At 48.0% G+C, this 207,627-nt stretch overlaps 1 protein-coding gene across 13 annotated transcripts; it reads right to left on the bottom strand.

Moving 5' to 3' along the window:
• Positions 1-23,625: 23,625 nt before the first annotated feature.
• Positions 23,626-202,550, bottom strand: EHMT1 (euchromatic histone lysine methyltransferase 1). Of its 13 annotated transcripts, XM_075905437.2 has the most exons (29): positions 202,460-202,550; positions 194,246-194,330; positions 140,296-140,445; positions 122,875-122,962; positions 98,972-99,528; positions 82,009-82,186; positions 80,956-81,092; positions 79,965-80,153; positions 79,184-79,264; positions 77,575-77,695; positions 74,933-75,064; positions 72,840-72,985; positions 68,059-68,202; positions 65,783-66,009; positions 64,716-64,880; positions 63,390-63,472; positions 61,700-61,806; positions 60,011-60,133; positions 56,835-56,936; positions 55,882-55,986; positions 53,673-53,827; positions 52,499-52,666; positions 51,995-52,139; positions 50,453-50,530; positions 49,303-49,418; positions 46,643-46,729; positions 41,877-41,955; positions 34,251-34,426; positions 23,626-25,407 (listed from the first exon to the last, which is right to left on the bottom strand). In XM_075905437.2, exons 4-29 carry the CDS (start codon positions 122,918-122,920, stop codon positions 25,224-25,226), a joined length of 3,831 nt encoding a protein of 1,276 aa, XP_075761552.2. In that variant the 5' UTR covers positions 122,921-122,962; positions 140,296-140,445; positions 194,246-194,330; positions 202,460-202,550; the 3' UTR covers positions 23,626-25,223. The 13 variants fall into 13 exon arrangements, with proteins under 13 accessions (XP_075761552.2, XP_089629019.1, XP_075761551.2 ...); XM_089772893.1 differs by lacking the exon at positions 122,875-122,962; XM_075905436.2 differs by lacking the exon at positions 140,296-140,445.
• Positions 202,551-207,627: the final 5,077 nt, after the last annotated feature.

The raw sequence follows: 207,627 nt of genomic DNA, 5'->3' as shown, positions 1-207,627 counted from the left end.
ACCGAAGCTATGTCATGTAACTTAAATGTAGGACAAGCCTAGGACTTGGGACACCTGGGTTCTGCCTTGCTCTGCCACTTCCTACATGACCCTGGCTGAGTCTCTTAACCTCTGCGAACCGCAGTGCTCCTTTAGTAAAATGGGCATAATAGCACAGGAGCTTTATGATGAGAAATGAATGTAACAGCTTAAGCATCTCGCAAATTAGGACCATATAACCACCATGAATAGTTTATCACTTATGCAGCTCAGATCATCATCTCTTCTCGGAGCCATGACATAACCCCCGCCCTTAGAGTACCGCATCCTAATCAAATGATGTTACTTCTCCAGCGCACTTTTGAGTGTGCCCTAAAACATTAGCACAGAACTCCTCAATGGCCCAGTGTACTTGTATTACATAGGTTGCTTAATTTGTTCTCCTTACAATAGAGATGAGATTCAGATCTTCCTGTTAGGTCCCCCAAAAATGGAACTTGTGCACATGGCCAGACCCAAACGTTTATCCCCCAGGGGAGTCAGATGTCTGAGGAGTTCATTTTTCCAAACCCAGCTGCTTACAGCTCAGTTTGTGATGGAGCTGGAGATGCTGACCCAGCTGTGAGTGATAATCTCTAGCAGTCAGCAGCAGGGACGCTGATGAATCGTGGCATGACACCAGCCGGACAATGCTGCCTGTGCGGGTCAACTTTGGGTGAGTAGTTGATGGATGAAAATGCAGCTGACAGCTCTGGGCTATGAGTCAGGAGATTCTAGCCTAGTCCATGAGCAGTGGCGAGGTCCCCTGGTGATAACAGGATGTTCAGGATCAGGAAGCCTGTATCTGCAGCTGAGCTTGGGGAGATAGGCTGGTAGGGAGAGCAAGGCTCTGGAATTTAAGATTCCTAGTTCAATCCCAGTTCCATCCCTAACTCATTGGGTGACTAAGCCAGGAACTTAGCTTCTCCAAAGCATAACCACCCTTACAATTCGGAAAAGCTTCCTACCGATAAGGATATTGAAGGTCTGAAATAGGCCTGCAAGGAATTCCTGACATTGGAGAGTTTCAAGAACAGGTTGGACAAACGCTGGTCAAGGTCAGTCTAGGTTTCCTGGGTCCTGCCTCAGGCTGGATTCAGTGACCTCCCGAGGTCTCTTCCTGTCCTCTTTCTGTGGAGTTTTTATCTCCCAGTTTAACCATCTGCAACCTCACGCGGGTGTTTGGCAAGATTGAACTGGCCTGATGCAGGAGTTGTTTGGCACTATGCCCCAAGACTGCGGCAGGATTGGTGGGTTCTCAACATCTCTGAGAATCAGACACAGGTTAAAACTTTTCAATAGCACCTAAGTCCCATTTTCAAAAGGTATTTAGCTACCGAGGCGGATTTGTCAATATAGCTAAGTGCATTAGGCCCCCACCTCCTATTGAAGTCAAAGGGGGTTACATGCCAAGTCACACTAGTCAACTGAAACCTCAGAAAAATCTGACCCTGATGAGATTAAGTCCCATTAAATATCAACAGGTCTTAGGCTTCTAAGGGTATATCTACTCTTGCCCCCTAGTTTGGACTAGGGAGGCAAATGAAGCATACTGAAGTTGCTAATGAAGCGCGGGATTTAACTAGCCCGCACTTGATTGGCATATTCGCAGCCGGCCACCATTTTAAAATGACAGTCACCCGATTTAACTTGCCACGTGTAGATGCAGTAGTCCGATTCAAAACTCTTCCCTCGAATTAACTGTTACTCCTCGTGCAATGAGGCCTAATACTGTTTAGTGGGAAAAAAAACCCTTGTGCCCTAGCATTCTTCGTTTGGTCTGGGCGAGTGACCCAGACCTGACAAAAAGAAAAGGAGGATGTGCTTTAAACCTTGTAGGGCGTGAACTAAGACTACCATGGTTTCCTGGGTGATATAGAGTTCAGGTTACCCCATCTGACAGGACTTGGGGTATTTAGGCCGGCCATGAATTCAGTAAAACTAGGTAACTCCAGGCCATCTCCTCTTCATTTCAAGAAAAAACAGAGCCATCCAATCCTGGTAGTCTGCCTTTGATACCCAGCCGTTTGATATTTTCTTTAACATCCAAGTGCCTATCTGATCATCAGATCAAACATTTCCTCTTGTCTGTTAAGTATTCTGGGACCTTTGGGCTAGAGAAAGCAGAAGCCAGTTATCTCTCCGGGTCCGTTTCATTCTATATGCACAGCCATTGGTCACTCTATTTTCCATCAACCATATGAAGAAACTCGCACAGATACAGACAGTATAATCTACGCTATCATGTGCCGAAAGTGTCCGTCTGCTATGTACATTGGACAAACATCTCAGACACTTCGCCAAAGGATTAATGCCCACAAAACAGATATTAGACAAGATCACAAAGAGAAAACAGTTTCTTGCCACTTTAACCAGAAAGGACACTCTCTAAATGACTTAGCCACCTGCATTCTGCTACAAAGACCTTTTACATCTGCACTTGAAAGGGAATCCTCTGAACTGTCATTCATGTTAAAATTCGACACTTACCAACAAGGACTTAACAAGTCTTTGAACTTTCTCACCCATTATCAAGACAGTTTCCCCAATTATCACCTGTAATACCATTAACTCACAAACATCCCACTCTCCCTACCTTTAATATCAGCAATTCACAGACACTTACCTTCCTTCCTCCCCCTTCCCACCCCCCCCGCATCCTCCTTCTGTTCTGCAATGTGATTTGTCCTTTTCATATTTGTTCATTTTTTTAAATTGTATCCTTTGGTATATATGGTTGTGACTACTTTCTTCCACTATTTGATCTGAGGAAGTGGGTCTGGCCCACGAAAGCTCATCATCTAATAAACCATCTTGTTAGTCTTTAAAGTGCTACATTGTCCTGCATTTTGCTTCAACTACCCCAGACTAACACGGCTACATTTCTATCACTATTTTCCCCCAAACATCTTCATGGTCTTGTCAAATTATGTGGCTCGCTATTCAAATTATTTACGGGGGGGGGGGGGGAGGAGAGAGAGAGAACATACAGCCAACTCTTTCAGCACCAAGATATTTGCAAGTTAAACATGGTAATTACTACTCACAAGCACTCTAGGGAAGTGTATATTACTTGGACAAGGCACAGGGCTTGAAGTATCGGCTTGACACTTTCTGGTGGAATGCTGAAATGCAAGTGAGCATCTCCTGGTGAAACCGAGCCGGAGTATTTCTGACAGCAAGCTGAACGAGCTGGATAACATCCAACGCTCCCTAGCGCCCTGCACCCAGCGAGTGATTAAATAGCAGATGGATCACCTTGTGCCATGAGCCTGTCCCCTTATGCCAGCTAGCCAGGCTCGGAAACCGGCCAATATTGGAGACTGTTAGTAATTCAGCGGACAGTGCTTTTTCCCTCTGAGTCAGTCTCCGTGCCCGAGCATTGCGTTGGGGAGCTAAAACCTGAGGGTTTGCTCACTTGTGCTTGCTCAAGGCACATTTCGTGAGACTGCTAGCCTGAACCCTAGCATCCTGTGGAAATCCTAACTCAGACAATTGCATTCTGTCCACAGTCCCTATAATCCCCCGTGAACTTTCCCTCATATGCAGGCGTCTCCATTCATGCTTACACGCTGTCGTGCAGTGGTGCGTTGCACTGAACACCAACAAGACCAAGACGAGTGCGATTCAGTGCTGGGTCATTCCACTTGTGCTTTGCATTTCAGTTTGTATTGGTGATGAATACTAGGCACTGCATAAATGCATGACTCCAAAGGGGTATTTACATTTTTAAACCCATCGTCTACTTCCAGTAGCACAACTGTGCCGATGAAGAAAGGCTTCTTTGTCGGCGCGTCGCGTCCAGACTCCCCCGATCTGCCGACAAACAGCTGATCGGCAGATCGGGGCAGCCATTTAAATTTAAATGAAGCCGCGATTATTTTAATCGCGGCTTCATTTCCCTCTTCCGATCTGGCTAATCTACATGCCTCCGTCGAAGGAGGCATGTAGTCTAGACACACCCCTAGAGAACAGTGAATTGGTTCCGGAAAGAATCCAAGTGAGAAGCTGTTTATTTTGGGAACTGAAAGCTTGCGGAAGGTTCTGAAACAGCTGGTCAATACTGCCCCCATTCACCCAGTTAGATCTGCAAACCTTTGCACTTTGAGCTGGGAGAGCCGGAAAGTGCCTCGGGAACATTTTACAAGAAGGAAGAGCGTCAGCTATTTCCACCAAACTTCCAGCTAGCCCTTGCCAACTGGCAGTTTCTTATCTGTTTCACAGGAGCAGTGGGTCTGGAGGAAGGAGCAGAGGGGTATGGAAGATGTTCTATGCATAAGCAGTGGAGCAGAAGAAGGTCTGAAAGTAACAAAGAGAGACTGGAAAGGTTCAGGCTGCTGAGCCAGGCTCAGGGGGCAGAATTAATGTTGGTCAGGTGTTGTAACCGTGCATGTCCATGCTTTCAAATATTTGAATTCTTCTGACTTTCCTAGGATTAGCTTTTGACATGTTCTCTCAGCCCTAAGTCTAGCTTTAAAATAATAAGGCTTAGATCTTCAACTAAGTGGGTGTGGAAATAAAACACTTGACTACAGTTTGTTTGTTAACCCTTGAGGGGAACTGTGTAAACTCTCAGTTCAAAACTAAACTAAACAATTGCTCATAGTATTTTAAATTTCTAGCTAGTGTTCATTTTTATACCTACCCAAGCATGATTGTCCTTAAAAAATAACCATACTAAAGATTCATATTTGGACACAAAAAACAGGACTGTGTAGCACTTAAAGACTAACAAGATGGTTTAATAGGTGATGAGCTTTTGTGGGCCAGACCCACTTCCTCAGATCATCTTGTTAGTCTTTAAAGTGCTACACAGGCCTGTTTTTTGTTTCAGCTGCACCAGACTAACACGGCTACATTTCTACCAATATTTGGACACAGATTGTCTTTTCAGGATAGAAGAATGAAGTTAAACAAGGCCAGCTTTTCAAACTACTTAAATTCAACAATTGTAACACCGAGCAATCTAATTACTATTTGGAATAGATAAACTGTGAACATGCCAAGTAACAATGTATTCAGTCCATTTCTGTTGTTATCTATCATACAGCTGTCTTATTTTACTCTGTGAAACTCCCTTGCATGCCTGCGTCTTTCACTTTAGATAATACAACTAGTAAATACAGAAGATTCAGGCTGTCGGGACGGATCCCCAGCGGGGTAAATCAGTGTTACCTCTGAGGACACCAATGCAGCCATATTGGGCTTACAGAGCCAAAGACTTTGGGATTGGTCAGGAAAGGTATTTAGGCAACTCACGCCCAGTGACGCCAATGAATGTTAGGAGCCTAACTAGTTTCCGGGATCCGGCCCTTTGCAGCTTTCCTCTAGGCAAGATGAGTTTGTTAAGAATGAGCGAGAAAGCTCTGGAACGGTTAGCCGCCGCTGGTTAGCCATCCTGTTTTGCACAGGCAAAGAAGTCGTAAAGTTTTTCTAGACTGAATTCCTTGAACTGAATTCAGTATCCATGCCAGATCTCCTAAAGCAAGACTTGTTCCAGATGAAGGTGACACTGCAAGTCTTGCTAGCCCCCTACTGCCAGCGAGGTTTATGGAAGGAATTTTCAATGATCCTATTTTACATTCCAGAGCACTTAAGCTGCTCGGATCTCACCCTACTGTTACACAAGCCAGGCACTGTTGACATGCATTTCTCTAGGCTAGATTCATGGTCCAGTAACAGACAATGAGATCATGCAGACAGCGACAGCTAGAAGCCACAGGGGGAAGGAGGCACGGTATAAAGGAACTTCCCTTGGGCGCCTAATCAATCTCAGCAGCTGTTTATTGCTTCGCATGCTATAAGGCCAGAGAAAACGGTGCTCAAACAAACCACAAGTCACTTGGCTGGCTTTCCTGTCTGCAGTTTCTGTACACTACGAATAAACTTCTTTGGGGGAGGGGGGAATCACACTCGCATGCATTTCCTAGTGGAGCTTTGTACAGCATCACTCGCCCATGCCTCCGATAGGCAGCCACTCCCGGTCAGAGAAGGAGGGTTTTTCATTTGGCCTTCCTGCCCCTACGTGAGATAAGTGAAAGTGAGCCCCAGCTCAGACACAAACTCTCTGGGATTCGGCGTCTGGCAGCTGCTTCCACAGGAAGTCGTGCTGTCCTGCATCCAGGAGCAGAAAAGGGTGAGTCCTGGTCCGTAGCCCACAGACAAGCAGGAATGCACAAAGCAGCTGGTTGGACACCTTCCCATCCCACCATCCTTCTGGTCCATGGTCTCCCAGCCCTTAGCTTTCTAATATCGCTCCTTGGACTTGGAAGAAGGTCGATTGTTATTTCTCCACCTTGCTTCTTACTCTCGGGCGCTTTCACATGGCGCGTTGCCTCTTCCAAGTGCTGCCTGGGCGTCTGCCAGGTTAGGCCTCACAACCGCCTCAAGTGAGGTGGCTTACTAAGCAATATCCTCATTTCCTATAGGAGGAGAGCTTAGAGAGATTCCCATGGGCCCCCAGCAAGGCGCTGGCAAGCATGTCAATAAAAGCAGGCTCACGCTATAGGCCCAGGCAGCGCCCCATTAACAGCAAGCGGCTGTCACTCTGGAAAGTCAGCGTTCAAGTCTGGAGAAAGCGTGAAGTGAATGTGATGGTCTCCATCTAATCCTCCGAGTACAGACGGCCAGCTCCTGCCAAACCACAATGTGTTGCAATTAGCGGGACAGACTCGGGACTTGAAACGCAGAAGAGGGGCCCAGCAGGCCAGGGGCCCAGAGCAGGACTAAGGTGGAGTAGGCAGGGGAGCCGGGAACTAGAAGCGATGCAGCCTGGACAGCCATCTGCCCACCTAGGCCTACAGCCCAGGGAGGAGGACGCGTCCTCCCTGACGATTTGCCGAACTCTTTCCCTCCAGAAGACACTGCAGGTCTCCCGCGTTCCTACATTGGCTCTCCATTGTGCTCATCCAGGCCCATTTGGGAGCTATCCCTGTGGAGCATTTTAAACCCGCACGAGAAAGGAAACAGCCCTAAAGTTCCACACGGCGGCTTCCCCCTCGTCCAGCGCGGAAGAGACGTCGTGTGGCCACGAGCAGCTGAGTGAGCGAGCTCCGGCCCCGCAGCGCCCCTTGATTGCGAGCCCCAGTCGATGGGAGCTGCCGGGACAGATGGGGGTGGTGCACAGACCCTTTGGCCAGCTCTGAACATGGGAGCTGACCCCTTCGCCACTTCCCTGGAGCTGCCTAAGGTAAGCGCTGCCCAGCCAGAGCTCACAGTCCCTCCCACACCCCAGAGCCCCCCCCACACCCAAACTCCCTCCCAGAGTGCGCTTGCACCCCACCCTCTGCCCTAGGCTCAGCCCAGGACCCTCCCCCCCTTTGAACCCCTCAGCTCCACCCCAAAGTCCGCACCCCTCCCACACCCCAACCCTCAGTCCCTTCCCCATGGAAGTGAGAGAGTGAGCAATGGAGGGGAGGGCAGAGGGAGTGGGGGAGGACCTTGGAGGAGGGGTGGGGCCTCGGGGCAGGGGCAGGGCATGGTGTTTGGGTCTGTGTGATTAGACTGTTGGCAGCCCTGAAGAGAATCCAGCCCCCTCGGAATTACATTTATTCCCACCCCTCCCAATGGGCCGGGCAGGTCTTCTCTCTGCTCAGACACAAACTACTTGAGCTACAAGCCCAGTCGGGCCAGATTCCCCAGAGATGAATTTTAGCTCCTCCCCCGTCATCCCAGAGCCGACCGACAGGACAAGGCCAGTCTGGTGTCGCCCCCTGCGATGATGCAGCGCCGGCTGCCCCCTGTTTTCACGGGTCTTCCAGGGCTGCATTTTAGAATCCTAGGGCTGGAAGAGACCTCAGGAGTCATCGACTCCAGCCCCCTGCCCAAAGCAGGACCAACCCAACTCAATCAACCCAGCCAGGGCCCTGTCAAGCCGGGACTTAAACACCTCTAGGAATGGAGATTCCACCCCTCCCTAGGGAACCCAGCCCAGCGCTTCCCCACCCTCCTAGGGAAATAGTTTTTCCTACTATCCAACCTAGACCTCCCCCACGGCAGCTTGAGCCCATTGCTCCTTGTTCTGCCATCTGCACCCCTGAGAACAGCCTCTCCCCATCCTCTTTGGAACCTCCCTTCAGGAAGTTGAAGGCTGCTATCAAATCCGCCCCCCTCACTCCTTTCTTCTGCAGACTAAATATAAACTTAAATCCCTCAGCCTCTCCTTGTAGGTCATGTGCTCCAGCCCCCTAATCATTTTGGTCGCCCTCCGCTGGACCCTCTCCAATGCGTCCACATCCTCTCTGTAGTGGGGCGCCCAGAACTGGACACAATACTCCAGATGTGGCCTCACTAAAGGGGAATAATAACTACTCTGGATCTGCTAGAAATGCTCTTTCTAGTGCACCCTAATGTGCCATTAGCCTTCTTGACTACCCGGGTGCACTGTTGACTCATATCCAGCTTCTCATCCAAAGGGCATCTTCATTCAAGGAGCCATGGTATTCATGCTGCAAACCAGACATTCCAGCTGTTGCATTTCATGGAGTGTTGAGGGCCGGAGCGTGGACACAGCAAACAAACTGGTTTCTTGGCCGGGCCACTCTGATTTGACTCACTCACAAATTCCTGGGCTGGGATTTGCAAAGTTGCCTAAAGAACTAGGAGAGCCGGTGCCCTTCAAAAGTCCACCCCACAGCTCCGCAGAGTCCCATTGGAGAGCTCGCTCACCCAATCAGCAGTGAGGTTTTGTTCAGCACAATGTGCGTTTGCCCTAGAGGGGAGGGTTCCATGCATAACAAATGGAGTGTCAGCAACAGCCCTCTGGGGTCACACGCCTCTTGCCAAGCATTCAATCAAGAATCGTCACCGTTCTGACAACAGTCCAAAGCACACAGCCAGCTGATCCATAACTGCCAAGGTCACCTGCCATGCAGGTTGGACCTCCCTGGGCGGGAACCCTGGAGACCTGATCAGTCCTGGTCTAGCAAGTTTGCCAGGCCAACAGGTTGGTGCGGAGGGTGGACACCTGTTTTCCAGCTGGGCTCCTCTCACCAGGCACCAGGCTCTGCTGCCCTCAGCCCTGAGGCTTCATGTCTCCATAGGCTATGATATGAGTCAACAGGGGGCCCTTGTAGCCAAGAAGGCTAATGGCATATTAGGTTGCATTAAGAGGAGCATTGCCAGCAGATCCAGAGATGTCATCATTCCCCTTTATTTGGCTCTGGTGAGGCCACATCTGGAGTATTGTGTCCAGTTCTGGGCCCCCTACTACAAAAAGGATGTGGATGCATTGGAGAGGGTCCAGCGGAGGGCAACCAAAATGATTAGGGGGCTGGAGCATATGACCTACGAGGAGAGGCTGAGGGACTTGGGTCTGTTTAGTCTGCAGAAGAGAAGAGTGAGGGGGGATTTGACAGCAGCCTTCAACTTTCTGAAGGGAGGTTCCAAAGAGGATGGAGAGAGGCTGTTCTCAGTAGTGACAGATGGCAGAACAAGGAGCAATGGGCTCAAGTTGCGGTGGGAGAGATCCAGGTTGGATATTAGGAAAAACTATTTCCCTAGGAGGGTGGTGAAGCACTGGAATGGGTTCCCTAGGGAAGTAGTGGAATCTCCATCCCTAGAGGTGTTTAAGTCTCGGCTTGACAAAGCCCTGGCCGGGTTGATTTAGTTGGGATTGGTCCTGCCTAGAGCAGGGGGCTGGACTTGATGACTCCTGAGGTCTCTTCCAGTTCTATGATTCTATGATTCTAGGCTCTGCCGGCCCATGGATTGTCCTGCCCTGAGGGCCCTGCTGCCCTGCCAGTTCCACCGGCCAGTTCCACTCCCAGCTGCTAGCAACCCAGTTTGCTTGGGCTCTCTGGTCCTATAATATCTGTGGTGCTACTGTAACCGCCACCAGGCAGATTCGGACCCGGGAGGTTATGGAATCCCCATCTCTGGAGCTTAGTGTAGGAGCCTCTACACTTAAGCTATCAAGCCAGCTGCTTCTCGGCTTAGGCCCTTGTTCTTCTCACTCACTGTAAATGGTCTAAGTGTAAATGGTACAGTGACCCTCACCAGGTGTGTGGAATAGCGATAGAAATGCAGCCGTGTTAGTCTGGTGTAGCTGAAACAAAAGACGGGACTATGTAGCATATTAAAGACGAACAAGATGGTTTATTAGGTGATGAGCTTTCGTGGGCCAGACCCACTTCCTCAGATCAAATAGGTGTGTGGGTTGCACTACCAGACCACAGATGTTGCTGGACCAGAGAATCCCAGATCATAGAGGTTCAACCTTGGATACAAAAAGAGGGGAAAGCTTCAGTCTTCTGAAAACCAGGGTTTCACGCATGGGGAATGTTTCAACCATTTTGCATTTAACGCAGAAATCCATTTATAGAGTTTATCTTTACAGCTTTGACAAATCAAGATCTGTGTTATAAGTCCCACTCCCACTAAGTAGACAAAGTTACGAACCATAATAGGAGAGCCCTCTGGATTGAAAGGTGTCACCATTAGGAAAGAAATGGGATCATAACAGGCTAATATCTTATATTATATATTTTTGAGATTTGTGCATCTGTGAGTCCGTCTCACTGTGTGTGTGTCTGAAAGTCGGTTTGTTCAAGAACTCCTCTTACACGGCAAGAGCTAGGTCCACCAAATTTGGGAGGCAGCTTCCTCTTCTCCTAACTCAAAGCAGGATCAAGGTTTGGTTGTTCCAGGAAAACAGGATGTGCCTGGAATTCAATTGTTTTCCATAACACGGAAAGGAAAGGGGCAGAGAGAAAGGAAGGGTGCAATACTCACCATCACCACTGGGGGCAGCAAGTGCAGGGGAGAGCTATCCTGCAGAGTAACCACTGGGGGGAGCACCACCAAGGGAGGGGTCTCTCCATTTTGCCTGCCACTGGCCCAGTTACTTGCCCCCTGGCTGCAAACACTTCTCCCCTGGCCCTAGCGCCAGACCAGGGAGAAGGAGGTGAAAGACCCTTTGGCCCCATCACTGTGGCTGGGTAGTGCAGCCCTGCTCCCCCTCCTCCCGACATGACCCACCAGTGGCCCTCCTGCCAGCATGGCCAGGCAACCCAGCATGGCCACGCCCAGCCAGTCTGTGTGGCTACCTCTTCCCCTTGGGCCAGGCCCAGGGAGTACCAAGGGGAGGCCCATGTGCCCCCTACACGCCCGTTCCCGGGTCAGACCCAGGCAACGCCAGGTAAGTCTTCTAATATACCCTATTAGTTATCACAAAGACAAGAATTCTTTAAGAAAACAATATCTCCCATTGAAATACATTGCATATTTTAGAGAGCACGGAGAAGTTTGAAGACAAGTGATCACTTCAAAAATAAACAGATCCAAGACTGAGGGAGGACATGATAGCTGTTTTCAGGTATCTAAAAGGGTGTCATAAGGAGGAGGGAGAAAACTTGTTCATCTTGGCCTCTGAGGATAGAACAAGAAGCAATGGGCTTAAACTGCAGCAAGGGAGGTTTAGGTTGGACATTAGGAAAAAGTTCCTAACTGTCAGGGTGGTCAAACACTGGAATAAATTGCCCAGGGAGGTTGTGGAATCCCCATCTCTGGAGATATTTAAGAGCAGGTTAGATAAATGTCTATCAGGGATGGTCTAGACAGTATTTGGTCCTGCTGTGAGGGCAGGTGACTGGACTCGATGACCTCTCGAGGTCCCTTCCAGTCCTAGTATTCTATGATTCACAATTGTCTTCCTTATGTAGATTAATAAGATTTGTCATGGCAACTTTGCACCTTTATAATTTGATGTAAAAGACAAAACAGTTCAGTATAGTCTCAGAACCAGGTTTTCAGAGGTATTTCAGCATTTAAAGATGCAGATAGGATTTTTTGATTCTACTAGTCACAACAGTTGGGCACTGGGCTCTTTGAAAAAAAAAAACCCCCAGCAGCCTAGAAGTAATACTGGTGTGGTTCTAATTCAAAGAAGGAACAAGAATCCACCGAGTTCCTAAATCATCAAGCTGTACCCCTTCCCTCAACGAACAGCCAAGTCTCCCATCTGGTTAGTAGCCAAACCTGAACCTGCTTAGCTAGAAAGAGCTGGCAGCATTATCACACAACATTCAGACAAGAGCCCTTCAGTTTGCTTTTAAAAAACCTGCCTGTGGTAAGACAATTCAGGCTGCAAAGAGGCTTTTGCAAAGCATGCCATAAGAGCCCTTTGGCTTCTCGTTTGCCCCAACACGAGTCCCTCTTTACGGGACAATTAATGGCATAAATGAGAATATTCTTCCCATCAGCTTTACTCATGTGTATAGCAGTGATTTTGCTAAAGCTGCAGGCTACATTTACTATTCACAAATTCCTAGGCAATTTATTCCAGCTATTTTCCTTTGACAGCTGCACAACTATAGAGAAACTCACTTCCCCACACAGCCAAAAGAGAAAAAATATTTGTATCATTAACTTGGGGAAAGGCTTATCAGCTTATTGGTTGTTCTGAATCATATTTACACAGAATGGGAGTGTTGCCAGGATAAAGTGAAGTAATTGCCACTGTTGAGGTGGAATTTTCCATACACCCATTGCAGGGACTGGATTTTTATACGTTATTTATAGGCTTGGCAGAATACACATTTTTAAATATAATTTCAATAGATAGCAATGTTTTATTTTTAAACATTGTTTTTTATTCTATTTAAATTTTCAATTGCACAAAATCATGGGTTTGAGGGTTTATTCAAAGTTTTATTGATTTAAATTTTCACATTTGTGAGAAAGTAAGTGGAAATTCAGACATGGGGGTCAGACAATTAATTAATGACAGTAGACAGATTCAAAATGACGACACTTTGGCCATTAAAGCCTCAGTTGCCAACATTACAGGTCACAATATACACAGTAAATATCCTTAATACAAACTCCCATAAATTTCTCAAAAAGCACTTTTCTTAGTTGGACTATCTATAAATTTGGAATATCCCTGATGGAAATTTTTTTCATGGGATTGTGTGTGTACAGGGAGATGGATGTTTATGAACATAGCGACACAAACTCAATTCTCCCAAGCCTATCAGTTTAGCATGAGAGATGTCAGTCAAGAGGTACACAGTGATAAATTACTTTCACAACCCCCATTACTTCGGCTGTGTCATGTTTTCTGAAGAAAGTCAACAATTCCCTTGTATGTTGTGTTCCTTTTTTAAAGCAAGTCTCATTACAGATGACCAACAAATATATTACCTTAAAATGTTTATGGCAGATTGAAATTTTCTGCAATATACTTGGAAGACCTCATTGTATTCTGTTTGGCTACATCTACACTGCAGGCTTCTTGAACAAGAACTGTTTTGGACAAGAACTCTTGTGCAAAAAGTCTTCCACAAGAGCACGTCCACACTGCCATGTGCTTTTGCGCAAGAGATGTGCTTTTGCGCAAAAGCATCCATGGCAGTGTGGATGTTCTCTTGAGCAAGAAAGCTTTGATAGCCATTTTAGCCATAGGAGTTTCTTGCGCAAGAAAATCATGTTGCCTGTCTACCGCGCCTTCTTGTGGAAGAGCTCTTGTGCAAGAGGGCTTATTCCTCGTGGGGAGAGGAATAACTCTTCCGGAAGAAGCCCTGTTTTCCGATGCTGTCCTGTAAATTTACTTGTGCAAGAACACGTGTGTAGTGTAGACACCTCGTTCCACGAGGCGTACAGCTAGTTCGGATTAGAAGCCTAATCCGAACTAGGTAGTCCGTGCCATGTGTAGCCGCACGGCACAGAGTCTGAACTAGCCGGCATTTAAAAATGGCGCCGGCCGGCTTCATGCAAATGAAGCCCGGGAAATTCAAATCCCGGGCTTCATTTGCAAGTGCGGATGACTACATTACCCCCGCTAGTTCGAACTAGCGGGGTAGTGTAGACATACCCTCTGTGCTGTGTAGATGCTCTCTATTTCAAAATAAGCTACACAATTGACATAGCTCAATTTGTGTAGTTTATTGCCAGTTAAGCCCTGCCATGTATCCTAATCTGCTGCGGCTCTGCTGAAATGAATGGGACTGTGTCGCTGTGACTGAGGGGCCGAACATCAGCAGGCAGCGAGTTATACCCCGAAAGAAGCCCCTTGATACCATCTGGTTAATGTGAACGCACATAAAAATACATCACTTACTGAGGTTCAGTGGCTTGTGAATTTCAGGCAGAACGGAACCGTAAGCAGGTTGCCTCGGGGAGGGGCAGCTCCCCCTCATGGTCAGCCCCTCCGACGCACTACGTTTCCGCTGTCAGTTGGGCATTAGCGGAGGCCGCGAGTCCGCGGGTAGGTCCTCCCACTGGGCAGGCAGCAACCCGGCATCTAGAGCCCGGCTGCAGTCTAGAGCGGACAACAAATAAGCAGTTCAAGCGCCCGGCCGCAGTTCGTGACGGGCAATACAATACACAGTTCAAGGGCCCGGCCTCTGTCCAGAGCGAGCCACCAGGAAGCAGTTCCCACCCAAGCCCTTGCTCAGGGCCTGGCAACAGTTAAAGACACAGCAGTTCAAACCCAGGCCCTTGCTCAGGGCGGGGAGCCAGTTAAACAAACAGCAAAGAGTTCGGAGTTCAAAGCCAGACCCTGGTTCAGAGCAAGGCAGCAGGCTCAAATGGCCGTTTAAAGCCAGGGCGTGGCAGCAGGCACACACACAGCAGCCTAAAGCCAGGCCCCTGTTCAGGGCGTGGCAGCAGTGGGTGTTGGCTGCAACTCAGGCACAGCCAAGGGGGAGTCGGCCACCCGAGCGTGGGCTGGCGGGAGGAGGGGGGAGGGGACACGGGCCCACCCACTCCACTGCGTCCCAGCCCACGTCGCAGCGGAGCAGTCTGCCGCTGGGTCAGCGGGGATCCGCCCCGCAACGCTGCCCGAGCTCTGTCACGGCCCGGGCCGCATTATGACTTTCGTGGGCCCCTTCCTCCATTAAAAAAAAATATTAAAAATTATTTTGGATAGAACTTTAAATACTTCAACATTTTATTTTTCTGTTTTAGGCAAAATTTAACAGATTTTCATGGGCCCTAAAAGTTTCATTTTTTTTCTGATGTGAGAAAAAAATTCAAACATTTTCCTCGACCCTAAAAGTTCATTTTTTTCTTCTGGTTTTTAAAAGAAATTAAAACATTTTCGTGGGCCCCTAAAAGCAGCGTGGGCCCTCGACACTCTGCCTACTGTGCCGAATGGATAAGCCGGCGCTGGTCACGGCGAACAACGAGTCAGCTTTCCCTGGGCTGTACCTGGGTTCCGGGCGGGTCCTCGGCAGCTCTGGCCAGGGGGAGAGTCCGTCTGGGAGCAGCGGGCCCGGCGGCCCAGCCCACTGCTCGGCCTCCGCGGTGTCTTGCTCCTCCGGCGAGGGCGGAGTGGAGGCTTCCGGCTCCTCCCGTCACCGGGCCTTTCTGGCCTCCTTGGAAGGCCTGTTTTCTCACTGGCCCCCTCTCATGATTGAGAGTCAGGTACTTCGTTAGGGCCAGCTGTTGCCCACCAAGGCTCGGGGGGGGGGGGAATGACCTTACTGGGTCAGATCAAAGGTCGATTGAACCCAGGGTCCTGTCGGCTCACAGTGCCCAGTGCCAGGTGCCCCAGAGTGAGACCAGAACAGGGAGTCATCAAATCATCCCTCCCCCGTTGTCCTTTCCCAACCCCTGACAAACAGAGGCCAGGGACACCGACCCTACCCACCCTGGCTAGTAGCCATTGATGGACCTGACCTCCAGCAACGTATCCAGTTCTTTATGTTGTAGATTGGGTTGTAGATATAGACAGGGGCGGATGAGAGTGCCGCGGGGCCCCGGGCAGCGAAATTTCGCGGGGCTCCCCCCTTTGACACGGCGCATGCGCAGGCCCAGGGCAGCGCAGGGCCCAGGGCAGCCGCCCCGCTCGCCCTGCCCTAAATCCGCCACTGGATATAGATCTTGTTGTTATAGTAACTGAGTAGGTCACTGGGATCAGCCCAGCTACTCTGGGCTTATTCTAGTTAGTTCTGTGCTATGCAATAAAATGGACACTTGCAACTACTCCGGCTCTCTGCCTTTCCTCTGATTTCTTCCTATGCTGTGAAACTCCCACGACATAACACTTTATCTAGTCAGATCAAACTTTTGTAACTTCCGGGACTTTTGGGTCCTCTCCTCGCTGGCAGAGTTCGCCTCAATGCCCCTCCCCCAACAATTTAATTTGTCAGGAAATTAAAAAGACAATCGCGAGTCTTTGTCAGCAGCCGGTGGACAGTGGTGCTGCACTATCAGGGTACGTCTACACTACGAGTTTTGCCGGAAGAAGCAATGCAAATGAAGCGGGGATTAGCATTTTCTCGCGCTTCCTTTGCATCATCTCTTCTGATCTGTTTCTGTGCCAACACAAGCAGTGCGGACATTTCCTTTTTGCGCAAGATCCTTATTCCTCACAAAGGAGTAAAGAGCGGGGTCAAAAATCAGGGCTCTCGATTGAAGAACTCGCACCCACGTGACGGTCACACCGCCATCTCTGCTCCTGAGAGTTTTCCAAGGCGCTGAGATAGCCACGGGGGTTTCAGTGCTGGTCTGGTTCATCAAGGGAGGATCCCGTTTTAAATGCTCGACCAGATCTCCGCTGCAGCAGAGGAGGCAGAACGCTCCCCCCCACCCACCCCGATACAAGTTAGCCTGGCTCCACTGTGGCCAACACTGACCCCCACCAGCGGAGCGGCTGGCCCCTTGCATTGTAAGAACTGATCGTTTTAAACAAAACATATTGATTTGCGCCAAAGGGCAGGGCTGGCCAGGAAGCCCGCTGTGGAGAAACGGAGGTTTTATAACGGGGCCAAACTGAGACTTGCAAAACTTTCCACCAACCATGAGACCATCGCCTGGTGCTGGGGGTGCTCTTCTATCACCGACTGAAGTCACTGCTTCAACCAGACAGAACAGCGCCTGGAACGTGGCTCTCCCCTGCCCAGGGCCTGTTGGCTAATTGCAGGGGGCGGGGGAAGTCTCTTTCGGAGCCTATAACACAATGCAACTCACCAGCACAGCGCCTCCTGCTGGTCCCTCTGGGAATTAGCTCTACTCAACTCAGGCCAGCTGCCCTCTGAAATGGCCCTGCAGCATTGGCAAGGGGGTGGACCTACTGCCTTCTGCTGCTCCCCTGATGCCCCAGCACCCTCAGGCCTTGAGAGCCCAAGCCTGGGAATTTGCCTGGCCAGAGTTCCCCAGCTCTGCCCTGTGTCAGGAAGCCTCCAGCTTCTCTGGCAGCCAGGCCCCTCCTGCTCCACAGCTGAAGCAAGCGTGTCCTTCTCCTCCCTTCCTGGAGCCCTTATTTATATCGCCCTCAGCTGGGCCCTAATTGCCCACAGCCTCCCCAGACTGGTTTTAACCCTTGTAGGGCCAGTGCAGGGCAAACGCCCCATCACAGAGCCGTTCCACTTCTATTAAACATACGCTGGGCCTGAGCGAGATACCGACACCATAGCCCAAAGGCTAGAGCGCCTGAGTAATCAGAGACCCATGTCTGAGCCCTTGCTGAAATCAGGCCCTCAAACCCGCTGGCGGTTCTGGTCTCTGTTCCTTGCTTGTTTTGACCGGATTTGAGAAACTCTTTTCTTGAAGCGGACACATTTGGAGCTGGCATTTTCTGGCCACAAATATTTGCTGAAGAATTCCTGACGCGCGCTAACAAGTGTTACGTCTCTGCGCTTAGCAAGCGGAGACCTCCAGTCGACAGCTCCTTGAAAACGGATGTTCTTCACAGGCAAAACAGCATAGAAAATCATAGATTCCTAGGGCTGGAAGAGACCTCAAAGGTCATCAAGTCCAGCCCCCTGCCCAAGGTAGGACCAATCCCAACTAAATCAACCCGGCCAGGGCTTTGTCAAGCCGAGACTAAAAAATCTCTAGGGATGGAAACTCCACTACTTCCCTAGTTAACCCTTCCAGTGCTTCACCACCCTCCTAGGGAAATAGTTTTTCCTAATATCCAACCTAGACCTCCCCCACTGCAACTTGAGCTCCTCGTTCTGCATCCGTCACTACTGTGAACAGCCTCTCTCCATCCTCTTTGGAACCTCCCTTCAGGAGGTACCTGCCTGGCCTCCCTCGATTCCAGGCACACGCCAGTGCTGTCCAGGCAGTCAAACACTGGCTGGAGCCAGAGCCAGATCCAACCCACAGGCTCTGCCTGATGGGGGAGGCAGTAGCTCCATGCGCTGCCGCTCCCCCTTCCCCTGGGCAGGCGTAGTCAAGTGCTGCCTGGAGACATTTCCCCCTCTACAAAATCTACTAACCCAGGCCCCCGAAGCTCTGGGGCGTGAGGGGAACGTGGGGGAATGTCTTTCTGCTTCTCAGCGGGGGCCACGTGAGTGAGGTGGTTTTTCAGTGGGTCAGTGGCCCCCATGAAAAAGGGTTCCCTGCCCTGTCCTATGTGGACAGGAAAAGCCCTCCCGTCGGCAGGGGAAGTGTCTACCCAGAAGTAGGGTCACCAGATGGTTTCAACAAACATACCGGGCACACTTGACATGACAATCGACGTTACAGCTGATTTAGAAAACACTGGACACGTCTATTGTCTCATTTCTATTGTCTCAATTTGTTTCCCAAACAGAAAGCTCAAATACTGGACTGTCCGGTTCAAAACGGGACACCCGGCCACCCTACCCAGAAGCGCTGCAGCTGTGCTACTCTGGGGGCTGTAAGCCTCGCCCAAGTGTCCAGCCCCTCTCCAGCATCAAAGCAAGTTGACCCTCCAGCCCAGACAAAACTACAACTAGGCGGATCCAGTTACAACCATCCCCCATCCCTCCTGCTCAGATCACACCGTATTCTACCTCGCGGAAAGAGACTTTCCTTGTAGGCCATAGGGACGTAAGCGAGTAGTCGATTACCTATAATCCTAAGCCTAGCGGGTAGTCGAGTTGACTACTCACATTCACCCCCCCTTCCCTCTGCTGCCTCTGTATCAGAGGCAGCAAGGGGGAGAGCAAGAGCCCCCCAGCACCATCTCCACGGTGCCCCCTCCCCCCCTGCACTGCTGCCTCTATCAGGGGGGCAGGGGAGACCTATTCACCAGGTCCAGGTTTATTACAGTAGCGCCTAAGGGCTGATGGCAAACGGGGCCTTATTGTGCCAGGCGTTGAACAAACCTGGAGCAGCAGAGTCCCTACCCAGAAGAGCTCACAAGCTGCATGGACAGACAGCTGGGGGGGGGAGGGCTAGGCTAGCGGCAGGGAGCACAATGCCATGGCTGTGTCCCTGGGTGGGGTGGGTTAGGATGGGATCTGTGAAATGAGGAGTGAAGGGGGGGGACGGAGCTGGGGGGCGGGGAGAAGAGGGTAAGAGGGGCAGGTGTGGAGTAAAGCAGAGGCCAGAGGATGTCTGTGAGTAAGGGAGGGAAGTGTTGATGGCAGCCAGTTACTCAGCCCGGGACAGAGAAAGTCCTTTCGGAAGGGTGGGGTGGATGCTAAGCACCCACTCCCTTCTCTGGCAGGGCCAGACCAGCAAACCCAGAGAGCAACCTGGGGGCTGCAGAGACACCTTTGGTAAGAGGATGGTCTCTATGCAGAGGGCAGAATGCACTTTATATGCAATCAGGGAAACAGCTTCTGCGGGTTGGGAAATGACTTCTCACCCTGTCGCAGGGCTCAAAACGAGCCGCTTTCCTGAAGCCCCTTTCCTGCACGCTGTCATTTCTGGCAACGGTTTCACAAATGGGGGAAGCGAGGCGCTGGGAACTCAAAGCTGAGCTTAGGGATCGCTAATTTTGTTTGTCCATCCAGAGACACCGATCCCTACTCCAGTGGAACCGCTCCAGTCTGCCTCTCTGGTCCGGCAACATCCATGGTCTGGCATGATTTTATTAGCTGGATAGCCACTTATCATGGGTGTGACCAAGTTTCCCACAGTCCCCAAAACTTTGTTATGGGACCGTGGGAGCCAGCTACCAGTCCCGGCTCTCAGGGTTCTGTGCTGTTATTTCGCTCTAATTCACCCCTCAACGTCTTCTAAAAGCCCAGCAAGCGGTGGACGCGTGGGTGATGCTGCTGGACAATACTGGCTTATTTCAACTTTCTTTTTAAAATCAGCTCGTTAACGGTTTCTCACAACGATCTGAAATAGCGTGTGGAGGGGGCTGTGTTTCTTGACTTTGTTGCCTGATTTTTCACTGGGGTAAACTCCACCCAAATCAATGGAGCTGCCACTCGGTGTGCGCGCAGGATCAGGATGGGGCCCTCGGTTTAGCACCTTAAGTCATTTCTTTCCCTTCATCTTTAAAGCACCAAGTGAAGCTGCGGTTCTGCTCTGTTTCCATATCCCCCCTTCTGCCTCCCCCGCCCTGTTCCCATTACTAGGAGCAGCCCCCAGCCCCGTTTGAGAAAGCTGAGTGTGTGTCATCCCGGCCTTGTCTGTAAGTGGAATTCACAGTGCCCCAAGCCCCGGTGAGGAGGGGATTAGAGGCATCCCGTTGCTTTGTGTCTAAGCACAACCAGTAGCTCGGCTGGAAACTTAATTACCAACCCACCTGCACAAGTAGAGTAACAAATCGCTCCAAGGCCAAGGAGCAGGGAGGTGGCCAAAGAGAATTCAAACAACAGAGCCACAATTCCCCGCCCCCCCATCTCCCTGCTGCGTTAATCAAACAAATGCCCCAAAATCAAGCTAGAGAGGGGAAACCCAAGGACTAAGGGGCCTGGATCCTGAACCGCACACACACCCCCTCGCTGACAAGGAAAACCAGAGCTTGACAGGGGACCGCGGACACAGGCTGTGCACAACAGAAACCAATTCGCTACCCCATGGGCAGCGCTTAGTGGGCCGGAGGCTGTTGGCCTCCCACTCTGTCTCCAGCAGCATCCCGAGGGAGGCAGAAACCAGCCGCTCTGCTTTTCCTGGGATGGGACAGTTCAGAGTGGACAGGGCAGCTTCCCAGGCATGGCAGTGGCACGTGCCTGTAGAAGGGGGAGGGAGACCATCCGCCCTGGGGCTCAAGCCCCAGTGGCCAGGTGAGCAGGGTGGTGTCTATGAGCATGTTTTTTCTTCAAAGACAGATTTATGGTTAGGGTTGCCAGATGGTTTAACCAAAAATACTGAACCGCCCCCCCCCCCCAAAAAAAAACACCGGGAAAAAAATTGCTGAGGAAAAAAAGGGAGAAAGTTGTTGAGCAAAAAACAAACAACAAAAAAATCAGCATGGCCCCTGTGTGTATTGTAGGGTATCACAGGGTTGCCAGGTGTCCAGTATTTTCGCCTTGTGGCAGGGAAAAAAAATCTGAATTTTTTTTTACCAGACAGGAGGCAAAAATACTGGACTGTCCGGGTCAATACCGGACACCTGGCAACCCTGTTATGGTGCAAGATCGCCAGGATCCTGCTGAGTCACTCTGCAGAGCCGGCGTGTTTCTTGACTTCACGCATCAGCAGAGTCAAAGCCTAGGTGATCCCGGCGAGGCCCCCAGCATGTGTCCCCTCCAGAGCCTCAGGAGAACTTCAGCAGCCTGAGGTCGGCCTGAGATTTGGAAGGAAAAACCCCATGGTCAGCAAGGTGCCATCCCTGAACCGCTCCTCCGTCGCCCCCACGCCGCAGCCTGCAGTGCACCCGCTAGGCCTGCAACAGGGCAAGCAGCCTCCAAACCATGCCTGGGGTTCGACGGTACCAGCTGCTGCTCCTCTCTTTGGCCCCGACTCAAAGCCTGTTGAAGTCACAAGACAAACGGGCAGATGCAAATAGGTTTTGGCCCAGGCACTGTCCTGGCCACCACGGGGGAGCTTCCAATGCCGTGGCTTCAAAGGCGCCTTTGAAAGGGACACTCATTTAGATTTGTGGCCAGGAAGGGTTCCCTCCGCCCCCGCTTTGATTTCCTGCATTAGAAACTCAGCCTTCTCCGGGAGGAGCAAGCCGGCTTCAGCAGGGAGACAAGCGGAACTGGGCTTGTGCCGGGGGGGGGGGGGGGGAATTACCCTTCAGACCGTTTTTAAAAAAAATCCTCATTTTTGTCAACACCAATTCAACTCAAGCCTGGGGGGGGCAAAGCTCCGGTGCCGAGGGCTACGCCACCCTGCCAAGCCCCTTCGTGCAGGAGTGACAACACGCCCGGCCCACGACTCTGAGTCCTCCAAGAAGGCCTCAAGCCAAACCAGGGAAGGTCAGAGATCACATTCCTGACCCTGATGGACCGAACTGACCCCCCGCCCCAAGCCCACACCTCTCTTGCCCCCTTACGAAGGTGGGGAGCGGAGGAAAGCCGGTCAGGCCTGCTTCCTGTATAAATAATCCCACACTGGCTGAAGTAGGGATGTTAACTTTAGATTAACTAATCGAATGGTCGATGAGATTTCCATCGACTAGTCGATTAGTTGAGAAGGACGCCTCCGCCTTTGAACTGTAGCCAGAGCTCTGCCAGGGTCTCGGTACAGTTCAAAAGTGGAAGCCCCACAAGGAGCAAGTAGCCAGTGGGGGACCCTGCTGGCCCCGCGCTCCCCACAGGCCTGAGCCTTTGGAATGTACCAAAGTCCCAGTGGGGCTCTTGAACATTTCAAAAGCAGAATCGCAGCCGAACCGGCATGAGCGGAGCCTGCTTCAGTCCCTGCGTGCGCCGTTTTCCACTGTGCCTCTACCTCCCCTGCCCCCGTGGAGACAGTGCTGGGGGAACCAACTTTTAAGCTGGCTCCCCCCAGCACCAGCTCCTGCTCCCCCCCACTTGCTGCCTCTCTCTGATAGAGGCAGCCGGGGGCGAGGGGGAAAGCGACTAGTCGTCTCACCAGTTGCGTACATCCCTAGGCAAAAGTCCATTTCTTATTTCCATCCGCCGCTGCCTTGTAACGGCACTGTAAGAAAAGTCCCTTAGGAACCCGGCCTCTCTAGATCCCTCAGCTCCTGCCAGCAGTGGAAACGCATTCAAGCAACCCTCTTCCCCTGCGTGAGCAATGCTCAGGGGCAGGAACGTGCTGAAGAGGGGGGAATTCCCACTGTCCTCTGGGCCTTTTTAGAGTTTTATGCCCAAACTATCCCACGTGGTTAATAACACAAGATTTACAATGCTACGGAGTTTGGGGGGGGGTTGTTTGCTTTTCAAGCTTTTCCAATACACGCTTCCCAGCTTTCTCTGCAATCACGAGGGCCAGAAATTGCCCCCCTCCCAAAAACAAAATTACAACCACCTCTTCACAACAGATTTTCATGTAATCACATGACTCCTGGGCTGTGTCTACACTGGCCACTTATTCCGGAAAATCAACCGCTTTTCCGGAATAACTTGCCAGCTGTCTACACTGGCCCCTTGAATTTCCGGAAAAGCAATGACGATCTACTGTAAAATCATCAGTGCCTTTCCAGAAAAACTGTGCTGCTCCCGTTTGGGCAAAAGTCCTTTTCCGGAAAACTGTTCCGGAAAAGGGCCAGTGTAGACAGCACAGATTTCTTTTCCGCAAAAAAGCCCCGATCGCGAAAATGGCAATCGGGGCTTTTTTGCGGAAAAGCACGTCTACATTGGCACGGACGCTTTTCCACAAAAAGTGCTTTTCCGGAAAAGCATCCTGCCAATGTAGACGCGCTTTTCCGGAAATACTTTTAACGGAAGAACTGTTCCGTTTTAAGCATTTCCGGAAAAGGGTGCCAGTGTAGACGTAGCCCTGAAGTTGGAGTTTAAATTACCCCCCACCCTCAAATCTCACAATACTTGGTCATGCAGTCGGGGAGATGGCAACTCTGCCAATGAATGAAAGGCCAAGTTCATTTTAAAGCACTTTTTTATTGATTTCATTGAAAACAGAACAAGAAAATGACCAGAGCCAAAAGAGTGCTCCTTTAAAATTGTCAAAAACATTAACAGAAAATAATAATAATAATAATAAACATGACGGCATTATGAATGTTTTAGAAGAGATGCACAAAAAAAAACCTGTTACTGCACTAATTACAGTATTTAAAGATATATGCAAAAAAAAAAATTAAGATAATGACCTGCCCAGCCACCACACAAAAGGTGATGGCAAATTTATTCACACTACGATACTAACAATTTAAAAAAGGTTTTGTGTTTTTTTTCCTGCATTTTATACTAAAATCACTTTGTTCTTTTTATACAATTGATAGTTTATATTCACGTGGTGAGTAAAAATCACACCAGAATCAGCACCGTTTTTGTTTTGTGGTTTCGTTTTGTTGCTGTTTGTTGTGAGGGGGGGTTTCTGTTGCTGTTGTTTTTAATGCTTTGTCCCCAAATGGTTTAATAATGGCAAAAATAAATCAGTTTGTTTAAACTTCATCGTGTGTGGTTTAAAATGAAATGAGAGGTGCCCAGAGCTGAGAAGTGAAGGGATGAGCTGGTGGCTACAGTAACTCCTCTTGCTGGGGGTATCCTGTCTGATGCTTGCCCAGCCGGAAGCATCCGCTCGAGAAATGCCAGGCAGAGGTTCTGGATCATAATCATATCACTTTATTTCATTTTTTTTAAAATTGATTCTTTCTGAAGTTAGTGTCGTGTACAATCCCCGTCAAGCGTCCCCCTCTAAGATTGCTAACACAGCAGGAGAGGCAAATCCTTCCACTGGTGAAGCCAACACTGAGACTGTAACATGCCCGAGGGGCAGAGGTGAGAGCTGGTTTTTAACGGAGAAATCTGGGTCGGGAGCAGAGGTGACGGGGAGAGAACCTCTGGCAGGCTGGGACCAGAGACAGGGATTGGGGGGACATGAAGGAAAAATGATTCTCTTCTATTTTCTTCAGAAAAAATAACAGATCGGCAGATTTGGTAACCGATGGGCGTCAGTTAGAAGCAACCATCTCCAGCTCTCAGTGAGGAGGCCGGGAAAGACCACGCTGCAATGTCCTGCAAGGTGAGTGAGAAATTCATGGTTTAAAAGACCGGCTCCCCAAAGCTGCGTCAAGTAAACCAAGGTCAGAATCCTTCGCCCCACCCCACCCCCCAAAATAGTAAGTTCCATCAAGTATTCAAAGTTCATTGCAAGCGATCTGGAGAGGACGTGGCAGGAAGGTTCCATCCCACGAAGAACGGCGCTCCGACGAGGGGGGATCTCTTCCCCTGGCTCTGACAAGAGAGGGATGCTAGGCCGTCTCGCATGGGAAACCGGCAGCAGCCATCCCTTTGCATTCACTGTAAAACCAGCAGCTTTCCATGGGGGGGAGGGGGAACTACAACACGGAGTCAGGGTTTGCTTTCACGTATTCCTCACGTAACAGTCGCTGGCACATCCCCAGATGTCACGAGCCCCTTCGCTTTCCTCCTACGTGGCTTCTTTCAGTGGACATTTCAAACAGTACGTGACCCTAGCGCGTGAAAGCAGTTCAGGCTCCCGCGAGTGCGTCCTCAAAAGGGGCCGGCTGCCACGGCCGAGCTGGTGTCGGGGAGTCCGTTCTCCTGGGCGCCCCGGGAGGAGGTGCTGGCCTGCCGCTGGGCCAGCGCTGCGCTCGAGTGTTTGCACTTGGGTGAGCCGCACTGGCAGCTGAAGTATTTGCCTTTGATGTCCCAGAATCGGTCTCCGTAGTCGAAGCTGGAAGAGAGAAGGGGGGGCATTTGGTCAGTGGAACCCAACGGGAGAGGGGCTGGGTGGGTGCAGACAAATATCTGGGGGGAGCAGAGAGAGGCAGGAAGAGCAAAACCCCACAGGGGTCAGGCACTTCATAGCTTGGACGGGCTGCATGCACCCCCACGGCTCCCCGATTCCTGCCATCCTGCTCTTACCAAACTCCCTGGGCATCGCCCTCCCCTCCTGTCTTCTGTGGGTCTCCTCCACACATGACCAAGACTCACTCCCACCAGGGGTCTGTGGGCCCTCCGTCCCCGCCCCCCCGGTGGGGGATCTGTGCACCTTCCGTCCCCTCCCCCATTCCCGCCAGGGGTCTGTGCGCCCTCCGTCCGTCCCCCCCCCCACTGGGGGGTCTGTGCACCTTCCGTCCCCTCCCCCACTCCCGCCGGGGGTCTGTGCCTCCTCCGTCCCCTCCCCCACTCCCGCCGGGGGGTCTGTGCGCCCTCCGTCCCCTCCCCCACTCCCACCAGGGGTCTGTGCCCCCTCCGTCCCCTCCCCCACTCCCGCCAGGGGTCTGTGCACTCTCCGTCCCCTCCCCCACTCCCGCCGGGGGTATGTGTCCCCTCCGTCCCCCCACTCCCGCCGGGGGTATGTGCCCCCTCCGTCCCCCCACTCCTGTACCAGGGTCTCCCATTCTGTCCCCCACACCAGCTCTGTGCACCCCAATCTCTCTTTCCCCAAGCCCTCCACGGAGGGGACTACACGGCAGTGGCTGTGTACCCCGTACCCACCTCAGGCCCCCCCATCTCCCCTGCTCCCACACGCCAGGGGCTCTGAGTGCCCCCATTCCCTTCCCCTCCGAGGAAGAGTCCCTCAATCTCCCTCCGCTAGGTTCTCCGCACCCCCTCCCCCAGCTCCATGGCGCGCCAAGGGGCCGATGGAACGGCCGTCCGGGGAGATCCCTTCTAGCTGCTTGGCGCTCGGAAGCAGAGGCCAAGGCGGCTCAGGCAGGCGAGCGCCGGGGCAGAGCCCCTCTGGAGCGGGGAAGGGTGCCCCCTAGAGGCTGAAGCCCTTTGTGACACCCCGGGAAAGGCACAGCTCAAGCAGCTGGTCGGGCACAATCCACACGTGGCAGAACCGCGCCTACGGATTCGGTCTCGGCTCCCAGTGCCAGTCCAGGAGCACCCAGCCCCTCTGCCGCCCCGGCTGGCGGGAGTTCTGCGCGCGGCCACGCCTGGCACCCACCAACGCTCCCCAGCCACAAACGCCACACGCCTGGGGAGAGCAGGCAGCCCGGGGGAATTCAACACTTGGGCTCCAGGCGGCCTGTGCCTGGGGGTGAGCTCAAGCTGTGATTCCCCTTCTCACCCCCTGGGCATAGAGACACCAGGACTAACAATATTTACAGCACAGCTATTAACTTCCTGGGGCCCCGGTATGTGGGAAACATCATGTCCCTCTCCCTCTGCAGCGTCCTCCCTCCTCTGGCCCAGCTGGGGCTCTCCTTGGACTAGCTCTTCCCACACCGCTGCCTGGAAGGACTTCTCGGCAGTCATTGAAATGCTACCCCAGAGCTGGGGGTCCCCTGGGGAAACCCATCTCTCTGCAGCTCTGCCTACCTCCTACCTCCTCCGTGGCTCTGCCTCCCTCCTCCCGGATCTACCTCCTACCTCCTCCGTGGCTCTGCCTCCCTCCTCCCGGATCTACCTCCTACCTCCTCCGCGGCTCTACCTCCCTCCTCCCGGATCTACCTCCTACCTCCTCCGCGGCTCTGCCTCCCTCCTCCCGGATCTACCTCCTACCTCCTCCGCGGCTCTGCCTCCCTCCTCCCGGATCTACCTCCCACCTCCTCCGTGGCTCTGCCTCCCTCCTCCCGGATCTACCTCCTACCTCCTCCGCGGCTCTACCTCCCTCCTCCCGGATCTACCTCCTACCTCCTCCGCGGCTCTGCCTCCCTCCTCCCGGATCTACCTCCTACCTCCTCCGCGGCTCTGCCTCCCTCCTCCCGGATCTACCTCCCACCTCCTCCGCGGCTCTACCTCCCTCCTCCCGGATCTACCTCCTACCTCCTCCGCGGCTCTGCCTCCCTCCTCCCGGATCTACCTCCTACCTCCTCCGTGGCTCTGCCTCCCTCCTCCCGGATCTACCGCCTACCTCCTCCGCGGCTCTGCCTCCCTCCTCCCGGATCTACCTCCTACCTCCTCCGCGGCTCTGCCTCCCTCCTCCCGGATCTACCTCCTACCTCCTCCGCGGCTCTGCCTCCCTCCTCCCGGATCTACCTCCTACCTCCTCCGCGGCTCTGCCTCCCTCCTCCCGGATCTACCTCCTACCTCCTCCGCGGCTCTGCCTCCCTCCTCCCGGATCTACCTCCTACCTCCTCCGCGGCTCTGCCTCCCTCCTCCCGGATCTACCGCCTACCTCCGCTGTGGCTCTGCCTCCCTCCTCCCGGATCTACCTCCTACCTCCTCTGCGGCTCTGCCTCCCTCCTCCCGGATCTACCTCCTACCTCCTCCGCGGCTCTGCCTCCCTCCTCCCGGATCTACCTCCTACCTCCTCCGCGGCTCTGCCTCCCTCCTCCCGGATCTACCTCCCACCTCCTCCGTGGCTCTGCCTCCCTCCTCCCGGATCTACCTCCTACCTCCTCCGCGGCTCTGCCTCCCTCCTCCCGGATCTACCTCCTACCTCCTCCACGGCTCTGCCTACTTCCTCCCGGATCTACCTCCTACCTCCTCCGCGGCTCTGCCTCCCTCCTCCCGGATCTACCTCCTACCTCCTCCACGGCTCTGCCTACTTCCTCCCGGATCTACCTCCCACCTCCTCCGCGGCTCTGCCTCCCTCCTCCCGGATCTACCTCCTACCTCCGCTGTGGCTCTGCCTCCCTCCTCCCGGATCTACCTCCTACCTCCTCCGCGGCTCTGCCTCCCTCCTCCCGGATCTACCTCCCACCTCCTCCGCGGCTCTGCCTCCCTCCTCCCGGATCTACCTCCTACCTCCGCTGTGGCTCTGCCTCCCTCCTCCCGGATCTACCTCCTACCTCCTCCGCGGCTCTGCCTCCCTCCTCCCGGATCTACCTCCCACCTCCTCCGCGGCTCTGCCTCCCTCCTCCCGGATCTACCTCCTACCTCCGCTGTGGCTCTGCCTCCCTCCTCCCGGATCTACCTCCCACCTCCTCCGCGGCTCTGCCTCCCTCCTCCCGGATCTACCTCCTACCTCCGCTGTGGCTCTGCCTCCCTCCTCCCGGATCTACCTCCTACCTCCTCCGCGGCTCTGCCTCCCTCCTCCCGGATCTACCTCCCACCTCCTCCGCGGCTCTGCCTCCCTCCTCCCGGATCTACCTCCTACCTCCGCTGTGGCTCTGCCTCCCTCCTCCCGGATCTACCTCCCACCTCCTCCGCGGCTCTGCCTCCCTCCTCCCGGATCTACCTCCCACCTCCTCCGCGGCTCTGCCTCCCTCCTCCCGGATCTACCTCCCACCTCCTCCACGGCTCTGCCTCCCTCCTCCCGGATCTACCTCCTACCTCCTCCGCGGCTCTGCCTCCCTCCTCCCGGATCTACCTCCCACCTCCTCCGCGGCTCTGCCTCCCTCCTCCCGGATCTACCTCCCACCTCCGCTGTGGTTCTGCCTATCTCCTACCAGATCTACCGCCTACCTCCTACTGGATCTACCTTCTACATCCTCTGTGGCTCTGCCTGCTCCTGCTAGGAGCCGGCACACAGAGGAACCAAAGCAGCAGGACAAGAATGTCAAGCAAGTTGCGATGAAGCGCTTGGGAGGTGGTTCCCTGAGGGCTAGCGGCCTGCAGGCCGACCAAGCAGGCGCAAGACAAGAATGGACTGAGCTGGGGGATGAACGGGACCCTTCTATCCGCAAGGCTCCCTACACGGTAACCGTAGCCCCGAGCCAGCCAGCTCCCGCGGGCAAAGAAGCGAAGGCGTCGTAAGGGACGGCTCCCCCCTTCCACAGAGGCAAGCGCCACAAGCGGCACGTCTGCAGGCTGACCTGTCCATCTGCGCAGCGAGAAAGCCTCAGACAGAGGCGGTCGTTTTCTGTTAACCGCAACCCCATTTGCCTGGCCACAGCTGAGAAACACCAGACCTCAGAGGCCTCAGCTCTCACAAAGCTTGTGGGAACAAAGCGTGGCTGTGATAGGCCCGGACGTGCTGCTGGAATCTGGCACGGGGCTGTGTGCTGCCCCAGCCCCTCAGGAATTCCCCTGCAGCCTCTTACGCCGCCGGAGAGCGGGAAGGGGGCCAGGAAGGGGCTGGAATTTGGCTCCTTCTCTTTAGGCACTTCCTCAGGGAAGCAGAGATCCCACTGCAAGGGGGAGCTGGGTTAGTCACTGCAGAAACGGGATGGGCAAGTCAGACACGACACCGGCGGGACGGATGATCAAGCCGAGTTTGCTAGTTCAAGCCCACTTCCCACCGAGGGAACCGGAGGGCTTCCTAAGCGGGCAACGTGCCCTTTGGGCCAGTGAGCTTCTGGGCCTGGCATCTACCGCAAGCGCGTCAGAAGTGGGGGAAAAACTGCTCGTCCCACTCTGGCCCCGCCCTGCCTCTTAGATGAGGGCGTGCGCCTCACCAGACGGGAAAGAGCCGGTCTTAGGGAAACCACTTGCATTTCCTTACCCTGCCGGTACAGACAAGAGGGCCAAGGCTGGCCTTAGCGGGAGCAGCTTCCCCGGACACTGTCAGGAGTGACACGCCAGCGCCAGGCACCGGTCAGAAGCCGCAGAGGCCTGGCATGTAATTGCGCCTGGCCCGGCTCTGCCATTCGCTGGGTGTGCCAACCGAGCGCAGCTTCCACGCTGACGGGACTGAGCGGGGGTGAAGCAAGAACAAGAAAGAGGAGGACACAAAAGAAAGCAGCCCCCTTCCCCTGCCTGCACAATTCCCGGCCCTTCTGGGGCCACGGCGCGAACAGGAGCAGCATCCACAAGGCCCCGTTCCAACGTGACTCCAGAGTATCACCAGCGTCGGTAACGCCACTGAGGTCGAAGGTGCCGCAGCGACAGGGAACCAGGCAGTGTGCAAAGCCAGGCCACTCACGTCTGCGCTGGCTATGCCAAGGGCTCAATCAGATCCCGGCAGAGTATCGAAGTGGTGGGAGTCACGCTGGTTTTCTTTTCAGTTACTTTGTGGGGCCCGTTTTCGGACCAAGTCATCCCGGACGCGCTGTGTACACGAGCATTTCCATCCCCTCCGAATTCAGCTCCTCCCTCGGTGCCGAGACAACGGCGCCACCCAGTGAGCCACAGGCCTGTGGGGACTATGCTGCACCCCATTCCTGCCCGTTTCCAAAGGGGATGGCCTCCGGTCAGCCGGCCGACATCAGAGCCTTGCCATGGCTAACCCACTGGGCTTATGTGTATTTGCTCCCAAGAACAGCCACTCTCTGCACTGGTAGCCGGCTGGAGGTCGGCATTACGCTGTGTCCTGTCCCCCTAGCTTACACAGCTCAATGAGAAGAGGCAGAAAAGGGAGACTCGACAGTGGGGTGTTACATTTTGTGACTAAATCATAAGGAACAAGAACGGAGCAGCTGTCGTTGGCCCTTCCGGTCCTCTCTGTGGGCCTGACTTGTCGCGAGCAATGAAACATGCAGGAGGCCTCGTTTCTTGGAAGACAGGACTGGGGAGGGAACGCACAGGCGGAGAGCAGAGTGTCTGAGTGAGACAAGTATGTGGTCGGTTAGCCAGCAGAAAAGCGGCCGAGTTAGCTGTGAGAAGAGGGAGAACATCCGGGACCCATTTACTAAGGATAAGAACGGACAAGAGAAGGCAGGAGCCTAAAGACGAGGTATGAAGTGAAGTCGCACAGAACAGAGCAAGCGGCAAAGGGACTGGATCCTGCCGTGTAGCCAATCCAATCCCAAGGTGTTCAATGCTGTGTATAGTAACAGCAGTGAACTGTGCACGTGTCTAGAAGGAAGAGGTCTGTTGTGTGGTACACCTTGGATACGCCCTCACCCTGGAGCCTGACTGAGGCTACGTCTACAATGCAGGCTTCTTGGGCAAGAGCACATTCACAGTTCAAAGCACATCGCAAAAGTGATGTGCTTTTGCACAAGCGAGCGCCCACACTGCATGAATGTTCTTGCGCAAGCGAGCTCTGATGAAGCACCGGTGCTTTTTCCTATAGTGTGGCTTGCACAAGAAACCCCTCTGGAGCAGCCACACTTGCCTTTTTGCACAATAGCTGTAGCGCAAAAGGGAGTTATGCCTCATAGAAGGAGGTTTACCTACACCAGCAAAAGCCCTCTGTTCTGCCGTTTTACTGCTGATTTACTCGCGTAAAAGCGCATTGGAGGCATGGACGCTTTGCAGGTTTTTGCGCAAAAATGGCTATTTTTGCACAAAAATCTTGCCGTGCAGATGTAGCCTGAGAGGGCATACCAATGAAGAAACCTCAGGGATGAGTCTGGCGTAGAGCGGAGCTCTTGGGAACCAGGCAATGAGGTCTCATGGGCTACCCCAGCAAATGCTAACACCCGACGCCACAGAGTAAGGCTACAGCAAAACACTGCGAATCTGAGTAGCCAGACTCTGTCAGTGGCTCACTGTGATGTGGTCAGGGTCATCTGAGGACAGGATTCGGCCTTGGCTCACACAGAATCATAGAACTGTAGTCCTGAAAGGAACCTTACAAGGCCGTGTAGTCCAGCTCCCTGTCCCGCTCCAGTATTATCTAACCCCGGTGCTTGTCAAACCTGACACCTGACAAGTGTTTGTCAAACCTGCTCCTAAAAATCTCCAACAAGATGGAGATAACACAACTTCCCTGGGCAATTCATCTCCATGCCTCACCTCCCTGACCGGTAGGAAGTTTTCCCTAATGTCCAACCGAAACTTCCTTTGCTGCAATGTCAGCTCACTGCTCCTTGTCCTTGCCTCAGCGGTTAAAGAGAACAATTTGCTTCCCTCCTCCATGTAAGTATCTTTCATGTAGTTGAAAACTGTTCTGTCCCTTCTGTCTTCTCTTCTCCAGACTAAGCACATCCAGTTCTTTCAGCCCTCCCTCACAGCTCATGTTCCCTGGACCTTTCATCCTCTCTGCTGCTCTTCCCTGGACTTGCTCAAATGTGTCCTCATTGTTCCTGAAACGTGGCTCCCAGAACTGGCTGCAATACTCCAGTTGGAGGCCTAATCAGTGCAGGGTAGAGCGGAAGAATGATTTCTTGGGTCTTGCTTTCAATGCTCCTGTTAATGCATCCCAGAATGAGGTTTGCTCCTTCCCCCTCTCTCTCTTTTTTTTTTTTTTGCAACAGGTAACTCCTGTTGGCTCCTATTCAGCTTGTTGTTCATTGTGGCCCCCAGACCCCATTCTGCAGTACTCCTGTGTAGGCAGATATTTCCCATGTTGTGTGCGCAACAGACTGTTCCTTCCTAAGTGGAGCACTTGGCATTTGACCCGACTGCATTTCATCCTGTTCTCCTCAGACCATTTCTCTCATTTGTCCAGCTCATATTGAATTCTAACCCTACCCTCCAGCGCGCTTGCAACCCCTCCCAGCTTGGTATTGTGTGCAAACTTCAGAAGCACCTGATGAAGATATTAAACAGAACTGGGTCCAGATCTGATCCTGCAGAACCCCATGCGTTATGCCCTTCCCGCTCGACTGTGAAACCCCCCTCTAGGGTCGGTTTTCCAGCCAGTTACGCACCCATTATATAGCAGCTCCATCTAGGCTGCCCTGCTCGCGTTTGTTTATGAGAGGGCCATGCGAGTCACTATCCAAACCAAGCGTGAGGCTCCGGGTTTCCGGTCTAGTGGAGTGGCACCCCCTCTCTGCACTCTACCAGGCAGCGGAAGCCCCCACACTCCTGCATTTCCATCTGCCCAGTGGTAAGTACAGACACTTCCTCACTTCAACAGGAGACAACATTTATTTACAAAGCGCTTTGAGATCCCTGGAAGGATTAAAGGAAAGACAAGCCCAGAAAGCACCTTTCCAACTCCTGCACGGATTCCTTTACCTGTAAGACACCAGGCTTACTTATCTTTGCCTGAGCATGCAACTGACTGGCAATAAGAAGGCAGTGCTCTCACGGCCTTCTGCACAGGAGATGAGCATCGTTTCTGTCCTATTTAACGATGGAGAATAGGTCACCCAGCAACTTGCCCAAGGTCACCCAGCAGGCCTCTGGCAGAACTAGGAAACAGGACCCAGGTCTCCCACATGCTAGACAACTGTGCTAACCAGTAGGCCACTCTCCCTTCCCCAGTCATGGAATTTCTTACTCTCTTAGGGTATGTCTACACTACAGTGTTATTTCGAAATATCTTATAAGATATTTCGAAATAACACGTCTACACACAAAATGCATTTCAAAATAGCTTTCTGCTATTTCGAAATAGCGCGTCCACACTGATTGGATGCTGAATCGCATTTAAGGCCAGCCAGAACTGGTTCCAGCAGGGCATCAGGTCAGACGTTACCTTGTGGCCAGGGTGGCCTGCAGGGCATCCTGGGAAGGGCTGGAGGCCCCCTATTTTGAAATAAGCATCTACATAGCACTTATTTTGAAACAGCAATTTCAAAACTGGCGCTATTCCTCGTGGAAAGCGCTTTACCAATTTCGAAATAAGCCCTCCGCTATTTCGAATTAATTTTGAAATCGCGGTTGGCTTGTGTAGATGCTAGGAAAGTTATTTCGCAATAACGTTGCTGTGTAGACAGACCTTTAGACCCAAGCAGCTCTCCAAGCATTAGTCTACACAGTGGCAGGGTGGGCAGCCGGGTTGTTCTGGAAAAGTCGTGTAGCCTAGCTCCTAGATTCAGAATGACCCAGAAACCCCATGGAATTTGCAATGTGCAGACAAGGCCAATTCCTCGGGGAAATGCAGACTCTGAGGGCAACACATACCCGATTTCTTCACCAGCTTCGATCTGCCTGGTGCTGAAGAAGGCAATCCTGGGAAAGCGCAGGTCCTGGTGCGACATGAATACTCGCACAGGGATGAGGTTTGGCTCACAGAGATGGTTGATGAAGCGGCTGATGTTGCCATAGAAACGAGCGTCTATGCAGTACACCTCTCCATCCTAGAGGGAGGAACAGGGAACGGTGCATTAGGTGGAGCTGTTTTAATATGAGCATCATTATTTAAAAGCAACTGAGATACAGGTCACTTCACAGTTAACACACAAGGGAATTTCGAGAGCTTTCAAAAGCTTAGAGCCTCCAACTTGAAGGCTTCACAGGCCAACCCATTATGCGGAGCATGACAAAATACACATCTCTTCCAACAGCGCTTGGCGTGCGTGCCCGGAGGCTGTTCCAAACACTCCTGACCTGAGGAGCGTTGTGCAGAGCTGAGCTAGCAGATCTGCTCTCCACAGACCTGCTGTGCTACAGCACCGACCTGCTCCCGTGGTACTTCTGTTCCATGCAAAACACACACCTGGTGGGTAAAAGGCCACTGGATTCAGGAACCAGAATCTCTCCTGTCCTGCTAATTGAACATGAGCGCTGAGAAGCACCAAGCCAGAGCTTACAGCCAACACGCTGCTTCCCTAGATGCCCGTGAAAGAGAGAACACCGACTGTCTCTCTTTCCAGAAGGCCCTCACCGTCACAATAGTAATATTTCGTTTTCCTCTGGGTTTTTTATTCCAATGGAGAATGACTGTGCAAGCTGCAGGCTTTAATTACAGACGCTAATTTCAGTCACGCGGAAGCCAAAAGCAAAAGGATCCATTAGTGGCGCTGACACTCCCTTCTGGGCAAGCACCTCACAATCTTTCATGGATCAGCTGGGCCAGAATTCTGGCAGCCAACCGATACAGCCACCCTAAGGCTGTGTCCAGACTCAGGGTTTTTTTCGAAAAAAGTAGCCTTTTTTTGAAAAAACCTCACCTGCGTCCAGACTCAAGCCGCGTTCTTTCGAAATTAAATCGAAAGAACGCGGCTTTTCTTTCGATGGCGGTAAACCTCATTTCACGAGGAAGAACGCCTTCTTTCGAAAGTTCCTCTTTCGAAAGAAGGCGTTCTTCAATGTAAATAGGGCTTCTTCGAAAGGGAGCATCAAGACTCACTGGATGCTTTCTTTCGAAAAAGCAAGCCGCTTTTTCGAAAGTTCAACGTGCAGTCTAGACGCTCTCTTTCGAAAGAGGCTTGCAGTCTAGACATAGCCTAAGAGAGGATCTGAAAAAGTTACACACTCGGTCTGTACTGAGCAGCCTGCTACAGTTTTTAAAAGGTAGCAGGCGTTGCAATTGTTACACTAACGGCCATACGAAAAAACCAGGCGTCTCCACTCGTGTTCTGTGAGTTGCCGTGAATCGCTCACTGACTGTACATTTGTCCCTCCTCGATCAACTTCTAAAAAATGGACCCGAAAGAGTTTTCCATAATGGGAATTTCGAAGGAGGGTAAACTCCGTGCGGCTGAGGTTCCCAGACTCTGACGTGGAGAATGAATGGTACTTCCAGGGCCAAGGACTGGAGGAGGAATGGGTGGGGGTGCTAAAAGCCCGGCCACAAGAGGACTCAGCTGGATGTGAAGGTTGCAGAGTATGTGAGGAACATATCGCTCATTCCACCGTGAGCCGCGTATTGGACCAGAGAAGGTGCCTGAGCTGTTTACAGCAGAGGGACGATAACACCCACCATGCTGGGATTTCAGAGGGGTTAACCCTGGCGGCCGGGCACTGGGGAGGAAAGGTTCAGCTTCTTCAGCTGTGATCAGCAGGAGCAAGGTATGCGCCTGGCGCGCCACAAGCGCATTGAGCCGGCCACCACCCTTGTGCGTTGTGCAAATGAGGTTCTGCTTACGGATTTGTGTCAGGAGCCGGGGGGACCAATGGCCGGGAGCTACAAGGGCCCTAATACTGAAACGGAAAATGTCACAGATGTCTCTGTAAGGCATGCAATCAACCACTTCTGTGACATAAATTTAGTCCTACTTATAATCACGGGGCCACCCCGTTTACCCGCTTTAAATACTGTCACAATATGAGCTTTCTTCCACTTGTCCCGACCTCCCCAGCACTCAAGACTTCCACAGACTCAAGACTAATAGTGCCAGTGAGCACCTCCTCCACATCTTTTACAACTCATGGGTGTGCATGTTCTGGACTGGCCGATATAAGTGTCTCACTTCAGGGGTTGCTGCTTAACATCCTCCTGAGATCCCAGTGGCGTGAAAAACGTGTTACCGTATCACAGCCTTTGGGTTTTCCTAGACTGCAAAACAGAGCTATGTACTGGGCTCTTCTGCCTTTCCTGCGTTATTGCTGTTAGTTCTACGATTTCCATCTAGTAATGGGCCAACACTTTGTCGGGATTCTTTTTGTTCCTAACATTATGAAAAACTCCTCCTTATTGGCCTTAATTTGCTAGTCACACATTTCCCCTTTTGCCCCTTGGCTTCCTTTACTGATTTTCTACAATTCCTACTTCTGATTTATATTCATCACTATCAACTTCCCTTTTCTTCCATTTGTTCTTTTTTTTTTATGGCTGCCTTCACTTTCCTTCAAAGCCTTTTCCTTAACCAATATAGCCGCCTTCCTCATTTGTGGCTTTTTGGACATACAGCGACGTCTTCTTAAGCAATTCCCAATGAGCATTCACATTTTGCTCATTAAATTCTTCCTCATAGCTCATCTGGCTGATACCCTGTTTTCAGTTTTGTGAAACTGCCCTTTTAAAGCACCCAAGTATAAATATATATTCCTGGCCTGGATTTTATTCTGTTTGCACATTAAAAATGTGATCAAGTCATGATCACTTGTATCTAAGCTACCATTAATTTTTAGTTCAGTGTTCAGTTCCTCTCCATCTGTCAAGACAAGGTCTAATATAGAATTCCCTTGCAGTGGTTTCAACAATTTCTTGAGTTAGGAAATTGTCACCTTCAATACTTAGAAATCCCAGGGCTGTTTTAGAACTGGCAGCATAGCCCCTCCAGCATCTGTCACTCAAACTGACGGTCCCTGTGGTCAAACAGCTCTTCTTTTGCTGCACCTTGGGGGCCGGTGCCCAAGAAGCCCATCGTGCTGTTCCCTAGTGTGATTTGGTCTCAGGCAGACACCAATAATACCCCTTTTGTGTTTGCTCTATTAGGACACTGATCCACAGGCCTTCCAGATCATTTTCTTCCATTTGGACATATTTTCCAATCACTCAGCAGCAATCTAGCAGGACCTGCCTTCTGTTTCCTGCCTTCACCTGATTGCTTCCCGCCCTCCTCAGTCTGGTTTGGCTGGCAGGTTTCTTTCTTTGATTGAGTGCTCCCATTTGGGGGGCTGTTTTTCCACAGACGATGAGGTGAAATCCCATACAGTTCCACTCCACAGACACTCCTGAAGAGACAGCTCCGCCCCGCTCCTCCCGGGAACTCAACACTCGCTTTCTCAAAACAGGACAGATTCTCACAATGGTTACCTAAACTGAGAGGCAGGATGGTCCGGTGGTTAGAGCTCTAGCCTACACATTGGTTTGGTTCAAATCCCAGAACTGTCACAGACTTCCTGAGTGACTTTGGGCACATCACCTGACCCCATTTTACAGCTGGGAAACTAAGGCATGGAGAGGAGAACAGCACTTCTCCACAGGTTGCTGTGAAGATAAAGATGTTAAAGACTACGAAGTACTGTGGGAATAAGAACCTGTCTGCATCTTTGATACTGCTGCAGCTGGTGAAGATACACAAGATGCATTGTTTCACTGCATATCCTGATGCCTCTTCATTGACCAAATCCCAGAAGCTAGGAGATGAAACACACCGACAGCACTAGGTTCTAATCTACTCTCTCCTGCCCCCTGCTTAAGACAGAAAATATCCCATAGGGATGAGTCCTGCACTTATACTGTCTCTGGTTTAGCAGCCTTTGATGGAATTGTCCTATAATTTATTCCACAAGCCCCTTTCCAACGTAACTTCTTTTAACGAATGTTCCCAACTCAACTCCGATCATTAGCGATTCCTTGATCTCCAGGAAGAGTTCCAGCCTGATAGGTAGAGGCATGTTCTCCCTCCACTTGAGGTGGGAGAGATTGAGGCTTGTTTTCAGAATGCCCAAACTGGCCTCTTGGATAAACATATTCCTTGCTCCATGAGATGTTTCAACGAGGGGAGGGATAACTCAGTGGTTTAAGCTTTGGCCTGCTGAACCCAGGGTTGTGCGCTCAATCCTTGAAGGATCCATTTAGGGATCGGGGGCAAATCTGTCAGGGATGGTACTTGGTCCTGCTGTGAGGGCAGGGAACTGGAGTTGGTGACCTTTCAAGGTCCCTTCCAGCTCTGTGAGATAGGGATCGCTCCATATTTTAAAAAAGAGAGAGAGTGTAGCAGATCTCTTACTCCATTAGGCCTGGTCTGCTTTACATGGGATGGCGGAAGTAAGACATGCAACTCCAGCTACGTAGATTACGACATAACTTACATCGTGTTTCTGTGCTGCCCATATGATGGGAGGCTGACAGAAGCACACGCTCCGGTTGGCTTTCCTTTATTCCTCATGAGGAGCAGGAGTAAAGGGGCCGGCGGGGCGCCCTTTGAGTTTGATCCTAGGGAGTTTATACTACACTCACTAAATCGAAACCCGGAAGATGGACTGCGGCAGCGTTGATCTTCTGTGTGGCGTCGACGTGCCCTTAGAGAGATGTTTCTGCAGCACTCCGAGTACTCTCAGTGGGGTCTGTCATGCTCTTGCACATAAACTCCCTTTGGTGCTCAGAGCTCCTGGCGATAAAACCGGAAATGACCATCCTGCTGCTATTCTGGCTTCACTTCTTCCAAGCATTTTCCCTCTGGATTCTCTCCAGTGGAGTGTGCTTTGCACAGCTGTCATCTTCACCAGGATCCTAGTGGTTATGATGACCCCATTATAATTTATTCGTCTAATGCTGATGATTTACAGAGGATCCGCTGTCTCGTATCTCTGCCCAGTGACTGTTCAGCTCCTCCAACGTAGCCAGAGCAAGGAGGAAATGCTGCTCCATGACCCAACAGGCCAGCTTGGCTTCTTTTCTCCAGCTGGACATTTCTTCTGATAGAATCCTGTTTTCCCTGGATCAGCACCGTACAACCAGGCAGCTTCTCCATGCCCTCGCAAGAAGCCTCTGACGGCCCTGGTGGTTAGCTGCATGGGGTGTTATGCAACCGCACAAGGGAGCTGAATCCACTCTTGCTCTCCAGCTGCAAGCAGGCCACATAGCTGTGCGGCCAGCACGCTGCATGTCTCCCAAGAGCACCAGATGTGAGCGCTGCACATGAGCTCTCACTCCAGGGGCTGGCAAAGGCAAGAATTCCTGCGAGGGAGCCCGCTTAGCCAGTCTCCAGTGCTACCGAGTGCCAGGCATTGCTCTACTAGCACGGCACCCCTCTGCACGACACAGGAGCAACTTGGAGGCATTCTACATGAACTCCTGAGCAGCTTTCCTCTGCCAAAGGCTGGTCCCTGGGAAGCAACCAGGGGGTGGCACAAGAAGCATCCCCTGCTGCAGGGATTCATACGCCCCCGTCTGAGGCAGAGCCAGGAATGCTCAGCAGCACTTTCACTCTCCCACATTGGCTGGTCAGCCCTAGGAAGCTGTGCCCAGGCAGGACAGGACATACCAGAGCCAGGTCCTCATGGGAAGGGAAAAACAGGCACAAGCTACATCACTGCGATCACTCTGGAACCTCCATCCCTGCAGGTGTTTAAGTCCCAGCTTGTCACAGCCCTGGCTGGGTTGATCGAGTTGGGGTTGGTCCTGCTTTGGGCAGGGGGCTGGACTCGATGCCTCCAGAGGTCTCTGCCTGCCCTGGGATTCTAGGATTCTATCAACCAAAATCTTCTGCTAGAAGCTGTTCCGTGGGCTTGGCAGGCTGGATGCAGTGGCCTTCTTCAGAGCTCTGCCAAGGCAAGTGTCTGGGATGCTCCCAAGGCCTTGTGTAGATGAGGGGATGAAATTGGGCAGCACTGGTGCACAGCTATGTCTGTGCAAGGAGGGCTGTGGCAGTACAGGGATAGCGGTATGCAATACCAGCAAAGTACAGCCCAGTTTATGGAGCTATACTGGCAACGCTGGGCTTTGTCCCACACCAAACAAGCTGTGCGGCAAGACAGTCCTGCCAGGATAACGACGTCTGCACCGTGGTCGGTCAGGACTCTCACGTCCTCACCCCCGGGCCTGGCACAGCTGTGGTGGCCGAAGCCTATAGCACAGACCCGGCGGACGTGCCAACGGCCCACACCAGCTATGCTGTGTCACACGCATCTCTGCACTGTGCTGTGTGGTTGCACTGGCCGCTGAGCACCCATCCTGCAGCGTTTCCAGCACAGCTTCCTGATGCAATGGCTTCTGGGAGATTCTGAAAGGCCAGGAGCCCAGGAGGACTATGGGAGAAGAGGCCAAACGCTCAGAATAGCGAGAGAAATTGGCGTCCTGGCCCCTTACGGAACTCCCGGCAATCCCCTGGTGCCAGCATCATTCTTATTTAGCCAGAAGGGAAGGCAGGAGGACCGAAGGGGGTTTCTGTGCTATTGCCTCCCAATCTGCCTGTTCCCTACAAGGTACTTTCAATCCTCGGCCCAGCCGGCCTCACTAACAGAGCCAGCTGACGAAACGCAGGACAGATGTGCGCTGGCAGCCACGCTGAAATGTCTCAATGCAGCTGCTCTCTATCGATGCGGAGATGAGGGCTTGGTTAGTCATCGATGCTGCCTGCTAGCCAGTCCATGGCTGAGCAGACTGAGCAGTTAGTGACATTTACAAGAGGCTGGTCCTTCTATTTTCTGACTCCTCACTGGATCCTTCCGTAGTGGCTGGGAAAGCCCCTCCCTTTCTTAAAGGCAACGCCTCTTTTTACATCTCTAATCACCAAACCCTATGTTTGCACCCCCACCCCAATTGTCCTGCAATCACCACGTACCTCTCTGCAGGTTTGCGCTTGCTGAGCACAGAGCCGCATTAGGCTTTCGCTCAGACTTTCTGGAGTGAGCATAAAGCCCTGAGAAAGGATTGAGCTCACAGCTCGAGGGACAGCCGTCCTTCTCCAGGCAGATTCAGCTGTCCCAGCAGCAGCATGAGCTCCCCCGCACTGCCCTGCCCGGGTACCGGAGGAACCATCCTTTGCCGGTGAGCTGGTATTTCAGTCTATCAGCTCACTAATCAGAGAGCTCTTCGTTTAGGCTGCCAACATGGGTGCTGGCTAGTGCCAGCGGGGTGGTGGGCTTTGCTACGGAGGCACGTGGCCATTAGAAACCAGACTGAGACAACTAATTTATTTCACACGGGCCAAACAGCCATCAGCGGGGGATAACGTGCTGTGACCATCGATCTGAGCTGCATTCAAACGCAGCCAGGTTTCGTACCCATTACCAATTCCCTACACCACGCAGTCCACGCTTTACTTAGCGGTGAATCAACTGCGGTGACCGGCAGGTGAGAAGTGCTTCTCAGCTCCTGCCCTGCCCATCCAGCTGGGAACAAATGTTCTTTTAGCTCTCCAGAGCAGCCAGAGCTGGCTTTTGTTTTGCCAGGGCGTCCCTTCAACACACTACCTTGTTGTCAAGGTCAAAGAGGTAGGAGTCTTCTTCACGTACATCTGCCTCTGAATCAGAAATCAGCTCTCCAACGTACCTGTCGGACGAATGGGAAATGCAGCAGTGAGCTTATGCAAATGCGCGCTTGGATTTTAATGTCTTGACTATTGTGTGCAAAGAACGAAAGTGACATAGTCAGTTAAAAGTCAGGGGCCAACTCCTCAGCAGGTGTAAACCAGCAGATGCTCATCAAAGCCCGCGGAGTGTTGCTGATTGACACTCACTGAGAATTGGGCCCCATGCATTTGAAATAAAATCAAAATTCCTTTACTCAGGCTACTGCTAATACTTTTGAACGTTCCAAGTCCATTTTAAAACGGGGGACACCTTTTCCCTCCAAGCAGTGTCCTTTTGCGGTTCTCCCGGCTGCCCAATAACGGCAGACAAGTTAGTTTGGCTTTTGGCTACTGTCTGCTGACTTTCTGGTTCTCACGGGCAATGTTGCAACACATGGGCAGCACGCGCTGGAGGAGGACAGTCACATACCAGCACAGAACTGTGTGCTCTGCAATGGGCAAACATGGAAATACTGTGACTGGTCATAGAAGCTACTCATTGGAAGCCTACGACCAGCCCCCCTTTCCGGGCCTCGCCCTCCCAAATACGGCTTGGAGGCTCTGTCGAGTGCAACACCTGGGTTCTTTGTTCTTTTGCAGGTTCCCCACCACCAGTGTCCAGCCAGATACCAACTTTACAGGGTTTTTCTCCACTCCCAGGTAGAGTCTGGCACCAGCTAGGATGCTTCCAACTCCCTCCCTCCCTGCCTTCTCCCGGCCTTCTGGCCCTTCCCAGCCGTTGTAGCCTCTCGCTGCCAGTCCGCAGGCCAGCATCAGCCTTTTCCACCAGTCCCAATCAGCTCCTCTTTATTGGAGCTGACGGGGCAGGAGCTAGTTAAGTGCTCTCCCACCAGCGCTCTGCCACACTGTGTCCCCCTCCCCCCGAAGGTCAGCGCTATGTTAACCGGACGGGACGGGGCTGCACTGGGGGAAAGGCCAATCTCAGCTGTGCACTTTGAAAAACGTTAGTAGTGTAACTCAAGCCAACGTAGCTTAGGTCTATTTACAGCTGGCTCCTCCCTGCGCGGGGTCGACGGGAGCACCTCTCCCATGGACTCCCTTACTCGTCTCGTTCCGGTGGCATGCTGGAGTCCGAGGGAGAGTGATCAGTGGTCGGTTTAGCGGGTCTTCGCTAGACCCACTGAATCGACCCCCCGTGGATCCATCAAAGGAACCTGAGCCTCCTACCACTTGCAAATCAGGAGTATGACTATCAGAGTCCATACGGTGACAATGGTGTCAAACCAGTGTTCCTGAAATCACCATTAGGCCCAGCAAGCCGAGAGGTTAGTCTTCTTCTCTCCATCTGAAATGGCTTCCTTTCAAGCAGAGAATTAAATATTTGTAGCTTCCTCCAGGCTTGTGGCATGGCCAGGCCAGCTACCACTATTATTCTTGTTTTTTTGTGTTGCCTTCTGCCGAGGAACCCCAGTCAGGAACCAGGAACTCACTCAGCTACTGTCTCACTTCCCTTCTGCTTCTCAGTCTCTTTTATATTTGGTTCGCGACAACTTTGGGGGTATGTCTAGACTGCATCTCTCTGTCGGCAGAGGGATGCAGATTAGGCAGGTCGACATTGCAAATGAGGCAGGGATTTAAATATCCCGTGCCTTATTTGCATAAATATGGCCGCTGCGTTTTGCCGATTCCGCACTTTGTCAGCAAAAAGTGGCAGGAGGCATAAGGGAGCTGTGGAAAAAGGCTTTCTTTCTTGACAGATCCCTCTCTAGACTGCCGCTTTTTGCTGACAAAGTGCTGAATTGGCAAAACGTGGCGGCCATTTTTATGCAAATTAGGCGTGGGATATTTAAATCCCTGCCTCATTTGCAATGTCGACCTGCCTAATCTACATCCCTCTGCCGACACAGGGATGCAGTCTAGACATACCCTGGAACAGGAGCTGTTCTGTGTGCACACAGTACCTCGCACGAGGGGTAGAACTCCTCGGTGCTATAGTAAAACAAATTGGTAAGCAGTGAAGGGTTAAAAATATGAGCAACTGTCCCTTGAAGAGCACACGGAGATTTCCACACTACAGTATTTGTTCCTTACCCTCTGAACAGCATTTTTTCCAGCTTCCAAGCACTTTCCCAACATTAACTGTGCGCATTTACCCTCGTGCTGCCAGCATTTGACCCTAGGGCTCTGGAGATGAAAGCCTGAAGCACTAACGCAGAGAACCACCATGCCTTCCGTAACAGAGGGGGAGTTCAGATGCAGTTCCTGACCTCGGGCAGCCCAGCACAAATCTGTGCTGCCAGACTAGGACACGAAGCAGCCTATCATTTTGCCTTCAGTGCATCTTGGTATTTATTAACCACTCCCGGAAGGCTGCAGCATTACGGGAAATCACAAAATCGTTAGTAACCCAGCGCAACAGGGGATTAGGATGGAGCAAAATTGCTTTAGTGTCGCACCGCAGCCAGCACTGACGGCGGTTAAAAAGCAGCTGAATAATGGCACAGGGAAAGTGTTCTATTTCAAGCCAATCCTTTTGATAAGCAATTGTGAGCCAAAAAAAAAAAAAAAAAGAGAGGAGTTAAAATGGATCTTGAGACGTAGCTCAGATGTTCCTTTACGGCCCAATTCTGCAACTCCTCTTCGCTTTCAGCAGGACTAACTCCGAGAGGCTGGAGTCACAGACCACCAGTGTGCACCCCAACCACGAACTGGGGACTCCGGCCAACGGCCATGTATGGCCTAGGACAGGCCACTCCAACCTCGGTGACTCTGGAAGGGGGTGCCTGGCCTTTGCAGGCAGGAAGCCTACATCTTACTTAACCTCTTTCAACTGGGAGCTTCCTTTTTTTCGCCCCGTTTCCAGGCAGGATTTGAGTTGATTTTTCCCTCCATTCGTGCTGGACCCAGTTGGTCTCTGGGCCTAGGGTTTGTTCTGAGGGATAGCTCAGTGGTTTGAGCATTAGCCTGCTAAACCCGGAGTTGTGAGTTCAATCCTTGCAGAGGCCATTTGGGGCAAAAATTTGCCAGGGATAGTACTTGGCCCTGCTGTGAAGGCAGGGGACTGGACTCGATGACCTTTCAAGTTCTAGGAGACAGGCAATCTCCATTCATTTATACATTTTTTAAATTTAATTTGAACTTTGAATGCTCCTTGTGAGCAGACAGCCCTGTTTGATGTCTACCACCATCGCTCTAGAGCCCAGCTGCAGTATGGATCACCGGGCAAGGCTTGGCTTTGGGCCCGAACCATGAAAACACCACCAAGGGGGTTATAGCTTCTAATGAGGTTTTGCAGGTGCAGGAAAACTTCTACCATGTTCTAGCTGAATGTATTTATTTAAATTCCTGCCACTGTTCAGAATTCGCGTCGGCTCAAGTGTCTCAAGAGGCGACGCCCTGAGAATTAATTTCCTGACCCAGTCCAAAATACTATGGGGCATCGGTGACATACTGCTAAGACACAGAGAGCCTGCTTTCATGGGCAGCACAAGAGCCTGGCCTCACTGAGAACATGGCTGAATGGGACATTTTCCAAAGATCATTATGAATTATCTGCATCACGCTGAAGCCTAAGGAACCGTGTTGAGGTTTAAACCCAGTTGCAAGTGAATTGCTGAGTCAGGGTCCAAACCAGTGCTTTGGTCCAGGACAGAACTCTGACTTGTCTCACACTGACCAGGAACCAGCCCAACCCAAAACGTAGGCTCCAGAGATACTCAGGCACCCCCAACACCTAGACTTTGGGATGTTCCAGATGCGATTTTTATAGTTTGAGCCCATCTCCAATAGAAAATGGATTATTTCTACCCCCGCCCTGCGTTTCCAGTATCTCTGCTCATTTCTGGAACACAATCAAAGCCTTCAGAGCATAAACCAATGCGTCTCTTAGGCATCTCTCTCAATACAGCAGTTGCTGCAGCAAAGTCATAAGCCTGGAGTCAGGAAAGCATTCCAATTCTGCACAGCACTTAAGCACATGTTTAAATCTCACGCGTGTCAAATGGATTTTAGCACATCCTTGTGTGCTTTGCTGAATGGGAATTTGTGTGACCACTCTTGTTCCAGGTGAGCTTATGAGATGATGGTAGACTCCAGCAGGACGGGGAAAACGTGAAGATATGCTCATACTACTTAGGAATGTTCACTGAGGGTATGTCTAGACTACATGCCTCTGCCGACAGAGGCATGTAAAATAAGGCTACCCGACGTAGTCAATGAAGTGAGGATTTAAATATCCCCGGCTTCATTAAAATGAAAATGGCCACCGCGCTGTGCCGACAATCAGCTGAGCCAGCACAGCGTGGTGGCCATTTTTATTTTAATGAAGCCGGAGAGATTTAAATCCCCGCTTCACTGACAATGTTGGGTAGCCTATTTTACATGCCTTTGTCGGCAGAGGCATATAGTCTAGACATACCCTCTGTGGATGGATCACTTCACAACTCCTTGGTCTGTTCATTCTCTCTGAAGCACCTGGCATGGGCCACGGTCAGCAGACAGGGTTCTGGGCTACACGGCTCTTTGGTCTGACCCACTGTGGCCGTTTTTATATACTTAATGTTCTATACAAAGCCATTTCTTTTTGCCCCCATCTCTCCCTTTAGGAAGGAGCACTCTAATTTTGGTGCACGACACCAACTGTCCAACACATCATCAGAGTCATGGGCTGATGCTTTCTTTCGAGCTACTCTAAGCCGATCAACTTACTCGCACACGAACGTCCCCAAGGGAATGTCCTGCATCGACCGCACGCCCCAGCCCATCTTCTGAGTCCGATAAAGCTGCAATCGAACCCTGAAAGACAAGAAAAGGGGTCCCATTAATGGCAGCAGAGGGCATCCGCTCTCGGAGGAGGGGAGGGCTACGCAGAAACCACAAATTGAATCAGAACACGTGAATTTCAAGAGACAGTTTCTCGCTTTGTTACAATGCGACCCCAGTTCCTTGCATTCCAGGAGCTGATCCCCCTGCTACTGCGAGTGGAAGGAAAACCAGGTGCAAACTGGCTGGCGGCCCAGCAAGATGGGGAAGCAACTACCCCCATCCTGCAGAACCTTCTTCACAACACTCCACGGGGACCGGGCTTAATGCTTGGGGAGGGGGAGGTCACTATGGGCCTGGGTGCTCTCCATGGTACCTCCCACCCCCTAAAACCACTGGGGATTTACACATGGAATTCAAATGTCAGCTACCAGCTTCTCTTCCCTTCCCATGGTCCCCATCCGCCCAATGGAAGGGGGAGAATTCAGCAGGACAGCATGGGTGTGAAGGGGGGGCAGGGAACCAGGGCATGGGATCGCTATACAGCTACGCTTTCCCTCTGCAGAGCGGTGGAAAGGTGGTGGGTCCCAACTGTTCCTAGCCAAGCCGCTAGCTGACAGGCCGGAAGGGAAGTCCGTAACTTGAAACATGCTGGGTTTCCTGGCCCCTTTATAGCACCCATAAAACCAGACCCCTGTGTGGTCAGCTAGTGCACTGCCTCAGCCACTGCTGGCGTATTCCACCTTGCAGTGGGCATGCCCCAGGAATGCTGATCTCCTGCAGCCCCACTGGTGCCTAATTCCACCAGCACAGACTCCACTATCAGAGGGGAAATCCTGCTGAGCCCTCTTTTTCCCTTTCTTTCATTTCACCCTGTTACGTCCTGCACAGTCAACCTGTGGAACTCCTTGCCTGAGGAGGCTGTGAAGGCTGGGACTATAACAGGGTTTAAAAAAAGAGCTAGATAAATTCATGGAGGTTGAATCCATAAATGGCTATTAGCCAGGATGGGTAGGAACGGTGTCCCTAGCCTCTGTTTGTCGGAGGGTGGAGATGGCTGGCAGGAGAGAGATCGCTTGATCGTTACCTGTTCGGTTCACTCCTTCTGGGAGAACTGGCATTGGCCACTGTGGTCATTCTTATGTCCTTGGCTATGTCCTTTATATTGCCTACATTAAATCAGGCCTCTCCTCCTGGGCACGTCACACCCTTGGCAGACGGTGCCAGAAGCATGGCCCGACGTTGATGCACTCTCCTTAGCGCTAACAGCTGCAGAAAAGGCGGCTGCCCTGCACTGGGGGCCGGAGGAAGCATGGGCCACCTCGCTTGCTTTTCCGACACCAGGTAGGCTTGGAAACGTGTCACTGATGAAGAACATTAATTGGGAGCCAATTTGAGAAGGGAAACATGGAGAATGAAGGGGGAGCACCCAGGCTTCACTACTGGGCAGCCACTTGGCAGATCAAGAGTTTTCCCTGATTCCTCAAAGGATGCTGCCCCCAGAGCTCTGGGAAATATCTGACCTCCCCGTGGGTGCCTCAGGGCCTCCCCACTCAACCCCAGCATCAAGGTTCAGAGCTGCTCTGCTTCCCTCAGCAAGACTTTAACAAATGGCACAACAGCGACAACCCTACGTGTGCAGTGCTCCACATGAACACACAGGCTGAACTGGCCGGTGGGGGTTTTAAAATACATTTCAAATATTCAAAGTTAAAAACCCCGCAATCAGCTCTTTACAAACCAAAACCAGCCCGAAGCACAGACATCGGTGTAACCGGGGTCAGTTCTCCACACCATCCTTCCCTCCGTTTTATAGGAGACAGACCATGTTTCCAAATGGAGTCCCTGAAGTTAAGGCCTTACATCCATTCTCAGGCAATACAGGGAGTCCCTGCTATACGTCACCCCGGTATACGCCGATTAACGTCGTTGGCGCTGGTGGGAACTGCTGCGTTATGAGTCTTCCCATTCCCTGCACTTGTGTCGCACAAAAAAAGAGCCAATTTGCACAAACGGAAGTCAGCTGAGGAGAAAAAATTCCCTGCTTTGCCTCGTTTCACTATACATCCATGTTCTTTTGGAACGTATCTTGGGCGTATAGTGGGGACGTGATTGATGGCACTGAAGTCAATGTGTGCTGAGCGTCTCTGGAAAAAAATCAACCAGACCTGTGACATAGGAACTTTAGGAACCCAGATCTGCAAGCTTTGGCCTCTGCTTCTGATTACGAACAGCTAGCCAATAATTCTGATCTAAATGGCTTTGCTGTTTACCGTATTATTAGTCTATTTTCCCGAAGACCATATCCTGAAAGTAACATCTAAACTGCCACTGAAGCAACTAATAAACTGTATGGTTAATCTCACTAAAGAACACAAGAGGGACCATGTGCCTAAGAGGAAGCCTAACCGATCCCACGGCCCTGCTCTGGATTGGTGCTTCCTGGCAGGATCCTGGGGCATGGCTCCGATTTACATCTTTCAATCACAATATAAGCATGCCCTCCTCTTTGGGAATCTTTGCCTTTAGGGACAAACGAGAGCAGATGAGCAGGGAACTTTATTCCTTTTTTTAAAATGACCCAAACCAGGAGCCTTCTCTCTCACCTGAGCCCATTCTGCACGACCCGATTCCGGCAGTTTCGCCAACAGGAGCAAGCGTGGTTACACTCGAAGATCAGCGGTGGCTCAGACATGTTGAATTCAGGCAGGAGTCGGCCATCCTGGAGACATGAGATCAGGACGGGATTAACTCTGTATTCCTACGTTTTTCAGGAACTGGAGTGAAAGCTAGAAAAGCTCCAATCCAGAGCTGAATTTGCCCAAAGTGTAAGTCAATCTAAAGCTGATAAGCCAATTCCCATCCCTCTTCTAGTGTTGACTCAGATGATAACATGGATCCAAACTCAAACTTCCCCACAGTTTGAGGAAGTTCTGCAGCATTAGCGGAAACAGGAGACAGGCAATACACAAAAGCAGGACCTTGCATGCATGCACTGCTATTCGCCTGCAGATCTCAAAGTGCTTTACAGCAGTGTGCCTGCATCTTTTGTCACAATTTGCAACTGGAGAAAGAGACACTCTGTGGTACAGCCTGGTGTAGAAACCAGGTCTCCAGATTCTGAACCCAGGGCTCATGCAGCTGAACCATACTGGTCAAATTATACAAGCAATGAAGTTACTTTAGATTGTGAAGCCTGTCAAAGGACAATTATAACAGATTCCTGGCAAAAGCCAAGAGATACCAAAATCGCCAAGGGAGAAGCCTGCAGGGGACGTGTGATCTTAGTGGAACCTATGTAAGAATTAACCTGAAATCTCCCTGGTGACTTAAGCATATACACACAAAACACTAGAGCCGCCACCTAGCAACCCTGTAATTAAAATGCACCCATTCAGCCTCCCCAGGAGGTAGATCACAGTAAATAAAGGAAAAATAAAATACCACTAGTCACGTCCCCTCTTTTATAAATTACACTTAATGACTAAACAACTCACCCTGCTCTTCAATGGAGCTTGCATGGATTGTTAAACCCTGCGTATCATGTGGGTATAATTAATGGCTCCGTTGGTACAGAAGTAACACTGGTTTTAGATTTATTGCGTCTCTTGCCACGTACACACGGAAGCCAAGGTTGTTTGAGACGCTGGACTTAAGAAAATCTTCAAGACATTTGTTAAAATTAACTGTTATAAATATTTTGCAGCACTCACGTGCTTATCAGCCCAACCCAACGTGAAGTTCAAAAGTTCTCACCTTGTCATACCAGCAGCGCATACTGAGTTGGCCACACATGCAGTTACTGGAGGAGCAGTCATCTATGCACACACAGTACTGGAAAGGAGAAACAAGCAGAGCCAGTTCTCACACAAGTGCAACACAAAGACCAACAGGAAACAGCTATCAACTTAGCTGCCTCATCCTCTCCCCAACACCAAGCCTATGGGAGTCTCCCAAGTATTTAACAACCAGGCATAATTCTCTCCCTCGCTCTCATCAGACAATTGCAGTTTCGCTGGTTTCACGGGGCTTTTTTGGGCGAGTGGCATCACCGAGGGCAAGCGAGGTCCCAGAACCGAAGTGTGCAGTTAGCTCTGACGGGGGTGGGGCCGTGTGCATTTTTCTCTCACGCAGGAGTGAATTCCAGCACAGCTCCTGCTCTTGTGAAAGTTCTCTCCTGCACTCAAGACCCAACCCACCGGTTGGCAGAGTCCCTGCTCCTGTGGAAAGCAGCTGTCCTGAGCTGCCGGGGCCACAGAAGGCGGGGTAACTTCTCAGATATGAAGGGCCAGTTGATCGGAGTGCTCCGAATATTAAGACACAAGCCTGGATGCTGAGTTCGGTGTAGGAGGGAAACACTGGAGTGACGTGTCCCTGGAGGCCTGTGTTGCTAAGTAGATGGGCTGCTGAATTCTGTACCAATTGATAGTATTTCAGGGCAGGTGGTTTCATCCCTAAATATGATGAGCTGTAAGTCAAGCCAGGGAACCCAGGAAGGCCTGATCGTGACTCTATGGGATTTATACAGGACTCATAAGAGCACACAGCCTCCATGCACACCACATAACAACACCATCAATAGCATGGGTTATTCCTACTGCCAAATATTCCTTTGCTCTTTCACAGATTCTGTCATCTGAGGATCTACACCCGTGGACTAGTTAAAGCCTCACTACCTCTGAACGGAGTGTAAGGGCTGCATCAGAAAAGCCACCAATCTCAAGGGTGGAACGGAACGTGCTGCTAGCAGCTGTTTAAGAGGAGAAGGGATGAAGAATCCCACATGAAAGAGAAAGAGCTGGGGAATTTAGGGAGGCAGAGTCCAAATGCCTAAGCTTGAATTTTGCCAGGACTAAAGGGTTAAACACCCCATCTCTGACTGGAAAAGGCCATGGGGTGTTCAATTCAGACACAATGGGAAGGATTGTGGGTCTTCTCTCATCTTAAAACTCGCCCTTCCGGCATCCCAGTGCCTCTGAGCCTTGACTTTCAAACTTCCACGCAACGAAACGTTTTCTCCGTTCCAAGGAGCAGGGGGAGGAATTTCCATTGCTCTGTTGCAAAAAGACCCACACCAACCAGGTGGAGGAGGCAAGCATGTAACTGGTCAACCCTGACTGCTCAAAGCACTGCATCTCCTGAGAGAGACAGACACCCCCCTCCTTCCCATGGGAACAAAGCTCTGCCCAGCACACGCCCGCTGACTCTGATCTGCACCCGGCGACATCTCTAACCACACTGCATGCCAAGATGGGAGAGAACAGCCAGCCACCCACGTGTGCGCCCGGCCCAACTAACCTGCAAATGAGTGATGTTTCTGTCGATGTTCATTGGGGAGGTCACGCAGTTCTGAGACACATATTTGTAGTTGCTGGGACAAGGCTCGCCATCCACGGCGTTGATACACGGAATGGGGATCCGCTCGTAGCCCCGGGCAATGTCTCTGTCACAGCAGGGGAAAAGGGAGGGGAGAGAATAATCCCTTTTGCAACCAAGATACAATCGTCTGGCGATTATGAAATCAACAAGCGCGGCTTGAGCGGCATCCCAAGTGCAGTTTGATCGCTCAATATTTAAGGGTGACCGGAACTCGGTTTCATTCGGAGTCCATTTTTCCAACTGGATTTATAAATGATTACTTTCTGTTGGATCGGTCAAGTCGTAAACGCAGCCCCGATTCAGCGCATGCTGCACTCATGCCAATTCAACAGGGCTTAAAAGACAATCGTGCCCTTCAGTGGCATCCCTCCGCTCAGAGAGCTCTCCCTTGGCATTCTCACAAGAAGCGAGCTAGACTCTCACCTGCTCACCGTCTTCTCTATCTGGGCAGGTTTGTCAGTAGAGGATTCCCGGAGCGTCTTGTTCATCTGCAGAGCCACCCAGACCTGAGAGTTGAGACTTGAGCACTGGAGGGGAGTCTCGCCTTCCTTGTTCTTCAAGCTGACATCCGAACCCCGGGAGAGAAAGAGGCTGCAAAACAGCAACCACAATAGATAACCCGCCCCGGAAGAACACCTCAGAGCAGGGAGAGTCAAATGGCATTCGGCAGCCGCTCCTGAGGGTCGCGCTAGCAGGGTCACTCAGAACGGGTTCCATCACTAGAGAAAGCAGCCATCTCCGTTCCCTTTTCAGGAAGCAAGTTCCCTGGCCAGCACCTTCTAAAGCTGGTGGTTATTTTGGAAGCCGGAGAGAGCGACAGATGGGCACATCAGCCTGTCAACTGTAGAAAGCTGGGTCCAAACCGCACCTGACACCAGGCGTGAAAGGGAGTTTGCTCATAACCAGCCTGGCTCCAAATGGACATGAAACTAAGCCGAGGCCCCAATGAAGTCCCACTGAACTTTCAAAAGGGGCATAGGCCCTGTGCTAGTTCTGTGCACGAGGGTGAATTTCACCCTCTAAACGGAGCTCTCGCTCAGCTAAGTGGGACCGCTGCGTGCCTTGTAAGACAGCAACCTCCACTCAACTGCTTTGCAAGGGGAGCGGCCCTGCACCCCACACCCCTAGGAAGCGGTTCTGCTGTTAGGCGCAGTCGCACGCTCCCCTGGCATGCTCACAACCACTCGGCCTGTTTCTGCACTGCCTTGTGCTTCGCCTAATCCTTCACAGCTGTGCATGTGCTCCTGGACCAGGCTGCGACGGCCTGGCTCTCACTTACTCCCAGGCCCCTTTTACACCACGCAGGCAGTGGAAAGCTGCCTTACAAAGGAGGCAATTTTAGCTGGCATCAATTGAAGGCCCCTTCCCCCTGCCAGAGGAGTGCAAAGGGGGTTGTGGTCTTAATGAGAATCAGCCCCATGTGTTTCACACCCTCTTTGCCTGGGTGCAAAGCAAGGTCCAATCAGGCTCTTCCTACTATTCTGTTTCTTGTTCCAAGGGAAAGGCATTTCCTAGCCCGTCCGTCACTTGCCAACCGGTGGCCCAACAAGTGAACAAAGTAACCAAGAAAAGCAGAGGTGGCAGGAGCCGTACTTACACAACACACTCATAGCGGTTCTCTCTGGCTGCGATGTGCAGTGGCGAGTCTCCATGAATATTTACTGCATGTAAATCGCACTTAGCAGCCAGCAATATCTCCGCTATGTCAACACAGCCAGAAAAAGCTGCCCAGTGCAAACAAATATTCTCCTCCTGGAGGGGAAAACACAGGAGAGGCTGTTTAGTGCACTAAGATCGCCGCACTTTGGGACCCCACCGTTAAACAGATGGCCGGCCTTCTCCTTCCATGTATTTCTCTTGCTCAGACAGCACAACCCTGCAACAGGCAGGCAGGGAGTTCTCAGCACAGCCGCCTCCGCGCTCCACAGAGGCTACACCGAGACTACAGCATTGCCTCTTTATCTGTACAGATGAGCCATTTCTCTCTAAGCTGCAAAAAACCGTGGGTCGATCCACAGGGAGACACGACTGACACAAACGAGCACCCGGGAAGAGCGTCGGAGCTGAACCAGCCAAAGCAGCCCGTCTCCGAACTCCACAGTATCAAAGAGGGAGAACCCGGGGGAGCAAGCAGAGGACAGGTTACAGTACAAAGGTCTGAGAAGCCAGATGCCAGATGCAGGGGAGCAACCTGATTTCAGGCCCCTCTTGAAAACTGTGTAGCCAGTCTCTCCCTGCACACTAATCTCGCTGATGGAGATGCTTTGAGTAATGATCCTATTTGGTTCTGTTACTGTGTAATTTGTAGTGCACCTTGGAGTCCTTCAGCATGACAGGCGCCAGAGAGGCTGACTGTGACACCCTAATGATGATGATTATTACAGGGGGTCCTTTCACAGCTGGCAAGAAAGCGTGTACTTAATTCTTTGCTACTTCATCTTGCCACAAAAGGGAAGACCTGAGTTACTAACAGATGCCTGGGAGCAGGGGGCACGTTTTCTACAGGGTGTCCACTCCCCAACAGGCCACCATCTAGAAATGGGCAGTCAATCCGAAATATAATTCTGACGATTAATTTAATCCAGCAAGGATACAGCTCCACAGCCGACCCATCGGGGACTGAGAGAACAGAGAGGCCCCTTTCCAGCTCCTGCCATGTTTATTCACACTTACTAAAATCAACGGGGTTGCCTGAGGAGTAAAGTACTACCCCATGTGAGTAACGATAGCAGGAGCTGGCTCTTTACGGCGTACAACGAGTAGCTGCTGGACGTCGGCCCTGCTTCTTGGGGAACTCAGACACCTGCAGAGAGACTGCTGGACGGGAGGGTTTGATTGTCACTGTGAGACTGAGGTGTGATCCAAGCGTCTGGGAGCTGGAGACTCGTACGATGGATCAGATAGGATCCATCTCATTCACTGTGCTCAGAAACAGTGTAACGGCTGTGAAGTCGATTGCTGCAATCTGGGAAGCCCCCTTCCACCTCTGATTCTTGCTCTTGTTCTTTGCCGGAGCTGGACCTGCCTGGAAAGTACTCGGCTGCCCAAGACACAGAGGCTCCTACAGAGGAGGGGCATTTAGGGGAGGAAAGGTGGCTACAAGTGAACAGTCTGGCGCACTCCGATTATGGTGAGACACATGTACCTCTATGTATCCCTGACAGCTTCTGGAAGGCAGGGAGAGGTAGTGGGGGAACCAGCTTCTTACATCCTCTGGACTCACAAGAGCTTCGCAGAGGTCGAATGGGAAAATGGGAAACACTCTGTAATCAATGGAACCGAGGCGGGCCTGGCCCATCTCCTCCTCTCCAATCATCTTCCCTCCTGATTCCTAATTTCTGCCCCATGTTTGATCTTTCCAATCAGAGAATGGCATTTCAGGTGACCAATCCTGGCCGGGGAGGCAGTCCCATCCGTAACTCCGCCCGCGAGGGCAGGTTTGCGGAATCAGGCTCCAAAGGCCTGACCTCAGAGGCGCTCAGCACCTGCAGCGCCCACGGACATCGTTCAGAGCGGGCAGGGCTTCTGCACGTCCAGTCCCCACGGCGCAAGCGGTCTGGGGCGCAGATGGTGGTGTGCTCTAGGTGGGCTCCACCCTGCAGGCACCATGGGGCACAGGCGTGACAGCTACGTGGAACGGGAGAGACGCTAGGGACGTGATTTTTAAATATGAGATCCTCCCACGCTGGGCTGGCTATCAAACCCACCGCTCCCCGCAATCCTTTCCGAGAGGGCTGTACCATCGGGGCTACTGGTGTGGGGAGCGTTTAAATAAAGCGTGTCATTCACTGCAGAAAGAGTCTTACGTTGTCTCGAATATTAATGTCCGACCCCTTGGACAGCAACAGCTTCACCAGCTCGACATGCTTGTATTCAGTGGCCCAGATCATCGGCGTCCAGCCTCCGTCGTCCTGGCCAGGGGAAAGGAGAGCATGACACACTCACAGCATGGACAAAGCAGCGCCTGCCTTGATTCCCCCTGGTCCCGCAGACTGCAGCCGTAACAGGCAGCACCTCACTACGCGCTCCGGGCCCCCTTTGCCTCACGCCGCCACGTGAGCTGCAACGGCCGTGGAGAAAGTCCAGCTGTCGTCCATGTGCCGTTCAATCCCATCCCCCCCGACGCCGGCATCCGGGTGCCGCACCACAGACTGCAAGGAGGGGGGTGGGGGAGAAAGGGCCTGTCTGTGCAGAGAAGATTGAAGCACTAGGGCTCAGACCTGTATGTGAATTGGGCTAAGTGTCAAAACAGCAAGACAGACACCGGGAGGGGGGAGGGGCCTGCCACACATGTATGTACGGCGGGCTGAAGGGCGGAGACAGACAGACAGACCCACCCCGCCCCTAAGGGCAGCTCATATAGGCCCCCACTCAGCTTCCTCTCTGGTCCCACAGCGGGAAGGTGGGGCTGAGAGACAGGCCTGCAGGGGCAGATTAAGGCTCTATTCACGGATCCTTGAGCCAAAGGCCCCAGGACCAGCGGAGGCCTGGAGGAAGCAGCAAGTGGCAGAGAGCACAGCGAGCTGGGCTGCCCCAGGCATGTGGAAGGGTCTCTCTATGGGTGCCCTGAAGGCTGGAAAGAGGATGGAGTTGTTGATGGATCACAACCCCATTAGCTCAGCACGTTTGCTTTTCCAAATCGGCCCAGCAGCGTCTGGGTACCCAGGCGGTGAGCTGCTGAGACGGCCGGGACAGACGAGAGCTCCGGAGCCAGGGAAAGCAGATTACCTTACGTGTGCGGCTCGCCGACGGGCCTTACCTGGCAGTTGACGTCCATCTGCCCGTTGGAGAGGAGGTACTGGACTACGTCGTAATGCCCTTTCTTGGCAGCCAAGTGCAGACACGTGGAGCCCTCGGCATCCTGAGGGGGCAAAAAAAAAAAAAAAAAAAATCACTCAAACTCCGGGAAAATCCTCTCCCACCCTTCCCGGCACCTGCCACACTTGGTGTGACCAGCGCGGTATTTGGGAATGCCGGGGAAAGGCAGGCTAGTGGTCAGAGCACTGGCCTGGGAGAGGCCTCTTGTTTTTGAGGGCCACCTGCTGTAGGTGTCAGGAGAGAGGAAGGGCAGCCACAGTCAGTGCCCACCGGAATGGCAACAGGTGCTAAGCGAAGCCCTGACAAGCCGCCACGAGGGAGCACAGCGGGGCTGGGAGGAAGTGAAGGGATCTGAATGAAAAGGCCCCCTCAGAAGCGACTGCAGAGCTGGCTGGTTGCTGCTCCCTCCATTGATGGTGGCTTTCTTCCCCTGTCCCCTCTCCCAGTGTCCCCTAGCGCTCCCCAGGAAGCCAGAGGGGCAGGAAGTGTTGGGGAGAATTCTCCCCTTCACCTCGGCAGAGCTTCAGCACAGGCTGCAACGGCCCCTCAGGCCCGAGCTCAGAGAGACAATCTCAACTAGAAACTTCAGGCGCTGGCTACACGTGGGGTTTTCTTAGCCCGACTTCACGTCTCACACCGGGGCAGGATGTCTACATGGGGGGCTGCCCTGGCACAGCCACGCTGGAACCCCACGGGGGCCCCACAGAGACAAGGCCTGAACGAGGGTCTGAAGATGCTGGGGAAAACTCAGAGTCAAGGGCTGAAAGCAAAACCCCTTTGGGGTCACTGTGTGCAGGGTCTTCCCCGGGACGGAGGCCTGAGGTGTGAACGATGGTGGAAGGGGCAAGACCCATGAGTAAAGTCAGAACGAGAGAGAACCCAAACTTTCACCTCACACGAACTTAACCCAGAGCAAGCCCCAAGGGGCTGAAATAAATGAAACCCCAAAAGCAGCCACCGCTGCCCGATTCGTACCACCTCATCCTTCCACGTGAAACCCACAAAAAGCAACACGTGTCAACACAGAAGCAACACGCGCCAGCACAGTCTGGACCACAACCCTGAGGACACCCTGCCCACAGAGAGCACAGGGGAGTGATTTCACTGCATGGGGGAGGGGAGGTTTTGGACAGGTTCCATCCTGACAGCTCCTCAGGGCAAAGAAGAGGTTTTTACTCTCTCTAAAGTGCCCGGCACACCCAGACACACGTGGTCGAGAGCGCAGCGCGTCGATAGTCCACGGGTGCGTCTGACTGCTGGCAGGCCACGCACACACAAAGAATGGGGGATGCACAAAGTTCCCGACAAGCTTGACACGAGTGAAAAGCATGCTGGGAATCCGGGTCATAGTTAGAATAAGTGCAAAAGCCTCATAGCTCTGCATGACCCTGGCTAACGGCAGCACCCTTCTGCTAAGACGAGCAAGAGCCAACCGTTAATGAAGCCTTGGCGCGTACCTCAGAGGCATAGTCCCCCAAACTCCCACTGATTTCAATGAGAGCAGGATTTCCCTCTGACGGGAACAGCAGCAGTTCCCGGGGGGCCAGGAGTCCCCTAGGTCATTACTTGCCCTTTCAGGCTCGACAATCCCCCTGTCAGCGAGGGGAGCAGAGGAGCTGCCATCTCCCTGCCAAGGAGCCCCAGCTGATGTTGCACTGCAAGGCTGCTCCTTTCAAACGTGACTAATATCATCCTGGAAACTAATTAGTGCAACAATTATTGAATTTCAGTAATGATCCCAGGGTTGTAGCAGTTCTAATTTGGTTTTTCTGGTTCGAATAAGGGTTTGGGGGGCTTTTTTTCTTTTACCTTTCTTTAAAAAAATCTTTTTGCCCTGGGCCACTATTAAATCAGATGCCAGGCCTTTGGAGAGGGCACGGGGATGCCCCTGGCATCAGCTGATTTGAACCCCACAGGCTAGAGAAGGACTCCCCAGGAACTGTCAGCAACTAGCGACAGGCTGCATGTGGCCTCTTGTAGCTGAAACAAGATAATCCCAGAGCCACCAGCCAGCTCCTTCAGGGGGCAAAGCATCAGCACGACCCTGCTACGTTCCGTAGCAATATCACAGGCAGGCAGCTGAAGTGAGCAGGCGGTAATTGTACAAAGTTTGTGGAGAGAAGGGGCTTCAGCCTTCTAAATGGCATCTGATTTATGACACTAATAATCCAGCCGTGTATTTTACAAGAGGGTCAAAGAAAGCAGAGCACGTTACGGGCAACTAGCCAGGCACGTTTTTATTGTATTTGTTTAATTTAAAGGGCTGTATTTCCAAGACAGCCGCTGAATTGGCCACTGCAGTTTTGTGCTTGCAAACAGCGACACAATCAAGTACTGGACAGTTACACCCTCTCTTTCACCTTCAGCTGATGTGCAGGCAACTAATTAGAGGCCGTTTTAAAAAACTGCCCCCCAAAGCCTACTGCTGAGTTAACAGAGCACAGCGCCAGAGACTAAAAGCTGGGACTCTCTTTGTGCCCACTGAATTCAGACCCCACTACGAGGGATGTTAAATTTCGATGAATCAGCGAATCGAGAAGTCGATGGAATTTCAAGAGGGCGCTCGCCTGCGGCTCTTGTACATTTCAAAGGGAGAGGAGCAGCAGTCGGGATGGTGCAAGCGGGGCTGTTTCAATCCCTGCTCATGCTGTTTCCCCTCTGCCCTTTGCCCCCTGCGGAGACGGTGCGAGGGGAGCCGGCTTTTAAGCCAGTTTCCCGCAGCACTGGCTCCTGTTCCTCCCCACCCTTGCTGCCTCTCTGTGACAGAGGCAGCAAAGGGTAGGGGAAGCGAGTGGTCGACTAGTCGCTCACATTCCTACCCGCTACTGTTACTGAATTATTTTCATTCCAGTAGCACCCAGAGGCCCCAAACCTGGAGCAAATCCCCATTGTACACTAATGTGGCACAAGACAGTCCTTGCCCCAAGGAGCTTGCAATCTTAGGTGTTAAATACATTTTGTAGAAGTATTACCACCAGCCAGCCCCCACCCAAATGCCAAAGGCTCCCTCCCCCTTCCTCTCCACCTGGGAACTTGCTTCCAGACTTACGCCCTCCAAGAATGGGAAGGCAAGCCTGACAGGCTGCTCAAGGAGAAAAACGAGGAATCAACAGTTACCTTGGGATCAACCAATGCGCCAGCCTTGATAAGGTACTTCACAGCATCTAAATGGTTATTCTCTGCGGCCTCCATCAGCGGGGTCCTCTGGTCCTCTGAGCAGGTGTCTATATTAGCACCAGCCTGTTCAATGGCCAAGGCAAATACAAGAGCCTTTATACTAGCTCCTATTTAACAAAGGAAGGGTGGGGGGATACAGATCTGCCAGCAGGTTGTCTATCGAGAACTATTCGCCCATAGAGAAAGGGGATGTGGGGGAGTCAAAACTGATCTTTCTCTGAGACTCACATTATCTGCTCTCTTCCATATCCAGTAACTGGGAACACAAAGGAACAGACGGCTGGTGTTAGAGGGTCGCCATTATTAACTCGCCCTGTAGAATTCACAGCTAGTCTCTGATCTTTACGATGCCTCAAAAATCTCTGTATCAGCTACACTCAAAGAGAAGTTCTCGGTTCCCAAGGGCCCATCAACTCCATGGGGACAAGGAAACAGTTTTCCCTCCCCATCATCCCAGGCTGTTCTGGATCGACCTCGTCACCAAGGCCAAGGATGGGGTTTTTCAAAGCACCCAGCCTGGGATGACAACTCCTGTTGAGGTCAACGGTAAAATTTCCATTGATTTCCATGTGAGCAGAGTTATGCCAGTGCGGAGTAGACTGGGAAAATCTTCCCTTTATTTGTTGTGGGAATGCAACTGTGCAAGGCATTTGGCCTGTTTATTCCTGGAGCTTTGCCCAATAACTCATAAGCTGCTTCTAAACGAAGGGAAAAAAAACCCCTCCAAAGCCCAGAGAGGCAGGAGCAACACATGGATTTTGCTGCTCCTGTTAAGGAAGGACTTTCTACAGCAGTAACCGGGTGATTAGATTTGCCTACACACATAAAGGTGGGTCCCCATTGCTCCCCGCAGCCCTTCAGTGGCCCCCTTTGTTTTTGTTGCTTTTAAAAAGTGAAAACACCCAACTCACACGGTGGAAGGTGTGTTCCAGATTAGGGGAGCTGGGGATGGTTACTGGCCCGTAGTGTGTTGCCCCAACAGCCTTGCTGTAGGAAACCCGGGAGTTGTTGCATTTGTCCCCACCCTCCCTGCTCCTGTCATGGCCACCTCTTAACAGAATTATTCTTCTACCAGGTGCTATTCCTGCGATTCATTTAAAACGGTCCCACAAGGCCTTAAGGATCCTGCAGGCCTCACTCACACAAGGAGTGCCACTGGCTTCAATCAGAACAACTCCCCGTATAAAAAGAACAGGATTAAGATCGAAGGTTCACATTTTGAAGTGTCTCAAATTGGGCACCCCAAATGACCAGCCACTTTCAAAACATGGGCCTATTCATTCTGCTTTACTGAAATACGCGTTTTAAAAGCCCCCTTTTTTAAAGCCATTCAATGAAAAGGGTTCCAATGCAAAGCAGTTCTTTGCACTCCAGTTCTTCGCGTTAATCAGGTGTCTCCCTTCCTACAAACTTACTGAAGTCCAAATCCCATCAACTCACACTCAACAGACCAGAAGAATGAGCTACAATGGCTTTTATTTGCAAGGGAAATCAAATCATTGAGCAGGGGGAATCGTGGAAAGGAAAGGTTGGCAGGTTAATTCCCGAATGTTTTGTGGCTGTGAAGGGATGGAGGACGTGGCAGGGAGAGAAGCCTGTTGACTTGTAAGACTATAAATGGAGACGAACCTGAATCAGCATGTGGCAGATGTCCACATGCCCAGACTCTGCAGCAGCATGGAGAGGGGTTCTCTTATTCTGGTGCTCCATTTTGAAGTTTGGGTCAATCCCATCCACTGAAAAACAAACAGACACGTCCAGCTGGGAGCCAGAGATCAACAGCGAACCCGCACCAAGGCAGCATCTGAGGGACACTGCTCACGGCTCCAGAATCTGAAGGTAATTTACCTCTATGCTGTTTCAAAAGTTTCACACTTGGGATCTTAACTGGTTGTTACATCCCTGCTATGGCCAAGTGCTAAAACAATGAAACCCAAGAGGGACTACTTCTGTAGTCTGAGAGATGGCATGAACTACCTTTTAACACAGACAGTCGCATGGATACCTCTCTTCCCATGTGCTACCCTGTACGCCACCTCCCCTTTCAGTCACAATTCTCAAACAGCCCTGCGGCTGCAAAAGCAACGGCTGACATGGAGAACTGACAGCAAAATGATTTAATCTGTAGCTTGTTTTATAATAAATAACAACAGCCACCACTGCCCCACTACTTAACCCTTACACGATGCTTTTCATCAGATCTCAAAATGCTGTGTGATCTCTAACATATCTATCTTCTGTGAGGCAGGGCAGTACAATTTTCCCTACATTATAGATGGGAAACTAAGGCACAAAGTGACCAAAAGCCTTGCCCAAGGTCACAAAGGAAGTCTGTGGCAGAGCAGAGAACTGAACCAGGGTTTCCCAGCTCCTAGGATAGTACTTTAACCACTTCAGACAGGGAGAAACCTACAGTATGTGACCCGCTTGGGCTCTCTGGACCACTAGCAAGTCCTTGATGGATCTCTAGGGCTCTCCTTCTGTCTCCATTAACACTGGGCTCCACTGAAGCTAACAAAGCTATTCCTGTTAACACGAGCTGACAATCTGGTCCAATATTCTCATAGCTGTGCAGAAACTGCCAGATGACGATGACGGCCGGACACAGATGACTGGCTGTGACAATACAGTACTTAGGGTGATGTTGTAATTAAACAAAACACCAGTGAACTGAATGTTATTGCTACCAGGGACTCAGACAATGCTGCTGATATTTGCCAAAAGGACAAAGGTGTCCGGTAAGAGAAAAGACTGAAAAAATCTGCAAAAATTCACTACTAACCACCACTGAGCAGCAAAACTGGTCAAGAGAAAAAAATTACTCATCTTTCGACAAAAAGAAAAACAAATACTCTCATGTGATCAGTGATAAAAGCAACCTCAGAATCTCAAAATTGTCCTCCAGATGCAGCTGATTAAAGACCCTAATAATAAAGCTCTGTGCACTGAACATCTTTCATTTTCTGCAAACTCACTGGGAATCCTAATTTTAAACACCCTCCATACAACATGTAAACACCCCCTAGCCCCCACGCAGCATGAGACCAGGCTACTTCTGCTCGTTTGGAAAATTACACAGACCATTTGAGGGTAGGTAAGGCCGGACACCTGTATAAAACTGTCCAGATTCACACACAGGTTGGCAGTGGGTCCACGCATGAGAGAGAGGAGAAACAATCGTCAATGACACGTCTTAGCTTCCAACGCCTGCCCGCGTGGGCCAACGGGGAATGCAAAGTTGGGAACGGGACTGTGGTAAGTGACTGGCAGGAGCTGGCATGCTGCCAAACAAGCAACCGTCTGGCAAAGTGCCACTTACCCAACATAAGCAGGACCTTCTGCAGTTCCCCTTGCCTGGCAGAGAAGTACAGCTGCTTCGGGTGGAACCGTAACTTCTTGGGTCTACAGCAGGGGAAACAGGCTTATTACTGACTCTTAAAGAAAAGTCCCCAGAGCCCAGCCCCCACCTCCCTGCCACTGGTTTCACAGGAACACCAGGAAACACCTGAAGGGCACCTTCCTCCCCCCCCCCGCTGCCACACCACACACACTGAGCCTTCGGGCTCACCCAGCGGCCCTGCCTCGCAGAGTGAACGAATGTGGCTACTGCAAGTGCTCGGCTTTTTCCCACCCCCGCACAAGTGCCACGCATCACATGGCTGCACACACAGAGCGAGGAGTCAGAGGAGGACGCTGCATTTTCTCTGCCAGCCAGCCGCGCACCGGGGCTCCCGACCCCGCCGGCCAGCCGCGCACCGGGGCTCCCGACCCCGCCGGCCAGCCGCGCACCGGGGCTCCCGACCCCGCCGGCCAGCCGCGCACCGGGGCTCCCGACCCCGCCGGCCAGCCGCGCACCGGGGCTCCCGACCCTGCCGGCCAGCCGCGCACCGGGGCTCCCGACCCCGCCGGCCAGCCGCGCACCGGGGCTCCCGACCCCGCCGGCCAGCCGCGCACCGGGGCTCCCGACCCCGCCGGCCAGCCGCGCACCGGGGCTCCCGACCCTGCCGGCCAGCCGCGCACCGGGGCTCCCGACCGCGCCGGCCAGCCGCGCACCGGGGCTCCCGACCCCGCCGGCCAGCCACGCACCGGGGCTCCCGACCCCGCCAGGCAGCCACATGGTGGGTCTCCCGGCTCCACTGGACAGCCCCCTGCCACGCTCTGGACAACTTTGCTGGCAGCTCGTTACAGGCAGCTCACTGCCCTGCTGTCCCTGTAGGACTCCCTGCTACTAGGCCTCCACCAGGACTCTCCGTTCCTACAACAACCCTGCCAGACCACAGATGCTGCCGGACCAGAGAGTCCCAGTTTAGAGAGTTCTAACCCGTAGTGTGTTTCTATTTAGGTAACTGTCCGAAGGGAGAAAGTTCAAAGGAGCCAGGCAGAGGGAGCTCCTGGCTTTGGGGTTCTCTCCTGCTGGTGTTCTAGGACTGTGCATGGGGACCCCTCGTAGGTAAGTACGGTCTGTGTGGAGGCTGACTAACCCGTCCATCGGCATGGTGGATGCAGCAGAAGATGGAGAACGGCCGAGCCGAATAGACACACGCTGTGTAGTACTGGGCCTCAAAGCCCAAATAGAGCAAACCCGACTTTGTTCCCGCCCAATGAACCTGTGGGGCATCTGAGAGACTTGGAGGCTGGTTCTTACTTTTCTGAGTCCAGGGCAATCAAAGCGCTTTCCAAGGTTTCTTTAACTGGTCCCTGAGGCAGGCCGGTGGCAGGCTTCACAAAAACAGAAGACCCGGCCAAATCAAACCCCTCGGTAGCCGAACTCTCTGGCTTGTCTTCCTCAGATAACTGTGTTCCAGTGCCACTGATGGGAGAGAGAGAGAGAGAGAGAGAGAGAGAGAGAGAACCAAACGTCACCACTCCGTCCAGACACACACACACCCTGATGCCAAAGGAGGAAACAAAACGAGTTTTAAATGCAAGCGGCTTAAGCGGTTTTGAAAAGGGAACAAACGCATTTCATGGCCACGTGGCCAGAATTCTCCCCGGACCCAAAGCAGCGTTACCCTCTCCTTAGCACAGCTGCGCTCTCAGTAACGTATTCGTGGGTGCAGCTACCACTGCGACATGGGGCAGAGAGTGGGGGCCAGCAGTCCTGGGAGCAAGTGACAAGAAAGCGGCGCCGTTCAGCTCCGCCTCAGGACTGAGGCTCTCTCTCAAGCGCTGCGCAGCGCTGAAGACTTGCGGAGCGGGTGACGATTTGCCTCTCGTGCTGTAGATGGTTGGACTGTCTCTCTGCCCACGTGCCGGTGGGTCGGAGCCCCTCCCCCCCATGCTATGGTCAGGCGCTATGCAAGCTTGTCCCGAGACTGCATCCGCCAGCCCTAATCCTGACCTGCAGACCCCACTGCTCTTCTAGTCCCAGGCCCCCAGGCAGCTCTGCTGTGCCTCTCTCCCTGCTCTTTCTGGGCCCTTCTCGAGCAGAATGGAAGATGTGCTGAGCCATTCAATGGCTCTGGGGGGGGGGGACAAATGTCTCTGGGGAATGGATGACAGTGCAGGCAGAGACTCATGTCATTTAACTTGTGATGTGGGAGGCCAGGTCTTCAGAGATGGAGAACTAGTGCAGCCTCCTGGTGCAGCCTTCAGCTTCCTGCTGCTGGAACTAGGAACCTGGGTGACCCATGGAGCAGTGACGGGGGAGAGGGCCAGACATAAATCAAGGCACGGAGGAGGGCCCGATGCTTCCACTGACTAGTGACTCACCCCCCCGTGGTGGTGTCTGCTCTTCCCTCCAGAGACACCGGCTTCTCCTGCTCGTAGGTCAGCAACACGGTGGAGGTCGTGTCTGCTTTCGCTATCGTCACCTCCTTCGCCTTTGAGGCCTCTTCCCCGCAGTGCGGGCAGTAGCTCATGTCGTTGACCTGGGAGGCACAGTCCTTGTGGAACCGGTGGGAAATGCTGCTTTCAGGCTGACACTCCATGAAAGTTCCCTGGAGGTAGAAGAAAATCGTGCAGAAGAAATCCACGTGCTCAGTCATAAGTTTCTCCAGTGTGCTTTGTCCCTGGAGGTCAGATCACCCCCACGCCCCTGTGCGATAGGCCAGTCTTATCACTCTGTACAGGGAAATACATCGGCAGCCAGGAGAAACAACGGTGATTACAAATCGAGCCACTAAGTGCCCTTGGCATAGAACCCCGGAGTCTTGGTTCCCCCCTTCTCTGCTCTAACATCTCCCTACAACAAAGCTCTTGCGTGTGTTTCTAGGCACACAACCTCTAATGGGTGTCATGCTGTAGTGGCTTATATGCTGGGGTAACACATCCCCATTCCCAGGGGTAACACATCCCCATTCCCAGGGGATCCTCTCTCGTAGGACAAGATACTTCCACAAGTGAAAGGGGCACAGAAAATCTGACAGCCGTCCTCTATGGCAGGCCTCCACTGACACGGAGTTCATGGCTGGCGTTGCACACTCCTAACCCCATGTAAGGGCCTCCACGTGTGGGGTTACACTGACGTCATGACTGCAGTTTCTAAGCCAGGGGTCTTAAAATCACAGCCCACGGGCCATCTATGGACCGGAGCACATCTGCAATCTGGACAGGGAGACCCAGCAGACCAGAGAGGGCATGACAGTCCCTGTCCCCCAAGTCCCACCCCTTCACACCAACCCCCCTCACATCCCATCCCCCAAGGGATGCGTCCTCGGGAATACCGGGGTGGGAGGGGCCCAGCCAAGTGCACTCTGCTTCCCCACAGCTCTCACCACCTCAGGGAGCACACGGAAAGGGGAGGCAAGAGGGGGCCTGCCGCCCCACACCAAGCCCCCCAGTAATCCCCAAGGCCAGGTCCCTCAGGATAGGGTGCAATGGGGGGAGAGGACGGGGATTGGGGGATAGGAGGAGACTGGCAGATGTGTACGCCTCCCCGTGGGCTGGACTGCGAATATGCTCCATCCCGCAGATGGCCCATGGGCCTTGAGTTTGAGACCCTCTGTTCTAAGCTAACTTAGTAAATCAGGGTGACTCTTGTGTTTACACAGAGCCCTAGAACCGTGTGCTGCAGAACCCCACTGCACTGGCTGTCAGGGTCGCGCCGCATGACATTCTCCTCTCTCCAAAACCCTCCAACACTTCCTGATTGATGGATTCTGGGACAGCATCAAGTACTCTGTGGCACCAGTGCTACTTGAAGCCCACCTAACAGTGATAGCAGAGACTGATGCATTCTGGGATAGCATTTATGAACCAAGACTGGCCAATCACAGATCAGAGGACAGGGTGAGCTGAATCGCTATGGGAATCAGTTAACCATTACCCCAAGTTTACAAATAGGCAAACTGAGGCACGGATGAATTAAGTGACTGGACCAAGGCAACACAGAGCTGGCTCGCTGGCAGAGCTGGGACTAGAACTCCTTGTCTTGCTCTAACTATCTAATCCATGGCAAAGCAGTGCACATGGGATACCCCGGATCTTGTGTGCACAGGGTAATTTACAGAGAACTAAGACCTACTTTTATTATGGAAGAAGAAATAAACCATTGGAACAATTTTCCAAGGGCTGTGCAGATTCCCCATCACTGGCCATCTTTAAATCCAGACGGGATGTTTTTCTGCTCTAGGAATTATTTTGGGGGTAGTTCTCTGGCCTGTGTTCTACAGAAGGTCCGACTGGATGGTCGCCAGGGTCCTTTCTACCTTTGGAATGTATGAAGGTAGAACTGGGAAAGGTCATTGCGGGAGAGATTAGTGGGGAGGAGGGAGGTGAAGACACCCAAGGCCTCCAACATGGTCTGGCTGTCAAAGAGGATCACTCAATAGTATTCTTTGAAGTATCTCTGGAGGCCAAAGGTAGTTCAAAGGCCCCAGCGCATGTTCCTTAGCTGCCACTAGACCATTCCCTAGCCCTGAAAGTTGCAGTGCCCAGCTGCGAGAGGGAGAAAAGATGCATGATCGCTGAAAGCCAGCGTGGCGGGCCTCTGTCGCTAGGCACCCGCAGCACATCTGCATGCCCCCGGGTTGTCACGAGCGACTTACTGCAGTGCAGAAGTAGCCACAGCCCGGGCAGCACTGGTGTTTCACCATCCTCCCTCTGTGGTCCTCGCACAGCACCAAGAGCTGGACTTTGTTCGAAGGGCGCATCAGCTCGTATTTCACCACGCTGTTTGTGCATCGGCCCAGCTGGAATGGGAACCAGGAAAGGAAATGCAGTTACTGGAGCCCAACACACAGACCAGCCTCTCTGCCTGAGCCGACTGCCTGACGAAACCTGGCCCTTCCACAGCCCCTCAGATGCGCGCCAGACAGCATTCACCCTCCTATCGAGAGCAGGGCAAAGCTGCTCTCCCAGGAAGAAATGCATCATTTACTAACTAACATGCATATGGACCAGAGTCATTCAATCCTCATAAGGAAACTCAGAACTGGAAATACACGAGAGCCAAGCAGCAGCAGCAGCAGAACGGGCAGTCCCATTTTGCCAGAAACGGAGGGTGTCATGGACAGAGGAAACAAGACCTAGTGAACACGGCTGAATGAGACAGAGGGAGAATCGCTGGACAATTCAATTATGGCTTGTGCTTGCTGAGGCCCCACACTGGAACTAGCCCATGTATGTGAGCACTGTGTGTATTTAAAAAATAAATCTGGCCTGCAAGGGATTGAGGTGCCATGAATGTCTGATTAGCTAGTTCGCCTATTTCCACTGTCGGACATGCCTGCTTTGTTGGATCAGAGATTAATGCTTCACTCTGCTTCATTCACACTTACGCCTCTCGTCAATTTCACTTCCAGAGCACCAAGCACTAGGCAGTGTGGGGTTATGTTTGAGTTTCCAAAACTATCACCAGCTCCTTAAATTTTACCTTTACCCTCCACCGCCACCTCCAAACCCCTCCTCTTCCCCCTCTTCAATAACACGAAAGCCTATTGTGAAAAACATCCCTACCAATCGAAACCACTGGGCCTAAACACCGATACTACAAGTCGAACCTCCTAAATCTGGGACTCTCTGGTCCCGCAACATCTGTCGTTAGGTAGGATCACGGATGTTCCTGGACCAGAGAGCCCTGGCGCCCAGGAGTGTGAGCCAGTCAGAAGTTCAGCAGCGAGGAGCCCCACTATTGGGTCTGGCGAGTCCTGTCCCGGGGAGCCCCAACTGGGCACGGCACAGCGGGGCAGCCACTGAGCCTTGACCTGGCGTGGCAGCAGCGGGGCAGCCACGGAGCCCTGACCTGGTGCGACAGCAGCGAGGCAGCCACGGAGCCCTGACCGGGCGTGGCAGCAGCGGGGCAGCCACGGAGCCCTGACCAGGCGTGGCAGCAACGGGGCAGCCTTGGAGCCCCATCTTCAGTAAGCCCTGGCCAGGTGCGGCAGCAGCGGGGCAGCCGCAGAGCCCCGATCCGGCGTAGCGGCAGCGGGGCAGAGCCAAGTCCAAGCCCAGGTAGCGGCAGGGCTGGAGCGGAGCCAGCCGGAAGGAGGGGTAGTGTCCTGGGAGGCTGATGGCAGGGGAAGTCCCCAAATCCGGAAAATTCCCTCAGTCGGGACGGGTCAGGTCCCTAGGGTTCCAGACCAGGGAGGCCCAACCTATACCGCCTGGGTCAGAAGAGCCACTAATAAAAATGGCCACCTCTCACTAGGTCTAAGTGGAAAATAGCAACCAAGTTCCCTTGTGCTACTTCTACACTGAGCAAATCTGATCAGAGGAAGGCAAGCCGGCCTGTCTGTATTCAGAGTCCCGATGTCATCCTGCTCCCACTTTCGGTGAAGGATCCACTTCCAGGCAGCATGTGAAGAGTTCAGAAACGATTCACGGCTCTTTTATCCAACGTTACAGAGGCCAGCGGGTGGCTTAGAACCTTCGATAACTCCTTCTGTGCTTACGTCCAAATACACGCTAGACACCTAACACGCTTAACACATTTAATAGCCATTTATTGACGGTTTTTAACGTGAAACCGTAATATAAACGTGGCCATCATTCCACCCCCAGGTCTGCGGGCGGGGGAGGGGGAAATACATAGAGAGCCATCTCCTCTTCCTTGCCTGGAGACCCCGGGGAGTGAGTCTCCCGGCTTCTCCCCACCAAGGCTCTAGGGGTGTTTCCCTTCAGTGACTAACTCGTTTCCCATTAGGGACACCTCTGCCACGTGGTCCATGTGCGTACGTGACTGAGACGCAGGCAACAGGCTGTGAATGATCCACTGCCTCCCGATTCTTTCCAGAGCCCAGAAAGGAATGAGACTAATTCTGACTCCCTCCCCATGCAAGCAACTCGGCAAGGGAAAGCGAGGCCTGCAGCCCGCCTGCCGGGAAGCACAGCCCACTAAAAGGGAAGCTCAACAATTTGGTTTTCTTGCCAGAAGTGGCACCTCCCAAGGCTCCAGAGAGAGTGAAGCAGGGACTGACTCCAGGGCCGCCGGCTGCCCAGCTGTGATTCACTGAAAGTCACAAGCACAGCGATTTTCAGGCAGCAGAACCTGAAGGCAGCCCGGGGCTTCGGGGACCTGGAAAGCCTTTAGCAGAAGAGCAGCGCAGGGGAGGGGAAGTTAGAGGGCAGGCAACCGCTCCAGCACCACGTTCCATGCACCGGGAAAGGTCTGTTCTGGCTCCGGGGTAATCAAGGGAAACTGGCTCCGGGGGCTTCTCTTGCTGACACATGCAAATGTATTTTATTGCCCTTGGCGTGGAGAGCCCAGCTGCACCGGCTGAAGCAAGCAGCACAGAACCCCCGGCTGCCCACGCGCCACTCGTGCTGGACTGAGGGGCGGCATGCCCTGGATTTCGGGGGTGGCTGATGTGCTGGGCAGGCTGGGACTGGGGTTCCCAGGCCAGTGACAGGGCAAGGGCTTTCTGGCCAGACACAGCAGTGGATCCTGCTCTCACCCTGCCACAGCCCTTCTGCACAGCCTGGAAGATGCCTCCTGCACTATACCCCATGCGGCTGCTGTGTCAACCTTTACCTTCCCTCTCCCACTGCCTCCTCCCTTTCGGCTCACTCCTCCCCATGCCCCTGTCACCAGAAATCCACACACCGCGGTGCGGCTGCTGCACATGCTCTTGCAGCTGAGCTACCTCCCTCGGGAGCCTAGTCACAGGGCAAGAGCCAGAGGGAAGGCGGGTGGCTTCCAAGCAGCTGGCAGCCACTTTACCTGCTATAGCACATGTCAGCAAGGAGCCAGGCCAAGAGATCTCTGTCCCAAACCTCCTCGGCGTGGACTCAGCTGGGAATCTGGGAAAGCAGTGGATGTGCTCTACCTCGACGTTAGCAAAGCTCTGGATACCATCTCCCACAGTGTTCTTGCCAGCACGCTAAGGAAGTATGGCTAGGGAGAATGGACTGTAAGGTGGCAGAAAGCTGGCTAGTGACGACAACTCAACGCCCGTTTGGCCTCTGGTATCACACGGAGTGTCCCAAGGGTCAGTTCTGGGGTTGGATTTGTTCAACATCTTTATGAATGACCTGGATGAGAGGATGGATTGCACCTTCAGCAAGTTCGTGGATGACACTCAGCTGGGGGGAGAGGTAGATACACTGGAGGGCAGGGACAAATTGGAGGATTGGGCCAAAAGAATTCGGATGAGATTCAACAAGGACAAGTACAGAGTCCGGCACCTGGGATGGAAGAATCCCATGGACTGCGACAGGCTGGGGACCAACTGGCTAAGCAGCAGTTCTACTGAAAAGCACCTGGGGATTACAGTAGATGTCATCCCGCTCCCACTTTCGGTGAAGGATCCACTTCCAAGCAGCTTGTGAAGAGTTCAGAAATGATTCACGGCTCTTTTATCCAATGTTACAGAGGCCAGCGGGTGGCTCAGAACCTTTGATAACCCCTTCTGACGCTGTGCTTACATCCAATCCACACTAGACACCTAACACATCTATTAGCCACGTTTTTTAATGTGGAACCATAATATAAACGTAGCCATCATTCCACCCCCAGGTCTGCAGGGGGATAGAGAGCCATCTCCTCTTCCTTGCCTAGTGACACCTGGGAGCCAGTCTCCCGGCTTTTCCACACCAAGGCTCTAGGGGTGTTTCCCTGGATATGAGTCAACAGTGGGCCCTTGTTGCCAAGAAGGCTGTTGGGCTGCATTAGGAGGAGCATTGCCAGCAGAGCAAGGGAAGTGATTATTCCCCTCTGTTGGAGAGTCCTGTGGAGGGCAATCAAAATTATTAGGGCGCTGGGGTACATGCTTTATGAGGAGAGGCTGACAGATTTGGGCTTATTTAGTCTGCAGAAGAGCGAGGGGGGATCTGATAGCAGCCTTCATCTACCTGAAGGGGGGGTTCCAAAGAGGATGGAGAGAGGCTGTTCTCTGTGGGGACAGTTGGCAGAACAAGGAGCAATGGTCTCAAGTTGCAGCGGGGGAGATCTGGGTTGGCTATTAGGAAAAACTATTTCCCTAGGAGGGTGGTGAAGCACTGGGATGGGTTCCCTAGGGAGGGGGTGAAATCTCCATCCCTAGAGGTTTTTAACAAAACCTTGACAAAGCCCTGGCCGGGATGATTTCATTAGGGTTGGTCCTGCTTTGAGCAAGGGGCTGGAGTAGATGACCTCCTAAGGTCTCTTCCAGCCCTGATCATCTATGGTTCTATGAGCATCACTAGTACGTAAACTGAGCACACGAATGTTCTCAACCCAGTCTTCAGACTCCCTTCATCAAAGTCAAGACCTTGGCTCCACTGCAAACCAGTTAGCACAGCCAAGAGCTCACCCAAACAAGAGCAGGCAGAACCCTCAGCACATGAAACAGAGGGGGCCAAACCATCCATGGGAGGAAGATCTGTGAGAAGCTAGAGGAGGGGCTCCTACCTCATTGTCCACGCTCTCCGTCGCCATGCACTGGTTGTTGGCTAGTGTGGTAATCTCTCGGCTCTTGGGGGTTTCCATTCGACAGCTACAGAGAGGAACTTCCTGAAGACCATCCACTTCCATTGCTTCAGGGCCATTAGAAAGACCTACAGTGTGAAAGTCAAGTCAATCAGTTCCATAATGGCCTCCTGAGAAGAGCCACACAGAAGAAAAGGACACAGTTTGTCGATGCTTTGCTCTTCTACAGCCCCTCCGAACAAGGTTCTCATAGCTCTGTGCAAGCATCAGGTAAAGCTCATAACATAGGTATGCACTTGGTCTTATCCCTATTCCACAGATGGGGAAAATCAAGGTACTTAATGTGGCGTTTTCAGAAGTGCCCAGTATTGTTCTAACTCCGCTCCCCGTGGGAATTTTACCACTGACTGCAAAGGAAGCAGACACTTGGGACAACTGAAAGCCCCACCCTGAAGGAGAGACCTCCCCACTGTCACACCGTGCACCTGTGGCAGGGAGCAGAGAACCCAGGAGTCCAGACCCTCAATATGTTATTGTAACACCAGATGGAATTGCAGTTGGCTCCCTGCAAGTTAAGTCTGAAGCTGTATTACAGCAGAATGTGAGAAAAGTTTTTCAGGACTGGTTTCTATTTGCAAAGGCTTATTACTTGCTTGAAAAAAAAATATCCCTTGGCATATTTGGTCTGAGCCAGAGAGCTGCACCGTGTTCCTCACGTGTTTGCGTTACAGAAACACCAACATTGTTTTTTAAAACTTCCAACACATTTACGCGTGGCTAATTCTAAACTGTCTTCCTCAAGCTTGGGAAGCTATTAGGTCTTCAAATGAAGTCAAAAAGCTCCAAAAGGGGAGTTGTTTCGGTCTGGGCGAAGGTTGAAACACCCATACTAATCTTAGGGTCGCAGCAGAGATTCCCCTCTGGTGTCATTGAGAAATCAACATTCCCCCCTCCGCCTCAACAGCATTCTCGGGGTGAGAAGTCGATCCGTTTTCATCTTGTAGGGAACGTCCCCAAGCAGGAAGTATTATGCTCCCAAGAACCAGTATGGCCCATAGACAAAGCCTGTCTCTACTGCAGCCATCTAGCTGTAGAAGCCTGCTAAGGAGGGGCTGTGACAGTGCAGTGCAAATCCCTGTAGATTTGCGTGTCAAGGCTATCTAGAGCCTTAAGGAAACAGAGTCTCTTCCAGGACCATAAGGCGGGGAGCAGTTTATTTCTCCTTCCAGCTGCTACTTCCACAGCCCTTCTGACATCCAGTGGATCTAGTCAAAACACTCAGGATCCAGCTCCTGAGGGCTTGGGGGAGGGAGAGAAATTGACTTTCCGTTCAGGATGGACACTCCCACCAGCTCTGTGAGATCCCCTGGTCGACAGAATAAGGCAGACTTCCAAAGGAAGCACAGCGTGGGGGAGAGTCAGTTTTGTGATGAAGCACTGGCCTCCCGACAAATTCAGCACTGGGAACAGCAGCCTTCTCGTTAGCAGAGGCCTCTCTGGAGCCAACAGGCCGACAACCCTGCACTTGGATGCCCAGGTACTGCCCCCCTGAGTAGGAGAAGCCGTCCATCCTCAGGGAGTTTACCTGCCCTCTCCAAAAGTAACTACGGTAACGCCCCAACGCACCACACTTTGCAGTGCTGGGGGTTATGCCAGTAGAATACGGCAGGGCTGTGGCATGGTGCTTTTTAGGTAAACAACAGTTATTTAAAGGGGGAGGAGGCTGCAAAACCAGGCCGACAAAAATCGAGGAAGAAGACGTCAGCCAAAAGGAGAAAGACTTGCCTGCTCCGTAAGAAACGTTTGCAATCTTAAAATTCACCCGCAAAACCTTGTAAGCTAATGTAAGGGGGGTTCCCTCCCTTGAACCCTATTCTGCACCAAACTGGGCCCAGACTGTAACGGTGCCACCTGTGCCCCTGGGCTCAGCGAGATGAGCCGCCTTTATAATGATGCATCTCTTCAAATTCTCCTAGCAGTAGCCACCAGGGGGCATCATCTCAATACAGAGGATGAGACCAAGGAAACAAAGAACCAAAATGGTACATGGCCATATTTAGAAAGCTGACACTCACCTTCCGATTGTGAAGACAGAATTCCCTTTACTCGGAGATCCAAAGACTCAAAAGACACTTCCATGTATTCCATACTATTCTCCTGCCCAGCACCCTCTCTGCCTCCCAAAGGTGGTTTATACGCTTCAGTACCTAAATTAAAATATACATATATTTATATAGAAAAAAAGAGAGTGCGGGTGTGTGTGTATAAAGGCCACATTCATCACAAAGCAAGCAGTATTCAGGCTACACGCCTAAGAGACTCTATAAATACAGATGCATACAGAAATAATGAAAATGTAACATCTGGCCACGAATGTTACAATTGCTCTCTTATCTCCTTTTCTGTAGGATCGGGTAGATTTTTCACTTCCACTTAGGTAACGATGAAAGAATAAAACGAGACAAACAAGTCCTGCCTTCCAAACACACATCTGTCTGCTGCCGTACTGCATCAGCAGCAGAAGCTTAAATGGCAAGAGAAAGAGATGGAAACCTAGCTCGCCCTGACTTACCCCACAATCTCTCTCTTCAACCTGCTGCAAAGGGGCCCTAGGCCACTGCCCCAGCAAGGCAGTGCAAACTCACCAAGAACGTACACATCACACATTAGAAGGGAATGGGATCGCTGTCATTCAGATTAATGGGAGGGGGAGTGTAAATTCCCAGTCCTACTGTTTAATAAGCAAGGTGGCTGCTCAATGGAGATTTTGAAAGAGGGGGGATATTTGTGAATCTTTTAATGAGTTCAAATTCTTTTGAGTCACCCATCTTCACACTCTGCTTCTTGCTAGCTCCCACCACTAAAAATGGGACCAACAGGCTTTTATTCCCCCAACTCACTGGGGGAATAGCTGGTTTTCACGCCAATACCTACACGTGCAGGTCAACAAAGAGAGCCAGGCCTGAATGTTAGTATTAGCTATTTGCTCAGAAGCAATCGCCACCCCCACTTCCTATTACAAAAGTTTCCATCAGCCAACCAGGAAAAAGCTACCAGGCATGACTGATGTGACTGCTTGCATGCTGTGCCCCGATCCCCGGGCTGAAACGTGTTCACTCAGCGACTTGCGACAGAAGTTGGTAAAAGTCAGTCTATGCAAGCAGAAACACCGGCTACCCCCGTTAGACAAGCCACCTGATGGTGACGGAGAATCGTGGACCTTTAATATTGGTGCTGACTAAAGCGACATAGCTGTGCTGCTGGGGACTATCAACCTCTGCCTACATGGCAGTTTCCCTGGGCCCCTTCTGAATAGATCTCCCTGGCATTAACCCCACAACTTGGTGAGGTTTTCTTGGGTCTTTATTCCTTCTCCAAGGGAGCCATCTGGTGTGTGCCTTTTCTTCTGCAGGCTCTCATCAAGGTGCTCTTCCTCCGGGTGGGTGAGGCAGGCAAGAGAACAACGCCATGAATAAGTGGAAAATGTTCACCTAGGGTACGTCTATATAGCAGGGCGAAAGTCGAATTAAGCTAGACAACCTGAGCTACAGCAACTGCGTAGCTAAAGTCAAAACAGCTTTATTCGGCTTTTGGCGCTGTCTACACAGCAAGAAGTCGAAGGAAGAACGCTCTTCCTTCGACGTCCCTTACTCCTTGTGAAATAAGGGTTACAGGAGTCAGAGTAAGACGTCCTCCAGCTGGATATTATTTTGAAATAACGGCTTGCTGCATACATACGCTCTTTGTTAGTTTGGAGTAATGTCAGTTATTCCAAAATAACACTGCTGTGCAGACATAGCCTTAAGGAGCAGCAGCCAACCTGTCCCACTGCCTTCTACCCAAACCCTTTCTACATGTTGGCTATTCTGTTTCTTGGAAGAAGAACAAAGGCCGACAGTTCCTGCCAAATCTGTCCTGTCACCAGCAAAACTTATTGACTGCTTTGCGAAGGGAGAAGTGCCTGTAAGTGCTGACATACAACCACTGGCCGCAGAGTGTTGGTGGTCTGAAACATTTGGGAAGTTCACGAGGACAAGTCATTTGTGCAGCACCTTACACACTGGGATCCTCGCCTGTGACTGGGGCTCTTAAGCCCTATGAAAATACAAAGAATACAAAATATTTTCTATCTGCAACAGCAGCTGTGTCGAGGACCCTAGCTACCCCATGGTTCTGCATTGCTCCAACCTGAACCCTTTCCAAATCTCAGACAGTTCAGGCTTTGTGGGTGTTCTGGGGGCAGAGCCAATGTCTGGCTGGCATTGTAAAACCAAACTGCACGGGAAAATGCATCAGGGACTTTTGGCACCTGCGTCCCCTCCCAGTGAATCTTCTTCAGAGAGATGCTCGGGGGAGTTCCTATGGCGAATCTCAGAGGGGTAGCATGTTAGTCTGGATCTGCAAAAGCGACAAGGAGTCCTGTGGCACCTTATAGACTAACAGATGTATTGGATGCATCTGACGAAGTGGGCCTTTGCTCACAAAAGCTTATGCTCCAATACATCTGTTAGTCTATAAGGTGCCACAGTCGCTATGGCAAATCTAGAACAGAAGCTACTTCTAACCCTGTAGTAATTTTCCCCTTGTGCCCTTCCCTCCTCCCACTTCATCTACAAAGATATGGCAGCAAGTCAGCTGGGAGCCGAGGGCATCATCCTTTTGTCTTCATGTAGAAGGCCCATTTCTATCCAGTTAGCAGACACATGCAAGCAATTACCTAACACGCTGGCTTGTTTCTTTTTATTCCTCCTTCTCCTCTTCCGGGCGGGTTTCAGCCAGGGACTGTCCGTCTTCCCTTTCCTCTTCAGCAGTTTCTTCTTCATGCTAGACTCGGAGCTCTGAAGAACCAGAAAGGCCATTTGCACTCACAGCATGCTTGTACCTGTGGCCCTGTACTCATTTCCACCCATTTTAAGGCCCACTTCCAGTCCCAGAACAAAGTACGGGGAGTTTGTGTAACTGAGAATCAGGTTTTGAAATTAACCCGGTTCTCAGAAGTCTCTAGAGCTTACCAGAGACACTTAGAAACACGGGGGCGGGTTTCCTTTCATGTAAGCAGTGCATGTTTCACTTTCAACATGCCTTTCTAGAGCAAGGTCCTGGCTGTGCACACCACCTCAACCACATTCACTACAGATAGTGAGCAGCAAGCACTCTGGAGGCCAGTGGTGTCTGCGAATCCAGGGTGCTTTACTGCTTGATGCATGTGATACATTTATACAACTTACTCCAGGCTGGGTGTTCAAAGAAGCCATTAAGAGTGGGAGTTGGGCATCCTTGAAAATTGCAGCCTCTAAGCCTTCAAACTCAACATCGACGGCCCATGAACAGCCCAATCCAACTCCCCACTCCAATCAATGAAGAAGTTCAAATCTACAATGGCTTCCTTCTCAAAATACTCTGTGTCCTGCCCTCGCACCAGAGCCCTTGAAATGAGGAGACACGTCAAGAAACTGCTTAGGGAAAGTTATTCTGGGGACCAGAAACAAACACATGAATCGAGGGCGCATTACTACGGACCTGCCCTTCCCTCCCCAATTGCACAGAAATGAGACTAGTTGCACTTTGTCCCAACTTCAACCGGCCGCTCAGCCAGATAAACTGACTATGCAAATAACTGCAAGAAATGACTGAGACAAACGACCTTCATGAATGACTAGGGATTCTGGGCACCTTGAAACGTGGCCTGACTTTCTGATGGGGTGAAAGGAGGTCAGGCCTGTGTGACCAGCCATGTTCCCACGAGACTTTTCACACTGGGCACCCAAAAAGCACAAGTCACTTGTGATAATCTCAATACTGTCAAATGGTGCAATTGTCTCCCCATTTTGCTTGAGGCAGGTGACACTGTATATTGTTTAGAAGCTTAAATCCCTTCCTCCTGAGGGGTTGTGTGGCCCGCAGGGCCCCGTGAGGGCTGGGGCCACAGATTAATGAATGAGTGCCTGTAAGTGCTGACATACAACCACTGGCCGCAGAGTTTTCAGGAAAGGAGGGTTCAATTTCAGCTCATAAAAAGAAGAGCTAGACACTCAGTACAACTGCCAGGTGTGTGTCTAAAGAAAAACTCATGAGGAATGTCAAGTATTGTAACAATAAACATCGAAGAAAGTAATCAGCACCTTGTTGAAAACGGCAAACAAACAAAAGTTCGTCAGTGAGCATCAGAAGGCAACTGGCCTCTGGGGGTGGTTCCGTTGGGTTTCAGACAGTGCTTTGGTCGCACTGGCAGGGAACTGGGGAGCTTCTCTCTTAGGCAGAGTGTAAAAAGGAAGGTGTTGGTACAGGGCAAAGGCTGAAAAGAAATCTCTCAAAGCCGGGCTCACCAAGTCGGACTCATCTCCATCCTCCTCCTCCTCTCCCGATTCTCCCGATTCTTGTTCCTCCTCAGATTCACCATCTTCCATCTGTCGTCAGCATCCCCCAAGAAGAGAAAGACGCGGCCACATCAGCTATTTCAAACTAAAGCACGTGCCTCACCATGCAACTACAGGGCTTCTGCCGCCACGCCCCATCCACGATGGAACCAGAATTTGAACGAACACAATTCACTTGCCAAAGCAAGAAACCCTTGTCTAGGAACTCACAGCTGTGGTGTATGTATTGGGGCAGGATCATAACCTTCGGGGCTCCCCAGAAGCGGGGCCAGCTTCATGTCTCTGCCATCTGTCTGGCTCCTATTACAGCCCAGGAGGGGTGACACAAACAGATATGGGAATGTTTGGTGCACCTGGTTTTTAAACCCTCATGCTTCAGGGTATAAAACAGCCTAAAAGTGAAGAGGATTTGGAAGAAACTTGCTCTTTGGTCAGATCATTTCAAAATTGTCCACTATGGGGTTTCTGCTTCTATCCCTTCAGATTCTGTTTACCTTCCTGAGACAGGCTATGAGACTTAGCAGACTTGCATGGCAATGCCCCAATTCCAAAACTCCCACGGCAGGCAAGGAGGAGACATAGCAGGTCACTGCAGGGGTCTTGCTCCCATTGCCACCTGGAATGCTAAGTCCTAGAAACATCTTCATGTCAGGCTGTGAACTTAGGCTCCTTCCAGTGCCCTGTTTCTGTGTCCAACAATCCCCCTTCCGCTCAAAAAGCATCCAGATACCTTTCTGGCATTATCAGCGTCCGAAGAGCCCTCCTTAGCGGTCCTGGTGTCCTCTGCAGGAAACCCAGCGGACTGTTCAGCTCCGTGTTCATCTTCCTCTTCCAGGTCGTCAGAGTCTTCCTCTTCCGAGTCCACCTCTATGCTTTCCCCATTCACGTGAGGGCTGATGCTCATTAGGTCCTTTTCACTCTGAAACACCCAGGTACATACGTCATGACGGCAGCCTCACCCCAACTACTGATCCACCGAGACCCACCGCAGCTTTACATCATCGTCTTTGTACCGGGGACAGTACACGGTGCTGTCAGCAGTGCTGGGGAGCGCGCCAGGGACACGTTTCCCCTCAGCACCCAGCAATGCTGCCAATGCATCTGGGCAGAGACTGTGCTGCCAGGGTCCTAGCCCCATCAGCGGGAGGAAGAGATGCCAACGGGAGTAATTCTGGGCTCTCCCACCCAGGCTGGGATTTTCGGCTCTCACTGAACGTAATGGTATCACTCTCATCGCATGACCTCGGATCACAGTTAGGCCAGCTCTGAATCCCAACCTACATTTTTTTAAATCGCCTGCCTTGGTCACTTTGCAGCCTTGAGCGCTAACACGAGGGAGGACTCTCTGGAGGCCACCAAGGCAGAAATGTTGGTGCCTTGAGAAGTCCCCAGTGCCAAGAACCCCACAGAGAAATGAGAAGCAGAAAAACCCAGAACGGGGCTGTTTTCATCTGCCTCTGCAAGGAGACACATGGTATCTGAGATGATCCCTGTAGCTGCCCAATTCCAGAACTTTCCCCACCACCAGCCTCAGAAGGGCAGGAAATTACTAGAGCGAGAACGCAGCTGGAGAGAATAAATTACAGATCTCCAAGGAGCCGCCATATTCACAAGCCTGCCCATGGAGTTGATCTGCTACTGCCAAATACACATGGATGAACGAATCAAGCACTTTCTTCCCCCAACAAGCACATAAGGAGCATGTCTGGCTCAGCCCTTACCTTGGCACCCACAGAGGAATGAGTTATGCTCTTAAACATCTCAATCATCGTTCTCTGTTTTAACACTTTGGTCTTTTTCTTGGGAACCAGGCTATACGTTCCCATTCTCCGCTTTTTCTTCCGAGAGACTGCAGCAGCTGGATGGGGAGAGAGGGAATAGAACACGCACAGATTCAGTGGGGGAAGGAGAAGGCATGGAATGCAGGAGAGATGCCATTCAAAAGTGCATTCAAAATGAAGTCACAGGCAGAAAATCAACACTGAGCACAAATATTTACATTTAGAAGCCATCCAAAAGAGCACGTGCACATGCACACACGTGCTTCCGCCCCACCGGCAAACAAACTACATTCTGAAATCCCACCCTGCATTCCTCCCCCTCAATTCATTCTGCTCCTTACATCACCACCAGCAATACCGTTTCTCCCTCTCGGAACTTAGCTGGCAGTTTTGCTGAGGATGCAGGAGGCAGAAGAGAACCCAGCTGACGCTCAGAGTCTACAAGAGCAACATCCTCTGTCTTAAACCGTAAAGTGATCAGGAATAACAGCACATGCAGGGAGCAGTGTTGCTGAATACAAAGATGGCTGTTCTTTAACTTCACTTTAAAACTGCACCAAAGTTTCAATTTTCTTTGTTACACCTTCCCTGCTCAACCGTTACCTTTGTTAACCTCCCTGCAGGCCCCTAGACAAATCTAAGATCACACCTCAGTGCTTCATGCTGTCTTTGGAAAATACATGTCAGAGGCATACTCGGTTCCAGCTTTTTGAAGAATAATGTAAACCCATGGAATGGCCATCTTGGGAGTCAACACTGTTGCTCTCTTGCTGTACCGTCTCAGTTCCCTTCGAACGTAAATCCTTGCATTGGATTTTACTTTAATATCCTTTAAATGAGAACCTTGAAGAGGCTTCTCTTTACAAGAGATGTGGCAATACATGTTATTATGAAGCTACCCCTTGTCACGAGCAGATTTCAATCGCAAACTACCATCAGAAGCCTGTGAAAATGCCTGTTCCCAGCAAGCGTGTCTGGCTCTGTCCTCGTTACCTGTCTGTGATTTTGTGGTGGCCACATAGCTCTGGTTCTGAGGTAGTGACTGATGAAGGCCTGGGAAAGGGGGCAAGGGCGGGGGCTTGCCAAACTCCAAGATGCTTTTGCTGCCTTCCTCCTTGGATTCTTTTTGATCTCGGGTGTCTCTCGCTTCTTTGGGGTCTTTACTTGCATGCTGGAAAAGAGAGACTGAAATGAGGCTCTGCCTCCGGGTCAAAGGCTTCTAGTAACCTTTCAAAGAGAAATGCCCGCATGCACACAACACGGACACATGCCCTCTCCTCCCACCCTCACCCTGCTGAAGGGGGAAGATCTGCATTCAAAGGCAAAGCTACAGACCCTCTCGTTTATCAGAGCGCTTCCCCCCTCCCCCATCTTTTCCATAAAATAATTCTTTGCCTAATCCCCGCAGCACTCTCGTGGCCCACTGGCCCTCCGCTGTTGGAGGCCGGCTCTGCTTTGAAGGAATCTAGCGAGAGAGACTGATCCAAAGCATCTGTGAATTAATGGAAAGCAGCCACGCTAGTTACACAGGCATTGGTCCAGGCAGAGGAGAGGAGGTAATGCTACAGCTCTGCCCGCCCTCTGACACACGTCTGTAATGAGGCCCGCATGCGAGAGGGTGGATGGGCAGAGGCAACACACACTTCCAGAGTAGCCTACTATGCTTTAAAACACTGGACTGTTCTTTCGTTTCACTGGGTTAGCACCAGGAGGTTTTAGTCCACAACCGGGGCCCCTCTGTGTTACTGCAATGGCGTTAAAACACAGCAACAATGCAGACGAGAGAGGGAAGGCGTTTCTCTGATCTGCGTCACACCGAGATGCAAAACAAAGGCTTGGACTGAGCTCATCTAGTGGCTGCAGTAGGGACTGAGGGGCAGGATTCCTAGGGTCCAATTCCTTGTTGCCCTGCTCCTCGGGTGCTCGTTGGCTGCAACGCAGAGGGTAGACAATGCCGCCGGTCGGAGGCGATGCCACTGCTAGTCCAGCTGTCAAGGGAGCCTGACGCGTAATTCACCTCAAGGGAGCAGGTTGTGAGGCTGTGAAGCGCAAGGTCTCTGGACGAAAGGTGCCGCAAAACCCTCCAGCGCCGTTAGGATCACAAGCTTTGGGATGGCGACATTGAGGAGAGGGGGGCACTTTTTACACAAGCTCTGGACTGAGACGTCAAGTGCCCCACCAGAAAAAGGAAGGCAGACAAGGCAGACTTTTCCAAGCCAGACCTATTCTCTGAGGCTGCTTTCAAGTAACCTGACTCTGAGAACAAAATGAGAAGTGACGGAAACACAGGCCTGCCAAGGGAGCGCTGCTGGCAGGGAGAGAGAGACTGGTCACAAGTTTCAAGGCCAGAAGGTGTCACAGTGAGCATCAAGTCTGACCTGCATGAAATTGGTCACAGAATTTCACCCCGATTGCTGAATCAAGCCCAGAGCTTCCGGATGAACTACAGCACATTTTCAAAAGCTAGCCAGTCGTGATTTCCAGACTCCAAATGCTGGAGAAGCCATCCCCTTCCTTATTAAGTTGTTCCAATGGTTCATGACCCATATCGTGGTGCCTTTCTCTGCTAGATCAAACCACCCTCCATCAACTGAAATTTTCTCCGTGTGTAGATATTTACTGAGCACAATCCAGACACCTCTTCATGTTCTCTGGGATAAATTAAATGGATAAAGTAAACTAAACTAAAGAAGCTCAAGTGCTCTAGACCTCAAATCATTCTTGTGGCCCTTTTCAAATTTTTCTACATCCCTTTTTAAATGTGAATACCAGAATACAAGAGAGTCTTCCGATATTCGTCTCAGCAACGCCATACACGTCTGCAGAGTGTTCCTGTTTAGACAGCCAACCATCATCTAAACCAGGGATGGGAAACTTCAGGCCCAGGGCCTAGATCCTGCCCCTGAGGCTCAGGGATCAATCCAGAATTGGGGAGCCCGTGCTGGCGCTCCAGCCCCTCCACCACCCTACTGCGGGGCTGAAGTGCACAAAATCTACTACCCTGGCCCCCCCAGACTCTAGTGTGCAAGGGGAATGCGAGGAGAGACTTTCTCCTTCTCAGACAGCGGCCACATCAATGAGGGGTTGTTAGTTTTTTGCTTCTCACTTGTGTGCAGCCCCTGACTGATTTTTCTGCAGGTCTTAGAATCTACAGACAACGAGCCAGAAAAAGATTCCCCACCCCCGACATAAACCCTATTAGCCACAACATTACACTGAAAGCTCGAATCAGAGGGTTATCTACCCTGGCTCCTAAATCCTTTGAAGAATCACTTTTTTCCAGAATACAGTACCCCATCTGGTAAATATACCCTATATTCGTTGTACCTAAACGTGTGACCTGCAGTCAGTTGCTTGTTCATCTGGATGGATGGACTGAAAAAACGGAGACCGCACAGCCAAATCATAGAAGAAGAGGGGCAAGAATTTGCCAGAACCAACACAAAAAATTAATTAAAAAGAAATATGCTGCCAGCTTGTTTTCCTGTCATTACAACAGAGAACTAAAGCAACTTGGATACTGTTGCGGGGTAGCTATTGGCAAATAGCAACTTTTAATGCCCACAGGATAATGTGCATGTTGAATTCAGTTTTGTAAGATCTGAATTACTGTAACTCCAGTGGGTAGGGAACTCCTTGAACCTACTGCTTGGAGACACATAAAGAACTAGGTAAAATAACTAGCTCAATCAAAAAAGAACTAGAGAAATTCAAGGAGGACGGGTCCATCCATGCTTCTTATCAGGGCTTGACGATTGCGGCGAAAACCACTCGCCAGCCCCGCACCGTGCATGCGCGAGACCCGCACTGCGCATGCGCAGACCGCCAGGGAACAGGGCAACCGGCTGAAATTTACTCGCCATGGGCGAGTAGATAAGCGTATTTGCTGAGCCCTGCTTATTAGGCAGGATGGGCAGGGATGGTGTCCCTAGCTTCTGTTTGTCAGAGGCTGGGAACGGGTGACAAGGGAGGGATCACTTGATGGTTCCCTGTTCTGTTCACTCCCTCTGGGGCACCTGGCCTTGGCCACTGTCGGCAGACAGAATACTGGGCGAGATGGACCTTTGGCCTGACCCAGTGTGCACGTTCTTAGACCACATCGCTAAACAGACAGAAAGCATTTAAATGGAGCGATGCTCCTTGGATAGGAGATTTTTGCAGCCTCCGTGAGGACAGACCTGTATATAAGCAGATTTAGGTTAACAAGGCGCAGCAAAGATCTGAAAGCGTGAGCAATTTTCTCTCCCTTCCCCAAACTCTGCCAGATGATGGAGAAAAGAGCAGAAGAAATGAGGCATTGCCCTTCCTTGTTCCCCTATGAAATTCAACTTAGCATTTCTATTTGCTATACATTCTGTTAGTTCCGCTGGTCTAATTCTTGGACACCAGTGCGGAGCTGTATCCTACAGCAGTTTATTGTGCTCTGTCTTGCCTTACTGTAAATGTTTCCAGAGGAGACTTTCGCAGCCCAGTTCATCTTGTCATGGAGTTTCTCCTGATAGTGTTATCTAGCAATCCCAGGACTGGCTCAAGCCAAACTTGGATGCCCTGCCAGTGATCTGGCACATAACTGCCACCACTCCACTCTGCACGTGACCTGAACTGCTCTGCCAAACCTAATGAGTTGCAAGTGTCTGCACTATTCAGAGCTCCTCTGCTGCCCAATGCTGATGAGACCAGCCCACATGCATCTCTCGGTTGGGAAGCTTGTGGGAGAAGGATTCTCCTGTTTCTTCTGGAACATGTTTGGCTTCTTCCTCATAAGCTTTGTGCTGCTGCAGCCGAACGGTGTCACGCACAATGCAGTGAACTGTATTGAACTGTAGAATTCACCAAAGCTTTGAGCCAGGTGAAGAGTTCCCTTCCTTGCTTTTTAATATAGAGAAACAGGTCCTACAGCTCAGAGCTATGGTGAGGAGAGGGACGTTGTTGGGGGAAAACCACACACACAGGTACGGCGGGGAGGGAGTAACAAGCTAACAGCACGGAAGGGTAGGGCTTTTATGACAGAACAGGCAGAGCTAGAACACAAAAAAAGGATACCACACTATCAGGAAAAGTGTACCTCACCCCTGTTCTGGAAGGACCTACCTCCTCTAACACCTCTCAGGGTAAGTCTACACTATAAACTTAAAACGATGTCGTAATTACGGCTGTTTTTCAAGTCCACACAGCCTTTCTACCTGTGGGGGCGCATCCTCAACATGAGTGCTTGCACCGACTGAGGAGTTGGGGGAGAGGGTTCCTACCCAGGTTCTCAGTTCAGCATGGAGCTCCCCACTGGGAGCCCACCTCCCACCAGGGCCCTCAGGCCCTGACAGGGAAGCTCCAGCCACCCCACCCATGCCGGGGTGACAGGCTGAGCTGCGAGCCTGGTGCAGGATTCACAGCACAAAGCCGAACGGCTTTTCTTGTCAATTTCACGGCTGCCTCAGGTGCAAAGCAGTAGGGGGGCCCATAGCAGAAGCTGTGAAATTGACAAGAAAGGCTGACAGGCTCCATGCTGTGAAACTGAACCTAGCACCCAGCTACCCTGACTGTTACCCTGGGGAGGAGGGAAGGGAGGCTCCAGCTGTGAGCTTCGTGGCCAGTCATGCTCCATTTCATAGCAGGGAGCCTACCAGCCTTTCTTGGCATTTCTTAGCCCCCTGCTGCAGAGCACAGCTATGAAACGGATAGAAATGTCAGCCAATGGGCTGTCAGGGACGCGGTGTCTACACAGATACTGCGTTGTCCTAAGTACACTGCCAAAAGCCCATACCCTCTCCTGGAGGTGGAGTTCTGATGCCGGTGTGGTAGGGCACTGCCATCAGCAGGAGCAAGGCCGTAGTGCAGACACTGAGATCATGAGTTTGACATAAAAGATTCCTTACATCCACCTACCTCTGCAGTGCAGACCAGGGCTCAGCCTCCACCCAGTCACTAGCTTCACGAAGACAAGAGTCCTAACTCCGATGTGTTCTGCCCTCCACCGGGAACAGCCCATTTTGCGGACGTCATCAAGCAACCATTGTTCTAGCTGGCACAGATTTCCTGCCTATCGCTGACCTGGGGCCGCATGCGGACTGGTGACTAGGAGGTGAAATGCTCTACTAGGGACGTAAGAGCCCGTTTAATTGACTAACTGGGTAAAAACATTGTTTAACCGGTTATCCCTACCTGCAGCGGGTCAGGACTGTCCGTGGTGTCCACCTGCCTCTAGTAAACCTTAGCTGGTTAAACCGTCACACCCCAAAGCGCTGCATTGGGACTGATAATGGGGCTGCCTCCCTTTTCTCACCGGCAGAGGACTTGTGAAGTTACACTCAGTTTGTTCAAAGCTGGATAAGTACCAAGAGGGATTCCCAGATACCGGTCGGGGAGCAAGGACCAAGGTGATGGGGAGTAATTTACCAGCCAATATCCCTTCAGTTTGCCATCGGCAAGTTCTAACATGGGCTTGCCTCATTTCCTGAAAGTCCAACGTCCTCCCGCACAGGAAGCACATGTATTGATGGGTAATAATGAACATTTCCCCTTTGAAATTCGGAGAGCCTGGGAGATGCAGGCCATGTCACTTTACTGGTATAAGGACCCCGGTACGCTACAGCACCAGAGCTGTGCTTTGTGCCGGCCTAGTGAAAATACACCTGAGAGAAACTAGCTACATAGAAAACTGCGATTTCCCTGTTATAGTGGCCGCTGGGCTACGCCAGCACAGCTCTGCTGGCCAAGGATCACACCTCTCCACTACCCTGACCAGCACAGCTATAGCTACAGCAGCCTGTAATGCAGACCTGGCCTGGGTGAGAGACTTTGACACTGATGTAAGGTCCGGGATAAACAAATCTGGAGACTGAGGTGCTAACGTGCCTTGATCTGCACCTTGAGTAGCCACTGCCGAAGAACTGAAGTGGGGATGCAACGTCCATGGCCCATGAGGAGAAAGCCAATAAGGGGACGGATGCTAACTATTTGTATCCAGACTCTTAGCCCTGGAATCTGGACTGAGATCATCTTGTTTCAATGAACCCCCATCACAAAGCAGAACAACATTCAGCTGACACCTACTGGGGTTGGATGTATATTGGCAACCTCGAGGTTAAAAGTTCGATCCCTCAATTCCAGTGCACTGATCCAGCCAGTCACCCAGTGTATCTGACACCTTGAACTCTGTCCCAACTACACCGACTAAGAGGACAAGTACACACGGAGCTGGAGTAGGTCAATAATGATGTAGGCTTGTTGAGTCCACAGCATTTTTATTTATTGTTCTCCTGGAAGAGTTTTGGCAGGATTGTATTTGTTTGATAGAGAAGTTAAAAAATCTGAGACGGGTTCTACTCTCATTTACATAGGAAAAAGAGAAAAGCGGTCAGGATATCCCCAGAGTATTCCATGTCTGGGTTGGATATTCAGTCTCTTGGGAACATTACAGTCGGGCGTAACTTAGGGGAGCCCCAAGGCCTTCCTAACACCAGATAAGGAGAAAGAGGTGTACCAAGATCCACTGGAGTCAACGTTACACCAGGGAGAGGGCAAAATCAAATGTGGAAGAACATGTTCTAAAATCAGAGTCTCAACCTTTCAAATGGAAGTGAGGACCCCTTAGGAGTTCCAGTGTCTGTAGAAACAGCTGAATTCTGCTTGGTCGTTTTCTGTCTTTCATAGACCCCTTAGACATAGTACATGGACCCAACCACTGTTCTAACTAAAGCATTTTCCCATAAAGCATCACTTACACTTCCCAGGAGAAGCTACAGATTTCTCCTCCCATGCAAGGCCTTGTGCAGGGCAGTCAGGGAGCCAGAGGCAGACAGACTGACGCCTGGCAAAGGTTTCTGAAGATGCCCAGACACAGAGGAGACCGGAATGAAAGAGATCTTTCCTCTGCACCTCAGGACAGCAGACAAGGAAGCTGCTGACATCAGAACAGGAGCACACTTAGGGCACTTGAGACGAACGATTCATTGCACAGCTGAATGCAAGCGGGCTCCGTGCTTTAATGGGATCGATTAGGTGTGTGTTATTGGCATGCAGCTCCCTTAGAACAGCTGGGGAAGCTATTAAAAATGGCAAAGACAGAGTACCCTGAATGCGTCCACAGGCAAACAACGTGATTAATGAAGCCGTGGTCGGACCGGCACACAGCTTTCTGCCCAGATCCAGACAATTAAGAGGCCCTGAATTACCAACCAAGTTACGAGCAACGAAAGAAAACAAGGCCAAAAACGTATCACTGCGTCAGCGACAGCACATGGATAAGTATCCTCCGGCACAAAGAACTGAACAAGAGGGCAGGTTCAGAGAGCCCGCCAGCACGACCTTGCCATTCATCCTCCACACCCAGCATGCCCATCTGCAGCTCACACACATAAGCTCTCTGTCAGGCTGGGCTGCATGTCACATTCCTCCATAAGGGCTTCCGGGACCTACAGCTCAAACACACTATTAGCCACAGGCTAGGGACCAGCTAGCCGGGGACTAACCCCGTTAGCCGGAGCAGCCAGGTCCAGAGGCAGCCCACAGTGAGAATTCCCTCCTTTCCTTCCCCAGGTGGTGGGATTTGGGAGAGTCACAAGATTTCAAGCAATCCGCTGCCCCCTGGACCTTGCAGACAAGGCATCATCTTGTAGAGCAACTTCTGATAACTGGTGCTACCAGATTCAAGCCCAGCTTATCAAGCCAGTAACATCTATCATGGACTCGACCAAAAGCTGCGTCACCAAAGCTGAAGGACTTTAATATTGAAGCTCCACATTTACATTCAGGTTGGCAGGAAATTACCTTCTTCTTGTTAGAAATTCAAACATACAGAAGAGGGTTCTGATGGTGGCACAGCTTGACAAAACCCTGGTTGGGTTGATTTAATTGGGATTGGTCCTGCCTTGGACAGGGGGCTGGACTTGATGGTCTTGTAAGGTCTCTTCCAGCTCTATGATTCTACAGCATACAAACGTCAACCCGAGACAGTTAGCATGAGGGCACTGCAATGCAAACTTGAGTCTCGATCCATAGCAGACAACATAAGAACATAAGAACGGCCGTACTGGGTCAGACCAAAGGTCCATCTAGCCCAATAGCCTGTCTGCCGACAGTGGCCAGCACCAGGTGCCCCAGAGAGGGTGGACCGAAGACAATGATCAAACGATTTGTCTCCTGCCATCCCTCTCCAGCCTCTGACAAACAGAGGCCAGGGACACCAATTCTATCCCCTGGCAAATAGCCTTTTATGGACCTAACCTCCATGAAATTATCTAGCTTCTCTTTAAACTCTGTTATAGTCCTAGCCTTCACAGCCTCCTCTGGCAAGGAGTTCCACAGGTTGACAACACGCTGTGTGAAGAAGAACTTTCTTTTATTAGTTTTAAACCTGCTACCCATTAATTTCATTTGGTGTCCTCTAGTTCTTCTATTATGGGAACTAATAAATAACTTTTCTTTATCCGCACTCTCCACACCACTCGTGATTTTATATACCTCTATTATATCCCCCCTCCATCTCCTCTTCTCTAAACTGAAAAGTCCCAGTCGCTTTAACCTCTCCTCATATGGGACCCGTTCCAAATCCCTAATCATTTTAGTTGCCTTTTTCTGAACCTTCTCCAAGGCCAAAATATCTTTTTTGAGGTGAGGAGACCACATCTGTACACAGTATTCAAGATGTGGGCGTACCATAGTTTTATACAGGGGCAGTAAGATATTCCGTCTCTTATTTTCTATCCTTTCTTAATTCCTAGCATCCTATTTGCCTTTTTGACCGCCACTGCACACTGTGTGGAAGTTTTCAGAGAACTATCCACGATAACTCCAAGCTCTCTTTCCTGATTTGTCATAGCCAGATTAGCCCCCATCATAATGTACGTATAGTTGGGGTTATTTTTCCTGATATGCATTACTTTACACTTATCCACATTTAATTTCATTTGCCATTTTGTTGCCCAATCACTCAGTTTGGTGAGATCTTTTTGGAGTCCCTCACAGTCTGCTTCTGTCTTGACTATCCTAAACAGTTTGGTATCATCTGCAAACTTTACCACCTCACTGCTTACCCCTTTCTCCAGATCATTTATGAATAAGCTGAAAAGGATTGGTCCCAGGACTGACCCTTGGGGGACACCACTAGTTACCCCTCTCCATTCATTTACCATTTATTCCTACCCTTTGTTTCCTGTCTTTTAACCAGTTCTCAATCCAAGAAAGGACCTTCCCTCTTATCCCATTGCCATGTAATTTACACAAGAGCCTTTGGTGAGGAATCTTGTCAAAGGCTTTCTGAAAATCTAAGTATACTATATCTACTGGATCCCCCCGTCTGCATGTTTGTTAACCCCTTCAAAGAACTCTAATAGATTAGTAAGACAGGATTTCCCTTTATAGAAACCATGTTGACTTTTGTCCAACAAATTATGTTCTTCTACATATCTCACAATTTTATTCTTTACTATTGTTTCAACTAAATTGCCTGGTACTGAAGTTAGACTTACCGGTATGTAATTGCCAGGATTGCCTCTAGAGCCCTTTTTAAATATTGGTGTCACGTTGGCTACCTTCCGGTCATTAGGTACAGAAGCCGATTTAAAGGATAGGTTACAAACCACAGATAATAGCTCAACAATTTCCCATTGAGTTCTTTTAGAACCCTTGGATGAATGCCATCCGGTCCCGGAGATTTCTTAATATTAAGTTTTTCTATTTGTTCCAAAACCTCCTCTAATGACCCTTCAATCCGGGACAGTTCCTCAGATTCATCACCCACAAAGGACAGTGCAGATTTGGGAATCTCCCTAACGTCCTCAGTCGTGAAGACTGAAGCAAACAAATCATTTAGTTTCTCCGCAATGGCTATATCGTCTCTTGCTATGTTTTTTAATTTGGCGTATACATTTAAGTTGGGCCTCTATTATGGTGTCTTTAAAAAGTTTCCATGCAGCTTGCAGGTATTTGGCTCTAGTCACTGTGCCTTTTAATTTCTGTTTAACTAATCTCTTCATTTTTGCATAATTCCCCTTTTTGAAATTAAATGCTAGAGTGCTGGACTGCTGAGGTGTTCTTCCCACCACAGGAATGTTGAATGTTATTATATTATGGTCACGATTCCCAAGCAGTCCTGCAACGGTTATCTCCTGGACCTGATCCTGAGCTCCACTCAGGACTAAATCGAGAATTGCCTCTCCCCTTGTGGGTTCCTGTACCAGCTGCTCCAAGAAGCAGTCATTTAAGCTATTAAGAAATTTTATCTCTGCTTCTCTTCCTGAGGTGACATGTATCCAGTCAATATGGGGATAATTAAAATCCCCCATTATTATAGAGTTCTTTATTTTGGTAGCCTCTCTAATCTCCCTCAGCATTTCAATGTCAGTATCGCTGTCCTGGTCAGGTGGTTGGTAATATATCCCTACTGCTAATTTCTTATTATTAGAGCATGGAATTACTATCCATAGCGATTCTATTGAACACGTTGATTTATTTAATATTTTTATTTCATTTGATTCTACATTATCTTTTGCATACAGTGCCACTCTGCCACCCAGCCGGCCTTCTCTATCCTTTCGATACATTTTATATGCCGGTATGATTGTGTCCGACAGATTTTCCTCATTCCACCAGGTTTCAGTGATGCCTATTATGTCAATCTCCTCCTTTAATACGAGGTACTCTAGTTCACCCATCTTATTAGTCAGACTCCTAGCATTTGTGTAGAAGCACTTTAGAAATTTGCCACTGCTTATTTGTCTGCCCTTCCCTGATGCATTGGATTCCTTTATATGTGGTTGTTTGTCTGGTCTGGCCCATGGTTTGTCCTCTCCCCTCCTCTCTTTCTGACTACAGCTTAGAGAATCTCTATCAATGCATTCTCCTCTAAGAGAAGTCTCCATCCAATTTACGTGCATCTTCGCACCAATCAGCTTTCCCCCATCTCTTAGTTAAAAACTGCTTTATGGCCTTTTTAATGTTTAGTGCCAGCAGTCTGGTTCCACCTTGGTTTAGGTGGAGCCCATCCTTCCTGTATAGGCTCCCCCTCTCCCAAAAGTGTCCCCAGTTCCTAATAAATCTAAACCCCTCTTCCCTACACCATCGTCTCATCCACGCATTGAGACTCTGAAGCTCTGCCTGCCTACCTGGCCCAGCGCGTGGAACTGGAAGCATTTCTGAGAATGCCACCATAGAGGTCCTGGATTTCAGTCTCTTTCCTAGCAACCTAAATTTGGCCTCCAGGACATCTCTCCTACCCTTCCCTACGTCATTGGTACCTACATGTACCACGACCACCGGCTCCTCCCCAGCACTACACATAGTCTGTCTAGATGCCTCGAGAGATCCGCAACCTTTGCACCAGGCAGGCAAGTGACCATACGGTTCTCCCGGTCATCACAAACCCAACTATCTATGTTTCTAACAATCGAATCAGCCACTACTAACACCTGCCTCTTCCTAACAACTGGAATTCCCTCCCCCTCAGGGGTATCCTCAGCGCGAGAGGATTCCGCAACATTCTCTGGAAGGAGGGTCCCAACTACGGGACGGTTTCCCTCTGTTCCCATTGAATGCTCTGTTCCCTTGAGACTTTCATCCTCTTTAAGAGCACTGGGGCTCTCAGACTGGAGGTGGGACAGTACTACAGTGTCCCGGAAAGTCTCATCAACATAGCTCTCTACCTTCCTTAGCTCCGCCAGTTTAGCCACCCTGGCCTCCAAAACCCGAACTCGATCTCTGAGGGCCAGCAGCTCCTTACAACGGGTGCACACATACGCCACCCGCCCACAGGGCAGGTAATCATACATGTTACACACGACGCAATAAACAGGATAGCCCCCATTCTGCTGCTGGGCTTCTGTTTCCATTTTTTTATGAATAAGTTTAAGTATAAACTGGGCTTATTAAATGTCTGGAATATAGATTATTATAAAAGTTAGGTTTAAAGAAGGTCAGGAGTCCTGGCACCCTCTAACCTCCCTCTCCAAACTCCCTGTTAGCTGCTCCTGTTCACAAGCTCCCTGGTCGCTGACTCACAGGCTTATCAAGCCCTGGTAGCCCCTCCCCCTGACTGAGGCTCAGCCAATTAACAGAGGCTTCTAGATTTCAAACTTTTTAGAAGCTCCTTCAAACAAACAAACCAAACAGACAAATACAAGCTCAGCACACAGCAAATAACCCCCCCCCCACACCCCCACACACTACAGACAGCCACTTACCACAAGGGTCCCGTATTTACTCCTCTTTTACCTGGAGAACTCCCTCTCCCAACTCCCTGTTAGCTGCTCCTGTTTGCAAGCTGTACAGTACTTAAGACTCCTACTGGCACTTTTAGAATGGGTCTACATACAAAGTTGCATTTACCAAGTCATGGCCTTGCCTACACTACTACTTATATCGACAAAACTTATAGCGCACAGGGACGCAAGAAAACACTTCCCTCGATGATGTAAGTTTCACCAACATAAGTGGTAGTGTGCACAGCAGTATGTTGGGAGGCAACACAGCTATTGCCGCTCATTGGTACCGCTGTAAGGTCTCTCATGTAGACGTAGCTAACAAATGTGATTTTAGACGGATTCTATTACAGTTGTATCAGTCTGTGTGGACACTCTTATATCAATTTAAACTTGGCTTCTACTAGTTTAGCTTGCCACATGAGTTAAAAGAGATTCAAGCCATGTTTAAACCAACATAAGAGTGTCCAAACACAATACTGCACCAGTTTCACTTCAGTTTAAAAAATTATTTAGGGCTTGTCTACACAGAGTAGTTAACTTCGGGTTGTCTACACTTGAAAGGAAATGGGAATTCACTTAGGCTACGTCTACACTGGCATGAATTTCCAAAAATGCTTTTAATGGAAAAGTTTTCCGTTAAAAGCATTTTCAGAAAAGCGCGTCTAGATTGGCAGGATGCTTTTCCGCAAAAGCACTTTTTGCGGAAAAGCGTCCATGGCCAATCTAGACGCGGTTTTCCTCAAAAAAGCCCCGATCGCCTTTTTCACGATCGGGGCTTTTTTGCGGAAAACAGTACTATGCTGTCTACACTGGCCCTTTTGCGCAAAAGTCTTTCGGAAAAAGACTTTTGCCCGAACGGGAGCAGCATAGTTTTTCCGGAAAAGCACTGATGATTTTACATGAGATTGTCAGTGCTTTTCCGGAAATTCAAGCGGCCAGTGTAGACAGCTGGCAAGTTTTTCCGGAAAAGCAGATGATTTTCCGGAAAAACTTGCCAGTCTAGCCACAGCCCAAGGGTGTGACAACAGCTATTCTGGAATAACTCCAAGTGCAGACTCTCTTGTTCTAGAATAAGAGTGCCGGGACATGGAGATATTTAAGAACAGCCACTGCACTTTAAATTCACACCCTCCCTTAATTCGTGTTAATTTTCAAGTGTAGACAAGCCTTTAAGTAAAGTTAAACTGGTGCCAGTCTGTGTTTCGACAAATCCTTAGGAGTGTTTATAATTAGATCTCAATCTTTTCTTCACAGCTGTCTGGATTAGCTCCATGTTTTGTTATGTACAGTTATGTTATGTACAATTCATTTTCCATCAGGAGAAAACTATCCTTTCTGCTCTCATGGAACGTTCCACTCGAAAGATAATCATTTCAATCAGGGTGTTTTGACAGTTCTAGTCTCTGCAAAGTAAGAGTGCTTAAGAAGGCAGATGCACCCTACATGCTCACTGGCTAGCTATTTGTAATTGTCTATTCTTAAGTCAAGTGCAAACTCCCTAAGATTCTCTGTACAGGTGGATTGCATAGGAGAGCATAGAAGGGGATTGGTACCAGGCTATAATCATATTATTTAACAAACACCATGGTGTAGTGACACAGCATCTTTAGTCTGTTTTATGGAAAGGGAAACTGAGACACAGGGAGGGAAAGAGATTTGCCTGAGGTCATGCATTAACTCTTTGATCAACCCAGCTCTGCCTTCACAGGGGGACCGGTTGGCTTCAGTACCTAACTCACAGGTGTGGATTTTTCCTACCCAAGTGATGTACTTGAGTCAACTTAATTTTTTAGTGTAGACCCAACCTCGATGTTAGGAACAAAACCTAGGTCTCTTAACTTTGTGCCCTGATCTAACTACCATGCAACACGCTTTTTGTATTTCAGTAGATAAAATATGAGGAGGGTTTCACGATCAAGGTTTCTAGGCATTTCGAGAGTTGTGAAAATGAAAGTAAGTTTGCTGAGGGGGTGACGTTTTCATGCCAGTGAGGCAGAGCATGGTGTTCTTTACCCAGAAAATATGCACTCAACAGAAAGACTCCACCAGCATTTGAGTCTAAAACATACAATCAGCTTCCTTTTGGCCCATTTCTTCCTCCCACAAAGCCTTTCAGGTGCCTGATGAAACCGCAGGTGAACTGAGCAGAGAAGAAAAAACTCTCACGTGGGGTAAAAGATACAAAGACATGGGCACAACACACTGGCTGGTCTGATGCTTTAAAATGTCAATATTTTAAAACCTCAGCACAGATTGGTAGCAATGAAAACTACAGCTACCTTTTGGTTCCTAGCTGCTTTTCTGGTTCTGACAGTGACTCCCAAGTAGAGTCCATCTCTACATATTTTTTTTCTATCAAATATCACCCAATTCACAGAGAAAAAGGCTGTCAAGTTTGCCTGAGAGGGACTCTATTGTTTGAGGTCTCAGGAATCCTCATTTTTGTCCTACCCTGGGCTCACGTAACACAAGGATCTGGCGGCAGGAATAAAACAATGCTCTAAACATGAAAATGTGGAAGCTGCAGTCTTCTACCCCCTCATCGGCAGCATGATCTCCAAAGGGTAAGGACTGTGCCACCTGCAACAAGTGGAAAGGGGAGGTCTGATATTTTAAAAGATGCTGAGATATGATGGTGATGAAGGTCATATAGACACACAGGGAGAGAACCAAGAAACAGAAAAACGGGAACTAGTCAGGACTTTAAGCTACTCAGAACTGTATGCAGCCAAAAACCATAGAGGGGTGGGGAAGTCAGTAACTATTGTGAAGGCTGAACTGAGCAGATGTTTCATTGTCTATATAGAAACTAGATCTGATACAAACTGAAAAGCCTGTGCTCAAACTCAGATGCAAAGGCTTGAGCATATACAGACAATTAACACCCACTGGCTTGGCAGGTGTGTTCCCTTAAATTTTTTCCATCCATGGGTAGAATAAATTTTGTTATATGCTCCGAAGCATGTGCGGATGTGCACCTCCAATAGAAACACATGCTGCTGGCTAGGGATGCTCTGCCAATCACCCGGGGGGCACCTGATTTTCTCCTGGGCAGCGGCCCAAGCACTCAGCTTAGAGGGAAACACTGCTTGGCAGCATTGAGTATTTTGCTTCTCTCTTGACCAAACCCAAATGGGGAGAGAGTTCTGGAGGTTGGGATTTTAAAATGCCTGTGTGCCCAACTGCACGCCTAATGTTTGTGCAGTTGCTGTGATTGCAAAAGGCCATAAATGGCCAAGTGCACAAGCAGTCACAGTAACAGTGCACGTAAATTAGTCATGCAATTGCTTGCGAGGGTTCAGCACACAGCTTTCCACAGCAAACCATCAGGCTTGCAGGTTCAGGGACAAATTATTCTGATTTACGGTAAAATTAGAAAAAAGTGAGGCAAGAGCAGTGAGACAAATCTCTCCTTCCCTGATATTTTACCTCTTACAGGAAAATTGCCTCTTCTGCCCCAAGGGATCGGCTCTCTCCATACAAGATTCCACAAGGGTCTGTATTGCTGACCTGCTTAGTCAACACGTAGGAGAGGCCACCCTGGGGGACTGCAGAGCGGTTGTGCTTTCCTTGGGCGAGACACAGGTCAGTGCTGTGCTTTCATCAGACCTGGACGTACAGCATCCGGGATTCCCCAGTCACAAACCAAAATGGCAAGAGGAACGAGTGAGCTCATTGAAGTGCAATCAAGAGGAGCCCAAAGGCCATTGGGGAGAGGTACAGCAGGGGCAGTTTCTGCTCGCCCAGTGAGGTTCAATGCAAAGGAAAGTCAAGTCATCTCAATGGGGACTAGAAGGGCTGCCTATCTAAAAGTCTGCCCTGAGCAGCTACCGTAATGGAGGGCAGCTGGGACGCTCTAGCTAAGAGATCCTAGACATGAAGTGTCAGAGAGCCGATGGCAGAGGGTTCTCAGTGGAAAGCCGTCAGCTCTGGCAACCGTCCCGCGCCAAGCTGGTCTGACAAGAGCCAGAGTTCGTTAATGTTTGGTGCACAAAGCAAGGCCTACCTCAAGCATCTGCTCACAGGGGAAAGAATGAGATTGTTCGGAAGTGGGAGCTCCCAGTGCCCCAAATCCATGGTGCCCCAGAGTAGCAGATCTGTGATTTTTATTAAGTGATGGACCTGCACCGAGTCACTCATTTTATGAATGAATAAGCTGAATTAACAAATAAGAAAAGTAACAGCAGATACTAAAACCAGAGAGGTTCTAGGATATTCAATGATTTGCGACTGACTAAAACCCAGACATTGACAGTGGGAAGTTCCCAGAGTTTCTCATCAGTGTGTGGCCACTGTCGGCAGACAGGCTACTGGGCTAGATGGACCTTTGGTCTGACCCAGTCTGGCCATTCTTAGGTTTTTATGTTTTCCATCCTAATGGGCATGATGTTCCGTTGGGTTGAACTTACAAGGAGTCTGTTTCTAAAGCAACCCTCTGGATTTAATACAAGGGCTGGAGATACAACGCAGCTGGGGTTGAAAAGCAATTACGCATCTCACATGAATACGTATGCTGGGGGGAGGCAACCAATCAGCTGCATGTTTAGAAACCCAAACTGGGAGTGTGAGGTCTGATGCTAATAGCAGCTGCAAGATACAAACCATATGATCCCCCCTGCCTCTTTGGAGGAGAAAGAGATCAACGACCTAGCGGGACATTTATGAATTACACCTGTTGGCTCAGATCAGGACCACACACCAAAAAGAAAATCCAAGACCAGTGAGCGGCAGAGCAGCTCACGACCGTGCAGATACGTTACCAGGCTAGGTGTAGATTTAGGCATTGTCTTCCGTGCTCTGTGGACCTTGACTTCAGCATTAGCGGTGTTGGCTTTTTTAGCATCCACGTCTTTGCTCCCCTCCCCGAGCTTGGCTGGCATGGTGGCTTGCATCTGAGAAAAGGTGCTCACAGTTCTCCCTTTGCTTGCTCCTCCTGGGAGGGTTTTCGCAGCATGGCCAGTGAGAGAAGCAAAGGTGCCTGTAGTCCTTAGGGGCTGCTCCTGCACCATCTGCTTAGTTAAAATAAATCCATTGCTCCCTGTTACAGCAGTCTGCGTGAAGTCATTGGCTTTCAGGTGGTTCTGCTTCCCAGTCTCGCTGTCTCTCTCCGAAATGCCATTCTCTGCTATCCTATTTAATTTAGTGCTGGAGTCCTGCTGGCTCGCTTTTGTATTGTCCTGAGTGTTTTTAGTTGGGCTTGGGTGGCTACCAGCTTCGTTGCGCTCACAGGAGCCATTGGTTTCACCATCTGCAGCCATTTTTGGTTCCCCTACTTGCTTTTCGGTAGCACTTTCATCTGCAGCCATGGCATTAAACCCTGGAGACAGAGGGCGAGAGAAAGACAGGGGTTACAGATCACGGAGCCTCCAAAGCAAGACAGGCTAACTGCCATAGGAAATACGTCACAGCAAATCTGTCTTCCATCAAAAAACTGGACACCTTTTTTACCCAGCCGGTTATTTTGGGCTAGCTTCTCAGCTAGTGCAAGTCCCCGTGTAGCTCTTCTAAACTCACTAGAGCCATGACTTAAATATCTGTGGAGATATTTAAGAGTAGGTTAGATAAATGTCTATCAGGGATAGTCTAGACCATGGGTTCCCAAACTGCAGGGCGTACCCCCCCCCCCCCGAGGGGTGTGAAGAAATTCCAGGGAGGGCGCGAGGCGACCCAGCCTCCCCCCATCAAGTTTTGATGCCCCACTCAGTTCTTTTTTTTTTCCCCCCTAACAAGTTTTGCTGCTATTTGGGGGGGAAGGGTTTTTCAAAAATCAAAAAGGGGGGCAGGATGCCGAAAAGTTTGGGAACCACTGGTCTAGACAGTACTGAGTCCTGCCATGAGGGCAGGGGATTGAACTCGATGACTCTCGAGGTCCCTTCCAGTTCTAGTGTTCTACGATTCTATGACCACGTATAGCGGCAGTGGATCTGGCCCCTCACATCTAACTATAGGTTTTCAAGCTACAAATAATCTTTAATGTTCCCAGTAACTAGATTTATTTGATTTATTTCATCAGCCTTCCAAACCTAGTATGTAAAAAAAAAAACCACCCCACTAGCCCAGTGTTTCTCAACCAGTGGTACAAGTCCCCTTAGGGATACTCGAGAGAAGTCTGGGGGGGTACGTCAACACAACTGAAATTTGGAGAAAACTGAATTTTTGTTTTAAGTTTTACAGCATTTTATTATTTTTGTACTTTTTACACCCAAAAATGTCATCGCCCACCTTGCTACGATTAAATTGTTTAAACAAATCAGTTGCAAAGGTAGAAAAAAAATGGCGTGTCTGAAAACTGTAGGTACTGGGGGAACTTATAATTTTTTTTTAAATGGGGTACTTTATAAAGAAAGGTTGAGAAACACTGCTCTAGCCAACCCAGCATGCCTAGCTCATGCAAAGCTCTCCTTACAAAGCCAGAACTGCACCAGCAAAGTTTTGCCACAATGGCTACGCCAGCACTCTCCCAGCTGATACTAGCAAACAAGTACTTTTGGTAGCGCTCATACTGGTTCAGTGAGTGAAATGAGCTACACGGGCAAAATCACTTTTTGGCTGGTACATGTATAACTGTGTCTGGTACAGAAGCATCCCTCTTGGACTCTGCTACACCAGCAAAAGTTTCTAGTGCTGACCCGCTCAAAGAGCATTTGCCTTGCCTAAACATACGATCAGGACACAGGGCTTCCTATCACAGGCACAATGCAGAGTAAAAACAGGGCCAAACTATTCTCTTAACTCAGTTCTAGGCTAACCATGTTCATTGAATTCACATTCCAGAGAGACCTGTGCTAAAAGACAGAAAGAAAAGCTCGCTCGGAGCCAGGATAGGAACAGGTGTGTTAAAATTATTTTCTCTCTTGCAAATGTGCACGCACATCAGAGATGCAGCCCCAAGTGAAAAGGATCCATATATGAATTACACGTAAAGCGGAAAAGTTGCCACCCAGGAAACATAGCACTCCCTGGGCAACCAGAAGTGATAACAATTTGCTGGCCTGTTCTGCAGTGTATCGACCGAATCATTCTATCAGGGATTCCTTGTGTTGTTTTCTTGCCCAAGGCCAGACACACTGAGCAGCAGAAGGATAAAAGACCAGCTGAAGCTTTGGGCTATCTGTCTAATGGGGCTGCCAGAACAGGTGGGACTAATTTACAACCTGTTTGATTCAAAGCTCATATTGGTAATTTCAGACTGGAATTTTTAGAAGGGCTCAGAACCCACTGCAGAAGCCACATTTTCAGAACAACTCAGCACACCGGCTACGGAGTGGCTTTGAAAATCGGGCCTTTAAATCCATCCCACCATTCTCTTAGGGAATCCCACCCCTCTCTTCCGTTTGGGGAAGCGGGGGTAGTTCTGTAGCATGGGTAGATGCTGGATGGCACAGGGGGCATTCACATTCCTGGAGCACTGGCTCTTGAGCTCAGCTCTACCGGGCTTTGCTGAGCCCCAGTGCAAAGACAGCACTGGTTGCAAGAACCAATGTACCTCTGAGACTGCAACAGGTGCTGGTGAGCAACCTCTACTGCAACAAGGATGGCAGCAATAAAATGCTTCCTCCTGGTACGGGACCCAGCATCTATGGGACTAGGAAGCTGACTTGCCCCTAAATTATGACATCTTAGGTTTTGATATTCAACTCATCATTAACACGCTGTCTACCAATGGGTTTAATCTGGAGAGGCAGAGTGGTCTCTGGCTGTTCCACTTGCACTCACCCCATCTCTGCTCTAGCACTTGAAACCCTCCTAGAATTTCCACTTTCTTTAGTCACCAGCTGCGATTTAAAATGTTTCCCCATGAGCCAGTTGTTATTAGCCCCCACGCTGGTTATAACTGCACCTTATCACCTTCACCTTCCTGAGCTCTCGCTCATTTCACTCTGAACTCAAAGGATGCCGGCACTGAATATCTTGTGGGAAAGTATCTTCATGCACATGGCTTTCCCATGGGATCCAGCTCTGAGGCTTCGGCCTGGCTAGGACCCTGCATTAGGAATGCCCCTTTTTCCACACAGAGAAGGTCAGGCACGTTCGAGCTCCCTGAGTGAAGACCACCAGTCTAGACTATGGACGGCTGGAGTAACTTTTAAAAACAGCTCCCTAGTATTCCCTAGAGAGACTATGCAGGAGAGAAGAGGCAAAATGTGCCTCAGCTCCATCGATGTCCAAGCAGGCTTCAAAGCCAGAGTCACACCAACTCTTGCCACTTGGGACAGCGTCAGTTGACAGCTTAAGACACAAGCAAGATGCGTAGGTGTGAGCTTTCGCCAGCAGAGATCTGAAAGGAGGAAAGGCGCAGAATGGATTTTTCTGTTACTGTTCAGAACCACAGAGGGAAACCATCAGTAAGTGAAAGACCAGAAGACATCCAGTCGCCCTGGATACGCCCCATATTTTGCATTTTTAAAGAGACCGTCGTGTAGCCATTTCAATCTTCATTTGAGCAACACTAGCAGTGGGAGAAACCCAGAATTAGGGGTCCGGATTTGCAAAGCCCTAGGATCGGAGGGTTCTCAGCATTGTGCAGGAGGCGCTCAGCACCTGGCGAGATCAGGCTCGAAGGGCAGGATGGATTTACTCTACTGAGCATTCCCATTAAAGCAATCAGACAGTTGCTGCAACTGGCAGTTGTTGCACACTCTGCTCATTCAATTTAGCCAACCATAAAAGTGACCAAATGGAGACGGATTAGAGCATTGCACTAGGGGAAAGGACAACTGCATTACTCCATAAAGGCCCCAGAGACTTCAAACTTCACTCAAGTGTCTTTTTTCATAAAAAGAAAAAAAACCTGCCGCTTTTCACTTGGACTTAAATGTTGAAACTCCAATCTGATGGGCTGCCCAAACACCACTGCTCTTTACAAAGAGACAAACATTTCCAACCTGTCATTACTGGAAAGTTTGCAAAAGGACAAAGGAAAAGAGTCTGTAGACGCACAGCGGGATGGAACGTTAGACTAGACAGTGCACCTCCGGGCCTCTCTTCCCACTGCTCTGCACCTGTTGCAATCATTTAGGGCAAGGCAAAGTGAACGTGGGTTTGGTTTCATCGATTTGAAGGTTAAAAGGGACCATTGTGATTATCTAGTCAGACTTCCTGCTTAACTCAGGCCACAGAACCCTTCCTCCAATTCATGCAGCCACTCCGCACTGCTGTAGGTGAACATACAAGGCAAAATCTGCCCCCTTGAGCTTCCATCTACAACCCACCTACGTGCTGCTCAGTGGAATGTGTTAGAGGGTCTGACAATCTAGTTTCCTCGGGACACGTGTCAGTAGAAAAAACTGGGATTGCAACCGTCATCCCTGGGCGCCCTGGCTAGCAATGCCTGGAGAAAGGCCAAGGAATGAATCCGAACAGAGATTCAATTTCCCTCTCCTCCCAACTCAAGTTTGAGGCACATTGCGAAGGAGGCTTGTCCTGTAGCTGCCCATGAGGTACCTGCACTGGGGGAAAAGACTCTCTAGAACTCGCAACCTGCTGGTTTTCACCAGCACCGAATCAAAGCGAAGAGGAATAAATTACTAGTTAAAAAAAAAAAACAAGCTGGCTGCTCCCTGCCAGCATGTTTCTGTGCTGCCCAAATCCCCTAGGAGAGCCCCTGCAACAATGCCGGATGCTCATTCAGGAGCTGCAAAGGGTTATCTCAGGTCCCTGCCCAAGCCTCTAATTAGAAAGACCCCCCACTAAGCCCCAGTTTGTGACAAGCTCTAAACTACTGAATAAGACATAGTAACAGAATTAAGTCTCTTTTCACATTAGGAACATCTTGAGCGGGTGACAAAACCATCGGAATTGTTACTCCAGCTCAGACCAGCTAAACCAGGCCCAGCTGCCTGCTTGCGGCCCCAATTCGGCAAGTCAGCCAGCGCAGCAAAACACAGGCTTACATCACAGGCAAGTCAGTAAGACTTAGCCACAAACGTAACGAAATTAGGCACCCACCGCTTTGCTGAACAGAGAGGACTTAAGCGCATTAAGTACCCCACAGAACTGGGGTCTCGGACTGTGGCCAGTGCCAGATGCTTCAGAGAAAGGTATAAGAAACCTCATTGTGGATAATCACTAAGTAGCCCACACCTAGCAGAAGATCCTCCCCAACCCCAAGTACTATCTAAAGGGCTTATGCCAGCGTTCCCAAGCTTTTTGAGACTTGCTGTTTCCTGTGACCGCAGGCAACAACAAGCAACAGAGCAACCAAGGAATCAAAGGAATTTACGAACATAAGAACAGCCAGTCTGGGTCAGGCCAAAGGTCCATCCAGCCCAGTGTCCTGTCTTCCGATAGTGGCTAATGCTAGGTACCCCCCAGAGGGAACGAACAGAACAGGGAATCATCAAGTGATCTCTCTTGTCACCCATTCCCAGCTTCTGACAAACAGAGGCTAGGGACACCATCCCTGCCCATCTTGGCTAATAGCCTTTGATAGACCTGTTCTCCATGAATTTATCCAGTTCTTTTTTGAGCCCTGCTAAAGTCCTGGCCTTCAAAACATCCTCTGGCAAGGAGTTCCACAGATTGACTTTGCACTGCGTGAAGAAAAACTTCCTTTAGTTTGTTTTAAACCAGCTACCTATTAAGTTCATTAGGTGAATTAATACACATTAAGTATGTCAATTAGTGCTCTCTAACTGACACATGGATTTGTGTGTAGCGACACAGCAGAAATTGAACATCTAATCTCCAATGTGACATCAACAGTAGATCCATACCGAGACTTGATGGACACAAGTGCATTCAATCCAGCTTCACACAAATATGTGCTGGCGACTGGCACCATCAGTTTTCAAGGTGTGCGTGGAGAACGCAGGGTATTCATTCTTGATGGTGAACCAGAACTCCTGGAGAGCAAGTTGGGTGTGGAACTGATCGCAGGAAATTTCAGCTAGATGTTGATTTCAGATGCTGGAGATTCCATGGCATTTTGGGCTTGCGTTGAATGGGGTTTCACACCCAATCACACTTTGTCATGTCCAAGTCAGGGGAAAAAGGATGCTGTCTGTTCCTCCATCTGCCTGAGATGCTCAGCCATCACCTATGTGGGTGGCTGAATAATCTCATTGTCAGCCAGCAACTTGCAAAATTGTGGGAAGCAGTCCAAGTTTGTCTTCAATAGATTATTCTTCCAGAAAACAAGTTTTTTCATGAATATTGTGATTGAATCACTCAGCTGAAGGATGTGGGTGTTCGTTCCTTGCAGACCTTTATTCATTTCATTCAGTTTTCCAGATATGTCTGGGACACAAATTCCCTCTTTTTGCAAACCATCGCACAGGCATGTGGCTCGTCTCTCATTTTAAAAAATTCATTCCCCACAAGAGCTAACGAGCATCAGTGTGGAACACGGCGACGCTGTGAACGGACCCCATGCCTGCACACAGTTTTGCAAACCCATGCACACAAAGAGACTAAGTCTTTATGTAGTTCGCAAGAGATAAGACTGGCTGCAAAACTTCACCCAGGTCTGGACTCAGGGCTATAGATGCCAGCTGTTCTCTAAATGATGAAAAAGTGAGTCTATACGGCAGACAGAGCAACTTTCTTCACCAAAGCACACAGACTTGCTTTGTAGCTTGCCACAGATGGAACTCCAACTACACAGAATCTCATCAGGGGATCACACAAGGTATTTTTGTCTTGCATGTAGCACATTGAACATTCTTTTGTGCTGTCTTGGGTCCAGGAAAATGGAGCAAGAACAGAATGCCTGCAACGCACCCTCCCAATTGTATTTCACAAAAGTCAAGAAATGTGCATTGCAACCTTCCGAGCTCACAAACACAAAGAGCAAAAGTATCCATGTTTTCCAGATGCTCCACAAGGGTGTTTTCGTGATCCGGTGCTAATACCTCGATCTTTTGCTTTACTGCGTGGTTAGAGAGTGACACGACTTTGAGTTTGTTTGCCTCAGTCTCCCTTCACTTTATCTTCACCTTATCGATCACAGCTGGCAAAATCAAAGTCTCTCCAGTTGTGTGAGGCTTTTTGGCCTGTGAGATGCAGTAACTCCCCTCAAACGATGCCTTTTGAGCCCACGGAGAGATGGCCCTGGCTTTCTTGAATGTGGCTGCTGAAGCAAGAATTGTTCTTTCGAGAGCTAGAAAAATGACTTAGTTTGCCTGGGTGTTCCTTCTAAAGGGTTACCAAATATTTAAGCAGGTTAGGCTTCATGCATTTGATAGACAACACCATGGCTATGTCTAGACTACAGTGGGTTTTTTTTAAAAAAAGTGGCCTTTTTTCTAAAAAAACTTCACCTGCATCTAGACTGCTGCCGCATTCTTTCGAAATTAAATCGAAAGAACACGGCTTTTTTTTGACAGTGGTAAACCTCATGTTACGAGGAAGAACGCCTTTTTTCGAAATAGTTCTTTCGCGTTCTTGAATGGAAACAGGGCTTTTTCCAAAGAGAGCATCCAGGTTGCTTTTTCGAAAAGAGATGAGGCGGTCTAGAGACGATCTCTTTCGAAAGAAGCTTTTTCAAAATCTTCTTTCGAAAGAAGTATGTAGTCTAGACATACTCCTAGGGTGTGTCTAGACTACATGCCTCCTTCGACGGAGGCATGTAGATTAGCCAGATCGGAAGAGGGAAATGAAGCCGCGATTAAAATAATCGCGGCTTCATTTAAATTTAAATGGCTGCCCCGATCTGCCGATCAGCTGTTTGTCGGCAGATCGGGGCAGTCTGGACGCGATGCCCCGACAAAGAAGCCTTTCTTCATCGACACAGGTAAGCCTCGTGAAACCAGGCTTACCTGTGTCGATGAAGAAAGGCTTCTTTGTCGGGGCATCGCGTCCAGACTGCCCCGATCTGCCGACAAACAGCTGATCGGCAGATCGGGGCAGCCATTTAAATTTAAATGAAGCCGCGATTATTTTAATCGCGGCTTCATTTCCCTCTTCCGATCTGGCTAATCTACATGCCTCCGTCGAAGGAGGCATGTAGTCTAGACACACCCCTAGTGACAAAACTGGCATTTTGGCCTTTCTTCTTTCTTGCCAAACTCACCGGGTAAGCCAAACTCAAAGAAAGCCTCATAGTATCTGCAAGCAAGTTTCTGGCACTCTCCTTTTTCACTCAAAACTGAATCACCAAACTCACTGGCAGAGGTGGCAGCAGGAACTCTGCATAAAAATGAGTCCGTTGCACCTCTTCTCACAAATCAGAAAGTAGAAGCTATTACTAGGCAAAGAGGCAGAACTTAGGATGGCCCCGTATGGTGAAATGAGAGAAACAGTGACTTACAATGATTCTTTATCAAGGGCCAGCAGGGTACTCGGGGTTCAATAAAAGAAGATACAGGCCCTGCTTTAAGGACTTACAAGCCACTGCAGATTCCTGTCTCAAAACAGGCTCCGAAGAGCTCAAGCAGAGAAGATGCTGTGTTGACATAGCTGCTACCCCATAGATAACGAACATCTGGATTCAAGACTCTCGGCTGGATGCTTGCAGTCGGATGGTACAAGTGGAAAAATGGCATCCACACAGCCAACATGTCCAGACCTCCTCCACAAATACCATGCCAGGAGGCCACCATTTCACAGAATCGTGGCTTCCACACAGTGTGACTTCTCACATGGTACATGCTGTGTGGAGGCTGCCAGTTTGTACATTAAACTATCAGCCTCCTGGCACAAAGTGTGTGGAGCAGACCCAGACACGTTAAGGGGCGAACGGCAGTCTCCTGGGCTAAAACTGTCTCATTGGATCCGTGACCTGACAGCCCCAAATGGGGATCTAACCCAAATTTTGAGAACTGTTGGCTTACGCCCTAAAGCTTTATAGTCTTTATACAATTTTCATCCTTTCTAATAATACTATGACTGTTCTCACTAGCCATGTATCAGAGGGGTAGCTGTGTTAGTCTGAATCTGCAAAAGCGGCGAGGAGTCCTGTGGCACCTTATAGACTAACTGAAGTGTCGGAGGCATGAGCTTTCGTGGGCAAAGACCCACTTTGTGGGTGCATTCATCTGACAAAGTGGGTCTTTGCCCACGAAAGCTTATGCTCCAACACTTCGGTTAGTCTATAAGGTGCCACAGGACTCCTTGCCGCTCACTAGCCATATAATTTGCCTCATCCTTTTCAGACTCTGCTTAAGATGCTGGTCTCACTGGTATCTTGTGGCAATGAGTTCCAGAGGTCATTTAAGCAGAGCATAAAGTATTTTCTTTTAAAAAGTGTTGCCTTTGCATTTCATTGAACTTCTCACATGTAATGAGACAGAGTGAACGTAAATGTCTGTGCTATCTGTATATTTTTGCCATGTTTTGTTCTATTAATCTTTTCTCTGAAAGTGTGCCTTTTCAATATTTCCTCACATGAAGTTGCTCCAAGCCTCCACTCATTTTCCTCACCCATCTCAGACCTCCTCCTGTTGTTGCTGCTTCTGTGTTGTTGTTTTTTTAAATATGGAAAACAGAACAAAGCACAGAATTTCAAGAGAGGGCATACACTCAATTTATACAGTGGCACTGTAACATTTCAGCATTATTTTCTATTCCTTCCTTTATGCATTTTGCGGGTTGGTTGTGTGCAGGGCTGGTCCTAACCAACTGGCGGCCCCAGGCAACCACCGGGCAAAATTTGTCAAGGAAAAATAAACCCTTAATTGCTGCGTGTCCCGAGAGCAGGCTTCCGTCAGCGGTCCCTTGAATATGGCGACCCTGGGCAACCACCAGGCTCACCCACTCTTAAGACTGGCTCTGATTGTGTGTGCATATGTGCACATGCATGTTGGTTTTTACCCCCACTCCACACTGAACAGAAGATTTCACTGAGCCGTCTGCGGTGGTGGCCAATCTGTTTCCTGAGTGGTTACTGTTAATTTCGAAACCAAAAACATGTCTGAGTGGATACATAGACCAACCAAGAATGCCATCTCGTTCAGCTTTGCCAGGACCCTCTGAAGTTCTTATCAACCTGCCATGCTGCAGCCAATCTAAGTTCATATAGCTCCCCGCCAGACACCACCCACTCGTGGCACCAGAATGAGAGGACACTGGCAATAGGGGTACATCTACACGGCAAGCAATGAAGCGACTGGTAGCACAGTTAAGAATACACATGCTAGCCCCAGGTAACAGCCGTCATGTAGACATGGCAGCAGAGGATTCAGCACAGCTAGCAACCAAAGGATAGACCCAGGGTTCCTGGCAGGTTTGAGATTGGCAGCACACGGGTATGCCTACCCACGCTGTCAATCATTCTTTCGTTGGGCAGGGCTGTGACTCTCCCCGCTACCCGCTTTCTTCCGACCCAAGTTTGCGTTGACATTTAAATGATCACCACGGGGACCCTGGGTCAGCACCGCAGAGACGAGTGGGGCAGTTTTCGTCTCTCCCATCTATCGCTCCTGCCTCTCTGCAGACATCTCCTCATTGCCCAGGTGCCGCACCGCTGACGTTTTTCTTTTCACACATAGCACCAAGGGGGAGGCTGGGGGGGGGGAAGGGGGAGGGCTGTTAAATGAAACCTCAGCTTCTGAACGAGACTCCTGAGACAGGAGCCAATATGCCACATCGCCTTGTATCCCAGCGCCGCCTGCCAGGGTCGGTGCGCGCCTTTCCACTGTGCGCGCCTTTCCATTGCTTGGGCTGGATTGCTGTCTTTCAGGATTCACACCTGGCGCTTGCGCTGCTCTAGAAACGGTTCGTTCTCCTGGCCTGTGTGACCAGGTCTGCTCAGTCCTGCCACTCGATGACTTCTCAAGGCCTCTTCCGGCATTACCTTTCGATGCACTACAGCTACAGCTCACACCATTGACTGCAGCCGGAGGGAACGGTATTGCCTCTGTAGTGACAGCGGAGGGTGGCTAGGTCGCCAGGACCTCCTCACGTTCAGTTCATTTGTGGCTTTCAGCTGGGCACCTGACTCCCTTAGGTCCCACTGAAAATCACAGACTTCTCTCCTCAATTGCACTAACTGGGAAAAACAACTAAGAGATATGAACCCTCGTGCTTCAGGGCATAAACCAATCACTATGACTGGGGGGAGGAAAAATCTTGCAAGTGAGCGCACAGTTGTCCATTATGGAGGTTTTGTACATTCCCCGAGCCATAAGGCACTGACTTCAGCTAAAGACAAATCACCCAGAAGCTGCTGTCCTGTCTCCCCAGCCCAGAAAGGGTTAACATCTCACCCAGCTCTTTCCAGACCTTGCTATAGAGCAGGGATGCGCAACCTTTTTCCCGGTGGGACCCCTGGGAAAATTTTGGTTGGAGAAAAAACAAAAAAAACACGCGGGCCCTTTAAATGCCGCTCCCCCCACCTGCCGCTCCCCCCACCTGCCACTCTCTCTGCCCCCACCGTGTATACGCCATGCCAGGAAAAAAAATGGCGGCCAGCCCAGTGCTGCTACTCCCCCCAGAAGACAGCCGCAACCCCCCTGGGGGTCGCAAGCCACGGGTTACGCACCGCTGCTGTAGAGCACAATTAATTCAAACGAGAGATGTACAACCCTGTGTAACCAGTTAACCGGTTGAATAGTATGTTTAACTAGTTAACTGATTAAATATTATGGTTAACTGGTTAACTACTTAAATGGGGTGGACGGGGTGCCGCTCCAGCCCAGCAAGGAATGGGCTCCTTGCCCATGGCACGGTAAACTGATGCAGGCAGGCCAGTCGGACCACAGGTCGGGGGACTGCTCCAGCTGGATCGGGCCCACCGCTCCACACCCAGGCTGCTGGTTAACTATAACCAGTAAGCATCAACCAGTAAGGGCAATGTTTACTGGTTAACCATTCATATCCCTAATTCAAACACAAAACCACACCACATAACACCAAAACCTAGCTATTTCCCTAACCTCAGCTGCCTTGGGGGCACACAGTTCTGCCCCCAGCTTCTCTCAGACCTGCTCCAAGGACAGCCATGGACACCTACCTCTCCACTGCATCTCTCACTGCTCTATATAGGCATCATGGGTCTGACAACTGAACAGGACTGGCTGGAAGCCAGCCTTCGTGTCCCATAAAGGGGAAGATCACCCAGTTACAACACCCAGCTGCTCGGTCCTTTCCTAGGTCAGTCTCAAGCAGTTGAGAAGGTGCAGCAGCCCTACTCTCTCGTCTGTACTGAGCCTATGGAAATCTTGTTAATAAAAGTGCATCCGTTTATTTAAACAATTATAACCAAAGCTTTGTAGCGCACCTGTATATTTAATCAAGATACAAGAGCCATTTCCTCACGATCAGATTGCCTTGCTGAATTCACTTTTAACAGGAGGTCGTTCAAAGGCTTGTGGGTCTTATGGTTTGTTGGTAAGGAAGAGAACCCTATCTTTCTCTCTCTCAGGAAAAGTAAAATTAAGAAAACAGTAAAGCCAAGAAAAGATGAAAGAAAAAGGAGCGTGAACGGGGCATGCTAGGTGAGTGAGCACTAGTTAGTATTCAACTGTAGATCAAGATTTTGTAACAGAATGTACGAGATGTCCACCCGTTTTGTTCAACACAGCAATAAGAAAGTTTTGACACCAAGGGTGATTCTTTTCTTCTTGGTGAAGCAGAACTGAAAACATCAGGCTCATATCCTCAGCGGGTACAAGCCATCGCAGCTCCCAGGCCTCCGTGGCGCAACACAACTTCCACCAGCTGAGAATCTGGCCCCTATATTTTCATAACACAACTAGCATCTCTCCTCTCTGCTTTGGGAGCCAGCACCAGTGTGAAGTGCGATGCTGCTGTGCTGCTTAGTGTGAAGTATCATGCCCAAGGCTGGCCTAACAGGAAAAAAGGCCTTTCATCTTGAATGTTTAAACGGTAGATGCCCGAGGAAAACTGGATTTGGCCTCTTGCCTCCAGGTTGCCAGCTGTAACTGTAGTAACTGAAAGTTAATCCCTGTTCAATGGCCTACTGTCTCAATCCATTTTCAAGGGAATGACAACCACCCTCAACTCCATTCATAAGGCCGCTGCCTTAACCACATGTAAGTGCCTCTTGAAGACCAGCTTCTGCTGTATTTCCTGCAGTGTGTGGAGCTGATTGGCACATAAATACATTGCCTGTTTTCCTTCCCTAACCTCTGCCTACTTGTCTGCCCGTCCTCACCTTGCGAGCTTCTCACAGCCAAGCCCTTTCTTCTTGACTGCCTGGAACGCACCTACATTATCACAGGTGCTATCATAAATACGTAACGACGTCTTGCCCTATCTGACCCCCTTCTTGGCAGTCCTCAGCATGGAACCCAAGTGCTGAATGAGCCATGGAAAGCAAACTGGCCTCCTAAGGCAGCCATGTCTAGAAGGGAACAGAGGCACAGTGAGTGATCACCCGAAGAACAGTTTTCTATGCTGTATCTGTTCTCAAGATAAGAGGCATCACTTTTCAGGGATGCCATTCTGGCACTTTTCGGCCAGCACAAATCTCATTTGTAAAAAAATTAACATTGGAATAAATGTTTCAATACATCAATATGCTTTTAAACATAGGACGGGGTCTTAGCTGAAAGCAAGCTGATGCACGACTGGCACCACAAAGGGTGTCGCAATCACAAGACGGCTGCCACCACAGACGTCACAGAAACAGCAGGTACACTTGAGATCTTTATGTCCATTAATTCCATTCCTCTGTTCATTGATTCTGCAACTGGCCTCTCACTGGAAGCTCTCCATCTCCTGGGCTGAGCAAAACAGGTGCAATCTGCTTTGAAAGACCAAGCAAAATGTAGCTGAGTGCCCTGCACTATCGGCACTAGCAGAAGAAACAAAATCATTCAAATGTAAGAGATGAATTATTCATTTGTTACATGCTGAGACAAACTAGATATGCCCTTTCCCCTCCCCCCCATAACACAAGATCAACTTTTTTTCCATTCACCCCTTTTCTACAAAAGTGAAGGTCTGGCTGAACTTCTACCCACAGAAAAACGCAACTGGACCCTTTCTTAATGTATGGTGGCATCTCAGTTCTGGTCACCAGTTTGCTATTCTCCTGTAGCTCTTTTCTATCTCTGTTGTGTGGCCTTAGACAGAAAAGAACATTTAGTCTATACATGCAGCTAATGCTGAGTTTTACTTCGTCTAGGACTTCCTCCCAGAACACTGATGACATGTGAAGTTGAAAGCTTAATTATTTCTCAATTTTGTGCTAGTAGGTGGAAGCCAGAAGAGCCCCCACTCTCTATTACTGAACCACAGCATCACCGCACCTCTGCATACCTTTCATCCAAGGAATTCAACGCACTCCATGCATTACAGCTCACAAAATGCCCGTGAGGTAGGCAGCTTTCTTGCCATCCTACAGATGGAGAAAACTCAGGCTCAGAGAAGTTGTATGACTTGCAAAGGGCCATGCAAGTGAGTCCATGGAAGAGCTGGCACTATCCACACTAACACAAAGCAGCATTGTTACAAATAACTGCCCTTCTGTGGATCCGAATTCATATGGATTTCTGAAAATCAGGACAAGCATTTCCAATTGTCCTGATTTCAACTCCTGCAGCCAACCCAGGCAGGGATGTCCTTACAAAGGGAACAGAATCCAGATCAACTCCTGTTCATCCAACATGACATGATCAGCAGTCCTGTGGTATTTCAGATCCAATCATAAGAACCAGACACTTCACAATGAAGCTTATTCTTGAGTTAGCTCAGCTCTGTTTTACAGGTCCAAGAAATTCAGATAGTTGAGAGAAATTTCAAAGAGCCTCCCAACTTTAGGAGGTGCCCATCCATCACTGCATTAGATGCTACCTCTAGGGAAATCATTTCCAGCCAACTTGTCAGGCAGTAGTAATTATTTAATGTTTGAGAAGCATGTGAAAATGTAAATCATTATATAAATGCTACATGTAATCGGTTGTGGAACGGAGGAACACTAACTAATTAAACTCGTGTTGTAGTTAATGCTGGTTTATGACAGTCAGGTTAGAACTATATATGCAAGTCACACAGTCAACTAATCATCCAAGCCAGCATCAGGCATGTTAAAATAATGGGTTACTACAAAAGCACAACAGGGAATGGAAATGTCTGAGCCTTGGTTCTTGAAATATTCCGTCCCATACCTCCTACCTAAACAAGCTGGTAGATGGAAGGAGGGAGGGTGGCTTGAAAGTCCTATAGCTCAGGAGACTGGAAATGCACGCATTATACCGCTGCACACCTGGGATTCTTCTTCCTATGGCTCACGCTATTTACTTTTAGCCAAAAATAAGTCAAGAGGTCTCAGCATCAAGACTTTCCAGTATCACTCCATTCTGATTCACATTTTGGTTTGTTTAACCCATCAGAATCTAAAGGCAGCTGTTTGAGACTAACTAGAGGTAGAAACAATGGTTTGTGTTATGTAAAAGCAGCTAACTACTCCACATCCAAGTGACATAAGGCACCACAGTCAGTTTCTTTCCGCTACAATGGTGCACATACACAACCTTGACTTCCATGAGACTATTCACAGGCTTAAAGAAAAGCATGTGTGCAAATGCTTGCAGGATTTGGTCATCAGACGAGTCAGTGGTTTGTAAAAAAGGAGTTTCTAAAAAACAAAAAACGAACACACAGACGTCAACTGTGGGACTCTGATATGGGAAGGAGGACGCTAGGAAGAGATTGATCCACCTGACCAAGAAGGGTAAGAGCAACTTCATGCACTGGACCACCAACCCAGTGAAGAGGGCTTGAAGCAGTTTCAAAGAGGACAGGTGACAAAAGCCCACAGAGAAGCATTAAAAAAAAGGATCTTAACACAGATGAGGACACACACAGAAATTTACACTAGGGTCACAGGAGCAACAAGAGGGGGCAATCTCTATTCAACACCCCAGAGGTCTAAACACAAATGCAAGACAAATGGGGAATACACAGGAAGACCTGGAAGTATTAGTACATGAGCTAAACCAAAGGTTTTCTAAGTTGGGTTGCGGGTCACTAGACACTTTGTTTATCTAAGTGCCCATAGACACGGAGTCTTGCAGCTCCCATTGGCTGCAGTTTGCCGTTTCCTGCCCAGGGGGGCTGTGATGATACATACTCATGGACGTTTAGATAAACAAAGCATGTCACCGCTTACCCAGGTGGGCCCACAACCCAACTCTGAAAACCCCCAAGCTAAACAATGACTGAAGTGGCATCATTGAGAACTGGTGGGATAACTCTCAGGATTGAAATACTGAAATAGAGAGGGTTGGCTTTTTCAGGAAGGACAGACAAGGAAAATAAGGGAAGCAGCATTGCATTACACATCCAGAATATATATATATATTTATGCTGAGAGCCAGAAGGAGATAAAAGGATAAAGATAAAAGGGGAGAAAGGGGATGATGTTATGGTAGAGGTCTACTCTAGACCAGTGTTTCCAACTAGTGGTAGGATTACACTGAGGGGTACTCGAGAGAAGTCTGGGGGGTTTGTCAACACAACTGAAACTTGGAGAAAACTGAATTTTTGCTTTAAGTTTTACAGGGCTTTATTATTTTTGTACTTTTTATACCCAAAAATTTCATCGCCCATCTGGCTACGATTAAGTTGTTTAAACAAATGTGTTGCAATGGTAGAAAAAACTGTATCTGAAAACTGTAGGTACTGGGAGTACTTTTTTTTTTGTAAAGGGGGTACTTATAATTTCTTTAAAGGGGGTAATTTATTAAAAAAGGTTGAGAAACACTGCTCTAGCCACCAAATCAGGTAAAGGAGGTGGATGAGGCATTTCTAGAACAGAAACATCTGAAACACTAGGCCTGGTAATAAAGGGGGACTTTTACAACCTATACATCTGTTAGAAAAGCAACACATCAAACATCATATCCATCAACAGAACATCAGTAAGTTCATGGAATGTGCTAGGGACAACTGAGTTGCAGAAAGTGAAAGAAGTAACCAAGGGAGCAGCTATTTTAGATTTGATTCTGACCAACAGGAAAGAACTGGTAGCAACTCAGAAGACGGAAGGCACTTTGAAAGATAGTGATAGTAAAATGATGGATTTTACAATTCTAAGGAAAGGAAGGTGTAAATGCAGCAGAATAAGAGCAATGAACTTAACAAAATAGACTTTTAACATATCAGAGAACTGGCAGGTAAGGCAGAAAATATATGCAAGGAGATCATAGAATCATAGAACCATAGAGCTGGAAGAGACCTCAGAAGATCATCAAGTCCAGTCCCTGCTCTAGGCAGGACCAATCCCAACTAAATCAACCCGGCCAGGGCTTTGTCAAGCCAAGACTAACACCTCTAGGGATGGAGACTCCACTACTTCCCTAGGTAACCCATTCCAGTGCTTCACCACGCTCCTAGTGAAATAGTTTTTCCCTAATATCCAACCTAGACCTCTCCCACCACAACTTGTGACCATTGCTCCTTGCTCTACTATCTGTCGCTACTGAGAACAGCCTCTCTCCATCCTCTTTGGAAGCTCCCTTCAGGAAGCCAAGAAGGCTGCTATCAAATCCCCCCTCACTCTCCGCTTCTGCAGACTAAACAGACCCAACTCCCTCAGCCTCTCCTCATAGGTCATATGCTCCAACCACCTAATCATTTTGGTTGCCCTCTGCTGGACCCTCTCCAATGTATCAACATCTTTTTTGTAGTGGGGGGCCCAGAACTGGACACAGTACTCCAGATGTGGCCTCACCAGAGCCGAATAAAGGGGAGTAATGACATCTCTGGATCTGCTGGCAATGCTCCTCTTACTGCAACCTAATATGCCATTAGCCTTCTTGGCTACAAGGGCACACTGTTGATTCATATCCAGCTTCTCATCCACTGTAACTCCCAGGTCCTTTTCTGCAGAACTACTAAAGCGGTTGGTCCCCAGCCTGTAACAATGCTTGGGATTCTTCCGTCCCAAGTTCAGGACTCTGCACTTGTCCTTATTGAACCTCATCAGATTTCTTGTGGCCCATTCCTCCAATTTGTCTAAGTCACTCTGAACCCTATCTCTGCCCTCAAGCATATCTACCTCTCCCCCTAGCTTAGTGTCATCCACAAACTTGCTGAGGGTGCAATCCATCCCCTCATCCAGATCATTAATAAAGATATTGAACAAAACCGGTCCTAGAACCAAACCTTGGGGCACTCCCCTAGAAACCGACCGCCATCCTGACATCGAGCCGTTGATCACTACCCGCTGGGCCCGGCCTTCTAGCCATCTTTCTATCCATCTTACTGTCCATTTATCCAATCCACATTCCCTTAACTTGCTGGCAAGAATATTGTGGGAGACCGTATCAAAAGCCTTGCTAAAGTCAAGGTAAGTCACATCCACTGACTTTCCTACGTCCACAGAGCCAGTTACCTCATCATAGAAGCTAATCAGATTTGTCAGGCACGACTTGCCATTTGTGAATCCATGCTGACTACTCCTACTCACTTTCCTCTCTTCCAAGTGCCTCAAAATGGATTCCTTAAGGATCTCTTCCATGATTTTTCCAGGAACCGAGGTAAGACTGACCGGCCTACAGTTCCCTGGATCGTCCTTCTTCCCTTTTTTAAAGATGGGCACTACATTTGCCTTTTTCCAATCATCCGGGATTTCTCCCAATCTCCATGATTTTTCAAAGATAATGGGCAAAGGCTCCTCAATGACATTTGCCAACTCCCTCAGTACCTCGAATGCATTAAGTCCGGACCCATGGATTTGTGTACGTTTAGCTTTTCTAAATAGTTTCTAATAGATCCAGAGAGCTGGCAGTTCCTGAAGAAAACCAGATTAAAGGTAAAAGTGACAACAATCCAGCTGTGAAGGAAATATAGGAAGAATAGTAAGAAGTGAATATAGCTGCATTGGACACTTTAGAATGGCCTGAAAAATAAACAAGGAATTGTAAAAAAAAGTGGAAAAATAAATTGCTAATGAGGAGCACAAAAGAACAGTACAAGCATGCGGGAACAAAATGAGAAAGGTGAAGGCACAAAATGAGTTACATCAAGCATAGGCCATAAAACAAAGTAAGAAGAGGTTCTTTAAATACATGAAAAGAAAGAAAAAAGATGCAGGAAAGTGTAAGTCCTTTACATAGTGGGGAAAGAGAGCTAATGGCTGATGGCATCAAGAAGGCGGAGGTGTTTAATGGTTATTTTGCTTCAGTCTTTACTGAACAGATTGGGAGTGACTAGATACTCAATACAATTAATATTAGCAAAGGGGAAGGAATGCAAGTCAAAACAGGGGAAAAGCAGATTAAAGAATATTTAGGTAAGTTAGATGCATTCAAGTCAGCAGGCCCTACCAAAAGTCACTCTAGACCAGGGGACTTAAAGAACTAGACAAAGCAATCTCAGAATTGTTAGCAACTATCCTCAAGCCCTCATGAAGGAAGGGTGAGTACCTCGAGGAATGGAGACAGGCAAAAATAGTACCTATTTTTTAAAAAGGAAACAAAAAGGGCCTGAGTAATTATAAACAGTCACCCTAACTTTGATCCCTGCGGAGATACTGGAACAAATAATTAAACCATCAATTTGCAAGCACTTAAAGAGGATAAAAGCATTACAAGGAATAGCCAGTATTCTTCTGTCAAGAGCAAATCATACCAAACTAAATTTCCTTCTTTGACAGGGTACCTGGTCAGTGGATAAGAGGGGAAACAGCAGATGTGCTATATCTTGATTTTAGTACAATTTTAGACGCAGTTCCACATAACACACTTATGAGCAAACTAGGGAAATGTGGTCTGGTGAAATTACTGTACTGCTGGTGCACAGCTAGCTGAAAGACAGAACTCAAAGAGTAGTTATCAATGGTTCACTGTCAAATTGGGAAGGTCCCGCAGGCCTCAATCCTGGGTCCAGGACAATATTTTCATAAAAGTCTTGAATAATGAAGTGAAAAGTATGCCTATAAAATGTGTGGATAACACCAGGATGGCTGGCCTGCAAGCACATTGGAGGATAGGATTAAAATTCAAGAGAACATTGAAAAATTAGAGAACTGGACTGAAATCAACAAGATGAAATTCAACATGTACAGTTGAGAAGGAAAAAATCAAAGCATAGTTAGGAAATGGGGAATTAGTGGCTAAGTGGTCATACCACTAGAAAGGATCTGGGAATTACAGTGGATCACCAATTGGATACGAGTCAACAACATGATGCAGTTGCAAAAATAGGCTAATGGCATCGTGGGGTGCATTAAGAGGGGTGTCTTATGTAAGTCATGGGAGGTAACTGCCCTGCCCTGCTCTGCTCAGTGCTGGTGAGATGTCAGCTGGAGTCCTACGGCCAATTCCGCACGCCACACTTTAAGAAAGATATGGGCCAACTGGAAAGAGTCCAGAAAGGCACAATGAAAATGATAAAAGGTTTAGAAAAGCTGACCCATGAGGAAGCTTTAAAGACACTGGGCACATTCAGTCTTCAAAAATGAAGAGAAAACTAAAGAGGGCCAGATAAAGATTCCCTTCTAATATGTTACGGGCTATTATAATGAGGATCATTATCAATTGTTCCCCTTGGCCACTGAAAGCAGGACCAGTAGGAATGGGTTTACACGGCAGCAAGGTCAATTTAGATATTAGGACAATCTTTTTTTGACTATACATGTAGGCTACGTCTACACTGGCCCCTTTTCCGGAAGGGGCATGTTAATTTCAGAGGTCGTAATAGGGAAATCCGCGGGGGATTTAAATATCCCCCGCGGCATTTAAATAAAAATATCCGCCGCTTTTTTCCGGCTTTTAGAAAAGCCGGAAAAGAGCGTCTACACTGGCCCCGATCCTCCGGAAAAAGCGCCCTTTTCCGGAGGATCTTATTCCTACTTTGAAGGAATTACAGTGAAGTAGGAATAAGATCCTCCGGAAAAGGGTGCTTTTTCCGGAGGATCGGGGCCAGTGTAGACGCTCTTTTCCGGCTTTTCTAAAAGCCGGAAAAAAGCGGCGGACATTTTTATTTAAATGCCGCGGGGGATATTTAAATCCCCCGCGGATTTCCCTATTACGACCTCTGAAATTAACATGCCCCTTCCGGAAAAGGGGCCAGTGTAGACGAGCCCATAGGGAAAATTCTGTAATAGACTTCTAAGGCAGACTGTGGAATCCCCATCATTAGAAGTTTTTAAGAACAGGTTGGACAAACATCTGTCAGGGTTGGTGTAGGTGCACTTGATTCTGCGTCAGTGCCAGGGGCTGGATTTGATGACCTCTAGAGGACCCTTCTAGCTCTACATTTTTAAGATTCAGTAATTCAATGTCGGATTGAAGAGACAGCGACAGCAAGATGGTAATCAGAAGGGGATACGTTTTAAAGCCTGATATCTCCTGTCCAGCCAGAACTATAAGGCCACAGCTAAACAGAAGGGCTAAACTCGGAATAAGCTACGCAACTTGAGCTATGCTAACTGCTAATAGCTTATTTTGACTTTTGGCGCTGTCTACCCAGCAGTTATTTCAATATAGAGCACTCTTCCCCTGACTTCCCTTGTTCTCGTACAATGAGGGTTACAGGAGTTGGGAGTAAGCAGATCTCCAGCTCGACAGGATTTCGACATTATGTCGAAATAACTGCTGTGTGTAGACCTGGACTGTGTTACTTCAGAATAACGGTGCTGTGTAGACATAACCTATATGTTTAGGAAGGGCCAGTTCATTTCTTTTTTTCAATCCCCTGTCCTGGGCTAGGGGAACAACATTATGCTCATGACCAGGGCTCGCCAAACCGCGGCGAGCCCCGCTCGCCAGCCGCGCTGTCCAATGATCTGCGCATGCGCAGATCGCCCAAACCCGGCTCTTCCGGGTTACAATCTACTCGCCACAGGCGAGTAGATTGTATTATTTGTTGAGCCCTGTTCATGAAGCAGAAGCAGTAAGTTGACTATGGTTCTATGACTAACAATCCCATGAAAGGCAAACCCAATCAATCAAGAGATAGAGGCTTTTAAATGGAGAGTGCTATTAAATCCTCAGATTGACATGCACATACATAACACACCTACAGACGAAGATTTGGAAATACCTGGTGTGATGAAAAGCAGGATGTGCACAGCCTCTGACAAAGTAAACGCAGAAGGGTAACAATGCACAAGCAAGGAGATACCCATAATGGCAGGCCATGTCTCCCTCCCTCCCCAGTGCCACCACAACTTCCTAAGGCAAACAGCAAGCTCACAGCAATGCACAAAATAAGCATCAAGACATTACAAAAAAATCAAAATTGATCATGAAGCAACTAGCAACCAACTCCATAGGGCAAGAGCCACTTATTGTTCCTAGTGCAAATAATTCCATAAATCTCCTTACTGGATTCTCTAGTACCTAAGGAACTGTCTGCTACTAATATTAACACTAGAGAAGTAAAAGCCAGACTTCAGTTCCAACTAGTGATGGATCAGGAGATCAAAGTGATCTAGTCTCCTTTCAGTTTCAGAAGCAGATGTGAGAAACATAATTCTCATGATGGGTGGGAACTAGGCATGTGAAGGGTTAACCAGTTAACTGGTTAGCATCACTCTTACTGGGTGACGCTTACCAGTTACAGTTAGCTGGTGACCTGGCCTGGCTTGAACAGCCCCTGTCCGCAGTGGGCCAAACGAGACCCCACCTGCAGCGGGGGGACAGGGCGTGCCACACCACACTGCAGGCCAGGGGAGCTTCAGCCTAGCTGGAACAGCCCACATAAGAACTATCACACTGGGTCAGACCAACGGTCCATGTAGCCCAGTGTCCTGTCTGCCGACAGTGGCCAATGCCAGATGCCCCAAAGGGAGCGAACAGAACAGGGATCATCACGTGAGCCATCTCCTGTCATCCATTTCCAGCCTCTGGCAAACAGAGGCTAGGGACATCCTCCCCGCCCATCCTGGCTAATAGCCACTGATGGAACTAGCCCCCATGAATTTAGCTAGTTCATTTTTGAGTCCTGTTAAAAATCCTGGTCTTCACAACATCCTCTGGCAAGGAGTTCCTCGCTCACAGCCTGGTTGGAGCAGCCTCTGCCCACAGCAGGAGGGGCACGCCTGCTGCACCACATCACAGGTGGGGGCCGTCACAGCCCGGTCAGGCTGGAGCAGCCCCCACCTGCTCCCATTTAAGTGGTTAACCTGTTACAAATAACGTTTAACCCGTTAACTGATGAAACAGGATTTTACATCCCTGGTGGGAACAAAGTGACTGTGATCCACATCTGCATTCTTTGGGGTACAATCCTGCTGCTCTAGAAGCCCAAGCCAAGTCTTGGCCTGGCCTTTACAGGGAGTGGAACTAGGGCACTTCAGTGCAGCTGAACACTGGATGTGGACACATTGGAGAGGGTCCAGCGGAGGGCAACCAAAATGATGAGGGGGATGGAGCACATGACCTATAAGGAGAGACTGAGGGATTTGAGCTTATTTAGTCTGCAGAAGAAAAGAGTGAGGGGGGATTTGACAGCAGCCTTCAACTCCCTGAAGGGAAATTCCAAAGAGGATGGAGAGAGGCTGTTCTCAGTGGCGGCAGATGGCAGAACAGGAACAATGGGCCCAAGTGGCAGTGGGGGATGTCTAGGTTGGATATTAGGAAAAACGATTTCCCTAGGAGGGTAGGGAAGCACTGGGATGGGTTCCCTAGGGAGGGGTGGAATCTCCATCCCTAGAGGTTTTTAAGTCCCAGCTTGACAAAGCCCTGGCTGGGATGATTGAGTTGGGTTGGTTCTGCTTTGAGCAGGGGGCTGGACTCGATGACTCCTGAGATCTCTTCCAGTCCTAGGATTCTATGAAGTTTGGTCTTAGATCAAAGCATGGACTTACCTTCCTCTTTACTGTTGGTGATATCTTTCAGCAGCTCAGTCTTCATGCAGGCGTCTTTCCTAGTTTCAGCCTTACTCTTCACTGCTCGCTGGGGTGTGGGAGGAAGGACAGAAACAATTACTGTTTAGCCCAACATCAATGTACTATGCATTTTAGCAAGAAACAATGGTGAAAATATCCTGTTTACGTCCCCATGCCAGGGCAGAAAATTCATGGGCAAACTGCAGAGTGAAAACTAACAACTTCAGGAAACTGCCAGCAAGGTTCAGGTCAAAGATCAAAAAGTCAAAGTCATGCCAGAGCTGGCTGCACAACTCATCCAAGAAGGATGTAAGCATGGATTTTCTTGTACAGTTCAGATTTCAGATCCGCTGACATGAAGAAAAGATGTGGACCAAGATTTTTCACTCGTGATTTTTGGTGTCCAACTTGACACACCCTAAGGGAACCTGATTTACCGTGTCAAGATGGGCATCCGGCAAAAATGAGATGACGACTCACTTGTCACTTGAAAATATTGGCCACAGTGACAAAAGCTTAGCCAAGCAAACATGATAAACATAGATGCTTTTCCAGGTTGAACAGACATAATTTGCAAGAGTTAAACCGTCAATCTTGGAAAGCAAGTTAGCATGTAATTTAAGTGTAAGTTTAATGGTACCCATTTTTCACCCTAAGCTAACTTCTACACCTTTTTTTTTTTTAAGTGAACACCTGCTAGATTATTCAGCCAGGCAGGCACTCGGCACCTCCCTGCAATGTGGACTTGGTAGCTATGCTGCTTATCTTATACAAAGCCTGGCCATAAAGAAAAGCACAGCAGCAACAGAAAAGGTATTTTTAAAAAATACACATAAGAGGAGGAGCCTTTTGACACAGTTCTCTGGCTGAAGTGACAAGCTAGTTTAAAGAGTAAACATGGCAACTGCCAGGCAAAGCTGCATCTGGTGAACGCAAACAGAAACTGTCTGTCATGAGGGCTGGGGAATGGTTAGGGTGAAGGGTTCATTTCACGCTGTGTGCATCGCAGAAGAAGAATAAGCCTAGGTCAAGCCAACTGTTGTAGACCTACATAGAGCGCAGATGGTGCCGGCAGCCATGCAAATCAAAAGCACATTGGGCAATAAGGGAAAAAAAATCTACCCATCTTCCACAAAACAAATAATGGAGATAAGTTATAAACACGGGTGGCATTGCCCTTTTCATTGTCATTTAAGTCTGAACCTTCGGAAGCTCGCAACACAGCTGATCTGAGCGTTACTATTATCAGCCACAGCGCAACTTTTGTTTCCATCTGAGCTTAGCTACCCTGCCAAGTTCCTCTAGGTGTTACAGCAGACGGACTCTCCCATTGTGTACTGCAAAAGCTCACCTGGACCATTTAGCAACTTTCCTGTAAGGCCCATGCTAACGTCACCTGGCTACAGGCTGGTCAGGAAAGAGCAAGGAAATACTAAGAGCACATCTCAGAGGGTTGTGGCATCATCTGACAACTCAGAGCTGGCATCATCTGAAAACCAATGGAGATCCACACTAATCAGAGGAGAAAATTTGAATGCCAAGGAAATCTCTACTCATTCAAGTTTCCAGGAAGAGCGCTCTTTTTATCTTGAAAAATGAATCAAAAGGGGCCCTCATCCCACATAGGGAGTTGAGGACACTCTGCATCTTGCAGGACTGGTCCCCAAACAAGTAACATTTGTCCTGTGCAGCCCTATCTCTCCATGCATACACCCCCTCTGAAAATGAAAAGGCACTCCAAAGAGGCACATATCCAGGAGATCTCATCTGAGAGGATATGCAGGTATTGAACACACTGCTTCCAGACTAAAAAGAAAAAATACAGGAGGGTTTTTAAAAAAGTATTGTAAACTCGCCATATGATCAAACTTCCTGAACAAGACAAGCTTTGGCCATAAGAAACATATGCCTGTGACTGTAGGCCAACTTCAGCTTTGTTAAGCCAAGAGTTAAAACATTATTCTTGGTGCACACATGTCTATTTAGTTTCCATTTTTCATTTCCCCTGCTCTGGCATAAATCAGAATAAGCCAATGGTATTACATAGGTCTAAGATTAACACAGGTATGAGCAGAATCAGTCCCACCGTATCTCCACAATGACACACACCCAGGGGCTCTTGCACATGAAGAGTGGATGCTCTTGCCCTTTCTACACCAACTGGAATAAAATGAAAAAACTCACTATCTCTAAAGGGGACCAGTCTGTTTTCAGGGGGTTATATTATACAAATAAAAGCCCTTTTATATTCCCACCTTTAAAGTGGTCCCAATTGAAAGCTTCAGGATTTCAGATAAGTCATTTTTGTTCAACTGATTTACAATCTCTTTCCTTCAAAATCTGACATCTCTACTCGCCCCCTCCCATTCCCCAAACATAACACATACCTCCCCCCTCCCTTCCAAGGGATACGCTATTGCCACTCAGTAGAGGAGGCCTAAAGGAAAGCCACTGCTACAACCCAAGAAAGAACTGACCACAGCAACATGTCTCAGCTACTGTCATCAACAAGGGCATCTGGCTGCCTAGAACTCTTGCAAACAAGACCAGCTTTCTGATGAATTCCCAGCTCTATAAAAGACTCAGCAGCACGTCGCTTTCCCAGCTCACAGCCAGTACACCTGTGACACACCAAACAGAGTTACTTTAGGTTGCTTTTGACAGGCTCACATAGCTCATATCCCAAAGCCACATCCAAAGGAGTCCTTATTAATAACATCCGTTCCGCCACTTCCACTTTTTTCATTAAAAACCAAAACAAAACTCCAACATCAATGTCTAAAGCATCTTTGCCCCCTGGGAGGGCAAGACCATTGCAAGTTGTGAAGCATACTTATCAAAAGGAGGCTACAGCAGACAATTGTTGCAAAGCATTTGAAGCCTGCCTCTCATAAAGCCTATGGAGGACGCAGCTTTCCCCCTTCTTGGTCTATCAAAAGTAGATGCATCAACTTTATGGCAACTGGCAAACATTTTCAGCCTGAAGACAGTATTCCCACAAACAGCCTTGCAGAATCCACACAACCAACACACCCACACCCACACCACTACTCCAAAATCACCAGGATTCTAAGCTACCCATCCATTTCCATCCAGCACACAATTCTGTCCAAACTTGTTAGCAGCAACTTTGTTGTAAGTGTCAATACCTCCATTTTTTTCCCCTTAAATTCAAAGCAAACTTCCCTTTTTGCTCACACTCCACCATGCCTCAATCTGTCGGCTCCTGATTGGCAGAGAAATCTTATACCCACCCTCCTAGCAGAGAAATGTCTGCTTTAACAGCAGTCCCAACAAAAGCCAACTGCCAAGCACAGTCTGCTTCAGAATAAAAGTCTCTCACTCTCTTTTTCCCCACCCCTCCTTTCCTGCAGCCGTCTGTCTCCATTCCACTGCCTACAACAGAGTGATTATTAATCTTCAATCACAGGAGAGCCTCCACAAAGACTGTGCACCACAACCAAGGAAGCCTTTTTTTCCTTTTTGCTTTCAAGGGAAATAAAAATTATTGCATCTTAAAAGACAGACTGATCAGGTCTTTAAAAGCCATGAGAATCCAAGGAGTCATGGTAGAATTGCTTATTTTTTCTCCTTCCACTTCTGAGTACAAGAAATCAGGCTTTTGTTGTTGTTGTTGCTTTAGAACTAAGAAGGCAATGGAAGATGGCTTAGAGAATTCAAGCAAAGGGTTTGCAGCATTTTCATACACAGAGCTAGAAACTAAACTAGTGCCTTTAAAAAAAAGCTGAAAAACAGAAACAAACCTTCTCAGCTTTCTCTTTGGAAATTTCATTAGCCATCTACAGCAAGTTGGTTCCAACAAGGTTTACATATAAAAGACAACACATGCAATCAAAACTTGTAGCTTTCCTCCCCCTTCCCCCATGGCCCCCAAGGGACCCGTGAGTTACATCATGAACCAGAGTTTTCTAAAGGCGGATAAGAAAAGGAACCAGTTTGATATGCTAAGGTGTAAATCTTCAGCAGGTTTCTCTTTTTGTCTTAAAATTAACTGTCCAGTAAACTGAGGCTTAGAAGAAATATTATCCTAATTTAGCTAGAACAGGCCAATGTGAAGAAGAGGAGCAGGGATGGGAAATAATTGAAGGAAGACTCACCCTTCTTTCAAACTAGCAGAGCACAGAAAATTATGTTCTTTAACATTCAGGGCACTATCTGCGTCAACATATCTGTCTGCAGAATAGGAAAGAATGGCACAGGAATGATCTTGAATGGCCTATAAAGCCTACAACCAGAAGGCTCAAAGCCTCAATGGATATGTATTGCCCCTCTTTCCATGGCACTGCTACCATTCCTCTCCGCACAATCCAACACCCCCCACCCTCGCCTTACACCAGGTCTCCCAACAGATCAAATTCTACTCCTAGGCAAACCTCCAGCAAGCACTTCAACAAAGCATAATTTCACCTACTGTGCAAGGCGGCAGCGAGGTATGCAATATGTACTGTAGCAAAGAGAAGGAGAGGCAAAGCCCTTAATAAATGATGCAACTCCAGCAGCAGTAGATTCTCATTCACGGTTCTCTTTCCTCCCTCCCCCACTTTTCTTCTTAAAATCAACTTTCTAATAATATCCTTTGGCTTCAGGAGAAGATAAACATTTAGCAGCTCATTATTTAGGAAATAAAGATTCAGAAAAGCTGGGCAGAAAAAGGGGGAGGGAGAGTTTCTTGGTTGGCACATAAAGAGTGTAAATTTCAGGAGTCTGAACTGATCACGACCTGCTGTCCAGACGCTGACCATGGCTTCGCAGAACAAGCGTAATAACTTCATTCAGCAAGGAGAAGAAAAGCCCAACACTGTACCTGGCCTACGCAGCAGTCACCATTCTCAAAGACCTTTTTAAGGTTGAGGCCACTTCCTTACAAGCTGGAAGCAATCCTGTGTACTGTGGCTAACAAACTATATTCAAAACCAACACTGCTCTCCTTCTGAAGATGGTCTTCAAGTCAAATTAGCCTTATGATTCTTTTGTTTCACCAAGCAATTCAGAGGACAGATTCATTGCACAGATTTTCCTTTCTCTCCCTAAAGAAGAATATGTTCTTCTATCAATGAAAGTCTCTTATTCTCACTATAAAAAATATCTTTCAAAACAGCAGGGATGGGAGAGGAGGGGCTGGAACAAGGTGAAAGTCTTCTGCATGCACAAGTCAGAAACAGCTCAACACATGCATGAAACAATAGGATTTATGTTCAATTGGCTTTTTACAACACAACAGCTTCATAAAGGTCTTTGGGTTTTTGCAGGGCCTCCCACTCAGATCTGCTCAATGTGCAGTTTTTGTAGTGATAGAACTATGGCAGTCAAAGGGCAGGAGCAGTTTTATAACCAAAACTGTTATCCGAGCACAATCCCCAGTGGGGCTGCAGGTATGCCAATGCATAAGATACCTTATACGGCACAACCTACTTCCCTTTCTGTACAGGAATAAGCTATACCAGTATAAGTACCATTACAGCAGCATCCATACTAGGAGACTTTTACCTCATTGACTCTACTCCAGAATAGTTACGCCTGTACAATGTATGTGTACAGACAAGCCCTAAAAATCAGTGCAGACAAACGCATCTCCTCCTTCCACAGGCAGAGACTGACAGAAGTACTGAAGCATTATTCACAGCTGCTGTTTTCCTTGCCCTACCGCTGGAAAAAATCCTAAAAATGGAGAGTCAGATCTTGCCTGGCAACCCATCATTATCTGGAGCAAAAGCTAAACTCGCTCCCTGGCTGCGAACATCCACTGTAGAAACTTCAGGCCCGCAGAAGGCTAGCACGAATTAAATGTGATCTGAACGGCTATCCGCAGCAAAGCCCAACGTAAAAACCCAACGGGTGCAAACAGGGATCTTTTAGCATACAAAGACTGGCATGCAGCTCTCTCTGAAATGACTCAGGCACCTCTTCAAGCCTCAAAGGCCCACCCCCTCCCAAACTGCCACCTCCAGCAGAAGGGTTCGCTCCTCCTCCTCCTCCAGGAGGAAGTCGCAGGAAGGGTTCACTTCGCATTTCCAACTTCAGGAGCCGGGCCGGGGCGGAAGGTGAGCAAAAGACACACGTAAAATGAGTTCTGATTTCTTGGAGTGGAGAGGCCCTCGCGCAGGATCACAGCGGCTTCAAACAAAACTTTGTGTCATCTGTTAATTGTCTTGACCAGGTAGCACTACGCTGACTGCTGCAAGCTGAGAAACAAACAGGAGGAGAGGGCAAGAGAAAAACAAAAAAGGAGAGAGGAATCTAGGGCCTATGCTTCTAATAACTACAGAAAAAACCTCACCAAGACTTTACTCTTCTTGAAAACGACAAAGCGAGACAGCACTGGTCAGTACTCGAAGTCCTAAAGGGAGGAGATCCTCGGACTCTATCAGTTATGGCCTACAGGCTTAGTCCCAGAAGTATTCTTTCTGCTCTGTCATTAGGATGGAGCCTGGTCTTTTCCTTCAATCCCAAGAATTGCACTGAATTAGATCATCTTTCTCTGATCACCTCCCCCTACAGGCTGTTCCTGAGCATGCTCAGCTGGGCCTTGCACTGCCATTTCATAACTGCATTGTTTACAGACACACAGTGACCTGCCATTTTTTTACAGTAAAATAGAAGCTACTATTTGCTTCTACTAGCAACAGATAATTCACAGCCCCTGTTCAGACCAAGTCTCTCATTACAACCAGGATGCAGTCAAGTTCATGTCATGCAATAAAAATCCAACCAGGGGAGGAGAATTATAAACACTGGAAGCTGAGAATTCTAACACGGTGGGTTTGGTTTTGTTTTGAGGTCAAAATCCACCTGCTGTAAGAATTAAATCTTGTAGGAAAGAGTTAACCCTTTCTTGAGATGAAAGAGATAGACATCTAGGACTCCAAGGGAAAATGCCAACCATGATTTTAGTTTCTTCAAATCACAACTATACCTCGATGTCATCTAGAAATCTAACATTCAACTGTGTCATCCTCTGACAAACTGCCCCTGAAAAAGAAAGGGTAGGGAAGATGGTATTTCCCTTGAATAAATAAGTTGGCTTCATCCCAGAAAATACAGTTTTCCCCTTCAAATGCAAAGCAGAATATTTTCACAGGCACACAGGAAAACGAAGGGGGGGGGGGAGTTCCTCATTTAACACCAAGAGCTCCATGAAAAAGCCTTGCAAGGTTATTAAAGTTGCTCTGTGTTCCAGTTCTCTCCTTTTCCTTGTATGCCTAGCCCCACACTTCACAAGTGAAAAGCAGCTTGGAGTTCTGGAGAAGAGCAAATGCCAGAAGATCACTAAGTTTCCTCATCCTTGGAACAAGCACAATTTGTTAAATGCTTCCTTTGCAAGAGGCATTCCACGGCTCAGACACAGTATGGCAGCAACTCAGGGAGCGTTTGTATGTGAGACTTCTCTTACACCTTCCCCCCACCATCTTCTACTTCTGGGATGGAATTTGAAGGAAAAATGAATGGCGCTGGATAAAAGAGGGGAAAAGAGCTGTGCAAACAGCTCCTATTCCAGCTCCTATAGCGATCCTGCGATCAGCTTGATTTTTTACCCACTCCTGTTCACTTGGACTGTGTGTGACTCTCTCCTGCCTCTTTAGTGACTACTGTACATTTTGGCATGCATTGCTACATACCGAGTGAGTGTACCTTCCCATCCCTCCTCTCCTCCCTCCCTCGCCCCAACACCACATCAATCAGAGACAAATCAGACTGCCTATCACACCACAAGAAGATCCAAAGTCCTAGAACAATAAGTGAAGTTCAAGTAAAAAGGGGAAAGATTCATAACAGAAAAAAAGGGAACTGGGACTTAGGGACGATCACATTACAACTTCCAGTTTCTCCTTTGCGAAGGGAAGATGATTTTGAGCCTCTTTAAAATGTACAGTAATAGAAAGGACCTCTGCAAATGATACTGAGAGCTGTAAATTCGAGATTTGCTTGAAAGGTATTGACAGTAGATTGAATAGGAATAACATATGTTCCTTCAAAGATCTACAGCAGTTAGTACATGTTTTATGGACTTTAGGCCTTAGCCGTTAATGGAAAGGCCACATTATTCTCTGATTTCTGGCTGAATAGAAGTATCCACACTAATTCCTTGCCCCTTGCAAGTACCAGGAGAAGATATGGAAGGGAAAACTTGTTTAAGAAAAAGAGAAACAATAATAAGTACCTGATGTCAAACCATATCTCCCTCCTCCCCTTTACAAATCGGCTAGTCACAAAGGCAGAGGAGCTCGCTTAACTGAATGAAAAACATCCCTTGCAGGGTCCAAAGAAGCATGCGATCCTTCTTCATTAGGAGATGGTACCATACAAGGCAGGTCGCACTTGCTGCATACCAGTATAACTCAGTAGGCTGGCAGAAGAGGAAAAATACAAAACCTGCCATACAACCAACCCGGATGTTCATGATCCGTGTGATGCCCAGATACAAAAAGCACCTCCGCGGCACAAGCCCAATCCTTAAGCTGATGTGCACCCTCAATGCCACAGAAGTGAACAGTGCGGTGTGCCCTTGGGTATTAGGCACATGGTAAGATGGAAGTCTCATTTTGATCACCAAGGGCCTGATCTGCAAAGGTGCTGAGCGCTCCTACTGGAACTGAGTCAGAGTAAGAGCACCTGTCTGCAGATCACCTCTGAAAATCAGCATGTAACTGTTACATATAAAATCAGCTGCATCCTATGGCAAGTCCTGACTTTCCACACAATTAAACATCAGCTTCATTTCGGTCTCATCCACAAGAAGCAACATCGATTTATTATACTGGCAAAAATTCTACTCACCCATTTGCTTGGGAAGAGCGAAAAATAATTTTGAGGCCAAGTCTCATCTCACAGAATAACTGTGGCAAGTGCAGGCAAACAGACAGTATGCACTGGCTAGTAAATGTTCATGAAGTTTTTGGAGGACTGGTTTAGGCCAGGTGCACTGTCACTACATAAACTAGCATAATGATCAGTTTCATATGATTAGGAAAAAGGAAGAGCCAAAGCACACAGGTACATGGCTATTAACCCTACCACTGCTGCAAATGGACGAGAAGGGTAGAGGATGGGCATTTCAGCATCACCTTGTGAAAAGCCTTTGCGAGGTTTCAGTCTGCAATGCCAGACTGGCTAAATTGCTTAAGAATATTCCATCACGCTGATACCATCATGGCCATCAGCGCGTAGATGCACTCTTAAAACCACAGTCCGTCAACGTTATCTCAGCATTTCCATCACAAACCTACTTGCAACCCAAAACACATTCTTTTTGGACTGCAACGGATCACTCGCTTTCAGGCAGGGAATTTGCTTTTTCTTAGTACGGTCTTCGGGAAAAAAAAAAATCCTTGCTCCTCTCTTCCCCAACAGCTTTAACACACATGCTCTCAAAAGGCATTCACCAGACGAGAAATGACATTCTTAAGAACATTTTCAGGCTATCGCATAAACAACAGGCATTTAGAGCCGAGTGTTACAGACTGTCCTGTCTCTTCCCCTAAATATGCAGGACAGACTTCTTTGGGATGGTGCTTTCACCGTTTCTTGGTAGCCAGAATCTGTGTGCATGTACATGTGCACGTGGGGGTGGGGGATATCATTAAGCAGATTTTACAGGCCTAGATTTTACATACCAGCAGAAGAGGTAAAATCACCCCCAAGTCTGGAAGCTCTACAACCATCAAGGCACAACGCTGAAGGTCAAGGATGGAGTATATCCCCCTTATGCTGAACGTCCTCATTTTTGTCCATGGCAAGCTAGACAACAAGGCTCTTTACACACAAAGGTACATAGAAGAACTAGACATGAGAATTTTAGTCAACAATTAAATAATCTTCAAGCGTGCCTTCTTTCTGTTATAAAATGAAATGAAATATCAATGGTTTCATGATTCCCTGATCTGTCCAGCAGATTATTGAAAAAAAAAAGAATTCTCTCGCATAAGAAAATACAATTTTCAGCCTCCCAAAGACAAAACTATAGGCTTGTTTGACATAAGCCAACACTGTCAAAATGCTTCTAACAAGCAGGTGAAATGTGACTGCAGGCCCTCTTCTTTGTCTTTGAAAGATCAGCCTTCGAATGGTTTAAACACCAGTGTTTTCTCCTCTCACTTATCTGAAATGGGGGTGAAGGAGGAGTTCAATGTAGAACCACCAGACTCCATGCTGACACCCCTGCAAAGAACTCCCCAACAAATCAGGTAAGTGACTCACTGCATTTGTAGAATCTGAGTGCCAGCTTCCTTCGACACACACACCTTCAGACCGAGAAATGTGTACAACACTCAACTGAACAAAACAAATCAACAGAAAAAAAAGTCAGAAAGTATGCATAGCAAGCTCCAGAGCAGGATACCCTCTAATTCTCCTCCTGTGAATGAAGCCCCACACATCCCCCTGCACGCTGCATCAATATGCAATATATTTCTGCTGTGCTGTTCTTCCTTGCGTAGGGCAAAAAATAAATAAAAAAATCCAGCCATGATTATCTTAACTGTCTTCCTCCTCTCAAAGGTTTCTCCTTTACAACCTGACAACAGTCTGTCTGCGGACATAACCTGAGGGAATCTGCTATTTATGACACATGGAGCATGGACACTAGAAGTTACTGTACCTGCAGACATCTGTTGTCTTCTTTTGATGAAGACTCAAAGAGTTGCATATTCCAGATCCTCATGAACAGTGATTCAGTTTCTGCTCATGTGATAAAAGCTCCCTCTACAGAGTGAGCATGCCCAGTGGAGACCATTTCACTGTTCAAACTGCAGCCATTTCAGAGAACCTGCACACTTCAGGGCTTCCATTGGAACGACTATTATCTCAGGCATCACAGGGATATTGCCTCTGTCTTGGTACAATACACAGTTAATAAAGATAATCTGTCAGTATTCTGACATAATGCCATGCCTAAGACTGATCACTAGCCTGAAAAAACCTTTTAAAACCATGCAGTAATGAGTTCTGTTTCAGTGGCCTTCAAGAGTAGCTCGTGCCTACAAAAGGGGATGCTGCATATTAGCATTTAAAATTGAAGACAGTCGTGCTAATTATGTTTTGTGTAATAAACTGCGCACCCTCTGAATTCTGGGCTAGATGTACTTGGGTTAATCGGTAAGTTAGAGTGTCCAACTGAAAGTGAACCTGAGATCTGATATGGTGAGCTGAAGGACTGCAGTTTTTCACTTCAGGGATTCATAATACAACATGACCTTATATAACCAGCCTTAAAAATCCAACACAAACACAATCGGTTAAAAGAAGAATCAATGACTGGATAGCAAAGTATTGGGCTCAGTTCAGAACTACAGCACCTAAGACAAACCATATAATATAACTAGCTCAGCTAGTATGATAAAACACAAAGTTTTAGCTTCAAAATCAACAAGTAGTTTGTCTCCGTTCCATTTAACAATTAAACACAAACTCTTGGCAACTCTTATATCTGCTAAAGCTCCCAGTCAAACTGCCTGAACAACTTGCAGAAACATCTGTAAGCAGAGATCAGCTGGAGTGGATTCAAATGCAAGTGACATATTTATCATAATGCAAAATGAGGGGTTTTCTGTCTTTAATACTTTTCTGGAGAACGTCCCACAGAGAAGGGAGGGATAGGGAAGGACAGAGGAGAAGAGAAGAGAAGGAAAGGAAATTCTTATATAGAATATATCATCTCCTGTTTGCTCTTGAATATGGAAAATCCCATCAAGTAGGACTGAAGAAGTTTCAAAATTAAACCAGTCAATTTATTGCATCACAATGGACTGAAATGAAGAGGAAAACCTCGCCTATGTCAGACCATAAAAATCCATAGTGAGATACTAAAACGTCCAATGATTTTATTTTCCTCAGACATTGCATGAGAATCAAATGTACTAAATTATAATTTTCACAGTGAGCTACAAACCCATATCTGACAAAATTCACCTTCTTTCGTCTACTAGTGTCCACAACAATTCCTGTGACTGTCATGACCTTTTATTGTTGCAAACTGAAAGTCTCAGTTTATAGCACCATTCCCCATGTATGTGTTTGAAAAGTGGAAATGGTTAAACAGCAGCAGAAATCTTCCATAATACTGGATCAATTAAAATGACATTCTTTTCTTCTGTCCAAGCAGTTTCACTATCAAATGGTTAAAGTACACCAGGCTAAGCTGAGGGGATAAAACTAATGAAGAAAGAACACTTGAGATGACAGAATAAAGCAAGGATATCTCTTTCATGCACTGGGTTTCTGTCTGATTCAGCTTTAAGTTATAATACACATGTATACTGGAATTTTTTTTCTGGCCTTTCTACCCACCACTGGAAGTTGTATCGGTAACCTATTAAGACAACAACAACAAAACACAAATATTAAGATAGAAATGTAACAAAAGATTACTGTAGTTCTAATGAAAGATGGCTTTAAAACAGGTCTAGCGTTTCTTCTGTACTTCTTTATGGCATGGACTTTCAAAACTAAAATTAAAAATGTGGGAATGGATACAGAGAAATTCATTACAAAGGCAAAGTCAAGGAGCTAACTTAGTCAAAACACATTTTCAGAGGAACCAAAAAAAGGATACAAAAGCATGCTACAATATACTTTTGGTAAGCTCACTGATCCAATGCTTTTTACTGCATCTGAACACTAGAAATGTTTTCACTGCTCAGGTTAAAGAGACACTGAAAACAGACGTTAATGCAGACTCCAGCTTGCTTTTCAAACCTCCACTTCATTTTTAAAGCATCTCCTCCAAAGCACTAAACACTGATGATCCTCAAACAACATAGTGGGATGCTTCAGCAATTCTACTAAAATCTCAAGTAAAGCAATCAATTAGCATCTTACCAGGAACATTTCACAATGATACTATATAAAAGGATCAAGATTATTTGTGTGTTGGTTTGCTGGTCAGGCAATGATCATGTTCTTTACATTGCTGAAGGCAAAAGAGGAAAAAATAGCATCTCAACAGCCCTGAAAACACTGCCATCAGCTGCATCACACAGGCCTGGAAAGGCCAGGATCCTAAAGTAACACGGTTGTGTGCATCCTGTCTCAGGAGAGAAATGTTTCTTCTTTTGGAACTAACATTCACTGGAATGCTGCAAGTCACATTGAGATAATCAGTTACAATACCTAGGAGTGAAGTTAAACAACAATCTTGGTCGCAGCTCTGGAGTTTGTCCTGACAGACCCAAGCGCTATCATGTTACTGTCTGATGCCCAGGGCAAAGCTGAACTGTTGTTTTAAGGTGCTTGGTATTTGATGGAAACTAGACTGTTTCTTGCTCTCTTTCTTTCTTGGTCCACATGAACAACAGTCCTGCTTAGGCCACATGACCTAGCTCCCTCTACAGGCTCCCATGCCACAGTAAGCATGCTCAGATAGGAGACCATTTCCTTTCAGCCCTTCTCAGTGCTGTGGAAACTGCAGCCATTTCATGGACGCCAGGCAGTGCAGAGACACCACCTCTTTCTAAACAGATCCTGCAAGACATTCAGAGGAGGCATCTTGTGCCATCTCCCTCTCTCTTCCCTGCTCTCTCTCACATACACACAGACTGAAGCAGAAAACTACTGACATTTCCGACGAGAAGATGGTCGAACAATTTAACTATTCAGTGACTTTACACATGTGGAATCAAATTGAATTGATCTTTCCTTTCCATCCATCCCTCAAATCCTTCTGTAAAATGGATGTTAGTTGAATGAATTCAAACATACATTAAACAAAACAGTTATTTGTTTGCAAATTAGGTTTTTCCCTTCCCCCTCCTCTTGAATTAACCCAAGTATACCACAGAAATTTCACCACCAGACTCTCTTTAGCGTGGATTGTCTTTGCCAGGAACAGAATGTCACTTGTTTCTTTTTAAAGATGCGTTCTACAAGGGACCTCAAACCTACAGGAATCTTATTTTTAAACTCCTGGCTCTCTGTCCTCAGATCAGTGTTTCAGAGCTTCAATATCCTTTTAGGATCTCCCCTTTAAAAGAGAAAGACAGTAGAAAAACCACCTTCCTTCACAAAGGACACATGATTCCTAAGGGGCTTTTGCTTACTTACACCATTATAGTCATCATTTTCAACATGGAAATAAAAGGGAGGCTTTTCTTCTATAAGAGCAATATTTTGCCCCCCTCTTCAATTCATACTTTACTTCTACCCAGGAACCAAGTTTCTTTTCTGTCTTCTCTGAAGCTATCTTAAAAGTACAGCAAAAAGGCAGTCTTAAGAAAGAGATTAACTTTCCCTAGAAATGAGTGTGCTTCTCTTGGAACCCTCATTTACTTTTCCATTGTTAAAAAAATTGCTCATCAGTTCCCCCCCAATCTCTTAAAACATCCTTCCTCCCTCCAGGACTATTTAGGGGGATTATGTGCTAACCAGAAGACCCGTGCCCTCAACTCCCATTGATTCAGACATGAAAAGTGTTGAATCCTAGCTCAGCACCACCCAGAAACCATAATTTGATCATATTCTGAGAGGACAGCTAGTGAATTATGCCCCTGCAATCACATTTCAACCCCACCGTCTAAAAGCTGGGTTTGTTTTTAAAGCCAAAAACTCAACAAGTTTGATGTGGTGAAGTTGTTGTTAGCCATTCTGAAATGTAAAAATGCCTTGTGACTCTCTACAGAGGATGCTCTAAAAACTTGGTGAGATCTAAGTTCTTTGGAAGATGCTCTTGTAATTTTTATAATATAGCAGCCCTAGTACTAAAAGGTTAAATTTATAATGGGCAGATAGGGTGTAACTTAGAACATACTGAATTCCTAACAGTCCGAATTGACAAACTCCTTCAGCTTAAACATGCAGTAACTTAGCAATCAACCTTTTTATTTTGGAAATCCAAAACTTCCACTTTTCCCCTTCATTTAGCTTCTGCAAGTAGGAAGCTCGTACTGTACAAATAAAGCTTTGCGAGGGTACTGAACACATCATGCATACTTCACCTTCAAGAACAGAGATCAAGCTTATTGCTTTAACCACAGTAACCATTTGCTCAGCAAAGAGAAGTATTGTTTTTCCCCCCTTGGGAGGGCAGATGTGGCAGGGATCAGAGACATTTCAGGGGATGCATCATACTAGTCACTATCATAGTCTTATGTCAGTGAAGCAGGGAGGAAAGATGGCTGCTTCCATTCACTTTTGCTGCAGCTCCATTGAAATGCTGAAGATCATTTTAGATACAATTCTGCTTTTACATTTCATAGATTTCTCTCCCCTGGTCTCCCACTTACTTTCGTAGTGTTGCGGACAGATAGCCACAGGAAAATAAGATTTTGGGGAGTTTGGGAATTCATCTGTTCATGTTGCTTTTATTAATTCTCCTCCCAAATCATCAACCTCTGTTTGCAAGAGGGATGGCTCCATAAAGTGATTCAGTTGGCATTATGAATTGGTGTGAGGGTGAGCAGGAGGAAATGAACTCTAAAAAAGCAAATATCACTCGCAACAAGGGGAGAGGAACACAGGAGGTATGTGTAATGTGTATACTGAATTGTCTCAAAAGGGATTGCTTTTCAGCGATTGCCATGAGGTGGCAGTGGATCTTTATGGCTATCTTACCTTTCACACAAACACAGCAGGAAAGCGTCACATGAGCTTTAGCCTCTGAAACTATCAAGTCAAACTTCCTCCTGCAGGAGACTTGACCATACATGATCACTTCAGCCTCAATTTTTTCAACACCAGAGTCTTGGTGGGGGGAGGGAGAAGCTAATAAGATCAATCATGAAAAGCTGTAAATATATGCCACCTCGGAGCCCATGAAAGCAAAAGCTTTGCTTTTAAACTGCTTTTGTCACAACACATGTCCTTCATACACACATTTGGGTTTTTTTCTCATACATTTCTCCTTTATTAGTCCACTGTCACCTATAACTAAGGAGAAATGCTACACATCCCCCCATGCAGTGTAAATGGCTGAGACTCAGGACATATGTTCTGAAAGGCACTTTAAAAATAACACCAATAATTCAACTAGTTACCAACTTACTACAAAGTTACTAAATCAAACAAGCTATTTAATGATTGCGTTTTGCCTTCTTTGTGAGCTGACAACTCCCAGCCAAGGCAATGGGAGCATTGGATGTGCAAGAAATGCAGGTTTGGGCAATAAATATGCAAGTTAATTTAGGTAATAAACTGACTCATCACTCAACAGATTGATCAAACCATGTAAGGCAGTAGTCATCTGGGACTGAGCAATAAAATCAAAACCTGCAGGTTCCACTCTTAAACATTCTCACACTAAAGTATGTTGTAAGGAACAACCAGAGTTGTTCTAAAGAGTCAAACTGCTTTACTGGATGTAGTCTAAAGACAGGCCGAGAGATTTCTGTTAATGAAAAAAAGCTAAATATACTATTTCCAAAGCTGCTTTCGTCATACTGTTCTAAATACTCATTTGTAACTGTGTTTAGAACTAGGCTGATATGAATTTGGACAATCAATACAATGTTCCCCATAGAATATATACAGTATCTCAGCACTGACTAGATGTTTCTACAAACACCAAACTTCCCCTTTTCTCTACACTAATTAAGGTTGTCATTACACCTCCTTATGACCAACACTGACAGCCCATGTAAATGTTTTATTAGCACTATACCACCACTGTTGCATGCTAGTACACCAACTGAAGTCCATCACCTCCTCATACAACACCAGTCAGCTGGTGATTAAAAACTCCAGGGAAAAAAACTAGCAACCGCATGCCCAATGTAAAAACCAACCCACCACCGATTGTTGTCCCCCTCAAAACTTACCTGCCAACACTAAACTGTGTTGACTCTAGGCTGACAACTACCATAAAGCACCATGTCAGCCAAGGAGCAGAACAGATATATTTCCCCACTTCTTGCAAAATTAGAAAGACAATTGATTTCACACGGTTTATTTTGTTTATAATCATTGGAATTCAAAATAAAAAGGGAGTTTGTTTTACATTCCTGTGTACTTTCATAACCCCAAACAGCTTTAGAGCTCTTCCTTTTCAGTGTTCCAGATATAATAATAATTAACAACTGAGTTACCACAATCCTGCACTGAGCATGATCACATGCTCTTCAATAGGAAGACACAATCAAACAAATCCGAAGCCTTCACTGCCAGCCCTGTCTCCAAGGGGCCTGCCTGTTGTTGCTTTATGTCACAACCCTAACATTAGACAGGTTCTTGCTTTATATAGGTTTGCAAGTCAGCAAAGGTCATTATTTTAAAATCCTGCACACTGATCAGCAGGAAGCAGTATGAAGCCATCTCATGTGAGTGGTTAACTATTCTGCTTTTGAATCAATTCCAACACTTTCCTCAAGAACCACTTCATCTGGTCTATTTACTCCCAAGTCACAATCCCTACGGAAGCCCCGTGGCGTGTGAATTAAATGTCCAGAATTCCCCTACCTCTGTGGATCTGTCTGAAGAGAGCTGTTGTTTCCTTCCAGATCCTGACTTCAGGCCTATAACTCCTTCAGCCACAAATCCATCTCACTCTATGGGTGCAGCTTCAACCCTGGAGCATGCTCAGTAAAGGCATCTTCAGCCATTTCAGAGCTTTAATGAAATGTAAGCATAAGGAAGTGTCATTAGCAAAAAAGGTGCAGGATTCATCATGATCCAGCCAACCTCACTGTTTCCATCCACTGTGTCATCAAGGTTACTCTCTCAATATGTGGAATGCAAGCTGCATTTTCAGTTGTCAAGTGTTATTTTAGAACAAAAGCAAGGAGAACATCTTGTCTCTGGCAAGCCTTATGCAAAAAGTAGCATTTAACAGTGATGCTGAAACTAGTGTATTTTCACCTTAGGCCTTTCACAAATTAGAACATTTTCATCAGAAATCATTAAAAAATGCATTTATAGCAAACTTAAACTCATGCTTTTAGTGCACTATGCAAATAGCACTTTTCGTCTTAAAGCTAAATCTCCATTAATTTATGCTATATTGTATGCAAAACTATTCCAAATAAAAGTTACAACACACGAAGGGAAAAGAAAATTGCAACACACATCACATTGCATTTTAAGAAACCAGCCAAACAAGGATATTTGTTGTTGCCCAGTCAACCCTTAGTTCATTTTTCAACAAAATACATACAATATTTTCACTTCCAAACTGTTTTACAAATGAAAAAATATGCGAAGTCATTACATGTTGAGGTTCATCAGACATTTTTCACTGGTACAGGAAAGGCTATACATACGTCTTGTGAACTACTCTTCTTGTAAAAAATATGAGCTTTCTCTTACAAACCTTTACTCCTCATTAATGTTAGTTCAACAGGACTACTTACAAAAGTAAAAACTAGTTGTACAAGTAAAGGTTACAGGAACGGACGCCAAACTAGCCATTAGCTTCTACAGTTTTATTTTACACCCTACTCTGCATCTTCGGTCTTAGACAGAAAGCCTTTGGACACTCAAATCCATCTTTACTGGACACTGGGTTTTTCTATACATCTCATGACTAACACTTCGTTAGTTCATGCACCGTGTCTGCTTCAAATGTTTTGGGCCTTCAAAGAACAACCTGCTATACACAACACAGCATTTCACAGAAATCCTAGTAGTTGGGTCAGGAGAGTGCATCTATTTCTAAGCTAAATTTGCAAGCAGACGATTAGAACCACTCAAAGGATAAAAAGGGGATTTGAATATATTCAATAAAATAAACCAAGTTAAATGTATTGTTTTCATTTATCTACAGCATACTAAAGTGGACATTTCTTGCAGGCAGTTTACACTTGGTATGTAACGAATTCCCACTTTCTCTCGCTCTCAATTAGTGATGTGAGGTAGTACAGTGCTGCTGATGGATTCCTGCTCACTTTCAAAGCAATGACATTCACTTTTGACCCACCCTTTTGAGCAGTGCATGAGTGAACTGCATTTCACCACAGTGTTTTTTGGAGTATAATACACTGGGTAAAATGACCCATGATAAATGTACTATGTAAAAGTGTGTGTTTGTGTCCACTCAAGCCTTCTGTTTTCCCAAAGCATTTCATCACATCACTGATGACTCCTGAAGGCTCTTCTAGCCCTATGAGTCTATGATCCTATCACCCATACTCACAAACTGAAGCAGCCATTTGGCTCCATGACACTTTCTGTGTGGGGATGTGTAGTAGAGTTATTATTTAAATGCAGGAAGGTGTTCACCTTACACTGTAATAGGCAAATCTAAGATATTATATAGCTTTTCATTAAGCACAAATTGGCAAAGCCAGCTGACAAATTCCATTCCCCCCTTCCCTCTTTCCCTTTAAATTGAAGGTGGTTTAAAAATAATGTGCAGACTACAATCCTGAGGCATGTGTGCTAAACGTAAGCATTTGCAACTAGTGCAGCTCAAGCATGTCAGGTTTGTTTCCTTGGAAACAAAGACCAATTTGTAAGCATTGCCTTTAAAAATATATATATTAGGAAGATGTATCTGCAACTCTTGTTGCTAAAAAGGAATTAAAGCTGCTTCACATACCATCAAGATTCTTATAGAACTAACAATAGAATCAGACGACTTTTCATTAAAGGGACAGACTAGCTTGCAACTATATAAAAACCCCTTTTCGGTTTTTATCTGCCGTAGGCATTTAATTTGTTTCCCAGTGGTGGAGAAAGAAAGGAAATTGAGATTCAGCTGCTTACCCCTAGCCTAGGTACTCTGTTTCCAGTGGGTGAGCAGGCTAAGTGGGAAACCCTTAACACGGTTCCATAAGGTATGTTAGCACAGTTGAAAATACACCTGCCATCAACACAGACTGAAAAGCAGCAACATGCCCAGTAAAAACAGTAACCTTTCCCAGATTTGTTGTTAGTTTTATCTCCAAAACTCAAGGCCAAGGGCATGCATTAGGGTTTACGTGCAAAGACAGCCTTTCCTATGCAGTCATAACTCTTCGAGGGCTGTTCGCACCGAAAGGTCCTCGAGTTAAGGCTATAAATCCTCTAGTGATGACACATAACCTCTTTGTGTAGACAAGAAAGAAGGAGGAGGGCAACGAGGGAGAAACATTCAGTAGGAGTGTTGAGTGATCCCAAGCCTGATCTACAGAGATGCTGAGCACCTGAACCTCCCATCGACGTCATTTGGAAAAGCCGGGGCTTGGCACTTCTGAAAATCAGGATGCAGGACGTCACATGAACATGAATGATAGAGCAAATATCCTTATCCATAGTCTTCTGCAGACTGATTCAGCACAAAGTTCATCTTCAAACAAGCTGGGACCCAAGGCCAGCTTGTAGCCTCTGCTTGAGTTGACATGGGCCTAAATCTCCTCTTCTTTACCTGTGTGTAGCTCACAAGTAACAGCAATGAAACCACTAGAGACACATCAGTGTAAGCATATGTGAAAGGAGAATGGGTCCTATCATACCTCATATTGTTATTCTGCATTCACTCTGCAGCGTGCTAGGCACTTTCCAAATACACAATAAGGACTTGTCTTCACTATGCTGTGCCACGTGTCAGCAATTGATACACTGGTGGTCGATTTACTGAGTCTGCTTAGACACAATAAATCAACCTCCAAGCACTCTCCCATCAACTCTGGTACTCCACCAGGACACAAAGAGTAAACGGCATCGATGGGAAAGCAGCCCTCACCAATCTTACCGCACAGAAGACATTGTGGTAAATATGTGGACTTCAGCTATGCCATTTGCTTGGCTGAAATTACATGGGTTAGATTGACAGGGCTGTTAGCATAGACAAGGCCTGAGATGTCCAGGAAACCATACAAGCGAGGGAGAAGGGGAAAGGGATGCAAAACACAAAGTTCTGTCCCATTTAAAGTGTCTTTCAATAGTAAAAGTGAAATATTTACCTTTACTTGATTTACAAAAACAAAGCAAATCACCTTCAAGTCTTCATAATCGATGACTTATTGTTATACATAGATTATTGATCCCCAGAATACGGCCACATCACCAATGTAAAACTGCATTTCTTTCTTGCAAATGGAGAGCAGAAGCTGAGACCGCCATGCCATCGAGCACCTAATTGTCAATAGTACTCTGTCCAAAATGTGAGCAACAAGGGTCCTTGGACATTTCAAAAATCAGGCCTTCAGTTTGTCTACAGCAGAGAATGGTAGAAGCCTTCTGCTTGAAAATGCAACTTCACTGATGGAATGACCTTGTGACCCACTGGAACAAGCTCACAGTACAACCCGGGCAGTAGCCGAAAGGGTCAAATTTGGCATTAAAAACATGCACATGTCAAGGGAAATTACCAAAGCAGGGAAGGGACATGCCCTAGATCAGGAAAGGTTGTGAACCTCTGACTGTTGTGCCCCTTTCAGGAGTCAGACTTATCTTGCATATCCCACGTTTCACCTTACTTAAAAACTACTTGCTTACCAAATCAGACATACAAAATACAGAAGGTCCACAGGACTCTATTACTAAAATAATGGCTGGCTTTCCCATTTTTACCATGTAATTATAAAATAAAGCAATCTGAGTATAAATGTTGTCCTTTTATTTCCAAGTGATACCTGAAACTGTTTTTCACTTGTGAAGCCAAACTCCAAGCCCCGCCACCCATAACTTAGCTTCCAGAGTCCCGGATAGTTGCCTCGCCTACTGCTCCCTGACACCAACCAGCTCTGTGTATGTTTCCATGATTTTGTTGTTCAATGCCCACATCCTGTCCATGACTTTCAATAAAAATATTCATACGAAATCGGAGCCTTATAGATAGACCAGTATAAACAAGTCATCGTCTGTATGAAATTTTAGTTTGTACTGATTCACTAGTGCTTTTTATGTAGCCTGTTATAAAATAGGCAAATATCAAGATGAGATGACGTACCCCCAGAAGACCTCATACATATCCCTGGCTGAGAACCACTGCCTCAAGCTTAGAGCATGAAGCCACATCTCAAAAGCAAATCCATGGTCAGTACATTGACTTTTCAATTGACAGCAAATGGCATTTAACTGGTACAATGCAATTTTCCAAACATAGTCCAATTTGATATACACAAAAGGCACAGTCCCCAGCCAACCCCCCACAAATGTAGATCTCCACCTCCTGCAGCTTCCTCTTATAGTACTGGATTTGTCCAAGCCAATGTAGATGCTCTAGCGCAGTGTTTCTGAAGGTGTTCCGCGAAATCACTTTCAGAAACACATTAACTAGCTGTCCCGGTTTGTTTATTTACTGGCGCCACGGCCATGGAGCCTCGCGGCTCCCAATGGCTCCATTTAATCCTTTGCAGCCAAGGGGAGCCACGGGAAGCAGCGTAGGCCGGCCCACACCACTTCCCGTGGCTCCCTTTGGCTGCAAAGGCCGAAACGGAGCCATTGGGAGCCGCGAGGCTCCGTGGCCGCGGTGCTAGTAAATAAACAAACCGGGACAGCCAGTTAATGTGTTTCTGAAAGTGATTTCGCAGAACACCTTCAGAAACACTGCTCTAGAGTCTTTGACAATTTCCCAGCCATAATAAACTGTATCTCAACTATGAAAATTAAATACCAAATGGAGCACTTAAATCACCTAAGAGTGGTTATAAGAACAGATAATTTGCTTATATCACTATAAATAATTATTAAAAACTCAGTACTTTTCATATGTACATTCCAAGTGCTGTATAAAAGGTATGTGTGGGGGGGGGGGGGGGGGAGATAATGAAACTTACCCATTTTATAGATGGAAAAACTGAGGCACAGAGGGGAAGGCCAAAAGTTTGAAAAGCAACCTTAGGTTATGTTTATACTGACTGACAGTTCACACTCAGGTGGTGTGAATAACAGAGTGCTGAGCTAAAACACTCTGGTTACTAGGAACACAAACTAAAAAGGTTCTTAATTCAAATTAACAAAGTTCTCTTCAAATAGGATTATATTAATGTGAATTAGGAACCTTTCAATTCATGCTCCCAGATCTAAATTGGGGTGTTGTAGTTCAGCACTCTGCTAATCATACCCTCTCCCCTCCCCCAGTCAAAATTGCAGGATAGTATAGGACAAGTTCTTAGCTTTGTGTACTGAACATGAAGATGGGTGTTCAGAGACCTGGAGACTAATCCAAATACTGACACTGATTCATTGTGTCACCTAGGGCGTGTCACATTGGCCAAAATTAGGCTACTGCTTTTGTTGCCCAATTCAAGATGCCTTGTGTCCGTCTCACTTAAAAATTCAATTGGATCTGGGCATCTAACTTCTTTAAAAATTCCAGCCTTAATATTTAAAAACAATAAACAAATATTGCCAAACAGAAGGAGCAGCTATATTATTTTTTGCTGATATATTCCCATTCACCAAAATAACTTTTAGTTGGTGGGGGAAAATGTATACAAAAAATGTGTTTAAACAAAAAGTTTAACTTTTAATCAGTTACCCTTACTTTTATGATAATTGTTGAACCAGTATTTAAACCCAACTACATCCTATTGTTTTAAGCCAGGCTTATACTACACTTGGAAGGTTGGTGTATGGTATGCAACTCCCAGCAACATAAATAACATAGCTGGAGTCAACGTATCTTAACGTGAGCTTGACGCTGTCTCCACAGTGGGAGGCCGAAGGGAGCAAATGCGCTCATCGACTTCCCTTACCCATCATGAATCAAGAAGTACCAGCGTTGACCAGCGGCGCCTTTAGCGTTTGATTTAGGCCCGCTAAATTGAATGCCAGAAGGTCAATCTCTGGCGTGGTAAGTATGGATGCGGTTTTAGAGTTTATAACACTAGGACATCAACTGGCTGGCATCACAAAGGTGACCCTGCAAGAAGTTACAGAGGAGCAGTTGTATTAGTGTGTATCTTCAAAAACAAGGAGGCATCCTGTGGCTCTTTAGAGACTAACAGATTTATTAGGACATAAGCTTTCATGGATAAGCAAGCAACAAGCTAAGAAAAACCACTTGTAGTGAAAATAATTTTTTGTGGGAGTGGCAGGGATACAGCCAGGCAGCTGAAAGCAGGGCTCGTTACAGCAAGTTTTTTGCACATATAAACATTTGACATTTTGTTAGGTAACAATGTAATATGGCAACAACAGTTTATGTAGAACCCTGGGTGGACACAATATTTGTATCCGCATCTGTATCCGCAAACATGAGCCACAGACATCTGCACTGACATCCATGGATGTGGCTCTCTGGGGATATAAAGTAAATATCTGCCAATTTGCAGGGTTCTATATATAAAATTTGTATCCACGTCCATATCTGCAAAAATGAGCTGTGGATATCGACATGCACATCCATGGATGAGGACGCCCACAGATATAAAGCAGATATCTGTGGATTTGCGGGGCTCGAAGTATGTGTAAAAAAAAAAAAATTGACCACTTGCTTGTTAAACAGGTTGAAATACTGCCGCTTATTCTCTCTCCTTTCTGCTCCCCTTGCTATTGCTACAACGCATGCTGTTTGCAACTAGCTAAGTAACAAATAGTTAATGTTTGGGGCCATTTTGTTCCTGGAAATGCATGAACACTTCCTTAAATGAGAAAAGAGCCACCGCATTTGAGGTACTGGCCGATTTAACCATCCGATTTAAATAGGGTTCATAATTTGCCATGACAAAGGCTTCTTCTTCTTACCGAAGATGAACGCTGGGCCTGTGGTTAAAACACAAGCTTGGAAATCAAGAGAGGCAGGTTTTGCTCCTGTTGTGCCACAGGCTGTCTGACTGATCTTGGCCAAAGTCAACTATCACTCTGTTTTCAAAAGCAACCATTGATTTTGGATGCCCCACTTTGAACACCTTAGGCCTGACTTTCTGAAGTACTGAAAATACGCGCTGATTGGTGCTTATGGAAGCTGGAAGTGTTCCGCACCTCAAAGTCAGGGCCCAGAGGTCTCAGACTGAGCAGCCAAAAAAACTAGAGGCGCCCAAAATTAAACCAATATTTTCAAAACTGGCCTGCCAAACTCTCAGGGCATGTTTAAACTACATCCCGCTTTCGAAAGAGGGATGTAAATTAGGCAGATTGAAAGTGCAAATGAAGTAGGGATTTAAATATCCCACGCTTCCTTTACAGAATCGCATCACAACTTTCTTTCGAAAAAGGTTATTTCAAAAGTGAAACCACAGTCTAGACGCGGTTCTTTCGGGGGGAAAAAACCCTTTTTCGAAAGATCCTGTACTCCCCATTTTCTGTCATTTTTGAGGAGTACAGGATCTTTTGAAAAAGGGAGGTTTTTCGAAAGAACCACATCTAGACAGCGGTTTCACTTTCGAAATACCTTTTCTTGAAAGAACGCTGTGACACGATTATGCAAACAAAGAGCGGGATATTTAAATACCCGTTTCATTTGCACTTTCAATCTTCCTAATTTACATCCCTCTTTTGAGTAGTTTAGACATAGCCTCAGTGCTTCTGTTTTCCTAGGTGTGACATGCTACTACTCATCCCCCACCTAGGAAGATGTGAGGCTTTATTTGTTAACAACTGGAGCAGCTTTGAGACTTTCAGAAAGATGCTACATCAATGCAAAGGGTTGGTAATATTGCTGAATGCTGTGCTAGGCAAAGTGGCCATTTGCTTTTTGGCATGTTTTCAGTTCAGTAATCCAGCCTCTCTGCTGTTCTTTACTTTCTCTCCAGCCCCAGTAATTCATATCTGTCCTTGGTGCAAATCCAGCAAAGTCATAGGAGCGATACTGTGCTGAACTTGGTTTAGAATCAAAAACTACTCTTTCCCCAACTCTCATTGGGCAAGAAAAATGTAAAGCCCAGGGCTGGACAATTCAATGTTTTGCACCAACTTTACAACGCTGTACTGGGTTCTGGCCTTGGCATACAATCATGCATCGAGGATCCTTGGAACCAGGGGCCTGATTACACCAATGCAGAGTGGAAATAAAGCACTACTATTCAAACTTGGTAGCATTTTACACACCCACCTCCTTTTGCGTAAGTGTAACTGCATAGTGTGCATGGGCAATGGAGAATCGGGCTCAAGATCTTTTTAGAAAGGGAACCTGATAAAGGGTGTCATCAATGACCTGATCACTGAGGGGGCTCGATGAAACCAACTCAAGCCAGCTCGCTTTCCTCCAGCAGCTGGGTAACTTTTCCCACTTGGTCCCCAAATTGCTTTTCAGTTTTACATAAGGCTTATTAGTAGCTGGATCATTTCTGACACTCTCTCAGTTAATCTTGTCCAGAGAAGCAGGATAGCCTTAGTGAGGATATTTCAGACTCAGCTGACTGAATGGCTTTGCTCAATTTATACCCGTAGGCTTTTGATCTAGTCGCTCCTATTGTACTTAGGGGGTTAAATCATGTCCTCACTTCCTCCTCTGAAGGTAGGATTGAGCCAATCAGAAAGATTCTCAGGACCAGCCATCCTATTCATACAGTCAGCAATAAAACACACGCAAATCAGAAACCTCTTCTGAGCAGAATTGGGCCTAGCAAAGCACCTCACAGCCTCAACTACACACGTAAATGAGGATCGATCCTGCCAACCTCGCTCACATTCCATAGCACCTTCCTCAACAACAGTCCCACCGAAATCTATGGGACAGCTTGCAACGATACCCCTCAGGATCGGGTTGGCGAAATGTATTCCACAGTGAAACACCAATGCAGGAAGTAAAATCATCTTTTTCATTCTTTCCAGCGTATGGTTTGCACCATTCCACTTCACGAGTAAAAAGCCCAAACTACAGACCTTAAAAAGGCCCTGGTCCTGCCAAAGGAAATCACGACAGCAGGCACCAGACTCTACCTGGAACCTTAATCAAAGTCAACTGGGCTGCTCAGACATGGGGGTGGGCGGACACCCCACATGCATCTCTCTTGCAGGATTGGGGTTTAAGTCATCAGCAAATGCATGATCAAAATGCAAATGAACCTTAAATCTTGAATGCTTGTCAGGAATCATCTTGTAGCTATGGGAGGGGCTGCTGAGTAGCATTTTCTCTTTCTCTCTCTTTAATGGAGGGTAGGGAAGAGGCCTACTCAGGCCCGCCAAAATAACAACGGTCTCAACTCAAATGGTTATAATGGGAACATCCCTTGGGCATTGCCATTACTGTGCTACGATTTTTGATATTCCCCCTTCCTGACAGGCCTCAGATGTTGGTGTGAAACCTACAAGGGTGAATATTTACAGGTCAGTAAACTGATATGCCTGGAGCTGCAGACTTTTTTAAATCCTCCTTTCAAAGGATTCTGAAAGATGAGTTTTAAGGCAATTTAAGATGCCTGTCATTTCAGAAAACATTCAATGCTCTTCATCCATTCTGGAGTGAATAAAGCTTTGCTGGAATTCTGGTTCAGAGCTGCATGTTACATATCTAATCTAAGTAAGCCCTATTCCAGAGGAGACTGAAATGGATGTCATGAATTCAACAAGCAGCCTTCAGCCATACCAACACACGAGCGGGAAACAAAAGAAACATGGCTCACAGTCATAAAGACCTTTATTTATCCCTGCTTCAGGAGAATTCTAACGCCCCAGTCTATAGCGAAACGCTACCGCCACATCTTCATAAAGCAGAACTCTCTCTCTGCAGTAAGGGATGCTACTAAATCAGACATTCTGTTCAGACCTAAATTCTGGAAAGTGGACACTCATGCACATGCTAAACAACTGAGAAAGTCCAGTGGGTTTTTCACACCATTTCCAGCACATTTTCATTTTTGTTACAGCTTTTTTGGGGGGGGGGGGGAGTCCCTTGCACTGTTCACACCATTACATTTAAGCCTAGGTGTCTGTAACTCTATTTGAGGAAAAGGAAGGGAAAATAGCTGCTGCCACTTGGTTTATAAAAAAACCACACCCAAAAAGGGATTCATCGGGATCATGATGGATTTAAAGCTGCTGAATTCCTGGTGATCTGAGATTTTTAAGAGCAGTTTACACCAGTATTTCTCAACCAGTGGTACGAGTATGCTTAGGGGTACTCGAGAGAAGTCTGGGGGGGCACTTTAACACAAATGAAATGTGGAGAAAACTAAATTTTTGTTCTAAGTTTTATAGCACTTTTATTTTTGTACTTTTTATACCCAAAAATGTCATTGCCTGCCCAGCTTCGATTAAGTTGTTTAAACAAATGTGTTGCAACAAAAATTGTGTGTGTCTGAAAACTGTAGGTACTAGGGGTACTTCTAATTTTATTTTTTTTAAGGGGGTACTTTATTTAAAAAAAAAAGGCTGAGAAACGCTGGTTTACATAAAGAGCTCTCTGGGATGGTCTAGGGTTACTTGGTCCTGCCTCAGCACAAGGGGCTGGACTTGATGGCCTCTTGAGGTTCCCTTCCAATCCCACATTTCTGTATCAGCCCACACACTGATACTCATCTTTCCATGCAAAATATTAAACCAGACTGATTTACTGAATGCACCGAGAAGGGCAACAGCCAAAGTTTTGGCTAAGATGACTGTTCCATTAGGTATCACACCCAGACAACCATTTTCACTGTGCTGTTACATTGCAACTTTCCTTGTAGTGCCTATTGAGAGCACACTTCATTTCCGAATCCAACTCTCCCGCTGCATGGTTCCCCAAATCCTCTGTAAATGTTACATTCATTGAAACCAGGGGCGCTACCAGAGACAGGAAAAGGTTTTTAATTGTGCCTATGTCTTCACTGCAAAAAGAGAGGCATGTTTGACATTGAGAACGCTCAATACAAAATCCTACTAGAGATACGGCACTGTCATTTTTACACTGATGTTGCTAGTTGAGGTAAATTCCATGTTGGATATATAAGGTTGACCTGCACTAGGCTACATCATAGAACACAAGAACTGGAAGGGACCTTGAGAGGTCATCAAGTCCAGTCCCCTGCCCTCACAGCAGGACCTAGCACCATCCCAGACGGATCTCCCTAACCTGCACTTAAATATCTCCAGTGAGAGAGATTCCATAATGCCCCTAGGCAATTTATTCCACTGTTTAACCAACCTGACAAGTAGGAAGTTTTTCTGAATGTCCAACCTAACCCTCCCTTGCTTCAATTTAAGCCCACTAAGTTAAACCGACTTATATCTTGTCTCCGCTAGAATCTCACATCAAGATAGGAATTTCACTACAACTATTTTGATGTAAAAAACACACCACTTTTGGCAGTCAAGACACAGCCTAAGATTGTGATACTTATTTGACAGTGTTAGAGAACAAGTTAGACATGCTACTGCCATGCCTAGGAAGCATGAGTTACACAGACTATGTATTCACTAGCACAGAATATAAACATCTCTTTTCACATGGCCATTCACATACTTTATTGGGGCTTCTAAGCATCAAGACTTTCCTCAGCCAGCTGTAGTGTCTTAAATGAGGGGATACTGCCTCCATGGAGGGTCAGGTTGGGGGAAGGGCAGGGTCATTCCTCCTAGTCCAAGGGCAGGACAATTTTCAGACTTATTTTTTCAACAGCCAAATCACCATTTAATTACAGGTTCACATGATGGATAAAGCAAACATTTCGTTACATAATACGGGGATAAGCCATTAGATCTTGCTTCTTCCCTTCCCACCTTCTTTGCCCTTTTCATCCATTCGCCACCTGTCTGTCTGTACCTCTAGGTGTCTTTTCTTCACTCTTTTTTTTAAAACATCTGTGCTTCCTCTAGGACTAGTTTATCTATTATTGTTCTTGCCCTTACATGCTTCAGTGCCTTTCTCTTCTTCCTCATTGCTCTATGTCAAGTTTTTTTTCTGATCTGACCTGTTTTCCCCTATTTTTACCTTCAGTGTTTTCCTTTTTCCTTTTTTTTCCTCTTTTCTCCCAATTCCATTCTTTCTCTCTCTCCTCCCCCTTCCCCACTCTATTTCTAATTCTCTTCCTACAGACCCCTTCAAGTAGAGCTGGAGTAAAGATCCTGCTTGTCCACAAAATGCGGGGGATGAAGATGTTTGGCCAGCCATGGTCTTTCAAAATCAGGTGAGCCTGCTTGAAAACCCGCCCAAATCCCCTGTCCTGGTCTCCAAATCTGTAAAATTTGCACCACCAAACACTCATATACCCTGCTCTGAACCAGTCAGTGAGGGGGAAGCCTAGCATACTAGGATCTCTGTCCCACTCCCATTGTATGTACAGGATTTCAAAGAACATTCCCTTCTCTAATTTAGCCTAAGGATACACATAGCTCTTCCTCCTTGTCAAGTGTCCAAACAGCAAAATGCGTGTGTATGGGCAAGAAAGGGGGAAGGGCTCCTGGCTTTTTTTAAAGCCCTTCCAAACTTTTTCCTTTAGAGCAATGGAAAGCCATTAGTAAGGGCTAGTTACACCAGAATAATTATTGCTCTCTTTATATCGGTATATGTCCCCATGAGAATACACTCCCTGGAATTATAGTATAATTACTCTGCTTACAAGGCCAGGATTTATCCCAGTATAACTGTAGCAGAGTAAGACTCAGAGGGGAAGCCATGTTAGTCTGTAACTTTAAAAAAAATAGTCCTGTAGCACCTTAGAAACTAACAAATATATGTATATTATCAGGGCTCGACAAATAATGCAATCTACTTGCCCGTGGCGAGTAGGTTGCAACTCGGAAGAGCAGGGTTCGGGTGCTACTATTCGGGTTTTTTTGGAAGGGGGTTGCTTTTTGGGTTTGAGTTGGTTTTTTGGTTGGTTGGTTGGTTTTTTTTGTTTTGTTGGTTTGTAGCAGAATAATTCTCTTGCTATAACTATGCTGGGAAGTTTCCCTAAAAGTTGGAGGAGGAAATAAATATTGGAATTAAAAGAGACCCTCAAACAAGCTTTTGTAAAGCAAGACTCTCTCACACACAGGGCTCCTGTTCATTTATATTTGTCTGGATTCTCTGCTAGGTCACAGTCCCTACCTGTGACATCAGATGTTTGACTCTAGGGCAGTGTTTCCCAAACGAAGTTCCGCAGAACCCCGGGGTTCCGCAAAGTGAAAATAATGCAATCTACTCACCCATGGCGAGTAGAAAATAAGAGTGCCGTGAGAAAATTCCATTACGATAACATTTTATTATTTAAAAATTATTATTATGTGATTTTTGTTTTTAAATATGTGCAATTAAACTAAATCTTGATCTCATGGCCTTGTTTTGCATTTGTTTATTATTATCCTTACTTATTTACAGTCTATTTTTTCAGCTCCATATATTAGACTGTTATTAGGGGTTCCGCAAAATTATTTCGAGTTTAAAAGGGTTCCGTAGCCAAATAAAATTGGGAAACACTGGTTTAGGGCACAGGCAACGTGAGTATCCCACTGCAGACTAAAGATTCCAAAAGATAGTGCCTAAGCCATCTAATTAAACACTCCAACACTTACGGGGTGGGTAAGTCAGCATCTATGCCTCACATTGTCACTGTGTGGGGAGGCGGCAACATGGTCACACAGAATGTGTCTGCTGCATCCTTTTCCCCTGCACACCATGGGCTCAATTGTGCCAGTTAAGCAGCACTTTAAGGAGGATTGTTCATGCCCTTAAAGTAGTTTGCTGGGCCGGGCAAAGTAAATCAGCAACTTGCAGGAACCTGGTCCATGTTTGGGGGTTCTCCAGCAGTATTAGTTTGGGGGTTCTTCAGCAGTATTAGGCTGCCACAGAGGGACTCCTGGATTAGCACTTGGATACAGTAACCAGAACTCCCACATGGGGGCATGGATAGACTGTGACCACTTACCAGTCCACAGAATGGAAAAGCAGTTATGCTTGTCTCTAGGGTGGATTTTGTCCCTCCCCCATCCCCAGCGGCTTTCCCGGCACAAAGCCCAATTAATTGTGGTTTGTGTGGTATGTAAAAGAAAGGGGGAAGATGGGAGAGATGAACTGCAGCCAGTACCCCTTCAGAACCTATGTCTCATAGGAAAGGATCAGTGCTGCAAAGCTCTGGTACATTTCACAGCCATCAGGAAGAATCCTTTGACACCTAGCTCCCTCCAGAAACTGGCTTGCTTCCTCCATTGCCTGCTGGTTTGTTACTGCAGGTTTTACTGAAAGAGTGATGCCACCACCAGATGCCTTATATGTATCAAAAAGACACACTGATTGACTTTTCAGCCTTCTGACTTAACAACCTGGTTTATCATTGTAGGGTTGCTCATGAGAACTAGGCTACTGATGCCAATTTCTAAATTTAAAAAAAATGGAAATTGCACTGATGCTTTATTTATTTTATGCCAAACCCTCAAATAGTAAGAACTGCATGGCGTTTTAAAACAGAGAAAAATCCAGATCAAATTATGGGTTTATTGACCTTAAATCATGCCCCTTTTACATCACAGCGATCACATTATCAATTGAAGGGGTGCACACGCTATAAACTCTCAGATGAGGCAGTGGCAACACAAAGCTGTTTAGTGACATAATTCTAGAATGATGCTACTGTATATAAGAAACTGTACAGACTTTTCATCCAGATGCCCATTTTTTAATACAATGGAATCTGAAAATCAAGGCAAAAATCCAAAATAAGGACACAACGTGTTGTTTTTTAAATGGGCCTCTTTTACCATGATCACCCTCATTTCTCTAGTTAAAAAAGGAAATAATAAATAAAACTATCACTGAATTCTGGAAAATGTAACATCCAAAGTAAACAGTCCCCAAAATGCTATGCAACAAATCCACCCAGCCCTACTCTTTTCTCCATGTCATACATTATGAATGTATCCCAAGGCAGCGCTGTTTATAAGCTGCATTTCATGGTTCTCTTTGCCTACCCCTACTTCGACACTCCACACGATGAAGTGTTGCTTAATTGTGCTGCATTAAAAAGAGAAAGTCTTGGAGGGAATTTAAAAAATAAAATCAACTGACTTTGCAATTTGTGGCCTTACCTGGTTCAAAAATAACACATGAAAAGGTAATATATCCAACAGCAGCAGCATGCAAGCAAAAAACAGCACCCTAGAAATACCACCTTACACGGCACAAATGAAAAGTGCAAAGGTTCCATGCCATAAGAACTAGCCTGGCCTTCAGCAGAACAGATAAAATATCAGAGACACAAACTACTGATATGTGCTGCTAAGCCATGTAAGTTTAGAGAAGCATTTCCTCTAAGACAGTCTTTAGGAAACCCCAAAGGACTGAAGAATCAGCAGCAAAAACCTCTTAAATAAAGCTTGACATGATCCATACCTCTATTTGGCTGTGCTGGCTTTTAAGATTTTCATCAAGGATTTCAGAGGCCTACACTGGTCTGTCCATGAGTTCCAACCCCACGGTAGGTGCTGAGGAGCATGCTCAGTGAGAGCTTTCTTACAATGCTCCACAGCTTCATGCAGCTCATGGCCCTGCAGTTGTGCTAGCCAGCAGAAGAGGAAGTGAGTGGAAGCAAGGTGCAGGAGATACTGTGTTACTCTTTGGGTGTTGCAGGGGGAAAGGAAGCAAATATTTCCCTTCCAAATGAAAAGCTGGGACAGTTTTAAGCGCTCCAGATCATGTCTCGGACTAAACTAAGAGATTAATCATTAAGTGATTAAAATGTGCAAACATTTTGCTTGGTGTTCCGACTGCCGCATTGAATATTTCAAAGAACATCCAAGCCAATATTATTGCTTAATTTAACATAACTGGATCTCAGCTATATTTCCAACAAATTAAACCACAGGAATAGCCACATGTTTTAATGAGGATTTGGCACTATTCAAAGTCAAGCAGATTTTAGCAATATTTGTAGGCCATACATTCAAAAAAAGGGATGGGGGGAAGGACACACCCAATGGGAACATATCTGCATTCCCTACATTAGATCCTTTTTTATTTTTAAGTGTAAATTAACCCCCCTAAATATGTTGTGCTATTATAACTCCAGAAACATCTGGACAATTTTCTTTGGCTTGTAAAAGACTTTAGCCAGCTTTTTCTGAGACTCAATCCATGTTGTTCACACAGAAAAGGATTCTTTTACATTTGCATGCTTCAATCAGATTCCGTAGTTTCTATGCCAACATGCATTAGTAATTCTTTAAAAAGAGCATTGGGGGGAAGAGACTGAAACATGTTAAAGTGTTTGGTTTTTTTCCTGTCCAGGGCATCCATTTCCCATTTTCTCTGAGCCTCGGTAGCCTGAAAAAGGTCACAAAGCCATGATCTTAGCCATCTGAACACTTCCACCTGCTCTAATGTGCAGTGGCAACTCGGAAAGAGGAAAAGAAAGTTCGTTCATTCAGTCTGGGTTTTTCAAAAAAAAATATATTCCAACTCTCAGTCTTGGGTTTTCAGAACAGCAAAAAAACTAAACCAGTTGAATCTTGATGAGACAGCTCTGTGTTAAGAATGATTGTGGCCACAATCCTACAATTTGAACCATGTGAGTAGACCGAAGAACCAACCGTGCCTTTGCAGGTCCCCCTGTCCAGATCAGACTGCAGAACTGGGACTGCAGCATGTTCTCAAACCCAAAGTAAAAGTACTGAGAGGCAAACAGCAGTTGAAATATTACTGGAAAACAAAGTAGTTTGTTTAACAATCCCACCACACCCTGCAAACAACTGGTCAGAACTATGCAGAACTGTAAAGTCGAAGGTGCAGCTGTCATGGAGACAAAGAAACCCACAATCCGGGAAAAAACAGATTACGAAAATCATGGAGATACATTTCACCACACTCGAGGGAGAAAAAACTCTTTGAGTGTACTATCACAGTGGTTTTCTGTTTCGCCTAAAATTCATGCATAGGGTGTGGTTATACCTTTGGATCTATTCTTATAACCCAGAGATGCTAAGGGCGCATTAAGAAGGTACCCACTGGAAAAATACACGGGCTAGATGGCTAAGCCTGAAAGAGAGTCGAAATGGGCCTCTCTTACAAATACGCAAAAATGACATGACTGTTTCTTAACAAGGAATCTCTTCTTGCTCACTAAGGCTATGTCTAAAACGGCACTTTCGTCACCAAAACTTTTGTGACTCTGGGGTGTGAAAAAACACACCTCGAACAACAAAAGCTGTAGTGAGCAAAGCACCAGTGTAGACAGTGCTTCGTCAGCAGGGGCCACGCTCCTGGCATTGAAGTTACCACCCTCGTTAGCAGTGGTTTTATTTGGTTGCTAGAACTCTCTACTGGTGATAAAGAGCAGCCATGCAGTGCACCTTACCATGCATGGCTGCAACGGCACAGCCACGCCATTGCAAGGTGTGCAATGTAGCCACAGCCTTAGAAAAGAAGCTACATGCACAGCCCTGGCAAGATTCTCTGTCTACCGAGATGCCTGCTCATTTTCACACCTTCGGGGCCTGGGAGGAGAAAGAGCAGAATGCAGTTTGGTGATCCACTTCAAGTACCTGAGTAGTTAGGGATGGAAGAGATCTACTGGATCCTCAAATCCATCCTCTCCGCATGAGCAGAGCATAGTCCCCTCACACAGGAGGTGTCAGACTCTAACCCCCTGCTATGGTCAGTCCGAGCCTGTGACCAAGAGGAGGTATCCTTGGATACCCAGCAGTAATGTACACCTCGAAATTTGGGTCCCTCAAAATTTGGATGGCAGGGGAGCTAGAAATAATGACTATAGGATAAATGATAGTGTAGAACCCCATTGGCTTTGTAGAGCTGTATGCCTATCAATCCCTACACAGCTTGGTCATTTATATCATGACCCCTTCCTTGTATGCCAGCCCCACTATGTTTTTTGATCCTTCCTATGCTGATGAAAGAAATATGCCTCAGAAGCAAGTTTATTTCTTTGACAGGTATGCACGCCTCACCCCAGAAAAATAAGCAATGCTGCCCACTGAGGAGCCCATCCTAGCCTCACTCGGGACGAAGAATGGGCAGCTGTGTTACAGATCCTGCAGTATTCGGGTTTGAGGATAACACGTCATAGATTCCAGGATGAGTTCGGGAACAGACAAAGGAGAAAGCGAACATGCGGCGGTAAGACATCTACATAGATTGTCAAGTCAAGCATGTTAATTTTAAACATCTTAACCTGTCAACAGCCAAGGGAAGAGCATTGTACAAGTCCAGCAGTTGACTGGTGTAACCTGCACGTATGTGGCCTGTATCTTTTAATAGGACACGATAGCAAAAAGGAGAGGCACAATTATTCCACCTCTGAGGCAACTGATCTCTACCCAAAGATGGAGTGAAAGGTCCAAACCAGGCAGAGGCACTGCTGGATCTGTCAGGAGGCAGGCCCGGGCTATGTCTGAAGGTTGGTTTTGCTACTCAGTTCACCACCTGGAAGTGAGCCGGAGGTTCTTGAGGGGAACTCTCCAAGGATGCCTGGACCTGAGCCAGCAGCTCAGTAAAACAAACACATTTTTAAACCAGGATAGATGTGGCACTCTGGGAAACAAATTCTGCAAGGTGACTTGCTGCCTGATGTCCGGAGAGATGATATGGGACAGAATTGGCAGCCAAACTAGGTTGGTCAGTCTCTTGGTGCCTGTTACTATATACAGTAAATGGTTTCATTCAACTGACTATCTATGGGTCCTGTGTGAAAAACGCTGAGTCATACCATGGAGCAATATTCTGTTGCTGAATAGCAGAAAGCCAGCCCAGAATGTCTTAGTGTCTCCACACTGGCTCCAGGGGTAGGACCAGCTAGTTTGCTGATCAGGTTGTTTCTTGTCAATTTTCCGCAAGGTTTTGGTAAGGTGTTCCTTGCAAGTCAAAGTACAGCCCTGTGTAACACCCAGGTATACAAGCTTTGGTTCATGGTCCACCGTTTCTCCTTTAGAACGATGTGAAGGTACCAAGGGGTGTAATGCAGGAACATTCCTGTTGTATGCCCCGTGAATATCTTGCTGCATCAGTTGCAACAAAGCTGAAACTAACAGTCCAAATCCTTCAGTGATCTCTACGTCTTAAAATATAGCTGAGGAGTTAAACTGGGGTGCAGGGTACAGAGTCTGAGCTCTGTTAAACAACCATAAATCTACAATTTAAGCACACAAGGCCCAATTCTCTTTGTGTGTGTAACACACTGCATCCTAGTCTGGTACCATTTTACATATGCTTACACAAGATGCGGTGCATCAGCTCAACAGGCCCTTGACTTGAGTGGATTACTCCAGATTTACACTGGTGGAACAAAGGTCAGAGTCCAACTCAGAGAGTGCTGGTTCCACTGCATGGGAAACAGAGTAGGAGAGTGGCAGCCACTTTAAGGCAACACGAGACAGGAGTGTCACGCTGGAGTGGTGTTTCTCCATCGGACCAGTAATGGGATGCAGTTAGCTACAGCAGGTGCAGCAGTGAAGCACTACCAAAAACTTGGCAGAAAGAGAGAGGTACCCGTAAAACACTGAACCTTTGAAAAGACTAGTGAAGTCTGAAAGGGACACAAGCTTGAGTCCTGAGAAGGTCTGCAGTGCCTAGCAAACGTTGGCCTCTTCCACCCACCTTCTCTACTCTTCGTTTTGCAGATGTCAAAATGTACCAATCCATTTTAGTTAAAACAAGTTTCTGCTCTTTCAGGGTCACTGCTGTGAATCTCATAAATGTCAACATTTCACCAGGACATGATCTCCCCCGGAACACACAAGCCTTCCAACTGTCACCAACTGGGGTTTAGAGAACAAGGCATCTTTAAAACCTCCTCCCGAAGGACGGGAAGTCCTGCTTGTTCCAGGAGGAGTAGTGCTGAGAGAGGGAGAGGACAGGGCTTGTGGGGTCTATGGCTCCAGGCAAGAGTGCCTACATTGAACAGAACCTCACGTAACAAACCAGCTGAGAACCAGCCTGGAACCCAGGAGGGACAGAGCAGCTATCCAGGATGGGAGCCATAGGGAGCACCATGCCAGGAAGGAATCACCCGGGAAGGACAAACTGGAGCTGGACCCAGTATCACCAGTGCCCAGAACTGTGCAGGGCAGGAGCAGTGGGGCTTGTGACTTTGCGTTGGAAATAAGGAGGGAGGTGCTTGTTCTGGGTGCGTCTCCAGAGAGCAGCAGAAAGTGGCACCAGAGGGGTCTGTTGGGGAAAGTTTATTGGCGTTGAAAATGACCAGGAGCACCCAAGACTCACTGCTGGCCTGGAATTCTAACCTCCCAGTCTAGGCACAATGCTTAGCATCCAGCCTTTCCCACTGTGACACCCCTGGCTCCACGGGTCCTTGTGTCGGATGTTACCCCTTTTACTGCTCTCCCAAGCTTGTTTGTTTTTTCTCCATCCTTCCCTTTCCACGCACTGTACCATTCCAGGGTGGGGCAATGGAGGGGGTGAGTCCATGGGTGTCCAACAGGTCCCTGAGGTAGAAGTGCCTTTCCCTGCTGAGCATGTCTTTTCTCGACCAAAGCTGCCCTGCAGAGTGGACTCCATCTGGGCCGCTAGGGTTACACAAAAGTGTTCTTGGCAATATCCTACCAAGTCCAGATCATCTTTTTGAAGCAAAACCATGCCTGGCTTATGGACTCGGCCTCCAACCTGTGGATCAGGAGCACCTAAAATACACTGTCTGTGGTGAGATCCTCAGCTGATAACCATCAGAATGGCTCCATTTACTTCAGGGAAACTCAGCTGGTTTATCTGAGCAGGGAAACTGGCCCCATGTTTAACTAAGGGACTGATCCTGAAACAGTGAGGTCAGTGGGAACTTTCCTATTGAATTCCAGGGGAGCAGACTGTGTCCCAGCCCTGAGGAACTCACAGTTTCAACGTTTTCCTCAATGCCCATTCATTGCCAAGCACATCAACAGTGCTCAGCAAATCATCATCATAAGCAGCCAAAAAACCCCAGACAGAATTGGACGGCTTTATGCCGCAGCAATCCCTTGAGAACTTCAGAATGGGAAGGAGAGTTCTGTTGGGCTATCTAGGCCAATTCTAAATCACTCTTTGGCAAGTGGAACACTAATAGGAACCTCGCTAAAGTTTTATGGTGTTTAATTAAATATAAAATAAATAAAAATAAAAGGCCTATGCTCAATGAAGGGGGTAGGGATTTGTTCTCCCATACGTGGTGGGAGGGCTAAACTGTGCATGGAAATAGAAGAGGTTCTCACCTGTGGGTTGGGCTGATGGCTCTGTTCCTGGGCACTTGATCCTTTATGGCATTATTGTAGCAGCCTAGTGAAACAGTTACTATGAGCTGGACTAAGTGCTACATGAAAATCATGGAAATTAACTAACTCCTACTCTGCTCCTTATTATGATGGATTTCTTGCTTCCAGTTTTTTTTGGGACAGCCTCACAAAAACAGGAGGTGGAAACACACAGGACAGATAAGAGGGATTTACTGCAAGGTGGCTGCTTGGTACTCTTCTGTGCTGGAGTTGCTAACACTGTCCTTGCTGCTTCACAATCATGGAGCGAGCTGAGGAGGGAGGTTTCAGCCCCTGGTGCAAGTGAGCATTTCCACTTATACCACGTCTCAACTCAGCCCTGTATGTGTAATGCTGGTGAGGAAAGTGAATGAGTTTGGACAAACAACCCCTCTTTATTCTTTTCTCCTGCCCTAATACCGTCATGCCTGGGGCCCTGATAGTATTCGCAGTATTAAGCTTTTTGGTATTTCCGACAGCTCAGCACAATTCTAAGTGTGCAGGAACCACCACCCGTGTATGTGGGTTCACGTTCTGACTGGAATACAAACGAAAGTATTCCTGGCAAGTACAGCGGACATCGCAGGCCGGAGCACTTAGCATTCATGGGTGGCTGGTGGCTGATCATATCTGCCACAAGAAGCCTAGTTTGCTATTTAGTAGCCAAGCTGTGGGTTCAGCCCATGCATCATTCTGTTCTGTGTTGAATTTAATCTGGTGGCAGAGGCAGGAAGAAATCTAGATGCAGCAGTTTGGGCTGGGGTATGTAAGTGGCAAAAGGGAAGCGCTGAATCTCCTCACAGTTGCACCTGTTTGAACCTGGAGTTAATGTCACTGGAGGTACACTGGTGCCAATGTCAGGGTAAAAGCATTCTTATACACGGAGATCAAAATTTAGCAGCTGGATCAAAGACAATATGATTGAGTTCTCATCTTCACCACATACAGACACTGACCTATATCTCTCTGCAGTAGCTACTCTCCTCACTAAATATTATGACATTGCTTTGATCTTTGCCAAGAAGCTATACAGCTTTGTGCTGTAGTAACCAGGTAATGTTCCCTGTGCAGACAAGAAATCGTGTTATATTTAACTGTCTGAAGAGGCAGGTCTGATACACAGTAAAAGTCTCATGTCCTATCACAGCTCACTGAAATAGATCTTTAACTGCTTTCACGAAGTTTAATGCACTTGAAACCCAATTAGCAGGCAGACAAGAAAACACAGTGAGAAACAATGACAATGCTCCACATTTCAAAAAATATATATCATTTGTGTTTAACACTGTATAATTTTAGGGCTTCAATTCCAGCCAATCCATATTGCCACCAAAATCCTAGATAAGTCACACTATCTATCACAACAAGTTTGACCCCATTTTTAATATGTAGAGAAAGGACTTTATAATCCTACAGAACACTGTGCAAATGGTACACTCTGTGGAAACTTGAATATTAGCCTATTCAAAGCCAAACCCTCTCTCATAGCAGCTCAGTGATTTTAAACACTCAGCCATCTTTTCAGCCCAGGTTTTAAACACTTTGCCTAGCAACTCTGTCTGAAGGGTAAATCACTCCAGAAATAGGCAGACAATTAATTCTCTTTTATTCTGGGAGAGAGGATTATTTGAATAAATAAAATAATCAGCTTAGCCAAGAGCACAACTGACAATTTCGAAAACCAGGGGACTTTCTTATTTTTCCTTCCTATTCAAGGTGTTCTTGGACAACATCTGGGAGGCAACTACAGAATGTCTGGAGGTAAATAACTTGGGTGAGCTCATCCATGCCACTCCCCATATGTAATCAGCTTGAGGAACATTTAAGAGATTTAGGGAGGTGATTAGTCGACTACCTGATAAGCATAAATCCCTACCAGATTAATCGCTTCCCCCCTTACTGCCTCTGTACCAGAGGCACCAAGAGGGGGTGGGGGGAGCAGAAGCCAGTGCTGGGGGGAGCCAGATTAAAAGCTAGTTCCTCTCAGAACCATCTCCGCAGCGCCTCCCTTATTGACTAATCGAGTAGTCGTGGAAATTCCATCAACTACTTGATTAGCTGATTAATTGAAATTTGACATCCCTAAAGAGATTATTGTCATTTCAGACACTATTATTACCAATTTTAGCTGCTCTTTAGAAAGTAAAGAACAATGTAGAAATTAAGGGACAAACTTATCTCCTTTGCTCTGGTGTAAATCTGGAGTAACTCCACCTGAAGTCACTGCAGTTTGACTGGATTTCCATCAGTTTAAGAGAAGATTGGAATCTGTACTTAAATTAAGTGCAGGAGGAAAGTTACTAGGACAATGGTTTGGAGCTGCATGCACAGAAGAAGGGTGTTGCTTTCAGTTTCATTTGCTTACTCTTTTTTGTTTTTTTAACTATTTGAGAGATATTTGGTGCTCCGTTTTGTGGTTAATCTAGTTATTGGGATGTCTGAAACCCCTTGTGACCTTCAAACACAGATCTACTAAATATTTGGCATTTATTTCCCAATCGCCAAGAATAGAGGAAGGAAAGGGGGAAATAGATCACCAGTGTTGGACACACAACACTGATAAAGTCCAGGTTATAAACCGTTTGGGTTATATATGACAAACAGTTTGGAAACTTTGTTTCAAGGCTGCTACGGCCTAACCAGGAAACCAAGATGCTGAGATAACGATTGATGGACCCAAGGATTCCTGACAACACTAAGGATTGCAGAAGTACTGAGAAATCAAATGATCTGGAAAATAAAATGAGATTAAGATATATCAAGTTAGTGAGGGCTCCTCAAGGCGCAGAGGCGAGTAAAGCAGACTTTTAGTTTGCAATGAATATGAAGGAGGTTAGGGACGGATAATTTCTAGACGCTCATAATGTGTCATAGTGAAATGTATCCCCAGGCAAGCCAATTAAGTAACACCTGTGCTGTTTGTGGGGCAAGAGCTGTTCTTGCATTAAGGGGCTTGCACATCAAAGTTGGTAGATAAATCTGAGCCTGGTTTCAGGATTCCAATACTGTCCTCCTTCGGTATCATGATTCATAACACCAGAGTGAAAAACATGGCCCAGGGGTTACCCTCCTGCTTTCTCCAAAGGATTCACTGTAAAATCCAGAAATCTGCCTCTCCCCTTCCCCATAAAGCTGATGCAGAGTTTCTGGAGAAGGCAGACTGGAAAGTCAGATCTGTAACTTTTCTATGGAGAACTTCACTTTCTTTCCCCGCCCGCCCTTTGGCAGCAATAGGTCGGGGACCAGCCAATGCTCTAAGAATGATTCGTTATGCACTTCCTTCTCTTCACCAGCCACTCTGTTATGTCTGCTGCTCCAGTACAGGCAGTCCCTGACTTACGCGGATCCAACTTATGTCGGATCCGCACTTACGAACGGGGCTTTCTCACCCCGGAGCTCGCAGGCAGCGATCCGCCGGCAAAGCCTCAACCTCCGGCAAAGCCTCAGAGACGCGGGACCCCGCCGCCGTTGCGGCTTCGCCCCCGGTGTCCCTGGTCTGCTGAGACGGTCCCCAGCAGACCAGAGACACCGGGAGCGAAGCTGCAGCCGTGGCGGGGTCCGGCGCCTCTGAGGCTTTGCCAGAGCAAAGCCTCAGAGGCGCGGCACCCCGCTGCCGCTGTGGCTTTGCTCCCCGTGTCCCTGGTCTGCTGGGGGGGGGGGGGGCAGCTAGTGTCAGAAGCGGCTGAACCAGGACGCCTGGGGCAGAGCAGCTGGGGCGCTGCCGGTTGGTCCCGCAGCGCCGCTCTGGGCACTACTGGACCAACCCGGCAGCACCCCAGCTGCTCTGCCCCAGGCGTCCTGATTCAGCCGCTGCTGGTCAGTTTCAGCAGCGGCTGAATCAGGACGCCTGGGGCAGAGCAGCTGGGGTGCTGCTGGGTTGGTCCAGTAGCGCCAAGGAGCGGTGCTACTGGAGCAACCCAGGAGCACCCCAGCTGCTCTGCCCCAGGCATCCCCAAGTCAGCCACTGCTGAAACTGACCAGCGCTGACTACAGGAAGCCCGAGGCAGAGTTGCTCTGCCCCAGGCTTCCTGGAATCAGCCGCTGATCAGTTTCAGCAGCAGCTGACTTGGGGACGCTTGGGGTTCTTAAGTTGAATCTGTATGTAAGTCAGAACTGGCGGTCAGTTTCAGCAGCGGCTGAATCTGGACGCCAGTTCCGACTTACATACAGATTCAACTTAAGAACAAACCTACAGTCCCTATCTTGTACGTAACCCAGGGACTGCCTGTACTACCTTAAACACCTGACTGTTCCTGCCTCTAGTCTACATCTTACCCATTTATCCCTTCCTGGGTCTTTTCTGTCTCCCCTACTTTATCCTTTGCTGTTTTATTTATTGTTCCCCTGTTAGTTGCCACACCCATCTCTAAAGGGCACTTTCTCCCCCTTTCCTTTCACCAACATCATTATTCAGCGATACTGTATGGACAATAAACACATTTCATTCCCCTGCAGCACCTTTCACCCAGGAACCCCAAGTGACTTTACCCATGCTCATTAATTAATTAGGCCTTGTCTTCCTTGTTTTGCAGATGTGTAAAAGGCTCTCTGTCCCTGAGAGAGAGCCCCGAAACCAGGGATTCTCAACCAGAGGTCCAGGCCCTGCTGGGGGGCCACAAGCAGGTTTCAGAGGGTCCACCAAGCAGGGCCAGTGTTAGACTTGCTGAGGCCCCATGGCATGAATCTTAAGCCTGAGGCCCTCAGTGCTGCCATCCAGGGCAGAAGCTGGGCTGAGTAAAGTAGCTTTGCAGGGGCTCCTGTTACACAGGTCCCCACCCAATTGCCCTTCCTGCTATCTTCTCACAGCAGCCCTGGCTTTTACATGCAGAAAACCAGTTATTGTGGCACAGGAGGGCATGGCGTTTTTATAGCATGTTGGGGAGAGGGGGCGTCAGAAAGAAAAGGTTGAGAACCCCTGCCCTAAACTACTTGCCCTTTATACCAGCCCTGAGAAGTCCAGGCGAGGGTCCTCTTTCCAGCCAGTGTACCCCACCCACTGTTCTGTCCCCTCCTGGTGGCATCTCACCAGGAGGTTGAGCATTTTCCTGGGCAGAGCTCCCATGACTGGTTAGGATACAGTTCAATTTTTCTTGCTCATGCACTACAGGTCATTGCAGAACACTCCATAGAGCTCCTGCATGCTCTGGGAAGGCGGGGACCTGACTCAGGCAGGACAGCCATACGGAATGAGCAGCACAAGTGAAAGAGTAGGTCGGACTCTGATCCCGCCCCCAGCCCCGTGGTGGAGGGAGCGGCCCTTAGCAACGTTGCCAGAATGGAGGGACTGCTGCAGTAAGGGGCCCTCTGAGGGCTCTGAAAAGCTGAATGCTGTCTTTGAATTGGACTCCAAAAGGGCCAGCAAGCCAGGACAAGTGTCTGAGCAGAGGGGGGAAAGGATTCCATTTCTAGTGCAAGACACAACAAGGCACAAGCACAGACAAACTCTTTAAAGAAAACCCTTAAATAGGTTCCCAGCAAAAAGAGGATTCAGCTTAAGCCCTATGTCTGGCTTTCAGGTCGTTACCAATCAGATAACGAGCGGCTGAAGGAATTAAGATACTGAAGCAAAGGCCCCTAACAGTCACTATTTGGCTAGTAATGACTGAGGAGTATGTGCCATATACCCTACTTGGTGAGTTACTTTTCCCTTTGGATCACTGCGACAGCCCTACGGCATTTCTGAGAACTGGTCTCAAGTGTCTGAAAGCTTAGTCAGTTCCACTTTATTTCTTATGAACTACTTTTAACTAGCTGATTCTGCCACAGAGCTAGGTATCTACTAGTCAGCAAGGCCCAATTCTACTTTCAATTCCTCTGCTGCATTAAACACAGGTGCACTAGTCAAACAACAAGCAGAAACTGGCCCTGAAGCTGGGATTTGCAAAGAAGCCGAAGGAAGTTGGGTACCAGTCAATGGCTTTTGGCACCTCGCTTCCTGGGGTGGAGTGTACAATGGAGTCTAGGTGTCTTGGAAAAGACATCAAGGCCTGCTCTTCCAACGTCCCAGCACTGAACCAGGAATAGTTCAGCTTCACCTATGAGAGCAAAGATGGTCGCACTAATATCAACAAGCTGAGGGTAATTAAATCACTGTGTTCTCCTACCTTGCTCAGATGGGCTATGTCTAGACTGCAGGCTTCTTTCGAAAGAGGCTCTTTCAAAAGCATCTTTCGAAAGAGCCTCTTTCGAAAGATCACGTCTAGACTGCAGGCGGATCTTTCGAAAGAGAAATCCGCTTTTTCGAAAGAGAGCACCCAGCGAGTCTGGATGCTCTCTTTCGAAGACGGCCTATTTACATTGAAGAACGCCTTCTTTTGAAAGAGGAACTTTCGAAAGAAGGCGTTCTTCCTCGTAAATTGAGGTTTACCGCCATCGAAAGAAAAGCCGCGTTCTTTCGAAATAATTTCGAAAGAACGCGGCTTGAGTCTGGACGCAGGGGAAGTTTTTTCGGGAAAAGGCTACTTTTCCCGAAAAAACCCCTGAGTCTGGACACGGCCATGAGGTCCAGACAACCTGGTGGCTAACCTGCCTATGGCAATCAGTCTAACCCAGCTCTCCCAGCAGCAGAGCTCCATGGGGGAGGGAGAGGAGGGAGGAGAAAGAGAAGTCCAGCTCAACCAGCTTAGCACCTATTAAAATCTATGCTAACTTGTCTACACTAGATTTTCAGAACATGTTAGTTACCTTTGAAACTCAGTCCAGACCGGGAGTGAAAATAACTTAAGTGTCTTACAGGTACTGTCGTATTGCACCCCCCGCACAGCCTGCTGGATTCATCCTCTGCCCCTTCCCTGAACAGCTGGGAGTGAGGAAGGCACACAAGCTGCACACTTTCCCCTTGCTCCCTGATTGTCAGCAGAGTTCTGGGTATGTGCAGCTGTAGCCTCCTCAAAGGGCACGAGGAGGAGATACGGGCTAGGGCAGTCGGGGTGTGGCTAATTCACTTCAAATGAACTAGTGGGAGGGCCTTTTCTGTCATGGAGAAGAGTCCAGCCTCTTTGATGAAAAGAGAAAGTTGCCCTGAATGGGTTGAACAACAGGAAGGAGAACTCGCTTGGGGATCTGTCAGGTGGAGGTCCCACCAAACCAGACCAAGCCTTGACCAGGACACTTGGACACCCCGAGAGGCTGCATGTTTAGTGACTCCACAGCACTGGATTTTTTGCTAAATAAGCTGAAATTGTTCATTTTGCTTTTTTAGTCTGAACCAAGCAGATCAAAGCCTTGGTCCTCCCCCAGTGTAAGCTGACCAGAGGAGATTGGTTCTGAGCCAAAAGGCAGGTGCGCTAAAGTGTCATATTTCTCCTTGCGTTGAGTCTTCCCCACAGTTTCCAGTGCCAGACGCTATAATCCTAGGCCACCTTCTGCCAAGACAAGGAAGAGGAGAAAATGCCAGAGGCTGGAAGAGATCTGAGAGGAACATTTGGAATTGTTTTAGTGTCAAGGTTAATTCTTGCACCAAGATGAGATTGAAATGAATGAGGATGGTGAAGAGCACTGGTCCAGGCACTATAATCACTTTCTACAGAAAGAAAAAGGAAACAAGAACTGTCTGCACTTGGGGAGAGGCACAGTGATGTATGGATCCTACATCAGCGGGAGGTTCCTTCAACGTAGTCCCACACAGCCCTGGTGTTATGAGACCTTTGGATCCTACACTTGCAAGACACGCCAACACTTACACATGCTGGGTTAGAGCAAGATGATTGCTATGCCCACACACAAACAAAATAATCAGATTGTGAGTCCTGGTTTCGTTTCCTTGCTTCAGCTTTTCCTTGTATTTTATCTTACAAAATTGAAAACAGCCCCCTTTGCTTTAGCCAATTGCACTTTCCCCTCAGCTTGAGTGGTTTTTCTCATCAAGAAAATCCTTCTAGTGCCTGCAGATCCTTCCTGGCATGAGACAAAAGATAAAAACCCCTTGTTAGAAAACACACATGCACTGAGAAACCAGGCAGCCTTGCGGGATCCCAGCAGAACTGTAGCCCTTCCAAGATGACAAACAGGGCTTTGTTCCTTCACATTTGAAAACATTCTGAAAACAATGCTCCTCCCCATCCATATAAAAACCCTTTCCTCGCACCCAACAAAAGGAAGACATAATTAACCCAACCTCACAGAGACTACAATGGCATTTTAAACAGTAAAGTGCAAGTCACATGCATTTAGTAACTAATTATTCCCCCTACGCACACACCCAACTGTATTCCCTAAAAATGTCCACAGAACATTGACAATTTGTGCTAGCCAGGGCTCTCGGAAAGGAGTGAAAGAAAATAGTTCTGAGCAAAAAATAAACCTGAGAGTAGTCTTATCAAAAACTTCCTAAAAACACAGTGTACCAAACTCATTAGTCTGTGGTAGAAATGCCCTTTTGAACTCATTTGACTGCATTCACTTTCACCTATATGTTGCATATAAGCCGACAGCTACTGCAGGAAGAATGTAGTGGGAGCCATCGATATTTGCATACCTGTTAAAACACTATCCCTATCTTCACACCACCCAGGGCGTAAGTAGCCATTTTCCAATAAGCAGCACTACACACACATACTCCTGCTGCAGTTGGAAATTCATTAACAGCAATGCCACAGCTTCTCGATGGCATAGAAGACACTAAAAAAGATCTGTTGCCTCTTGTTCAGTCTCTCTCATCATCTTGCAAGACACTCTGGCTTCTTCAGAAGTAGGAGTAAGCCTTCCCCCTTTTGGCTCCAGTAATACCGCCCTGGATCTACCCAGGTAAGAAGCAATTCGTAAGCACTCTTGCTACAGAAGACATGTGAATTACTAAAGCTAGTGATGTAATAGTCAATGCAACCCCACTCCAAAAAATATCCCCCAGCATGCTTCAGTGACAATCAGTGCACCTCGATGCCATCATCCCCCGCGAGGATTAGGTAGAAGTTTTCAATGGTAAACACCCAAGTTGTAGGTTACACAGCTCTGCCCTTCCCAGCTCTCTCACAATGCTGAATCAGCCTAAGAAGAAACTAAACTGGGCTGGACTTCAATGGAATTACAGCAGGGCCCAGGTCAGCCCTTGATCTTAAGCTTCTTGTAGCTGATGTTGCTGTTAATTAAAGTACTGAGGATGGTGAATAATGTTTTCCTCCATCCACACATGGCAAGAGCTGATACCATGCGGTCCGTTCACTAACAACTGACAAAGGGTTTCACTCTTTCAGGCTGCACCCACAAAAGAGCGACTGAAAAACAAAATGGCCCGGTTTCACCTTGACACTATCCTTGTGCACACAACACTTACCACGCAACCAAGACAGACATCCCTCAACATTCAAAAGTGATCACCCTTCAGACCAAAGCTAAGATGCCTCACTGATATAACCAGTTGGCAATGCTTCATGCATTTTTTAAATGCAATAAAATACTCTTATTCTGCAAACAATCAAAACTAATCTCTTTACCAATTGACTTTCAGCAGAAGCATGATATTTCACAAATAAATCACATTGGGCTATGATGACACGTGAAAGGTAAGGAGTGTTATCAGTTCCTTCCTGCCAACACAGCACAATGTGCAGCAGGCCTCAACTGGTATATTCGTTTAGCCCAACATGAAGGCAAAACAGGGCTCTACCCACTTCTAGAAAGTAAACCAGCTGCTCAGTATGGCCTTGCAACGAAATAGGATTACAGTGGCCTGGAAAACAAAATAAACCCACAACATGAAGGTTATGCATAAAATCATAGCAAAGATCCTTCTTCCCCAGTTCTCTACAGAGAAAACCTTTATCAACCCCTCTCTGTTAAAGTAGAAACACAAAAAGATATGTACATTAGTCCCATGTACCTCTGTCAATTTTTTTCCTCGTGCCTTTAGTTGTTTACTGCAGCCAACTGCAGAGAAATTACAGTAGCTTAACTCTCCAACTCCCTCTAAAGGATTAATCTTCCAGTGAGCATGCTCACGCGAGATCTTTTTTCAGCCGTTGCATCCATTTCATGAAGTGAGGGCTGCTGCAGACATGAGGAAATGCCATTTCAGGACTACATGCCACATTGAATAGCCCCATAAACAAGTGCTAATCCCTTTCTGAAGTTCTAGCAAGCGTCTCTGACACGCCCTACCTCCAATGACTTTAAAAACCCTCTGCTTTACATGCACTTTCCTACATTTTTTACAGTGGTTTCCCTACAGAACACATAGTTGAAATGTCTGCTCTTGACTTTGTCCTGACAAACTGGTGGAGGGTGCCTCTAATGAAGCTACAGTCAAAAGAGCTCCCTTTCTCTAGCAGTTTTTTCCATCTTATCATTTCTTGGCTCATCTCTGCTTTTTTACAAAGGGCAGAGAAGATGTGACGAGGGAAGTGTTTTTATTCAAAAGGAACAGCTTTAAAGCTATGGTTTTCAACAGCGCAGCACAGTAACAAACAGCTCCCAACAAACACATTAAACTCTACAGATTAAAGGCCAATGCAAATGAGGATTTGCTTACTGGCAACAAACAAGACAGTTGGAAATAATCTTGTCCACTCATTCTCTGGCCATCCTACCTTATATCACAGTAGCAGCAACTTAATTCCCTCTCCCTCACTCTATAGCCCTGTTCCTCAGTCAGCTTTCTTCGTTAAAATGACAACATTGCAAGGGAACAACAAAGACTTATCTTGTGTTTTCTTCCATTTTAATCTTCTTGTATCATCATTATATCAATATATCCTCCTTTGCCTCTTCATCTATTTTATATCCAGTTAATTATGCTTCACAGCCAAACACCCCCTCCCATCATAAAATACTCATATTTCAGAGTTGTGATTGCTGCTTCAATCTAGACAATTTAGGGAAGAGGTTCTAATCAAGTGTAAATCTGGATTAACTGAACTGAACCCAGTAGTATGAGATCAGATTCCAGCCCTCAACCTTCCCCACTTGATATTAAAAATCTAAAATATTTTAAAGACTGTTACATTCTTAAAATATCACAAATCTCATTTTCTTTTTTAAACTATTCCTACGAAACTGCACTAAAAATCCAAAATGTCAGAGGAGTGCTAAATAAGGGTTGTGTGTCCTTTTAAAAATGTACACAAAGCAGAAGGACAGCATCCATAAGGAACGATGAACACTTGGTGACAGTGGTTATTTTGCTCTGCTATCACCTAAATAGAGTCACCCGCAGGAAGGAAACCTCTGTTACCATGCATTAAAATAGATGTTTTGTTTTATTTATAAAGTGTTCTAACTGGTTGGTTTTGATGTGTCATAGCACAGGCTGTTCAACCATCCTTCCCTTTTCCATGATTTTGGGATTTAGTAAATTGACGGCTGCATTCATCCAGAAAGGTGCTGAGCTCCCTCAACTCCTATCAATATCCACAGGAGTTGAGAGCGCTCTGTATGCTGCAGGAAGAGCTTACAATAATGCATAATCTGGCCCGGAAATGCAGAGAAGGAAAATCCCAGACTCGAAAGCAGGCAGAAAATGATTTTGTTCTGTGCTTCCTCCATGGCATCAGAATTACAGCTGAACACAGTCGGGGAGGTCAGATATGGTGTCGTCCTGACCCGTTGCTCCCAATTTGGAAATGAGTCACACTCCTTGAAAATTTATACTTTGAAGATTGATTGCTATTGATTCTTCTTCAAGCAAACAGTCCATGCTGGCAATCCATCAATAATAAGCAATTACTCGACAGCCTCTTATCTGCAGATGCCAGCCCAGACAACTCGATTTGCAGAGGCAATGGGTCAATAAATCAAAGCCCTTCTCAATTTTAAAATACCAGCATTTACAAAACCTGGTTGAACCTGGCTGAAGAGAGCAACCAAGCCAGTGATATGCTGGCAAATGAGCAAATCTGTACCTAACTAACCTACCAAACAAGCTGATTATGGCTGATGCTGTAAAATAAGCCCAGGACGTGCCTCATTTTTCACTGGCATCTCGTGAAAGCTTTAGTTGGGTGTGGAATGGACGACACGGGGAAGGAAACAAAACCTCTCCCCTTGGAATAATTAGTTGCAGAGCAAGAGCAGAATAAAGTGGCTCTTGTTAAATGTTCACCATTTATGCTTTAATCGCTCTGACGCATTTAACTCTTGAGCGGCAACCCAGAGCCTACTGCTAAAAGTGTGTGTCATGGCACCAGGCCAACCAAACTCAGGTATTTTTCTCTTCTGCAGCAGTGCATTTCAATCCAATAAAATCAATATTCCAGTTCCTCTTATTGGAAACTCATTTCTCTGTTCTTCCAAGTCTCTCCCTTGCTTCAGCACAAACCATTGACACTAACGGGGAATTACAATGGTGCCACCAAAGTAAGAGAACCAGCCCCAGGAGACCCTGTCACGCTATCAGGTGCCGATGACTTTGAAAAGCCCCCCCTGGGCCAGACAAAGAACAGGGATGGTTTGTATAATTTGTGGGGCACTAAGCCACTGCCAAGAGCGCTTAGTACAATCCCAGACCAGGATCTCTTGGTGCTGAAGCTGTATAAAACACATCCATTGGTGCAGTGCCTAGCATAATCCATTATTAAGGCCCAGCGATGCTACCACTGTACAAATAATAATTGTTACTTTCATTCTGCTCCTGTTACTGGAGGCAGTGAGACCGTTTCCTCTCTGCCAAGTCTTACTGCATGAGAGGAAGTGGGAAAGCTTGCCATTTCTAAAGTGGGCATGGAATTTGCCCCCCCACACACCAAAAAAAAAAAAAAAAAAAAAAAAGGCGAGCCCAAAGAAGCACTTTATGAGTAGGACCAAATCTGCAGTACACCAGCAGCCCCGCTGACTTCCACGGACTGCTTGGATAATGAAGACGAAAAGAGATTTGGGGCTTCATGTTACTCGCATTAGAATTAATAGAAAAATTACCACTAACTCCAGTGGAAGCAGGCTCAACCCCTTCTTCCATACTAGAACATATATTTCACTGCGGCATCTTCACTGAACGGGGACACCAAAATTCCTCACCCGATAAAATGCAGGCATTGGGGGGGTCATACCTTGTGGCCTCAATTTTAAGTGACTTTCATAGCTGTGGGAAGAATGTCCAGGTGAAGATGGTGAGACAAAGCAAGTGAGGTAGTATCTTTAATTGGGCCAATTTCTGCTGGTGAAAGAGACACGCTGTCGAACTTACACGCAGCTCTGCATTAGCGCAAATGCATCTTTCACCAACAGAAGCTAGTCCAATACAAACTATTACCTCACCCATCTGGTCTCTCTAATGTCTAGGGACCAGTAAAGCTACCACAACACTGCGAACAGGTGCAGAAGAGGAGATGATTTAACTGTATCATTTTGACTGAATTCACTTGATGGAGTGGGTTATATATTGTGAGCTGTTATAACCAATCACTACAGAGCAGGGACTTCACCCATTTACTACCTGAATTCTTTTTGGTGTTTTTTCCGTCATTGCTTAGGACAACATGGCTGTGTCCAGACTCAGGGGTTTTTTCGGGAAAAGTAGCCTTTTTCCGAAAAAACTTCCCCTGCGTCCAGACTCAAGCCGCGTTCTTTCGAAATTAAATCGAAACGCGGCTTTTCTTTCGATGGCGGTAAACCTCATTTCACGAGGAAGAACGCCTTCTTTTGAAAGTTCCTCTTTCGAAAGAAGGCGTTCTTCAATGTAAATAGGGCTTCTTCGAAAGAGAGCATCCAGACTCACTGGATGCTTTCTTTCGAAAAAGCAAGCCGCTTTTTCGAAAGTTCAACGTGCAGTCTAGACGCTCTCTTTCGAAAGAGGCTTGCAGTCTAGACATAGCCCATGTCACTATGGGAAGGCATGCCAAAATCAGCAAGGATCTCTCTTCCTCCTCTTATCCATAAAATTGCAGCAGATTACATCTACCGCACCTAACCTTGTCTTTTTAGTTCAGTACTCTATATGATGGCAAAGCATGGAGGAACATGCAAAAAATAAAAAGGCATTTGTCTTTTTATCACTGTTTCATAGCAAGCCACAAAATGCCAGCCCCGCAGACAGAATCCCACAAACTGCAGAACAGCAGCAGATTCCTTGGTTAGATGATCAATCAAAATAATTTTCCATAAAACCTTCCGTTTTTCCAAGGTAGAACTTGCTGCCTTTTTTCTAGGGAAGATAAGTGAATGACAAGTCAAGACATTCAGCCTCTCTGGGTAAGTGCATTCGCTGGATGTGCAGTCTGCAAAATGGTTGATAATGCCGGTAATTTAAGGCATTTGTTTCCTGATGGCGTGAGTCTGTCAGGTACAAGGCCTCAGTCTTCCATGATTTACCCCAAGAGAAATTTGGAGCTATCCATTCACAGCTGAGGCAGCAATATTGGTTTATCTATGAGTATTTGGTTTGAAGAACTGCAGGCTGTAAAGATACTCCATTCATACTGCCAATGCGCTTGTGACTCTTTCGTGAGGGTGTTCTTAGCCACCTGTGATGTGCTTCCTTCTTTTAAAATCAGCTCCATGACCACTGGGATCCATTCCTCTTTGGGTTTGGACAAGCGGTCACAGCAGTGAATGCTCTCTGGGGCGGAGGTCAGTGACATAAAATGGGAACAAATGGCTTCTCTAAGAATAAGATAAAGTCCCCGTGCACTGCAGTGAATATGACTTGGCAAAAGGGGCTGGGTAGGCTTTAAAGGACTCAGTTCCCCACAGCCCTGAATACTGTGTGGAGGGTGTGAAACACCCTCCCTGATATAAGTGAGCAGACAGCTCTGAGTTGGCAGTGATTTGCATCCACTCTGCCTAGGCACAAGGCCAAGGCCAATGCATTTATCTCCTCCATGTGGTGTTAGTAGGGGTCCAACCACTAACCACAATGGATTTGATGAGGCTGATGTCAATCCTGATGCAGCTGATCAAGCAGAAACACACAACCCCCGTGCGATGTGACAGCATGGTTCTCCATAAGGTGAGCCCTCCTTATCACTGCTCTAGGCTGTTCTGCCCTCAGGCACTGCAGTCTCCGTGATGCATTCTGATGTGCTCAGCCTGGACATAGCATCGTGGCTTGAAACACTGATAGCTGGTAGCGTATATACGGGTGCATCGGGTGGGGATAAGCAAACTGGGTTTTGTAGTGAGTAATCTTTGCAGAAGGAGGCTTCATGGAGGCATCCCTGATAGGACACTTGGGGTTAGGTCCAAATCCAGGAAGAGCATTAGGCAGGGGAGTTAATACTAATCGCCCAGTGAGATATGACGAGATCTCAACTACCTACCCAGGGCTCTTCCATTATTGGGGTCTCCTAACTGCTTGCATGAATAATGCAAGAACCCTTGTAGAACCCTCATCCTGGCTCGGGACCTGCTTATTGCTGCTGCAATCATCCTCAGAAGACTGGACTCAAGATGCACGTAGGCAGCTCTAACTACAAGGATTAGTATTGGGGTGTTTTATGCTGTTATATGATCCGGTTACAGCTTATTGCCAAAATCAGCCCACTGTAGTTGTGGGTCATTGTGGCATGTCATCTGAGATAAAGGTTTGGATTCTGGAAAAATGTGGAAGAGAGGGATGACCCTCCAAATCCCTGGATGTCATACACCCCTTGGGGACTTACTGTTCCGAGTCTGGCTGTGTTCTGTCTTGAAAGAGAAAGGGAAAGGTTAAGTGAGATGTACCCAGATTATTCTGGCAAGTTACCCCCACCCACACACTGCAGAGGAAGGCAAAAAACAAAACCCAAGGGTCACAAGGGGTTTAGCAGAGTCTAGGAAAGGCAAATACTTTTGCACAGAAGTCTAAAAACAAAGCTGGAGGCTCACTGAATAGAAAGCTATCCATAGCTCAAGCTAATACTCTTATTTAGCCATTCGACAGCCCTTTACATTTCAAAGCACTACATGCATGTTACCAAACCACCACTAACAATCTGGCCAGCGATGGAGGCAAGTAGTATCCCCTCGCGCCCCCCCCCCCCCCCCCCCCCCGCCCCAATCTTAGAAATAGAGGCAGAAAGGTTAAGTAAGTTGCTCACAGTCATGGATTAGAAACCAACCAACTGCTTAGCACTGGAAATAAGACAAAAATGGTCAAATTGCACAGCCTTTAGCAGCCGCCTCTCTCAATGCAGCCAGCCAAGGGGGATTCAGACCCAAGTAAGGACTGTAGGATTTGGCCCTAAGTTTTTGACATCTCCTGATCCAAAGCCCATAGAAATCAGCGGAACAACTGCCTTTGTCTTCAGTTGGCTTTGAATCAAGCCCCTCTAGTTTACTAACAGTACACGGGCCCTTCCTAGTGTGTTTTAGTGCTCACGTGTACGATGCAGTGAATGTACAAGGTGTCACATGGGGTGGAAATCAGGCCCAATGCTCCCAAAGCCTCACAGCCTGAGGCCTCTCAGACACCATGCTCCAGGAACATCTCTTCTGCTCAGCAATGCACATTTTCCCCAGTATACAAAGGGAACAGGCTACCGGTTGGCCTCCAGCGCTGGGGGCAGGCACTCAGCTCTCCTATGGATTAGACAGACATTTCTCACTGTTTCAGCTGAATGAGTGAAAATCCATGCGAAGACAACAACTGACTTGAAAGGGAGTGAGAAAGAAAATTCACTCAAGGATCTGACTGGATTTCAGCCTGGTCTCCACATAGCAGTTGTATTCATGTAACTGTTTTGGTTAGGGGATGATTTATAATGAAGTATTTATACTGGGACAATGGCATTATATCAATATGGCCTATTCCCACACATTACAGGAATCAGTTGCACTAGTACAACTGGCAAAACTGCATCCACACTCAAAAGCTATGTGGACACAAGTCTCCAATCTGTACTCTTCATTCATACTCTTGCCATATGCCTCCTAGTCATAGACCCTTACAATCCTACTCTGACATTTCATCTGGTGGTCCCTACATCCAACCCAATACCTTGTGATTGAAAGGTAATCATTTGTTGCTGAAAATACTCCCTTAATAGGCCAGCTGGCATTCAAATTCACAGTCCCTAATTTAGGAAGTGGGTATTTTAGCCATTAGGCCACTGGGTTTTAGTGTTCTCTATAGGCCTGATCCAGTGAGTAAGAAGGCCTGGGCTATATCTACACTGCAGGATTTTTGCACAAGAACAGCCGTTCTTGAGCAAAAACTTGTGGAGCATCTACACTGCACGTGCGTTCTTGTGCAAGTAAATTTACAGTAAAGTGTCGGAAAAGAGGGCTTCTTGCGCAAGAGTTATTCCTCTCCCCATGAGGAATAAGCTTTCTTGCGCAAGAAGGCAGTGTGGATGGGCAACTGGGGTTTCTTACGCAAGAAACCCCTTGGCTAAATGGCCATCAGAGCTTTCTTGCGCAAGAGACCGTCCACACTGCCATGGACGCTCTTGTTCAAAAGCACATCTTTTGAGCAAAAGCACATGGCACTGTGGACGCGTTCTTGCACAAGAATTTTTGTGCAGAAACTCTGGCGCAAAACAGTTCTTGCGCAAGAAGCCTGCAGTGTAGATGTAGCCCTGGTGTCCACCTACAACTTGGATCAACCTAGCTACAAAACTGTGAAAAAGTTCACACCCTGAGCACTGCAAATTAGTCTGACCTAGTTCCCAGTGTCAATGTGGCTAGGTCAATAGAAGGACGCTTGGACCTCTCCGAGACGTGGCTTACCTACGCTGACAGAAAGATCTCTACCGTCGACCCAGGCAGTCTACATTACAGCAGCAAAGTTGCGGTGCTAGAGCTATGCCGCTGTACTGGCTGCAGTGCAAACATGCCCTAGGCACATTCATGAGTGCTACCCAAGTGCCTAAGTGCCTGCAAGATCAGGCCATGCCTGCCTGTCACTGTAATGTATTCATAGGGCATGAAACTCAGTAGCATGCAGGAAAGCCCCATGCCCACCCAGCTTAGAACTACACTGTAGCATCTGGTTAGAAATACCGTGCTCTTCATTCACACTTTCAGCTGTATTTTCATCAGACATAATTGGCCAGAGACAGGTCACATGACTCCGTCACAAGTACCATGCTGTGCTGATAATATAGGAGATAGTTTACAAGTGACATAGGGTCCCTTATCGGATAAGAGGCTGCAATTGTCACAGAAGGTGACCCAAGTATCCACTGGGGAGGGTACACACTGTAATTGCTTCCCCAACATCCTACCCGCCCCAGGTGCCCAGCCAAGAGGCAGCATTCTAGTGTCAAGGAAGACAGTCATCACAGCTTGCAAAGTTTGCACTGGGACTGCACGGGAAGGGAAAGAATAACCCAGAAAATGACAGCATGTAGATGAATACACCATTAGCTCTGAGATCAGACTGTGGACAACATCACCCTGAAGTTCCTGGGGCAAAAAAAATATAAACAGTGTACAGTGTACAGCTGTAGAAAGAATCTGGGGAAATGGTTGTGTTGTGCCCTGAAAATCCGCTTACAAAACAAACAGCGACTCCCAAAGGTGGCCTGCTTCTGACATTCCCTGAATCAACTGGGAACTCGTCTGTTCTCCCATGTGCATTTGCCATCCCAAACAACTAACGAATACAGGGACGTTAAAGACTAGTCGACTATCTGGTAAGCATTTGCTTATCAGATAGTCTTTTGACTAGTCGACATTCCCCCCCCCCCCCCCCCGCCCCTTGCTGCCTGTGTGAGATAGAGGCAGCGAAGGGAGAGGAAGGGAAGAAATTAGAGATCAGCTGTGCAGCGGCTGCCCCTTTAAAATGACACCTCCACGTTTCAGAGGGGCAGCCGTGGAGCCTGGGTTCCGGGGAAGTGCCGCATGGAGCCCGGGATCAGATGGGGAGTCCCTAACTGACCCCAGGCTCCACTGCCTCTTTGAAACATGCAGAGGTGGCCTCTGCATGCTTCCAAGAGGCAGCTGCCATAGAGACCAGGGCCAACTGAGTCTCCAGCGGACCCCAGGCTCCTAGCAGCAAGCAGTCCCACAGGGGACTCTTGTGCATTTCAAAGCAGGCACACCACGTGTAGCCGGAGTCAGCGGGACTTCCCGCTGGCCCCGGGCTGTACGCGGAGTTCTGCATTCCTCCTTTGAAATCTACAAGAGCCCCAGCGGGGGCTCTTGTAGATTTCAAAGGAGGAATGCGGAAGTGCCTGTGAACTAGTCGATGGAAATTACATCCACCACTCAACTAGTCAATTAATTGCATTTTAACAGCCTTAAGCAGGAAGAAAACAACCCACCATGCAGCCAGGCGCTCAGGGAGTCTGCCTGCCTGCCACTGCCGCAGCTATTCCACTCCTAGAAACCCCACAGCTGGGAGCCGCCAGCAAGCATGTCTGAGCGCCCCTTAAAAGGGGAGGGGACAGCGGGTCTTCATGGACAGCCCCCACGCCCAGCACCATCCTCACACCTCCCATTGGCTGGTTCCCAACAAATGGAAACTGCAGAGACAGTGCTTGGAGGGAGGGGCGCAGGTCTCTGTGAACTGTCAACACCCACAAGCACTGTCCCCACAGCTTCCATTGGTTAGGAACCGAGCAATGGGAGGCGTGAGAATAGTGCTGGGAGTGGGGGTTGCACAGGGAGACCCGCTGCCCCCCTCCTTCCAAGAGGCGCACAGAAACACACTTGCCTGTAGCAGCTGGGGGGCCTCCATGGCATGCAGGCTTCCTGCCCAACTGCCCCGCTGTACCACGGGCAAGGAGCTATGTATGGTAAGAGCCTCCTAGCCAGGGCCAGAGGCTGCACCTCACACCCCCTTCCAGACCCCAATCTTCTGCCCTAGATCTGAATCCCCAAACTTTGTCTTAGACCCCGTCCCAGGTCAGAATCCCTTCTTGCATCCAAACCCTGCATTCTCTCCTCCACCCCACCCCTCCAATAATATAACAGAAAAGTGCAGCCCATGATCAGTTACCAACATTCTTGGGGTGTCTCCCCTGCAAAAATGATTGCCCACTCCTGAGCGGATGGGTGACGGTAATCTAACATTGCCTTGCGGAGCAGAGAGCGCCTTTACCTGAGTCAAATATGTCTACTTTCTTAAAATGCTGTGTTGAGAATAATAATCCCTACACGCAATTTAACTTGCTTGCATTACAGAGTATTACTTCACAAAAGAAATACTAAAGAAAGGGCCAGCACAAAGCCTTCCTCAGAATAAGACTTAACTAAGATTTGGATCACTTACCTTACCCTGCACCCCCATCCATCACACTCAATTTCAAGGCAATGCAAGGGAGGGTATGTCTACATTAGCCCCCTAGTTCGAACTAGGAAGGCTAATGTAGGTATTCGAAGTAGCAAATGAAGCCCGGGATTTAAATATCCCGAGCTTCATTTGCATCTTCCCGGGCGCCGCCATTTTTAAATGTCCCTTAGTCCGAACTCCATGCCCACGGCTACACGCGGCACGGAGTAGGTAGTTTGAATTAGGATCTCTAATTCGAACAACCGTTACTCCTCATGGAACAAAGACTGAGAATAAGTCTTAACTAAGATTTGGATCACTTACCTTACCCTGCACCCCCATCAGTCACACTCAATTTCAAGGCAATGCAAGTAACTGCAGATGTTAGAGCACTTAGAAGAACATAAGAACAGCCGTACTGGGTCAGACCAAAAGTCCATCTAGCCCAGTATCCTGACTGCTGACAGTGGCCAGCACCAGGTGCTCCAGAGAGGGTGGACCAAAGACAATGATCAAGCGATTTGTCTCCTGCCATCCCTCTCCAGCCTCTGACAAACAGAGGCCAGGGACACCATTTTATCCCCTGGCTAATAGCCTTTTATGGACCTAACCTCCATGAATTTATCTAGCTTCTCTTTAAACTCTGTTATAGTCCTAGCCTTCACAGCCTCCTCTGGCAAGGAGTTCCACAGGTTGACTACACGCTGTGTGAAGAAGAACGTTCTTGTATTAGTTTTAAATCTGCTACCCATTAATTTCATTTGGTGTCCTCTAGTTCTTCTATTATGAGAACTAATAAATAACTTTTCTTTATCCGCCCTGTCCACACCACTGATGATTTTATAGACCTCTATTATATCCCCCCTCCATCTCCTCTTTTCTAAACTGAAAAGTCCCAGTCGCTTTAACCTCTCCTCATATGGGACCCGTTCCAAACCCCTAATCATTTTAGTTGCCCTTTTCTGAACCCTTTCCAAGGCCAAAATACCTTTTTTAAGGTGAGGAGACCACATCTGTACACAGTATTCAAGATGTGGGCGTATCATAGTTTTATACAGGGGCAGTAAGACATTCTGTATCTTATTTTCTATCCCTTTCTTAATCATTCCTAGCATCCTATTTGCCTTTTTGACCACCACTGCACACTGTGTGGAAGTTTTCAGAGAACTGTCCACGATAACTCCAAGATCTCTTTCCTGATTTGTCGTAGCCAGATTAGCCCCCATCATACTGTACGTATAGTTGGGGTTATTTTTTCCCAATGTGCATTACTTTACACTTATCCACATTAAATTTCATTTGCCATTTTGTTGCCCAGTCACTCAGTTTGGTGAGATCTTTTTGGAGTCCCTCACAGACTGCTTCTGTCTTGACTATCCTAAACAGTTTGGTATCATCCGCAAACTTTACCACCTCACTGCTTACCCCTTTCTCCAGATCATTTATGAATAAGTTGAAAAGGATTGGTCCCAGGACTGACCCTTGGGGGACACCACTAGTTACCCTTCTCCATTCTGAAAATTTACCATTTACCATAAAAGAGACCAGCTTTAAAGCAAGAGCAGATTTAGACCATAATTATAGTAGACCTGGTGGTCCGTTATAATTTAAGTCGTGCATTGGTGCTCTGCTCAGGGCTGAATTTCAGCTATATGAAGCTGTGTAATGCACAATTTTGACATCTTTGGAATAAAAGGAAGTACAGTAATTCCTCACTTAACACTATAGATATGTTTCAGAAAATGATCGTGTTAAGTGAAAACGTGTTATGCGGGGTCAATTTTCCCATTGAAAATAATGGAAAAGGTGAGGATTGCGTTTCAAGCGGTGGTATCTGTTGGGACGGGGACATAAGGTTGGGGGAGAAAGGGGACTGGGTTACAGCAGGGAGGGGAGGTGTTTGGCTCTGGGGAAGGGAAGGGGAGGAGAGGGGAAGGGGATTGGGTTGGGAGTATGCCACTGCTTCCAGCGAGGGGAGGTTGCCAGGGAACAGCGCAAACTGCGAACCCTCCGCCATTTTGCAGGGAGGCGGGAGAAGCCCTGCGCAGCCGCCAGCAATGGGCTGGCTGGGGAAACCCAGCCGCCGGCTTGCAAGCGGGGGCAGAGGAGAGAGGGCAAGGCGTCCGGCGAGGGGAGTCAGCGGGGAATGGCACAGCAAGCGGCGAACCCTCCGCCGTTTTGCAGGGAGTTGAGGGAAGTCCCACGCAGCTGCCGGCAACGGGCTGGCTGGGGAAATCGTGTTATTCCGGGGACAGTCGTGTAATTCAAAAAACGTTCCCTAAAAAAAAATCGTGCTATCAAAAACGTGTTAAGCAGGCACGTGTTAAATGAGGAATTACTGTACTGTGAACTCATATTAGGGCCTTTATTCTATGCAAAAAGGTTACTCTGACCAATGGCGCACAGCCTTTTGCAATGGTTATGGTCTTTGGATACAACTATCTTGTACACTTTGAAAGAAGCATTTGAAATTAAATAGCTAATTGAGCAGTGCATTCAAAGTGACACTTTTCTATACATCATTTCTCCAGCTGCCCTGGAAAATCACTGACAGTATTTCAGAGCTAATTCACGAGCGAGGGGGGTTAAATAATCAGTGTTAAAAGGGGTATCCAATGTGTCATAGTCATCATATTTGCAAGGGGGGGCTATTTTTTAATATATAACAGAAGAAGCCAATGAACGTATGTAGCTCTTTTCGCCTTCAAAATGCTTTGAAGACATAAACTACCTTATCCTCACAGAACCCCTCTCAGGCAAGGCTGTATTATCATCCCCATTTTACAGAAACACCGAGAGATTTTGGCCAGCATTTTCAAAAGAGGACTCTAAATTGGATGGCTCAGATTTTGGGTACCCAAATTTGGACACCGAGAGCCTGCATGCAGAGGTGCTGCATTTCTGCAGCTTCTACTGGCCCTGATCAGAGTTGTGAATGCTGAGCACTTTTGGAACTCAGGCCCAAGATGTCTCAGCCAAAAACCGAAGCTCATAAAACCAGTGATCCTCTGCAAAAATTTCAGCTAAGTGAGACCTGCCATCAGCTGCCGAGAAAGGCTGACTAATACATAACAAAAATAATACAAGTTGGACCTCTATAATCCGGACTCCCCTTGTCCGGCAACATCTGTGTTCCAGCATCTCCGAGGGTGCTCCCGGGGATGCACAGCCACCCTGCAGCTACCCCGAGCACTCCTCCCTCATTGAATTCTGGCCCCTTGTGGAGCACCACAGCTGGGAGCAGCAGCGGGCCCGGCACTGACGTCCAGTGGCCCGGCAAATTCCCTGGTTCGGGACTGATCAGGTCCCAAGGGTGCCAGGCCAGGGAGGTACAATCTGTAGTAGACAAACAAAATAACAAATAAAAATAATGGTTTGCACTTGTATAGCGCCTTCCATCTAAGGATCTGAAAGCAATTTAGACATATAAATGAATTAAGCTCCTCTGCGCTCAGTTACCATAGTAGAAATATCCCCATTTTACAGATACAGAACGGACGCAGACACAGTGATTAAATCACTTGTCCCTCATCACAGAAGGCGGCTAGGGCAGATCAGAGCACAGATCACAGCTCTGCCCGGGGCCTGTCCATGCCATAGCCACAAGACAGTGCTTTTTCCCCATTAGATCAGACCATAGGACATCATGAATCCCAGCTCTCTGCCCATATCACTCATCCACATCTTATAAAGAAGCTTTTGAGTGACTTGCTTAAGGTCAAACAAGGAGAAGACTCCTGCTAGTGTCCACAGAACTACAAAACTGATACTGACACCAATTGAAAAATACACAGATCTGGACTTGTAGATACAGCAATAAATAAATCCAACTTATTGGCATAAAATAGAAAATTCCTAGAAAACAGTGTATCACCCCCTCTTCTCCAAATGAACGGCTGCTGTCCATGCATTGCTGAACGTTCAGACCCTGCACTACGGACTGCCAGGGTAGGATGAGTTTGCCACAGACTAAAGCAATGCAAGGATGATGCAAGGTCAATTAGCAGAAACGTTGCATTTAACAAGTCAACTAATATATTTTGGACACAGCTGCTTTTCAGTTGAGAGAAATTCTAAAGCTCATAATCAGGCTCAGCCAACCAGATCTTCCTTGAAAAGAGAAAATGATCAAACTTTGTTATAAATTGCTGGATGCTTACACGCACTAGGGACCAATCCTACTCCCACTGAAGTCAATAGCTAAGCTCTTATTAGTGTCAAGGGTATAGGATCGGATCCCAGGAACATTTTTAGTTCACTGTTCTGCCCTTATTGCAAGCCTGGAAATACAATCCTCCATCCTCAGGGCTCTGCCTGCACACAACTCCCTGATAGCTCTGCATGGCCCTTAGTTCTCTGCTCGTGCATCTCCAGTCACAGCTACTGACCAGCCCTGAAGCTCCCCATCTTCTAACAGAGAGAAGACAAATGTGGGTTTCCTTTCAGTGCTAAGAAGCATAGTCAGCTTATCAACATTTTACTTCCTGTACAAAATACAGACCAGAAGTTCTTGAGGAAGCACACAGTTCCTGCTCTACACTTGCAAAGCACAATTTACACTGCTGTAGAAATTGTGTTTTATTCACAAGATAGTGGCAAGAAAATGTTAATCAATGGCCAGCAAGGGGAGGAACATTCTCAAATGCCTTTACATGGACTCCCTGCTTTGGCAATGAACAGTGGCAGCACTCGCACTGCCATCGCAGAGCAAGCTAAGCCATATAACTCATCATCAAAACAAGAGGGGAACCACAGGCCTACATGTCACTGTTTGTTATCCTTAACAAAAAGGATATTGTGGCATCAAGTAGTAATTATAGATCGCTCCATTCTCACTGGTGATGAGTGAGCTTCTGTCATTTGAAAAAACATCTGAAGTCTTTATGAGTGCTTCATATCTGAATTCGTGCATATGCCCCTTGCATCTTCTGGCTTGTAGCTTAGGTGATGCAAACTTGCCCATCATCTCTTTGTGATCTTTTCCTTTCTAACCAGACTGCATAGAATCTGTGACAATGGTACAGCAAGATGAAGTCATTAACCCTGGGTGTATCCACACTGCAAAAAACAGTATGTACTTCACTGAAGTTAGCAAATTCAGGTTAAAATAGCAATGAGGACACATTATTTGGCTTTTAACTTGCGTTAACAGCTCAAGTTCAACCCACAGGCTTTAGCTCGAGTTGCACACCTGAGTTAAAAGCTGAGTTACATGTCTTCACTGCTATTTTAAGCTGAGATAGCTAATGTGGGCTAGCACGCCTGAGTTAAGAACCCACCTTTTTCTGCAGCATACATAACCTTAAACGGTAAACTTTTGGGGGGCAAGAACGACCTCAGTGTTACCTTTGTGCACGGCACCTAGAACAGAGCCCTCTAGCCACTAACACAATAATAGTAATAGGGGGCATCTAAGTTAATGCAGATGCAAAACCAAGCGGTATTTTAATCCTAACACTTTGTTAGACATTCTGGTGTAATACCTCATGGGGGGTAGGGACAGTGCAAAAACATGTCTTCAAAAAGCTTTCCAGCATTTTCAGTCTAGTAACAAAGACTTTGGAAAGAAATAAAATCAATGGGCCATGAATGATTAAAACACTTTGCTATGTAACCATCACGCTGCAACAGGAAAGAGGCTGGGACTGTTAGGAAACCAGCCACGCAGCTGTGTCACCAGGATCTAGGGTATCCTGTTTGGGAGAGGATGCTATCGAAGCTGAAGCTGACAAGCTGATTCCAAAAGTTCAGTGCGCCCATATTTGCGCTGAGAATGAAGGAACAAACTCACACATTCGCCTCCATTTCAAATGACATAGCCAGAGTCTATACGAGGGATGTAAGCAACTAGTCGACTACCCGATAAACCTAGACTTATTGGGTAGTTGAATCAATACTTAAAAGTTGGTTTCCCCCTGCAACTTCTCCATGGGGGGCGGGAGGGAGACAGAGGTACAGAAGGGGAAACGGTGCGAGCCGCGACTGAGCAATCCCAGCTCGCGCTAGGTCCCAGACACTGTGGCTCTGATTTTTAAATGTAGTAAGAGCCTGGCAGTTCTTACTACATTTAAAAAGCAGAGCTGCAGCGAACCCTCTTATCGACTAATCGAGTAGTCGATGGAAATTACATTGACTACTCAATTACCTTCCTAAGCACTATTTAACATCCCTATTCTATATACTGTATATTCTTCATGGACTGAAGCATAAGAGCACAAGAACAACCAGACTGGGTCAGACCAAAGGTCCATCTATCCCAGTATCCTGTCTGTCAACAGTGGCCAATGCCAGGTGCCCCGGAGGGAGTAAACACAATAGTTAACCCTCACATGATCCCTTCCCTGTCATCCGTTTCCAGACACACAGAGGCTAAGGACACCATTCCTACCATCCTGGCTAATTTACCTCAAATGTGCTGAACATAAATTTGCTGGCCTGCTGGTGCTGCCTGCTCAGGTTTTATTTCAAAGAGTAAAACAGACAAATAATGCAACCTCTCTCCTCTCCTCTCTGAAAACACATGCACCCCTAGGACACCCTGCATGCCACGAAGGGTGAAAGGCTTTGTGAAAGCTTCTTGATAAAACACAGGCAGCACACCCCTGTCTCAGCATTGTCGTCTGCACATGAAGAGATAGTAGGAAAAGTCAATTTGCACCTGCTTTCGTAGGGGGGTGAGATCCACTTTTTAAACAAATGTTAGTTGTTTATCCTCAGTGTTTGAGGGAACAGTTGAAATATTCCAGGTGAAGTCTCCAAACCCTGTAAGACCCTCCAACCTTTTAAACCCAAGATCACTTTTTAAATGACAGACCAAGCCAAGATCTACTGCCCCGCCCCTTCCTTGAAGCCCCACCCTCTCTATTCACCTCCTCTCCATCATTTGCTATCCCCAATCCTTATACTGCTGCTTTTTCCAACATTTGGCCTGTCTAGACTGGAAGCCCCCTTATTCCGCATGGAAAGAGGAATATAGGGGTGACCAAAAGAGCATGTTTGCTCTTCCACTAAAAAAAGCAGAAGAACAAACGCATCCCTGGATGCAAAAGAATGTTTCTGGGATATCTCCAGAATCCTGAAAAACTCCAGCCGTACCCTCGCTGGGTTGAGACAGGATGTGTAGGCTCTGGGGTGGGAATGAGGGATTTGGGTGTAGGAAGGGGTGAGAGGTGCAAGCTCTGGGAGGAAATTGGGATGCAGGAGGAGGGAACGCTGGCTCAGGGAGGGGGCTCCAGGCCGGGCAGTGTTGGGGTACTAAGCAAGCCACAGGCTTGTGGATGTGAGGGTGCAGGAATTTGGGATGGGGTATGTGAGGGGCTCAGGGCAGGGGGTTCCAGTGTATGATAGGCTTAGATAGGGTCTGGGGGAAGGGGGAGTGCAGGAGTGGTTGTGGCCAGATGGGGGCTTGGCCTCAATTGGGGGTTTGTTGGCCAAGCTTCATTTTTAAATAAATACTATGTCAAACACAAAAAGTTTCTGCATTGTCTTTATTTATGAAAAGGGCAGGGAACCTGTCTTGAGTCAGGGGTCACTGACCCACAGAAAAATTAGTTGGGAGCAGGGGACATGGTACTGGGGAAGGGTGCTAGTGGGTGCTGGGGCAGGGAACAGGGTGCCAGTGGGGGCAGGGTTCTGCGGCTTGGGGCAGGGGAGAGGGAACAGAGTGCCAGCAAGGGACAGGTTTCTGCAGCGGGGTACAGGGTGCCAGGGGGTGACAGGTTTCTTCAGCAGGGGACAGGGTGCTGGGGGGGCAGGTTTCTGCAGTAGGTGGCAGGGTACCGGGGGGCAAGTTTCTGCAGAGGGGGGACAGGGCAACAGAGTTCTGTGGCTGGGGGAAGGGAAGAGGGAACAGGGGGGCAGGAGGGTGGGGACAAGGTTCGGGGCAGGGGAGAGGGAACAGGGTTCAGGGGCAGGGTGCCAGTGGGGGCAGGGAGTCCCCTACACCAGCCTTGGAGGGTAGCCTCCATTGCATGCTCCCTCTGGGGCCCACCTCCCCCGCCCCCACGGAGGAAGGAAGCCCCGTCATGCACCTCCGCCGGGCCTGACTCCCCCCTCCCCGCCGAGCAGGGAAGCCTCCGTGCGTGCTCCCTCCGGGGCCAACCCCCCCCCCCCAAAGGAAGGAAGCCCCGTTGTGCGCCTCCCCCGAACCTGAATCTCCCCCCCCCCCCCGTGGAGCAGGGAAGCCCATGCACACACCCCCTCCAGGCCTGAGTCCCCCCTCCGGCAGAGAAGGTAAGTCCCAGCGCGCGCCTCTGGGTACTTACCCGGTAAGTTCCCGGAACGCCAGGGAGCTGGGGCAAGGAAGCAGCTAGCGCATTTCCAGAACCCCCAGAAGTGATGCGCAGCTGTAGGACTTCCGTCCACCCCACGGGAAGTTGCCACTACCTCCATTGTTGCTCAAGGTAGGTAGTGGAGCTTCTTGCGGGTGGGGGAAAATGGAGGGCCCAGAACGCCTCGCGATCAACTGGTCGAGGCCTCAGGATCGACCAGTCGATCGCGATCGACTGGTTGGTGACCACGGCTGTAAGACATTTGCTTATGTACAACAAAGGGGAAGACTGTTATAAGCACCAAATTTTAGCCCAACAACTTGGCTGTCTTAAAAAGCACCTCTCCCATTCCAGAGACCATGAGGGGAATTCCACATGCAAGGAATTCAAACTCCTTTAATATTTTGAACGCAGACTAATTGACACTGATTATAATTTACCAGCATCTGATTTAAAACTCCTAATATCTCAGGCACCAATTCAGCAGCCTGTTGCTGGTGCTTCTGTGCAAAGTATTTGAAATATTGACTTAGTTTATCAAAAATTCATAATGCCCTTTAATTAACACTTTATTCAGACTCATAGTCTATGTTCTAGTCATCTGGACATCTTTCCTTAAATAAATTATAGGGCAATAGGACACCAGATGGATTTAGATAAACCAATCAGTGTCCATGCCACTTTGATAGTATGCAATTTGTAAGTCCCCTTGCACAGAACAGGACCCTCAAACTTCCTTCCCTATTAGAGGGAGGGAGGAAGGGAGGAAAGAAAGAAAGAAAGATTCTTAGTCACATGACTCAAGGAGCTGGGACTTGAAAAAAACATTAAATATCATATGACTTTGCAACACTGCAAATTTGTATTTTACTATGTTACCAACTCATGTGTTAAAATAAAACTTGCCCTCCCCACACTAGAGCTTTAAAATGTGTTAAAATCTAAGGTAATAGGTTTTACAAATACACCTTGAGTCGTAGTCTAAACAAGGCATTTCTGTTCCATTCAAATCATTCAAAGGCCATTAGCTCCTCACTTAGGTCCCCTCATTTCAGTCCTGGGTGTCCATGGCTCTCTGTATTGCCCAGGTGAACAGATTAATTCTGGCTGCTCTCTACTATTCCTTCTCCACACTTTGAGTCATCCCCGTGTCCCCTTCCTTTTTTAATTAAAGTGCAACCACAAATGAGCACATCACACCCCATGCAGAATCACTGGGTTCTTGCACTGTGCTAAAACACCCCATATCAAAACTCAGCTGTCTGTCTCTAACATCACTGGCATTATAGCCGTTTAGCACCAATATTACCTCTATTTATTCAGCTCCAAATTTTGTGCTGATGGTTTTGGGTGCTCGATCCACTGTAAGCTCCAAATCCTTTTCCTAATCAGCATGTTGTGCTATCTGCCCTGAGAAGCAATAACCCCTTTTCCTGGAGATAACCCTAGTCCCGTGGTCACCAACCAGTAGATTGCGATCTACCGATAGATCTCAGGGGCTCTAAGAGTAGCTCTTGAGCCCTCTCTGAACTGCGCGCCTGCACAGGACATTTACATTAGATTTCCTCATTTGAGGAGCAGCTACTCACCGAGCAACAACACAGGTGAGTAGCTGGGAGGAATAGTGGGAGCTGGGAGGTTGGAAGGGCTGAAACACCCCAGCCAGCTGACTGTGGCTTTCAGCTGAAAGAGGCTGCCCCATGCTCCAGCTGATCGGCGGCTTCTCCTCTGAGCCTGCCCACGTGGAGCTTGGTGCACCCTGGCTGAGCGCCATGGCCAGCTGGCTGGGCAGCCACTTCTCTTCCCTCCAGCCCAGCTGCCCTGCACTCAGCCCAGGGAGGCTGCGTCTAACTCCAGCTGTGCTGAAGCAAGCTTCCCAGGCTGAGCGCAGGATCACAGATGCCCATCTGATGGACTGTATACTGACTAGCAATCTCAGACTACAACCCAGACTTCAAGACACTGGCAGATACTGTTCAGTCACAGGTGTCACACTGAGACTTTGTTATTGGAAGAAAAAAATATATAATTATCAATACTTCATTTTAGATTTACAAAATAGAGAACAAAATGTATAATTGTAAATGCTTCATTTGACATTTAAATAGCATGCATTAAAAACAGACCACTTATTTCATAACTATAAATGTGATTTTACTTTTATATATTGCATAATTAAAAAATAAACTGTTTAACAGAGTGTATAAGGGCTGGGGATAGCAAGTGATGGACAGGAGAATAGAGCGGACGGGGCTTCAAGGAAGGGGCGGGGCAGTAGATCTTCGCCTGTTCTGAGACTTAAAAAGTGATCTTGGGTGTAAAAAGGTTGGAGACCACTGCCCTAGTCTATCCAAGTCAATCTGATTCTGGTTGCCTCCCTCCACTGCACACCTGCCCAGCTGTCCACCTGCAACTTTCCTCCCTTTATTGTTTATTCCCTGTATCATACTTGCTCATCTTGTTCAGTAGTTATCTGTGTGTTGTCAGAGCTGCAAGGAATCCTCTGCAATGTGTCATCCCAAGGAACCAAACTACATTTAAATTTAGACTCCGACAAAACCATGTAATATAGCAGCAGACTGCAGGATGATAAAAAGGGGTCTAGGATATAACCTTAAGAACGTAAGCACTTCTCCTGAAAGAATATTTCTCACTTGTTGGAAGATTTCTCAGTAAGGATGTTAAAATGCGGTTAATTGACTAGTCGACAGAATTTCCATTAACTAGTCCACTAGTAGATAGAATTTCCATTGACTAGTCGACTAGTCAGTAGGAACTTCCGCATTCCTCCTTTGAAATGTACAAGAGCCCCCACTGGGCTCCATGTTCTGCTGCATGCTGCTAGGAGCCTGGGAGTCCCCAGCTGACCCTGCTAGGAGTCCCCAGCTGACCCTGGGCTCCACAGCAGCTGCCGCTTTAAACTGCATGGAGGCAGAGTTTTAAAGGGGTAGCCCTGGAGCCCAGAGTCGGCTGGCCCGGGCTCCCTGCAGCATTTCCCCAGAACCCGAGATCAGCTGGAGAATCCCTAGTTGATCCCAGGCTCCTGGGCTGCCCCTTTGAATCGCACAGAAGCGGTGTTTTAAAGGGGCAGCCCGCCACACAGCTGATGGGCATAATTTCTTCAATTTCATTTGCTCAACCCTTCCACTTCCCTTTGCTGCCTCTATCTCATAGAGGCAGCAAGGGGGGGGGGGGGAGGGATATCGACTAGTGGACTAGTCAAAAGACTACTCAAATCAACTAGTCCTTAACATCCCTATTTCTCAGACCTCCTTCACTCTGTCTTGATGGGCATAAAGGATGCTTTCTTCAATTTCATTTGCTCAATTGAGTTAGCTTTTCAATTGAATTAGCCTTTCTTAATGCCCCTTAAAACACAGGCTCACACATTTGAGCTCATATTAGATGAATTTATTATAGTTTCGAGCTTGTATACATGGGAAGAAAATGGTGCTAGCTTATCATGATTACAGCCCCATCAGGGGTATCCACGTTTGGAAAAAACATGGTTTACTAACACATTAGCTAACACCTTGTAAAATCCAAATGCTAACAGTTTTAAGTAAACCCTAGGCATCCCCTCAGAGTTTACCAAGACTCGCTAACATGAGTGAAAACTACAAACTACCTCGTCCACATTAGGATCTTATCACATTAGCTAATTTGTGGTAAACACATAAAAAGGCAAAAATCACATTTTTTCCCAGTGAAAACACAGGTGCTGCTAAAACTTTGGAAGCTGGATTAACTGGCCACATTTTAGCCTAGAGGGGAGTTAATATGGCTACAAAAACACATTTTTGGCCTGTGTAAATGAGCTCACACTGCTATTTACTATTAAGCTTACTCTAGTGAGATAACACAATTAAAGAAAACATTAGCCTCTGTTTGCCAGAGGCAGGAAATGGGCAACAGGGGATAGATCACTTGATGATTCCCTGTTCTGTTCATTCCCTCTGAGACACCTGGCACTGGCCACAAACAGGATACTTTGGGCGAAATGAACCTTTGGTCTGACCCAGCATGGCCGTTCTTATGGTCATTCTTTTTGCGCATCAAGACATGGCCTTCTAGATTCTTGTGAAAAAGAGAGAGGAATCCAAGAAGCTTTCTTATTTCAACTTACCTGAAACAGCCTGCCTGTTAAAAGGAATGGACCTGGGAAGCACAGCAGACTGAAAGAACCACAGGAGATCACGTCACCTGCAAAACTGAAAGTGGGAAACTCTGAGGAAGTCACCTATGTGGAGTCAGCGTTTCTTTCTGCTCAGAACTCTTCCTGCACCCCTATACTCGCTCACAGAATTGTCCTTCTAGACAAGGCCAGGGACCAGAAACCCTGGTGCAGCTTATTTAGATAGCACCCTGGCTGGCTCAGGCGTTAAGAGCATGTCTCAAAACCAGGGCTGAGTCTTATCACTGAGCCACGTTTTCAAAAGCGCTCAGCATGCTGGCAGTCTGTTGAAAACCTAGCCATGGGTGGGAGCCATAGGTGCCGAGCTCCTCAGACAGTCTGGTCCCAATGGGGGATGCTGAGCAATTGAGAATCTGGCTCTATTGGGTTGGCTTGTCTATAAAGATAAAAGCATCTGCAAAAAGAGAGATCCTACAGATGAACAGACACAGAAAAAACATTTCTAACTGGAGATGCTTTATTCAAACCATACATTCAGCACAGAATGAGACATCAATTTTCACAGCTCATTCTGGACCCAGAAAAAAAAACAGCATCCTTGCTTGGCATCTACTTGTTTTCATGCTTATGTAAGGGCTACTGCTCCAAGGTGAAAACTGCAGAACCTATTGGTAACAGTATCACACAACAGATGGGCCAGCAGCTTTGTTCAACAGGCCTTGGAAGACATGCCTTGCCTAGCAAACTGACACGGCCCTGACACAGATATCTGGGGGGGAGGGGACATACTAGGGATGTAAGCGACTAGTCAACTAGTGATGCAACTAATCGCTTCCCTCCCCTCCCCCACCTTGCTGTCTCTATCAGAGAGAAGAAGCTGGTGCGGGGGGGAGCCATCTTCAAAGCCGGTTTCCCCAGCACCGTCTCCATGGGGGCCAGCGGAGGTAGAGGCACAGCAGGAGACGGCACGAGCGGGGCCAGAAGCAGTCTCCACTCGCGCCACTTCTGCTGCGATTCTGCTTTTGAAATGTACAAGAGCCCCACTGGGACTCTTGTACATTTCAAAGGCTCAGGTGGCACAGAGAGTGCTGGGCCAGCGGGAGTCCATTGGCCCCGCGCTCCCAGCGGGATTTCCGCTTTTCCCTGACAGGCCTCCGCTGTTCCTGTGCTCCCTGCCGGGCTCTTGCTACAGTTCAAAGGCAACGCGCCCTTATAGACTAATTGAATAGTCAATGGAAATCCCATTGACGATTCTACTAGCTAATTAATCAAAATTTAACATCCCTTAGAGCATACCCACTCTTTATTCATCACAGATAAAATGCATCCCTTGTGGGCTTTGCCTGGGCTCCATGTTCTGTGGGGGAGCTTTACCCCAAGTTAGCATTTTAGAAAGTGCACATTTCCAAAAGATCCAGGGCTTGAGGTTCTTCTCACTCATGCTGGTGCAAATCAAGAGTAACTTCACCGAATTCAATGGACCTGCATCTGTGGTAAGATAAAACTGGTGGGAATAAGAAGCGAGTCATGGACCCAAACTTTAATCTTCTGCATGCCGTTGACTCTAAAGTCCAAGACCTAAAGAATCAAACTAACCTAATGTCAAAACCTCTAGTGGACAAAAGTGATTGCCAGAAAAGTATCAGGCAGGCATCCCCTGTATGGATCCTGTCTATATGAGTATGTCTACACTACCCCCCTAGTTCGAACTAGGGGGGGGGGGCAATGTAGTCATACGGAGTTGCAAATGAAGCCCGGGATTTGAATTTCCCGGGCTTCATTTGCATAAAGCCGGCCAGCGCCATTTTTAAATGCTGGCTAGTTCGGACTGTGTGCTGCGCGGCTACACGCGGCATGAACTAGCTAGTTCGGATTAGGCTTCCTAATCCGAACTAGCTGTACGCCTCGTGGAAGCCTAATCCGAACTAGCTAGTTCGTGCCGCATGTAGCCGCGCGGCACGCAGTCCGAACTAGCCGGCATTTAAAAATGGCGCCAGCTGGCTTTATGCAAATGAAGCCCGGGAAATTCAAATCCCGGGCTTCATTTGCAACTCCGTATGACAACATTACCCCCCCTAGTTCGAACTAGGGGGGTAGTGTAGACATACCCTATCATACTTGCAGGACAGTTCACTAACCACGCTCTCTACCACAGTGCAGATAAACTACTCAAGGTAATATAAAAACTTAGTGCATGCCTACACTACAGACACTACCGGGGCACAGCTACAATTCGGCAGATAGGTCTCAACATATGACGGTAAAGAGGCATTCATTATCGAGCAGGTATGCTTCCAAAGGGCTCCTGAAGGGACCCATGTTTGGCCCTACACAATGATCTGGAAGAAAATGTAAAATCATCACTGATAAAGTTTTCAGAAGGCACAAAATTTCATAGAGTGGTAAATAACAAAGAGGACAGGTCACTGAATCAGAGTGAGCTAGAGTGCTTGGTAAACCGGGTGCAAGAAAACAAAATGTATTTCAATAGGTTAAATGTAAATATATCCATCTAGGAACAAAGAATATAGGCCATACCGATGGGATGGGGGATTCTATGCTAGGGAGCAGTGACCCTGAAAAGGATTTGAGAGTTGTGGTGACTTATTAACTGCACATGACTCCCAATGCACAGCAATGGACAAAAAGCTAATGTGACCCTGGAATACATAAATAGAGAAGTCTCAAGTAGGAGCAGGGAGGTTATTTTGCCTCTGTTTATGGCACCAGCACTACCATGGCTAGAATACTGTGTACACTTCTGGTGACCACAATTCAAGAAGGATATTAATAAACTAGGGAAGGTTCAGAGACAAACCACAATAATGACTGAAGGATTGGAAACCCTGCCTTGCACTGATAGGCAGAAGGAGTTCCATCTATTTAGCTTACTAGAGAGACTAAGGGGTGAGTTGATTACAGTCAGTAAGTACCTACATAGAGAAAAACGTTGTAATAATTGGCACTTTACTCTTGCAGGTAAATATGATCCAATGGCTGGAAGTTGAAGCTAGACAAATTCACACTGAAACTTAGGTGTAAATTTTTAACAGTGAAGGTAGTTAACCACTGGAACAATTTCCCAAGCATTGTGGTAGATTCTCCATCACTGACAATTTTAAAATCAGGATTGGCTATTTTCTAGATCTGCTCTAGGAATTATTCTGGAGATGTTCTTTGGTCTGTGTTATACATGAGGTCACAGAAGATCATCACAATGGTCCAGTCTGGCCTCAGAATCTATGAATCCCACCCTAATCATTGGAAAACAAGCCTGCCTTTCAGTGCAAGGCTGGTGTGGACACGACTCACATTTGTTCTAGATTACAAATATTTGTTCTTTGCTCAGGGTAGACCAGAAACACTCTGCTTTCTGAGCACAAAGCTCACACTGGAAAGAACAAACCACAACTCCTTTGGCCACAACGCAGAGCCACTCAACTTCTTCACTTAGGTGCTTACTTCTGGTGTAAAGTACTGTGAGATCTACTGAGGACATTAGAGCTAAGTGTTATTGTTACTGTTATTATCTGGCAATGCAGATTGATCATGGGATGACAGAGAAGCTGTTAGTGCCCACTTACCCATTCCATGTTCAGAAGCGTCAGGGGGTAACCGAGTTAGTCTGTACAGGATAAACTTAAAAAAGAACAAATGGTCTGGTTGCACTTTATAGACTAACAAAACATGTAGATTTACATGTTTTGTTTGTCTACAAAGTGCTACCAGACCATTTGTTCTTTTTTAAGTTTACCCATTCCAGTTGCTGGATGTAAGGGTCACTCCTCCTAAGGATTTTTTGTTCTTACAAACCAAACTACAATACTAGTTTGTAGTCTAAAAATCTGCATCAATTTCCAATATTCTTCCCTGATATACATGCACTCCATCCCCACTAGTGTCAGTGACATATGATATAAATCAGGGGACAATCTGGTCCCTAAACTTCTTGGAGCGAGCAGGGACAGAGGAAGGAAAGACTGAATTATGGGCATTATCCAAACAATTCATCATTCTACCCCCCAACCCATGTCTCAATGTTGTGTCTGTAGATACTAAGCCAGTGCCCTCAAAGCAGTAATATTTAATATTTTCTCCAAAAAAAATTGTATACACAACAGCTTCTCAGCCAAGATCCTTGGAGATTTTCCCCATAGTATGTGTACATTTTTATTTGCAAGTCTAAACTATTTATGAAGAATTACTGGGGAAAGAGTCCTCAGTGCCACATCAATGAATGAGGTCACAACCCTGTAGCTGAAGGCAGATTTTGGCTTATTAAAATGATGGAATTGCCTTGACATGAACTTTGAAATCACACCACAAGATTAATATCTGATCCCCAACTGTTATTACTCACATGAACAAGGGCAGCAGGATCAGGCCATGAGACTGCATTGTGACTGAATGTGATATGTATGATCCTTACCTAAGCAAAATGCCTACTGAAGTTAATGAAGGTATTCCCTGAGTAAGAAATTCAAGTTCTCATTCAACAAGGTTGAGATTGATGTTTCCACCTTCAAATACTTTACAAAGAACTGCTAATGTTAGCATCTGTATAACTCTGCCACACACTCCATCCCACATGGGGATGAAATTCCCTCTGCCACACTGCAGGACTTTGAGTACAGGATTAAACCATATGAAATCTATGAAAGATTTCAAGCATATATTTCTGCACACCTGAAATGTCAGGTGCAGCCACGCCGTTGGAGAATACTGACCATTAACTGTACTTAGTGGATATGACGATGCATCCAATTATCGATCTGCAGCAGTTATTTGTACCCAGTTTATATATAAATATGCAACAGCACTACTATCCTGTCTGTTCTGTTACAACATGAAAGGTTCACTGATGCAAACTAGCGTTTACTCTTCACTTCAGTGCAGCTTATATATTCTGAAACTATATTCAAAAAGAGAATCTGAGGGAAAAGTTTTAGTCTTGCATTCAGTGGCAAAGCAAGCAAAAGGCATCTTTGCTCAGTGTGATGATGCCTGTATTCCCTTATCAGGACATTTAGAGCTTTGAATCTGTGTAATCTTTGGGGACATTTAGAGTCATGAATCTGATGACTAAGTTCTATCCTGTGGTGAGGTTAGTTGGCAAACATCAACCTCTTCAGGGATTTTGGATTTGAATTTGATAAATTCCCTAGCATTTCAGATTCAGTCCATTTCAAACTACTCAGCGTGAATGTTGAGTTCAAATAAAACATTCCTGGCTGGAAACTTTAGTCAGAGTTCACTGAGGGATCTCTGACAAAGTCCCAGAACTTTCCACCTCCCATGGAAAGTGTGTCACAACCTCCCACCCTCTGTATGACCCAAAGAGCTCTCCAGGCCTCAAACATCACTTTTTTCTGAACAACATATTCCTGACTGTGAAGACTGCTGCCCCAACTCAGACTTTAAAGCCAGAAAGGACGATTATCATGGCCACGTGATCTCGCTTCCTGCATACTGCAAGCCAAAGAACCTCACCAACCTAATCTTACAATAGATTTCTATCCTTTGGCTGAGTTACTGAAATCATCAAATCTTGATTTAAAGATTTAAGGTTAGAGAATCCACCACTTACTTTAGTAGAAACCTGCAACTGACCCATGTTCCATGATGCAGAGAAAGAGAGAAAGAAAACAGGGTCTCTGCCAATCTGACCTACAGGAAAATTCCTTCCTGACCCCAATCTCTTAGGCTACGTCTAGACTGCAGGCTTCTTTCAGAAGAAGCTTTTTTCGGAAGAGAGCTTCTGAAAAAACTTCTTCCGAAAGAGAGTATCCATACACATCCGCGCATCGAAAAAGCGATCTGCTTTTTCGAAAGATAGCATCCAGACTGAATGGACGCTCTCTTGCATTTAAGCTGTGATTACTATGGACGGAGTGGCCACCAGGGCACCTGTGCTTTTTTCCTCTTTCCTCTTCTTGCAAAGGAACTTCCTTTTCCCCGTCCATACACACCTTTTTCCTTAAGAGCTCTTTCGGAAAAAGGCTTCTTCCTTGTAGAAAGAGGTTTACCAACGCTGGAAAAAACCCTCCATTCTTTGGGTTTACTTTTGGAAGAATGTGATGGCAGTGTGGACGTAACTTGGGTTTTGTCGAAAAAATGGCTGTTTTTCTGATAAAACTCTGTAGTGTAGCCATACCCTTAGACTCTAAGCATATTGGCAAGATCCAGCAGCCAGACACCAGGAAAAGAATTCGCTGTAGAGCCCTCCACATCTCAACTACTTTCAAGCAGGGAAAGGGAAAGAAAGCCAACTGATACCCAGTCAGCAACCAAAGAGCAGCCTGGAATCTCCTTTGTTTTCCTGGTCCCAAAAGTTATTTTCTCCAATGGAAAATGTGCTTATCCCGTTCCCCACAATCCCATCACTTCTGCTCAAGATTCCAGCTTCTGCTCTTTTTAAATGCTCATTTCTTCAATGTAATTTGGAATGGGCCTGCTTAATATAAACGTATTTCCTTTTCACCACTTCCAACTTCTCTTTACTGACTGAGGAAAAATAGAGGCTGTATTTATTTTAAATGCATCCCTCCAAAATCTCTCCATACCTTGATTAATTGGCTGTGCATGTTGTACTCACTGGTCAACTTGGAAGCGGGAAATTTGATACTGATTTCAATTGGGGTGAAGGACAGAGCAGAAGAGTATTGACACAGTACCATCTAAGTTACTTTGGAACTTGGTGATACTGACATATTAGTCACAAGGTTATTTTGGAGGTAAAGAGAACTGGTCTTGAGAGAAGCCCTGAATGTGTGCATGGGTGGAGGGTAAGTGGATAACAACCATCGCCAATGGGGTGGGGTGAGCATCTCCCCCTCTCTGAGGTGCTTAAAATCCCAGCAGTCAGAAGCAATCAAGCTTCCTTTCATAACTAACTACTGGGGCCCCCACCATGCCGGTCCCTAGTGATGTCTGGGGTTAATGGTCCCCAGGACTAAATCTTCTATTGCCTGGACAGGGTCCTCAGAAGTGGCACCCCAATCTCAATATGTGATGGGCCCAGTGAAGAAGACGGTGCTGAAGGCACACACGCAAAGTCACCACTTCAGCACCCTGCAGATGCCCAGCCTGCAGATTTCATGGAAGCCAGGAGGAGGAACTGCTCTGACAAAACTGGCCAGGACGGAACAGGGCAAGGCAGAGCGTTCAGAGACACACAGCCACCCTCAAACGCTGAGCCCCCCCCAGGCCTCGAGTTATAACCCCTTCCGCTTGCTGGCTCACCCCCCACCCCGAGCCACACACGGCTTGTCCCCAGTGCCACTTCCAATGGGAAGCATCCAAACACCAATTGGGGGGCAGCAAAGGAGTCTCCTGGGGCCCCCAATGCTCACGGGGCCCCCAGCTCCCCCCAATGCTCACGCCCCCCCAATGCTCATGGGGCCCCCAGCTCCCCCCAATGCTCACGGGGCCCCCAGCTCCCCCCAATGCTCACGCCCCCCCAATGCTCACGGGGCTCCCAGCTCCCCCGACCCCCCCAATGCTCACGGGCCCCCCAGCTCCCCCCAGTGCTCACGGGGCCCCCAGCTCCCCCCCAATGCTCACGGGCCCCCCAGCTCCCCCCAATGCTCACGGGGCTCCCAGCTCCCCCGACCCCCCCAATGCTCACGGGCCCCCCAGCTCCCCCCAGTGCTCACGGGGCCCCCAGCTCCCCCCCAATGCTCACGGGCCCCCCAGCTCCCCCCAATGCTCACGGGGCCCCCAGCTCCCCCCAATGCCCGCTGAGGGCAGGGCCCGGCTGGCGCGGGCTGGGGACGAGCGACCCCCTCACGAGCCCGGCCCCTCGGCTCACGCCTCCCCACGTGACCGCCCCGGGAGCCCTGGACCGTACCACCACCACGCGCCCCCCCCCCCGCGGGCTCCGGACGCCGCACAGCTCAGTGCCGGCTCCGCCGGGCTCAGAGCCACGTGGGCGCCGGAACCGCAGCCCCGGCACCTGTATGGCCCATACCATTGGCTAGGCGGGCAGGGGCGTTACTTATACAGAGTCCCGGGCCCTACACACACAATGGCAGCAGCTCCCACATTCTTCCCCTCAGCGGAGTTGGACTGAACCATGGGGTGGGGGGGCAGAGCTCTCTCCTCCCCTCGCACGGAGCCTGGTCGGCCCTGGGCGATACCACTCAACCCCCCCCCCCCCGCCTTCTCCCCCGCCCGGGGTAGATGGACGCTGCCGCTCTCACTCACCTCGGTATCCACAGTGGCCATGGCCGGAGCCCCGGAGCCTAGCCCCGCCCCTCCGGCGGCGCCTCACGCCTCAGCTCCTCCCCCTCCCCGGGTACTTCTCAATGGAGAGCCTCCTAGAGCGACTGCGCATGCGCCTAATGTCATGGCGGCGCCCATGCCATTGCCTCCCCCTCCCTCCCCTCCGGGAAGCGTCATGGCGGCTTCCAGCAGCGCGGCTTCCGTACAGCTCCGCACACATGGGCCGAGGCGGCACGTGCCGCTGCGGGCGGGCGGGCGCTGGGACCCAGGGGCGGACTCCAGCCCCTTCATCTGAGCCCGGGGATCAAGTGTCTCCTTTTGTGCTGCGGCTGCCGAGCCCGCCCGCCTGCAGCTGCCCCCTCTCCAGGGGGGCGAGCACGTGCCGGGGCTGCAGCCCCTCCGGGTTTGCACCCCAGCCTGGGCCATGCATGCACTGTCCGCCCCAGATCGGCCCGGCCCCGCTCCCACATCAAACCGCAGCTGCAAACGGATCCCGGCTACGTGGATTGTTAGTCCCCAAGGTGCTGCCAGGCGGTTGGTTGGCTTTTGAGGTTTTCCAGGTCCAGACTAGGGCGGCGCACCCCTGGGAAGCGTTTGAGAATATTGCCTTCGTTGTAGCTGTTGCCTTTTTAAAGATACCGCTGCGACGCTGCAGCGTGGAGAAGAAACTCTGCACCGGAAAAGGCAGTTAAAAAAAAATCTCAGATGAAGGAATTTGCTGCATGTTTCAATTAGGGATGTGAAAGTAACTGTGTACGTGGTTAACCGATGAGCCTGGGCACATGGGCTAACCTTCACTGTTACACCAGCTCCCAGGGAGCCACCTGCTGCAAGCCCTGCTGCCTGGATGCATCTAGACTGGCATGATTGCCGCCTGTCTACACTGGCCGCAAGTAATTGCGCAAGAACCCTGACTTTGTAATGTACAAAATCAGTGGCTCTTGCGCAAATACTCCAACACTCCCGCTCAGGGATAAGCCCTCTTGCGCAAGAGGGCCAGTGTAGACAGCCACGTTAATTTCTTGCGCAAGAAAGCCCGATGGCTAAATTGGCCATCAGAGCTTTCTTGCGCAAGCGAGCGTCTACACTGGCACGGATGCTTTTGCGCAAACGCAAATCTTTTGCACAAAGGCACATGCCAGTGTAGATGCTCTCTTGCGCAAATACTTTTAACAGAAAAACTTTTCCGTTAAAAGTATTTGCGCAAAATCATGCCAGTCTATATGCAGACCCTCTGTATAGGAGGCAGCAGCACAGGGGTCAGGTGGGAGCTGGTAAAGGCAGGGAGCCAGCTTTTCAGCCTGCCACCCTGATTGTAACTGCTGAAATTTTAAGCAGTTACATGGTTACTTAATTAAACACATTTTAACATGCATCATTTTAATGAAACATTTAAAATCTTACCCCGGATTTCCCTACTCTATCCCCTTCTGGTATACTCTTATTAAATCTTCCAGCCCATAACATAGCAAATTCCTTCTCTCTCTGTATATATATGAACATAAGAATGGTCATAGGGGGTCAGACCAAAGATCCATCTAGCCCAGTATCCTGTCTTCCAACAGCAGCCAATGCCAGCTGCCCCAGAGGGAATGAACAGCTCCAGTAATCAAATGATCCATCCCCTGTTGCCCATTCCCATCTTCTGACAAACAGAGGCTAGGGACCCCATCCCTGCCCATCCTGGCTAATAGCCCTTGATGAACCTATCTTCCAGGAATTTATCTAACTTTTTTGAACCCTGGTATAGTCTTGGCCTTCAGAACACCCTCTGGCAAGGAGTTCCACGGGTGGACTGTGCACTGCGTGAAGAAGTACTTCTTTTTGTTTGTTTTAAACCTGCTACCTATTAAGGGATTTCATTGCAACCTAATAGTGAAGGATGTCAAATATTTTAGCAAATTGTGTAGCACCCTAACCAAGTCAGCCATTTCTTGCGTGCAAGGAGGAAACCACCCAACCTGCTGCACAGCAAGGGAGCATTTGGGCCAAAACATTTTCTCCTATGAAAGATGAAGAGATTGGTCACAGGTTATGCAAAAAATAATCAAAAGAGCACAGGAATATATATTTTATTGTTTGCTGAGGCATTTTTTGAGGCATATGCAACAACCACACTCAAGTGCATTAGGCAATCATTTCTCTTATGAGCCTTTATGACATTTTCCAGGTAAACGGCATTAGCTTTGCTTTTCGTATGAAGATGGCTTGTTATTTAATTATAAAACAGTTAGTGTCCAGATTCAGGTTCTGGTCCTTAATGATGTTGCTTTCCCCATGAGCACCACACAATGGCCTGGGCCAAGATTTTCAGCTTGGGATCCTAAATCTATTTACATGCTCGAAGAAGTGGACAGATTTTCAAAAACCACACGGCAACATCCACTGAGGTCAGTATGGGAAAAACGTATGCAATAGCAGCTAAAAGAATGAAATAGTAACCTTGGGACTTTAAACATCATTATTTTTTCAAATCGTAAATGTTGACTTTTCTGATTTCACAGCCGGGGTTTCCTTGGACACAAGACACTCAGAATTCTTTGCTGTAGAGAGCCAAGGTTTGATTTTTGTACCAAAAAAAAAAAAAAAAAAAAAAAAAAATCGATCCTACCTCATGCCTGCTGCATATAATAAAATACTGTCTTTGAATGGAAAATTACCTACATTCAAAACATTCCCTGGCAAAGAAAAGGCTGATGGCCTGTTTTGGAGGAGTAAAATGGGGGGAATCCATTAATTTTAAACAAATACAGATGTTAATGTCGCTGACTAATAAAAGTCTCTAAAATTCAAAGCTATTTGAGAATTACCCAGCACTAGCTGTTGGTTTAGCTGATGGTATCCTGAAGAGAGCTGCTAAGGCCTGAGTAAAAGCTATCCTCAATTAAAACCTTGTAATTCGTTTCTGCAATTCTGGATAGTTTCCCCCGTCCTTTTGTCACAGGCAGAGAATATTGAATTTTTGCACAATCCCCTCCAGCTCTCTCCCTCCCCCACATTTTTTTTTAAAGAGCGGGTAAAATGTATTAATAGCTTTTTGTGAACATACAGAACGGCTCAGGAAAACCCACACAACCTTTCAGGACCAGAGGGGTGTTGTATAAGATTTTCACCTGCATTTGTCGCATTCTTCACAATGGTGGTGTGAAAGCCCCCAAAGTTAGCAGCTTTCCCATTGGGAGTACCTGAAAGGAATCCCCTAATCCACAGGAGTGTAAATCCACTAATGCGAAACAATTAGCTCTTTTACAAGTATCCTGACAAGGACACTTCAGGCTTTGCAAACAGGGGAATAAATACGGTACATTTAACAGCCGAATTAGCTCATTGGGCCTGATTCTGGTCTTCCCAACAACAGTAGAAATCAATGAAGTAACACCAGTGATAAACTATGAGGCTGTGTCTACATTGGCGCGATCTTGCGCCAAAACGGCCGCTTCTGCGCAAAAACTTGCTGCCTGTCTACACTGGCCGCGAGTTCTTGCACAAGAACACTGACGTTCTAATGGATGAAATCAGTGCTTACTGCGCAAGAACTATGATGCTCCCGCTCAGGAATAAGCCCTCTTGCCCTACTGTTCTTGCGCAAGAGGCCAGTGTAGACAGGCAACATCAATTTCTTCCCCAAGAAAGCCCTATGGTTAAAATGGCCATCAGAGCTTTCTTGCGCAAAAGAGCGTCTACACGGGCACGGACGCTCTTACGCAAAAGCACATCTCTTGCGCAAAGGCATATGCCAGTGTAGACGCTCTCTTACGCAAATACTTTAACGCAGAGTTCTTGCGTTAAAAGTATTTGCGCAAGATCATGCCAATGTAGACGTAGCCTGAGAGTAGATAGCAGGTGCAGCCCCACAAGTTCCCCTCGTCTACGAAGAAGTCTCTCTTGTTCTCAGGGTTTCCAGTTTATGAAGTGAGAAACGTCAAGCACATGGATTTGATTTATGCATACATCAGGTCCCTCAGGAAACAATATTCCCCTCTCGCCCCATCGATGGATTTATTTCCTGAAGCGTGCAGCCCTTTGGGGGCAGGGAGGTTTGCGTCTTTGTGCAGCCACAGCAAAAGGCTGGCGACATCATGTTGATGCCCATGTTTGACTTTGGCAGATGGTGAGGTTTCTGTGTAGTGTTACTGTTAGATCATCGTTTCAAGGTAGCACCTAGGAGCACGAGTCACCAACCAGGACCTCGTGCTATACAAACCCAGAATGAAAAGTCACTCACTGCCCTGCGTGTTCATTCTCTTTCCACAGTCACATGGCTTGTGCTGTTGGCTACTTATCATGTTATGCATCAGATTAGAAGCTTATCATGGTCCTCTGAACTGTAACGCCAGTGCTGAGAGACGAGTTTAATTGGTACAATATGGAGCTAAGTTAATTTAAAAAAACCCAAACACTTACCATCCCCGCTTCTCCAGGAGCTGCGGCTCACTAGAGATGGACGCACCCCACCAAATGCAGATTGGGATGCCCAATGCCCCACTTGTGGAGTGATGCCACGGCAGGGGTTATGCAGGGCCGGACCAAGCCATTCCGGTGCCCTGGGCAGACAGTTTAATTGCGCCCCGGGTTGGAGGAGGGCGCATGCGCAGCCCCACACCTGCGCTGGCACATGGGAGAGGGCGCGTGCATGGCCACGCCCACTCCCAGCACATGGGGGTGGGTGTGCGGAGCTGGAGGCAGCAGGACACACGTGCCTGGCCCGGCCCAGCCCAGCCCGGGTACCGCCACTGGCGCGCAGTCTGGGGCCGCCCGAGGCGGGCCAAGCCTGGCCGTGCAGGGCCCCACGGCTGTGGCAGGGAGGGCAGGGCGCTGCTGGCCAGCATTGCGGGGGTTAACGTGGCTCCCGCTCCGGGCTGCCACAGCAGGGTGGCCACTGGGAGCTGCTGCAGCCCGTGATCCGGGAGCTGGGTGTGTGGCACCTGAGGGCAGCTATAAGGGGCGCTATGCACCCCTTACAGCTGCCATCAGGCGCCCCCCATAGGTTGGTGCCCTGGGCAGCTGCCCGGCTAGCCCATGCCTTAATCCGGCCCTGGGTTTATGGGCCATTAGAAAGGTATGGGCACTTTGCAGCAGTCTGGATTCTGTCTCGTACTTGCAAGCTCCTCTAGCTTCCCCACTCCAAAGTTCAGGAGTGGGAGAATCAG

The sequence above is a fragment of the Pelodiscus sinensis genome, chromosome 23 (genome assembly GCF_052426305.1).
Source record: "Pelodiscus sinensis isolate ZL-2025 chromosome 23, ASM5242630v1, whole genome shotgun sequence".
NCBI lineage: Eukaryota > Metazoa > Chordata > Testudines > Trionychidae > Pelodiscus > Pelodiscus sinensis.
Note: the sequence above shows the minus strand (reverse complement) of the source record. Positions and strands in the feature narration are given on the sequence as shown.

Excerpts from the sequence above, each read along its gene's own strand:
- EHMT1 (XM_006137161.5), bottom strand. The coding sequence starts at position 133,573 with ATGAGGATCTGGAATATGCAACTCTTTGAGTCTTCATCAAAAGAAGAC. Across the intron at positions 77,696-79,183 it reads ATGGAGATGAGTCCGACTTG|AGCTCCGAGTCTAGCATGAA; the intron begins GTGAGCCCGGCT and ends CTGGTTCTTCAG. Across the intron at positions 41,956-46,642 it reads TTGGGGACGTTCGTGTGCGA|GTACGTTGGAGAGCTGATTT; the intron begins GTAAGTTGATCG and ends TTCGTCCGACAG.